Genomic DNA, 248,083 nt, shown 5'->3' with positions numbered 1-248,083 from the left:
TCATATTCTCCCTTCTTCAGCTTTCTTTTTCATTAATAATTCTTATAAATTAACATTGAATCCTCTAAAACTAGTGTTACATAAACTATAATTAAGGTGTGATAAGATTTTATATGACTTCCTTTGTGGAGTTTATTCATGAAAATCTTTTCCTATTCTGAATTATTTAAAAATTAAAAAATCACAAATATTTCAACCATGTTTACCTCTAGGCATGAACAACAGTGGATTTTAAAATGATTTCCCTGAAAACAAAAAAATAATAGAAAAGATAATTGTCATGGAACTCTCATTTTAAACTAATTGCCATTTCACTTTGATGTGATTAAAATATTTGCGTGGAAATATTAATAACAGTAAAAAAGCCATCGCAGTGATGACTTGTCTTCTGAGTTGACATTAACAGTATTGCCCTAGACCTCACATGGGACCTCGGAATCAACGTAAATCGGCAGCATCCTCATCCATTATAGATGAGTGACATGTGCATACCGCAACCCCTGGAGAGCATGGAGACACAGAACATAACCTGTTCTTTCCGACAGATATCTGATTTATTTATGATTATGCAGCATTGTTAAAAAGCTAAAAAAGCCAGTTATTACAATATATCAAAGATCATTCAAACTTTAGTTTGACAATTCAGCTGCTTCTATTGGTGATCAAACATTGTTATAATCAGTGTCTTTACTCTATGTGTGAGATTATGATGACATTTTTATACTTATATTGGACTAAGAATTTTTTTTGTTAAGTTTCCTTTGCAATAATTTGAATGTTTACCCTCTCATGAACCAACACTGATTAGATGGAATACAACTTTTCCTTTAGTATCAGACATTAATGATGTCAGAATCAGACAATTATGATGTCACAATCAGTATCAGACAATAATGATGTCACAATCTGTATCAGACAATAATGATGTCACAATCTGTATCAGACAATAATGATGTCGCAATCTGTATCAGACAATTATGATGTCACAATCAGACAATATTGATGTCACAATTTGTATGACTATCAGACAATTAAGATGTCAGAATCAGACAATAATGATGTCACAATCAGAATCAGAAAATTATGATGTCACAATCAGTATCAGACAATTATGATTCACAATCTGTATCAGACAATTATGATTCACAATCAGTATCAGACAATTATGATGTCACAATCAGAATCAGAAAATTATGATGTCACAATCAGTATCAGACAATTATGATTCACAATCTGTATCAGACAATTATGATTCACAATCAGAATCAGACAATAATGATGTCACAATCAGAATCAGAAAATTATGATGTCACAATCAGTATCAGACAATTATGATGTCACAATCTGTATCAGACAATTATGATTCACAATCAGTATCAGACAATTATGATGTCACAATCTGTATCAGACAATTATGATTCACAATCTGTATCAGACAATTATGATTCACAATCAGTATCAGACAATTATGATGTCACAATCAGAATCAGAAAATTATGATGTCACAATCAGTATCAGACAATTATGATTCAGAATCTGTATCAGACTATTATGATTCACAATCAGAATCAGACAATAATGATGTCACAATCAGAATCAGAAAATTATGATGTCACAATCAGTATCAGACATTTATGATGTCACAATCTGTATCAGACAATTATGATTCACAATCAGTATCAGACAATTATGATGTCACAATCTGTATCAGACAATTATGATGTCACAATCTGTATCAGACAATAATGATGTCACAATCTGTATCAGACAATTATGATGTCACAATCAGTATCAGACAATTATGATGTCACAATCTGTATCAGACAATTATGATTCACAACCAGTATCAGACAATCATGATGTCACAATCTGTATCAGACAATAATGATGTCACAATCAGAATCAGAAAATTATGATGTCACAATCTGTATCAGACAATTATGATGTCACAATCTGTATCAGCGTTATCATGAATTAGTGCTACATATGTCCATGCCGTCTATTGAATTTATAACTTATTTCTAAGTGGTACTCATAAATTAGCGCATCAGTGTCTGCACCAAAGCCGCTAAAATAAGAAGTCTGCTCTTTTTAAGTACACACACAGTACATGTATTAAAGTAATGTTATGACTTCTCACACAAGCATATGTTAGCACTTTATAAAATAATGCCTGACGTCCAAGTTTATACCCTAATGATTGATTGAATGTATGTTGTTTAATGTCCCATTCAAGAATTTTTCACTCATATCGAGACATTTAAAGATTTAGACCTTTACTAGGCACTCAGGGCCATTGAGCAGTGAGGGATCTTTATCATGCCAACGCTTGCCGTGACAGGGGGCTGCAGTTTTTAAAATCACTTAAAAGAGCAGGTGTGACTGGTCTTAAAAGAGCAGGTGTGACCGGTCGACAAAGGATAATTACTCCTCCATGGCACCTGATCCCAGTCCTGAAGTTTTTAGAGGTCTTTGATTGCTCTCCTCTCAATTTGTTTATTTGAGCATGATTTCTATCTTTATCTTCATATTTCCTGTCCTTGTTTCTGTAAATCAGTATTCCTTGTATTTCTAAGTTTTCTTGAGGTTTAACTACATAGTGTTTTTGATATTGATATTTCATTATGCTTATAGATTTCTTTGTTACTAATATTATCTAACCAAATATATACCACTATCCCTGCTACTACCCATCAACTTGCAACACATCTAAATATGCTGTGTATGTGAAATGATCAAGAACAGAAGAATTTACAGAAACAATGTTCTACCATGTAACTTATTCCATATTTCTATAAGGGGCACCTGTTATTATTGTAAATAGAAAGCAAAAATGAACTTGCCAACAATGAGAAGCACTCCTGGATAATGAATTTCCGTAGTGCACATATGGTACTGTTGTAATTCACATTGACTCAGTTTCTAAGCAATTGGTTCCTGACAAACTTGTAAGGGCCCATTTCTCAGAAATGGACCCAGATTTTAAGTGCTGCAAATCTTACAGCCATATGGCCTTTTCATTTTAATTATAAACCAACAAATGAAAAACAACTAATGATGAATTTTAATATGATAAATTTTACTGACTTTTCAATGAAGTAGCCTAGAATCTTTACATTGAACTTTAGTCCTGAGTTAATACTTTATTCATATTGATGTAAAAATCTGAATCTGGGTTCCATTAATAAAAGACAATACTGGGAAAAAATACATCAGTTTCACTGCAGTGAAATTCATACACAAAATGAAGATTAATATATCAATTTTTGCTGGAGGGTGGTCTGGATGTTGTGGTGAGTATTAAGATTTTATTCTTCTACTTTTAATCCATTTAATCAAATATAAAAGCTAATAAAGACACAGGTCCATATCTGTAGATAGCCTAAGCTTTCTGTACCAAAGAGCATGATACTGTAGTATGTTAAATTACTCACTGGTAAGAGTGACCATTACTCTGTACACAGGGTCATCTAACAATGGTGTCCTACGTTTTGTTCACTGGGAAACATTTAACAGAAGGAGAAACAAATAAAGTGGATTAATCAGAATGCCTACAGCTAGATGTTAAGAGGGTATGTTAATAAAATACAATTCAGTGTGATTTCTGTTTTTATCAGAAAAGTGAAAATGAAGGGGGTGGGGTGGGGATGGCATTAATACAGTATCATTGACCAATTTTACAGATGATAAAAGCATGCATGCAGATCTGACTGTCCTTCTACAAACATTTCCAAGTAAAGGTATCTGTCCATATTTTAGTTATTAATAATCAACACAAGTGTTCACAACAGGGAATGACAATGGATGTGGTTTCCTGCTTCCCGGAAAGACTTGATGCCGAACCGGATTTGACGGGATGCACTTCCAAGGGGAGATAAGCACTCAGGAAGAACAGATTTAGGAAATTGTAACTACCTCAAAAAGGATACAAATGATAGCGTATACTCACCACAAGTAAACAAACCAACAAAGGGGCATTATACCTACATATATTTTACTGTGTGTGATCTATATCACATGCAGTCACATTGTACGACGCCCAACAGAAAAAAAAAAAAAAATTATCTTTACTGAAATTATTTTCCAAAACCATTCATTTCCTTTATATGGTTTTTCAGGAAATTAAAAAAAAAACATACCTACCATTGTCACAGATGTTTATAATAAAGATATATATTATTCCTTGGTTTCAATATTTTTTTTGTTCTGTGCATTACTTGACATGATGCAAAATTTAATGTTTGATGGTTTAATATAAAAAAGTAAAATTATCACATATTATCTAAACAGTAATTGTCATAATTTCTTTGTACAGATACTTTGTTAGTTTGACTGTCTGCGTGTTGTCTAAATTTGTGCTTAGATTTAATGAATTTAAATATACCATATATCTATTTTAAGTTTTTGTCTGCTAACTAAAGTGACCACTATGTTGAGTCAGAATTGACATTTTTCAAGCTCTCGCTGTAATGAAGACTGCCACTTCTTAGAAAGGTCTTTTTTGGGGCAACTGTCATAACTTCCCATCAGATACCATTTGGGAATTAATAAATTAGTGCTGGATGGCTTTTCCTGTGCAATCTGAAAATGTTGCAACTGTTATGCATGTCAGCCCCCAGGCCAATCAATAAAGCCACCAATACCTCAAATATTCCAGGGAGAGTTTTAAGAAAATTAGACAGCAGCCCTGTCATATTGCAGGCAGCCCTCCAATCTGGAGATTCCATCAGGAGAAGAATGAAATTAGAGAAATTAGGCCTGGACAGATGCAGCATCTGGTCTGCTGATAAAGTCATTCCACTAAACTCACCAAATCTCAGCCATACTAGGAAAAGACAGGAAAGCATGGCCCCATCATGCAAGCAAATCAGGTTAAATTGTTCTCTCAATCAGGAAATTACCATAGCAATCTGAGTTTCTGAAGACTTCAATAAATCATAAATACTCAAATGGTTTTAAGTTAAAAAAAAGATACATCAAGATAAATAATATATACATCATTTACTGCCTTCTTTGTTTTTATCCCCTTGGAATGTTCAAGTGATAGGACTATACGTCTGGTCATGTTTTTTTTTTCCCCATTCTTGAAAATTCTTGGAAAATAAAGACTTTGAATGACAAAATATATATAGAACATGTGGACATGTCATGTAGTTCTAAGGGATTGGTCACACACTGGGGAATTGTGTTTCAGAAAATTTTTTTAACTTGACAATTTACATTTTAATTTAATTACTATAGTACAATTACATGCATTGTAAATGTATATTGTACATTATTGTAACATTTACAAAAGAGAGAGAAAGAGAGAGAGAGAGAGAGAGATAATACCACATCAAACAAAGCTAAGTTCTATCAATTGGCATTATGTTTAACCCTGAATTCATATCAAAAGACATTCTTTTGTTTCTGAAAAATATCTTGACAACTAAGAAAACTATAGATTATGTACAAGTTGTTAATGATTCTATAGTGTCATTTAAATACTACATCAATACTTTCCTGTGGGGTATGACACCCCTATGACAACTGGAACACTCCAGTAAATCACACTGCCTGCTACTGCTGTGGGTCACATATAACCACAGATTGGGGGGTCCTTCAGTTACTGATGGATCTATAATCTTTTAATAAGACACAAGCTGTTTACCTGAACATACTGTGATACTTACAGCCTTTGTGTGCAAATTACAGTTACCATAATCAATGGACCTCTTATTGGGGCCTGATTTTTCTATGTTTTATGGCCAAATCTGATATCAACGGATAAATGGAAAATAGTAGCAGACATTTAAAATCTTGAAATACAGGAATGGAAAAAAAAATAACTGAGGCTTCGACACAGTGCAGATGATGGCTGGTCTGAAAACAAGGCTGATTTCTGTATCATTTATCAATTTCCTTGTCAATTTCTGGTTAATCAACCTAGCCAGGGACCCAGTGAAGGAAAACAGATGACACTCAATTCCTATAGACGGGCCATCTTGAATGTTTCACAACTCATTTTTCACTGGTCATAACAACAGGCAACATTTAACTCTACTCTCCAGAAAATCACAGATATTGTCTACCAGGTTAAATGGCCACATCACAGAGCCAGACAATTGATGAACTCTTTTTTTTTTCTAACAATTTTTAGAAAAATTTTTGATATTGAGAAAAAAAAAAAGATATACTGGTAACATTTTGATATTATGAAGTGAAATGATGTATATTATATATGCATAAGAAACATTACTTACTATGAAATTTACCAGTAGAATTATCTATATGTAAAGAGGAATCATACAAGTTTGGATAAAAATTCTTGCAAAAGATTTCAAAGAGTATTTCTTGGATTAACCCCAGTACAAAATGTAATAATCTGTCATTACTCATGCATCCAAGAAATAAAAGCTGCCCGGATCACGCCATCAAACCTAATGTCATCTGGATTGCCTTAGGAAGTCTGGCAGCATGTAAGCACCTTACATTGTAGATATATCACAGGACAATCACCCCATCACCCAAAAATACCTAGCACTTCAAGTGTTAGCTAGCAAACAGGTACCATAATAAAATAACTGTCATGTCAGCATCTTAACGTGTAAGGAATTCTAACAGTATTCCTAATAAATGACAGAGCTGTACTTAGTATTTACATGTGCTAGAATTATATGCACAGAGCTATAAACAAACATAAATTTTTGTACCTGAAATAAAATTTGGACTCTATATATTGGCCAACCTGGAAGAGTATGACATTTCTTATATGATAAAGTATTCCATTTTATAGCTTGCTTCTGACATTAACAGTTGAAGTTATGATAAGGAGTTTTCTTTTTCAATTAAATTGATTATTAGTTTATTATTTTAGACCATCAAATGTCCAATTCTCACCAGTAATCAATAGATGAAAAGCCTAATTTTCTAAATTATGAAAATACCACTCAAAACAAATAGTTCCGTATTTGAAATGTATGATGACATTGCCACCCAATCAATATCCTATAGGGGTAGCATGCGATCCTTATTCTGAAGCTGTTTTCTTCCCAAGACTCCTCGCTTTTATCAATGTTCCATGAGAAAAATACCACACAAAAACAATGCCGCATATTTAAAACAAATATTTGGTGGGTCGAAAAATTTAGCATATTTTTGACTTGCAGATGTTGTTCCAATGTTCATTTCACAGATAGAAAACAAGTTTCCTATAAAAGTTAATCGCTATTTCCCTTCTTGTTGGCTATTATACAAGATCACATCTGAAATTACTTTTCATTGATATTAATTAATAGCTTTTAAATTTGCATAATTATGAAATATGGCCATACTAAGAATTAAGTTCAATAGACGCTTTGAAAAAATAATTGAGACAGACATCAGCATCAGAAATTCACATTCGAAAAATTGCCAAAGTAAACCAGAAGCAGTTGATGGGACTGAAGCTCTACACTTAGTTGATTCAAATTCACATTCACTTAAAAGGTCATTTTTTTCCAGAAAGTACCAAGAATAAGTTAATTAATACCAATAGTAACTAAGTATAACAGATTATAGATATAACAATTAATTTCACCTGTATCTGTGATTTGTTCTTTATTGTGTTTTACTTTGAATCATCTTATCATGAAATTAAGTGTCTACATTGACTAATCTGGTCATAAACTTTTTGTTCAAAACTCAGTAAGCAAATGAAGATCAAATGATAAAGTAAGCCAAATGACACTGAGAAAACACTGAATGATGCACAAGAAGTATTCCTAGACCTAGGCAGTTAACCAACTTCTGCTTAACCTCCCCCCCAACCCCTGCGCAATCATCAAAGAGGTCTAGCGATACTTCAACTGCCTTGTAGACCAAGTGGCCTTTGGTCCAAATTAGAACACAAAAGAAAATGTACTACATCAGGATGCACTGAGGTCTTTAATATTTGGCATGAATTAAAAGTCATTTGTTGCCAAATGCACTGACCCTCAGAATAGTATCATGTGATCATGCAGTCACGTCATCAGAGTTACTTTTAATTAGAGACTGTTAATTGAGTATTATTTAACACAGATGAAGAGGGTAGCATTGACCTGCTCATAGATTCTGTACAAAGCAGTTTGTTATGGCATCTAATATACTCTACAAATTACTACCATATCTTATGGTTGTACATTTAAATCAATTCCATGTTACAAGCCTGTGTATCATTATCTGAGGATGTCATGTTACATTTATATAATTGTCATCTCAACTACCACAGAGTTTTATCATCTCCATGTTTTGTTTAAGTCAATACTGCATGTATACAGAAATTTGACTATTGTCAAGAGGTGACAACAAACTATTAACTATTCAAAACTGAATACAAAATCAGATTACAGAAATCACTTGCATCACTATGATACATAATTGCAGATTTGATTTACAATGAATTTTCAGGATTCTCTAACAATTAATAAATATACGTTAACGATATCACCAGATTATCTTTATTCATGCTAAATTATCGGCATTTTAAGTTAATATCTTCTGAGTTGAATACTATAATTAACTCCGAATAAAACTATTTTTTGTGCCTCTTTAATTTTTCTTATTTCAAAATTTCTCATGATTTTCTTTTCAGACAAAATATTTCATACTTTTTTTTCAAATCAGACGAGAAGTTACATAATATGTAAAAGAAATCCATGTATTTTAAGTCAAATGGAATTGATCCATTGCTTTATGTAAGGAGAGAAATTTTATAGGCTTACAACCTGTTGTCCAATCCATTTGTGTGGGAGAAAAAATATTAATTTATATATGAAACTATAACTTAGTGATATACATGGATCTTTTGGAACTTTAAGACCTGTTTTAAGTCCTGAAAAATTATATACAGTGTATTTCTTTTGTCTCCTATAAACACACACACACACACTGACAAAGTGGAACCTGAGTTTGAAGCACTACCAATTCAATATCATCCACAAACATAGGTTAAACCATCTCTTTAAAAGAGAGGAAACTGCAATGTGTACAATACATGGTTCCAAGTTGACAATGTATGTTGTGCAAAATTCTGACATCCATCTAATTCTACAAGGGTATACTTACCAATGACTGATGAGGAAATCTCAGATGTCTTGTCTTTTGTCTCGATCTTTAAGATTGCTGTTGCTGTGTTGCTTCTAGAGATCTGTTGCTTTAGATTGTCACTGTCAAAAAGAATAGTAGGTATACAGTGACCTTCTGGGACTATAGGACCAGTTATGTTGTGACCTTCCTAGACCAGCTTAGCTCAGTACAGTACGTACCAATAGTTCTCTGTCTCATATCAACTATATAGAAATCTTAACAATAACACAATGCAGCTGTACACCATACAATCTGGTTAAGCTAAGAAAACAATTGTTTAAGAGGTAATCATAGCTTCAAATCCTTTATAAAAACACCTTATGATTCAGGTATACAGTGGGGATTTACAGTGTTTCAGGAGGTACTCCTAAATCTGATAAGGAACTGAAGTAAAATTATCAATTATATCACAAATTAAAGTATGTAGGAATAGTCTGAAATAATTAAATTCTAATTAATGTTCATTGACACTCATTCCTACATTTACACAATGGTGTTAAGTACTACACAAACAAGTATTTATAGATGTGATTGTCATCTACTGGACAATGACTGACCAATGAGATTAAATGTGTCAACTATCATGATTCCTTAAGAACACACTATAAGCCTAAGAATGCAATGTTAGTTTTTCTTGACCAGGGGTCAATCTTTGATGACTGGATTAGGGTTAACCTGAAGCTGTTTTCATTAGGATTTTTTTCCACCATTGATATATTGAATACTGAAGTAAATCATGAAAAATCCTAAGAATTTATTAGTCATTGATTTAATCAAATATTGGGTTAATTGTTATTTTATGTTCTTTGGGTACAAAACTCTTAAATCACAGGCATAGTTTACATCATTTGCAACCTTTTGTGGATTTAAAAGAGATAGGGAGACTAGGTCAATAAATTGTATACAATGCTTTTCAGTCTGTAATACGGCCATATGCTAGGCTCTCCAATTCTCCCCAATTCCTTTCAAACTAAAGAGTCAGAATCTCCACTGGAAAAGGGCAGCAGGCCCAAAGACAAATAGCAATACTAATCTCTGCACTACAGAGTGTATTTTGGAACTCTACGTACAAAGCCTGTTTTCCTAAGATCCCGCTAGAGTTGAATGTTTACAGAATCATTTGATTGGGGATATTGCGGGCCTTTGGGAGTGTTAGTTAAGGTCTCATTTCCCTTGTGTTTCCACCACATACAGCTGTTAAAACATATGTCATAATACTGACTTTAACTTGCCTACACTAGATTGTCAACATAGAGAAAATACCATAGGGAGGTATTTTTCTTCTATTTCGTATAATAAACAAGACAATATTACAAAACACGTAAATATCAATGCTTACAGTACTACATGTAAAAGTCACATAGGCATAAGCCATGAAATAGAAAAAAAGAGAGGTCAGGAAATTTTTTTACAGGGTAAAGCCTACCTGGTATAGTTTGAGCCTGGTATCAAAATGCTGAGATTTTACAGAAAGAAATGGCTCACTGTTTGCAACAATTTATATAGCTAGCCTGTAGCCTTCCATGATGTATACTACATACGAAGAGGCTGTGTATATTCTAACAAGCCTGTTTTTTTGTCTATGAACTAGCCATCTGTATATTCTTCTTCTTTTTTTTTTAAATTTTATTTTTTCATCTTAATACAAACATATTGAAGGACTAAATTCTTTTCTTGCCATCTGTATATTCCATGTACACAATTGCATGCAGAAGTACTGAATAGTCTTGTGACCTTTTTGCCTTCTGTGGCAAAGCTACTTGATACTGTGTGCAGGTGAGCTAAGCAGTCTGGCTGGATAGTCTGTTAATCTGGACTGGTTTGTTGTACACAGGTGAGCTATACAGTCTGGCTTGCCTGCTGCCTTTTTGTGATCTAGCTCCTTGTTCAATGTGCCTGGATGAGCTATACAGTCTGGCTTGCCTTCTGCCTTTTGTAATCTAGCTCTTTATTTAATGTGCCCAGGTGAGCTATAAAGTGTCTATTTCCTTTTCTGACAGGGCTACCTACATACACATGTGAGCAATGTGGCCAAGCAAGCCTACTGTGTTCTATGGTTTGGTGACACAGCTGCTGGGAGCAACATCTGCTTCTGTCAACGTTCTACCAGCAACACATGGCCCTGGTGACTGTGTGGCAATTGCATCAATTTAACTTCAATTATTCTGGACTTTCCACGAAAATGTGTTTTTATCTACATAAAAATAATAACATGTAAACATATATTAAGTCTTTCATTCCATGCAGCTATTAACTCAAGTCAAGAGAAATGCTGCAAAGCCTGAACTTAATAATGTTAGAATGTGAACAAAATTGTTTAGAATTGATTTATCAGTGCAGCCCCATACTGTTACCCAATTTCAATTTCTTTCATGCAAAATTTCAGTTTCAATGTTGACATAATTATAAGTCTTGTGATTATGACACACATCTTTTGGTGCCCACCCTTACCACGGAGTCTAGTTTTCTTCTTACTTCAGTGACAGGCAGGAGGACACCTTGCACACACACCACCCTCCCACCACTAACAAGGGCACACATTTCCCGTAAAAACGTCGAGGGCAGAATTCCTCAAATTTTATATGCAATATGGAAAAATGTAAAAGATGTGTCTAGGTGTATGGGAAATTATAAAGACGTTGTCCAGACACCACCGCTCTGCATTCTTGCACTTTTTCAACTTATATAACAGTCAAAAGTAAGAACAACCGAAGAAACGAATTCCTACCAAAAAATCAGGAAAACCTGATTTTTCCCGACAGATGTTTTTAAGATTACTTGTCTAGTATTTAACTTATCAAGACTGACATAGCTAAATCATATGGTTCAAATTTTCACGTTCCGTAGCTGGAAAACTTTAAATGATTATGCAGGTTCTGTAGCGACAGACTGGCGCCAGGAGAGAGGGGGGAAACATGTGCAGTGCTTGACAAAATCTGGAAAAGATGCCATTCGCCCTCTGAATATGAAACACATGTTGAGGAATCTCAGGCTTGGTCTGGGTTCCTTCAGACAAGGAAGGCAGCTCAATCATACATTGCCCTGATGAGTTTACTGGTGTTCACAAGAAAAAACAAACACTCACTTAAAACGTGTTACAGAGCAGGCAGTAACAACAAGACCAGCTTTAAAGGGCTACCAGAAACATGACAAGAGATTCATGCATAGGTACATAACAGAATTCTTCACACCTATAACATTGTGGTGGTCTTTATGCTGACAATTCTATTATCATTATCACTCCCTACAATGGCACTCCCTATATTTCATTCATAAATGCTAAAATATAAAATCAATTTCATAAAAAGATCTTTTACTTTTAGTAGACAAGTTGTCTGGTGTGTCCTAATAATCATTAAAGTTTTGAATCTTAAAGAGATCAAACACAGAAGTTGTTATTCCTCCCAGTCTAGGACTCTGATGAAGATTGTTTTAAAAAAAACAAGATGTGTTTGTGAAACACTGATGCCCCCGTATGGCAGCTTATGGCTAAAGTTTCTCAAATGCAAGTCAAAATCCAGGCCAAAAGATAAAAAATGTTGATACCCAAAGAAAGGTCATGTCTATATAGGAATATACCTGTGAAATTTGAAAGACCTAGCTGCAACTGTTCAAAAGTTATGGCATTGGTTAAATTTTTTTTTAAATAAAAGTCAAACGTCAAGGTCAAGGTCAAAGTGGTTGGTATCCAAAGGAAGGTCTTGTCACAAGGATTACATATGTGAAGTATGAAAGCCCAAGCACCAACCATTCAAAAGTTATGACCAAGGTTAAAGTTTTTCGAAAGTAGGTCAAACTCCTATGTCAAGGTCAAAGTGGTTGGTATCCAAATGAAGGTGATGTCACAAGGATTACATATGTGAAGTATGAAAGCCCTAGCATCAACCATTCAAAAGTTATGGCCAAGGTTAACATTTTTCAAAAGTAGGTCAAACTCCTAGGTCAAGGTCAAAGGGTCAAAGGGGTTGATATCCAGAGGAAGGTCTTGTCACAAGGAATACACATGTGAAGTTTGAAACCCGAAGCACCAACTGTTCAGAAGTTACGGCCAAGGTTAAAGTCTCATAAAATTTTGCAAAAGTGGGTCAAACTCCAAGGTCAAGGTCAAAAGGTTAAATATGATGGTACCCAAAGAAAGGTCTTGTCACAAGGAATACACATGTGAAATATGAAAGTCATAGCTCCAACCAATCAAAAGTTATGGGCAAGGTTAAAGTTGACAACAGACAAACAGATAAACAGACAAACAGACAGACAGGACAAAAACAATATACCCCCGGGATCTTTCGATCCGAGGGGCATAAAAATTGACCTTGAGATCAATAATGAAGGTTACATAGGTACAATTGTACTTCATTTATGAAGAACTACCAGAGGCGACGAGTTGGATAAAATATATTTTAACTGAGAAAAAAACCCAAATAAACAAAGAAAACAAACAAGAGGCCAAGGGGTTTAATGGTCACCTGAGTATAATACTCAGACTATAATCATGCCAGCAGTTTGACTACTTGATGTCTAAGAGAAAAGAAGATTTTTGAAAAAGTGTATTTTGAGGGGGGGGGGGGGGGGGGCATGAAATTCATAATTTTAGTTCTGCTCGGCCAATAGATGTTGTATACCAAAATTGGTTAGAATTAGTTCAGCCATTCATGAGAAAAAAGATGAAAATGTTCAAGAGTTTATGACCAATGCATCAGACAATGCACAATGACATACAAAAATAGATGGTGATAGATCACCTAATTGACCCAGGTGACCTTAAAAAACTGAACTTCAAAAGTGGCCAGTTCTCAGGGGGCATTTCTGAAATATTTCAAATAAAACTCAAAATCTTTAATTAAATACGGAAGGAAGTCAGTGTATCAAACATCCATCAAACACAAAAACTCTGCACAATTATAGACCAAAGGACAACCTTGACCTATTGACAAAGGCATTGATGAAATCCTATTCTAGAATGTAAGTCAAAAACAAAATCACATGATATGTTGCCTCTCCAATACAATGCGTCCAACAACTGGATATGAAGTCAAAATCTTAGTAGAGAACTACTGTATGTGTGCTTAAAAAAGCGGGCTTCATATTTTAGTGGCTTTGGCGCAGACAACAATGCGCTAATTCATGAATACCGCTAAGAAATCATTTATAAATACAATAAATGACACGGACACGTATAGCGCTAATTCATGATTTTGCCAACAACTCTATACCCAGTGACTGCGCTGTATTTGGAATACGCCAATTTCGTTATGTACACGTATAGTATGCCTTAGAGTGCATTATACTTGTGCTGTCTAGTTCATTACTATTTCTTGGGTGTGTACACAACTGACTGATCTAGTGAATATCAAGCAACAACCCCCTCATCCAAAAAAAGGGTGCCAAAAACCCCCTGTAACTCATTTATTATGATTTATTAGGAAAGGTTTTTTGGTAATTATATACTTCATATGTTGCACATGCACAATAGGAATATGTGAAAAAAAATTGTTAGCAATTTTCAACTACCGGTATATCATTTCTCAGACAATTTCCTACAAGAGAGAAATATTTTTTTGCTTGATTTCTACAGCAATTTCTCAATTTTAATGCTTCTTATGAAAGAGGGGGGAACTGATTGGATTCATTGAAGGTCATTTTAACTGAACATCAAACAAAGTTTTCAAAGAAAGAAAAGCTTTAATTTTTTTTTTACATTCTGTTACACTTTGACTATATTATTGAAACAATAATATCCAGATATGGCACTAATACAACAATAAAACTTTCCAAAATTTCCCTGAAGGTTTCTCCTGGCATGCTGGGATCCTGAACAATGTTTGTATGGAGATCTGAGAGGGTCTAGAATTCATCTCTGGCTGGTCAGTGTCCAATCTACAATTACCATTTCATAAATCAAGAACTTTCCATTCCAAACATAAATCTTACCTATTAAGTTACCTTTCTTCTCAGCAGGTATGTGGTGTGGATCACTGAATGCAAAGTACAACAAAATGAATCAGGTCAGCCCCAGCAAACCATGCCATTATAAGTAAAGAGTGATAATTTTCTTTGTAATGTTAAGTCTGGATTGGATAATAAGAATTAGGCCTGTATGTCCCACATTTGAAACCTCATCATGATAACATACATGTAGTACCTCGTAAGCAACAATTTGACATTTTAAAACTGGGTTTCCTTTCATTTTATACTTCAATTTATTTAAAAGTACAAATTTTCATCTTTCTGAATTTTTTTTTTTAGAAAACAAAATAATTAGTTTATACAGTGTATTTTATATTTTTCTAGTTTTTCTCAAGCTTTTTTTTTTTTTTGAAGGGTATACACTCAGAAACTTCAAAAACAATTTTTACTTTTTTTGATTAATTAGAACTGAAGCACTTAATAAATGAAACTTGTTTGTACTCCCTCTTATTTTAACCTAATAATGTCCCACCATACAACACATGACCTCAAATGACCTTATTTAATCAAGATCAAGCTAGGTGACAAATGTTTACAGGCACTCATACACCCCAGACAAAACAATCTAAAGTGATCCTTATACCTCAGACTTCAGCCTCGGATGACACAGGGAGACTGGGGTGGCTCTCACCAAGGAAGCTCTCGTAAATATAAAGTGTGAGAAAAAGATCAGAGAAGTGCTGTCTTCACGAATTCCAATAATCAATTAAACATCAGTAAAATCTCAGGGATTCAAATGCTATAGCATGTGGTGCTGAGGAGTTAAACAGATGCAGGGAGAAAAGGCTGGCGCCAAAGTGATACAGAAAAAGATATACATCCCCCGAGATACAGAAGGCAGACCTGTAAATAGACAGGGTTGTCTTGTGTTCAGTATACACACAACAGCCAGCTGTAGCCTCTTACAGGGCTATATAGATAGGGCATGTTGAAAGCAAACACGCACCTGGTTTGTTTAAAGTTCACAGAATGCTATCAAGAGGTGTTCCGAGTGACTGTGAACATTTCTGTCTTATCTCTACATGGAAAACATGGGGTGGGTGGTTTATGTACATCAGAGCCAATCAGAGAAGTCTTAGATGAGGTTAGCTTCTCACAAGACATCAAAATTCGGGAACTAATTCTTTCATTTATAGTCAATTAAAAATATACAAGAATGACAAAACTGTCCCAGCAGATGCAATAAAGATGACCAAGCTATTTCATATTCACAGAAGTCAGCAAGAAACTGTAAAACTGCTGTAAAAAAAATTCCATTAGATCTGTAGGACTCCTGATGAAATATGTCTGCATGGGTAATATAAATACTGTTTCTCCAAATGATTTTAGCCAATTATACCCAATTATCTTAGGAAATCTAATTGAGAGTTTTTAAAGATCAAAGAATTGCTTTGACTCTATAAAATACATACTGTAACACTGAGCAATATTGAAACTGATATTACAGAAATGCCCTGCCCTAGAAAAAAACAAACAAACTGTTTTTATGACCAAACTTAATGGGAAAGAACATTTTGGTAAATATAATCACAATCAGAACCAGAAGTCTCTGATGAGAATGTAACTCTACCAATTTGTTTTTATAACAAAGGAAAAGTAGCACTTTGACTTGAAACTATAGCTACATCAATAAATACCAGTAAATAGAATATGATCCTTGGTTTACTCTCTTTCTGTGGAAAGTTTTACTGATTTATTAGCCTTAAACTTAAGAGAAGTATTTGGAAAGAATTTTACAGAAATCTCTATATTTAGTAACCATGGCATCACATTCATTGAAATCAAAAACCAATATATGCAGAATGATGTATCTTGGTGTAGTCTACTTCTGTATCATTCATTTTTTTTTTACTGAAATTGGACTTAAACTGTAGGAGTAGTAGCAATTTAATGAATTTCATGTGAATTTCTATTTTTAGTAACCATAGCAACACCATTTGCCAAAATAAAAAAAAATGATATATAGAATTATGTATCTTAATTAGTGTAGTCTGTGTAACAAGTTTCATTGAAATCTGACCAAATCTGTAAGAGGAGAAGCATTTTGAAATATTGTTTATATACAGACAGACAGACAGACAGCTAGAGAGATGAATGGTGGACACACATTACCATAGCAGAAGCTCTTCTAGTCTTTGACAGGTAAAGCTAAAATTTTAATGGGTATAAAAGTAACCAAAAGTAACCCAAAGATATATCTCTCTGCAACATAATTGTTCTAAATAATTATACAATATGTCTCTATTAATAAAATTTCTCACTGATATTGGTACAGCACTAATTATAAAGGAAAAGAAAAAAAATAAATTCTTCTCATCCTTAAATAGCTTCCTTTTTTCTCATAATATTTAAGGTCAAGTTCTTGTAAATGAGTTTATACCGTCTTTATGGTGCCATAATTTATTTAGATCTATTATGACATAATAATTAAACCTTTTCCGTACTTTACGACTACAATTACTATAAACACTTTTCATTCCTGATAACTTTATTTTCGCTTATAAATACGAAATGACCATCTCACAAAAAGAAGGTGTTGCAAAAATTTGGTGATCTACAGTTTGTAGAGAAAATAAGTTTTTCATGGAATTCAGTTTGAAATCATGTCAAAAGTTATCCAAGTACCTATATTCAATTGATATTATTTTAAAGAAGAGGTCAAGAATGTCCCATAAATTAACCCTTTTCTGAGAGACTGCAGACAATCTGGCATGCAGTGGATACATTTCCTTTTTCTGATATGGAAAAAACTCCCATACTTAGAACTTGTTTCTTCATTTTTCATTTAAAATGACAGTTAAAAAATGTTTTTTTTATTGTGCTGATCTAAAAATTATGCCCTGATTCACCATACTTTACCAAGCTACAGTTATAAAGCATCATTAAAGGTCAATTCATTTCTTAAATTTGAGAAATCTGTGGCACATTTCATTTACTAGCTCTTGACCTTAAGAAAAAAAAAGAACAGAGAATAAATGTGGAAATCAAAGTGCCATAAGCAGCTAGAGCCAATGTTTGAAGTTAAAGAATCTGTCACAAAAATCTGGGAGCCAAGCCAGGGAAAAAAATAACTAACCATTAGAAAGAGGACTGGCTTAGACAGGGAAAGGAGGGGACATGAAGACAGAGTGATGTCCCCTGCTGCTGAGCCTGGCTGGATTTGGCACCATTAATAAATCTTGTCAACATTCCTACACACTGCCTGTCTATCACAGATACAGTCATAATTCACAGCTCTTAACTGTGTGGAATTTATATGATAAGTAGCCTTCATTCATTAGACTTAGAAAATTGAGAATACATGGACTTCAGTTAATAAAATATTTGTGTACTTTTAAAAGTTTCTAACATTTTGTATTATGTGAGAGGTACAGAGCAGGATTTGAGGGACTTTAATCACTGACGTATGATGCTATCTAGTGATCTTATCCCCAATCAATCAGTAGCCTGTCAGTGCAACCTGTAACACATATCAATAGTCTCAACACCACTGACCAATGTCCACTAATTGACCCGATTATTACAAGGATGGATCATCATTTAGACCAGATGTCTCATCAATGTGTTGGGGTGAGTCACCATGAAGAAGATAATCAAGCAGACCCCTACCTATCACTCAGTACATATCCCCTCAGTATACATTTCTATAATTACAATTAATTAAATACACATTTATAGTGTAACCATTTTCTTGTCTGCAGCATATAAGAACAAGGAATGATGAACACATCTGTTCATTATAGCAGTGAAGCATTTGTATAGTACAAACCATCCACGCAATAAGACATTATGATTACAGTCCCACACCTGAGAGCCCCCTCATAAGAAGTGTCTCACAGCTGTAGTTTGGAGACCATGTTTGTTTCTCAGAGCATTCGTTTACATCTGCACCTGAATATTGTGGACAATTTCAATGTTTCTGTGCTTTGCGAGTTAATTGTCTAGATTGAAACTTAGAAGAACACCTGATCAATGATACTTGTTCCACTGACGTCTCTTTCTTCTTTAGTAATGATAAGCACTGTCATCAAGTACTCAATCCACGCAATACATGTAATAGACTTTTTCTCTAAAAAACTCTGAAAATCATGACATTTCTCCCTTTTTCTGGTATAATAAAGCTTAATTGAGATATAATATATTAAATATATTTGCATTAGAATTAAGTAAAGTTGTAAGACAATTTCTAGTAAATTGTCCATTTCTGACTTTAATATTGTAGGAGTGTTTTAAAGTCTGTATTATGTTGTACAAGTTTCAGAGGAAGATCCAGAATTTTAAATTGGGGGTGGGGGGGGGGGGGGGAGATAGCAAAAATCAACAAGCCAATTCAAAGGATTATGGTCCCCCACTTCTGGCGTCTTAGTCAGGTTGAGATGCAATTATTTATGGTATATTGTAACTGTCTTGTCTGTATGTCCTGTCTTGTCTGTCTGCCAAACAAAATAAATAAATAAATAAATTTTTGAATAAACAAGCAAATTCAAAGAGTTGTGGTCCCCCGCTTTTGGTGTTTTAGTGGACGGGATGCAATTACATGTATGTGTCCTGTAGTAACTTCTGTCCATCATACAAAAAAGATATGAACAATTGAATTAATAAAAGTTATGACAAAGATTAAAGCTTCTCAAAACTGCATCAAACTTCAAGATCATTGAGGTCATGAGGTCAAATATCTAATACAATTGTAAATGTCTTGTCTCGGTTATAATGCACATATGAAAAAAAATATGAAAGCCCTGTCTCTCCGGAACAAAAGTTATAGCCAAAGTTGAAATTTTTGATAAGTAGGTCAAACTTCTAGGTCAAGGTCATGATAAAAAATAATGTACCTTTCTGAAAGGTGTTGTCATAGGTAATGTACATGTGAAAAAATGAAAGTCCCAAATTCTCCCATTCAAAAGCTATTACCAATGTTAAAAAAACAGAAGTCTCTATGGAGACTGTAGCTCCACTGGTCTGTACTTATTACAAAGGAGAAGTAGCACTTGAACTTGAAACTTTGCAACAGCAATAAATACAATAATGACCCTTGATTTAGTCTCTTTTTGTGGCAAGAATGCAGTCAGACTAAAAAAGAAGGAGGGGTATCCTTTTAAAAGAATTTTACAGAAATTTAGATTTTAGTTACCATGGCAACATCATTAATCCAAAAATGATAAGACAATTATGTATCTCAGTGTAGTCTAGTTAGAATAATCTAACTGTGTCTCGGGACAGGCCCTCACCACAGTTAGAATGCCTCCCATATACCCGTAATGTAGCAGAAAATTGCAGAATCGCTCCGAAACAATTTTGGAGAAAATTAATGAAGTTGCATTGAAAATAAAATCATAACCACCTTTTTGAGACTGTAAATACCTTTCATCTAAAAATTCAATCCACATAACGGAAGAATTCAACACTTTTTCACCAATGTTTTTTTCTCGTTTCAAATTTACACACCATGTTGACATTCGGAACTCTCGGGATTTTTCATAGTAAATGCACTGAGTTAGAGTTATCTCCCATATTTTCTTTGCTACATAGACAATACACGGAACGCATTCTATCGTTAAACCGGGTCTGTAGGACATATATCATTTTAACGATAGAACATTCTATCTAAGTGTAGTCTACTTGCATGCCACATTATATTAAAACCAGACAAAACTGTAGGAGGAGTATCATTTTGAAAGCACTTCACAGAAATTATATTTTTAGTAACCATGGCATCACCATTCATCGAATCAAAAACGATGTACAGTCTACTTGTGTGCTAAGTTATATTGAAATCTGACTAAAACTGTGGAGGAGTAGCGTTTTGAAAGTATTTCACAGAAATTTCTATTTTTAGTAACCAAGGCAACACCATTCATTGAAATTAAAAACAGATAAAAAGAATTATGTATCTTAGTGTAGTCTACAGGTGCACCAAGATATACTGAAATTAGACCAAAACTGTAGGAAGAGTAGTGGTTTGAGTGTATTTCACAGAAATTTATATTTTTAGTATCCATGGCAACACCATTCATTCAAATCCAAAACCGATAAATAGAATTATGTATCTTTATGTAGTCTACTTGTGTGCTAAGTTATTGAAATCTGACCAAAACTGTATTAGGAGTAGCATTTTGAAAAATTGTTTACAGACAGGCAGACAGATGGACAGACACCTTACTATTGCATAAGGCTCTTCTGGTCTCTGACCAGTAGAGCTAAAAATTGAAAAAGAGTGTAGGTTAAATTTTAAGGTCAAGGTCATGACATAAAAAAAATAGAGTTTATTCAGAAAAGCCTTGAAACAGGTAATGCACCTGTCAAATATAATTGCTCTATCTTCTCTCATTCAAAAGCTATAAGCAATGTTAAAGATTTTGAAAATTAGGTCAAACTTCTTCTCTCATTCTAAAGTTATATCCAATGTTAAACTTTTTGAAAAGTAAGACAATCCTCATGGTCAAGGTCACAGGGTAAAAAATCACAGTACATTTGGAAAGCTTTTGTCACAGGTAATGTACATGAGAAATATGAAAGCCCCTAAGGTCCCCTTCTCCCATCTAATCTGATAGGGACACTTCAAATACAGAGGTGTTAAAGGTCATGTTGATATCAGCATTTAAAAAGAGAATATTAGGAAAGAACCCATGGTGCTTGTGAGTTTTTGGAATAAAGGCCCTGATGCAAATGAACTTTGGGAATGAAGGCCTGTGATGCTTGTAAGCTTTTGGAATATTAGGCCCTGATGCTTTTGAGTTTTGGATTAAAGAGAAGTGATGCTTGTGAGCTTTTGAATCAAGGCCAATGATGCTTGCAAGCTTTTGGAATGAAAGACCAATGATGCTTGCAAACTTTTGGAATGAAAAGCTTGTGATGCTTGTGAGCTTTTGGAATAAAGGCAAATGATGCTTATGAGCTTTTGGAATAAAGGCAAGTGATGCTTGTGAGCTTTTGGAATAAAGGCCAATGATGCTTGCAAGCTTTTGGAATGAAGGTCTGTGATGCTCATGAGCTTTTGGAATGAAGACCCTGATGCTTGTGAGCTTTTAGAATAAAGGCAAGTGAAGCTCATGAGCTTTTGGAATGAATGTCCTGACGCTTGAGAGCTTTTGGAAAGAAGGTCTGTGATGCTTGTGAGCTTTTGGAATGAAAGACCAATGATGCTTGCAAGCTTTTGGAATGAAAGACCTGTAATGCCTATGAGCTTTTGGAATGATGGCCCTGATGCTTACTGTGGAATCATTTAAATTTGTTGGGGGTCAATGTTCGTGGGCAAGCAAAATTTTATTGGTTCGTGGGGATGTAATTTCGTGGGCAGCTTGTTTATTTGGTAGATTTATTTAATTAGTACGTTGACAAAATAATTGTTCGTGGGGATGTAAATTCGTGGGTAAGGGTTACTCACGAAATCCACGAACATTGATCCCCCACGAACAATGATGATTCCACAGTATGAGCTTATGGAATAAGGAGAAGTGATGCTTGTGAGCTTTGGAATAGAGTTTTTCTGAGATGTTTCTATGCTTCAGAATAAAGGCCAGTATTGCTTGTGAGTCTGAGATGCCATACTTTTGGAAAGTTATGGAGCTAAAAAGAGGTTGAATCTACATGAACATTGATCTGTTTTTTTATGAGAAACTTTTCCTGAGCTGTAATTAAACAGCTGATGAGATGCCGGTTAACTCTACATTTCCTTCATTGTACTCCTGGCATTGTCAACATATTTTCTTTTTTACAGCAGCTACTTTTTTGACCCAATATTTAGGACAAAAACATGCCATCTTAGGACTTTTCAACCACATTGAAACTAATTGAGCACCAATCAGTATTAATGTCTGTTATCATTGTTAAGAAAATGTGCTAATATTGACTTTCAAATTTTACCTCCATGAAATATTTACCCCTTTTCTTTTTATGGACTATACTGATCACACAAGATTATGATGTCATTTTCGGAGTCATCTACTTTACAATAAATACTAAGTGTCATCACATATCACATGCATATTTTCCTGATCTTTTCCTTAATATAAAAAAACATTAACCTCAATGGTTACCATTTCATCAATCCATTATCAGAACTTTATAAATACCCCTTGAACATTTTGGTATTTCAGAAACAAGTGGATACTTGGGTGCTCGGGCATATTCCTCAATCAGCCACTGAATGTCACTACTGAGCTAAATGAAATACATAAAAAAGCCTCAGCAAACTTGTTAATATTATTCTATACATGTAGAAAAGTCTAATTACTGTTCTATACATATAATAACTGCTTTTAAGTTCAATATTTTCAGAATGTAAGTCAGTCTGTTCTTTCAATTATTCAATGACATGTACCTTTTGAATGACATGATATTTCAAGACAATGAAGACACAAGCTAACATTCCTGGTACATGGACAAATTCACTTAGCAGATGTTAACAAATATCAGAAGGGTTTACAGCCCCCCCCCCCCCCCCCAAAAAAAAAAACAATAACCCTCTCTACATGAAGTTTAGAAATATAATTATTCCAATAAACTTTCTTTTCATGAGGAAAGGGAGGCAAATCTCAGATATACTTTATGATAGAAAAAAAATCTATTATTATAATAGAATTTCCACCTCAGTATCTAAGGAAATGTCATTCACAAATGCAATATACCAATCTAATTTCATTTCTCTTTAATTAAAACTTGCAAAAACCCATCATAAATCTGAATTATATTCCCTCTAAATACATGTATGCATTTACAAATGAAGTCAACATCAGTAACATCCTTAGAGTTAGGTGAGTCCTACCATTATAACCCTCAGCCAAATTATACCTCCAGTTTTACTTATCAAAATCAATGCCCTGCCATCAATACACAAAAACGTGTCTCTCCTATTACAGCTACAGCTGCTGGCTTATTTTTTTCCAAGGGACACAACACTTGTGGCACACATCAATATCTGCGGAGCACATATGGGACTTGAACACAACAAAGTGCGACACATATTGCCCAGAGTCCATTTCGATCTGGTCTAGTGGTGACAGCTGAATGTAGATGTTGTATATTATTCTCAAAGGAAAAATAAATTATTGATCATCAACAATATAAATCTCATAAATTTAACACTTTCAATGTTCTGGAAAATGAAATGGAAAAAAAAAATATCGAATTTAAATTACTCTCTTTTTTGCAGCAAGAGATACAGTCAGAATATATAGTTGATATACCTTACAATTTTCTCCGAGATATTTCATAAAGAAAATCTTGATCAAGTGGACAGGATCTTGTTTAACTGCGTAATGTACCAAACGAAAATTCAACTCAAAACTTTTAAATTAAATTTTAGACTTCCTCTGGGAAAAGTTGAGGGAGCAACAATGCAGGGCTGTATAGGTACTTCCATCATTGTGATTAGTATGATCAAATATTTATATCAGTTTCTTTGACATTAAGCTACAGAATAAAATGAGGAAAAGTCAAGGTTAAGATCAAGGTCAAATAAAGGGTCAGGGTGAGAAATTAAGTATTAATGAATGAGGTTTGATGAAAATATTAATATCTTGAACAGTTTCTTCAAAACAGAAACTAGTGTAAAATGAAGTGAAGTCAAGGTCAAGCTGGAGGTCACGGTAAGAAAAACCGACACAGTAGATTTGCTATAAGTATACAAATTAAGTTTGAAGAAAATCTTTTGAGAAGATTCTTTGAAACTAAGCAAAACACAAAATGGACTAAGGTAAAATCAAGGTGAAAAAAGAGTTCTTATCAAGGTCAGAAAATTTTGACACAATTATAATAGAACTGCTTTAACTAATAATTATCACTCTATGAAGTTTGATGAAGATCCTTGAATTGAAAGGGTTTTTTAACTGAGCTTAATACAAGGTTGGGCAGATGGATGGACAGACATGACACACTATATGTCCTGGTCAAGGCACAAATATTTCTTCTCTTACTCCCAAAGGCCATGTCAAAATATCCTTGTACTATGTTAGAAAGCTTTCACACAAGTTTCATCTATTCTGGTCCAATCATTTCTGAAGAAGAGATTTTTAAATGACCCAACCCTTTTTTGCCTTTTCTTATTTCCCCTTGGAAGGGGAATAACTCTACATAATCCCCTTCACACAAAAATACTTTGTGTAAAGTTTGGTTGAAATTGAACCAGTGAGCCTGAAGGAGAGGTCAAAAATGTAAAAAGTTGACAGAACAGGAAGACAGGTGAACAATCTTTAATTGCTAAAGCCTGTGGCTCAGGTGAGCTAAAAAGCTGAACACTGTTAAAGTTATATGAGGCTAACAGGACCATTGATGGTAACCGTTTTGTCAAGCTACAGTAACAGAACGATTGATAGAAATAGGTCCCAGGTCACCTGAGTGATTCATTCATTTAATTATTGAACAATTTGTACACAGTTTTTAAAATGAAGTGTTAATTAATGAGATTTCCTATCTTCCAGCTATTACAGTAAAACATGGTTATAGTGAACACACTTAAAATGAATTTACGCTTAAGGTGAAGTGATTTTCATTCCCTGCAGTTTAATATGTGTTGTAAACTGAACAGATATAATGAATTACGTTTATAATGAATTGAAATTGTTGGTCCCTGACACATTGCTATAGTGTATTTTACTGTAGAAGCACCGGCAAAGTTACCTGCATTTTCTTCCCTTTTTTATCAAAATATAAATCACCTGATTAAAAATGTTTTTGAACCATTTCATACAACAGAATAGGGTGACCTTGAACAAAAGTACAAAAGTACTTACCATGTGTTGTTGTATCCCTGAATCAACAAGCTTCTGTTATAGGAGAATTATCACCAATACCCCCTCTGTCTGACACCGAGCATGTTCTCGGAGTTCTTTACGTGCCCATGGTGTGTACTCAATCCATGGCCTGATACAAATAAATCACAATGAATAAATAGTCACCTCACATAATAATGACATAACTATCAAAATAAACTCTCAGGTCTTAAAGCAGAGTGTAAATAGACAAACTAAATATACACAGTGGTGGCTCGATCATTTTCACAAGTGTATGACAATTTCAAGTTTGGCTGCCAAACATTCAAAAGAATTTATTCTAAATTAGTCAAACAAATAAAAAAAATCCTGAAGAAGCACTTCAGAACCTTGAATCATTTCTTCTCTATTTGTTTTGTGTGATTGCCTATGATTCTCATATTACATTGGAATTTCTACCAGAATGAAAATCAAGAAATACTCTGAATTAAACAAAAAATATAGTATGCTAGAGAAACTAACTCCATGGCAGTCTGCTCAACAACTCCATGAATTTAGTCTTAATACTCACCACAAATTAATCACACAAATTAATACATTTGAGCTTATTTAAAAGTTTTTATGTAAATATAAATAAAACATTTTAAAATGAAGTCATTGCAAACACTGTCAATATTTGTGAGTAAATCACTCCATGAAAATTATCGATCTAACTATAAATTCAACACAAAACCCACTGTCAAGCACCATGCATCCAGTTTGTCTGCTGTCAGTCTAGTAGTGCAGTACCTGCGATGTCATCTGTGATACCGTACATGATAGGATTGGTTACAACATCTAATGATTCATACAATACAGAATAGGTTACTGTAAATGTATTTTATATGGCCTGTACGATACTGGATAGAAAGTGAATTTTCAACAGGTAGATTTGATTTAGCGCTTTTTGAATGTTCTCTTCATGAACAAATGTACAAAAAACATATAGCAATGTATTTGATTTAGCGGAGGCTGCTTTCCGCTAAAGGCACTAAATAGAATATACAGCCAAATGTAATACATTTACAGTAATAGTCATATCATCAGTTTAAATTAAAGGATAAATGCAATACCTGATAAACTGTCTTTGCACTTCTATATAATTAGAAATAATGTTCAAATGCATGTATTCATACATGTATCAAAAAGTTTGTTGTGGGACAACGCTAGCCAATGATTTGAAACAAACTTTAATCTAAAGAATGAATATTCTGGCCCAGTTGTTCTTGGAAAAAAAAAATATAGATTTTTCCTTAACATTACTGCATAAAACTTTATCTCCAACTGTGGTTCCACACTTGCACCTGCAGGGCTTTGATTTGAATAAATTGAATCTGCATTATATCAGGAAGCTTTTACATAATGCAAGTCTTTTTTGACCCAGTAGTTCTTGGGAAGATTTTTAAAGGACCCAGCCCTATTTTTCTCAATTCTGTTGAATACAGAGGCCCATGGGCACACTGCTCACCTAAGCATAACTTTAGCAGGGTTGTCCCTGAGAATTGAAATAGCAGGGGACATTAAAAAGTTGAAGGGGATTTGGGGGTTCCTCCCCTAATAAGGTGTTGAGGGGGAGTACCAGAGTAGCCAGGGGATAATATCATTATAGATTGGGTAATTCCCTGGCCCCAGGTCTTAGGGAAAACGCTGCTTCAGCCCTGCTGTTCTCAAGAAGATTTTTTATATTCCCATAAAAAATAATGACCCTATATCATGGCTCCAACCTAATTCTAAAGGGTCTCTAATTCCATACATCATGGAGATTCTTCAATATCAATATGACTAAGATGGCCTTGTGGTTATGAAGAAGAAAATTCTTTTCCTGTATACATGCATTATGTAAAATTTCATCCGATAATTTTTTTTTTACAAAATGTTTTCTTACAGAGTCCAATATAAAACTTCCCCTATTGTGGTTCTATCATATCCCTTGGGCCATAATATCTAACAATTTAGAATCAACATTATATTTATTTAGAAAGCTTTTACACAAGTTTCAACTTTTCTGATTAAAAAAATTTTTTTTTCTTTTTTATTCCAAAGTAAAACTTCGACCCCCTATGGTGACCCACCCTCCTCAAGGAAGCCAAAATTTAAACAATTCAGAATCTACATTTAATGTCAGAAATCTTTCACCCTTACTGGTCCAAAAGAAGATTTTTGAAAAGATTTTCTTCAATGTATTTCAATGTAAAACTCTGAACCCCTATTGTAACCCCACCTTAACCCAACTGGCATGATTTGAACAATTTTGATTCTACACAACATCAGGATGCTTTCAAATGTTTCTTTTTTTTCGTCCAATGGTTCATGAAATTGATAATAGTTAACAACATTTCCTATATATTTTAAATAAATGTAAAACTGATCCCCTATTGTAGCCCCATTCTCACAGTTTTAAAAAATCTACACTACCTCTGGAAGCTTTCACAAAAGATTTATATTTTCTGGCCCAGTGGGTCTTGAGAATTTTTTTTTATGATTCCACTTTTTTTTTGATTATCTCCCCTTGGAAGGGGCTTGGCCCTTCATTTGAACAATTTAAAATCTCATTTGTTAAAATAGGCCCAGTTGAAAGTTGAAAACTTAAAAAGATGGGGTCTGACAGATGGATGCCAGACAATGTGTTTAAAAGAGTATTGCCTTCCAATTTGCAGCAATATCGCTTGATTCACTGATTCTTGAGAAGATGCAAATGTTAAAAGTTTACATAAAACTTATGAAGACACATAATCTCTGCTTCATTTAAGCTAAAAAAGACTTTTTTTTAAAGATGATGAAAAAAACTCCATATTCATGATGTATTCCTTAAAATTCTGCATGAGGGTTTCTATTTTACAATGTAACCACACCACCTGACATAGTACTAAGAATGATTGTATTATTTCATTTATTTATTTCATCCTCTGGTTTTGGTATAGAAATATATCCATAGGAATAAATGCCCCTCCAAAGATACATCTGTATTGCATCAGGGAAACATATTTTAATTGTCTTGCCAATTTGTATCAGTGTACAGTGTTATCAAAATATCTTGAACACCTTTTTTGAAACTCAGTCTGTCCCAGGACCAGAACGTCACCACTTTATGCAATATATCCAAAATATATAAATACCTTGGCCTTCAACCTTTTTTCGATCGAATGAAACACAAAATAGGGAATAGTGAGGTCAGGGTCACATGGAAGGACAAAGTCAAACACTTATGGCACAGTTCAGTAGCTTTCACCAATACGTATGAATTTTTAAAATATCTTGAACAGTTTCTTAAAAACTGAGCTAAATGCAGTGTGACACCGGGCAGAAAGACAGAAGAATGGAAGAGAGACATGACAAACACTATATATATATATGCCTCAACCATATTCATGGCTGGGGGTAAACATTGAATATTTTACACATCAAAAAGCTAGATGAATGTAACATGTATTAATATAGAAGTCTTGACCTATAAAAAGAAATTCCGAAAAATTGAGAAAATTTTATTACAAGATACAATAAGGTTTAATGCTAAATATAGACAATAACATAAGTATATTCTGTTTATAGTTGTCAGTATTAGAGAAAATATAAAAAGAAATAGAGAAATATACAAACATACAAGACATATACAGAAATTGTAGGGAAAATATACGTAGTACTTCAAAAATGCAGAAATCAATGAAGTAAAAAACAAAATTCTTTAAAAATACTCTTGTTACAAATATATAAATGTAAACTTACAATTATAATTGGATTTCATGTCATGCCTGCATGATTTTTTCATAGTTTTACAAAGTCTAGAAATATTCTAGATATTTTCTCAATCATTTGTACAATGGAACCCTCTTTTTTCTTATAAATATTTATAATCTCTGCATTAAAAGCAAGAATGATATTTGGTGGAAATGTTTATGACTACAAGGTATAAATATGAATATTACCAGCCTCAAATCATTTCCACTTTAGATATTAAGTACTATATACTATATATATATATATATATATATATATATATATATATATATATATATTCATATCGTATTCAAATTCCCTACTTCTGTGATCATAACAAAAGTCCAAATTCTCAAGATATATTTAGATTATTTCCATAAAAAATAGATGAAAAGGATCACTCCTCAATCTGCAGGTTCCTGAATATACATGTATTGTCTAAATAAGGGTTTAGAAGGGATTTTCAAATACAGTTAAACATGTATAATGAATTCAACTTACAGCAAAGTAATTATATTCTGAATTTGATATAATTCATTACATTCAGAAGTTGTCTCTCCCTGACACTTTGCTATAAGAATGTTTTACTGTATTTGTGATTACAACCTTGAAAAGCTGAGCATAAAACATTACAGACAACTGCGGAGTCAATTAACATACAGTACATGTATATAGTTATCACATTATTCTTCTGTGTCTCAGATTTAGTGGATAAATGGATTAATTACCAAGTAATAATAAGATAACAGAATTTCAGTTGTTTTTAACACTGAACTATTTCATTATTTGATTAATGTGTCACTTTTAAAATCAAACAAAAATATCTGCAAGTGAATGGAACATTAATGGAGGTAGAAAATTTCTTAGTTAATAAATTACATTTAACCTCTGATCTCCCTAATATGAAGAATATAACTTGTCCAAACATCATCTCTAAAATTCAGGTGTTAAACTATGAATTATGCAAAATACATTAAATACAGCAATGTACATGTTTAAAAGGAAAAAAAAAAACATTGGAATGTTGACTGCGTACTAAATATGTGCATTTTTTAATTTGACTGTACAGTAAAGTTTCAGTAAATTTTACTTTCTGTACAGAAAAATGGGAAATCTAGAAAGTTAACAAAGACAAAACATTCAAGCATATGAAAAACGACCACAAACATAACAAAAGTTTCTAAAATCCAGTCAAAAATTCCTGGCATGTTTACTGCTTAACTTTGGTTGTAAAAATTACATTAAAAAATAATTTAAAAATCAAAATTCATAAATTTCCAAAATAAATTTTACACATTTACTTTTTAAATTGTAATTAAACATAAATAAAGTTGATAAATGTTATGTCAACATTTCCCACATACATCCTGAACAAATTACAGGATAATATTATGCAAATTTAAAAATCTCTACAATACATAAAATCTAAATATATTTAAGCTCATTAAAACATCTCTGTTCAAATTATGACAAATCTTTACATATAACTGTCAAAAAATCTAGATAATCTAAGGGCTAATTAATTTCTTTGATCAAATTAAGGTTGATGCATGTCCCCTCTCAGTTGATATGTCTCCCAAAGAACATGGCTGCCAATGACACAGTGATCACCAAAAAGAGGCTGAGTGGAGTCACATGACCAGCATGTGCACAAATCTGATCAACACAGAAATTCACTCTGTTGGAGGTTGAGGGGTTGTAGGATACTACCGCTGACACCTCTGTATGTTATATAAAGTAAACAAAAACCTTCAGAAATATAACATCATAAATCTTAATTTACCAATTATCTAAAGAATAAACCATTTGTTTACTTTTTCATCAAGTTGAAAAATTATTGCATCTGTAAGTTATAAAATATATAGAGCTATCATAAAACAGTGCTGTTAGTATACAATAGTATTTTTATTTGTATTACAAATCTTTCCCTTCCAAAATTATATCACAATAAAAAGCAACCAAACCTAAAACACATTAGCCCCTGGGTGGGAGCTTAAGCCAGGTGAACCTGATTGCTCATCATCTTCTACTGATAAAGTTTATTCATAAAAATATGTCTACTGACCTGGCTCATAGTACAACATGGCTTTGACAGGGACTTCTTTAGCATCTGTAACTTTTGATACCTGTACAGCTCGGAACCTCATACACTGGCTTTCCTTGGTAACCTATAAATAACAGACATTACAGTTATTAAAGTTACAGCAGTACTTATATTTATTGCTATTGACAAATATCTAAATGATTCTAAAGTGATCTTTCAAAAAGCAAACATCCATCTTTAACAGCAGCAGTATGTGTTTTGACCTTTTGAACTATTTTTCTAAGTTCAGCTTTTTTTTAATTACACAAAAGAAATTTTTAAAGTCCAAGGGCAAGAACTCAAGTAAACTTAGAAACTTGCAGATTTATTCTAGCTTCTTTCATGGATACACTCTGATTGGCAAAACTCAGGTTTTCAGCTAATATGAGCTTATAAAAATTCTAAACTATAAAGGAAAATAATACTGTTAATTATATCATATGCAATTTCTTCACATTAAAATTCTGTGGGCCATTAAAACAACACTTGGCAATGATAAATTAATTCACAAAATATAGTTAATCTTATTGTGTTTTGAGTAGTTGTTTGTGGGTAAAATTCTCACCTCGTTTAAGTAAATATGGACCACTGATCCATCAACCTCTACTTTTGACAGCTTAGAATTCTGTTCCAGTTTTTCCACATCAGGCATCATCCCTGATCCCATGGTAACCGATACCAGAGCCATGTTACTGGGACCAGATCCCAGGTACCTGAACAAAAAGACACCAGAAGTCTGATGAGACTGTAGCTCTACTGGTGTTTACTTTGTTTCTTAGCATAGTCTACATGTGTACCAAGTCTAATTGAAATTTGACCAAAACTGTAGGAGGAAAAATACTTTGAAGAATTTGACAGAGATTTCTATTTATTAAAAAATGGCAACATTGCATGATAGTCAAAATTTAAGGACAAATAAATGGAATAACTTATCTAAGTAAAGTTTACTTCTGTACCAATTTACGGTAAGTCTTATTGAAATCAGATTTTAACTGTAGTAATAGCATTATGAAAGAATCTCACAGAAATTTCTATTTTTAGTAACCATGGCAACATTTTTTATACTAAATAAAAAAATGATAAAAAGAATTATATATCTTAGTATAGTCTATTTGTGTACATGTACCAATTCTTACTGAAATGGGACAAAAACTGTAGGAGGAGTCACATTTTTATTAAAGAATTACAAAGAAATTTCTATCTTTGGTGACCACGGCAACACTGTTTGTCGAAATTAAAAACCAAATCAAAGAATTATGTATTTTATTACAGTGTACTTGTGCACCAAGTCTTTTGAAATACAACCAAAACAGAATGAGGAATAGCTTTCTAAAAATTGTATACAGACAGACAGGTGGATGGATGATGGACACACTACTAAGGCATAAGCTCCAGTGGAGCTAAAATTTAAAATATATTTATTACCTATTGAACAAACTAAACTTTTAATTGCAGGAAATATGTATTTTGTTGCTGTCATAGATTTCTTACCTAACACATGGGTTGATGTCATATATGTTGTCGTTTATCGTATACTTTCCAATGGTAACCTGGAGGTCGTTATCTATCAAATCATTCACAAGATTATACTGCCACACAACCTGTTCAATATAACATATAGCATTAGTATTACAATGACAAAATAAATATACATGTACTACTAGATAGCATTTTTCAAAGTAATTTATTGTGTGTTCTAAAGGCATCTTTAACCTGACTGTAATGGCATTTTTTTGTCCATGTCCAATTGTTGAAGTGACAAACTTGAAGTCTACTTTTTATACAATATGAACTAGTGCTAATTGTAACGGGAACCGTTACAGATGTTCCCCAAACGGCTCCCCAATCCCTTGTGATGCCCCATTCCCTACAAGCTTCAATAAATTAGACAATACTTTTGTAATATAGATGGACACTTTATTTTTAAGGGTATTTCATTGGAAAACTACTCCGATATAGCCATATGGGTATGAGCCAATCTAATAGCTACATTTTTTACATTAATTATCTTATAGTGTCTCACAATACATACATTTGTTTTAAATATTAAAGAATTTCATTGAAAAATAAGAGAGATGTAACCCTTTAAGTATTAGCCAATCAAAATTCAGCATACGCGCATGCATGGCCTTGCATTCAATTTTGATAGTATCATAATGTAGGAGCTCTATGTGCCTATCCATGTCTTAAATTTCATCCTGTTTTGTTAAAAACCAAGGGAGTTAAAGACATTTAAAGTTTCAACCAATCAGTTTGCAGCACACCTGCATGCGCGTGTTTTCAAGAAATTTCCTATATAACATGTTGTAGCACCTTATAATATATACTTATATTCTAAATTTCAAAGTATTTTGTCAAAAAACAAGGAAATTATTGAGATTTTTGTATCAGCCAATCAGAGAAGAGCGCACATGCATGCGCGTGAGTTCACGCTAATTTGACCATGTTGTCTTGTCTAGACTACTAATATATCTTTATATTTTGAGTTTCAAAGCAATTGATCAAGAAATATAAAAGTTACGGCTTCATCAAGTATATCAGTCATTTCAATCATTGCACGCGCGCGCACGTGCATGCATGTGCGCGCAAAATGACCTTCGTTCCACACACCTACACAACATGCCTATTAACCCTAAAAAGGTTTCATGTCAATCGGATGAGTGGTTCTATGAGAACACTCCCGGACAAAAAAGTACCGGAGAAGAAAGTAGAAAAAAAGAATAATAATAATAATAATAATAATAATAATAAGAAACAGAGTAAAAACAATATGTTCCCAAACTTCGTTTGGGGAACATAATTATTATGTTTACTGAAAGACAGATAATGGACAAATTCTAGTTATAAAAGTACACAGATGTTTTCTAAGCTACCAAGAAAAAACTGTTGTACACTACAAAATAATAAAAACAAGATAATAAAAGCTCCCTACACTAAGAACAGCTTCTCCGGCTTGACTAGGACGGATTTCCAGGCTGGTTGTATCGATAGGAAACTGGAAAAGGAAAGTTATATCACATCTAGTTATCTTAATTAAGAATTCTCTTTGCCCTAGACAATAGATATATGCTGTGCATTCTGATTAACTATTCATAAAATAGCCTTAATATGTGGGGGAAAAAATTACAATTTAGAAACATTTGATTGTTTAGGATATCAAAAAGTATCTAAATATGTGAAAGACCAAAAATTGCCTTTTCTTGTCAACAGAATGTAGATTATTATTTCTCTTTGAACTCTCACACTTATCAATGGTCATTAAGTACCTTTGAACTCATGCCAGATTTGAGACACTGACTCTATGGTAACTGAGGAGGTCACATCCATCTATGGTCATTAAGTACCTGAACTCATGCCAGATTTGAGACACAGACTCTATAGTAACTGCGGAGATCATCCCACTAAACTTTGAGACCATCACATGTCTCCACTACATTTAACACTTGAGTGACCTTACCTCTGCCCTCTGCAGTAGTAATCGTGTTTCCGGGGTGATCTGTATAGTCTCGGTCTTCAATACTTCGGAATTCTGTTTGGCTGTTATTACTACATCAATCTGAATATTCCTGTTGTTTGATTGACTCCTGACAAATTCTGACAGGGCTTTCAAGCCCACTACTGTATCCTGGAAGTATTGTTAAAATATATCATTTAAAGATCACAGATTTAGAAGCAAAACAATAAATACAAATTTTATACATATCATCCTGGTTTATTCTGATGTTTTGTCTCTATGATAGATGGTCTCTTGAAGCTGAAAATGACTCGTAAATAGCTATACTCCATAATATTTTTCCTATCTCCCATATCAGCACTGGGGTATATACCCTATTCATAGTTATGTCTAATTGCTTTCTGGTTGCTCCACCTGCCAATATCAAACCTGTGTGGTGTACTAAACATCTAATATCACACCTGTGTGGAGTACCAGTCTCCGAGACTGTTCCGTTACCTGTGTGGAGTACCAGCCTCCGAGACTGTTCCGTTTGCTGTGTGGAGTACCAGCCTCCGAGACTGTTCCGTTACCTGTGTGGAGTACCAGCCTCCGAGACTGTTCCGTTACCTGTGTGGAGTACCAGCCTCCGAGACTGTTCCGTTTGCTGTTGAGCCATCGTAAGAAAGGACGAGCGTCGTCTGATCTGTCGGTCTTCAGTAGAGTCAGTAAGAGATACCCCGTCATCTCTATACTGGAGGGAGAGGGCTCCTTAACCTGGTAGTCCCTCAGCATGGGGATAGGTCTTCCTGTACCCCCATCACTGTCCCCACCCTTACAGTTCTCACCCAGACATTTCATCTCTACAGCTCCTGTAAATCAAAGTAGTTCATCAAATCAACATCCTGAAATTTTTTATAAAGCACATTTGAGTGCTTTTGTAATAAAAAAAACATTATCTCACAGAGTACACTTTACTTCTCCAGTAGCAAAAAAACTGCACCACCCAAAACATATCAAGGATAAAACTCAATCATCCCTGTATCAGAAGTTTCTCTACAGCTTTGCTCACCTCAAAATGTATCTAAAAACAGCACCCATGACTATCTCATAAATATATCATGAAGATTTCTATGGCTCTAAATAGTAATCATCTTCTGTATACATGGAAATTTATGAGTGGGGATAATTTATGCTATTTGAAATACTCCATTAGAAAGATTTTGTGTAAATATCCCCCTGCATACCAATGTCTTCATACATGTTTTATTTCCGAAATAAAGTATCACCTTTCACCTTTTATCGGGATATAAATACAGGTTGGTCATGTGGTCAAATCCCTTGACCTTGAACTTGCCAGAATGACCTTGGGTCAAGGTCATGACACACTCTCGGGCCATGAAAAATCTCTGTACCAAGTATGAGCTTCCAATGATTCTCCCTTACAAAGTTATAGCCCAGACAAGAATTTTATACTTTTCAGCCCTTGGTTCAAGGTCATGAGACACCCTAGGGTCACAAGTAATCTTTGTTCCAAATATGAGCTTCCAGTGTTTCCCCATAACAAAGTTCTAGCCAAGACAAGGTTTCACAGACAGACGGACAAGGTGATTCCCATATACCCCCCCCCCCCCCCTTTCCAACTTGGTTTGCAGGTTATAATTAGTTTCAACATTAAACACGAAAGAGGTATTACCATCCAGGAAGGTTGTAGCATTGTCCATAAGTTGTTGTGCCATCTTGCTTACTTCTCTTGTTGACGACCCATCTACTGCAAGGGCATATGTCAGCAGTGATGTGTAGTAGGGATTGGTCACTGCCGAGGGGAGATTACTCTTCAGGAAAGTTTCAATAGCATCCATCTTTTGACTTGCAGCAATATAAATCTGTAGGGTTAAATAACAATATTACTGACATCTCCATACTGTCGCTATATACTTACAGGATTTGACAGCATTCAGACAGAGACTAACATGTGACAAGGTTTCGTTTTACTCTCACCATTCAATGAAGTTATAAAGTCGTTCCTATCAAGTGCATGAACAAAATTTGAAAAGATAAAATCTTCAAAATTCTAAGCAAACATAGGAAATCAGAGATTACAGAGCTCACCTCAATGAATGTTGTCTTTAAATAAGGCAAAGTCCCACACTAAACTAATAATCTAGTAGTGTGTATCCCTAGATGTAACATTTATACAATTTTGGTCTGATAGGGCTTGCAGTTACTTAGGAATGGACTTATCTAAAAACTTTAAACTAGTCACTCATCCAGAAAATGTACATCGAATCCAGCATCCAAAGGAAGTTTGAAAGTGTTCGTCCCTTGGTGCATCATCCATGCAAGTTTGGTTCAGATAGGCCTTATAGTTTCTTGGCAATGGACCTGCTCCAAAAACTTTAACCTGGTCACTCATCCAGAAAATGTAGGTCAGATCCAGCATCCGAAGCACGTCCAGTAGTGTGCATCCGTAGCTGCAACTTTGGTTCAGAAATACCTTATAGTCTCTTTGTAATAGACTTGCACCCAAAACATAAACCTGGTCCATTATCTGGAAAATGTATATCCAGCATCCGGAGCAAGCCTGGTTGATAGTGTGCACCTTTAGATGTATGCAAGTTTGGTCAACATGGGGCTTATAGTTACTTTAGAATGAACCTGCTCCAAAAACTTTAACTTGTTCACTCATCCAGAAAATGTAGGTCAGATCCAGCATCCGAAGCATGTCCAGTAGTGTGCATCCTGATGTATCATCCTTGCAAGTTTGGTCAACATAGGATTTATAGTTACTTGGAAATGAGACCTGCTCCAAAAACTTTAACCTGGTCACTCATCTGGAAAATGTAGGTCAGTTCCAGCATACGAAGCAAGTCCAGTATTGTGCATCCTTAAATGTATCATCCTTGCATGTTTGGTCAACATAGGACATACAGTTACTTGGAAATGAGATCTGCTCCAAAAACTTTAACCTGCTCCAAAAACATTAACCTGGTCTTTCTTTAGCTAAAATTGCAACATCTGAAACCTTGACTGGTACCATAAAACATACTCCATGCACCTCTGATTGATATAGGGCATAAAAGTACCTGCTCCAAAAACTTGAACCTGGGATGCTTACGCCGACGGTATTACATAAGCTCCCCCAACTTCCTTGAGGTGAGCTAAAAATAAGTTATCTACATCAATGAATATTCTATTATTTTGAATTTTGTACTGATTGCTATAATTAGTGATATTGGAGTAACTAACAGCATCTTGGGATGACCCAAACTCTGCAATGACTTCAGTATAGCAGTACAACACAAAAGCAGCTAACTTCTCCCTGGAATTGGCCCCACTGCCCTGTAAAACAAAATGATTGATTGATTTTGTTGTTTTACATCCCATTCGAGAATTTTTCAATTATATAGAGACATGTAAAACAAAATGTAGTTAATTAATATCATACATAGTAAACAATAAATTACAAAATATATTCAGATTTTTTCAGCATTTCAATTCTTGGATTTTAGATATTGACTACAATCATGCATTTACTAGTATTTGCCCAGACAGTCTGCATTAGAATGAATTAGGTTTTCAAATTTATCCTTACTCTGGCGAATCAAGAGGCTCAAGGGCCTTAACGGTCACCTGAGTATAATGCAACAATTTAGAGGATCCCTAGAGTATAAAATGAACTGAAAGGTGAAACTTTGTTGCCCAAAAGCAAGAAAAATAGGGTGATCGGGATCAAAAAAATAATTAGTTTAGTATTCATAAACAGTTCATAAATTAGGTTCAAATCTGTTCCCAATTTATCACTACCACCATACAGTATATTAACAAACTATCAGTGCTTCTGTACTATTTTAATTCCTTGTGGAAATGTCTTACATTGGACTCTCTTGGTCTTTGATGAATATTTAATAAAACAAGTAATTTTTGTCTCATTTTTATTTATCTACTACTTACAAGTCTACTGATCATTTAAACTATGAAAGTACTTTTTGCATTATACAATAAAAATTCTTGCATAATTCTCTTATTCTATTAACCTTTCAAATACTTTACAGTGATTAATCATCAAAAGTAAATGGCAAAGGGGAATAACTCCTCTCAGTAGAATACAAATTAATAGAGCCCAGGCAAGGACCAGAACACTTGACCAAATAGTCCAGATGTTCAAAAATCTGGTAAAAATACCCTTCCTTATTAAAACTTTCACTCTTTTTGCCTCTGATATGCCCAGGTGCAGAGAAGATTTTTAAAGAAATAATGCATTTTTAGTATAGATTCACTATATTATCAATAGAGCCCCCCCCCCCCCCCCCCAAGAAATACCAGAGCCTCTGACCCTGGGACCAGAAGTTTGCTCATCATAAGTAATCACTTTGTTTATCTGCTTAACACTAAAGAGCAGACAGGAATATTTAATAGAATTAATGCATTTTCACTATATTATCAAGAGCCACCCTTAAACCAGCACATCTGACCCAGGGGTCATGAAATTCACTACTCTGGAAAAAGCACTCTTGCTCATCATAACTATATATTTAGCTTCTTTGCTTTTTAACCAGAAGCAGAAAAGAATATTTTAAAAGAAATTTTGCTTTTTCACTATATAATCAATAGAGCCTCCCCCCTCTCTTTTCACCAGAACCCTTGACCCTGGGGCCATGAAATTCACAATTTTGGAAGAGGTATCCTTGCGTATCATAACGAAGTACATAGTTTGTTTAAAAAATACCCAGGGGCAGAGAAGAAGATTTTCAAAGAAATAATTCACCTTTACTATAGGATCTATATAGCCCTGCCCTAGCACCAGAATCCCTGTCCCTAGGGCCTTGAATTTCACAATTTTGGAAGAGGCATCCTTGCTTATCACAACTATATACTTAGTTTGTTTAAATAATACCCAGGAGCAGAAAAAAAAGAATTAATGTATTTTCACTATATAATAAATAGAGCCCTGTCCTAGCAACAGAACCCCTGACCTTGGGGCCATGAATTTCACAATTTTGGTAGTCACCCTTGCTTATCATGACTATGTATTTAATTTGTTTCAATAATACCCAGGACCAGAGAAGAAGATTTTCAAAGAAATAATGCACTTTCACTATATGATCTATATAGCCCCGCCCTAGCAACAGAACCCCTGACCCTGGGGCCATGAATTTCACAATTTTGGTAGAGTCATCCTTGCTTATTATAACTATGTATTTAATTTGTTTCAATAATACCCAGGAGCAGAGAAGAAGATTTTCAAAGAAATAATGCACTTTCACTATATGATCTATATAGCCCCACCCTAGCACCAGAACCCCTGACCCTGGGGTCATGAATTTCATTATTTTGGTAGAGTCACCCTTGCATATCATAACTATGTATTCAATTTGTCTCAATAATACCCAGGAGCAGAGAAGAAGATTTTCAAAGAAATAATGCACTTTCACTATATGATCTATATAGCCCCGCCCTAGCAACAGAACCCCTGACCCTGGGGCCATGAATTTCACAATTTTGGTAGAGGGCTTAATGCTTATTACAATCATGCCAACAGTTTGACTGCTTGATGTCCAGGAATAAAGAAGAAGATTTTTAAAGATTGCATTAATTTTGGTGGTTTTAGCCCCACCCCTCAGGCCCCAGGGGGGCAGGGACCATGAAATTCACAAATTTTTGTTCCCCTTCACCCATAAATGCTATATGCCAAAATTGGTTGAAATTGGTTGAGCGGTTTCAGAGAAGAAGCTGAAAATGTTCAAATGTTAACACACGATGGACGACGACGGACAAAAACAGATAGCAATAGGTCACCTGAGTGACTCAGGTGACCTAAAAAGATGAAATAAAAAAATGTACTTTTTTCTTATTCTGCCAACATGGATCATAATTAGCCTCGAACCTTGCTTTCTGAATGACTAAAACAACTCTTTATAAATTCTACCTGACTTCTGTATATACCTGCATCTCTGTGTGGATGACCCTCCCTGGTTCACTGACCTGTCCCCGGTCCCCTACTTGGTTATTCAGCCAGGAAGTGGCCCCCTGCATTACTTTGGGGTCCACTAGATCTGGTAGTATCCTATGAATCTCCGCAAAAGACTTCAGCACAAATGCTGTTAACCTGGATCGTAAAAAAAAATGTATGATTATTTTATCTGTAACAACTTATGCTTACAATTAAATCATCCATATCTATAACACTGAGCTGAAACAGACTTGATCCATATATGGTACCTCCTTTAAGTTTTAAAGAAATTCCTAGTGGAAAAAAACTCCTATTACTTTAAATAACTGTTAACTAGCAAGGCCAGATAGGTCATACTCTATTTGCTGGGGAAAAAAGAAGTCAGTAAGATGAGAACGTGATCTGTAAGAACATACCATGTGCTTCCAGCAGGATCAGACATACCAAAGGCACTGAAGGAATTATCAGTTCTCTTGTATTGTAACTCCTGCTGATAACCTGTAAAAACAATAAGAGCCCAAAGGAACATTTTACCCAGCTTTCAGAAACAAGAGGCCCATGGGCCTTCAAGATCACCCGAATATCATAAGTTACTCAGGATATGACCAGTTTAGCCCACCTGAAATGAATGTACCCCAGGTGCCACAAATTTCACAATTTTGATAGAGTGCTAAGTATTGGATATAATCAAGAAAGGAAACAGTTTGCTTGATAAATGCCCATGATTAGGCTACATAAAATTGATATTACAGTTCTCAGGCCAATTCTCTTAAAACAGATGTGGCAGGAGGCTTTTATAAAATCTCTTTATTGCCAAAAATTAGATGCAGGAGGCATTTTTTTTATTCCAGAATTTTCTATAAAATAACAATGAAAATTATTCCTTTATACTGGAGTCATTCTATAGATATATTTAAAATCTCACAAAATTACTTGCTGAATTTAGACAAATCGTTAATATGTTATATACAAAAATTGGTTGAAACTGAAGCTAATCAAGAGAGGAGCCAAATATGTTCAAAAGTTTATAAACCCACAGACATAAACAGACTGCAATAAGTCAAGTGAATGACTCAGGTAAATGAAACACACCTTGTTTGATATTCTTTATCATTCTGGCCTCCAGTTTAGTTTCCCCAGCCTGTGTAGCTCGAAGGTACTGCAGGACGTAGATGTTAGGTACGGTCGTAGCGATGTTCTGCTCCCCACAGCCTGTGGGTACACTAATCATTCTCTCGGGGTTGTTCAGGGCTTGGCCCAGAAGGTCACCTGTTGGTCAAAGTTACTCACATGTCATGGAAAACAAGAACTCATTTTGAACATTGGAAATAAAATAACCCTTGATCACGATAAACTTCATAAATTACTGACTTCAACTGAAATGAGACAACAGTTGAAGTCACGAAGTGTTGTATCAATACATATTACGGTACTCACCCATAGCCAAGACATAGACAGACTTTGATCCCTTCACTGCATTGTCTGGGAACCAGATGCTTACAGGAGGTATATCTGATCCACCTGCTGTCTCCAAGTTAAACACTTTCGTCTTCTGAACTCGACGTCCCTCGGGCTATAAAAGTTTAGGACAAGGTATTAATAGGTAAATATAAAGTGCTTATAAGATACATGAAGGGGCAATGAGCCTAAAGGACACAGGAATCTCACAACTCAAGTTTTTACTGAGCCATGTCATGCAGTCCTTTTTCTTATCTACTTCTTTGTAATGTACAGCTCTTCTTGGTCTAAAGGGCAACAATGTGACCAATTGAATCTGCATCACATGATGAAATACTAATAATTCAACAATTTGTTGCCTTGTTACGCCTGCATTCTCTGAAGACAGTTTGTATATATATTGTTATTATCCCATTCATACCCTTTTTTTCTGTAATCCGTATTATACATTTTTAGAAGTAGAAAAATTTCCTTTTTGCATATGAATGGCCATATCTTGCATATATGCAGTTATGTTTTCATTTTATTTTTTTTATTAGGGAACTAAAAAAGGTGTGGTTCAAAAATTAACCTAATTATTGGGGCTCCTCCATCATATTAGGTGGGTGGTGGAGACAAAACTTTCTGTCTGTGGTTAATCATATGTACATGACAGTAGCTTGGTTAGAACACTACTGAATCTTAACTATATAATAAATAAGCTTCCACTTTTCTTTTGTCATTAAATTTCAATTCTATTTTTTATCATTTCTAAATTAGCTCCCTTTGAAAAGGAGCCTGTAAAGTCAATAAAAAAAAATAACTTGAATTTCCCAAGGATCCTTTGAGGCAATTTATGCTGAAATTGGCCCAGTGGTTCTGTTTCAAAAGTTTATGAATGGGAGAATATAAAAGGTCACCTGACAGCTGGCTCATGTAACCAAATAATATATTAATTAACTAAATTTTTAGAACTTGGGTCCAATCCCATTGAAATGCTATCAATAGAATATGTTCAAAACAATTGATGCTAATATATGTTTTAAACAATTGTTGCTAATGTCATTATTCATTATATCTACTGTAACTTAACTGTTAATATCTTTTTTTTGAGTTATACAGCCTCGAATCCTGTTAAATCTTTAATTACATTAATTTGAGTACATCTTACCTTTAATACGCTTAATATCCTTACCTCCGCACTGACCACTTTCTCCAGATTATCCATGTAATTCTGTCCCCCGCTCTCTGCTGTAGCCTTCCCGGTCAGAGTTAACAGGGGAGAGAACTTATCTGTGTCCATCTTTCTAACCCACACAGCAAACATGTTGGACTGTCCTCGCTTGACCTGTCCAGATAGAAAAAAAAGTTACAGTTCCAATTGACTTACATCATCAGATCGACATATATAACATACAAAGAAAACCAGAAGTCTCTGATGTTACTGTAGCTCTACTGGTTTGTACATGTAAAAGTGGAATGGAAAAGTATCATCTGGACTTGACTTCTTTCAGTTTATCATTTTCAGAATTATGTACAGTAAAACTCATTTAGTGCAAACACAGATATAGCGAATATATGGATATAGCGAAGTTTTTCGGGAGCCCCATCAAAATTTTAACAAATATCATAAAATTTTATGGTTATAATGAACTCTGATACAACGAATCTATCGATATAACAAACTAATTCCTTGTTCCATAGAGGTAAAAATAATACAATTTTCATCTATTATATTAAATTTTTACTGATCCCAAAAGAAAAAAATATTGAACTAAAATTATTTTAAGGAGCATTTTCTTAAATTCATTTCATTAGAAAACTTCAGTACTCCAAGACAGGTTCTATACTTAATCCTTCCCTGAATATATTGGGTAGACATACTTGAAGGTAAACATGCATATTGGCTATCTATATTCTTAATGAACTGATTACACAGATACCACTAATTAAGGATATAGCAAAATAATTCAGACATTAATCTTTTTTCAGTAATCATCATGCCACACTTTAATTGAGAATAAACACAGACACACAGAGTTATGTATCTTGGTGCAGTGTACTTGTGTACCATGTTTTATTGAAATGGGAACAAAACTACAGGAACGTAGTGTTTAAGAGTTTCACAGAAATTTCTAAATTTTTGTAAATATGGCAACATCATTCATCAAAATAAAAAAAAAAATTACAATTCACTGGATTGTGTACCTTGGTGCAGTTTACTTATATGCCAAATTAAAAGGGAAAAAGAGCTAGACAAATGATGGACACTTTACTATTGTAAAAGCTCTTAATTCTGGTCCATGATCAGTAGTCTAAAAACTTAATGAGCTCACAATATACTTCCCTGAATTCCTGATTTCAAAAACTTGATTTCAATTTAAAACTTATTATACAGATATGCATCTCATATTCATTATTTACAAAATGTGCAGTGATAAGGCATAACTGACCAACAGGGTTTTGTTGACCCCCTCAGATGAGGCTGGTTCCCTGTCCAAATCTTCGTTCCAGATCTTTGCTGTGTTGTCTATCTTCCCTTTCAAGGACACATTGGCCTAAATTGACATTAACATCACTCACTGTTAAATCAAATCCATCGAATCAAATCATTGTTTTTTTTTTAAATTTCAACTTTATGGGTCTTCCTTTTCTTACTTACATGTAATATAATGACCCAATTCTTGAAGGAATAAAACTTTATAATGTACTGTTAATTTTTTTGTGATCTGGAAAGGTTTGACTACCTGTAGTTCTTCAGGTCCATTTTCTACATAATTAAACACCAGAACTTTCACTTCAAACACTTCCCCTTGTATAATGGATGCTGGCGTGTCGATCACCAGGAAAAACGACTTGAAGCTTTCAATCTATAGCAATTAATACAAACTTTCTTGATATCTACTTTGAAATATGCTGATGAATGTATTTTTTATCATGATTTTCCTTAAAACATATTCAAATTGTATCTATTTAAAACTGATGCTTACAATGGAAATTGAAATTGAGATTTATGGCAACTAATACAAATTTTTATTTAATAATTTATACACAACATAATATTGTGAATTTTTTGTGTATTTTATTCTCAGGTAGGGGTTTCTGATTTCTTTTTACTTACTGCCATATTACCTGAATGGCTCTTTTTCACCTGTGTGATATCCATTTTCTTACTCGAGTGACTGCAGTTTTTACCTTTGTGATATCTGCTTCATTACCTGAGTGACTGTTTTTATCTGTGTGATATCTGCCTTATTATCCGAGTGACCTTTTTTATCTGTGTGATATCTGCCTAATCATTTGAGTGACTGATTTTATTTGAGTGAAATCTGCCTCACTATTTGAGTGACTGAATTTACCAATGTGATATCTGCTTCATTACCCAATTGATTTTTTTTTTTGATATCTGTGTCATTATCTGAGTGACTGTTTTTACCTGTGTGATATCTGCCCAATTACCAGAGTGATTCTTTTTACCTAAATGATATCTGCCTCAGTACCTAAGTGACTCTTTTTACCTAGGTGATATCTGCATCATTACCAAGGTGATTTTTTCTTACCTGTGTGATATCTGCCTGATTACCAGAGTGACATGTTGTTATCCATGTGATATCTGCCTGATTACCCAAGTGACTGTTTTTACCTTTATGATATCATTACATGAATGACTGTTTTTACCTGAGTGATATCCGGTATGTGTAAGCCAGTGGTAGGACTCACAACCAAAGCTCGTGTCACCCAGGATGTTATGGAGTCGGGTAATGTCTTCTGAACTTCAAACAGGGAATCTGAGCTGTGATAAATGTGAGACCAGTCAATACACAATGACACCTGATACCACAACCAGCAGGGCTTTTTAGAAACTTAATTCAAAGTTGCTGCACACCCTTAACCCACAGGCAATACATGGGTAAACTATAAGCCAGATAAGGCCAAATGGAAAGAAAATGGGCTTTAAACAAGGATTTAACACAGAGATTCTCTGACTTTGACCTTAGATCAAGTAAATTGGTTCAAAGCCACTGCACCCTCTACCCATATGAACTCTTTGGGTTAAGTTTGGGTGAAATACGAATAATGGGAAACAAAATATGCTCCTGACAAGGATTTTTCAGAAATTGACTATGACCTTGACCTCTGACCTATAAACTTTGTTTCAGCTTGCTGCACACCCTTTATTAAGGACACTCCATGGGTGAAATATGAACCAGACAGAGCCAATGGGAGAGAAAATATTCTCAAGAAAAAGATTTAGCACAGTCAGGTATTGTTTTTTTTACCTTGAACTTTGATCTTGACATCTGACTCTTGATCAATATGAAGGTTAAGCCAGATATGGAAAAGGAGAGAGAAAATATATTTGGACAAATGAAATGGGACGGATAGACTGATCACTATAGGGTATCAGCAGATTGGGGCCCTAATAAGGGTTTGTAAAGTTTCCAAGTTCACAAGGTGTGAAAACCTGCCCCATGTTTTATAGCTACATATATAGTATATACAGGTAGCCTGCCAATTTACAATGGTACCCAATTTTACTGGTAGAGTTAACATCCCTGATATTATACAGTCATTATGGCAACAATGATATGACATATACATAACTGGTTGATAATTTAGGCGAACGTTTTTTTATTAGTTGGATTACGGATCCGCCGACCGAATTTTTTTGACTTATAGACAAAAAAAATGCACTTTACCAAATTTTTTTTTACTGACCGACATAAATTAAAAGAAGTACAAAAGAAAAACATAGGTAGTCAGAGATTACAGAGCTCACCTCAACGAATGTTGTCTTTAAGTAAGGCAAGGTCCCACACTAAACTAATAATCTAGGAGTGTGCATCCCTAGATCCAACATTTATACAATTTTGGTCTGATAGGGCTTGCAGTTACTTGGGAATAGACTTATCTGAAAACTTAAAACTAGTCACTCATCCAGAAAATGTAAGTCAAATCCAGCATCCAAAGCAAGTTTTGAGATTGTTCGTCCCTTGATGCATCATCCATGCAAGTTTGGTTCAGATAGGCCTTATAGTTACTTGGAAATGAGATCTGCTCCAAAAACTTTAACCTGGTCACTCATCTGGAATATGTAGGTCAGATCCAGCATCCGAAGCAAGTTCAGTAGTGTGCATCCTTAGATGTATCAACCATGCAAGTTTGGTCAAAATAGGGTTTATAGTTACTTGGAAATGACATCTGCTCCAAAAATTTTAACCTGGTCACTCATCCGGAAAACGTAAGTCAAATCCAGCATCCGAAGCAAGTCCAGTAGTGTGCATCCTTAGATGTATCATCCATGCAAGTTTAGTCAATATAGGGCTTACAGTTACTTGGAAATGACATCTGCTCCAAAAACTTTAACCTGGTCACTCATTCACAAAATATACGTCAGATTCAGCATCTGAAGCAAGTCCAGTAGTGTACATCCTTAGATGTATAATCCATGCAAGTTTGGTCAATATAGGGCTTATAGTTACTTGGAAATGAGATCTGCTCCAAAAACCTTAACCTGGTCACTTATCCGGAAAATATAGGTCAGATCCAGCATCCGAAGCAAGTCCAGTATTGTGCATCCTTAGATGTATCATCCATGCAAGTTTGGTCAATATAGGACTTATAGTTACTTGGAAATGAGATCTACTCCAAAAACTTTAACCTAGTCCCTCATCTGGAATATGTAGGTCAGATCCAGCATCTGAAGCAAGTTCAGTAGTGTGCATCCTTAGATATATCAACCATGCAAGTTTGGTCAATATAGGGCTTATAGTTACTTGGAAATGAGACCTGCTCCAAAAACTTTAACCTGCTCCAAAAACTTTAACCTGCTCCAAAAACATTAACCTGGTCATTATTTAGCTGAAATTGCAGCATCTGAAACCTTGACTGGTACAATGAAACACACAAGAAGCATCCTCCATGCATCTCTGACTAATATAGGCCATAGAAGTACTTGAAAAGAAAACTGCTCCAAAAACCTTAACCTGGGATGCCGACGCCGAGGGTATTACATAAGCTCCCCCAACTTCGTTGAGGTGAGCTAAAAATTCAGATGACTGCAAACTGTGAAAAATTTCGACAAGAACACTATAAATTGGTTTCATTCACGAAAAGATACCTTAACTTTTGTACTTTCGGTTTTAAAATTGATCAGGTTTGGAATACACACTTCATGGCAATCTACCTTGCAGAATTGTCGTTTGTTTCTCTCTCACACAGTAAATGTATGAGCCGATGGTAGAGAGTGACTTCACTGTCACATGTGCCATGACGACTGAGCAGGAAATTTTGTCTAACAGCGGTTTGTGAATCAATTTAAGCATATGTACATGGAATACGAAATAAAAATCAAACAAAACATATGGCATATTTTATTTTTGATTATTTAGAAGTATGCCAAATTTTTTTTTTTTTTAATTTTTTTTTCGACCTACCGACCCAATTTATAAAATAAAAAATCCGTAATCCAATTTTAAAAAAAAATTTTCACCTTATGTAAATCTTTGTATGTATTTACTTGTTCTAGGAGGCATAGACTTTAAAATACAGATTTGTATGTCCAAACAATCTACATGTTGATTGTTTGGACATACAAGTCTGTATTTTAATTATATATAACATATACAGTTGAACTTCAGTATCTAGAACACCGATATCTTGAATACCATGGATATGTCGAAGTGATTTTGAAGTCTCAACCACTTATTCTTTAAGTATTTTACCCTTGATAACTCGAATACTCAGATATCTTGAAGTTTTTTCTCGGTCCCATCAAGTTTGAGATAATGAGGTTTTACTGTATATTTATGAATAATGTCAGATCCATGACAAATCTGACCTTTGTCTCAAGCCTTCACTTGCAATGTTTTCTTGTTTTTACAGAGTTCTTGCATTACTGACATAAACTGACCCGCTTTTTCCATCCAGCCAGATCCAGGTCTCAGGAAAGTTTTTGCGGACTTTGGCATCACTTCCAGAATTAGGTTGCATCTGTTTTTGGTTAGGAAGGACAGCAGGTTGTCCATCATTCATCTCTGGAACCGCTGCTTCTTTTACAAAACTGTCATCTGAAATTGATCAGTGAAGATACATTGACAACGTCTAAAGATGACACATTTGTTCAGCTGGATATCATATATAATTCTGATTATGTTCTTGATATATATAAAACTTTAGACATTTTTCAACATTCAGGAATTATAATTTGAATCCACATACAATGACCTAAGTTCTATTTAACATTCTTGAAATCTAATGACTTGCTGCTTATTTGAAGAAAACATTTCAAAACTAGAAATATGTCCACAGGACATGAATGCCCCACCAAGTGTTTATTAGTAATGCAACATGAAAATTTGTGTTAGTGTATGAAATTTGATGAGATTATCTTGAATAGTTTCTTTTAAATTAAAATTGAAATCTAAAAAATTAGATATAGATGATGAATTCTCACCAAATTATGTATTAGTGCATCAGCTTACAAAAAATATCTTAAATGATTTCTTTAAAATTATGCAAAATGCAAATTAAAGAAAAGTGAGGTCAAGGTCAGAGAAAAGTGCAAGGTCAACAGTTTTTGATGCAGTTGAATAGCTCTCACTAATACGCATCAGCATATTAAGTTTGATAAAAATATCTTGAATGGTTTATTTAAAACTGAGGTAAACACTAATTTAAAAAAAGTGAGGTCAAGGTCAAAAAAATATTGATGCAGTTGGAAAGCTTACCTCAGTATGTATTAGCATATGAAGTTTGACAAAAATCTCATGAATGATATCTTTAAAAATGAGCTAAACACTACTAAAAGAAAAGTGAGGTCAAGGTCAAATGATAGGTCAAGGTCAAAAAATGTTGATGCAGTTGAATAGCTCTTATCAATATCTATTAGCATATGAAGTTTGATAAAAATATCTTGAAAAGTTTCTTTGAAACTGAGCTTTTAACTGAGCTAAACGCAAAGCACGACGGAATGATTGAAGGATGGAAGATGGACACGACAAACTCCATATGCCCTGGTCATTTTCATGGCAGGGCATAAAAATATTTTTCTTTCTAAAATGGCCCCAAACTGGTTCTGGAAGATTGAAAGGCCAAAACTTAAATGTACAACCCATGAGAATGCTAGTCTATATTTGATGAATTAAAGCCAGGTCATTCTTGAGAAGAATAATTTTAAGGATTTCAATTTGGACAAAATTTTAACATCACTACCTGTGAATGATCTAAATTACAGTCATAAATTAAATATAAATTTGAAACTATTCTGTTTCTATCCTGGACTTCGGGGCAACAGGGTATGTAAGTGAACATACACAAGTTAAAGAAGTCTTGATTTCCTCATTTCAGAGTAATTCACTCTCTTTCTTAGAAGAGAAAATTCAAGTGAAAGACCCCCCCCCCCCCTTTTTGAAAAATAAGAAGTCAGCAACATTAAAAGTTCACACAGAAAGACATACAATTATCATAAATAAAATCTGATCAAAAAAGCTAGTTTTATCTAACAAAAGCAATACAGTAAAAGTCGTTTAGTACGAACACGGATATTGCGAATTCACGGATATAGCAAAGTTTTCTTGGATCCCCAGCTATATAAATTTTACGAATTCCTTCTACAGATATAACGAATAACGGATATAGCAAAGTAATTTCACAGGTCCCAGTGACTTCGTTATAACCGAGTTTTACTGTATCCTGTGAAAATTTGACTGGCCTAACTTAGCCTTAACTTACAATCAAAGAAGCTGTCTATTTCATCATGAATAGTTGCATCCGTCAGACACATTACACCAACCATCTGAAACAAAATATTAATTTGTACCATTTACACTCTGTCAGGGCTATTCCAGTTCCAGTAAAAATTATCTAGGAAGGTTGGAACACCTGTGAAATAGTCAAAGTGAGTTCCAACTATTAAATTTATCATTTAATTATTGAACAAGTTGTGCATTTGCTGTAATATGATCAATTATCATGTATAGGAAAGCTTCAATCAGTTCATGATGTTTTGGTAAAAATTCAAGTCATATGTTGGACAGCATTTGACAGTTTGTGTAGCCTGTATGAGCCTGTGTAGCCTGTACGAGTCTGTGTTGCCTGTATGAGTTTGTGTAGCCTGTATGAGCCTGTTCTTATTATACTCACTAACAGACACAACATTTGACAGTTTGTGTAGCCTGTACGAGTCTTCTGTGCTTATTATACTCACTCACAGACACAACATTTGACACTTTGTGTAGCCTGTATAAGTTTGTGTAGCCTGTACAAGTTTGTGTAGCCTGTATGAGCCTGTGCTTATTATACTCACTCACAGACACAACATTTGACACTTTGTGTAGCCTGTTTAAGCCTTATCTGTTATACTCACTCACAGACACAACATTTGACAGTTTGTGTAGCCTGTATTAGCCTGTGTAGCCTGTATGAGTTTGTGTAGCCTGTTTAAGCCCATACTTATTATACTCACTCACAGACACAACATTTGACAGTTTATGTAGCCTGTATGAGTTTGTGTAGCCTGTATGAGTTTGTGTAGCCTGTATGAGTTTGTGTAGCCTGTTTGAGCCTGTGGTTATACTCACTCACAGAAACATTTGACAATTTGTGTAGCCTGTATGAGCCTGTGCTTATACTCACTCACAGACACAACATTTAACAATTTGTGTAGCCTGTATGAGCCTGTACTTATTATACTCACTCACAGACACAACATTTGACAATTTGCGTAGCCTGTAAGCCTGTGTAGCCTGTATGAGATTGTGTAGCCTGTATGAGCCGGTATGAGTTTGCATAGCCTGTATGAGTCTGTGTAGCCTGTACGAGTTTGTGTAGCCTGTATGAGTCTGTATGAGTTTGCATAGCCTGTATGAGTCTGTGTAGCCTGTATGAGTTTGTCTAGCCTGTATGAGCCTGTATGAGTTTGCATAGCCTGTATAAGCCTGTGTAGCCTGTATGAGTTTGTGTAGCCTGTATGAGCCTGTATGAGTTTGTGTAGCCTGTATGAGCCTGCTCGTTATACTCACTCTAAGAATCTTAGCTGTGCTGTAGGATCGGTAGTAAGGATTGATAATACTTCTCTTTCTCCTGTTCATGACAATAGGTCCATTAACTGGATTATTTCCCATAGCATACATCTCTAAGCCTTTTAAAATCTGATAATCAAAAAGCAATGTAAGTAGTATAGTTTTCACAATTTTCCCAGACTCATGATAATTTCAAATTGCTGTGTACCAATACCTCTTTCTCTGTGATATCAATAGTTCCAAGAAGATCGGATCCTTTGTCGATGGCCACCACAGCCACAAAGGAATTCTGTTCAGGTGTGGTCACTCGGAGTGTGACGTCTGACCCCACTGTCGCCCGTGAGGTCCCAAAAGACATTCTAGCCTGCAAAAATAGTAGAAATCATGTATCAAGACCATAAAGAATTACCTGGGAAGCTTGCCATGTCCAATGTATATGGATGGATTTTTGCAATTTAAAAAAAAGGACTGCCACCGCACATGATACACTGATCAAATATTGTTCCAATATCATAAACAGATTAGAGTGCAACTTCATGTCATCCTTGGTACAAAGATTTCAATGATTTTTCAATTCCTACTGTTTGATGTGCATCTACTATGGATACTTTTCTGGTGAATATTAAACCATATTCACCTCCTAGAGTCCATAATTGTATATCATTGATCACTTGTGAGTCTCATAGAGGTCAATTTCTACATTATACCTGAGAGTTTAAGTTGAGATTGACTTTGATTTTCTGTATTGCAGTAATCAGGTAACCATTGGATACACCGTATACCATTACTGTTGCCGTGGGAGACATCCATCTGCTGACTGTCACAGAGAGCATGGCTGTTTTACTCTGTCCAAAGTTAACCATACCAGTGGTCACCGACATGCCTTTACTAAAAACCTACAAACATATGATAAACATATCACTGATCACAGACATGCCTTATTAACTGAAAACCCACAGACATATGAAAACTGTACCACTGCTCATGGACAGTCCTTTACTGAAAACCTACAAACATATGATAAACGTACCACTGATCATGGACATGTCTTTCCTGAAAACCTACAAACATATGATAAACGTACCACTGATCATGGACAGTCCTTTACTGAAAACCTACAAACATATGATAAACGTACCACTGATCATGGACATGTCTTTCCTGAAAACCTACAAACATATGATAAACGTACCACTGATCATGGACATGTCTTTCCTGAAAACCTACAAACATATGATAAACGTACCACTGATCATGGACATGTCTTTCCTGAAAACCTACAAACATATGATAAACGTAGCACTGATCATGGACATGTCTTTCCTGAAAACCTACAAACATATGATAAACGTAGCACTGATCATGGACATGTCTTTCCTGAAAACCTACAAACATATGATAAACGTAGCACTGATCATGGACATGTCTTTCCTGAAAACCTACAAACATATGATAAACGTAGCACTGATCATGGAAATGTCTTTCCTGAAAACCTACAAACATATGATAAACGTAGCACTGATCATGGACATGTCTTTACTGAAAACCTACAAACATATGATAAACTGTACAACTGATCATGCCATTGGGCACTGAAAACCTTCACACAAATACTGGCCTTATTTCTGCATCTTATAAACAATTCATTTTTTCTTGATCAACTTTGGGTTATTGTGGTCCAGCCTTGGCAATCTGCATCAGGTAAGGTGTCCCAAAAATGCTGCTTGAATGAAATGTAAGATTGGGTTGTGAAAAAAAACAACAGAAAATTTTGAAAAAGAATAAAAGTATCTGTAGAGACCTTGGTCACATTTTACGAAAAAATGTAATTACTAAAACCCAAATATAACTGTGTGAATTACTTTCTTCTTGACATTAATAAGATTTTTTAAGAAGAATTTTTGAAACAATTTTTTAATATATATGAAATTTCAAGCAGAATGAGTTTTGGTCTTAGTCAACAGTTTATTTCTTTGTAAATTAATGAAGCCATAGTAGAAGCTTACACTGTATCAAAACCTTGGTAATTACTGGGATATCCTATCTGGTAAAAACCTTGGTAATTACTGATACCCTACCTCACAGGAAACCTTGGTATTTACTGGAATACCCTACCTGGTTGAAAAACCGTTGTATTTATTGGGATACTCTACCTGGTAAAAATCCTTGATAATTACTGGGATACCCTACCTGGTAGAAAACCTTGGTAATTACTGGGATACCCTACCTGGTAGAAAACCTTGCTAATTACTGGGATGCCCTACCTGGTAGAAAACCTTGGTAATTACTGGAATACCCTACCTGGTAGAAAACCTTGGTAACTACTGGGATACCCTACCTGGTAGAAAACCTTGAAATCCACAGAAGACTGGTCTGATTTGTACACCTTAAACTTGGCAGCATCTCCAACATTAAACTGAAAGAAATAAATGAAAAATATACCAGTTTGTATATGATTATTAATAAGTGATAATGACTGCACTCCTAATAACCTGCAAAGTCTTCCCTCCAATTTACAAATTTAAATGATGGCAGCCTTTTCAGGATAAACAACCTAACTGAATTCATTCAATAAAGATACAGAGGGAAATGTTGTGTTTAATGGTCTCCTTGTGATATATGATCTGGCTGTAGTTCTTCTTTATGTCAAAACAGGAAGCATGTGGTGCATGTTAACTGCTCCACTCACAGTTCATTCACAGGTGATCAAAGCCAAAGAATGGTACTGTTGAAAATTAGATTCAGATTCTGACCCTAAACTTGTCTTTTTAATTTACTTATGTCTACACCTGATATTATTTGACCTTTTCATCAATCACCTTCGAGACCTGCATACAGTGTCTAACCATACAGATAGATTCTGCCTTGTATCTTAGAATCTGTCCTTGTAATGTAACAATTCAACAGCTGTTCTCATTTTGTACAAGACCATTATGGCATATTAAGATTTCTCCAATGTTTTAAACAAAACTGACACAATCCTGTGACTTGTTGTACACGGCCTAATATGGCGGTGACAACTGCTGGTCTAATCTTGTCTCAAAAATGACAAAAAATGATGCTTCTTCATTAAAAGAAATAAGTCAGTTTCTGAGTATTCTTAATTGTGTAATACTGTTCAAATTGTTTCCATCACATTCTAAGGAATATGTGGAAGAAATTGTATGCTAAAAATAAGTTTACCAACAAATGAACACAAACATTAAAATTTGTGCAAGAAATTCAGAAGAGTTCAGAAGCCCATAGGCCTCTAGATCAATCTTGTTGGTGACTGAATACAAAAGTACAAGCTATTGGTTTCCAATAAATAAAAAGGAAGGATTAGGACTCATTCTGGTAATTAGCATACATTCATATGAAGTGTACATTCAAGTTTGTTCAAGTCATTCAGGTAAAACTTGAGAGTTTCATGTTCAACTTGATTATTGTCAACTTCCTTAGAAACAACACTATGCATTATCAAATTGAAATGTAGACATTATATTAAGGTATACATTAAATTTGTTTAAATTTGTGATTTGTCTAACACGTGACCCAGGTGAGCCTCATGTCCCTTGAGCCTTTTTGTAAGTGATACTTCACTGACATAGAATTCTGTTTAATAATAACATTCTGGGTTTTTTTTTTCAAATATGAGATTAAGTAACACAACTTGAAAAGTGAACAGTGAATGAGGTGGGGTTATTTCAACTAAGTTTATACAAAAGAAAAAAAATTATCCCCATTTTAGAAGTAATGGATCTATAATTCTGCAATTGTGGTGCAAGTCCATTAAAAATGTACCTCCATTAAAAAAAAATTGTAATTTTTGGTCTTAAGTTCTTTTTACGTTCAATAGTGATGGATATGTCTTCTCCAACATCATCCTATTAAATAATGAAAGTGACATCCATATGGAAAGGAAAAAATACTCTATTTTGCTTTTTTAATGTCTTTTACAGCTTCAATTTCATTCAGACCATTTCCTGATCAGAGTGCAAGTAGGCTCTTATTTTAGTGGATCATTTTTCCATTGTCTGTTAGTCTCAAGAGAAGAGACACACTTTCAAAAAAACATGGGTTATCACTGACCAGAAAGTTCACCTTCATGATTGTTTTCTATACATAAGACAAAGTCTCTTATCAAATGATTTTTAATGGTAGTGTCCATCCCTAGATGCAACATCCATGCAAATTTGGTCAAGGAAAGCTAAAAATTACTTTGTAATGGCCTGCTTCATAAACTTTAACTTGTTAAATCATCATTTAGGTAAGATCCAGCATCATCAATAATCATGTCTGGGAGTGTGCATCTCTAGATGCAATATCCATGTAAGTTTGGTCATTCAAGGGTTTACTATTTATACTTGCTACAAAAACTTTAACTTGGTCATCATCCAGAAAATGTAGGTCTCCCAAAACAAATCTGATAGTGTGCATTCCTAGATGCATTATCCATACACATTTGGTCACCATATAGCTTTATAGTCACTTGAAAATGAACTGCTCTCAAAACCTTAAACCGGGTCTCTCATCTGGAAAATTAGGTCACATCCAGCATCAAAACAAGTCTGGTAGTGTACATTCCTAGATGCATCATCCATGCAAGTTTGGTCCAAGCTAAGGACTTAATTATAGTTACTTGGGAATTTGGTCTAAGACCTGCTCCTTGAGTTTCAACTGGGACACTGACACTATTGGCAGTGGTAGAAGGGGCAGAGCACAAGTTTATTTTGACTTCAGCAAGGTGAGCTAAATATAAGATCTCCCATGATTTGTAGTTGGATATGATTTTTATGCAATGAGTTGTGTGGTTTTTTCTTTATCCCTGAGCCTTGGCGAGGGGATAAAACACACAACGAGTTGGATAAAAATCATATCCAGCTACAAATCATGGGAGATTCTTTTTTTTCCATGTTTTATGCATCACTTTCAATATTTTACACTGTTTTTATATAGGAATTCACTTTATTTTATTTCATCTGACTTTCACACCAAACCCATTGCGGCGTCACAGCAGTGGGATATGAAAAAATATCCAATGAGTGATATCCACGGGATAAAGGGGTAAACATGTGATAAAAAGTTATATCTTTAAAGAATTGATTCCTGAATATAAAGCAAAGTCTAATATGGAGTGAAATTTCAGTCTTTTTCATTATCCATCACAAAAAACATTGTCTTCTTGTATTTGATAGTTCTCCTACACATGAATAGCATTTATTCCAGGAAATGTTGCCCATTAGTTGGCAGATGTCTGAAAACCGAGACATCCAAAGAGCCACTGAAAAGCTATCTTGTCTTAAAGTCAAATCCTGTGGGTGTATGATGAAGTGTAGTTTAACTTTTATTTTAAAAAAAAGTCTAGAATTTGTTCAGTTTATATACATCACACAGGAAGACACTAGTGACTCTGAAATCTAGATAGTTATATGTCTACACAAGATAAAAAAAAATAATTCTTAAAGATAAAACTTGATAAAGAAGTAAAAAATAATCTCTAATATCAGTATAAAAAAGTCAGTTCCTAAACTTAAAATGTATGTGCTGACATTGTCTAAGCAATACTGCATTAAATAGTAATGCAAACCTATAGTCAATATACCAGCTAGTACTTATATTTAATTCAGTTCCAACAAAAGCTTAACATTCATATTTATACAGAAGCATGATAATATTTGGTTTATATCTGGTATACACAATATTTTTGCTACGATCATTCTTTACAACTGTAAACTTTCTGACTGCCTTAGGCTAAATTAGATAGCAGCTTTTCCTTCATATCCAGCAGCAGAAAAGACCTACAGTTCCATGAGGTCAGAGAAGTGTGCTCTTTTTTTCCCTCTTGTTTGCCATAAAGACTCATTATTTCAAAAGATTGGATAGCCACAATACATGTACAAACAAGGCCATTAGATCAGGAATATCGTCACTATAACCTTAGAGTATAGTCCTAATACTCCCTCGTGTTTGTAAGGCTTCAATGTTCCGTCACCAGATGGTACCGTTTGGTAAGATCCATCATAAACTACTACTAAGACACTAGACTCAGGGACAAATGAAGCCCTCTGCCTGCTAAACAATCTCTTGACTGGATATTCACCCTTTGTATCATGATGATGCTAAAGTATCAAATCTTAAATTGTCTCTTTAACTGGTACAATAACTTTTTTTCTTTCCAAAAAAAGAGTGCTATCATAAGTAAGGCATGATTTTGGTTTCTGATGGATATATATATAGTGAGCAGACCCCTGTATTACTGTTTGATTAGAGACCTGCAATCAATAAAAACTCACAGATAATGCTTGGAATAAAAAAAGATATTGCCACTTTTTTCTCTTTGCATCCTCAGATTTACTAAGACTTCCAGTTTTACAGGCAATCTATGTGACCAATGACAACACATTGTACCAGACCTTTTTGATGTTACTAAGAGAGTTGCATTTATTCCAGTATATTAGCAAATGCATGCTCTCACTCATACACAGAACAAATTGTTCTACACATCAGGAACTTAATGGGATCAATCTATGTTTTTTGAATGCCAAACATATGAAGTATACAAATACCTTGTATCTTGATGAAAGAGAGCATTCTGAGAAGATCTGTTTTCTTAACAGACAAATAGCCACTAAGAGAGGACATTAATCGTCTTCTTACTGACTTAGATACTGTAAAATAAGCAAAACACTTCTTATACAAATAATAAGGGAGGGTTTAATTCATCATTGATGCTAATGAAAGACACTGATTCCTAAATGTACACATATAACATGTCAGTTGTAGCACTCATATCACTTTAGGTGAAACACTTCCGAGAATATTTTTAAATTTGAGATTCCTAGTCCTTATTAAACACCTTCCAAGTTGTTTCATATTAACACATAAATGCACTACACATTATTACACTAAACCTTGTTTTATAACAAATAATTACATCTAGTTACATAATACATTATTACACTACAACCTGTTACCGTATAAGTGGAATTTTCAGCGAGACCCAAATTTAGCAATTTTTCCAAAAAAGTCAATATATTTTTTTTAACGAGAAATAATTTTTGAGACTATGATACAAAGAAAAATAAGGATAAACTCCGATTTGGAATGAATTGTTAGTGATATTAAATTTTAGCGATCTCAACAACCTCACTTAAAATGTTAAAATTGAATCCTCGCTAAAATGTCTGCTTATACAATACGTACATTACATATTATTACACTATTATCCTTGTTACATTACACATTTACCTTGTTACACATTACACATAATAACACTATTATCCTTGAAACATTACACATTATTATACTATTATCCTTGTTACCTTACACATAAAGCTTTTTACATTACTCATTATTACATTATCATCCTTGTTACATTATACATTTATTGCATGATCGTGAGGGAAATATAAAGATTTATTCAGCCAAGAAAAATCATATTACCTTAGGGCTTCGCCCAAGGGGAATATGATATTTCTTGGCTGAATAAATCTTCATGTTTCCCGAACATTCATGCAATAAATTGCTTATTATACCGAGGTTGAATATGATGAAAGGCATGACGACGACAGGGAAATATGAAGTTTTATGGCCCTGTCATGTGATTATCTAGAACCAATCGGATAATGTGTTGTATAGAATAATTATAATGAGGTATAATATACAGTAATGGAATGGGTACGAGGGAAATAGAAAATTTATGGTTCCCCGAGGGAGGAAACTATTTCCCGAGGTGGCGAAGCCGCCGAGGGGAACTATAAATTTGCTATTTCCCGAGTTCCCATTCCATAACTGTTTTATTATACCGAAACAATCATAGACGATTTAATTTTTTCACCAGACATTTCAACATTTAAAAAAAAACAATGTAGAGGCAAAATCACAAATACATGCGATTTAACACATTGTTATAAGTAATGCATCGTGTCCTAAAACAATTAAATTATTTTTAAAAAGTATTTTCACTGACATTTCGAAGAATTATCGTTGCCTTCATTTCGCTAGAATCCAAGTATGATTTTGACATCGCATGTCGAAATGTTTTGACGTCATAGTTACATTGCTAATAACATGACGTCAGAGACTCGAGAATTCTTAAACGCTCCGCCCACTGAACACTTTGATTGGTTAAAATTACTAATAAATATTCATGAGGGAGTAGTCCCAGGGAGTAGCTCTGATTTTCCAGGGAGTAGTCCTCGGATGAGGGAAATAGTCTCTTCTTGTGGAAATAGACAGTTTTATGGTATTAATTTTATATAGAGTAATTTCAGTAGAGGTATAATAAAGATACATTATCACACTACTGTCCTTGTTACATTACACATAATCACACTATTTATCTTGTTACATTACACATTATTACAATATATTTCCATTTCTATTTGTTTTCTCTGTGATAACTCTTTGAAAGTTAGGAGAGTTGATTTCTTGATCATTCTAACGGAATGCAAATTTCGCCAAGCGAAAGGTCAGGAGCTAAGAAGGCCTAACATGCATGTAATTCTCGTGCGGCTGTCTTTGTGTCTGACTCTAAGGAGGCCTAATACATGCATGTAATTCTCGTGCGGTTTTCTTTGTATTTGACGTCAGTGGGCGGGGACTATTGAAATTGACATGTGAGGCCTCGTGTAATTTAAATCTATTAGTCTACATTTTTAAAATCTAAATTTACAATTTTATTTCACAATGAAATGGAAATATAAGGAATCACTGTCTAGTTAGTAGAGTATGCCAGGGACATCAATGATAGTTGGAAACGTGGGATAATTTATGCATAACGGGCTTTGCCCGTTATGCAAATTATCTAGTTAGTACAGTATGCCAGGGACATCAACGATAGTTGGAAACATGGGATAATTAATGCATAACGGGCTTCGCCTGTTATGCAAATTATCTCACGTTTCCAACTATCGTTGATGCCCTGGCATACTCTACTAACTAGACAGTGATTCCTTAAATTAAACTTGCTACATTACACCTTATCCTTGTTATATTACACATTATCACACTATTGTCCTTGTTACATTACACATAATTACACTATTTATCTTGTCACATTACACATTATTACAATATTAACCTTGCTACATTACACCTTATCCTTGTTATATTACACATTATCACACTATTATCCTTGTTACATTACACATAATCACACTATTTATCTTGTTACATTACACATTATTACAATATTAAGCTTGCTACATTACACATTATCCTTGTTATATTACACATTATCACACTATTGTCCTTGTTACATTACACATAATCACACTATTTATCTTGTTACATTACACATTATTACAATATTAACCTTGCTACATTACACATTATCCTTGTTATATTACACATTATCACACTATTGTCCTTGTTACATTACACATAATCACACTATTTATCTTGTCACATTACACATTATTACAATATTAACCTTGCTACATTACACATTATCCTTGTTATATTACACATTATCACACTATTATCCTTGTTACATTACACATAATTACACTATTTATCTTGTTACATTACACATTATTACAATATTAACCTTGCTACATTACACATTATCCTTGTTATATTACACATTATCACACTATTGTCCTTGTTACATTACACATAATCACACTATTTATCTTGTTACATTACACATTATTACAATATTAAGCTTGCTACATTACACATTATCCTTGTTATATTACACATTATCACACTATTATCCTTGTTACATTACACATAATTACACTATTTATCTTGTTACATTACACATTATTACAATATTAAGCTTGCTACATTACACATTATCCTTGTTATATTACACATTATCACACTATTATCCTTGTTACATTACACATAATTACACTATTTATCTTGTTACATTACACATTATTACAATATTAACCTTGCTACATTACACATTATCCTTGTTATATTACACATTATCACACTACTATCCTTGTTACCTTACAGGGCAAAAATTGCAGCCTCCCATAGGCAATTGGTGGTTTCCAAAATGTATAAAAAAAATTCTTGGAGGGATATAAAACAAACAAATCAATGACAATTTTTCTTTTCCACTTCTTTACATAATACAGCAGACTGTATTATGTGACCTTATAGTGTTAAGATACACACAATTTTGTTAAGTCTTAATGTTTGAACATTGATAATAAAAGTTTCTACAGTTTAATCACCTGTAATAACCCCACTGAATAGCTGAGTTTCCATCACATATAATCAATAAATTTATTATTATTATTATGTCTACGATCATGGGGTAAATGACAATGGTGACAAATATGTTAGTGAATGTAAGTATAATGACTTTTAAATTTATAATTTTTATTTGTTATCTTAAAAATATTAAAACCAACTTGAACTTGAAATTGATAAATATACAAACATCTCAAGATCAAAAATACTTATATTTATATGATATGACTTTTTTAATGCCCCTGTAATCAAAGATTAGGGCAGTTTTGTTAGATTAAGAGTTGTTTGAAATGTGCTTTATGAATAAAATTAATTTCATTACAATGTGTATTGGTAATGATCCTCTAATAAAAGTAATGTCCAAGAAACTGTATCTCACTTCCATTCTCAATGACCATGTAGTGTAGGGTGGCTCTGCAAGAATTCCATCAGCATTGAAAGCAAGTTTTTTTGACTTGCCTAGATAGCTGAGCGGTCTAGCGGAATTTTCATGTACTGCTAGGAGACAGATTCTGTAGGCCAAGAATTCAACCACGGGCTGGGGCAGAAGTGGGTATCCGTATAAAAGTGAATTTCTTTTTGCTTTTTATAAAAAATGATTTTCAATACAGCAAAGAATAAATTTCCAAACTACTCAAGGACTCCACTAAATGATGAAATTTACAAACCTAATTCTTTATGACTTGTACGAACCCTAACAACTATAAAGAAGAAGAAACATATCCTGGAAATAAAACCAGTGCAAATCAATCCAAGATTCACCAAATGGGAGTCAAGACTTCTTTTGATGACTTGCGTATGTAATTCACCAGTACACTTTTTTAGGGGGATCATTAAATATTCCACGGCCTATCTAATTTTTCCAGTCTGAATTTCCTAGAAAGTTTGACCTGAACCATTGTCTTCTGGAACCGACTGAATCCTACTGATCAGCAAATTTGATCAGCTAGTTGATGGATGTTGTGTCAGTCGAAAACAAGGGCAGATTTATACTCTGTCAAGCAAGGAAAAAAACAGAGTCCAAAGATACATAGTCCAACAGGCACTTCTCCTTAATAACAAAATATAAAGGGCAGCAAGTTTATCATGGCCTTAACAAAAGCAGACAGGCAATACTATCCTCAAGCTACTGTTGTGCCATAGAATCCCCCACTGGACACTGAACTATTATATTGTACATAATTTAATTCTTTGTTCTGTGTGTTTTTTTTTTTTTTTTGTTTTTTTTTTTTGATATTTCATTTTACTTTGACCATTTAAGGACCCTTTATTACAAACAAGGGAAAAGTTAACATTTCAAATCTCAAGGCAAAGAAAAATATTTATGTTAAGAACCTGTGAACAACAAAAATACTTGCAAAATATTGAATGTTAAAATAAATATTAATTAATGTATGTGCTGGAAGATTATAATTTTGAATTTCTTTGTCCTAAAAAGAAAAATATTACAAAAATTCTTACTTTGACAAAATGGATTTCATAAACAATATTTTTTTGAAAATAGCAATTAAAAAATGACTTTGATTTTAACATCAGCATTATTGAACAAATCATTAATTCCTATTCCACAGTTTTACAATAAAAAACAAAAATGTTACACAAAATTGAAGTGTGTTTTAGCCTGAAGGTTGGCTCTTTATTGTGTATTATTACATTTGCTTTCTGCACAGGAAAGAAACCTCACAGCTGCAGTAATATTGTACTTCCTGGACAGACTCTTAGAATCTCTTTAATGAATGGGTACATTGACTCTAAAACTAGTGGAGCTATGCTCCATTTCATTTCAAACTACCAAAAATACAGGATTTTATTAGGGCATATGGTTCCTGAGAAAATTGAGTACTTATTAACACTGAACATTCATAGCAGGGGCATCAAGGTCAAAAGTAGGTATCACTTCTGATGTTTGAATCCAATAATGTCTCCCTCATTAGTTTTGATGACAATATCAATTTTATAGGAACTCTCTCATACTGGAGACATGTTAAGCCTACGGGCTGTGGACAACTGACATAACAATAGATGCATCCTTGCTCAAGATCTAGGATCGATGGATTTCATTGGTAAAGAGACATAAAATAAGGAAAGCTTAGCAAAAACTGAAGCATTATAATCATTCCAACAAAAATAAAGTACAGCATACATGTTGTATGAGGTTGGCATTATTTGTTTACTCTCGCAAGTTTACCCAAACTTCCACAAAAAGAATGCATTCAAGGGAAATTACTCTAAACAGTTGTAATTAAACCTAATGGGAGAGAGGGCAGACTAGTTTTGGCTTAGCTACATGTAACTGAACACAAACCAAAATCAGCCAAATCCTACCTGTGTTCTACAAGAGCCCCTGATGTATGTCCTGTTACAGTTCAAGAATCTTGGTTTGATATAGTTCAAGAAATATTTTTGGATATCCAAGAATAGTCCCAGAACATTGAAACATGTTTTTACAGGAGAATGTTGCTGCTGGTGATCTGAAGGTTTACTGTTATGATCTTGACTCAAGGTGATATTTTAAAGGTCAAGGTCACTGGCCAATGATTGATGTTCATGTCTGAATTTTGATGCCTTTCATACTGAAATGAATTCAAACTTGGGAATGTTGCTATTGGTAATCTAAAGTGTGCCATGACCTTGACTCTAGGTAATATCTTAAAGGTCAAGGTCACTTAGCAATAAAAATTGCCAGGAAAAAAGCCTAGAACTCATGAATGGAATGAATTCAAACTTGGTATTTTAAAGATGTGTCATGGCAATGATGCAAAATCATATCTCAATTATCAAGTTCACTGATCAATGAAATATCAAAACAATCACAATCAAAGTACTCAGAAGTACAGAGAGCCGGGCTCATTTACAGACCGTTTTACATGAAACATACATTGTAATAATTTTAACAGATGAATAACAACAAGACACTGTAAGAATAGGTAACTCAAAAAATATATTTATGGCATATAGTATAAATAAAAAAATGTTTAAAAAAAAATAATAATAATAAAATTTAGTTTAAATTTAACAGCGTAAACAATTTATCACATGTGTCATTTCGGGGTCTTATACCACTTACAGAAGTAAATAAACATTGATGCAGCAAGGTCAAACGAGTCCTCAGCGGGAGAGTTTTGCATCAAGGTGTACTGGTCACGTGCTCCCCGCATAAGTGTTAGTCTGGTAACATAACCTTTATTTATAGAATGTGACGCAGACAGGGAGGCCTGATGAAAACCTTTCGCATATTTTAAACAAATAATTATTAATTGAAGAAGAAGGGAGAAAGTATATTACCATTAATGTTTTTCGTTTAGAGAATTTCTTATTTAACTTAAATTTGTTTAATTTAGTGTGTGTATTGCCTCAAAGGTTGTTGGGCAAATGTACTATTTTCTTACTCTTAATTGATTCGGCGGTGAAGAAGCAGCATTTCCGGTTGAACACCGTAACAAAAGCCGGCTTTTGCTCTACGAGCAATGAGCCCGGCTAAAAAATTGTAAATTCAAGGATACAAGATTATAGGTATTTAGTAATTAAGACCTGGATTGATTGGGGAAGAGCTAAACAATTTTTTTTTTGGTAACTCACAACCAGTATTACCACAATAGGGATCAAATACATTTTATTTTTATCTATACCATTGTTATACATTTACGTACAGTTGCCTCTCTATAATTTTTTTTAATTTTTAACACAAGAAGTGACAAAGAAATTTGGCTGGGTACAGGACAATTCTTTCATCATGATCACTGGCCTGTAGTTCTCAGTGACAACACAAGTCATACTTTGATACTACCTTAGTACCTGGCAGTTTGAAGGTCAGTCACCTGTAAAACATACACCTGAGCCCTGCTGGTCTCGGGAAAACAACTCTCTCCTTGGAGTTTATGAATTAGTACACAGTGAAGAGACATGTGGTGGGACACAAATTAAATTATCCTGAAATCAGTTCCTTGGTGCTTTATGGACTATTCTGCTTATTTTTATTCTCCCCTCTTCTTTATAATCACCTCACTTAATAATTGTTTTTATAAAACCTTTGTTTTTTCCACTCATTTGGTATATTTCTGTAACACTAAAAAAAAGATACACATTTGTTTAAAAAAAAAAACTGCCATGTAAATTAGAATCTAAATTTAAACAGGATGTCTTTGTGAAACACTGATGACCCCATTGGTATCTCAAGGTTAATGTTTTTCAAATGAAGGTCAAACTCCAAGGTCAAGAAAAAGAGTTCAATAATATTGGTACAGAAAGACAGGTCTCATGACAAGGAATACAGGTGTGAAATACGTAAGCCCTAGCATGAACCAATCAAAAGTAATGAGCAAATTGTGAAATATGTAAGCCCTAGCATGGACCAATCAAAAGTAATGAGCAAATTGTGAAATATGTAAGCCCTAGCATGGACCAATCAAAAGTAATGAGCAAGGTGTGAAATACGCAAGCCCTAGCATGAACCAATCAAAAGTAATGAGCAAATTGTGAAATATGTAAGCCCTAGCATGAACCAATCAAAAGTAATGAGCAAATTGTGAAATATGTAAGCCCTAGCATGGACCAATCAAAAGTAATGAGCAAGGTGTGAAATACGTAAGCCCTAGCATGAATCAATCAAAAGTAATGAGCAAGGTGTGAAATATGTAAGCCCTAGCATGAACCAATCAAAAGTTGTGAGCAGGGTTAAAGTTTCTGCAGACAAACAACCAGACAGATGGACAAACCAAAATCTATATGCCCCCAAATCTTTGACTACAAGGGCATAACAATTTAATTTAGATTTTAAAAATTCAGCTGACAGGAAGATTCAAACAATCAACATATTACATGCTGCAAGATTGACCAAAGCAAATCATGTGTAGTATTTACATCTTCACAATTAATGTAGACTATGATGCATTACTGAAGAATCAAACCAGTCTTTCTCCAATTCAAACTTAACACAGATTGACACACTGTGATCAAATGAGCATTTACATACTTTCCTGCCAAGCAAGGGCTTTCTAAAATAACTTGCAAAAAAAAGTTCAAAATATGGTTCCAAGGTTATCTTTAAACATGCTTTGATAAAAAGGTTCAAGACTAATCAAGTTGAGCCAAACAAGATAACTTTTTTGATGAATGAGAGAAAACAGGATGGTAATATATTGAAAACTTTATAGTGCTTGATTTCTGTTGCACTGATTTGAAAAGTTTGACCTGTGAGGCTATCAGATAAATAAATGTGAAAATTTATTCTTGTCCTCAATATTCAGGAACCAAATTGAAATGAAGTCAAGCATATGTATCAAGGACATCATAAACACTTCATGAATATATATCCCATTTCTATTTCACAATCCCAAATATTTTATTAGTGACATGTCTGTGAAGACATGAAAATAGGACAAACCTTTTAACGTGTAATTTCTAATGAAAGTTCAGTCCAACAGGGTGTTGCCTGAAGAATAAAAATAGTCATCAAAACTGTTCCAATTTTTGTGTCGCCTGCAGAGCAGAACAACACTTTGGGATCACTTTACCCGGCATCTGTCTGTCTGTCTAGCTGTCTGTCTGTCTGCCACACCTTATAACTCGAGAACTTTAAGATATATGGATTTGATATTTTGCATATATATTGCTTGGCAATATGGCTTTTGTAAATTACCATGGTTACCAACCTAATGTCCCTTGACCTTTGACCTACTTTTCAAAATAGTTCATAGTGCAGCATATTTTTTGACATTTAAGAGGTAAGTCTATGCTTTTTAGCATGTACACTGTTTGTCATAAAAAATTATGAAAAATACCAGCATTACAATCCACATGACCTTGACCTTCTTTGCAAAAAATACCCAGGACACTTTAATTTAACTAATGTTTTTTGAATTGTGAGAGGCAGGATTTTGATAACTAGCATTTATACATGTATATGAGCTCATGCAACTGAAACAGTTTTAAAAAAAAAAATTAATTTTGGCCCCAGTTACTGTAAATAGTTCCCAAGATTTTGATGATTTTGTAGAGGACTAATAGCTCTACATACTCATGTAAACAATGTCCAGGAGGACAGAAGATTGATGAAGATTTCATGATTTTTGATGGCTTTTGCCCCATCCCTCATGTCTAAGGGGGATTAAACCATGAACTTACTCATTTTTGTTTCTCTTTTATCCATAGATGGTAGTCATACTAAAATTGAATGAAGTTGGCAGAGCCATTTCAGAGAAGAAGTGAAAATGTTCAAATTTACAAAAAAAATGTGAGATTAGAAAGCATTGAGTCCTCTATGTAACTTATGTGTCCTAACAAAATATGACATCTTGGTGATAACATATTTCAAATGCAAACTTCAATACATAAATTACCAGTACTTAATTGATCCTATTCGTTGAATACATTCATTTATTATTGTTTAGTTATGCACCTGAAATTTTAAGACAATAATTAATAGACATAAAATCCATGAGTAGCAAAGAAGAAAAAAAGAAAACTTTTATGTTTAACTTATCTTTTCATCAAATTTATTGATTCAGCATCCCTATTTTTCTTTTGTAGACCACATGCCTAGCCACTCGTTTGGATGAACACTGGTAAAGGTGACCACGATAGCTTAAGTCCAGGAAACCACAGTAAATGTTAGTAGAGGTCATTTGTATTTTTTACTCTTAAACACCGCTTTCAAGATTATTTTATAAATTACTAAATGATAAATTGTCAATAATATGTGTATCATATTAATTACGTAAATAAAAGCACATTGTGTTTACATATAACATGTCAATTGCCCTGGGAACAGTCACTTACGTTATATAACAAAATCATAGTGTCTGCATGGTCATATATTAATTATTATCTGTATTTCATTGCTTCTCCAAGTAATCTTGGAAAATTATTGTTAATTATTTAAAGTACAGGTGATAATTGGTTGATAAATACAGTGAAACATGCTGTAGGAAATAAAATTTATGTTGGATTAGACAGTGTGCCTGACTATACCAAGTGTTGAATATTTCTGATCATTATGATTAGTGTCAGATGATTTCATTAAAAAAAAAATCATTTTTCATTAGATTTAGAGTACACATGTATTTAATTGACAAAGTGTTGCATAATTGAGTGTTTCTTTGTTGTATAAAATATACCTTCGGCTGTTTAGTATTTCTTTTAGAAATTCAGCATTGACCATGGGGATTGCTGAAATTCTACAAACTACATAAGTTTCTTGAAATGAGTAATTACATATTTCACTGCACGCAGTGGTACACTTTTTCATTGATCTGAAATTTATGAATAAAAAATGAACCTCTTGCATTGATTTTTGGTCGATATTTTGTACAGTTTTTTGATGAACAATGTACATTATTTTCACCGAAATTCCAGTATTTTGAAGACATCTGTACAGACTATTTGCCAGGGTCTAAGTATTATCACATGTATGCAAATGAGTATCACTCGGTTTTACTGTTGATTTCAGGCAATCACATGAAGGTGTGATCTGACTTTCCATCACCACACTGTGGTTTTCTGAATCCATATCACCCCTCTCTGAAACTCATGATGTAGTACACAGTATGTATGACGTTTTTTTCTTGTGTATCAAATAGTTCCTTGAAAAAAATTTTGTTTTTGTTTAATGGATAAAAGTTGTATAACACAATTTATCCTTGAAGTTTTCTTTTATGATATTTTACTAATTATAGAGGGGGATATAATAAATTTATCTTTATAACAAAAACTTGATCTGAAGAGCTGTATCACATCTTGTTGACAGGTGCAGATCATCTGCTGATCACACTCCAAGTTCCGCTTTTTTTGTTTAATCTGATGATCCACGCCTGTCAACTCGATGTGATAAGGCTCTTTGGATCAAGTTACCTTTATAATAATAAATAATATAAACATGGTAAACAGGTCGCAGGTCTGCACCTGAAGCCATTTCAATGTCCAGGTAAAGGCGCTAATTACTGTAAATAACTTTTTATTTGTGAGAACTTATTTCTGCGTAATTACAATTGAGACAGTCTGCTTGGAAAAATTTCATTCCCACATACATCTTAATTAGTATAAATTAAAAACAATGCATGAAAACTTTATCTAGCTTATGAATACCAAATACCTATTTTCACGAAAATAAGGTGTCACAAAAATTGGTGATCTACAATAGGTCAAGTTCACTTCAAGGTATTGATGAATTCCCATAGAATATGCATTACAGAATTTCATTTTGACCTCCAGAGTACAAGGATTTTAGAGTTTGAGAAATCAAGATGTATATATGTAGGGGAAAAAATTGGGACCTGACAGACTAACTTCTGGAGATCAAAAACTTTGAGAGATCCAATTTCCAACAGTCTAGAGTCACCTGTACTATTATATACTCTTTATTTAGAAAAGTTTCATGTTTTTTTGTTTTTTTTTCAGAAGACAATATTCAGCTAAAACAATTTAATCTGCTCATTTCTGTGGTTGTGGCAGACAGACTTTCTACAGCCCTGTGTAATCGACTGTTTGGACAATGATTTACCATTAAATCTACTGCCAGTTATCTGAGCAAACAGATGACATGAAGAATTACAGAAATGAATGAAGAAATCTGATTTGTGTATTTGCTGTGTTGAGACCTATAAATAATATTGGTGATGTGCACAGCCGGCTATTCATGATTGACAATAGATATCACACTGTTGAAGGTATTGCCCGCAATGTTGGAATTGTAAGAGAATGCCTCAGCAACCATTTCATATTAATTACCGGTATATATCCCAGGTGATAAGACCACTCATCTCACTTTCCATTCTCTGCTGATTTAATTATAGGGCTATATCATCATGTCTGATTACCTGTTTTGAAGGTAAGGAAATATTTTACATTTTTCTGTATTCATAATATTTACTTTAAACTGATTTTTCAATCTTAAACATTGTCATATTCTCCAGGGTTAAGTTTTTTTTTTTTTTTTTTAAATCATTTGTAATACACTAAAAAAAAATCAACCTTTGAAAAAAACAAAAACTAACAATGATCATAAAGGACGTGTCACTTCATAAGAAATATTCTAAATGAAAATTTAGTACATGCAGTGAAGACACCTCTAAACTGATTACAGTATATATACTCACTAGAAATTTATAAAGCTATTTTTTTCTTAAACTTTGTTTTAAAAAAAGGACTTTAAAAATTTTTCTTTATTTAAAGCAAAAGAATTTCTTATACAAGATAAAAAAAAATCTGACAAGCCTAATTTAATTTGTAAATAAAATTAATAGTTATTTGAATTTAATCTGTAAATAAAACTACTAGTATTTTGAATTTAATTTGTAAATAAAACTAATAATAAATTGATGATTCTCTGGTTATAATGACTTTAGACGATTTAAGATTATGACTGCTGTAATTTAATATAAATTGTAGATATATAATCTTTTATTTTAATATGCACAAAAAAAAATCAATTCAAAATCTCATCAATAGGACAGAATATTGGCAGAGCCTTTCTCTTACTCCAACTTCGGTAAAAATCGTGCTCCGTAATGGAAGTCTTTAATAAAGTTTGCGGCCTTCTTTTTACTTTATCAGTTACCAAACAACTGCCAATCTCGGGGTAATGTTTCCTCTCCCAAGCCCACAACTCAGCTTCACTTAATCAAGTTTACATATTTTCTCAGATGTTTTTCCGATTTGAGTTAATCCTATCTGATCTCGTGCCTGGTCAATAATACCACACAAGGTAAGAACAAAAAGGGCCCTGGCTCTGAGCTACTTCAGTGTTCTCTCATTAATCCTGTCATAGATTCTCAGCTTACACAGACACATCTAGGCCTCGTTATATGCATATTGTGTCGTAGGATCGTAAATGTATCTAAATACTGTTTTATTAATCACATAGTCATTGGCTGGGGATAATTTGGTCTCAGACTGAAAAAATTAAAAGTTGTGAATTAATTAAACCTGCCTCTCCTCTACAGGGAGAAAAAATCCTTTTTTGATAAAATCATAATTTTAAGCTGTAAGTTAAAGTATATTCTAATGGAGACAAATACTGAATGAATACTGTATTTGTCTAGTGAACACCACTACCCCTGAATTTAGCACCCTGTCATTTTATAATCTAGACAGGTTACTTACTCCCTCGTTGGACTCAGATGAAGAATAAAACCCTATATGTAAACTGTTTAAAAGTTTATCAACCTTATTTAGATCTTAAAGATACTAATTTGAAATGGAAATCATATGAAAACCTTATGGATTCTGCATACTAGTGCAAGCACTGTCATTTTTTGTATTATAATGTACATGCATGCAGTTTCTTTTTTCTGTATTGACCTGCAGTTTCTCACTGACTTTGAGGAAGCTATAAGATTTTAAGCTGATAACACAACACATGCACCTGTATCCAGACTTATTAAGTTGGACGGTTATAAATCATATTTCACATCACTCTTGAGGATCTCAAAACAACTCTTGAATCAACACCTTAAAGACTCCTAAATCTTCCAAAAAAATTGATTACTATGATCATTTTGAATAATAAATCTAATTTCTAGAAATCATTTACAATTTTAATAAATGAAAACAATGTTTTGGGAATTCTTTCATGTTATGAAGTGTTAAAAAGACTGATGGGAGACTAAAACAGGCTTAGACATTTTACTCCCAGATGAAAATGAGAAAATGAAAACATTATTTAAACTTGGGCTTCAACAATCCACAATATTTCTGTCATATTATATTGTGAATGAATAAACAAAGAAGAGCTGGGAGATAGCTGTCTCTCTGTATGTTATGAGGCCTTTCAGTAATTAAGACACCAATAGCTAGGGGTTTCTGAGATCAGCTGCTCTTGTAGCACTTTCTTACAAATACCTCATAGAAAGATTTTTTTAAATGCTTAATTCCACAATACAAATCCAACAACAATAACACTATATCAGTAATAAAAGATATCTTTACTGCAAATTTGAATCAAAATCTTTGTTAAATTGTAACTGAAAAGTTGACTTTTTCATCATATTGTTGCTCTACAAAATTCAAATTGAGACACATCACCTTAACAAATATTCAGTGCCAATTCTCTATCTTATTTATTCAGGACAAAGGACACAAAACTCACATTTTTAAATCAAGAAATCTACAGCTTTATTTTCATGTTACCATTTTTTTTTTACATCTGACAATCCAAACTCTCCATACTAAAACTGCCTGGGGGTGGAGAAAAATTTCTAATGGGTCTAATTTTCAAGATCTCCTTGAAGTGGCTTAGTGATGATTCTAAAACACAGATAATTTGCCTCAAATAACCAAGAAAATTATTTCTTTAAAACCTTAAAGAATACTTGAGAACGTCTTCAGCTTTTATGTGTACTGTAAAAGTGGGAAACATTGGTTTTAATTTCACTATGTTCGCGATCAAAGCATTTTCCGCTAACATTAAGCCATCGTGAACATTGTCGACATAACAAAGTAGAATTTTATATCTATACACTTTTAAAGCATGTTTTCCTATTTTATATAAGAAAAAAAATAGTGATTCATTGAAAATCAAGATCATCCTAGCTTATAACAATTGCGGGTTAATGCTAGTATCTGGATGCGTTTGATTCAAATTATTTACCATAACTGTCTTCATTTTTTAAGAATAATTCATTCAATTGCGAATATTTAGTAATAAGAAATTCGAAGACTGTGAAATTAAAACCACTGCAAAATGCACAAAGATAGGAAATCGTGAAATATTGAACATGTGAAATTAAAGACGTTTACAGTATACAGGACATACATATATTTTTTAATCAGTTAGCTGGGAATGTATCTGTAAGCTTCCTGACAAAATTGGAACTGTTTTAAGAATGAATTTAGTAAAAAAAAAAAAAAAAAAAAAAAAAAAAAAAAAAAAAACAAGCTGTACTGAATTTTTAAATTATTTTTACAATTTATTTTATCATTTATCTTTTTTTCAAAGCATAGTCTAAAACAAGATGTAAACTGACCTCAAAGCATAATTTAAATTACAGGATGCAAATTGACCTCGCACAGAGTTAATGAACCTGAGACTTTTGAGAATGCTATTAAATTTACCATATGTTATTTTTTGAGAAGAAAAATCCAGGTCTATTAGAACCTTGGGACATCCTTTTACTGTATAGACTTGGCCTGATCTTAGATATAAACAATCTAGAACTGCTCTTTTGAGGACATGCACAATAAACCAACAAACTGTTACAGTATTAACCTTATGAAAGTCTTGTTTATTTTGACATTCCTCTGTTAAACTTTAGATATGTACCATGTTGTTGAAGCCAAACACTGCCCTTTGGGGGCTATTTGTTTTGAATAAACTTAAAACCTGAACCAACATATAAAAGTTTGCACAATAATTCAATAAACTTCAGTCTTATTCTTTGAGTTCAAAAGTTTTCTTTATATCCATGTGTATCTTAAAACCTTTTAACCTCTGCAGAACCTCTTATAGCCTTTGGGTTAAAACAAACAAACAAAAATAGCTAAGAAAAAAAATATCCAATCTTCATTACACATGATTTGGCAATATAAAGCATTAAATTTAAAATGTGACTTGGTTATTTTTAAGTAAATTGTGGCACCAACCCTGACCATCACAGCCAAAAGTTTGATATTAACTTCATTCAATTCCACAAGATCATCAACTGCAACTTTCATTATATGCCATGAGTTCTAAGGAAGGTTTTTTTTTAAAAAAAAAAAAAAAAGATCTCTAGCCCATTTCCACATTATTAATAAAGTGTAATCAATAACCACCTCAATTATCAGTGTATATATCCTACATGAAAAGTGGAGACCCATGGGCCAAAGTGCTCACAAGAGTCACAAACAAACACTGACAAATTAATACAGGGCCCCATGCTTTTATCAGTCATCTTAACCATTTCTTATTGGCTTTTGATACTTAATGGCCTCTGATACATAGGAGTCCCTTTTGTAGTGAACAGACATCCTGCATGTTGAAAATTTCTCAATTGCATTGCATGTAAATCCACTCTGACCAGCTAGAATGTGGACCTCAAATGTGTAGTCTCATTGTAGACCATGTTGAGAAAATACTTTTCAGTTAAAATATTCATAAATTTCTTACTGCAACACACTTGAATGTGTATTGAAAATATAATATCCATTTTATCAATAACCTTGATCCTTTGGCCTTTAATCAATAGATAATTTTCCTGAGTAGTAAATTCAAACGTTTTTAAGTTATTGCATCAAAATTAAATTGTCATTTAACAATCTTCAACTTTCAGGGATTTGACCTTTAAACAAAGGATTATAAAATCTTAATTATGTCTTTTACAAGACATTCTCCATATTTATTCCAAGTCTAAATTCTGTAAGTTACGAAATGTTCAAGTTATTACAATGATTTCAACCTTGACCTTTGACTGAATGACCTAAAATCTGTAGGGGTATAATCTAACAATTCTTCACCTACACCCTGAATTGTCTGCCGATTTCTCCAATTACCCGATCATGACAAGGAGCACAAGGCAAGTGTGACCGGTCCTTAGGGGATGCTCACCCTCCATGGCACCTGATCCCACCTCTGAGGTTTTTGGAGGTCCATGTTTACTCTGCTCCCAATTTGTGTTGTCTAAATGAACATTGAGCTTTAATACTGTTCAATATCTCCATATTTCAAGCAACGAGTATGTATGCTGTAAAAAATAAAGATATTAATGCATCACATAATTGTGTAATAATAAATACTTTGACTACTGACCTCCAACAAAGTGACCTCAAAATTGTGTCTCCTTCTAATTCTACACCTTTGCAGTAAATATGAAGTCTTTAAGTTGAAAGGTACTCAGTTACTCTGTCACATAAGTGTATTAATACAAATACAGAACAATGGACCCAGTAAATACTGTATGGCACTGAAATATTAATCTGGGGTCCCAACCAAGAAGTTATTGCATCACATAAAGGTGAATGTTTAAAGTTGTTTTTTTTTTACTTCAAACCTTGACCTTTGACCAAGTGACCCAACAATCCACTGTAGATGTCTTTCTTTAACAAACCTACACCTTTGCAGTGAATATGAAGTAATTAAGTGCTCGAGTTATATCACATCAAATAAAATTGTTGACGGACAGACAGATGAACTCTGTTATTACTGCAGGCTCTGATAAAAAATGATGATTAATGAAACACTTTATTTTGAACTTTTTTAATTTATAATAAATTAAGGCTTGAGGTCAAAATATCAAGTTATTATAAAATACTGAATCCCCATCAACCTAGATGCTTTATGTCAAGTTTGTTTAAAATTTGCCGCATTGTTTTGGAGAAGAAGTCAGAAATGTGACAAGTTTACAGATCAAAAAACCTGGCTTGAGTTCAATTGAGCTTAGGATGAAGTCTGGTCTAAAGCAACCCCCCAATGCAGCTCTACCGCAGCCTCTTTCTGATGAGTGTCTGATAACATTCCCTTTTCCTAGGATTCTTCTGTCAGCGATTCTTATCCCATCACCAGACAAATAAACTCCAAACAGACCCATTGTTCAATCTTTATTTCTTTTTTCCACAGTATAACCACAAAGTAATAGTCCTGTAGCCTTCGGAAGGAAAGAAATTAGGTCGTACACAAGGCTTTATTGAATGTTGCTGCTTCCTATTGTCAGTATAAGAAAACACTCCTTTTTTTCATATTGTGCTCAATAAGTAGGAAATAGACCAGAATCAAGCTTGCTTATTGGATTTGGGTCTTATTTAATCTTCTTTGCTTCAATTCAAGCAGGTAATCTATTTTCTCTTAAATGTAGGTTTCTTGAAATACATGATCCACACTCGAACAAATAAGAGAAATTTTACAAACTCCTTAGCTATGAAGTAATATTTAAGTACTAATTTCTAAGAAAGCTCTTTTTTTTGTTTATAAATAATAATAATTTTTTAAAGATTAATTCTAAATTTGAAGATATTCGCAATATTAGAAATATTTTTAATCAGTAAAATTCCTTTAATTCTGAGAAAAGTCAACTAAACAAATAGGATTCATATTACTCTTTTATTAAAAAAAAGTCGATAAATTGGCAAAGCCTTCAAATAATTAAGTTCACAGAAAAAGAAGTTTTCAACTTCACTTATCCAATGACAAACATCCAATTTACTCGCAGGGAAGCTATTTGGTATTTCTATATTAATTATATAAAAAAAATCTTTGCTGAATTCAATCTTAAAAGGCTAAGAAGAATTGAAGAAAATAATTATAGTTATTCTCAGTGGGGTGACAGATTCATTTAAAACAGCTTAGAGGCTGTATCTATAAACACTGTGTCAGCAAACATCTTGAGAACCTTGATGGCAGAGAAAGGAATGTCAAGTTACAATTGGTTTCCTGACCAATTACAGTCTCAGGGTTTCAGAAAGAATGCTTGCTGAAGAGAATTTTCACTGACAAAAGACCTTAATATCCACCTTTTCAGTATCTCAGTGTAATGTGCTTGTATCATGCCTTTACAAATATCTTTTAAGTTTTAAATTTGACAAAAGGACCTTCAAAAGTAACAAGTTTTGATATGAATGTCGGTTATTTAAGTTAATGTTCCATACACCATTGTATTTCCATACTCTATTATCTTCTTGATTGATGCAGATTATTCCAGTAAATTCTACCCATATTTGCAAAACATAATATGCCGAATTCAAGGTCAGTACCTGTATACTTTGCAAATATAAAATTGTGATTCTTTTTCCAGTAGTTATAATTAACTGTCATATTAAAAAGTAGTGATCCTCCCTTAGCCCATTTACCTGTTAAAATCAATCTAGTATTAGTTTAATGATTGATTAGACAATATTTGATACATATATATAGCAGGACACCTGCTGAATTTTGCCTTTGACCACAAAATGATTGGAATTCAAGCTTGGTCTATGTTTGACATTGATATAATTAATAGCAAACATGATATGTATGAGGGTAATTTTCATGATAACAAGATGTGTTTGTGAAACACTGATGCACCCGTATGGCAACTTTTAGCAAAGGTTAAACCTTCTCAAATGCAAATCAAATATGTTGACACCCAAAGTAAGGTCTTGTCTCGAGGAATAAACCTGTGAAATATGAAAGGCCTAGCAGCAACCATTGAATAGATATGGAAAAGGTTAAAGTTTTTTCCAAAAGTATGTCAAACATCAAGGTCAAGGTCAAATGGCAAAAATTAATGGCACCAAAGAAAAGGCCTTCTCCCAAGAAATACACAGGTGAAATATGAAAGCTGAAGCACCAATCGTTCAAAAGTTATGGCCAAGGTGAGTGTTTTCCAAAAGTAGGTCAAACTCCAAGGTCAAGGTCAAAGGATCAAAGCTGTTTGTATCCAAATAAAGGTTTTGTCACAAGGATTACATATGTGAAATATGAAAGCCCTAGCACCAACATTTCAAAAGTTATTGCAAAGTTTAAAGTTTTCCAAAAGTAGGTCAAACTGCAAGGTCAAAGGGTCAAAGTTGTTGGTATCCAAAGGAAGGTCTTGTCACAAGGATTACACATGTGAAGTATGAAAGTCCTAGCACCAATCGTTCAAAAGTTATGGCCAAGGTTAAAGTTTGGTAAAATTTTGCAAAACTGGGTCAAACTCCAAGGTCAAGGTCAAAAGGTCATATATGGTGGTACCCAAGGAAAGGTCTTGTCATAATGGACCCTCATGTCAAATATTAAAGCCTTACCCTTGACAGCGCAGTAGTTATGGGCTAGGTTAAAGTTGACAACAGACAAACAGACAGACAGGACAAAAACAATAACCCCCAGGATCTTTCGATCCGGGGGCATAAAAATATTCTGTATTGTTAATACTAAATATGATGCATGTACAAAGATGCATATATTTGAGTGTAAGCATTTCTTTAGGAAGTGACTACAGATCAAGTCATGAGAAAGAGAAAGATTTCCCCAATATCCCCCCTGCAATATTAAAATGCACTCGTCCAATCGGACAAGTGCTCAGCAATATTCACTTTTTCACTGGTACCTGAGACAAGCTGACAAGCTTTAATGTCAAGCCCTGTAACAGAGAAGAGGATGTAGGATTTTGAGTATAAAATCTCATTAGAATGACCTGTCTCCACAATCCCACAGTGGGATTTGAACCACAACTTAAGGATCAACTCCTTCCTCCATGACTCTAAAACGAAATTCTCTAACAAACTGTGCCACATTGGCACCTTGAAATCTGTGACATTAACCTGCTCACTATTGGCCAGTTTTTGGTGACTTGACTGTTTTAAAAGATTTTATCTCGGAAAAAAATCTGCAACAATGTCCATTAAATTTTTACAGGTAGCCAACTTTTCCCCCCCACCAAATGTCCACTATAATTCATACTAAGATGTCCATTCACACCTTTAGTAATTCTGCTAAAATGTCCTGCGCCTGAATTTTAACATTCACTTGAGTTAATTTTCTTCTCTTTCTCAAAGATATACTGGGACACAGATGGGGGCGCTTTGCATTTATCACACCTTTCAAGTTCTGTCTTGACCATACCAAGTAAATTTAAAAACTTATTTGACTTCCGGCCAAATTGAATTTTTCATCACACACTTTAGACTATGATTCCTGACTAATTTTTACATTTATTTACCTAGCTTTCTTAAATACAGGTATATCTTTTAAATCTGTCAACTTTTAACTTTTTAAATTTTACAAAATGTATTGCAAAAACCACCAAAATTTTGTTTAATTTCAATTAGGCCAAATAAAAAAATATGTGTGGTTCCGGTTACCTGACCGTCCCTATTTTATACCTCCGACCCTAAGCTTTTTTTTTGGCAATTTTCATATTTTTTCCAGAATTTTCCCCAATTTCCATCAATGGCTTGGTTTAAGTTTAGTTTCTGCAATGACGGCCTCCTTGCAAACCATAGTGCAAGTGTTTAATAGTGTTAAATCCCAAGCAAGCTAGCATGTAGGTGTCCCCTACCAATATTGACTAGTATGATATCACATGACAACTAAATGCCATTTGTAAAGCAGTGATAGGTATTATTTAGAAAAATTAAGAAAATCGTTTTGTTAAAAAAAAAAAAAATTCCCTACCTACCTACCCTAATTTTTTTGGAAGTGTAACCGGAACCACACATATTTTTTTGTTTGGCCTTAGATTATAATGTAAATAAGTGATTGATTTATTATCAATTTCAGGATAAAGAGGGTGAGGAAATGGGCTATTTATTATTATTGGTTATTTGCATATATTTTACACCCTAATTTCATGAATTAAACTTGAAAAATTTTTGTTAAGTTAAATTCATCTTGAAAAGAAAGCTTACCCATGTTAATGTCTTGACATCAGTGTTTAGGAATACTAAGCCGACTATGAGCTACAACCAGACAACTTTTGCTCTTTCTGATAATTATCTAATCCTTTTGTGACAAAGTGTTTCATCACAACAGAATGAAGCAGATTTCAGTTACGATGTTTATTTATCACTATTGTCATCATCATTCTTTAGATTTCAATGCCAATTTTCTTTGAAACAAATTCTAATATATAAACTAGATCTGAACTGAAATCCGGAAAAATGGTACTGAAACCTAATTGAACAACTTGGAAGGCGGTTTTCAGTTATTTCTGGGAGCCGTGACAGCCCTTATCCAGAAGAGGATAAGAATTAAATATGGATGCTATCAATCAGGAAATCTACAGATGTGCAGTCAATTTGCTATTTCTTTTTTTTTCTATCAAAATACAAACCATACAACTTGCATACCCTTATATACCATAATTCGTTTACATGCATGTATATGTTAGAATGTATTCTTATTATCTAATAGTTAATTATGATTATGTACTGCTATAATTCCAAAATGAAACCATAGTGACCTACTTTTGAGACATACTACCCCAAAAGATGCATTAACTAACTAACTTACAGTCCTACAGATACAATTTGACAATATTTAGCCATAAAAGTCCAGTGACCTACTTATGAATTGTGACACATCTTTCCCCCAAGATGCATCAGTTGGAAGGTTTCATGTTCCCAGACCTCACAGTGCTGAAGATATGATTAATACATAATTTGATAATGTGTGGTCATAAAATTCAGAAATGAGTCCAGGGTGACCTGTTTTATGGTTCTGACCCACTTTCTCTTCAAGATGCATCACCCAATCAAATTTGGTGGTCCTAGGCCTCAAATTGTACAAAATATGATCAGGACACAATTTTACTATGATTAGCCATAAAATTACACTAGAAATATGTCCATAGGACATAAATTCCCCATCCAGGATTCATAAGTAACGCAAAATGAAAATTTTTATTAGTTTATGAATTTTGATGACAATTTCTTGATGAGTTTCTTTAAAACTGAGTTTTTAGACATGAATAATTTAATTCTGGTTATAATGCGGTATTTGATTGGATAAAAAATTTACTTTCTTATGTATAAATTGGGTTGCCTATGTCACAAAGACTTGCGTCAAAAATGTATCCATCCACCTGATGTTATATTTAAATTTAGTACAATATGAATCGTCATTTTTAGGGGCAAACATCTTTTTCTTACACTAAATGAATGAAAATTAAATTATAAGGAATGAAATTAATAGCTACCCAATTTATACGGTATAAAGTGGGTTGGAACAGTTTATTCTTTTTTTATCCGTTTTGCTGTTTATAAAGCGTAAACTGCCCCAACGCAGCTAGGTTAAGGACTCCCATATATACGTCAGCCTATGCAGAGGTTCGGTAAAGCTATTATGACGTCACGTTAAAACAATTCAAATGAATCTCGATGAATAAGTACTATATGTTCTTTTTAAAACACACTAAATACTTTCGTTTATCATAAATATTATGAAGATAAATGGATGTGCAACTTATCTTGCCATAATAGCACTTAGCTTATGTAGAATGAAAGCCAGCTTGATCTCGCTGTACTTACTTAGATGACGTCATTTCTTAGTTTGACACGCAATTTCTCCGTACTTGAGGCGTGGATCAAGCTTTTATCGTAGCTTGTAAAAATAAAAATAAATACGAAACACGCGTAGTCGGACCAAAAGAGAGACATATTCTGAAATATATTAATCCACATTTTATCTTCAAACTAAATTGATAATGTGTAGACTTTATATAAAGCCACAGGGAGCAAATTTGTGCAGTAACGTGCTAGAATGACAGGTCCAGCCCCTCGAAAATATCAAAAGTTCAACGATATCCGCTTCACTATAAATTCTGATTTTTTAAACACTTGTAGCTATTATTCCTACTATTCTGAAAAGTGCTGGGAGCTGGTTGTGCATTGTTGATTTATTCCGTAATGTAACATTATTCCAATGCGAATTACATTTTTGACTGGAGTTTATAGAAAGACGGCTAAATTTTAAACGATTCCCGAGCATGAGGAAGTTGCTCCCAGCACTTTCCGTGTTAAGGAATTTGTCTTAAAGAAAACAGAATAAATTTTATAGCAGAAAAATGCCCGTATATCGTTGAACTTTTACGATCTTTGTAGTAGTACATATATGTTCTAATTTTAAAACTGTCACGTGACAAACAGCTGATGTAAGCGATGTCGTTTTGGCCGCACTCAGCAGAGATCCGATATATACAAGTGCAAACACCACAAATCACATTTATCAAAACTAATGCTGTTAAAAAAAATATTAAAATTGTATTCATTTTCCCTGAATATATTACGGCGTATATTTCATGGGCGTCCTTAACCTAGCTGCGAACCCACTTTATACCGTATAAATTGGGTAGCTATTAAAATCATTCCCTAATTAAAAGTGAAGTCAAAGGTCACTGGGAAGAAAAAGAAAATTGGATGCAGTTCATAAATTCTCACTAAATTATGTATCAATGCATAAGCTTACATAAAAATATCTTGAATAGTTTCAAAATGCAAATTTGAGAAAAGTGAGGTCAAGGTCAAAGGGAAGGTCAAGGTTAACAGATTTAGATGCAGGTCATTCCACGAAAATGTATCAGCATATGAAGTTTGTTAAATAAAATATCTTGATTCATTTCTTTAAAACTGAGCTAAACTCCAAGGACAAAGGAAAGGTCAAGGTCAGAAATGCTGAATGTTCAAAAGCTTCCAAAATATTTATAAACATATGAAGTGTGATAAAAATATCTTGAATAGTTTTTTGGAAACTTAGCTAAATACAAATATAAGAAAAGTAAGGTCAAGATCAAATGAAAAGTCAAGGTTAACAAATGATGATGAAATTAAATATCTCTTAACAATATGTATCATCATATAAGGTTTGATAAAATAGCTTGAATAGTTTCTTTGAAATTGAGCTAAACATTTACTTTAAAAAAATGCGAAGTCATGATCAATAAAGTGAATGAAATTGAAAACCTCTCATCAACAAGTGTCAGCATATGAGCTTTATAAAAATATCTTGAACAGTTTATTGGAAACTGAGCTGAACTGAACAAAAATTTAAGAAAGGTGAGGTCATAGTCAAAGGAAATGTCAAGGTCAAAAAATGTTGAGGGTTGAATAGCTCAATATATATCAGCATATACAGGTTTGACTAATACATGTTTAATTGTTTCTTGGAAACTTAGCTAAAGCCAACTTTAAAATAATGTTTGTTTGCCCTCTCCTGACACAGGATGAAAAAATTGAGTTGTTATGTAAGTGGGAATCCCCCACCCCCACCCCTTCCCGATAATATTAACATCAATGATGAATTTCAAAATATATTTTCCAGAATGAATAAAATAAAATAATTGTTTCTTGGATGTTAAAAAAAGTGTTTTAGCCTGAGTTAGTCAGGAGAGGCAAACAAACAAATTTTTAAAGATGGCCTAAACACAAAATTTTTTTGAAAAGTAAGTTCAAGGTCAAAGGGTAAGTCATGGTCAACAAATGTTGAAGTTAAACAGCTCTGAGCAATATGTACCAGCATATAAGATTTATTAAAGCTTCTTTGAAACTGAGCTAAACACATGCATTTAAAAAAAAAAAAAAAAAGGTCAAAGGAAAAGGTGCCCTGGCCATATTCATAGTAAGTGCATTCCATTAAGAATGAGAAACTGTTTCAGAAACTGAGTCATTTTAAATATATTTGAGGAAGAACCTTTGGCCAGGTTCTCATTTCATCACTTTACAAAGTTTGAAGCTAGCTGGTACAATCCTTTTATAATTTCTTAAAATTCTTGTCAAGAGGAGCATTAAATAGCCAGCTTTGTGTCTCCATTTCATTGTACTGGACACCGAGAACTGCTTCAATAATTGCTTTAATCTGTAAAGTATCCAAATATTGCTTACGCAGATTTAACATGCAACATTACCCTTCTTAGTATACCCTCTAATAGCATGGTCCTACTTTGCCTAATTTTGAAGCAATAAAGTAAAGTATTATTTCAACCGAGTTCTAAGTAACTTCTGGCATACATCCTTACAAGTTTTTAGAGTTGACTTTTCAGAACCTTCTTGAATCTGGTGAGTTAACTATATCGTATCTTAATTTACCAATAGTGATTTGATAAAGATGTCACTAGCTTTTGTCTGGTGAGTTAACTATATTGTATTTTTACTAATATTCACAGATTTGATAAAGATGTCACTAGCTTTTGTCTGGTGGTTTAACTATATCGTACGTATCTTTACCAATGGTGATTTGATAAAGAGGTCACTATAGTTTTTCTCTGGCTTCTGTGTATTGAAATATTCTCTCTGATTATTTTTACACTCGATTTTCTGTTGTTTTTTCTGCTTAATTTATACACGATCTATAGTAGAGGAAATTGTATGACTAATCATTTAAATTAACATGCAACATTGAAACTTACCTCATCTTTGGTGGCCAGATTGTTCTGTAAAAAAGAAAATAAATGTGACAAATTTCCTTTATCTGCAAAAATAATTATACATTACTGACATCTTAATACCGCTGTATTTCATTTTCGGTTGTGTAGCATTTCCAACAATTTTTTTAATTTCCAACATTTCCGGAATTTTTGCACGGTACCTGAGACTCTGGCAATTTAATGTTAACTAAGTACGTGGAAATGGAAATTTAAAAGAATTTATTTCAAACCACATTTTCAAAATAAGCTTTATAATTTCCATCCTAACATATCTGATCTCAAATTTAAACTGAACATTAGAAAAGGAGATGAGCAAAAGTTCACAACACTTACATGACGTGCCTCATGGAAAGAAAAAATCCTTATTATTTTTCACTTCATTGATAGCTAAGCAAAACTCATTTTTTGGATTTCAATGATTTATTCTTTAAAATTAATTTTTATGAGTGAAGTCTTCAATCTTGCTTTCATTGCTGAAAAGTACTCCCTGAAAAATGTTGGAGATGAAAACTTTAAAATGTCGGAAATGAAACATTGAAAATTTAAAAAAAATTCCGGAAATGAAATGCAGCACTTAATACAGTTTATTATCTTTCAAATTTTATTTCATTTATTTAAATGTCTAAAAATTACTAATAACAAGTATAAATTTTAAATGCTAAAATGCACTGCATTTAGTGAGAAGCAAGTATGTAATATTTTGACACACTGTCAGCTCTTTTCTGCTAGAAGTCTAGAAATGTCCAGTATTGTTTAATGACTACAACTGAATCATTTAGCTGACCCGATTCTGATTCTTCTGGTCAGGAACATTCTCTGTTATCCTTAGGATAACAATATATTCATTACACAGGCTAAGACAATTATCATATGGGTCCCCCCGAGATCTTAGGACATCAGCCCTGGACACAAGAAATCCAATTTCTTGCCACTTTTTCTGACACTATGGGGCTAATTTCATGAAATGTTCTCTCAAGATCAGCATTCGGCATTACTGTATGTCTTACACTCGAGATTCTGGCAATAAATTTCACCTAGTTTCTCTTGGACATGAGTTTGTTTACACAACACTAAGATGGCACGAAGGAAAACAAACCTCTACATGATAATTGCTCAGTTTTTGGGAATCCATCATTTGCTCAATATTGCCAACAGCAGGAAAACCTGTCTGCTTTGTGTTTTAAATTCACAAAATGAATTCTTCAACAAGTTTTTCACCCTGCTTCACAAGTTTAGAGATTATAAACATCATCATATGGATTTTTCAAGAGCTTTACAAAAAATTCATGTTATCAATTCTAAAGCTATAAGACTTTCTAAATCAACATCTCACTTGTCAAAGCAACATATGCCAGACAGAACATATAAATTTACAGTATATATGTAAATACATCAGCCACATTTCATTTATAATTGTCTTTGATGTGACAAAAATCAACACAAAAAAGGGAGGGAAAGGAAAATTAATCTTATTTTGCAACCTATACAACGAAGGCCTAGTCAACAATCCTATAACTGTCATTTTATTCCAGAATGATAGACACAGAATGACCAGCAGAGTCTGGAAATAAAAAAAAAATAGAACAAAAATCATGTCTTCTCTCCTTGTGGATTTATTTCCTATTTCAGTTTCATCCATTTGATAACCTGAACTAGAAAATATATTTTCCAAACTCTTTCATAGAAAAATGAACATTGGAGAATCAACACAAGACATTATATAAATATTAAAGTTATTCCTGCAAAATTCATATAGAAAAACTCTCCCACTTCTCAAATAAAGAAATTAATTCCATAATTTAAAAAAATCATAAATATTTCAAACAACACATTTTAAATATACATGTACATGTATATTTAACACTTACTTTTGTTTTATAAACTAATTATATTTCACACTTACTTTTTTTTTTAAATAAACTTAACTTATCTTGTTGACAATATATTCCTTAAAAAAGATTTTACTTTGTTTGCCTCTTAGAATTGTCAGAAGGAGCAGAGAAGATTTTCAAAGAATAAATGCATTTTTACTCTATAATAATCAATTGAGTGCCACCCTAAATCAGAAGCTCTCACCTTAGAGCCATGAATTTCACAATTTTGGATTAGGCACCCTTGCTTATCATAACTATGTACTTATATATATCTTATCTACAGGACCAGACATTTGATCCAGATTGGATTTGTCGAGTATCCTTTACTACAAATCCTAATGAAATTTAAAAACAGTGAAACATGGCACATTTGTAATTTACAAAATTGAAAAACACTTTTTTTGGTCAAGAAAGTGTGAAATTTCAAGTGTTCAGATATCTACAGTCAAACCTTAATATCTCAAACTCAATGGGACCAAGAAAAAAGTTTGAGATATCCAAGGATTTGAGATATTGAGGGTAAAATACTCGAAGAATAAGTGTTTGGGACTTCCAAATCACTTCGACATATCCATGGTATTCGAGATATCGAAGTTCAACTGTAAGTAATACCATAAATAATGTCAGGGCAGTCAGAAAATCTATCAAGACCTACATTGATTCAACTCCCTGAGTGTCTTTAAAAAATTGTCTGTTGTTTTACATCCCTGAAGAATTGATCTATCTCACATCAATCATACCCTGGTTAATCCATATTATATATAATGACACGCAAAAGAAACATAACATCCTATTTGCAGAAAAAATAAGTTATTTTGTATAATTTTGAATTGTAAAAATTAATTATGACTTCTACAATTTGTTTATAATTTAACAGTTGTCTGATTCTCATTCCATTTCCAGACCCAAGTCCTATTCTGATTAAATGGAAACCTTAAATTGCCTGTTTTTCCCCCTATTTGACCAAGATTTGGGTTCATATGACTTAGTTTCTATGCATCACAAGTAAAAGACACAAAGATGCAGTAAAACATGCCTCTACATGTGTAATGTCTCATTGGTTAGACTCGTAATAGTCCTAGGACCAGACAGGGTCTAGAACACTGTCTCTCCCTTTTTCTTGGCATGGATTTTGACAAAATTTATCATAACCAATGTAATGTAGGAGGTGTGTGCACCTGTCATTGTCAAATACATGCTTGAAATCCATGTAAACAATGGTATGCAAAAAGTGTTAATATGCTCCCAGTTTATATCATGCAAAATCTTAAAAACAAATGAGATTTTAATAACCAAGTGGTTTTTTCTTTAAAAAATTGGTTACCCAAGTGAACCAAAAATGGATTGTGTAGAAAAGTGGTAGATTTTTTAATAAAATCGGTAGGCAGGAGATGAAACAAAAATGTGATCTACTTTCGTCTAAAGCAGTAGAATTAAAATGTATGATATAAATGAGAGCTTAATTTCTATTGCATTTTTATTTCAAGTTATTTTTTTTGTTTAAGGATAAAATCATTAAAATTTATACTTCAGTGAAACAATCTGATATACTTCTCAAAAGGGGACATAAAAATGTCAACAACAACAAAAAATTCAAGCCAAAGAATAATGGACAGAATTTAATTTCTTTGAGATATTAACCAGAAACAATATGAAACAAATCAAGTCTGTGACTTTGACCTTTGACTCTTTTACTTCAAGTGGGGTCATATTTTTATTATAGACAGTACTGAAATGAATCTGGAAAACTTGACTTTATACCATATACGAGTTTGTAAATTTGGCATTTGACCTCAAAAGCAATACAAGTCTTTATTAAGTCATAAAGAATAATCTTTTAGTCTCATTTCAGAGCTCAAGGAGACCTAAAATTATCTTTTTCTGCAATGCAATGAATTTTTGACCCCAAAATCAATAGGAAACTTCCTTTATGTGATAATGTGAAATTTTATTGCAAAAGCTTAATTACTTTCAGAGATATCATCCTGAAACTAGTGTAGTGATACTCTTTCATTACATATACAAATTTGTGACCTTGATTATTGACATTTTGACCTCAAAATCAATAGGGGTCTTTTTCAAGTCATAAGAAGTTATGATATACAGTCAAACCTCGCTATCTTGAACTCAATGGGACCAAGAAAATACTTTGATATAACCGAGGATTCAAAATATCCAAGGTAAAATACTTAACGAATAAGTGGTGGAGACTTCCAGCTCACCTCGACATATCCGTGGTATTCGAGATATCAGTGTTCGAGATTCCGATGTTCAACTGTATTGCAAAAGCTATCATCTGGAAATGACAGTTTTACAGACAGACAGAAGGACAGACAGACCCAATAATTAATATCCTTCACTTTTGGTGACACTGGGGGGTTAAAACATGACAGATTCAGTGCTTTAGTTCAAATTAAAACACAACTTACATGAACTCTAAATTAAGACATTCCAAGCCTGAAATGACTGACATATATATTACATATGACTAGAAGCCCGAGTTAAGAGTAATCCCATTATCCATTACAGATTGCTTTTACCCAGACCTGGTCGTTGATGGTATATATGATAACGTTTCCCACAAGAGGAATTGTTTATGCTATAGGAGACCCATATGACAATTTATTCCACAGGGACCCCTTCATCTGGCTTAATCAATCAGAACCATAATACCTAAATCTTAATTTATCATTAATAAATAAGGACATGCTCAAATTTGTTCTCCAGGAAATGTGATCAATGTCAAACTGTCACCATATATAATGGTTACCAAAGCAGTTGAGCAGCTTAGACCAGTGAATGGTCAGTGTATGAATGTACTGACTTCTGTAAAATGACAGGATCAAAAGACTGACATACAAACATGTGTCCAATAGAGAGTGCAACTGAGGCAAGACAATGTCAGTCATCATATATTAAAGCAATCATGTCAGTAAATAAAACTTTTAGTTTAACTGTTATTTTCTTGACTTTTTCAGAAGAATGACAGAAATACAGGATGAAAATCATCAAATCAATATCACCATGACGATGACCCTCGCCAACAACAGCATCCTCCTTCCATCTGACCAGAGTACAATCCAGCCTCCAACCCCCTCAGATTTAGATGCCATTGACATCCTTAATAACTATGGACTTCCAACAGTGTGTTTGTTTGGAATTGTGGGAAATATCTTAAACCTTACTATTCTAACTCGACGAAAACTCCGCCGTTCATTACGGACAGTAGAACAAGCTGCTAACTTGTGCCTCATATCTTTAGCTCTCTCCGATTTCTTATTCTGTTTGTTTGCTTTCCCGACCACGTTCTTACCCAGTGATCACTACACGGAGAAAGGCTTTATTCTGTATTACGGGCAGTATTCCCCCGCAATCATCAACGTCTTCATCCTCACCAGCACCTGGCTTACTGTTACTATGGCAACAGAGAGATACATTGCGATTTGTCACCCACTGAACCAAACCTTATTGATGACCTTAAGAAAGACAAAGTTAATAATAATCATTGTGTATGTTTTATCTGCGTTGTTTAATGTCCCAGTGCTTTGGAGAAATCAAGTCATTGAGACTGTGACTGGTAACAACACGGTTGTCTACTCCCTGAAAATCATACCATTGGGACATGATACAATGAAGGATACCACATACCGAGTAGTATGGGCAATAGTTGGGAACTTTATACCTCTTATTTTATTGGTGGGCTTCAACATCTGTATCTGTCGTAAGATACATCAGTCCTACTTATATCGCAAGAAATTTCACTATGACCAGGCTTCTTCCCAAGATACAAATGTGACGCTAACAACGACGCTTATTGTCATTGTGGTGATGTTCCTTATCCTGGTGGCGCCCTCAGAAATTGTCCTCCATATTGCAAGCATACTTCACACCGAGAATTACAGGTCGATTGAAGCCGTCATGAACTTCATGCAGTCTGTTAATTTTTCAGTGAATTTTATTTTATACTGTATAATTAGTTCTTACTTTCGTAAGACCTTACGACATATTGTGTGCTGCTACTGGCGGAACCACAGAAGAGATTCGTATAGACTCAGCATGAAAGAAAGCAAGGTTCCACTTCAAAATATTAACGATGGATCGTAAGAAAAACTGTGATTAATTAAAACCAGAAATTGTCCTGCTAAAGGAGGTCTTCAAAGCTCAATATCTTGGACAATTCTTGCTCTGATTGGACAACTCTAGTTCTTCAAACTTTCAATCAAACACTTCTTACTGTTGTAACTAACAGTGCTGAAACCATGAACAAACTCTGTTACCAAACTTTTTTTAATACTTTGTTAATTACAGTTCACTCTAATTACAGTTCATTCTACAAATAAATAATAAATCCTTGAATTTAAAATAGATCAATTTTTTCAAAAAAAAGAAAAATATAATCTCAAAATACAATTAAAATAGTTCCATTTCTCAATTTCAGTGTTGGTTTAATTTAGTATTTAACAGTCAATTTTTACTCATGACAACTTAATACTTTGGTCAACATCATATTCACTTGAAATCTTAGTTCCCAATTCTCCTATCTATAAAATTCTAAATCCACTGAATGGTCAGAAAGGCACCAAGGATTTTCAACTGCTGATCTGGATTCATCCAAAGATTCTTAAATTTAAAATTTTTTAAAATTGCAACTTTTCTAATATGTTAGCAACACCCATCACTAAGTATAAATTCAATGCTACTATAAAAAAAAAATTCCAATTTGTTTCTTTATGTGGTACATCATTTCAAAATGGACATGCCACCTTTTAAATGACTGGGTGTAAGAAATATCTTTATATATTGTTTAAAAAAAAAAAAAGAAAGAAAATTAGAATGCAGTCAAAATTTTTGTAGAACTCAATAACATCCCCTGGCAAGCTTGCCTATAAGCATACCAATCCATGGTGCTAAATAAGACATTCAACCTTAATGCGCCTCTTACTTTGGTATAGAAGATTATAGAGTGATACCCTAAGAAAAAAAAAAGGTGTCAATTTTTTTACATAAAGACGTTAGACCTTTGAATTTTGAAGGATAATAATTTGTAAATAGTAGGTACATCTATGAGGAAACACTTTAGTTTATTTATACATTCAGGGTAATCAATCCATTGCGATATCGTCAACACAGTCTGCTGTGAAAAGTTGATATTTTTGCACACTGATTTGTGTGTTTCAATATAATACCAAACTCATTGTGTGTTTATAAATATTGATAAATAGTGTGCATTTCTAGTTTTGCTCCTTGATATCTGTCCAGTTCGTTTGCCAATAATGAGTAACTTGAGTATGACTTATGCGAAGACTCACCAAAGTTTCTGAGTCCTAGGTAACAGGAAAGATAACTCTAAAAAGGAACAAGTCACCCATACAGTAAATATAAACCAGTTTCAGCATTTGAAAACATTATTTGGAGTGTAACATTCTTAGATGTTTCCTTTAAGTATGCTTGGTCCAGATAGGCTTTCAGTGACCATTGACTTGGTCCAAACACATTTATAATTAAGAACAAATCCAGCATCTGAAACAAGTCTGTTTATTATCATTCTGTTTAAGATGGGGGCAAACTCGGAAAAGAGTTAACCAGCAAAAACAAAAAAAAATTATACTTTGCACCATTGCACCACACTCTAAGATCCTATTTCATGGGGGAGGGGGTAAGACCTTATCTAATTTTTCTGTATACTGTTTTCTTCTAAATGCTGGTATTTGCGTATTTTAATTGTCTGGCAACAAAAAGTGGGGGGAGCAGCATCCAAATCAAAACCTACATATTAAAACTACAGCAAAAAATTATTTTCAGAAAAAAATGAAGGTCTGCCCTCTCCCAGCGTACTACAGGGTGTTTTAAACCTTATTCTTCATTAAAATATTCCCATACTATAAGGAGAGAAAAATTTTCTTATGCGTTTTCCCTTTCATGAATGTTTATGCATACTCCTTAAAGCTAGTTACTTCAGAATATGGTACAAAAACGGTACAGAACCAGAAAACTTACCAAATTGAAACCTTGCATTTTACTTATCAGATATGGTGAATTAAGTAGAACATTTTTCTTTCACTCACTCATAAATGAAAACCATTTGTGACTGCCTTATAGAAGATAGGATAAGACCCCCCTTTTGGCCCCTGGTTTAGGATGTTTCTAAGAACGATGCAAAAGTTCATCAGTAAAAACCTGTTGTCATCCCTGTTATAAAACGAGTACTGATTCTAAGTTATGGGATACATAAAAGTCACAGGGAGGTAAAAAATCTGACAATTTCCAAATTCTTTCATTTTTACGCAAATTTTCATAATTTTTACAGTACATTTTATTTAAGATTAGAAATATGTCCATTGGACATGAATGCCCCACCGAGGGTATATTAGTAATGCAACATGAAAATTTGTATTAGTGTATGAAATTTGATGAGAATAACTTGAATAGTTTCTTTAAAATTGAAATCTAAAAAGTTGGATATAGATGATAAATTCTCACCAAATTATGTACAAGTACATAAGCTTACATAAATACATCTTAAATGGTTTCTTTAAAACTAAGCAAAATGCAAATTTAAGAAAAGTGAGGTCAAGGTCACAGGAAAGTTCAAGGTGAAACATTTTTTATGCAGTTGAATAGTTCTCACAAATACGTATCAGCATATTAAGTTTGATAAAAAAAAAAAATGAGCTAAACACTAATTTAAAATAAATGAAGTTATTAGGTCAAAGGAAAGGTCAAGGTCAAAAAATGTTGATGCAGTTGAAAAGCTTACATCAGTATGTATTGGTATATGAAGTTTGATAAAAATATTAAGAATGGTTTCTTAAATACTGAGTTAAACACAAACTGATAAAAGTGAGGTCAAGGTCAAATGAAAGGTCAATGTCAAAAATGTTGATGCAGTTTAATTGCTTACATCATCAGTATGTATCATCATATGAAGTTTGACACTAATTTAAGAAAAGTGAGGTAAAAGCCAAAGGAAAGGTCAAGGTAAAAAATGTTGATGAGTTGAATAGCTTTCATCAGTATGTACCAGCATGTGAAGTTTGATAAAAATATCTTGAATGGTTTCTTTAAAACTGAGCTAAACACTAAGTTTAAAAAAAAGTGAGGTCAAGGTCAAAGGAAAGGTCAAGGTCAAAAATGTTGATGCAGTTGAATAGCTCTCATCAGTATGTATCAGCATATCATGTTTGATAAAAATATCTTGAATGGTTTCTTTAAAACTGAGCTAAACACTAATTTAAGAAAAGTGAGGTCAAGGTAAAAGGAAAGGTCAAGGTCAAAAATGTTGATGCAGTTGAATAGCTCACATCAGTATGTATCAGCATGTGAAGTTTGATAAAAATATCTTAAATGGTTTCTTTAAAACTGAGCTAAACACTAAGTTAAAACAAGAGGCCCAAGGGCTTTAACGGTCACCTGAGTATAATACAACAATTTAGAGGATCCATAAAGTATAAAATAAACTGATAGATGAAACTTTGTTGCCCAAAAATAAGTGAAATAGGATGATCAGGATCAATGAAATAATTAGTCTAGTATTCAGTAACAACTTACAAACTAAATTCTAATCCATCTCCCATTTATCACTATTGCAGTGCAGACAATTAACAAACTATTAGTTCTTCTGTGCAACTTTTAATCCCACATTGAGACCTCCCACACTGGCCTCTCTTGGTCTTTGAAAAATATTTAATGAGATAAGTTATTTTTGTCTCATTCTGATTCATTTATTATTTACTAGTCTACCTGATCATTAAAACTATGAAAGTACTTTTTGTATTATACAAAATCATTTCTTGCATAATTATCTTAGTCTATTGACCTTAAATACATTATTTACAGTGATTAATTATCAAAAGTGAATGGCAAAGGGAAATAACTTCTCTCAGTAGAATACAAATTAATAGAGCGCTAGCCAGGACCAGAACACTTGACCAAATGGTCCTGATGTTCAAAAATCTGGTAAAAATATCCTTGCTTATTAAAACTTTTATTCTGTTTGCCTTCCATTTGCCAAGGAGCAGAGAATATTTTCAAAGAAATAATGCATTTTCACTACAGATTCAACACAGCCCTATCCTAACACTAAAACCCATGTCCCAGGGCCATGAAATTCACAAATTTGGTAGAGGTACCCTCATCCTCATAATTATGCACTTAGATGAAGATTTTCAAAGAATTAACACATTTTCTTCATATTATCAATATAGCCCCCCCCCCCTCCCCCACCGCAAAACACCAAAACCTGGGACCACAAGTTTTAAAACAAATTGTAAGAAGCACAATTGTTTATCATAACTATGCACTTTGTTTATCTGCTCAACACTAAGGGGCAGACAGGATTAGTTCATAGAAATTATAAATGCATTTTCACTAAATTATCAGAGATTATGCTTTTTCACTATATTATCAATACAGCCCCCCCCCTTCCTTACCCTGGGGCCATGAATTTCACAATTTTTAGAAAGGCATCATTGCTTATCATAATCACACACTTAGTTTGTTTTAAATAATACCCAGGACCAGAGAAGAAGATTTTCAAAGAAGTAATGCATTTTCACTATATAATCAATGGAGTCCCGCCCTAACACCAGAACCCCTGACCCTGGGGCCATGAAATTCACAATTCTGTAAAAGGCATCCTTGTGCATCATAACCATGCACTTAGTTTGTTTAAACAATACACAGGAGCAGAGAAGAAGATTTTCAAAGAATTAATGCATTTTCACTATATAATCAATAGAGCCCTGCCCTAACACCAGAACCCCTTACCCACGGGCAATGAATTTCACAATTTTAGAAAAGGCATCATTGCTTATTATAACCATGCACTTAGTTTGTTTAAATAATACCCTGGAGAAGAGAAGATGATTTTCAAAGAATTAATGCTTTTTCATTATATAATCAATAGAGTCCTGCCCTAACACCAGAGCCCCTGACCCTGGGGCCATGAAATTCACAATTTTAGAAATGACATCATTGCTTATCATAACCCTGCACTTTGTTTGTTTAAATAATACCCTGGAGAAGAGAAGATGATTTTCAAAGAATTAATGCATTTTCACTATATAATCAATAGAGCCCCACCCTAACACCAGAGCCCCTGACCCGGCATCATTGCTTATCATAACCATGCACTTAGGCCAACATTTTTTTATATTCTGTTTTACGGGAGCGCCGACCCTAATTTGGGCTAAAATGAAATAAAAATAAAAGTCCCCAATTCAAGTTTTATTTTTATTTCTCCCGCCGATAGTTTATTTATAGTCACTGAAAAAATAAAAGAAATATAAATAACCTTTTTACAAGCCTTTCAAAATGCGATTTGTCATTGGCTGAGGTAAATAGATTCATCCAATCACAGTATTCGAAGCGTGAATAGTCACTGCACAGCATAGCGCCAAAATGTCAGAATCGGAGGGTTTCATGTGTTTTTAAATAGTCAGTTTAACAAGAGGCCCATGGGCCACAACGCTCACCTGAGTAACTTTGGCCTTGCTGTTTTTCACCCGATTTCCCCCTTGTAATACCTATTGTGGCCCCGCCCTACCCCAGGGGTCATGATTTGAACAATTTAGAATCTACACTACCCCAGGATGCTTCCACATAAGTTTCAGCTTTTCTGGCCCAGTGGTTCTTGAGAACAAGATTTTTAAAGATTTTTTCTACATATTTCAATGTAAAACTTGGATTCCCTATTGTGGCCCCGCCCTACCCCTGGGGGTCATGGTTTTTACAATTTAGAATCTACACTACCCTAGGATGCTTCCACATAAGTTTCAGCTTTTCTGGCCCAGTGGTTCTTGAGAAGAAGATTTTTAAAGATTTTTTCTACATATTTCAATGTAAAACTTGGATTCCCTATTGTGGCCCCGCCCTACCCCAGGGGTCATGATTTGAACAATTTAGAATCTACACTACCCAAGGATGCTTCCACATAAGTTTCAGCTTTTCTGGCCCAGTGGTTCTTGAGAACAAGATTTTTAAAGATATTTTCTACATATTTCAATGTAAAACTTGGATTCCCTATTGTGGCCCCACCCTACCCCTGGGGGTCATGGTTTTTACAATTTAGAATCTACACTACCCCAGGATGCTTCCACATAAGTTTCAGCTTTTCTGGCCCAGTGGTTCTTGAGAAGAAAATTTTTAAAGATTTTTTCTACATATTTCAATGTAAAACTTGGATTCCCTATTGTGGCCCCGCCCTACCCCCGGGGGTCATGATTTTTACAATTTAGAATCTACACTACCCCAGGATGCTTCCACATAAGTTTCAGCTTTTCTGGCCCAGTGGTTCTTGAGAAGAAGATTTTTAAAGATTTTTTTCTACATATTTCAATGTAAAACTTGGATTCCCTATTGTGGCCCCGCCCTACCCCCGGGGGTCATGATTTTAACAATTTAGAATCTACACTACCCCAGGATGCTTCCACATAAGTTTCAGCTTTTCTGGCCCAGTGGTTCTTGAGAACAAGATTTTTAAAGATTTTTTCTACATATTTCAATGTAAAACTTGGATTCCCTATTGTGGCCCCGCCCTACCCCCGGGGGTCATGATTTTAACAATTTAGAATCTACACTACCCCAGGATGCTTCCACATAAGTTTCAGCTTTTCTGGCCCAGTGGTTCTTGAGAAGAAAATTTTTAAAGATTTTTTCTACATATTTCAATGTAAAACTTGGATTCCCTATTGTGGCCCCGCCCTACCCCCGGGGGTCATGATTTTAACAATTTAGAATCTACACTACCCCAGGATGCTTCCACATAAGTTTCAGCTTTTCTTGCCCAGTGGTTCTTGAGAACAAGATTTTTAAAGATTTTTTTCTACATTTTTCAATGTAAAACTGGGATTCCCTATTGTGGCCCCGCCCTACCCCCGGGGGTCATGATTTGAACAATTTAGAATCTACACTACCCAAGGATGCTTCCACATAAGTTTCAGCTTTTCTGGCCCAGTGGTTCTTGAGAAGAAAATTTTTAAAGATTTTTTCTACATATTTCTATGTAAAACTTGGATTCCCTATTGTGGCCCCGCCCTACCCCAGGGGTCATGATTTGAACAATTTAGAATCTACACTACCCCAGGATGCTTCCACATAAGTTTCAGCTTTTCTGGCCCAGTGGTTCTTGAGAACAAGATTTTTAAAGATATTTTCTACATATTTCAATGTAAAACTTGGATTCCCTATTGTGGCCCCACCCTACCCCTGGGGGTCATGGTTTTTACAATTTAGAATCTACACTACCCCAGGATGCTTCCACATAAGTTTCAGCTTTTCTGGCCCAGTGGTTCTTGAGAAGAGAATTTTTAAAGATTTTTTCTACATATTTCAATGTAAAACTTGGATTCCCTGTTGTGGCCCCGCCCTTCCCCCGGGGGTCATGATTTGAACAATTTAGAATCTACACTACCCAAGGATGCTTCCACATAAGTTTCAGCTTTTCTGGCCCAGTGGTTCTTGAGAACAAGATTTTTAAAGATTTTTTTCTACATATTTCAATGTAAAACTTGGATTCCCTATTGTGGCCCCGCCCTACCCCCGGGGGTCATGATTTTAACAATTTAGATTCTACACTACCCCAGGATGCTTCCACATAAGTTTCAGCTTTTCTGGCCCAGTGGTTCTTGAGAAGAAAATTTTTAAAGATTTTTTCTACATATTTCAATGTAAAACTTGGATTCCCTATTGTGGCCCTGCCCTACCCCCGGGGGTCATGATTTTAACAATTTAGAATCTACACTACCCCAGGATGCTTCCACATAAGTTTCAGCTTTTCTGGCCCAGTGGTTCTTGAGAACAAGATTTTTAAAGATTTTTTTCTACATTTTTCAATGTAAAAATTGGATTCCCTATTGTGGCCCCACCCTACCCCCGGGGGTCATGATTTTAACAATTTAGAATCTACACTACCCCAGGATGCTTCCACATAAGTTTCAGCTTTTCTGGCCCAGTGGTTCTTGAGAACAAGATTTTTAAAGATTTTTTCTACATTTTTCAATGTAAAACTTGGATTCCCTATTGTGGCCCCGCCCTACCCCCGGGGGTCATGATTTTAACAATTTAGAATCTACACTACCCCAGGATGCTTTCACATAAGTTTCAGCTTTTCTGGCCCAGTGGTTCTTGAGAAGAAGATTTTTTAATGACCCCACCCTATTTTTGTCTTTTCTTGATTATCTCCCCTTGGAAGGGGGCTTGGCCCTTTATTTTAACAATTTAAACTCCCCTTCACCCAAGGATGCTTTGTACCAAGTTTGGTTAAAATTGGCCCAGTGGTTCTTGAGAAGAAGTTGAAAATGTGAAAAGTTTACAGACGGACGGACGGACAGACAGACGGACGGACTGACGGACGGACGGACGACGGACAACGGGTGATCAGAAAAGCTCACTTGAGCTTTCAGCTCAGGTGAGCTAAAAAGTGACCTGTTAATGTTATATATTAGAAAAAGTATAAATTTTAATGAAAGATTGAATGAAATAGACAAAACAGTGATCTTGATCAAATGTCATGCGGAGGGCCACGTGGAAATCGAGGTTCTGTCAACCGCTTGTTTTGAAAGGTTTTGAGTACGTATTATCTTTGACAGTTGCTTCAATACATTGAAATACGTCTTGAAGATTTTTTTAAACTTAATTTTCAGACAGAAATGTTTTCTTTTACAAGTAACGACAGAACACTAGAACACTGTAGAACTGGTAGAAAGTGGCGTGACTGAGGAAATTCGAGTCACAACTTTCACTCGTTTTATGACAAATATTGGAATTCAGAATTACCTACGAAAATATTTCAGTATATATCCTTGATTGATACAAGACATTATTTCCTTTTTTATTGCTTTATGGAATTTTGCGTGCTGTGTAACAAATTAATGTACATTGATCAGCGTATTCATACCAGCTGATGTAGTGTATATGTATAGCTCTTGTTTAGTAAAACAACTTTTTTTTTTACCACTAGGGAAAAGTATTGTATATGATACGCCCTTACAAATATTATTTCAATTCAAGACCTGGTTTCTTTTTTTCATTCAAAAGTTGTGGATTAGAACCATTTTCAACAATTAATTTTTTTTTTAAATTCTGCAGTAAACAGAATATTGTCATGTGTATTTTACATGTGTATACTATGGGAAAGATGTGTATTTTCTACAATTATGTTGAAAGTTAGCATGCTCAGAAAGAAAATATAAGGATAAAAAGATATCATATACACTACAGATTGAGGAAGTTAGAATATGTTTTCAATAGAGATATTGTGGTACGTTTTTTTTACCTACGTATATATTAATTGGAAGTGCGTTGAAAAAAAATATTATACAACTTTTCTTTTTATCATGTCTCGTGCACTTCTCTGAATTAATTTATTTTAGCTGATCCATTGAATGTCTCACTGTATTTTCTCTATAACTTTGCCAGAACTAGTCCAAAATCCTCAGATCTTGTAATTTGCTGAATACCGAAAAATAAAAGATTCTGAAAAGTTTATGAGGGATGTGACATAAGTCCTATAGGTTTACTGTGGTGACAATATGATATTTGACAACTGAGAGAAGACTATATGTATGTCTGATTTGCATTAATGTTAGAAACTGCAAGCTTTATACTAGAAATGCACCCCTCCCCCAAATATCTAAGAGAAAGTTAAATTTAAAATAGTTCATTGATCCATTAACAGTACCAGTCCTGTGTTTTGTGTACATAAGTTTTTCAAATAACACTGTTTTTCTAACAAATTAAGGTCATACAAAAAAAATTCCAACCTTAATTAAAAATAAAAAATTTTATTGCATTTTTTCATTTTATTTTCATTTTTCTGACCAACTGCTTAAATTTCGAGCTTTTATTTTTATTTTTATTTCGACCCCCCCGACTCAAATTTTTGAAAAAAATTCCCGTAAAACAGAAAATAAAAAAATGTTGGCCTTAGTGTGTTTAAATAATACCCTGGAGAAGAGAAAAATATTTTCAAAGAAATAATGCACTTTCACTATATGATCTATATAGCAATGCATTAATTTTGGTGGTTTTAGCCCCACCCCTCAGGCCCCAGGGGGGCAGGGACCATAAAATTCACAATTTTTTGTTTCCCTTCACCCATAGATGCTATATGTTAAAATTGGTTGAAATTGGTTAAGCGGTTTTGGAGAAGAAGTTTGGAAATGTTCAAAAGTTAACGCACAACGGACGACGCCCGATGCACGACGATGGACGAAAACAGATAGCAATAGGTCACCTGAGTTTACTAATGGACCCCCCCCCCCTTTCTGGATCTGCCAATGCACTGATAAAGAAAGCTGCATATAATGTCTTTTATATTATATATTTCTGTAAATGCAAGTCTTTTTAATACATATTACTTTCATATAGAATATCTATTTTAGTACATATCTTAAACAGAAGTCTCTGATGAGACTGTAGCTCTACTGGTTGTACTTATAAAAAAAATAAAGGAAGATAAAAGTAGCAATTGGACTTGAAACTTTACAACAGCAATAAAGAGAATAATGGTCCTTGGTTTAGCCTCTTTCATGGCAAGATTTATTGCAATCAGACTAAAACTGTAGGAGGAATAGCCTTTTAAAACAATTTTACAGAAATTTCGATTTAAGTAACCATGGCAACATAATTCAACAAAATCAAAAAACAATAACGACAATTATGTAGCTCAGTGTAGTCTACTTGTATGCCAATTAAGTTATACTGAAATCAGACAAAAAGTGTAGGAGGAGTAACGTTTTGAAAGTATTTCAAAAAAATTTCTATTTATAGTAACCATGGCAACATCGTTCATTGAAATTAAAAAAGGATATATAGAATTATGTATCTTATTATAGTCTTCTTGTGTGCCAAATTATATTGAAATCAGATCAAAACTGTAGGAGAAGTAGCGTTTTGAAAGTTTTTCACAGAAATTTCTATTTTAAGTACAGTACAGCTCTCGAGTTTCTTCCACCCCACCGTGGAAAACACACGGTGGAAAATACCCCGTGTTACACCGTGTACACGGAGTTCCACGGTGTGCGTATATTGCGATTACACCAAAGACGCACCGTGTCACACCGTGGACATTACCGTTTCATCGGGTGACCCTCCGTGTTCCACCGTGGAAGAAAATTACGGAGGAAAATGGTTTGTTTATAAAAATAGTTTTAGAATTGAAATTATAGGTATGTTGGATTAATTGCTAGAAAGAAATAGTAAATGAAAAATTATTTAATTCAAACAGCTCACTATCATACATGTAAGGTCGTAACATAACAGGGGCGTTCAGTGTAGACTTTGGTTCACCGTTGACGGTAAACATGTATATATCAATTGAATAAATTTATTTTGATTTCTGTTGAATTCATATTTCATATTCAATTGAAAACAAAAACAACTACATGTCGATTGTGCAAATTAATATATTTCTGACGTATGCAATAAGTGCGCAGGTACAAATCCAAGTACAGGTACATTGTCTTTGAACTTAATAATTATTCAATGTGAAACATAGATAGGGATCGATAATTTTAGTTGTTATTTTCTCTGTGAAATGATATGGTATTAAAGGTATTGACAGTAAAGGCATTTACAAATAATACCTATGATATCAGATAATTAATTTAGCATCATCTGATCACTACATCATAAATAATAATAGTGGAAAAAAATGTCTAGTCAGTATGTTATGATATTCATATGGTATATAAATGAAGTCTTATTTTGCAGAAATAAAATAAAAAGTGTAGACCACTTATCAATGAAGATACGAAGTTGCTACATGTTAGGAAGAAAAAGTACATGTACATGCAAGAAAAAAAAAAGCAAAACACGTAGCATTCACTAAAAAATCTTATACGCAGTTTGGTAGTCATACAATCGGCAAATGCACATGAAAATCAAGCAGTTGTAGGCATCCATTGATTAAACTTGACATTAAGAGACATAAATGTAAAAAAAATTCAATGTTTGAACGTTTATTTCGGTCGAATATGTAAAGTGTCAGTATTTCTATCTGGGTATTTTTTTTGACTACTTAATCTTCTACGATCAGTACGAAAAGTAAAGAAAATCGCTTGAACTGCCAATGCAGCATTCTAAAAATTCTTTTACAAATTATATACTATTCAGTTTTTTCGTAATAATTAAAAATTATTTTGAATTCCATATTTCATAATGTTAAGATACGAGAGAGAGAGAGAGAGATTTTACTTTCAGGTTCATCCTTCTATTCTTTTTTTTTTCTTCCTCATATACATATAATGTATCTCTCTTATTTTTTTTTTAAGAAATCATAGTTCACCTCCAGTTTTTATTAATCGAAACGAAATAGAATCGGTGCAATTTAGGTACAAGTTCATCCCATCACACACGGAATCCACGTGCTCTACCTGTCAATCAAATACCGGATATCGATGAATTGCAGAAACTTCGCGTGTATGTATGGAGTCGCTCCTTGGCTAATATATTTCACACCTGTTCAGAAGAAAAATATATTGGGACATTCAGTAGCTGTGGCCCTTGGGACATTATTCACATGTTGAAACTCTAGACGAGTGTATACTATACACCTCAACTGGCTTCGAAACTTACACGTGTCGGGAAGTTAATTGGAACTTGAAAAATAAACAACTACTAGTATTTATTTAATTGTTTATAGAATTTTTAGTACAGCAACATATTTTTAAAAAACAAGTTACAGTTACAAACGAATAATATTCGAATGTTATTCAACTGTATCTAGATTATATAAAGTCGTTATATACTGTAACATAACTTACTGGTGAAATGAAGAAACAAGAGGCCCATGGGCCACATCGCTCACCTGAGCACATTGGCAAGGCAAAAGCACAAATCAGTTCAGTATTGAAAGATTTGTTTTAACAAATGGCTTTGTTGTACTTGAGAAGATTTTTTAAAAAAATTCCCATATATTCCTCTGTAAAAATTTGATCCCCCATTGTGGCTCCTCCCTATCCCTGGGGTCATCATTTGAACAAACTTGAACCTACACTACCTGAGGATGCTTCCATATCAATATGACTAAACATAGCTTTTCTGTTCTTGAGAAGAAATTTTTTCTATATGTTCCTATGTAAAACTTTCGATCCCCTTATTGGGCCCCACCCTACCCTCGGGGGTCATCATTTCAACAAAATTGAATTTACACTACCTGAGGATGCTTCCATATCAAAATGACTAAACATGATTTTCAGTTCTTGAGAAGAAGATATTTTCCTATATGTTCCTATGTAAAATTTTCGATCCCCCATTATGGCCCATCCCTATCCCCTGGGGTCATCATTTTAACAAACTTGAATCTACACTACCTGAGGATGCTTCCATATCAAAATGACTAATCATGGCTTTGCAGTTCTTCATCAGAACATATCTTCCTATATATTTCTATTTCAGACTTTTATCCTCCATTGTGGCCCCACCCTACCCCAGTGGGTCATGATTTGAACAAACTTGAATCTACACTAACTGAGGATACTTCCACATAAATATGATCAATCAAGGCTTTGCTGTTCCTGAGAAGAAGATATTTAAAGATTTTTCCTATATATTTCTATGTAAAACTTTGATCCTCCATTGTGGCCCCACCCTACCCCCAGGGGTCATGATTTGAACAAACTTGAATCTACACTAACTGAGGATACTTCCACATAAATATGACTCATCATGGCTTTGCTGTTCTTGAGAAGAAGATTTTTAAAGGTTTGTCCTATATATTTCTATGTAAAACTTTGATCCTCCACTGTGACCCCGCCCTACCCCCAGGGGTCATGATTTGAACAAACTTGAATCTGCACTACCTGAGGATACTTCCACATAAATATGATCAATCAGGGCTTTGCTGTTCCTGAGAAGAAGATTTTTAAAGGTTTTTCCTATATATTTCTATGTAAAACTTTGATCCTCCATTGTGGCCCCGCCCTATCCCCAGGGGGTCATGATTTGAACAAACTTGAATCTACACTACCTGAGGATGCTTTCATATAAATATGACCAATTAGGGCTTTGCTGTATTGAGAAGAAGATTTTTAAAGATTTTTCCTATATATTTCTATGTAAAACTTTGATCCTCCATTGTGGCCCCGCCCTACCCCCAGGGGTCATGATTTGGACAAATTTGAATCTACACTACCTGAGGATGCTGCAATATAAATATGACCAATTAGGGCTTTACTGTATTGAGAAGAAGATTTTTAAAGATTATTCCTATATATTTCTATGTAAAACTTTGATCCTCCATTGTGGCCCCGCCCTACCCCCGGGGGTCATGATTTGAACAAACTTGAATCTACACTACCTGAGGATACTTCCACATAAATATGACTCATCATGGCTTTGCTGTTCTTGAGAAGATTTTTAAAAGTTTTTCCTATATATTTCTATGTAAAACTTTGATCCTCCACTGTGGCCCCGCCCTACCCCCGGGGGTCATGATTTGAACAAATTTGAATCTACACTACCTGAGGATACTTCCACATAAATATGCTCGATCAGGGCTTTGCTGTTCCTGAGAAGAAGATTTTTAAAGGTTTTTCCTATATATTTCTATGTAAAACTTTGATCCTCCATTGTGGCCACGCCCTACCCCCGGGGGTCATGATTTGAACAAACTTGAATCTACACTACCTGAGGATGCTTCCATATAAATATGACTTATCATGGCTTTGCTGTTCTTGAGAAGAAGATTTTTAAAGGTTTTTCCTATATATTTCTATATAAAAATTTGATCCTTCACTGTGGCCCCACCCTACCCCCGGGGGTCATGATATGAACAAACTTGAATCTACACTACCTGAGGATGCTTCCACATGAGTTTCATCTTCCCTGGCTTTGTGGTTCTTGAGAAGAAGATTTTTAAAAGATGCTACTAATTTTTCACTAATTCTTCATTATCTCCCCTTGAAAGAGGGCGTGGCCCTTCATTTGAACAAACTTGAATCCCCTTCATCCAAGGATACTTTGTGGCAAGTTTGGTTGAAATTGGCCCAGTGGTTCTTGAGAAGAAGTCGAAAATGTGAAAAGTTTACAGACGGACGGACGGACAGACAGACAGACAGACAGACGGACAGACGGACAGACGGACTACAGACAAAATGTGATCAGAAAAGCTCACTTGAGCCTTCGGCTCAGGTGAGCTAAAAAGAAATCGTAACTCTCCATGTCGTAAAATTGTCTCTCTTTCGTTGATTTTATTTATCATTAAAATGCTATTTTTGAAAAGGATTAGAATAAATCCTTAAAAAGGACAGGTAATACAATAAATAGGCAAATGTAAATATTGTTCTTTTTTTAACATGTCCGTGTAGAAATTATCCATAAAACTCATTATGGAAAGGGGGGGGGGGCTGTTATTACATATAGGGAGAGCACATATACAGTATGCTTGCTTTTATTTAATGGTTTGAAAAATCTCCGCTAGGTACTAGTAAAATATAAAATCTTCAATCTAGTTTTTCATATCTCCTATGCATATGCTTAGTTAGGCAGTGAACCTATTAACAATTATAGCAGACTTTTTTTTTCATACACGTTACGGAAGAAAACTGTTTGGCTTTTTACATCATTGTTTAACATAGAACATATTGCAGAAATATCATTTTCATTGAATAGTATCATTGGAAATTTTTTCCATTATTGACGTCATTGACAATATTGTTGAGCATAATTATGACGTTTTACATCTTATCGTTTACATATTGTGATTATTCTTGGCAACAAGTTTTGTGAAAAATGTTGTGCCCATAATGCTTCGATCTGTACACAAAATGCAAGTTAAATATTAAGGTTTATATTTTAAACATAATTCTGAACAATTACAAACAGACATGGATGAAAAAGTGGGGCATCTTCAATACCTGAATATCAACATTTCATATTTTCTGATGGGCTGGGCAGAGATTTACTCTTTACACAGAAACTACATCGGGTCTCATCTCAATATGGGTTCCATTACGGGACGGAAATTTAAGTCAATCTTTTCATAGCTATTTTTTTCATCCGATTCAAATTAAATTAAACAATATATTTTCTGAATCGTATTTTGATGTATTAATTATTTACATATACACCAGTTTCTACAGTAATTTAACATAGGTAATCAAAGATTACGAAGCTCACCTCGACGAATGTTATCTATAAGTAAGGCAAATTTCACATCATATTTTTTTTCTAGTTAGGGTACATCCCAAGATCAATATCCATGCAAGTTTGATTTAATTATAGATCTGCTCAAAAAACTTTTGACCTGTTTAGTAATCAAGAAAATTTTGGTCAGTTCCAACATCCAAAGCAAGTCTGGAAGTTTTCATCCTTAGATGCACCATCTATGCAAGTTTAATCATAACAGGCCATAATATTATATAGCTACTCCAAAAAATTACCCTGGTCACTCATCTGGAAAATGTACGTCAGATTCAGAATCCAAGGCAAGTCTGGAAGTATCCATCCCTAGATACATCATCCATGCTGATTTGGTTAAAATATGGCTAAAATTCACTCATGTGGAAAATCTAGGTCAGATCCAGCATTCGAAGCAGGTTGGTTAGTGTACATCCCTAGATGCATCATCCATGAAAGTTTGGTCCAGGTAGGGCTTATAGTTACTTGGGAACGAGACTACTCCTAAATCTAAATCTGGTCTCACAAGTGGAAAATCTAGGTCAGATCCAGCATCCGAAGCAAGTGTGGTAGTGTCCATCCCTGGATGCATCATCCATGCAAGTTTGGTCAAGGTAGGGCTTATATTTACTTTGGAATGGACCTGCTCCTAAAACTTTAACCTGGTCACTCATCCGGAAAATCTAGGTCAGATCCAGCATCCGAAGCAAGTGTGGTAGTGTCCATCCCTAGATGCATCATCCATGCAAGTTTGGTCCAGGTAGGGCTTATAGTTACTTGGGAATGGACCTGCTCCAAAAACTTTAACCTGGTCACTCATCTGGAAAATCTAGGTCAGATCCAGCATCCGAAGCAAGTGTGGTAGTGTCCATCCCTAGATGCATCATCCATGCAAGTTTGGTCCAAGTAGGGCTTATAGTTACTTGGGAATGGGACTTGCTCCTAAAACTTTAACCTGGGACGCCGACGCTAACGCCGACGCCGACACCGACGCCGGGGGTATAGCATAAGCTCATCTTGACTTCGTCGAGGTGAGCTAATAATTAAAAAAACAAAAGTACGTCGGATAAGATAATCAATTGACAATTCCACATGGATTTCCTGAGCATAGTACAAATGCAGAATATTCCTTTATTTTTTTTTAAATTTAGATTTAGCTTTTGTTTTACAAACAAAATAATCTTTAAGAAGATATCTTCCAAATAACACAAGACTGCTGACTGCATGGTAAAATTCCGTCTTTGTTAAATTCATTGACACGTCAGTACAATATTGAAAGTAGGAAAATGCACGCTGCGGATGATATGCATTTCAATGATTTTTATTCTAAAATCTTCAATGAATTATTTTAAAGTATATTTCAAACCACTTAACGTTGATTAACCAGCACAGAGTTCCACGGAGCAAATGCACCGTGTCCCACCGTGTCGCACCGTGTGCCAGCTTAGCGCTGAAAACGAAACATCAAAGACACCGACATTTTTCAAAGTCCACGCAAAAGCGTGGACCAAGGGTCCACCGTGGCCGGTGTTTTCAGGAAGATACTCGTGAGCTGTACTGTAACCATGTCAACACCGTTCATTGAAATCCAAAACCGATAAATAGAATTATGTATCTTAGTATAGTCTACTTGCATGCCAAGTTATATTGATATCAGACCAAAAGTGTAGGAGGAGTAGCGTTTTGAAAGCAATTCCCAGAAATCTCTATTTTTAGCAACCGTGGCAACAACATTCATTTAAATCAGCAAGAGGCCCATGGGCCACATCACTCACTTGAGCACATTGGCTAGGCAAAAGCACAAATCAGTTCAGTATTGAAAAGATTACCTGGGGGGGGGGGGCAGGAGGGGAGGGGCTTGAATTTTAAACTACATGATGCCTCCATGTCAATATAACAAATGGCTTTATTGTACTTGAGAAGATTTTAAAAAAATTTTCCCATATATTCCTTTGTAAAAATTTGATCCTCCAAAAATGTGGCTCCTCCCTATCCCAGGGGTCATCATTTGAACAAACTTGAACCTACACTACCTGAGGATGCTTCCATATCAATATGACTAAACATAGCTTTTCTGTTCTTGAGAAGAAATTTTTTCTATATGTTCCTATGTAAAACTTTCGATCCCCTTATTGGGCCCCACCCTACCCTCGGGGGTCATCATTTGAACAAAATTGAATCTACACTACCTGAGGATGCTTCCATATCAAAATGACTAATCATGGTTTGCAGTTCTTCAGAAGAAGATAAATTTCCTATATATTTCTATTTAAGACTTTGATCCTCCATTGTGGCCCCATCCTACCCACGGGGGTCATGATTTGAACAAAATAGAATCTACACTACCTGAGGATGCTTCCACATAAATATGATCAATCAGGGCTTTGCTGTTCTTGAGAAGAAGATTTTTAAAATTTTTCCTATACATTTCCATGTAAAACTTTGATCCTCCATTGTGGCCCCGCCCTACCCCCGGGGGTCATGACTTGAATAAATTTGAATCTACACTACCTGTGGATGCTCCCATATAAATATGAACAATCTGGGCTTTGCTGTTCCTGAGAAGAAGATTTTTCCTATATATTTCTATGTACAACTTTGATAGTCCATTGCGGCCCTGCCCTACCCCCGGTGATCATGATTTGAACAAACTTGAATCTACACTACCTGAGGATGCTTCCATATACAGGTAACTCTCGAAACCTCGAAGTCCGCGGGACCGAGGAAAAACTTCGAGAGATCAAGAGTTCGAGTTTTCAAGAGTCCAGAATTTTCCGGGTTTGTTGACAGGTTTTAAAATTAGTCTTACCGGATGTAATGATTTTCATGCAGTGCTAACCTTTTACACGTGGTTTTAATAAAACAACGATATTTTTTCGTAATTCAGATGAATATTTCATTAAACAGAGTAAAGCAAAAAATGTATATCGTCATATCATGTATATTTATTTATTCTTTGTAATACGGATATCATACTACGCATTCGTTACATGAAAACGACATTTTACAGTGTCGTACATAGCATTGACTATTCCAAACATGATCATTGAACGCAGTTCTGTAAGTATTTGTCCAATAATAGTCGTCATATTGACATTGAGGCTGATTCTGCTTTTTTCATACTTCATTTAACTTTGACACAGACTCGAAATAAAAATTAATTTAGTGTTTTGTCTTTTAATAAATTACTAATTTTCAATGACACTGCGTCACTAAATTATCGTAAGGCAGTCGTTGATAATTATCTTAATAGCATATAGGCAAAATATGATTCATTATAAATCAATTATCACCTTGCAGCATAAGTGTCATCTGAATAAACATCCTGTTCCTCGAGACCCGCGTCTTCTGCCTGGGGCCATTTAAATTTCCAGGTAAAGGTGCTAATTATATAATCTTGTATACACATAGCCACTTCAAGGTATCGAGGGTAAATTGTAATAGAATATGCATAGCGGGACTGCATTTTGACTTCGAGGGACCAAGGGTTTCGAGAGATCAAGAGTTCGAGAAATCAAGAGTAAATTTGCTTAGTTATATAGTGGAAAAATTCGGGACCGGAGATTCATTTTGAGCGATCAAGAACTTCGAAAGATCGAAGTTCAAGCCATCAAGAGTTACCTGTAAATATGACTCATCATGGCTTTGTTGTTCTTGAGAGGAAGATTTTTAAAGATTTTTCCTATATATATATTTCTATATAAAACTTTTATCCTCCATTGTGACCACGCCCTACCCCCGGTGGTCATGATTTGAACAAACTTGAATCTACACTACCTGAGGATGCTTCCATATAAATATGACTCATCATGGCTTTGCTGTTCTTGAGAAGAAGATTTTTAAAGAATTTTCCTATATATTTCTATGTAAAACTTTGATCCTCCATTGTGGCCTCACCCTACTCCCGGGGGTCATGATTTGAACAAACTTGAATGTACACTACCTGAGGATGCTTCCACATGAGTTTCATCTTTCCTGGCCCTATGGTTCTTGAGAAGAAGACTTTTAAATGTTGCCATTATTTTTTCACTAATTCCTAATTATCTCCCCTTGAAAGAGGGCGTGGCCCTTCATTTGAACAAACTTGAATCCCCTTTACCCAAGGATACTTTGTGGCAAGTTTGGTTGAAATTGGCCCAGTGGTTCTTGAGAAGAAGTCGAAAATGCGAAAAGTTTACAGACAGACAGACAGATGCCGGACAAAATGTGATCAGAAAAGCTCACTTGAGCTTTCAGCTCAGGTGAGCTAAAAACAGATATACAGAATTATGTATCTTAGTGTTAGTGTAGTCTACTTAACGTGCCTAGTTATATTGAAATCAGACCAAAACTGTAGGAGGAGTAGCATTTTGAAAAACTGCTTACAGACAGACAGACAGCTAGACAGACAGACGTACAGATGGACACCTTACTATCACATAAGCTCTTCTGGTCTCTGACCAGTAGAGCTAAAAATTAAATCTTTAAAACATCAAACAGTAGATTCAGTTGATGTTCAAAGAGAGATGACTCTAATATATCTTATTAGACTGTTTAACACATGATATTATAGATTTTTTCAGATTCCAACTTTAAATTGCTCGCATGATAAGATTTACACCTTGGACTTGGCTAGACCATGACCGAGCAAATTAATTAAGCTTCTATTATTATAAAGATGAAATACAATCTGTAGACTAGCTGCTCTATACCAATTGCCTTATGATTCACTGCCAGTCATTTGTTGATTCATCCTTATGTTATAAATGAACTAGACTATTTTTTTATTCCACTCTGGTGCAGATCGATTAACACACAAAAAAACATTTGCACATATTTGCACCAAACAAAAAAAAACACATGACCTATTTACTTCTTTGTTTACTGATAACTAGAGGGGACAGGAATTTAAAACTTGGCTAACAGTTTTCAATTTGGTAAGCTCAAAACATCGTTATTTTGAATAGTACAACTTTTTTTTTGGTAAAGTTTTGTTTTGTTTACTAGCGTTCTAATTATTTACAAATAATTGACAAGATACCTCGAATGAGACTGTAGATTATAGCACCTGGACTTAAACATTTTTTTATATAGTTTTACATTTACAGATTATATGTACCCTGATATTGTCTAAACTTGTAACTAGTTTAATTTTAAACAAACCAATAAACAAACCTACATTTGTAACACTGATAAATAGAATTATATCTGGTCCTCAGGGATCAGGAAAGTCAGAGGTCAGGATGGAGTGTGGGGTAAAATTTTACAATTAACCTTTAAAATTAGCTTCTAAGTGACAATAAAATTGTTATTTGTAAAAATATTATGGAGACATTCTTAAATATATATATAGTGTTAGTTCATTGTTGGCCCATAGCATACATGTGATATGTACTTGCAGTACACAAAATAACACATATTTTTGACCCCATTCACAGGCACTGGAAACCCCCATTTTTCTTAAATTCTTGCTCTAACACCAGAAATCTCATTTGAAGCATGATTCACAGTGCTTGGTTCATACATGTGATAAGTCAAAGACCACAAAACTGTACAGGAGCCATAAAAAAACTGGAATTTGGGTGAAAAAACTGTACACTGCCTAATATAAAAAAACAGTACAAAAAACGGTATAAAATATCGCTTAAATTCTTGTGATAAGGCACCTTATTTCTAAACCAACAGATATAATATTGTTGCAAATGTCTTACCTTAAAAGTTGTAATAGAGATTTGAATGCTTTAAAATTTCATATATTGTGTTTTATAATCACAATGTTCTTATGAATCGACTATAAATTAAGCTAGTTTAGATGATAGTTTGTTTGCCAGCTTTATATAGTATTAACATGAGAGTCAATGTCTCCAATTTACATCTTGTTCATATTACTGATATATACATCAGCAATGCTAAATAACAGCAGCAAATACAATCATACATAAATTTCAGCACATAAAAACTTAAAACTATATCCTTTATTGCAGCGTAATCATGGTAATAAACATCGTATATATTTTATACCTATGAAGATCTGGGTCAGATTCATGTATATTAACATGATTAAGTCACATATATCAACTTTAGAAGTTGGCCTAATTTTTTTCAATCAAGTTACGAAACATTAACAGTTATAATTAAGTACCCCTTTAAAAATAAAGCTACCTAAAGGGGTACGTATCTTGATACGGATTTATAGCAAGATAATAATCCCAATTGGCAGTTCACACCTTCACACGCGATGGTTTGTGTACACTACACAATTATCAGAAGGTCAAGTGTCAAACACAGCTGAGGTTTTCCAGTGTCTCAAGAGCGAGAATGAGAGGAAAATGGCGGCATTTAGCGAGAAATTCAAAATACTGTACAAATTTTCATATTCTGTGAATTTTGGTGTCCCGTCGGTACATGATGAATGAGCTCAAAAAACTGTACATTTTGCGTACCGCCGGTACATATCACATGTATGTTGGTTAATGTAAACAAAACATCATCATCGAAGGTGTGAAACATTTCCGCAATGATTACATTGTAATTAAAATGTATCAAAGCTTTTTTGCTAGGCAGAATATTCTTTCATAACACCCTTATTGAGGGGGTTTTCAACTGTATTTAGTCAAATTTTGTCAGTAGAAATTAAAGACGTTTCAAAGAGAAAACGACAATAATCAGAGCAGCCGTGTGACAGCAACACGAAATTTAATCCATGACTTTTCATGACTGCTTAGGCATAAGTGTTGTCCATTCTAACACAGAGATATGCTTTTAGTATTATCAACCAAAAAAAAAATACAGATGACTGGAGACGACCAGACTCTCACATTAAACACTAGGGATGGGTATCGGCAAAAATTTCGTATCGTGATATATCATGATTTTTTTCCAAAAATATCACGATAAATCGTGATATTTTTACACACAATTTTCACTACAATTTCAAATGAGTTTCTATGATATTTCTTAAAAATATGCTTTAAAAACATAACTTTACTTTTTAAAGTTTTATTTATTTAATATAAAGCAAGTTTGGATACCGTTGTTTAACTATTTTCAACACTCTTTTACGCTTTCTATAATTGTCATTCAATAGTTTGAATAAATAAATGAATAATTTCCAGAATTTATAGTCATGTACCAAACACCGGTATTTTAGTCTCCGTATCCCGATACGTATCACGCAATAGAAAATCGCGATATACCGGTATACCGATAAAATCGCGCATCCCTATTAAACACTATACAATGGAAGTCTTTTTACCAAATTTAGCATTGACCATGGGGATTGCTGAAATTCTAAAAGCTGCAAAAGTTTCTTGAAATGAGTAACACTGCATGCAGTGGTTCACTTAATGTTCATTGATTTGAAATTTATTAATAAAAATTAACCTCTTGCATTGATTTTTGGTCGATATTTTGTACAGTTTTTATGGTTTTTTGATGAACATATATACAGTATTTTCACCCAAATTCCAGTATTTTGAAGACCCCTATACAGTATTTGGGTTTAAAAATTATCACATGTATGGCCCATAGTCATGTTAGTGTTTAAAACTGCAAGTTTTCAGTTGAGCAGCCCAGGCTGCTTGGACACTAAGGTTAGTCCATTATTATAATTGGTTTCAGATAAAAAAAAAAAAGGTGAAATGATAAACAGTGATTCATCTTAAGAATAATTTACAATTCATGCTTATAAAATTTGTAGCTAAACAGTCCAAGCAGACATGAAAATTCATGGTAAAGATATTTCCTATATATTCTATGTAAAACTTTGGCCCCCTGTTGTGTCTGCACCAACCCCCAGGGGTCATGATTTGAACAAACTTTAATCCACACCACCTGAGGATACTTCTATATTAATATGACTAATAATGGCTTCGCTTTTCTTGAGAAGAAGATCCTATATATTCCTATGGTAAACTTTGACCCCCTTTTGTGGCCCTGCCCTACCCCCAGGGGTTATAATTGGAACAAACTTGAATCTACACTACCTGATGATAGTTCTATAATAATACAAAGTATGACTAATCATGGCTTTGATGTTCTTGAGAAGAAGATTTTTAAAGACTTTGATTTTTTAAGACTTTGATGTTCTTGAGAAGAAGATTTTTAAAGACATTTCCTATACATTCCTTTGTAAAACTTCTACCCTCTCTTGTGGCCCTGGGGCCCATTTTACAAAAGAACTTACAACTAAGACCAAAATTTAACTCTGCTAGTAACTTTCTAATTTACAATAAATATAAAATAGTTTTAATCTTTTAAAAAGGTATGTAGAACGATACTTTTCCTCTAGCAATTTTAAACAGAATTATGAATTTTGCAAAATTTAACAATCAACTGAAGTTTTTGGTCTTAGTCGTAAGTTCTTTTGTAAAATGGGCCCCTGCCGTACCCCAGGGGGTTATGATATGAACAAACTTGAATCTAGAGTATGTAATGAAGCTTTCATATAGGGTTCATCATTTCTTGCCCAGTGGTTCTTCTTCAGATTTTTAAAAGATGCCACCAAATTTTAACAACTTCTTAATTATCTCCCCTTGAAAGAGGGTGTGGCATTTCCTGAGAACAAACAAAAATCTCACCCAAGGATGCTTTGTAGCAAGTTTGGTTGAAATTGGCCCAAAAGAAGTCGAAAATATGAAAAGTTTACAGACAATGGACGACAAATGACAGACGGTCTCCGGACACTCTTTGATCAGAAAAGCTCACTTGAGGTGAGCTAAAAATATAACAATATAGGGCAGCGAGAACCTCAAACATTGAGCATATTTTTGGTGCTCTTAAACATGTAAAATGGGTAAAAATACAGTATAGTTTTAAGTGAATTATTTATATTTACTTAACTTTTTCTTAATTGAATTACTTATTTTTCATAAAGCTCTAGTGCTTCATGAAATATGCCTACGTGACAAGTCTGTGTGATTTACACACCAATAACACATAAAACAAAAAAATTCCTTAAAAATCAACACAATCTAAAAATACAAGAGGATTAAGCCTTTTATCTGAAGGTGGCATACTGGAATTGTCTTTCTTTGTATCTTAGAATCCATATCATTTTCTAGGCAAACTGTAAAAATCAATTATAAATCATACAGGAGAATATACCATTAAGGCTTTCGCTTGTCTTTTGAAGTGAATTTAAAAACAAAAAGGCCTTAATGAGTCTATATTCAAATAAAGTCCCACTGAACTGTGTAGTTAAGGATCAGAATTCAAAGCCAGATCCTTTGTGCTGCAAGTATTGAACTCTTCGATGCGTGCTTATGAAGTACACTTTAATAAAAATTTTATGTCATTTGTTCCTAGCATGCATTAATGTTAAGTCAGTGAGACTGAGTTAAATGAAGCCCCAGATTGGCACCAAGATTTCATCAAATAAATAACAAAGCCAATTTGATTACATCATGGAAGGCTCAATAAAACTGAAACATTGCTGGCTTTTAAACTTTAATTTGTTTTCACATTGATTTATAAATTTCTAAGGCTTTGTGAAGTGACATTTTTGTTTATTTATCTTTAATTTTCCCAGATGATTAGCACTTTTCATTAGAATTCCTCCATATCAACATTATGACAAATGCACCTTGAGACATAGAATTAAACTTGAAAGAGCTTTTGTTATTGTTGAAGATAGGAAATAGAAATGCTTGGAAAACTTAAATAGTAATTACAAAATATGGTCGTAATTGGCATTCTGGGTAATTAATAATGATTGTAATTTAACTTACAATGGAATCACATTAAATGTTGAGGAATTTCAATTTTTATAGACTTATACAGTATCCCTTCCCATAAATATACAATCATAATAAATACAGTAAAACTGTTTTAGTATAAACAAGGATATATATAGCTTAGTTTTGGGGGATCACCATCAAAATTCTTAAGAATTCCTTGTAAAATTTTACAGTAAAAATGAACACTGTTGATATAATGATGAATATACTGTAGATCACTTAATTTTCGTGACACCTTATTTTCGCTAGATAGTCTTTGACTCTTTATTAGCGAGACAGAATATTCATGAATTGTGGTTATCACTCTGTATAATCTTTAGAAATACAAATATACACGAGAATGAAATTTTTGCGAGCACACTGTCTCGCGTAATTACACGAAAATAAAGTTCTTGTGAATAAAAAGTGATTTAAAGTAGCATTTAGTCGTCACATCCAAGGTCAAGTTTAATCAACCCCAACACTGAGTCTGAATTATAGTAAATCTTACTATAATTGTAAAAGTGTAAAGTTCTTGTATCTTACTATATATACCTCACATTCTAATAAGCAAATTGATTTTGTGTCCCATAGCTAAATATAGATTGAGGTGAGAGATAATGAAATTTACATCTTTTATTTCAAATTTTTTTAAGATTTAAAATTAAAAACTTAAATCTTACACAAGTACTAGCCAAACATAAGAAACAGGGTTAAAATAATCATTTGTATTAATTTGGAATTTTTATTTCTAATTTAAGTGCAATGTAGAAAAAAAATAAACATGATAAATTCAGTCATATATATATAAGATCAATTTTGAGGGGAAAAAAGGGAGGGCATAAGGGAAAAAATTGACATCTTACCTTAAATTTTTAAAAACTCTTTGACTAACCCCCCCCCCCCTTCCCTTAAAAAGGGGAGATTTCTCCCAAATCAGAATTTTACTTGGTGGGATGATAAGGTCCATAAAGGGGCAGGGAGGCCTTCACTGAACATTTTTATCCTTAAAATTAAAAAAATAATTACTTAAAAAAAAGGCTGGGGAGAGGGACAACCCCCTGCAACACCCCTACCACCCACACCCACCCCTCACTCAAGATTCTAATGTACCCTTAAGTTTATGTTTTGTTCTTATGAGTGGAAGTCATGTGCAAACGAAATATCTTTCCAAAACTATTATCTGTATCAATTTTGAATTTCTTAATCTAGAATTTCTAGTCTGTGGAGAAAAAAAAAATCCTTATATTCACCTGGAAGGTCACAAGCAGGTGAATATAACATAGTATTTTTTCTACAATGTTGGATCTAAGCCAATCAGAGATCTAGAGATAGGAATTATTCAATCATATAATAAAACTATAATTACTGATACTGCAAAGTAAATTCACAGGTTAATAACTTTATTTCAATACAAAGTTTTAAACTAAACTTTTAACTGTAGAATTCGACTTTGGGGTCAAAAAGGCCCAAAACAGCATACTTTTCATTTTTCAATTGCTCATGCAATCTCATATATACTGAAGTCACCTTAAATTGGTGACACTATATTTTAGCGCATTTTTCTGGAGACTGGTAGAGTCATTCTGAGAAAATTTCATTAGAATTCTTTTTGTTTTTAATTAATACAACTTTAATTCAACAATTCTCAAGATTCGCAATTAAAGTCAGTATACAAATCCGTTTTATTTCTTTAAAAACAGCTAATGGAACCATAGGAAAATCACGTTGTTTTCCATTAATTTGTTTGAAAAATTCACTTGGCCTTTTCAGTCAAGCTGAGAAAAAACAAAGTTTTATCTTGGTAAACATAAAAAAATGTCAGTATGCTATAATGCTACTTAGCAAAGTCATACTTCTCTAAATTCACAAGACATAACAAGGGTTCAAAGTATTCTTGAAAATAGGCCAAAGGTCAAGGTCAGGTGGACTATAAAATGTCTTATTACAATCGTGCACTTGCAAATAGCACAAATTTACCCCTAACAAGAGGTCCATGGGCCACATTGCTCACCTGAGCACTTTTGCTAGGAAAAAGCAGAAATCAGTTCAGTATTGAAAAGTTTAAATATAAATGTGGTTCCGACATTTGATCTTCTATTGAAGCAATGGTCCTACCTCCAGGGACATAACTGGAACACATTTGAAACTACTCTACCTGAGGATGCTTCTGAATTAATAAAACTAGGTTTGATTTCTTGAGAAGAAAATTTTTTTCCCTATATATTCCTGTGCAAAACTTTGATCCCCCATTATGGCCCCACCCTACCCCCAGGGGTCGTAATTTGAACAAACCTAAATCTACACTACCTGTGAATGCTTCCATAATTATATGACTTATCATGACTTTGCTGTTCTTGAGAAGAAAATTTTTCCAGATTTTTTCCTATATATTTCTATGTAATACTTTGATCCCCCATTGTGCCCCCAACCAACCCCAGGGGGTCATAATTTGAACTAACTTGAATCTACTCTACCTGAAGATGCTTTAATATACATATGACTGAACATGGCCTTGCTGCTCTTGAGAAGAAGATTTTCAAAGACTTTTCTTATGTATTCCTATGAAAAACTTTCATCCCCCATAGTAGCCCCATCTTACCCCGGGGGTCATGATTTGAACAAACTTGAATCTACACTTTGTAAAGAAGGTGTCACATAAGTTTCAACATTTTTGGCCCAGTAGTTCTTGAGAAGAAGATTTTTAAAGGAATTACTACCTAATTTTCACTATTTCTTTATTATCGCCCTTAGGAAGAGGGAAAGGCCCTTCATTTGAACAAAAACAAACTTGAATTCCCTTTACTCAAGGATACTTTGTGCCAAGTTTGGTTGAAATTGGTCTAGTGGTTCTGGAAAAGAAGATGAAAATGTGAAAAGCTTACAACAATGACAACGAAGACATACAACGGACAAATTTTGATCAGAAAAGCTCATTTGAGCCTTCATCTCAGTTGAGCTTAAATCAAAGAATATGTATAAATCTTGTGTATTTTGAAAAGTAGGCCAAAAGATAGGTTTGAAGGTCATAAGGTAGGTAACCCTGCTATTTTACAAAGCAATGCATGAGCAGAATTTCAAATTCCTACCTTTAACAGTTCTCAAGATGTATAACTGTGACGGAAGGATGGATGGACAGACAGACAGACTGAAGCCAGGTAAAGTGATACCTAAGTGTCCCTGTGCTCTGCAGGCGACACAAAAATAGTTACCAACTGATATCATGATATAAATAATCAACATAGTGTCTGATGAAATAATGCACATATTAATGAACCTCAATCAAAGAGAATTTACTTCTACATAACAACATGACACTGGCATACACTGCATTAAAAAGATGACAGCAAATTGCTGCTTTCAACTAATTTCAGGGTACATATTAAATAATCTCCTCTCTCTGTCTGCTAACATAGCGTAATCCCTCATCCCATCTCATGAGTATTCTAAGTCTAGTTCCTTCAATGCAAAATGGTTAGTTGACTAATTTAAATTGGATAATCATGTCAGATGATTTCACTGGGAAAAACTGTTGCATCCATCTGAATCGTGACAGAATTAACTCCAACACATTCAAAGGCTTCAATCAAGCAAACTTATCATGATAAATACTTGTAATGCATATCAAATATACTTTAAAAACTGGGTATCAGACATTTGATGGTAAGTTGTATCCATTTGACAAATGAATTCCTGTATTACGGTTTATCTAAATTACCAGCTTCTATAATTTATTTGTGAATAGGTAAGAGTGGGACAATTGTATGCCTTATTATAGTTGCCCTGTTGATATGTATGTACGCAGGTATGTTAAGGCTTCCCAGAGAACATCGCAGTGTACTCTGTGCATTCACTTCTCTGAACTACAAATGTATGATATCATAATTGAAAATGACGTCAAGTCACTGCAAACTTGAGCTGTTATGATGGGGAGAGTGTCATTAACTTTACACCTTATTTCAATCAGCACATAGTGTCAGAAAGGTAGTGTAAAATAAATTTGTTTTAATCTTTTTTTAAAATCTTATATATCCGAATATTTTAGATAACCTTGCTTTATTACTCTTGTTTAAAGTCAGCATGTTCAAAATATATACGAAAATATACGCTTGACATTTACCCTTTTTTATACCCTTGGATAGAAGTAGAATTTATAACAGGTGTATAAAAGAGCCTAGCGCAGGTGATTAATGAGGATTTATTTGAGATCTTTTGTGGAAATCTGTAAGAGGAGTTTCTAACTGAATCTTGCTTGGTAAAAAAGGGTGTGATGGCTTTGTTTTAATACAGATGACGATATTAAGTGAAAAAATACCCTCAAATTTGTCGGTAAGTTGAATTTATTGTGAAATATTTTGTACCCGACTTATAGTATAACTTTTCCCAAACACATTTCGGGTTCACAAGGATGCGACGAGTTTATTTATGTGACAGAAAGTTAATAATAATTGTGTTAATCAGCTGCACCGAAGCGATTTATGTGAAATACTTCAAAAAAGTAGAAATGACCGTCACATGATCAACGAGGTCATGTGATATCATACAAATATGTTTAAATATAGCCTAGAGAACTCTCTATATAAATTGGCCATACTTAAGTACGTAACTTACCAATAAAAAATAAAAATCAACCTTGCAATGCAGTGTTATGATTTGTACTCATTTAAAGCTTCGGGAAGCCTTTTAAAACATTGCTGCGTACTCATATATTGTACAATAACAGGGGAATTGCTATCATCAGGAATACAACTACTTTGAACAATTACTGTTCTCATGGGGACCAGATTTTTTTTTTCAAGAAAAGTTTTTTTTCTACATTATGTCAAAAACCAACAACAGACAATTAAGTTTCATGTTGAGTTGTATGAGTAATAGTGATGGGAATCGGTAAGAATCTCATAATCGATGATTGGACTACTGTAACTAACTAATTATCAATTATAATCGAACATTTACAAAGTCTGTCTATTTAGTTTATTAAATGGTAAGAATGGGTGAATAACTACTTTCTGTGGTGGTCCAGCTGTAGTCAGAATAAATTTAACTGTGTCTCAGGACAAGCCCTAGTCCTTAGGACAATATCATTTTAACGATAGAACATTCTCTCTAGTCCAGCTGGTTCTTCGTTCATTTTGTAGAATCCAAAGTAGGTCCATACCTGGAAATGAGCGTTGTTACCAGGGTATGAATACAATATTTGCTCGTCTGCGCCATTACGATACACAAATAAGTTAATAGACAAGTTGTGGTTGGAATATTAGGCTTAAAAACTATTACGCTTGTAAAACAAAATAAATAACCCCATTAATCAGAATAAAAGTTTTGTAATCGAGCGCTTGGATTATGCCTGCAATCGACTGATTTTCGATTATAATCGATGATTGGAACACCACTAATGAGTAATAATGTTAGTTTGCAGCATACATTCCTAAGTTATGTCCCCATGAAAGACAGTGTAGCCTTTCATATGAACACATATCTGAATCTCCTTCACCAAAGAATGCTTGTGGCAAGTTTGGTTGATTTAGCCAAATGGTTTTAGAAAAAAGTTAGAATGTGAAAAGCTCAGGAAGACAGATAGACAAACTGACAGATCCCAAACAGCAGTTGATCAGAAAAGTTCACTTGAGCTTATAGCTCAGGCAAGCTAACAAGTAATGTGCCACAGCAAAACTAGCATCCAATTAATTTTTATTCCTAGCTTACATTGCATTTTTAACCTTTAATTTATAGGTATTTTTGATTTAGTTGCTAATGAATTCTGAACATGGCGTAAAGACAGAAAAATAATTTTTCTTATTACATCTCTTTATCTGATGTATGAAACATCAGAATCCTCCCCCCATCAGAAGTTTTCTGAAGATCTATTCCATTACCTCTCCTTTCTACTAAATCATTACTCTTGGAACAGGGAGAAGTTTGTTGTGGGTAATAAAATCCCACAATAAATAAGTACTTTACTCCTTAATCCCTAACGTTTCCTTCACATTTTGTGCTCAGTGACCATCATGGAGACGTGCCACTGTGATTGACAGTTGAAGTGTGGCTGTGTTAATGTGATAGGCAAAGTCTCCCTATAAAATCTGTTCATTTTAATATTGATCAATGTGAAGTCTCTCATACTCTCCTCATAAAACAAAAGACTGTACAGGGACGAGGGACTGGAATTCTGTGTCATTAAGTAAGTAATAAGCAGTTTTTACATAAATTTAATTTAAAGAATGTCATAACTCAAGTGATAGGTAAAATTCAACATCTTTATAAATTGTGTATTTGCAAATGGGGGATTTTTTTTAAAAATGAAAAACTTTTTCTCATATTCAAATGTTATCTAGAAACCACTAGATTGAATTTACTTAAAAATTAATATATTTAATGTGCTACCAGTAGTTGATAAGTTCAACTTGTAGACCAAAATAAATTTATTGATAAATTAATTTAAGATTAAATTGCATCAAAAAGAGCAAATGTTACATAGCTCAGCCTTAAATGATACTTTTGTAAGCAATATTTTTACTTGAACAGGGGAAAAGGGTGGGGGTGTAATTTCTTTTGGTTTTTTTCCTTCCTTTTTTTTTTGGGGGGGGGGGGGTCTGCTTTATTTTTCTTTGGAGTTGGGGTTGCTTTTTGGGGGGAGGGGGGTCTTTTTTTTCTCTTTACTTTTTCATTTATTAGTGAGGGGATAGAGCACCTGGGTGGGTTTGTGTGTATGTGGGAGGAGATGTGATTACATTTTGTTCTTTTTTAACTGGTGAATGGTTCTGCTTCCAATACATAACAAATGATTCTTTTTCGATTGCAGACTTTTATTTCCCCCCAAATCATCTGAACCAAAGAACATTTGCTTATTTCAAGTAGACTATACACAACATTAGAAAATGCATTTAACTGCATTCCAAGCAAGTTAAAGCATCGACTACACATGGCAAATTAAAGCATCAACTACACATGGCACAAGTAATATCTATGTAAATATTTTCAATTCAATCTCAAGAAAAGGATACATCCCTTCACCTTCAATATGAACATCTCTCTAACAAAACTTATATCTGCCACAACTGCTAACCTAGCAAATCTGCGTGTCTCGGTTATTGACTATAATTACAATAGTTTAACATTTCCATATTGCATGCCAATTTTATTTATCAGAAGTGATCATTTATTAATGGAGTTCTGCTTGTTTCTGTTCTTTTCTTCTTTCTTTCTTTCTTTTTTTTTTTTTTTTTTTTTGGTTTCCAATAACTTTGTTTTAGTATCACTGTAATCTGAATTTGGCAAAATTAACTCCATTGGAAATATCTGGAGTCCAAATGTGTTTTGAGAGGGTTTTTTTCACTAAACTTGGAATTTATAAAATTTTTAATAATAACAACATTTTATCCAAAATTTTAATTAAAATTCTAATCCAGGAATAAAATCATTTCATCTCATTAGAAAATTTAAAGTAATACAATAAAACTTGTCTAATCCAGACACAACTGGCTCAAAAGAAATTGGCTGTATTAGACAACATTCTGGATTAGACAACAATTATGTACATTTACTACATGCATATAGGTAGCTTTATTCAGCCAAGAAAAATTATTTTTCCCAAGGGCTGCGGTTGTGTAAATTTGAAAAAAAGGTTATGTCAACAATATTTAAGTTTGGTGACATTAGCAAATGTACACACTATAGAGTCACATACAGCAGTAAGGACTGCATATCACCTCTAAGTTTATTGTCCCTCAGTTCACTCATATTAAATTGTTGCTTTTAACCAAAAGAAATTGTATTTGTAATTAAATTATTTTCCTTTTTCACCTTCCCATATCTCTTACATGCCATCCTCTGCAATCTTTTTGATCTGGGGTAAAATCCTATAATAGAGTAACTTACTTTCTCTGTTCTGTGATCTCGATACAATTACACTTCGGTATCGAGAACACAGTGATGTCTCAAATAATATGGATATGTCAAAGTAATCTGGAAGTCCATACCCCTAATTCTTTAAGTATTTTACCCTAGATATCAATCATTTGATACCTAGAAGTTTTTTCTTGGTCCCATTGAGTTTGAGATAACAAGGTTTGACTGTATATGTATCTAAAAAATATCAATTTTTCTGGGGATGATTTTGTTAATTCTTTTTTAATGACAATGTATAGCACTGCACTGAGGGCTTATGCTTTAATCTCTTGCTCTTCTAGGAATCCAAAAACTCACAGTCTCTCATAGTTGCTAATCCTACTGATTAAAATACAGAAATTCTTATGTTTTATTTAGAACAAAAATACAGACTTGGTACTCTCACTGCCTTAGGTTAATGACCATCAGAGAAATCACGAATGTTTAACCGAGATCATTTATACGTCATCTAAGTAGAAACTCCTCCAGCACTCCTTTGAAAATTTAAGCATCATTAATACATACAAATAATTCCATTCTGTACCCACGAAGTTTCATCTGTAACATTGTCCTGAAGCGTGACTTTTTCATGACAAACTTTTGTAATATACAAAAACATTAAAAACTAATTTAGGAAAACACGACATGCATAGATGGTCAATAAAAATTAAAATGATTTTAAATTCAATCAAATATTCTTTGATTTTCTAACTATAATATCATTTCCTGTCTAATTTTTTGTTTGAAACAATTCAATCTGTAATATAGCTAGTGTTACATTATATATGCAACTCATGACTACAATAAAATAGGGAAGTGCCAGGGACAAACAATTTTGATTCATTATAAACATTATTTTTCAAGCTACAGGGAATTGTAAGCATGAATTCATTATAAGTATGTCCATTATAACTATGTTTTACTGTATTCAATTAATATCTAATATTGCATAGGGTCTCTTTAAGCTTTGTGGGTTAACCGATTCCAGAAAGGCTGACAGTATTATACCAAACACACACAATTGGGGGCAAACTAAAAAAAGTACTCTATTCCTCTCCTCAAGTGGTAACTTGGCCTTCAGAAATAACCATCAGTCATGGTTGACAGCTCTGATTACTGGGTCAGTTGTAAGCTATAATCTTCTGTCATGGTTGACAGCTCTGATTTCTGGGTCAGTTGTAAGCTATAACCTTCTGTCATGGTAGACAGATCTAATTACTGGGTCAGTTGTAAGCTATAACCTTCTGTCATGGTAGACAGCTCTGATTACTGGGTCAGTTGTAAGCTATAATCTTCTGTCATGGTAGACAGCTCTAATTACTGGGTCAGTTGTAAGCTATAACCTTCTGTCATGGTAGACAGATCTGATTACTGGGTCAGTTGTAAGCTATAACTTTCAGTCATGGTTGACAGCTCTGATTACTGGGTCAGTTGTAAGCTATAACTTTCAGTCATGGTTGACAGCTCTGATTTCTGGGTCAGTTGAAAGCTATAACCTTCTGTCAGGATAGACAGATCTGATTACTGGGTCAGTTGTAAGCTATAACCTTCTGTCATGGTAGACAGCTCTGATTTCTGGGTCAGTTGTAAGCTATAACCTTCTGTCATGGTTGACAGCTCTGATTACTGGGTCAGTTGTAAGCTATAACATTTAGTCATGGTTCTGATTACTGGGTCAGTTGTAAGCTATAATCTTCTGTCATGGTTGACAGCTCAGATTACTGGGTCAGTTGTAAGCTATAACTTTCAGTCATGATTGACAGCTCTGATTACTGGGTCAGTTGTAAGCTATAACCTTCAGTCATTGTTGACAGCTCTGATTACTTGGTCAGCTGGAAGATATAACCTTTAATATATCATCATTCCTCATGCATAAATTTGGTGATAATCTGCTCCATGGTTCTTAAAAAAAGATTTTCTAGCAACCTCTACTTTTTTCTTCATTTCCTAAATATCTCCCCTCGCTTAGCATTCCTATTTTTAGAATAAAATGCCTAGGATACTCTGTGATAAATTCATTAAAAATTTGCCAAGGGTTCAAATTTGAGATATGGTGCACATTCCAAAAAGTCAACGTTTACCACACAAATGGCCAATAGCATAAGATCTTAATTTTGGCCTTCAGCTCAGAAGAGCTAAAAAGTTCTGAACTACACATAATTTTGTACTTTTTTTACCTGAGTGGCCCGAAGTTGCATAAGTACATTTAATTACAGACACAACACACAACTCTCGGGCCATTGCCAATGGGTGGGGACCTTAACTTCATTTGAGGGAAGGGGGTATTCCCACTATGCAGCTGTTCTATATAGAAAAGTATTGACCTGCATTTTCCCTTAAAACATAAAGTCATGCTTAGTCATGAAGAGTAAATTCTAAAATGTGTTCAATGTAAATTACTGCAGTAATCCAGTTACTTTGAAATACCATTTCAAACAGGATAACCTTCTGAATGTAATTAATTTTCTTATGTCTATGAAATAAAGTGGAAATAAAGCTCTCCTAAAAAAGGATTGATAAAAGAAAACATCAAGAGAGAGGAGTCATCCCAGTGTCAGACTGAGCTGTATTCCTATATTTAAGTGTGTTCCTATATTTAAGTGTGTTCCTGTATTTAACTGACTGATACTTAAGTACAAATGAATATATCTGTATGACATAATTAAAATATCTGCTAAATGAAAGTATTCCAGGAAAGCTATAAATATATATAAAAAAGAAAAACATCGAAGAATGGCAGCAGCTATAAATGGCTCAGTTTACATTTAATTGAGGAATAATTATTATATGATTATATGTACAATGCGAAATAATTAACTGAAAGTATGGCATCACATACTTTAGAAAAACTCCCTGTTAATTGAACATTTAGCTTCTGAAGGATTAATACCTAATGGATATCATTACTGTTCTTTATTAATACTTCCTATAATCCAGGATTATTGTTTCCTGTCTAATTTTAACTTATTTATTTCTGCCAATCTGTCTGTCTGTTTCTTTCATGTCACTATTTAACCATTACTCCCTTTCATTTGCAATTTCACTAATTATCAAAATATTATTCATTGCAAATTGTTGCATGAGGCTGATTTCCGAGTCATATGTTCTGCACTATATTGAATGTCTCCTTTTTTATGCACTCTGCCCCACAAAATATATGAAAATGGTGTCTGTGTACAACTAAAGTAGGTTGTTAACATGTACAAGAAGATAGACTTTATTTTCTTATTTCTAGCTGTGATTTTGAACAGTTTTTCTTTGGTTAATTACTTTAGGATGTAAATTGTGTCAGTCTACATAATATTTTTGTTTCAGCTAGTCCTAAGAGCCTACATTGTTAAAATTTTCAGTTCTCATTGTCACCATTTAGCTTTTCTCTGTTCCGGGAGAATTGTTTTTTATTCACTTAACCTTTAATAAGACTTTGTTTTATTGTGTGGGTGATAATATACTTAACACCTACAGTCAGGTTTAGTATTTTCTTGTAAACATCTAATTACCAGTAGAGTGTACTTCTGCGATCAGCTGTGGCCAATCAGAGTAAATTCCATCCTAAGCCTCTGGCAAATGTATAACCACACATGTTTGACAATGACCACTTCATTTTCTCATAATGAAGATTACGGGGAAAAAAATTTCAATATAAATTATCAAAGAATTAGTTTACTTAATGCAATTTGTCAACTCATCTACTTTGGTTTACATGTTACAGGCATGTTTTTTTTTTTAATAAAACAAATTTAAATGTCTGCAAGATTTTTTGCACTTTGAAGTGAAAAGTTAAGTCTTAATAGTTAAACCTCATTATCTCAAATAGTTAAACCTCATTATCTCAAATAGTTAAATCTCATTATCTCAAACTCAAGAAGATAAAAAAATTAAATTATATATATTCCAGGACACATGATGTTGAAGTTAAAATACTCACTTACACATATGAGATATCAATGTTTAAGATACTGATGTTAAATTAACTGTAATTTGTTATATGAATGTTAAGTCTTTCAGGACTTTGACTTTGGTGTGCCTTCTGTGCTTCTTTTTATGTAAATAAGTGTAAGGTATAAGGTATCAGTGACCAGTGGGGAATTGCAGATTTATTCAATTTTTATCACCATGTGAGTAAGTACTCACTACCTTGTAGAACGCTTTGGGGAAATACCAGGTAAATATCAACAACCGTTTGATGTTAATTGCTAAGCGTGACCATTTAAAAATCGCGGAAATGAAATATATATAAAAAAAAAAAAGATAACTCATAACATATAGTAAAACCAAATCGTGGAAAAGCAGTATAGAGTAGTCACGGAAAAGCAACAAGGTTCCGAATATAAAATCGCAGAAAAGCAGGTCAGCCACTGCAGGGTAGGCGTGCTTTCTTTGTATAAATCTGAGTATGATTAATTAGGAATTTAATCTCTTAATCGTAGTTCACAGCATGCGAACACTCCCACTTTTCCTCACTAGGTATAGGTATCATAAAGAAGATTCATCTAGCATAGTGATTTCTTTTCTTTTCACTTCAGACTGCGTTACAGCTGTGAGATAACCTATCTAACTAGCTGACAATTAAGTCTATCAGATTTAATGGAACATCATTAATGCTTTTAATTGATTTTTGACTACAGCAATGAATCATTGCCAAAAGAATGCATGCATTAATAAAATAGTTCAATGGCACATAGAATATAGAAAAGGTTGATTTTATGTAAAACTTAAATCAAGTAACAATAGATTTTATTAAACCAGTGAAGTCAGATTGATCTGGGGGAGGTTTTCAAGAAAAAATGGAAATGAGACAAATCTCTGCCTACAATGTAGAAAATATAAAAATAAAAAAAAACCTTAAAAATGAGATCAATTCTGATAAAAATCATTTAGTAGATGGAGACATTCATCTTGAGAACGCTGGTCTCTGTGGTCCTCCGTAACACATTTTCTTATCCTTTATTATAGCACCACAGCTCAAAACCCTCACCCTCTGAGAAATACAATACGCATCAAATGGTCCAGATTCACTGCATCGATTTCAATCATTTCCTTATCATTGGTGAAATTTCCCATGGTGATGCATGTAAGAGGAAAAACAAGGAACATAAAATATTTTTTAAAAATGTAAGATTTAAATGAAAGTTATTTTCAATGAGGTGTAAAAAAAAAAATTCTAAATATTATTATGTTTAATAATTATAGGAACACTGTCAGAGACATTTTGAATGTAGACCTAATTAAGATGCAAAAGATTTAAGAAATAATTCCCGCCTTTGGGCTCAGCTTTTGTTTTCCAACAAAATCTCTCAACTGTCAGGGTATATTCTCCAACAATTCCTCCGACAAGGGAATTATTTCTATTCTGCGAATATTTAAATTTTTATGTAGAGAAATGAAGAAGCCAGATTTGTACGTCATCAGAAGTGTCTCATGACGTCACAATAGAATGCTACTCCTCGTTCATTTGTATCTCATGCTTTAAAAAAAAGTGTGATGTATTTTGAAAACCAAAAGTAATCTTTTTCCCACCAATTGTGTCACAATCAAAAGTTACCTCTAACCTTTTCCTAGTGAACACAGTCAAAATTAGAGGAAACCTATGGTGGCATATTTCTGTCCCTTGTGTGCAAGTTATTTTTCTATCAAATATGTCGACATGCAAGATAAATATGTTGACATGCAAGAAAGTTATGTCAACATGCAACATAACTATGTTGACATGCAAGAAAATTGCAATCAAATAAAAATTATAAAAAATCTTCAAAAATCTCAAATATCGCCCACATGTGACATCAAACATGCTAGATGCTACTTATTTATGTCAACATGCATTTTATTTATGTTAACATGCGAGATAAATATGTTGACATGCAACTTATTTATGTCGACATGCAACTTGGTTATGTTGACATGCAAGATAAATATGTTGACATGCAAGATAAATATGTTGACATGCAACTAATTTATGTTGACATTCAACTTATTTATGTTTACATGCATTTTTCAGATACAGTTCTGCTATGACCTTAACCTTAGACCTTGAAACATAGTTCAAGGTCACTGCCCACCCTTTAAAAGAGACTTCGGACGAACAGATGGACACACTAATTACTATAGGTCTCCCGCAGAGAGGTGCCTTAAAACGTTTTATAATCTACGGTCACGTTTCTGAATTGCCAGGACATTTTATCAAAGGAAATTCAATTTATACTTTGTTGTCTACCTCATATTATAGAAAGTAATTTAAACTGCAACATTTACTTGAATAAATTTTCGATCATTAAAATCAACTTCAATTTTACCGACCAAAAAAAACGAAAAAAAAAAAAAAAAGAACCTCATTGCACGTGTCTTGGGTAGTAAAGAATCTGCACGCTCGCACAAATGTTCAAATTGTGTATCACATAATTTCTTTTGCATTTAAATTTAATCATTTAATTCAAAATCTTATCATTTAAAATTATATATATATATCCGCTATACTCAACATAACTAAGTTGCATGTCAACATATTTATCTCGCATGACTACATAACTAAGTTGCATGTTGACATAAACAAATTGCATGCTGACATATCTAAGTTGCATGTTGACATAAATAAGTTGCATGTTGACAAAAATAAGTAGCATGTTAACATACCTAAGTTGCATGTTGACATAAATAACTTGTATGACAACATATTTATTTCGCATGTCAAAATAATTAACTTGCATGTCGACATAAATAAGTAGCATCTAGCATATTGGAAGTCACATGTGGGCAATATTTGAAATTTTTTAAAGATTTTTTAAAATTCTTATTTAATTGCAACTATCTTGCATGTCAACATATTTATCTTGCATGTCGACATATTTGACAGAAAAATAACTTGCACACATGGGGCAGAAATATGCCACCATAGGTTTCCTCTAATTTTGACTGTCCACATGGGGCAGAAATATGCCACCATAGAAACCAATTTAAATTTATTGATAATTTGCTGATTGACATTTGTGATTTATTGGAGAATAATGGCCGCGGCATCTCTTTGATCTTTGCAATAACTGTAGTAGAATTTCAATTCAAATCAACAGCATTCAGAGAGAGGCTTTGGTCTCCATTTGTAGCCTTATTCTTCCAGTATCTAAAATTCAGAATTATTTCTTATGGAACCAAACGACTCCCAGACAGAGGTTATTTCTTCCTGAGACTTTCCAAAGTAGCATATAGGCCCAAAATTATCATCATATATCTTTGAAATTGTTTTCAAACATTTGTTGATTTCAGTGAATACATCACTGTGACAATGTTAATTTGTTTGGTTTAAAATTAGTCGATTTTACAAAGGGGGGGGGGGGGCAATTGCAACTCACAAGTATTAAACATAGGTAATCAGAGATAACAGAGCTCACCTCAACGAATGTTGTCTTTAAGTAAGGCAAAGTCCCACACTAAACTAATAATCTTGTGCATCCCTAGATGCAACATTTATGCAATTTTGGTCTGATAGGGCTTGCAGTTACTTGGGAATAGACTTATCTGAAAACTTAAAACTAGTCTCTCATCCAGAAAATGTTAGTCAAATCCAGCATCCGAAGCAGGTTTTCAGATTGTTCGTCCCTTGATGCATCATCCATGCAAGTTTGGTTCAGATAGGCCTTATAGTTACTTGGAAATGAGATCTGCTCCAAAAACTTTAACCTGGTTACTCATCCAGAAAATGTAGGTCAGATCCAGCATCCGAAGCAAGTCCAGTAGTGTGCATCCTTAGATGCATCATCCATGCAAGTTTAATCAATATAGGGCTTATAGTTACTTAATGGAAATGACATCTGCTCCAAAAACTTTAACCTGGTCACACATCCCAAAAATTTAGGTCAGATCCAGCATCCGAAGCAAGTCCAGTAGTGTACACCCTTAGATGTATCATCCATGCAAGTTTGGTCAATATAGGGTTTATAGATACTTGGAAATGACATCTGCTCCAAAAGCTTTAACCTGGTCACTCATCCATAAAATATAAGTCAGATTCAGCATCCGAAGCAAGTCCAGTTGTGTGCATCCTTAGATGTATCATCCATGCAAGTTTGGTCAATATAGGGCTTATAGTTACTTGGAAATGAGATCTACTCCAAAAACTTTAACCTAGTCACTCATCTATAAAATGTAGGTCAGATCCAGCATCTCAAGCAAGTCCAGTAGTGTGCATCCTTAGATGTATCATCCATGCAAGTTCGGTCAATATAGGGCTTATAGTTACTTGGAAATGAGATCTATTCCAAAAACTTTAACCTAGTCACTCATCTGGAAAATGTAGGTCAGATCCAGCATCTGAAGCAAGTCCAGTAGTGTGCATCCTTAGATGTATCATCCATGCAAGTTTGGTCAATATAGGGCTTATCATTACTTCGAAATGAGACCTGCTCCAAAAACTTTAACCTGCTCCAAAAACATTAACCTGCTCCAAAAACTTTAACCTGCTCCAAAAACATTAACCTGGTCATTCTTTTGCTGAAATTGCAGTATCTGAAACCTTGACTGGCACAATGAAACACACTAGAAGCATCCTCCATGCATCTCTGACTAATATAGGCCATAGAAGTACTTGAAAAGAAAACTGCTCCAAAAACCTTAACCTGGGACGCCGACGCCGAGAGTATTACATAAGCTCCCCCAACTTCGTTGAGGTGAGCTAAAAAGTAAAAAATTTAAAGTCATTTCAGTTTTACCTGGTCATGTTTTTTCCAAGTACATACATGAATGGCATTATACAATCTTAATAAAAATCACCAGTTTCACTCTCAAATCTAAAAATTTTCTTTTAAAGGCATTTACTGGTCAATATATATTTAACATATCCAATCAAAATGCATGAAAGCTATACAATGTAATCTAAATGCATTAGCCAACATACGTAATAAACTTTTTCTTTCCCAGCAAATCACTGTCTGCTTAAAATTGAGAGAGACCCATTTAGTCAAACTATTCATGAGTTCTTCTGTTTGAACGTCACAGGGATGACAGACTTATTTCAAACATTGCAGGAGCCAAAATGTGAACAAATTAAACTATAGTTCTTATATATGCTTATCAACTCAACAAATCTAAGCACCACTTTTAATTTTACATTCTTTTTTTTTTGGGGGGGGGGGGAGGAGGGGGGTTTGTGGTTGTTGTTTAGGAACTTGGAATTGGAATATTAAAACTGACGCTTATCTGTGAATCTTGAATCCATTCATATTTTTATTTAATCATCCCCCACCTACATGTCAGTCAATTGAAAATGACTAAAAGTAATCCACCCAACATTGTTGTCTCTGCCAAGTCCACCTTTGTTAAATTCTTCAGAAAAAGCCATGCACAGCAACCTATCATCCTGCTCATAGACAAAAAATCAAATATACATGATAGCCTCCTTAACTACTTAACTTCCAGAGAGACAAAAAATCAAATATACCATAGCCTCCTTAACTTCTAAAATTCCAAAGAGAAGACTGTAGGTTTTGTAGATAGAACTTAATCAGTAGATTTACATCAGACTTGCATCATATCACTTTTTTCTTGTTATGCAATATACATACACTATTGATTTTTAAAGAGGGACTCGGTAAATTCAATCTCCTGTGAAATAATGAATTTTCTTTAAAGAACTTGATTTTTTATACCAATATTCCAGAAAATGTCGATGCATTGATTTTTAAAATATGAAACAAAGATCAACTTACTGTTCATATTTCTCTTAAAATGAAAAAAAAATTCAATTCAACCAATTAGTTTTTATTTCAAAGAAGTTCTTCAAGAAAACTAAAAGGTGCACAATATTAGCATAAGTGGTAGCAATTTACGAGCTAATTAGGAAAATACTGGACTCTTTCTGTGGTGCTTATTTAAGCAGCTGTAAGGTAACTGCTAGGATGTGACAACAACAGTCCATTATAAGCTGACCCATCAATAGCCTTCTCTAACAGTGATGATGATTTAAAGACCTTCAATTAAGGTTCATGGTCTGAAAGCTCTAAACAATGACGAAAAATGTTTAAAGACAATGTAGAACTTGTGAAAAGAAATTACTGTTGTTTATAAACTTATATCTGGAAAATACATGCAGGTAATGTTTTCAATAGCTTTATCTTGGTCTTGAATTTAATGTTAAGAATATTTTAATCTATTTCATGTTATTTTTATTTTACATCAAAGGGCAGATCTCTGTAACTGCATAAAACTAACAGATTCTTCAGCAGAAAATATAATGCAAATAAAAGCATGCCTTTAAAATTAGTTTTCATTACAATTATGTAATTTTGCAAAAAATAAGTCAAAATGAAATTACGAGGGGTGATCAAAAATTTCGCAAACTATCTCTATATTTACAAGACCACAATTCAGATCAAAATAAAATTTGGCACACATACAGTCATAAACATATTCTATAAATAGCAGATGTTATGTAAAGTTTTGCTCCATGTTGCGACATCTCAATGTGAAAATGACGTCAATATGTAGATGAATTGTGACAAAAAATGGTTGACTCAGTCATACTCAAGCAACGAACGGCTGTAAAGTTTAAGGTATATCTTGGAAATTCCTTTGCAGTAGCATATAATAATTTGTACAAGGTTAGTGAAAGACTTGCCAGAAGTTCAATCATTAACTGGATTGATTGTTTTAGTGGTTAAACATAGGTAATCAGAGATTACAGAGCTCACCTCAACGAATGTTGTCTTTAAGTAAGGCAAAGTCCCACACTAAACTAATAATCTAGGAGTGTGCATCCCTAGATGCAAAATTTATGCAATTTTGGTCTGATAGGCCTTGCAGTTACTTGGGAATAGACTTATCTGAAAACTTAAAACTAGTCACTCATCCAGAAAATGTTAGTCAAATCCAGCATCCGAAGCAAGTTTTCAGATTGTTCATCCCTTGATGCATCATCCATGCAAGTTTGGTTCAGATAGGCCTTATAGTTACTTGGAAATGAGATCTGCTCCAAAAACTTTAACCTGGTTACTCATCCGGAAAATGTTAGTCATATTCAGCATCTGAAGCAAGTCCAGTAGGGTGAATCCTCAGATGTATCATCCATGCAAGTTTGGTCAATATAGGGTTTATAGTTACTTGGAAATGACATCTGCTCCAAAAACTTTAACCTGGTTACTCATCCGGAAAATATAGGTCAGATTCAGCATCCGAAGCAAGTCCAGTAGTGTGCATCCTTAGATGTATCATCCATGCAAGTTCGGTCAATATAGGGCTTATAGTTACTTGGAAATGAGATCTATTCCAAAAACCTTAATCTAGTCGCTCATCCTGAAAATGTAGGTCAGATACAGCATCCGAAGCAAGTTCAGTAGTGTGCATCCTTAGATGTATCATCCATGCAAGTTTGGTCAATATAGGGCTTATAGTTACTTGGAAATGAGACCTGCTCCAAAAACTTTAACCTGCTCCAAAAACTTTTAACCTGCTCCAAAAACTTTAACCTGCTCCAAAAACATTAACCTGGTCATTCTTTAGCTGAAATTGCAGCATCTGAAACCTTGACTGGTACAATGAAACACACTAGAAGCATCCTCCATGCATCTCTGACTAATATAGGTCATAGAAGTACTTGAAAAGAAAACTGCTCCAAAAACCTTAACCTGGGACGCCGACACCGACGCTGAGGGTATTACACAAGCTCCCCCAACTTTGTTGAGGTGAGCTAAAATTGATGCTTGTTCTGTTGCTCAGTGAAAGCAAGCTGGGGAAAAGATGTGTCCTTAGTTGAGTAATTTGTTATGAAAGATCGCCAAGTTACAGTTAGAAAAATAGTTAAATATCTTAACAATAATATAATTATTAAATCCCTAATATATCATTACTTTAAACTTTAAACATATCAGATATGATAAAAAGAAGGTGTCCATACTTTATCCACAATGGATTACTAATATGAACTTCATATGAGTAGACTTTAATCCCCTTCATCCAAAGATGCTTTGTGGCAAATTTGGTTGAATTAGGCCTCATGGTTCTGGAGAAGTAGTTCAAAATATGATCAGTTTAAGCTGCCACATGATGCACAATAGAACAATGGACAACGGACAGACAGATGGATGCCAAACACTTTTTGATTAGAAAAGTTCACTTGAGCCTTTGGCTCAGGTGAGCTAAAAAGGGGTTTAATATGAGATTGTAACATTTGCAGAAAAATGTTTTAACATATCCCACAATGCCACATAGAACACAACAATTTAACATATTGACTGCCATATAATGGCCAAAAGTGTCACTGTAACAATAGTAACTTACATCTTAACAATATGACAGAAAAACTGGCATATATGTCAAGTAGCAATTTAATAATTTAACAACTGATATAATACAAAGCTGTTTAGGCACTTTGGGGGCCATTTGCCCTTGGTTCATTTTTTATTTAGCCATTTTGTTGTGCTCTAAGGTCATTAATCGAACAAGAGAAGAATCATTCCTTATAAGGTCAATCATGGCTCCCAGAGAGATTCATCTTCATCGGTCCTTGATTATTAATCACATTCTAAGCATTTCACTGCATGGAACTCTGAATTAAAACGGACATGAAGAAACCTTCCATGGACATCTGCCTGACTGTCGAGAATGAATGACAAAAAAATGGTTCACATGTTTTGAGCAATTACCATGGTGATTATGGAAAATAGTCTGAACCATTTATTTGATCTCTCAATTCCAAAACAGAAAATACTGCTATAAGGATTTAGCTTTGCTGCCATATACACCAAATAGACAACACATCACTACCAAAAACCAAAGACACAAGACATATACCTTGTTTGCAGGAAATGGTTCTCTTAAAAAATCCAGTGTATTTTAGATACATCATAAGCTTCTATATAAATGATTCACAACATGCAACACTGTTAACAAATACCAGGCAGTTTAAGTGTTGACTTGCATGATGGTTTACATAAAATATGGAAAATCATAGGAACCCCCTAAATAGACTCTTCTTTACTTGCTGTCTTGCAAACAATAAAATATTACGGTTTATGGTCTAAAGTAAAGTGTAAAACAGAATAAAAATAAACGACCATTTCAAATATCTTCTCTTCTATCCTTAGTGTTTCTGTCAGGAAATCAATGATAAATAAAAGGGAGATAACTCAGAGAAAAAAGTTAACAAATCTTTCCTAAGAACATAAAAGAGAGGAAAACATCAATACTTATAAATTAATGAATTCTGCAAATAAACTCCAAACACCTGCATCAGAGTTCATACTTACTCCTCTAGGAATTCACTAGGTATGAGATGATGTCCTTAAACTATATTTAGATTTTACTTGCATAGTAGTTATCCTAAATTTAATTAAAAGTCTAATTTCATTTTCAATTAACAGCCCTGAAATAGCAAAAAGAGTACGGTGGCCGGTTCCGGTTGGTGGATCTAAGTTACTGGCAATTTCAAAAAATGTCATCACTGGGAGATTCAATCAATACTTTATTAAAGTAACATAAAAGAAATAAGTTGTGTTATCAGATTAAAAAACAAAATGTTCAAATCCTTTTCATAATTCACCAGTCTAATCTTGTTGGAAATTTTTTGAACATCCTATAGCATCGAGCCCAATGTTAAAAAGAATAATGAGGCGATTATCACTACATGAATATAAAAAAAAAAGCTTTTGTGTGAATGGGCGTGGAAATAATTGTAAAACAATTAATAACAGTGAAAAGGATGGAAATGGAGTGAACATCAGACGTACACTATCTGTAACATGGTATAACAGATATCAAAATAAACGTCAATTAATGAAATTGTTATTTTCAAGTTCTTACAACAGGGGGTTTACATCTACTTCAGCTTCGAAACAGGGGGATTTTCAACAAAGTAATTCTTCCTGCTGTAAGTCTGTAATTAACTGTCAGTAAAAACTATAATATATAATATTATATTTTTAGAATGTTTCTGTTAGTAGTGGTAAATATTCGATTCCCAGCACTTGCATGGGATTTTATCTAATGATATTTATACAAAACTTTTACTGAAGACTGTATAATGCTCACTTTCACTTTAATTAAACACAAAAAATAGAGGCCAATGGTCCAACACACTCTTCTGAGTCACTTTGGCCCTACTGTTCTGCATCAGATATTTTTCTCAATATACTTGTATTTCAATGTACATTATGATCATGCATGCACTTTTTGTGGCCTCGCCCTATATATATGATTTTTAAAAAAATGAATCTACTCTATCAGAGGATGCTTCCACATTGATATGATTCATCATGGCTTTGCTGTTCTTGAGGAGTTTTAAATATTTTTCCTATATAATCCCTATTGTGCCCGACCCTACCTCCAAGGGACCATCATCTGAACAATATATTATCTACAATTCCTCTGTAAGCTTTCATTTAAGTTTCATCTTTTCTGGTCTAGCAGTTCTTGAGAAGATTTTTAGAGATATTCCCTATATATTTCAATGTGAAAATTGGATTCTCTAGCTATTGTGGCCCTAACCTACACCCAGGGGCCATGATTTGAACAATCAAGAATCCAAACTACCTCATTTCCAAATAAGTTTCAGCTTTTCTGGCCCAGTGGTTCTTGAGGAGGAGATTTTTTATGACTCAACCCTACTTTTTGCCTTTTCATGTTATCTCCTCTTCAGAAAGAGGCTTGGTCCTTCATTTTAACAATTTATAATCCCCTATACCCAGAGATGCTTTGTGCCAACTTTGGTTAAAATTGGCCTATTTGTTCTTAAGAAGTGGAAAATGTGAAAAGTTAGCAGATGGATGGACAACAGGTGATTAGAAATTCAGCTCAGGTGAGCTAATGAAAAGAAATTGTCACTTGTACATCTTTGTTCCAGTATAGTGTATGATATAGAAGTGAATATCTATATGACTGTTGGACCTATTTTCTATGTGAAGCATATGCTTTATTAAACCATTTAGATTATACTTCCTTTACCTTGTACAATTTGATAGAGGTATCTCAAAAGTTGCAGGACACACTCCCAGAATTCCTTATCTCAAGCTGTCACATGAACACATCTCCCCAGGGATAAGCATCCTTAATTTGTGGCACAACTACAGATATTACAATTTTTTGGAAACATGAAATGTACTGTAAATCATGGAGTCATTGGGTTCAAGTTTAAAGTTTGACATGAAATTGTTGGTAAATCAGAAATGTCACTTGGTCCACATTTCCTATGATACAGATTATAATTTGGAGATAACCATTCAATGGCTTTTAAAACAAAACAAATTCCAAATATATATTTTTTCTTTCATTATAGTATTGCATTGTTTATACATTACTTAACCTTTTATTCACTGATAACAATAAAGTATTTTGCGATTATTCCATGTTAGAGAGAAATGACACAAGTTCGAAATCAATCACACAGATCATAATTCCGGACATATAAGTGCATCTATCAACATCATGTAATTAAGTCTCCTCTATAAATTTACTCATTACAATTAGGATGCATCACTTTTTTAGCACAATAATTTGCTCTCTCCAAAAATAAAGCATCCTCTTAGCAAATGAGTACAATTAAATATTGAACCTGATTGTGAACATTGAGAAATGTACTGAGAAAATGATTTACTTGCTTTTTAAGAAAATGATTTACTTGCTTTTTAAAAAAATGATTTACTTGCATTAAGTGTCTTTACAAATATCTGCAGATCAGTTAATATAGTGTGATAGACGGACAGTTCACGAGATTGTTTATTGCATGCTGCACTTCTATCTCGGTTAATTTCCTTCATTTAGAAAATAGCTTCTACAAATCTGTTTTCATCCTTTTTGCAATTTCATCTAATGTAAGAACTGCAGATACTACCAAGACAATTTAATATTGATATACAATCTTACTTCTGGTTCTAACACAGGCTTCTGAAACAAGATGTGATTGCTTATTGTTCTTTTGGGAACATCAATACTTAGCAGGTGCTGGCGTAAAAATTATCAGCCCATCAACGGGAAAATTTAATTTTCTATAGATTTCGACTTTGTTAATTTTTATACACTCATTTTCATACAATTATTTAATCTAATGGTCCTAGGTTTTTTACTTGATTAATTTCAATATGAAAATTATAATAACCTTAATGCCATGATCAAATATTTAGTTATTACCAAATCAAAATCTTAGCCCCATTTCAATATTAAAAGAAATTGAGCAAAATATCTGGATTGAGCAAAAATACAACCCTGGTTTGTATCATTACTAAAACTAAATATTGACAAATCCTTACAAAAGATGGACACTGTAAAAACCACTGTGTGCATCTTTAGATGAGTTTGTTCATCATATGTCTTGAGAATAGATCTGCAGCAAGAACTATATCTTGTTCAATTATCAGAAAAATGTAGGTCAGATGATGCTTCTAAAGCAAATGCAAACCTGGTGGTGTGCATCCCTAGATGCATCATCTATGCAAGTTTGGTTAAATATGGCTTCTAGTTACTTGTAAATGGACTTGCTGCTACAACTTAAATTAGGATGTCAATCCTGATGCTGGTGCCAGGGGTAAAGCATAAGCTCATCGCGACTTTTACAAATGAGCGACCTTTCTCAAATTAAGAAAAATACCCAATTTCAAAGCTGTTCTGTCGAGCTTTGCAGACAACATGTCATGTCACTGACAGTATTGGAGTATGCTCTGCATGAAAATTGGGGGAATTCATATGAAAAATTACACCAATTCTGTTTGAAATATCTGTCACAGAAATTGATACTTTATACATTTATTGACTTTGGTTTGAGTACGATGTGTGTTTTTGTCAGAGTTGAAAACAAAACTTTATGCCTGAGTTTTTAGACTAAAGGCAATTAATTGTTAGGTCTTTAAAAATATTTTATACATACATGTAAATAAAGTATAACATTTCCAGTGATTTTATTGAGCAGTCCAAACCAATATGATGCTAGACCAGTATATGAGATGTAGGACCCCTAGCTGTGACATCTTTTACATCACACTTAATTTACAATTCTGTTAATCCTCAGACAAGATAGAATCCTACAATTCTAGTCTACAAGCAATGTCTAATTTGCATTGTGTGTTATTGGACAGAATACATCTTTACGAAAGCATCACACCAAACTGTTGCCTGTAATGTAATGGCTTAATTCAGGTTAACAGTTTGATTCTCTGGTTAAATTCTCTTGTTGTTCTCTGGTAAAATTCATATTGCTCTAAAACCCAGTCAATACATGTTTAATATTTGACAAACAACTAGAAAAATATTAAGGTATCTTTAAAGAAAAACAAGTCTCCATTCTAAAATCAGCTCTTGATCAAATCAAGTGACAACTTAAGACAGCCATGCACAGTGAAATGTTTTAACTAATCAAATCTTACAACTACAGAAAAATGTTGTAACTAGTCAAATCACATGACAACCACTGAGAAATGTTGAACCTCTATTTTTATCTTCAACAACAACTAAGAAATGATGTAACTATAGTTTAATCTTCAACAACCACTAAGAAATGTTGTAACTATAGTTTCATCTTCAACAACCACAAAGAAATGTTGTAACTATAGTTTCATCTTCAACAACCACAAAGAAATGTTGTAACTATAGTTTCATCTTCAACAACCACAAAGAAATGTTGTAACACGTCAAATCTTACAACAACCACAAAGAAATGTTGTTACAAGTCAAATCTTCAACAACCAGCAATCATAGCTTTAGTTCAGGGCTGTTCATTGCAGTTTGGCCATTTTCTTCCTCCAGAAATGAATCTCATATACCTTATAATGTTCCTGACATAAAGGTTGTTTCCCCATGATATTTCACTGTATTGACCTAAAGGTAGGAAGGGGAGGAATCATTTTTCTGCCAAGACTAAAAATATCAGACAGACAATGTATCATTTAGTAAAGTTATTAAACATAATTCATCCCCTAACCTTGTCATTTCCAAACTGGATGCCTAATATGACAAAATCAGATAACTGTTGTCATTTAATCCATGAACAATATTCCAGTTACCATTGCAATACTTCCTCCTAAATGTATCCTCATGTTCTAATGTAATTAAACTCTAATACACACCATAGATTTAATCAACCCCCTCTTTTACCATCTTTCTAAGTGCCCTGGAGGATTATTTTTAAAAGATAATGTTCTCAGATATACATGTATCAATCAAATTAAATGATTTTTTTTAAGGTTGTGCAAACAACAAAATATAAATCCATCATTTGCATGGTTTCCTTTACAAATATATCTGTGTTGTTGAATTACTTTTCACTAAGTGACAATAATGTGTTTTTAGTTTATATATAATTGATTAATTTGCAGCACATAAACAAAGTCCTTCCTTTATTTTTCAGATTGGCAAAGACGTCTGAAGATCAACGTTCTAAGTTTCCATTAGGAAGTTCCTAAAAGAGGATTCTATAATGAAACAAAAATAAGTTTTCACCCCTTTTGTATTTAGTGCTAATAAAATTCCACATCAGTGTCTTACAAGAAAATAGAGAAAAAAGTCTCCTGGATAGAGGGGGACAAAATCTGCGGAGACATTAATTGAGGGACGGCTAAAGTATTTATATACTTTCCACACGCTGGTATTGCTCACCATTAACGGAACAAAATCCACAAGGATCTAGATTCTCTCTGAATTAAACTGCAGAAAGCAAAGAACGAACCAGGTATTTACAGACTGTGCAATCTAATGACAACCAAAATAAACACCTCATCAAAATAATTCTAACTTCCCACAAGAAATTTACATCAAGGTATATCTGCATCCAGTGACTTCTGGGTTCACGTTTTTGATTAGATATGACCAACGAAACCTCCTTTGCTGATTTAAACTGTTCAGCGTTAGAAATCGGAGAATCCAACAGTACCTTTGTGTCCATTTTCTCTGCTGAAGAGGCAGAGATCTTAGAGACCATGAATTACTACTGTTATCGCATCATCATTCCTACTGTTTGCTCATTTGGAATTCTGGGAAACATTCTCAACGTCATTATCTTTACAAAGAAGAAGAATACAGGCATGTTGGATGAGGTTGAGTATTGCACGACAATTTGTTTGGTGTCCCTAGCTGTTTCCGACCTGATGTTCTGTATCACAACCATTCCTGTTGGATTTCAAACCACGAGACAGACTGTTTTCCACAAGAGTGAATTTCTTCTGTACTACTATATGTACAATTCTGCCATTATCAGCATGTTTATTTTCAGCAGTACCATGTTAACTGTACTAACAGCACTGATGAGATACCTCGCTATCTGTCACCCATTCCGCTCCAGACAATTTATATCCATTAAAAACGTTAGTATAGGTATTTTTGTAGTAGCTCTGTTCTCTATTGCATTTAACCTGGTATCAATGTGGCACTTCACTACTGTAGACTGCATAGAGAAGGGCTACACCATTGTACAACCAAGCAGTCTATTCATGGAGCCCTCCGTCCAGTACACTGTCAAACTACTTTGGGCTGTTTTTGGAAATTTCATTCCTCTTTCAATTTTACTTTTCTGTAACATTCAGCTGATACGCGCTCTCCGACAGAGTCGACAGCTACGTCTGCTCCACAGTCGTGATGACACTTCCTGTTTATCTGCTCATCGCCGCATAAACATAACCCTCGTTACAATTATCATCTTCTTCTTTATCCTTGTGGCACCCTCGGAAATCACCAAATTTATCTCCCTACTCAATAATGACAGAGGATTTCGCTATGCTATGGTGTCATACATCACCAACACTCTACAATGCATCAACTTTTCTGTTAACTTTGTGTTGTATTATGTTATCATTGCTCCGTTTCGGCACACCTTACATGAATTTCTCTGCTCATTCCCTCGAGCAATACGTCACAACGAACAACGCGAGAGATCTTCTGCAAACACTGGAAAACAACCACAAACAGTGATGCTCCTCTCTATAAAGGACAAGCATCATATCTAGTATTTAAAAAAAAACTGTGTAGGAAAAAAATTCAGTTTTCACTACAGATGTGCAAGAAGAATCAGATCTGACACCTCCCCAAAGTTAACATGAGGAAGGCTACATGAAGATTTATTTCTTGCATCAATTAAATTAGTACTTGGTCTACAGAGCTGAGTTTTCATCTCTGAAATAGAGACTAGCAAAACTACATTTCAATACTCCATTTCTGAAGTAAAAACATCATGTTCCATGTCAGATATTACTAAGGTTGTTCCAGAACATTTTCAATATTTTTTTTCACTACTTCTATACAATGAAAAATTTGCAAGCACCATATCAGATTTTTTGGGATAATACATAGAGGATATTCAATGTTTTGTAGATGAATATGGAATTTATTTCACGAGTGGGACAGGATTTTTTGATATTTTCACGAGTGCGAAGCACGAGTGAAAATATCAAAAAATCCTGTCTCACGAGTGAAATAAATTCCATATTCATCTACAAAACATTGAATTTTCTGTTTATTACATTTTCTTTGATTTTCCCTTTGCCTCTGTCTTTTCTTAACACAGTGTCATAGGCTTGACGTCATAGTTGAGCGGTTGAGACGTCACAGTTTAGCAGTTGTGTGATTGAAAACATTACATAGCATGGATTTTAGCAATATATTTATATTAAGAAATTTGCAGTTTTAGCTCTATCAAGATGCTTAGGTACAATCTCTATCTTATGACAGGCCAGAAATTATTTTTTACTTACTTTGATATCCTTTCACACTGTGAGAGAATATCATTTTGGTATCCTTTCACACTGTGAGAGAATATCACTTTTATTCAATAAATAAATCACAGTATTTCACTGTTGAAAATGTAATAAATAGAAATTTCAATGAAATATTTCCGTTAATAACAATTTTCTTTCAGATAAATGAATCTTGCAAATTTACTGTTGGCGCAACACTGACAATGTCAAAATGTAACATTTGTGGATTTGTTTAGGAATAACGGCATTCGTTTTAAAAAATTCTCAGTAGCATAAATTCAACACTGCATCTGTTTTTCTTTTAGCCGCTGAGTATCCATCTCACGCATACTAGGGTTTCCAAAAGATTGCAGAAATGATTCTTTTAATAGACCATTGACCAATCCCAATTTTAAACCTAACTGCTCACATAGTTAAAAGCTGTCTCCTAGTATGACGTCCAGCTCCTGACTTTTCAGTTTATTTTCATTGTTTTTGTTAGTCTCTTCCATTGGATAACCAGTCCATCCACTCTTGAACCTCTTTCCCTGGATATAAACCAGTGTTTGTGAAGTGTTTGTGTCATTCCATCTTTTCCATCTGTTTTTCCCCTATGGACAGGAGTCGTACACCACTTAACACAGTACTACATAATAATTTGGTGTATATGACATTGAAACCTTAAAATATTTTTCTTCAAATGAAATGAAAATAACATTTCCCAGCGAAGTGTAAAAAAAAAATTTGGTCATATGATTTATGAAATATTTAAAAAGTTTGTGTTTTTCTGGAACAATTTAACCCTCATATGTCAGGCAGTCCTATAGTTTTATAATGTGTGTAATCAAATTCATGTGTCCTCATCAAAAGTATGTTTGATAGGTCATGATTTAATGTTGTGATTTAATACCTGGTAAATGTTTTCAAAATTTTAATCTACTTTATTCTGAACATAGATACCTGAGATTCACGATCATTCCGTTCTATTACATAATGCTACAATATTTTCTAAATCTATGGAATCTAATATTTGACTTTAAATCATCTCATCTTATCAGTGTCTAGGTTTTTTCAAAACATGCTTCATATTGGAAAGAATTCATTTACGTCCATTCCTGTTGCAAAACAATGGTATCTGTCAATGAATCGTAGGGCTACCAGATTGTTCAGATAGCATATCCACTGTATAATGATCGCATTAAGATGTGTTTGTTTATGTAATAAATGTCGAAGTCATCATTCAGTTAACGCAGACTGAAATTAATGTCTCTCATGTTTATTTCAACTTATTTCAAGCAGAACTACAAAACCCACTTTAATTACGGAGATGCACATGCATATTTTCCTGAAGCATTTTATTCCAACAGTGAAAAATGACAGCAAAACTGCATGCTTAATGTATTCCATCATCTAATGAGAGCTTAAAGAATCAACAACAATACCAGACCACTATCCTGGTGTCACTTAATGTCTCAGTCTGTACGATTATCTATGGACTGCCTATAAAGCTGCTGTTGTCATTTTTTGGAAATAAAGCATTAAATGCAAAAATCAACTTTCTTCTCACCTTGACTATTTCCAGGAAATTCCAGCGATTATCTGGTTACTTATTTTTTTCAAATTGTATGAAACAGAAATATCCATGCACTTATGATTTTTTTAAGAAGTGAAACAAACCTCAAATATTGAAGAAAACAATGTTAATTGGATGATCTGATCACCCTTAACCTTAACTAAAAAGTAAATTCACACTTTTTTAAAAATTCAGGCCCTGAATAATTCCAGTTACTGTAAATGTATTTTATTTGGTGTGTACAATATTTGACAGATATTGATTTTTTAACAATTAAGAATGCATTTGATTTGATGCTTTCTAAATGTGCTTTATATGAAATACAAGACATTTAGCTTAATTTGTACTTGATTTAGTGAAAGCTGCTTTCTACGAAAAGCACTGAATAGAATACACAGCCAAATGTAATATGTTTACAGTAATAATTGCATTTCAATAATTTAAAGTATACCACACAGTGTGTTTTGAACTACCGGTAATTATACATGTATTAGCATAATGTTTTGTATAAGCATGCAACAGAAATGCAATTAAAATTATCATTTAATTAATATATCTATTTCCATTCTTTTTACGCTCAATATTTAATTTTTTTCAAAATATATATGTGTGGCACCTGATGGTATATTGTAAGGATTGAAGACAACAATAAATGTAAGGAACACACTGAAAATAAACTCATTATCACTGAATTGGAAGGATTAGACTACTATTACAATGCTTATAAGGGTGTTCACCCCATGTCAGAAAAATTTTTGAAAGCAGTCTGCAGTAATAAGAATTAAATTTTTATTCTTAAAAATATACACAAATGCCATATTTCATGACCTATTTATAGATATCTTAGGCAACCTTACAGTGCCCGCATACTCGAAATATTTTGCATATTTCCAACTGATGACCACTATATCTGTTCAAATTGATTGCTTTTATATACTGACAATTGGAAATAACAAAAATTTGCTGTCTGTGCAAAATACCTGAGATATTTTCACATCTCAGAAAATATTGGGCGTTGCACTGTTCACAACAGAATTAGTGGAATTTCTCTGGTAGGCTTCACTTCTAGACATGCAATTCAACATCTTATGTTTACCCCTGAACCTTCATCATTTATTTTTTATTTTCACATACCTTTCTTTATTTTAAGAATGTCAAAATGATATGCATTTAGTTTACGATTTTACTGAAGCTATTGTTATAATACCAACATGATGTTATGAAGCATTAACCCTGTTTGGTTACATGGAAATCAAATTTTGATGTGCTGCATAATCAGCGGCTACAGTCCTGAAATTTTACTTTTATTTCAGTGTTGGAGATATTCATGGATGTAGACAAAAACCCGTCCAATTCTCTAAAGAGAATACCTCCAACACTGAAATACTCAGAGTTATCAATAGTGGTTTATTGATTGTTATAACCATCTTCTGGTAACAATTAAGTAACAATTAAAGCTCAACAATTATTTCCCTTCTCTGTTCCCCGTTTTCTCTTTGAAAACCCAAATTTCATATGTGTAAATATAACCTCATCCATATCATGCATAAATTATCTCTGTTTGCAAATTGTGACTCATATAGCAAATGAAAATTGTTTCATAAAATTTAACTTGATAACGGATCTCATATTTACCTCACCTGAGCCAAAGGCAAGTGAGTATTTCTCATTGAAGAGTGTCTGTCATCGTTATGTGTTGTGTGTCACCTGTAAACTTTTTACATATCAACTCCTCCTCCAAATTCAATCTAACTTGACAAAAGTGTTAAAGTGTTTCAAAAGTTGGTCAAACTCCAAAGTCAATGTCAAAATTAATGGTACCCAAGGAAAGGTCTTCTCACAATGAATACACAAGTGATCAATGAAAGCCCAAGAACCAAACAAGAGGCCCAGGGGCCACATCGCTCACCTAAGCACTATGGCTAGGAAAAAGCAGAAATCAGTTCAGTCTTGAAAGGTTGAAAAGTTTAAATAAAGAAGTGGTTTGGGGGGGGTCATGAATTGAACAAATTTGAATCTACATTATCTAAGGATGCTTCCATTTTAATATGACCAATCATGGCTTTGCTGTTCTTGAGTAGAAGATTTTTTAAAATTTAACCTATGTATTCCTCTAATGTAAAACTTTGATCGCTCATTGTGGCCCCATCCTACCCCCGGCGGTCATGATTTGAACAAACTTGAATCTACACTACCTGAGGATGCTTCCATGTAAATATGACCAATCATGGCTTTGCTGTTCTTGAGAAGAAGATTTTTAAAGATTTTTCCTATATATTCCTATGTAAAACTTTGATCGCCCATTGTGGCCCCACCCGACCCCCGGGGGTCATGATTTGAACAAACTTGAATCTACACTATCTGAGGATGCTTCCATATAAATATGACCAATCATGGCTTTGCTGTTCTTAAGAAGAAGATTTTTAAAGTTTTTTCCTATATATTCCTATGTAAAACTTTGATCGCCCATTGTGGCCCCACCCGACCCCCGGGGGTCATGATTTGAACAAACTTGAATCTACACTATCTGAGGATGCTACCATTTAAATATGACCAATCATGGCTTTGCTGTTCTTGAGAAGAAGATTTTTAAAGATTTTTCCTATATATTCCTACGTAAAACTTTAATCCTTCATTGTGGCCCCGCCCTACCCCCGGGGGTCATGATTTGAACAAAATTGAATCTACACTACCTGAGGATGCTTCCATATAAATATGACTCATCATGGCTTTGCTGTTCTTGAGAAGAAGATTTTTAAAGATTTTTCCTATATATTCCTATGTAAAACTTTGATTGCCCATTGTGGCCCCACCCGACCCCCAGGGGTCATAATTTGAACAAATTTGAATCTACACTACCTGAGGATGCTTCCACATAAGTTTCATATTTTCAAGCACAGTGGTTCTTGAGAAGAAGATTTTTTAATGATGCCATTAATTTTTCACGAATTCTTAATTATCTCCCCTTGGAAGAAGGCGTGGCCCTTCATTTGAACAAATTTGAATCCCCTTTACCCAAGGATACTTTGTGGCAAGTTTGGTTGAAATTGGCCCAGTGGTTCTTGAGAAGAAGATGAAAATGTGAAAAGTTTACAACAACAACGACAACGACGACAACAACAACGACAGACAATGGACAAATTTTGATCAGAAAAGCTCACTTGAGCCTTTGACTCAGGTGAGCTAAAAAGGTTCAAAGTTTATGGCCAAAGTTAAAGTTTTTCAAAATTAGGTGAAGCTTCAAGATTAAAAATGTTGTTATAAAAAGAAAAGCCTTGTCACAAGTATTACATATGTGAAATATGAAAGCCCCAGAACCAACCTTTCAAAAGATATGATCAAGGTTAAAGTTTGGTAAAATTTTGCACAAGTGGGTAAAACAACAAAGAGAGATCAAATATGTTGGTACAAAAAGAAAGTATTCTAACATTAGGAACACAAAAACAAAATATGAAAGCCCTATCTTCAACAAATAAAAGGTTATTACTAAAGGGCAAGATTAAAGTATTTTTGAAAGGGGGGGGGGGGGGGGAACAGACAGACAAACCAAAAATTATATGTCCCTGAATTACAGGAGCATAAAAACCTTCAAGAGTGAAAGGTAATGGGAAGGTCAAAGTCCTCAGGAAGATTGAGGTCAGAAAACTGTAACAGAGTTTAATTGCTCTAACCAGTATGTAAATTTGCAGAAAGTTTGACTAAATATCTTGAAAAGTGAAGTAAAGGTAAAATTGAAGGTCAAGGTAAAAAAAAATGACACATTGGAATAGCTGTTGCCTGATTGGTGCATTGGTTAGAAGAGTCACAGAGTAAGATGATCCTTATGTCGCAGTTTCGAATCATACTGCAAGACAAGGAGACCTGTCCCTCAAATGAGACCATATAAACCAAAGTCCCGTCACAGTAGATGCAGGCACAGAAAAGATCCCTTACTGCTTTTAAAAAGCCATAAGTGAACTCACTCAGCAATGTTTTCATGGTAATGACCTTGTTCATTGCAACACTTTACAATTTATTCAGCAAAATGCCACCACCACCTTTGACAGCTTTATTTATTCAGTGAATTGCCAACACCACCATCAACAGCTTGGCCATATTTTATGAGACACCACGACAGCAAAACAAGAGGCCCATGGGCTACACTGCTCACCTGAGTCAACATGGCCCTGCTGTTTTTAATCAGCAGATTCTTCTCCTACATATTCATATGTAAAGCTTTGATCACCTGTTCTAGCCACTCCCTACCCTCAGGGGTCATGTTCTGAATGAAACTGAATCTACACTATCTGAAGGTCAAGGGTCAAATGACCACTATGTAGTGTTTAATGAGCAGGCAAAAAAATGTGTATAATGAGTGTTTTGGAGACTGAAAAGATGTGGAATTGTTTTTTAACATCCTTATACATCCTAGGGATCATCAGAATGTAAATAGTACAAGGAAGGTTTGTTTTTGATCTTTCATTTTTCTAAACACAAAGAACAAAGGAACAAAGGAATGTATCCTCCATATTGAATTCCTATGGCTCACTCACTCGCTGGTTAAAGAGCTCAGCTGTCAGTCGTATCTGTCATCTAGTCTGAGTTTGCCTACATCATTTAAAAACTTTCCTACAAACTGTTTTTGTTCAATTTATGTTTTAAAAATTACAAAATGCCTAGACCAGGCAAAAACCCCAACGTGGAGGTCTGGGACAGACTCAAAGTGCTAAACCTATTTCTGAAAGAGCACGGGAAAACAGTAGTGAATATGAAGACTTCTATGGTGACTCTGATGCAATAGTTGGGTTACGTTACAAATATTGTTTGTGGGTCTCTTATTTCTGAAATTTACCCAATAAAGAAAGATTGTAAGTTTTCTATAAATTTATTAGAATTAAATCAAAATAATTAAACAATCATAAATTTATAATAATATGGGCAAATATAAACACAGGAATACATAAGAAATTTGTTATGGGTATTTTACCCAATGAAACTTTACCCAATGAAACTATACTCAGGGAAATTGTTGTGGACCCAAAAGTACTGGGTATGAAATGGCATCAGACTTCACCCAACCTTAAATGGATAGCACAAAATGCAATAATGGGATGATTACCATTCTGATGGGCTCTTGTGGATCCATACCCGGTTGAGCAGCGAAACACTACTGCCGTTTGTCTGTTTGTTCATCTGTTTTACACCTTTCAGTTGGTAGGTGCGAATTACTTCACGCGCAAATAACAAGCGGTACCGCTAGTATTCGCGCGATGTTTGTATAGTTACAACTTATGCACCAAGTAAAGGCTTTAACATTACAAAGGCGGGAAAAGGGATGAATTGTTGTTTTGTAATTGTTTTGGAGATGATGCCAAGTTGAATTTGGGTACCTTGGTTGAATAACATAGCCAGGTGGCCATTTGTTATTACGAGAAGGCTGATCTATGGAGGAAATTCGGGTTTGCACAATACAACCAGACGATATTCATGAGTTATACATAATAGTTGAAACATAAAGCATACATAAATAACATACAATAGTCGGTGATATTCCCATGATATCTACAAATAAAATTACGACATATAGATTTAATATTTAGGGCATAAATTAGGATGATCCAATCTGTGGATTGTTTATGGTTGGGGGAAAATCTGTAACATAATGTTAAGAACACTTCAATCTTACATTAAATGGTAAATCACTCTAATTGCATAACACTATCCTGTACCATTAGAACTCTTCATTGAGCAGTGTTAAGAGCTTCCTAAAAGAATTTTGATTTTTCTCAATTCAGGTTTGACTGCATGTAAAGTATCTTCATATTCCACTGTAGGAAAGCCGATGACCGTAATATAGTTTACGGTCATCAAAACATGTCGGCTGAGATGATCGGTTGAAAATTTTCGACGGCGATTATAAACATTATTAAATCAAACTGAATAATTTAAGGTAATGGTTAAACGAACATCGATGTTATCTCCCTACCAGTAGTTGTTGTTTACCCAAACAAAAGAAAATGAAATGATAAAAGGCCCTCGAAATTTTGCAGTATGATGACCGTAACATACACATTCCAGCAAGAAGATGATGACCGTAAAACAGTTATAGAGATGACCGTAATCTTTGTACAAAATCATGTTAGATGTTTTATATCTTATTTAACATCAATTCTACATGTTCTATAACACCCCTGTAAACAACTCTGATGCGATCGGCAACACTGATAAAATCATTGAAGAAGAAAGTATCATAGGGAGTAAGTTAAAGCAGTTTTGTATGTGCTGGAGTATAACCAGCTGTAAATAATGCTAGAAAAAATTTAATTCGGGCAAATATATATCTACAGTTTAAGATTCACCTAGTAAATTTGTAAAATAATTTCTGTGCAAATGTTACGGATCAAATCGACAATGCTCCAAACATCGAATTTCCATGCTTTGAGATAGTTTAGATTGTTATCATCTATCAACATTGAAGGTCATTCTTAGAGGTATGAACTAAACATTTTAAAATTAAAACTGTATACATTAGCATCAAAACAACTTTTAATTGGAAATTTTGGCAACTGCGAGGCGATCGTCAACGACATGTATCGTTTATTAAGCGATCGTATAACTGGGAAATAGCGATCGTAAATTAGACGCATGAAAAAAAAAATAGCACAAATCAGAGTAGATTCTGTTTAGGAAGTGTTATTTCGATGTATAATATATTATAAAATTCAAATTCTGATATATCGTTTTTAACCATTAAAATTGACCTACATAAATATCAGAAATTAAACTTAACTATGTTAATCAAGGAGATACTACGGAAAACGAACTGGAGGGCTCGCAAAATTTTACCTCAAAGTTATAGCAGTTATAATATCTCATATAATATATTTCAACAGAATAGAATTTATTTGCAGGCACGTAGTATCGTTTTTTAAAAAGGGGGGGGTAAAATGTAAAATTACCTTAGAAAGTTTGACAAGCAAAATAAAAAAGGAAAATTGTCCAAATTCGAAAAACCCTATATTAAATGTGTGTGTGTTGGGGGGGGGGGGGGTTCAACTTCTTTCACAATCAAATTTTATTCACAAAGTACCAGAGTATCACTATTTAACTATACTGCAAAACCAGAAGTCTCTGATGAGACTGTAGCTCTACTGGTCTGTTTGTATAACAAAAGAAAAGTAGTACTTGGATTTGAAACATTGCAACATGCAACAATAAATAGAATTATGTATCTTAATGTAGTCTACTTTTGTGACAAGTTATATTGAAATCAAATGAAAACTAGGAGTAGTAGCGTTTTGAAAGTATTTCACGGAAATTTCTATTTTTAGTACCGGTAACCATGACAACACCATTCACCCAAATAAAAAAAAAAGAAATACATATTATGTATCGTAGTGTATTCTAACTGTGTGCCAAATTAGATTGAAATCAGACCAAAATTGTAGGAGGAGTAACGTTTTAAAGGAATTTCACAGAAATTTCTATTTTAAGTAACCATGGCAACACTGTTCATCGAATTCAAAAACCAATGCAATAAATTATGTATCTTAGTATAGTCTTCTTGTATGCCTAATTATATTAGAAGCAGACTAAAACTGTAGCAGGAGTAGTGTTTTAAAGGAATTTCACAGAAATTTCTATTTTTAGTAACCATGGCAACACCGTCCATCGAAATCAAAAACCGATGCACTAAATTATGTATCTTAGTGTAGTCTACTTGTGTGCCAAGTTATATTGAAATCGGACCAAAACTGTAGGAGGAGTAGCGTTTTAAAGGAATTTCACAGAAATTTCTATTTTTAGTAACCATGGCAACACCGTCCATCGAAATCAAAAACCGATGCAATAAATTATGCATCTTAGTGTAGTGTACTTGTGTGCCAAGTTATATTGAAATCGGACCAAAACTGTAGGAGGAGTAGCGTTTTAAAGGAATTTCACAGAAATTTCTATTTTTAGTAACCATGGCAACACCGTCCATCGAAATCAAAAACCGATGCACTAAATTATGTATCTGAGTGTAGTCTACTTGTGTGCCAAGTTATATTGAAATCGGACCAAAACTGTAGGAGGAGAAGCGTTTTAAAGGAATTTCACAGAAATTTCTATTTTTAGTAACCATGGCAACACCGTCCATCGAAATCAAAAACCGATGCACTAAATTATGTATCTTAGTGTAGTCTACTTGTGTGCCAAGTTATATTGAAATCGGACCAAAACTGTAGGAGGAGTAGCGTTTTAAAGGAATTTCACAGAAATTTCTATTTTTAGTAACCATGGCAACACCGTCCATCGAAATCAAAAACCGATGCACTAAATTATGTATCTGAGTGTAGTCTACTTGTGTGCCAAGTTATATTGAAATCGGACCAAAATTGTAGGAGGAGTAGCGTTTTAAAGGAATTTCACAGAAATTTCTATTTTTAGTAACCATGGCAACACCGTCCATCGAAATCAAAAACCGATGCACTAAATTATGTATCTTAGTGTAGTCTACTTGTGCGCCAAGTTATATTGAAATCGGACCAAAACTGTAGGAGGAGTAGCGTTTTGAAAAATTGTTTACAGACAGACGGACAGACAGACAGACAGACAGACAGACGGACGGACGACGGACACCTTACTATCGCATAAGCTCTTCTGGTCTCTGACCAGTAGAGCTAAAAAGGGGGGGGGGGGGGGCAACCAACCTTTCAATGAACATTTCTACTGTTACAGTAAAAAGTTATGTTTAAAAAAAAGTGGAAGGAAGCAGCCTCACTACCCCCACCCCCCTCCGTCACATTTTGTGACATCCTGATGAGTTGTACAACTCAGAGGCAATAAAGATTTAAATTGAATTGAGTTTAATAGAGTAAGCTATCATTAATTGAACCACAGGAGTTGGAATATGGCCTTTCTGACATATTTCATTTCTTAGATAAAATTTGTAACATGACAACTTTTGTGAAAAAAAAGCAATAAATATGTCAAAAAAGGACACATTCCTATCATTTCCCCGAAATTTTCCGTGTCCCGTAAATAAAAATTATAAATACTATAATAATAACAATTTTCAGTAAAATGATAACACTTGTAATTTTAGTTTAATTGATAGATATCCCAACACCTGTAATTGTTATTTTTATAGTATAGTGTATTCATTTTTTTTTATTTACTGAAAATTTCGGTAAAATTTATAGGTATGCCAACTCCTTCGATTGAACAGCCATTCCATAGACAATAAAACCTGTTTTTCTATAATCCTAAAATTCAGTCCTTCCAATACTTTTTGTTAGTATCTGATTTATTTTTAATCGAGTGCCAATAGACAATTAAAAGGAAGAGTTCTGGATTTTTGATTTTGCTGTCTTAAAATGTGGACATTATCCAAGCAGAATATTAGAAAATCTGTCAACCCCCTCCCCTTCTTAAAAATCAAATGTTCGGTGTCCTGCACATGTTCTGTTTCGACAGACTTTCAGCCCATGTAAATCGGCAAACTCTTACTATATTTCATTTAACTGTTAAGGGTATTTAATGAATTTCAAATTGCACGATCGCATGTTTATCATATTTTCTTAGTTGTATCATCGCACACAGAATCGTTGTCGATCGTAAAAACGTTTGGCACATGTACACTTAAAATCTTTATTTTGACGCTTTCTGTTTGATATTACGGTCATCATAAATTTACGGTCATCCCACTTCACTGAATAAACGTCGATTACGGTCATCTTAATATTCTGTTACGGTCATCATTCTCAAAAACTTTGAGGTCGTACTACAGCTTTATTTTCTTAAATTCAAGTTAACTATAATAACCAATAGCAAGTTTTCATTAGTGTACATTCAATTTTCAGCGGAATTTACACAGATATGCTAACATATGTTTGATATCTTGAATGAAACATAGGTAATCAAAGATTACGAAGCTCACCTCGACGAATGTTATCTACATGTAAGGCAAATTTCACATCATATTTTTTTTCTAGTTAGGGTACATCCCAAGATCAATGGCCATGCAAGTTTGATTTAATTATAGACCTGCTCAAAAAACTTTTGACCTGTTTAGTAATCAAGAAAATTTTGGTCACTTCCAACATCCAAAGCAAGTCTGGAAGTTTTCATCCTTAGATGCACCATCTATGCAAGTTTAATCATAACAGGCCATAATATTATATAGCTACTCCAAAAAATTACCCTGGTCACTCATCTGGAAAATGTACATCAGATTCAGAATCCAAGGCAAGTCTGGAAGTGTCCATCCCTAGATACATCATCCATGCTAATTTGGTTAAAATATGGCTAAAATTCACTCATGTGGAAAATCTAGGTCAGATCCAGCATTCGAAGCAGGTTGGTTAGTGTACATCCCTAGATGCATCATCCATGAAAGTTTGGTCCAGGTAGGGCTTATAGTTACTTGGAAACGAGACTACTCCTAAATCTAAACCTGGTCTCACATGTGGAAAATCTAGGTCAGATCCAGCATCCGAAGCAAGTGTGGTAGTGTCCATCCCTGGATGCATCATCCATGCAAGTTTGGTCCGGGTAGGGCTTATAGTTACTTGGGAATGGATCTGCTCCTAAAACTTTAACCTGGTCACTCATCTGGAAAATCTAGGTCAGATCCAGCATCCGAAGCAAGTGTGATAGTGTCCATCCCTAGATGCATCATCCATGCAAGTTTGGTCAAGGTAGGGCTTATAGTTACTTGGGAATGGACCTGCTCCTAAAACTTTAACCTGGTCATTCATCCGGAAAATCTAGTTCAGATCCAGCATCCGAAGTAAGTGTGGCCATGTCCATCCCTAGATGCATCATCCATGCAAGTTTGGTCCAGGTAGGGCTTATAGTTACTTGGGAATGGACCTGCTCCTAAAACTTTAACCTGGTCACTCATCTGGAAAATCTAGGTCAGATCCAGCATCCGAAGCAAGTGTGGTAGTGTCCATCCCTAGATGCATCATCCATGCAAGTTTGGTCAAGGTAGGGCTTATAGTTACTTGGGAATGGACCTGCTTCTTAAACTTTAACCTGGTCACTCATCCGGAAAATCTAGTTCAGATCCAGCATCCGAAGTAAGTGTGGCCATGTCCATCCCTAGATGCATCATCCATGCAAGTTTGGTCCAGGTAGGGCTTATAGTTACTTGGGAATGGACCTGCTCCTAAAACTTTAACCTGGTCACTCATCTGGAAAATCTAGGTCAGATCCAGCATCCGAAGCAAGTGTGGTAGTGTCCATCCCTAGATGCATCATCCATGCAAGTTTGGTCAAGGTAGGGCTTATAGTTACTTGGGAATGGACCTGCTCCTAAAACTTTAACCTGGTCACTCATCCGGAAAATCTAGGTCAGATCCAGCATCCGAAGTAAGTGTGGCCATGTCCATCCCTAGATGCATCATCCATGCAAGTTTGGTCCGGGTAGGGCTTATAGTTACTTGGGAATGGACCTGCTCCTTAAACTTTAACCTGGTCACTCATCTGGAAAATCTAGGTCAGATCCAGCATCCGAAGCAAGTGTGGTAGTGTCCATCCCTAGATGCATCATCCATGCAAGTTTGGTCCAGGTAGGGCTTATAGTTACTTGGGAATGGACCTGCTCCTTAAACTTTAACCTGGTCACTCATCCGGAAAATCTAGGTCAGATCCAGCATCCGAAGTAAGTGTGGCCATGTCCATCCCTAGATGCATCATCCATGCAAGTTTGGTCCAGGTAGGGCTTATAGTTACTTGGGAATGGACCTGCTCCTAAAACTTTAACCTGGTCACTCATCTGGAAAATCTAGGTCAGATCCAGCATCCGAAGCAAGTGTGGTAGTGTCCATCCCTAGATGCATCATTCATGCAAGTTTGGTCCAGGTAGGGCTTATAGTTACTTGGGAATGGACCTGCTCCTTAAACTTTAACCTGGTCACTCATCCGGAAAATCTAGGTCAGATCCAGCATCCGAAGCAAGTGTGGTAGAGTCCATCCCTAGATGCATCATCCATGCAAGTTTGGTCCGGGTAGGGCTTATAGTTACTTGGGAATGGACCTGCTCCTTAAACTTTAACCTGGTCACTCATCCGGAAAATCTAGGTCAGATCCAGCATCCGAAGCAAGTGTGGTAGTGTCCATCCCTAGATGCATCATCCATGCAAGTTTGGTCCAGGTAGGGCTTATAGTTACTTGGGAATGGGACTTGCTCCTAAAACTTTAACCTGGGACGCCGACGCTAACGCCGACGCCGACACTGACGCCGACGCCGGGGGTATAGCATAAGCTCATCTCGACTTCGTCGAGGTGAGCTAAAAATTCTTACCGATCAGCTAGGCCGACATTTTTTGATGACCGTAAACTATATTACGGTCATCAGCTTTCCTACAGTGATATTCAAGCTCTCTTTGCTGTGAATTTATTCATGCTATGACATTAAACAATACAAGCAACTCTCAATATAATTTACTTGTATCCATAGGGAAATAATTTGAGAACATATACTGGTTTAGAGATGTCATATGCTTCAGTAATTGAGTCCAAATATCACTTTTATTACATGACCACCATATACTTTCACTGCAAAAACTCTCGTGTGAACATCATTACATATGATTTTATTATAAAAACTGAGAGGGAATGGATGCAAACTGAAGAATGAAGCATCATTCAGGGAATATTACATCCATTACAAAACCATAAAAGTGAAATATGATCGGATAGTTCTCGTAAACCAACCACTATGTACTTCCAGTTCACTGAAACTCAAAATCCCATATGATGGAAAACAAGATCTTGCCATTTTCTCATTGGATTTATTAGCATGTAAAAACTAATTTTGGTGTCAAAATCTTCTATGATCATACAGACATTCTCAAATGAAGCCAGTACCAGAAGTCTCGACAGAGAATATAGCTGTATCACAGATATATCTAGGAGAAAAGTTGCTCTTGCTCTAATGTTTTTAAATTTGACAATTTTTACTAAAAAAAAAAAACATAATGCTGTCCCTTGTTGAAGAGGTTACTAAAAGACAGACCAGTGTAAAATAATTTCCAAGATATTTTATATAATCCAGAGATTATTTTAGGAATGACTCTAATTCTTGGCAAAATTATTGGTTTGGGTCCCTTTATAATACGCAAAGTGGATTATAAAACAGCGTAAACTGATCCAAACCAGGTTATACTCAAATAATTTGGCCATTCCTTATAATTTAATTTTAATAATTTTAAAATCATTAAACAACTCTGGGTATAAAATTTCATTGCTTTTTATTAGTTTAAATTATACCACTCAATAATACAACTGTAGCAACGGAAGTGAGGGGATCTAGAAACTGATACATAGGCCTAGCAGCCATGTTGTTGTTTACATGTGGTAAGATCAAGTTCTGTTAGAAGTTTCAAGGTACATTTATTAAATGTGGAATTTTCCATGAATCCTGAGGACTGGAAATGAGAGGATTGCCTGGATACAGATGATTCAGCTGGTTGTCGGAGGTGGGGGGTGTGTCCCCATACTAAACCAGGTTATACAGAGGCCTGTTCAACAGCGCGAACGTTCGCAAGCGCTCGCCAACATTTCTTTTGAAAGAATAAGGAATCTAGGCGAGCGCTCGTGGATGTTCGCTCTGTTGAACAGGCCACAGATTTAACATGTGTTCCTTTTTGGATATTAACCAATCAGAGGCTAGAATACAAACAGAATTAAATTATTTTTGTTTATTTTGAACAACAGTCTATACAATGTAATCTACACATAAAAAGTGGGATTTACCCCCATTCAAGCCAAGGTCATAACACACCACCAGGTCATGAGTAATCTTTGTATGAGTTATGAACTTGAAATGTTTTTTTCAATGTTTAAGTTAAAAAAGCACATTAACAAAACAGCCCAATCACAAGGCACATCCTATTTAACTTTATATAAATAATGTATAATGCGCTGTGAAGAATATTCCAAAGAATCTTAGAAAATTGCTGCACAAATCCTATGCACTTTCTCATTGGGAAAACTTAAACTGGACTGTGCATTTTTATTCCTTTTCAACTCGCATCTTTACAAATAGTAACTTAATAGTAACTTAACAAAATTCTATTGATATTTATGCAGCAATGCCATCAATCCTTAGAATATTTTGCTTCTAATTACACCTTGTTTCTGCAAAAATAAAAAGGATGTGAGCTTGCTCCGAAGCCGATTTGTTGATATGTTTTATAACCTCGAGTAGTAAAGAACAATGATGTCATTAATATGACATCCTTATGTGTACTGGTTATAACATTTTGTGGGTACTAAGTATGCAATAGACAAAGTACTAAGTATGCAACCTTCTCTGTATAGAAAGTATAGTCCGTATGCATTTTAATTAGTTGATCTGCAAAGAAATGTCTATATCTTAAGCCTTAACTCACAATATTTTGAAGTACATTCTGTCAGTGGGTCTAAGGGTTTCATGTTGATATCAACCTTGATACAATGGTCCATACAGCTGAACTTCACTATTTCCAACATCAGTATTTCAAATACTATGGATATGTCGAAGTGAGTTGGATATACCAGTCAGTTATTCTTTATGTATTTTATCCTCAGTATCTCGAATTGTTGGAGATCTCAAAGTTTTTTTCTTGGTTCCATTAAATTTGAGATAACAAGGTTTGACTGTATTTTGCAATGTAACATTCAAATTTTCATCAACATTATATCCATTAATATCATGACAGTGAGTAGTGACATGCATCAAATGATGAGAAATGCCAACATAGTGTATTATGAAACCTGTGCTTTTATTACATCAACTCATCCACAATCGCAACATTGAATCACAGTTCTCAAATCTCCATTGGAGGAAGAACTTGATCGATTGTAATTTAACTTCTCTCAAAATACTGCTATTTACATGATAAATACACCCTCTTCATAGGGAATAAGATTCAAATATGAGTATTTAAAGGAAGCAATTTTCTTGGAATTTACAACAAAATATCAAATTATATCTTTCATTACATTGAAATAAAGGAGGGCAAAAATGGTGTTGGCACTTCAAGGTCAATCAAGAATGGGATAACATTCTAACCAATCAGGTCAGACCTTCTCAATGAATTTTGAATGTCAATTTTTGATAAGCCTTTCTTATACAATGTATATTTTTTTTTAAAAAATTAAATATCTTATCAAAAAGTATATTTGTATTCACATATGTCTATGGATAAGCCATTTTGCTTATAGATCTACATATTAATAACTATCTTAGAAAGTCCATAATTGTATATTATACTGTTATATAGATACATTCCACTGTTGGTGTGCTTATAAGATGCATGTTGCAATCAGGTTTCAACCATTCACAATGCTGACTCACCCGAGATCACAGTAATTAACAAATGATTTGAACTTGTTGCCAAGGCAATGGCATGAAGTAGATGGCTAGGTTTCATTATTTTGCCAATATTTTTTTTTTTCAGTTGATTTTAGCATACTCCAAGATCCCAAGGCTTTGATAAATTCCAATTGTAAACAGACAATGGCAACAACATTCATCAAAATAAAAGTTTTCAACAGTTTGATGTACATAGGCTACTTGTGTATAAAAATTTTTGAGAATTGTTCCATATAGTTGAACAAAAAATAGCACTTCGAAAAAATGTTTACAAACAGTGAGACAGATGGACAGATAACAAATACTGATGATGGTCTTTGACAAGTAAAGCTAAAAATTCTCAATCCATGTTTAAATATAACATCTTAATTTCCTTTACTATATGCTGTACGTGCCATTAAAACATCACGAATATGATGTCTTTATCTTCTTTTTTTAATCAGCAAGGTTGACACATAGCTAGGATACTTAACTCAAGCCTGCATGCTTCTCATTCTTCCATCATGTGAGAACATTTTTACACAAATAAATTCATACATTTGATAATGGCATCTTTTCAAATAATCTGCAATCATCAAATAACTATAAATTTCTAACAAGAGGCCCAGAGTCACAATGCTCACCAACAAAATCTTCATGGACTTTTTCTACAAACTTAGAAAAAAAACATTGTAATTACAATATAAATGGTGTAATAATCTCATGTTTTGCATGGCAAAAGTGGGGAACTAAAAGATTTACAGTTGGGTATTTTTATGTCTTTTTGAATCTTTTTACAATGTACCTTTTGCAAAAAAAAAAAAAAAAACAACATCCATAGTATTTGCCAATGCCCCCTCCTAATACAGTAAAATCTGTCTTATCCAACACCTGTTCAATCCATTTCACTGTGAATTCCAACCTTTAATTATTCTCATTCCCATTTTACTATTTTCCATATTCTTCACACTGTCTACTATATGTCTGGATGTACTTCTAAAAAAAAAATCAAAGGAAGCACAGTTTTCTAAACAAAAGGGTCACTGAATCCATGTGAAAACAAGTCATTTCATCCACCAAAGTCACAATTTTCCAAACAAAAGGGTCATTTGGCTGACCTTATAGTCTCATATTTAAAAACAGAAAGGTCACTTGGTCCAATAGTCATAGTCACTTGGCCCACTTTAGTCAAATTTTTCCCCAAACAAATGGGTCACTTGTTCCACTAAGTCACATTGATCTAAAAAAAAAAAAATGGTCACTTGGCCCATGTACTTCATATTTTTACATACAGTTGGCCCACTGTAGTCACATTTTTTCCAAACAAATGTCTTACGTTGTCCATCTAAGTCACATCAATGTTAACAAGAGGGTGACGTAACCCACCTAAATCAACTTAAGTCATGCCTCACTTATAAAGAACAAACTCCTGAGGATAAGTGCATGCAAATCTTAAAAAAGTTTACAAAATTAATGCAACCTTCTTTTTTTTTTATTTTTCCCTGTCATGCATTTTCTGATAACCTGAGGATAACTATAATCTGAGAGGCATGATTTTAGTATATTGACATTCAAATTGCATGGTACCTTTTTTATTGTATTATTTATTGGAATAGAACTCAGTTTTTCACTACAGACACATTTATTCCTCAAGAACCCTGTTTAAATGTAAATGCTTTAGGCCAATGTTAATTGGAATTGTACACAGAAGTGGTTCTAGAGAAGTCTAAAATTGGCTCACTGTCTTATAGACAAAATAGTATGATATATAAGAAACAGGCAACAGACCTTCACAAAAATGTTCATTGATCCAAAATACTCCATTTTAAGCCTAAGGCTCAGATTACCTAAAGAATGATTCTGTTTTCGTTATTGTTTCTAAGCAGTACTAAATGTCCTCATTGTTAGGATATTGATGGCTGGATGTCTGAAGTCATCAGAGAGATGTTGCTCACATTGAGTTTTCATGGTTTTGATAAGGACTCAAGGGTAAATTAATGGAACCAAAACTTCCTTCCCTCTCGTTCTCTGATAATATTTAAGTCAAATTGCAAAATTAGCAGAGGAAGTGTAATGATTATATCTAAATACATTTTTTCCTTTACAAATTGCCAATCAGCATAACAACTGGAAACACTATGCACGTCAAAAGCTGCCTACGGACGTAATCAAACCGTGGTCCAATAAGAAAACAGCCACTCTAAGGAAATCAATCTGCATAGTAAAACACATTCAAGAAACATATTTAAAACATGCTTGAAGGGACAAAATAATTTTCAAATGGAACTACAAGTGTTTAAACAAGAGGCCCATGGGCCACATCGCTCACCTGAGCACACTGGCTGGGCAAAAGCACAAATCAGTTCAGTATTGAAAAGATTACCGGGAAGGGGGGGGGGGGGGGGGGGGGGCTTGAATTTTAAACTACCTGATGATGCTTCCATGTCAATATAACAAATGGCTTTGTTGTTCTTGAGAAGATTTTTTTAAAAATTTCCCATATATTCCTTTGTAAAAATTTGATCCCCCATTGTGGCTCCTCCCTATCCCAGGGGTCATCATTTGAACTTGAATCTACACTACCTGAGGATGCTTCCATATCAGTATGACTAAACATAGCTTTCCTGTTCTTGGGAAGAAAATATTTTTTCTATATGTTTCCATATCAAAATGACTAATCATGGTTTGCAGTTCTTCAGAAGATATTTTCCTTTACATTTCTATTTAAAACTTTGATCCTCCATTGTGGCCCCATCCTACCCATGGGGGCCATGATTTGAATAAAATAGAATCTACACTACCTGAGGCTGCTTCCACATAATAATACATCAATCAGGGCTTTGCTGTTCCTGAGAAGAAGATTTTTAAAATTTTTCCTATACATTTCTATGTAAAACTTTGATCCTTCATTGTGGCCCCACCCTACCCCCGGGGGTCATGATTTGAATAAATTTGAATCTACACTACCTGTGGATGCTTCCATATAAATATATACCATCTTGGCTTTGCTGTTCCTGAGAAGAAGATTTTTCCTATATATTTCTATGTACAACTTTGATAGTCCATTGCAGCCCCGCCCTACCCCCGGGGGTCATGATTTGAACAAACTTGAATCTACACTACCTGAGGATGCTTCCATATAAATATGGCTCATCATGGCTTTGCTGTTCTTGAGAAGAAGATTTTTAAAGATTTTTCCTATATATTTCTATGTAAAACTTTGATCCTCTATTGTGGCCCTGCCCTACCCCCTGGGGTCATGATTTGAATAAACTTGAATCTACACTACCTGAGGATGCTTCCATATAAATATGACTCATCATGGCTTTGCTGTTCTTGACAAGAAGATTTTTAAAGATTTTTCCTATATATTTCTATGTAAAACTTTGATCGTCCATTGTGGCCCCGCCCTACCCCCGGAGGTCATGATTTGAACAAACTTGAATCTACACTACCTGAGGATGCTTCCATATAAATATGACTCATCATGACTTTGTTGTTCTTGAGAAGAAGATTTTTAAAGATTTTTCCTATATATTTCTATGTAAAACTTTGATCCTCCATTGTGGCCCTGCCCTACCCCCTGGGGTCATGATTTGAACAAACTTGAATCTACACTACCTGAGGATGCTTCCACATAAATATGACTCATCATGACTTTGTTGTTCTTGAGAAGAAGATTTTTAAAGATTTTTCCTATATATTTCTATGTAAAACTTTGATCCTCCATTGTGGCCCTGCCCTACCCCCTGGGGTCATGATTTGAACAAACTTGAATTTACACTACCTGAGGATGCTTCCATATAAATATGACTCATCATGACTTTGTTGTTCTTGAGAAGAAGATTTTTAAAGATTTTTCCTATATATTTCTATGTAAAACTTTGATCCTCCATTGTGGCCCTGCCCTACCCCCAGGGGTCATGGTTTGAACAAATTTGAATCTACACTACCTGAGGATGCTTCCATATAAATATGGCTAATCATGGCTTTGCTGTTCTTGAGAAGAAGATTTTTAAAGATTTTTCCTATATATATTTCTATGTAAAACTTTGATCCTCCATTGTGGCCCCGCCCTACCCCCGGGGGTCATGATTTGAACAAACTTGAATCTACACTACCTGAGGATGCTTCCACATGAGTTTCATCTTTCCTGGCCCTACGGTTCTTGAGAAGAAGATTTTTAAATGATGCATTTATTTTTTCACTAAACCCTAATTATCTCCCCTTGAAAGAGGGCGTGGCCCTTCATTTGAACAAACTTGAATCCCCTTTACCCAAGGATACTTTGTGGCAAGTTTGGTAGAAATTGGCCCAGTGGTTCTTGAGAAGAAGTCGAAAATGTGAAAAGTTTACAGACAGACAGACAGACAGACAGACGGACAGACAGACGGACGCCGTACAAAATGTGATCAGAAAAGCTCACTTGAGCTTTCAGCTCAGGTGAGCTAAAAATTATTGAAAGTATTAGATTGTGACAGTTCTGATTCAATGTACATGATGCTGATTAAATAAGTAATTCATCAAAAAAAGGAATTTCTTACAAATTGAACCACAAGTCATGGAGTCATGTGATGCATAAAAATCAACATTGGGTTTCCTAAGATGACAACAATCAGATCATAAATAGCTCTACCAGACCTGTTTACTCCTTTTGTTGTTTCTATGTATGACAATCGTTAGGGTTGCAATATGTTCATTCAGCTACCTCACAATTTGATACAGTTTTTATTCCTAAGCCATGGTTCGATTATTTTCAATTCTGATCAACTCAATAGCTTTCCAAGAGCTCTAAATTAATACAATAAAGAAATGCAAGTTTCCTGTTTCATTTTCATTTTGTTTAATTTTTAAACAAGTTAATCCATTGTAGAGATGTACTACGGGTATGTTTTCATTTCAAATGATTTGCGAGGTCTGTGTCCCTGTATTTGAGTCTTCTCTCATGCCAAAATATTTTTTTTATCCAAATTCCTGAGATTTGACTTCTGACGTCCATCATTTTTGGTGTTATAAATCGTAAAGAAATAAAAAAGTGTTGACTTTTTCTAGGAATGACTCTAATTCCTAATTTCAAATTATTCGAGTATAACCTGGTTTGGGTCAGTTTACGCTCTTTTATAATCCGCGAATTCTTTATAATTTAATTTTAAAATCATTAAATAACTATGGGTGTAAAATTTTGTTGCTTTTTATTAGTTCAAATTTGCCGCTCAATAATACAAACGTAGTAATGGAAGTATGGGAAGTGAGGGGAGGTAAAAACTGATACATAGGCCTAGCAGCCTTGTTGTTTGTTTATATGTGGTAAGATCGAATTATTGTTTGGTACATTTATTAAACCTGGAATTTTCCATGAATCGCGAGGACTGGAAATGAGAGAATTGTATGGATACAGATGATTCAGCTGGTTGTCAGGGGGGTGTGTCCCCATACCAAACCAGGTTATACAGAAATAATTTGTGTTCCTTTTTGGATATTAACCAATCAGAGGCTAGAATTCAAACAAAATGAAATTATTTTAAATTCAGAACACGAATGTAGAGATGAACTGAATACAGTACAATTCGTTTATTATCATAGTTTATTTGTCAGGCCAAAACTTTACAATAAGCGACTATTATAATAACCATAGTCGTTTGAAATTCATGTCGGACGTCTGACATGAAACGACGTGTGTGCAAATTATTGGATGTATTATACATGTTACGTTACATATAATTTCAATTTTTTAGGTTTATTTGAAATACAAGTTAACTGACATATCATTTCACAATATTTACTTACTGTTTCAACTTTTTTTTTATAAATAAATTCACTTAAATAAAGCTTAATACGCTTCAAACTCAGTCTTCTAGATCCCTTGGCATCCATCTTGTTTATTTTGACCTACTTTCATTTTTAAATGTATGATCAATTCAAACTACAAAGTTTCGGGTTTTTTTATGTCACATATTAAATCAAATAACACAGCAACAGACCATGCATTCAAATTGTTTCTTTTATTCATCCAAAGCAGACTTTTTTATTTTTACCGATTTACACCTATGTCGCCGTATCATAAAAAATTAATTGATACACTGATGAGCATATAAATTCAAAGCCGCTTGGACAGACTGATGAAAGAGTTAATTTCACTTAATTATTAAATAATCCGGTAGCTTTGTAAATTGTAATTAACTATGAACATTGATCCAGACACTAAGTGTAAGAAACAGCTTGGGTTAATTAACACTAAATTTAGTTTCAACACATTTGGTAAAACACGTTCATTACGAATGTACAATTCTGGATTAACATAAGAAGAAAATAAGTTATGAAAAAATAAAAAGTTCATGTTATCCTGTCATGTACTTCATGAAATAAACAGACTTTCAGGTAAGTGCACTGAAATGTGACTAATCCTCATAGTCTTTCACTATCGGCAAATTTCAAAGTGAAAATCAAGCCATTGTGTATAGACAAGCGACAGTGCATGAACCACAGGTGCAGATGGGTGTTATCTTTTGTTTTGTTGATTGTCCCAAGAGTGAAAAGGTGTGAAAAAAAATATTACGGAAGAAAATTATCTTTTATAGTAAGCGAAGTGTATACTTTTACCTATGATAATAACAGACAAAATTTACAATGAATTATTAAGAAATGGTTTTGTGTTTCAAATATGTATGATAAAAAAAGAAGTATGATATAAAACTGGTATGATAAAAAACGAATTGTACTGTAGTAATTTGATGTTGAATTGAAAATTGAAAAGAATGCTCATGTTCATTGCAATTTGAGTGCACAGTGATCAATTTTTGCAGGCCTAACAATTGTTAGTAAGATTTGACTATTAAAAAATTTCCAGTTGTCGATCTGTCAGATTTGACCTTTTTTAGTTAAATTCATAAATTTGACACTATCCAATAAAAGATTAAGAGAAAAGTCATAACAATTAATTTTTAACTTTAATCAATAACAGTTTATCAGCGACATGAATAATCTAGCTACAGTAATATATTCCTCTGATTTTTTATCTGATGTTTCTGGAAGAGGGCTACAATTCCACAGGCCGATCTCCAAAATGGTGCAAAATTTTTTTGGACATGGACAACTTAAGAGATAAAATAAATCACTTTGCATTCGACTTCCTTCAAATAAGATGGAATTTTTATTCATTTTCAGCAACCTAGCCTTTTACCTTTTAAACCATAACACAAAGTAAAATACAACTCCATGTTTTCAAGTCATCTTCTTAAGCAGCCATTACAGGTCTCATGTGATGTACTGAGACTTGCACTTGAAAATTAGAAAAGCTTGATAAATCAAATGTCAGTGTTCAGAGTTGTGCCGAAAAGTATTCATGTAAAAGCGGTGGACGTCACAAAAAGTTCACACTTCGCATTTTTTCAAATTGTCTTAAATCATAATGCAAATGCTTTTTTTTATTTTGAGATCATCCCTGAAACCATGTAAGGTCAAGCTTTATCATGATATCATGTATGATGTCTGCTAAAGTTTATTTGTCAAATATATTCAGTCTGCAGACAAGATGGGCAGAAGATCAAAAGAAGTGTTACTGGAGATAAACCAACCGATAATAGAATCGAAAGAAAATGGAAATAAAGTCGGCGAGATCTCAAGTATTTTGAAAATTTCTGAATCTACATGTAGATCAATTCTGAAAGTGTTCCATCAGCGAAGAAGTGTGGTAAGAGCCCCTCATTCAGAAAAAAGGGTCGAAACTTGGAAAAGTAAGATTACTTGGTATGGTAAGGAAGAATCAGGAAAATGTTTTGAAGGACATAACAACTGATTTTAATGATGGAAATTATGGTGAACATATACGTGAATAAACAGTCAAGCAGATTTTATATAATAACAAAAACTTATAGAAGAGTATTGAGAAAAGGTATGGCTGTTGGAGAAATTAATAGGAAAAAAAACTTTTGGCATAGCATTTACTCAAACGAAGATGGACTGTTGAAAATTGGAAACCTATCATATTTACAAGGGGTGATCAAAAAGTTCACAAACCATATATTTAAAAAAACCACAATTCAGATCAGAATGAAATTTGGCACACATATAGTCATACACATGTTCTATAAATAGCAGATGTTATGTAATGTTTAGCTCCATGTTTGTAACATTAATGTCGAGCAATATATAAACAACCTTGACAATCACCTGTGACCTTTATTGCCCTATATTTCCCTGCAAACTCCTATGTTTTTCAAGATGACAGTGCATATAGAGTTCATGTTGTAGATGAATATAAATATGCAAATAAAATTTGGGGTTTGGTGTGGCCTGCTCAAAGTTCAGACATTAATATTGTAGAAAACTGTTGGCATAGAATTAAAAGACATATCCAAAATCATGCTGGAGATATTACTACCTTTCATCAGCTGTTTGATGTTATTTTAAACACTTGGCAGAATTTCACCATAGAATATGTTCAAAACCTCTGTAACTCCATTCCAAGGCACATCATGGAATTATTAGATCCAAAGAACATTTAATCAAGTACTTAAGTTGAGCATTTGTGTTTTTGTTATATTTAGGTGACTTTAATATTGCAAGTGCGATAACTCTCAAATCACCCGCCATTTTTCCGCAAATACTTTTGGCACAACCCTGTAGTTAAATGATTGCATGACATGGAATCACTGATCATTGATAAATCTTTTCATTTGCAAATATTTTCCTTCAAGAACTTATTGAAGAGAAAATATGTTCAATTCTGCATGAACTTATTATGGGGTCAGAGGTCATAGCATGACCCAATCACATGGTGAGATGATATCTTGCCTGCATATTTCTATCATGGTGAAACTGCTTTCTGAACATCTAGCTTGATAGCAATGACAAAGATAAAATTATTAAAACATATGGATATTTTTCAATCAATAGGTGTCCATTAAATCTGGCATGTATGCACTGCATGTCACAATATAGTGATACGGCAGGCTGTTTGTGTAATATTTAAATATTCGTCTAAAATGTAAATATAAGTAATAAATAACAATGTTAAAAAGTTCATTGGTCTGATTAGGAAATGAACTTGGTTGGTATCATTGATACTGTCAACCAACTTTTATTCATGTGCAAGAAATATCCGTGAGTTTCGCGACCTACTTTGACTTGTGAATATTAATCGCCACGAACCATTTATTTTGCTTTGTATTTGTAGAGAATGTTTCCTCAGTCACAAAAATTAATCATTGTGGATTGATTTCAAACTGACAAATTGCAAATAAAAGACAATGCAAATAATAGTTGGTTTGCTGTAGTCCTTATAGGCTTACAGACCCTAAAACGTGCTACTACACCACTTGCACGGTACGGTTCGTTTCGTTTTGTGTACGGTACGGTTCGCTTTGTGCACGGTACGGTACGCTTCTTGCACGGAACGGTACGCTTTGTGTACGGTACGGTTCGCTTTGTGCACGGTACGGTACGCTTCGTGCACGGAACGGTTCGTTTTGTGAACGGTACGCTTTGGTGAACGGTATGTAAATTAAGTGGGCGGAGCCTGTACGCTTTAGTTTATGATTGGCTATTTCATTAAGTCGTTTATTTCTTTATAAAGATAAAATATCTTTATTTTATATATGTAAATGGAAGGAGGGTGTCGCAAGTATTTATTAATAAGTTTTTTTTAAGTTAAAGCTGTTATAAATATTTCCTTTTTACAGCTATATTTTAGTTATTACGTGTAACTAGTCGTCTTATTAACTGTATCTTTTTTTTTAATTTACTTTCTCTTTGAACTACTTTCAATTTTTAAAATAAAATAATTTTAGTTGTCTATTTATTATCTTATTTTGTACACTATTGCCTTATGGTTCAATAACTTGGAAATAAATCGAACATATCAACAAACACTGGATGACAAGGATAACAAGGATGAAAAAAATATTTTGGTTGCGTCGCCATATAGGCCTTTCTGTATTTTTTTTTTAAAAGAATAAACGTGCATCTGTTTTTTTAATTTCCTAATTGAATAGAATTATTATTTTAAATATTCACTTATCACACTTTCAAACAAAAGAGTTTGATTTTATAAATCCCTCATGCTTTCATTTCGTCTACCATTCTTTTTACGTTCTTGTTACTGTTGCTTCATTAAAAAAAAAAACATAAAAAAAAAAAAAAAAACAAAACAAAACAAAACAAAACAAAACAAAAAAAAAAAAAACTAAAAAAAACAAACAAACAAAAACATTTTTTCTCTTGACCGAATGATCAGACAAATAATAAAAAAGGTAAGTTATTTTTTTGTCACTTTTTATTTGCGAGGAATTATAATTTTCTTTTTACATAGATTTCTTTGGTGTATGGCTCACTAGGAAAAATACATTGAAAAGTAATCGGTAGAAGTGCACACAATTAGTGCAAAATATTACTTCATTTTTTGTGTGCGTAATTGTTTTCCTTTTTGCATAAATTTTCCATCAATGTGTTAAATCGCATTTCAAAAGGGTTACAATCACGAAAACGGTTAAGACAGCTACAATTCCATCTACAATGTATAAATGTATATAATTTATACTGACTTCAAGACAGATTTCCGAAATAAATAATATGTCAAAATGTTAGAAATAAATAGTCCGGTTTCAATTATGTAGAAAATAAATAATATGCAGCCATGCATGTCCTCAAAAACTTTGAAAATGAATAATTTGCCCATGCCGGGCGCTAACCCCCCCCCCCCCCCCCCCTTTGTTTCCCTGTCAAACTCAACTTTTTTTTTAAAAGATCTAGAAGAAAAGCTGACTGCACATAGAATTCTGTTTATCTGCCGATTAAAACTGGTTCATTGTTGTAGACTAACTGTTTAAGACAGCAAACTGTAGATACACGTGTAAATGTAGGCATATATGGACTAACGGGATTAGATACAGTTCAATATACACAGCTTAAGTTTTTACCTGTGCACGTGTGATGACAATACTTGATCGAAATATTCAAATGTTTTAGAGTAAATAACGAAAGTATGGAAAGAGGTCAGTCTAGATAATGAGACCATGGCAAGAACTGTAGTGTTTCTATAAAAAAAATATATCAAGATTGTTTTTTGATTACGTGTATTAAACTGAAAATTCCATGCGAAAATGTGGTGATCGAACTTTTTGACAGTATGTTATATTGGCGATAACATCTTGGGTTGGTCAGATGAGTGTAAACCAACACATATTATATATATATACATCGCTTTTATTTATTTCTTTCTAGTGATTGAGAGGCATTTACATTTTAACATGTCCGCTTTCAAATTGACAATTTAGTACGTAATTTTTTTTTTTTTTTTTGATTTTTGTTGTTGTTGTTGCATTTCTCCCAAAAACTATTGCATTAATAAAAAATGATTTTAAGGGCTTGATTTCAGAAAATAGCACAGAATCCTAATACATTTTTCAATGTGTCTTGGTTTCTGAGAACGTTTGAATAGAGACAAGAATAGGGTAGATAAAAGCTATAGAAATAAACGATAAAGTATATAATTCAGTTTTATTCATTATAAATTGTACACAAAAATATTTCGATGCTGCATTTAATATGAAAAAAATGTTAGTCAAGCACAACCCGATCATGCATACCGAATAAGGAACCGCCTCACACTCTGTCGAGTTGTTTTGAAGTCGTTAACTAGTTTTGAGTAGTTTCCATATATTAACAGATGTAAGTCCAGATGCATGGTACTTAATAATAATAATTTGAATCTCTAGGTTTATTTTCCGTCCTTCTTTAACGGGCGCTGCGTTGAAAGAAATAAAAGAAAATTACTTACTGTAATTAGTCATTGCAAGATTCGGAATGCTTTCGGGGCGTGGCTTGCATAATTATTAAAAAAATTATTCATGAAAGGTACGGTTCCCTTTGTGCACGGTACGGTACGCTTCCTGCACGGAACGGTACGCTTTGTGTACGGTACGGTTCGCTTTGTGCACGGTACGGTACGCTTCTTGCACGGTACGGTTCATTTTGTGCACGGTACAGTTCGCTTTGTGCACGGTACGGTACGCTTCTTGCACGGAACGGTAGGTACATTTCTGAGCTGTAGTAGCACGTTTTAGGGTCTGTATATTTGCACAAATCATTAATAGCTTCCAATTAGTTCAAACCATTAATAACTTCCTATAAGCTCAACTTTCTATCTGTTGAAATCACTAATAGCTTCCTATCAATTCAAGTTATCAATATACCAAATTATCAATAGGTTTTTTCTCAATAAAAGTCTTTAAAAGATTAATCAGCATCTTTACAATAATTTTAAATGATCAAAAGCTTCATATTACCAGGTAATTCAAATCATTAAAAGCTTCCTATCAGCTCAACTTCTTAACACTAAGTTTGAATCATCTTTTTTATGCTTTATACTGAATTAATTATTACTATTTCACCAAATACAAGTGTAAGTGAAGATACCTTCTTTGCCTAGTAGTAAATAGTTTGATAATTAACAAAAACCACTTATTATTGAAGTAAGAATTGAAGTTTAATTTCTTATTCTGCTATGAGCTGATGGACTAATACGCAGACTGTTACGTGACTTGTGCCAAAAAGCAGAGAGACAAAGAGAAGTGTATGCATGAAGAAACTGTTCCATTTCACATCTCAGGCTGACATAAAGATGTCTATGTTTAATCAGTCCCACTAATCACGACAACTTAATCTGAGAGGGCAGAAATCGGACACAAACTACACACTTCAGATCATCTTTAAATTACCATTATTCAGTGTCTAACAAACAGTTTTCTTCTCCTCTGACGCCCAACAGGCTGAAATTGTCAATATCTTCTTCTCCAGAGGGGATATCATTTATCTTTCACACGATTTTCATTAAAACGTAAATTTTACGACAATCCTGACTCGTACCTTCCTTCTGTGATAGAGTTACTTTTTTAATAATATATAACGAAAAACGAGAATTATTTTTTTCAAATTCATAAAAGAAACTTTCAAAATTAAAACCAGGTAATTGAATGCAAAATGAAGTTTATTGCCTGATCTAAATTAATACTGTCATTTCAATTTTTTGGTTCTACTCTACATATTCTTCTGACAATATGTAATAAAACATTTCAAACTCCTTACAAATGGTGAAAATTCTGGTTTTACTGTCAAGGAAGAACTACCGTATAACGGGTATTTTCTGCGGTTGTCCAATTTTTGCGGAATTTTGCGGATAGGACAAATCCGCAAAAATTACAATCGCAAAATATTTTTGAATATTTCTTCAGATATATATTTTATACATGCAAGTATGATAAGTTGTGCGTATGTCACAGGATTCTCATTAATGCAAGAACCTGCGTACTGGACGCAGCAAAATTATTTGGGACGCAAGGTTCTTAAAAACGATGCATCCGCAGACTCATGAGTGGACACATGCTCGTTAGCGAAAAATTCGGATGTCATCAAAATTCGAAGATTTTAGATGTCAGGATTTGTCCAAAACATATTGAATCAAAACGTTCCTGTAAATAATATCAATTTAATAATTTTATACAAAAACATCTTTTCTTACCTATTTCTTTATTTTATACGGATATGCATGTAGGCCTACATGTAAATGATTAAAAGACATTTTGCAATTATTCTTCCAAACTCCCATAGCTGCAAACAACACATATTAGCTTTTCTTTCTTTAACACTTTTTTACAATCTTGTGTTTTATCTTGAGACCATAATTACTGCTTGTATACACAATGTGGCTCGATTGTCTCGTGAATTTCACTCAATGCAAACGACTGACAGGATTAGTTACGCCTCATTGCACATGACACCTGTGATTGTATACGGTCAACTTTAGGTTACTTGATTATGCAACTGTTTGTTTGAGCTTAAAATTATATAAACACCAGGTTAATTTGATGGCAATTACTATAAGTGTATTTTTAGAATATGGCTTGGATGCATTAATTATCTATATATTAAAATATTTTAATAGATCGCATAAAACGTTTGTTACAATGTAGAATAAAGATTTTTATTGTTGTTTGGGTGGACTGATACTGTAATAATTCATTTCAATTGGGACTCGACATAATTTTACAAAGACTAACGGTAACTAAAAGATAGTAGTTTAATTAAGCTTAATAGCTTAATACCAGTTCTTATGCACCTTTGATCAATATGTCTCAATAAATTTATAAAACGTAAACATGGCAGCTATCTGATAATTCTTAGAGTTTGGTGATCATACCCAGTATATATTTTTTTTGAGGTATAATGCAATCGCAGAAATTGAAAACGCAGAAATTAATTTGCTATCTTTTAGGGGTTAAATCGCAAAAATTTCCAACTGCAGAAAATACTCGTTATACGGTAGGTCCACAGACTATCAAAAATGGCCTCATCTTAAACATTAATGTGGTTCTGGATAGAGTATACTTTTCATTGTCATTGTCCTTTTTTAGATTTTTATATTATTCTTTTTCAAAACCAGGCATTGTTTTGACAGAACTTTGGAAGCTAAACATCTTTATTTGTACTGTAATGTTGTTATGGTACATGTACCATTGCGAAAAATACCAAGCATTTATATGAAAAGTCACACATCCAAAAATTGACATTGGAATATATAGTATCTTATAAGCATGATGATCATTATAACAACATCTTATAAGCATGATGATCATTATAACAACATATTACAAGAAGCCTATAGGACACAATGCTCACCTGAGTCACCTTATCCATGCTGTTTTTAAAAGTGGCCAAACCCTATCCATAGGGGCCATGCTTTGAGCAAATCTGAATCTTATACACTTCTTGAGGATGTTTGCATATTAATATGACTAATCATGACCAAGTTGTTCACTACAAAAAGTTTTTTTTTTAAAAATTCATTGATCCTCTGTTGTAGCCCCACCCTTCCCTACTTTTGTGTTTTAATAGAAAAATAAAATTGAACCTATATGATCTGAAGATGTTAGCACATTAATATTATCACTGATTTGCTTTATTTTTCTTGAGAAAAGATTGTTAGAGATTTTCCCCTATATTATACTCGCATCAAATTTTGATCCCAAAATATGGCCCAACCTATTCCTTGGGGCCATGATTTTAGCAAATTTGAATCTACAAAACATATGAATACTTGCATTTTAATACAACTTATTATAGCCCTGTTGTTCTTGCAGTGAAGATTTTTAAAGATTTTCCTCTACATATTCTAATATTCCCTATTGTGGACCTACCATACCCCCAGGAGGCAATAATCTGAACAAATTTTATCTGCGCTACCCGAGGATGCTTGCATATGACTAATTAATGCCCTGCTGTTCTTGAGAAGATTTTTAATGATTTTTTTCCATATATATACCCATATTAAACTTTAATTCCCTATTGTGGAAAAGGTTTGAAATTATTTTTTTAAGCACTCATATATATGCACTAGTGATTTCCAATTTGATTGACAGCTAATATGCTTTTAAAGTTTAATAAAGATGTACTTTATTAATTTATTCATGTGTTGTAATTATTTCACAATAGGATGTACGAGTCAGAGTGAAAATTTGTTACAAAAAATATTGGAAACAAGTTATGCCAGCATAGAAGTGTTGCTGTGTCTTTTACATTGTCACTGTGTCTTTTAAATTGCATTCTATACATCCTTTGTTACATGCCCATGGGCCAAAGTGCTCACCTGAGTCATTATGGCCCTGCCAATCTTCATCAGCAGACTCATTCCCTATATATTCATTTGTGAAAGTTTGATTGCCTATTGTGGCCTCACCCTATCCCCTTGGGATCAGATTTGAACAAACTTATTTACCTTAAGATGCTTCCATATCAATATAACTACTAAACATGCCTTTGTTGTTCTTTAGGATTTTTTTCTGATATATTCCTTTGTGAAACTTTGATCATCCATTGTGGCCACACCCTAACGCTGGGAATCATGATTTGAACAAACTTACATCTACTATGTCTTAACATAAGTTTTATCTTTTCTGGCTCACTGGTTCTTGTTGAGAATTTTGAAGGATGCTATTAAATTTTCACTAATTCTTAATTACCTCCCCTTGAAAAAGAGTGTGGCCCTTCATCTAAACAAACTTGAATCCCCTTCACCGAAGTTTGGTTGAAATTGGCCCAGCGGTTCTGGAGAAGAAGATGAAGACAACGAGAATGGACATTGAATAAAAAAAATCCATCAGAAAAGCTCATTTGCCCTTCAACTCAGGTGATGTAACATATATTCTGGTCTTAGTCATACAGGCAGTGCCCTGTTCTTCAAAATAAATTCAATACGACACTTTTTCCAAAACATCTAATTACGGTGGATAAATATACATAGTATGTAGGTGTGCCATTCATAATCGAAAATAATACCAGACAAAAAAAATATTAATCTGATTAAGATTAATACATGAAAGACTGTATTTGTTAAAACCCTATAAGGTTGAACTTCTAAATATATATCATTAAGATAGAAAATCAACGGTCACTGTTGAGATTCAAATGATTACTATGTAAAGAAAACAAATCAGAGACAACCTGATACTTTAATGGTGTGGTGGCCACCAAACGTGATGATGTTTATTAGGTTAACATGATGATGTTTAAGGTTTGTTAACCGATCTACAGTACAGGCCCACCCAATGTCAGAAACAGGAACTACTACTTCATCTCTTTGTACTCACCATTCCTAATTACTGATAAAATCAAAGCTTAGCAGCAAACTGAATGTACAAAGCTTAAATTCAATGTAAGAACAAGCATTATTTAAAACAAGTGGGAGGGAACTTGCTCTTACAGTAGTTAAATTGACTACCCTTTCCACTTCACAATTGCTTTTTTATCAGATTCAATGAATTCCTATCATTCCACAATCTAACCTCAGAGTTTCTATACAGAAATGGGGACTTATCCTTATAGATGTACTGATATAACTAGTTTCTGTATAGCAAGGTCTGTAGGGTCAAATGTATTGCAAGTGATCACAGAAAAATTCCCTCTGTAAGGGAGATAACTCTCACTAGCATAAATGGCTATACTCCTTTATAAAACTGTCAACATAAGACAATTTCTGCCATATTTTGCCCTGAAATGTATGCTAAAATTTTATTTAATAAAAATAAGACATTTTTTTTGAAAATCATTAACTTTAAAGAAGAGTTAGTATGAGTGAACAAAGGGAAGAGGATCCTTAAAAAAGAATAACCAGAAGTCTCTGTTGAGACTGTAGCTCTACTGGTTTGTACTTATAACAAAGGAAAAAAAAAGAAGCAAGCACATGGACTTCAAACTTTGCAACAGCAATAAATAGAATAATGATCCTTGACTTAGTCTCTTTTTGTGGCAAGACTGCAACCAGGCTATAGGAGGAGTAACCTTTTAAAAGAATTTTATAGAAATTTCGATTTTAGTAACCATGGCAACATCCTCCAACAAAATAAAAAAAACAATAAAGACAATTATGAATCTCAGTGTAGTCTACTTATGTGTCAAGTTAAACTGAAATCAGACCAAAACTGTAGGAGGACTAGCATTTTAAAAGTATTTCAAGGAAATTTCAATTTTTAGTAACCATGACAACACCGTACATCAAAATCAGAAACCGATAAACAGAATTATGTATCTTTGTGTAGTATACTTGTGTGCCAAGTTATACTGAAATCAGACCAAAACTGTAGGAGAACTAGCATTTTGAAAGAACTTCAAGGAAATTTCAATTTTTAGTAACCATGGCAACACCATTCATCAAAATCAAACATAGGTAATCAAAGATTACGGAGCTTACCTCAATGAATGTTATCTATAAGTAAGGCAAATTTCACATCATATTTTTTTTCTAGTTAGGGTACATCCCAAGATCAATATCCATGCAAGTTTGATTTAAGTAGGAGTTGTAGTTACTTGGAAATGGACCTGCTCCAAAGACTTTTAACCTGTTTAGTAATCAAAAAACTGTGGTCAGTTCCAACATCCAAAGCAAGTCTGGACATTTTCATCCTTAGATGCACCATCTATGCAAGTTTAATCATAACAGGCCATAATATTATATGGCTTCTCTAAAAAAAATTACCCTGGACACTCACCTGTAAAATGTAGGTCAGATTCAGAATCCTAAGCAAGTCTGGAAGTGTCCATCCCTAGATACATCATTTTGTTTGGTTAAAATTTGGTTAAAATGGCAATTTGGTTAAAATATGGCTAAAAATCACTCATTTGGAAAATCTAGGTCAGATCCAGCATCCGATACAGGTTGGTTAGTGTACATCCCTATATGCATCATCCATGAAAGTTTGGTCCAGGTAGGGCTTATAGTTACTTGGGAATGGACCTGCTCCAAAAACTTTAACCTGGTCACTCACCTGGAAAGTCTAGGTCAGATCCAGCATCTGAAGCAAGTGTGGTAGTGTCCATCCCTAGATGCATTACCCATGCAAGTTTGGTCCAGGTAGGGCTTATAGTTACTTGGGAATGGACCTGCTCCAAAAACTTTAACCTGGTCACTCATCTGGAAAATCTAGGTCAGATCCAGCATCCGAAGCAAGTGTGGTAGTTTCCATCCCTAGATGCATCATACATGCAAGTTTGGTCCAGGTAGGGCTTATAGTTACTTGGGAATGGGACTTGCTCCTAAAACTTTAACCGGGACCCGACGCTAATGCCAACACCAACACCGACGCCGGGGGTATAGCATAAGCTCATCTCGACTTCGTCGAGGTGAGCTAAAAACTGATACACTCAATTATGTATCTTAGTGTAGTCTACTTATGTGCTAAGTTATATTGAAATCAGACCAAAACTGTAGCAGGAGTAGTGTTTTGAAAGTATTTCAAGGAAATTTCTATTTTTAGTAACCATGGCAACATCATTCAATGAAATCAAAAACTGATATACAGAATTATGTATCTTAGTGTAGTCTACTTGTGTTCTAAGTTATATTAAAGTCACATCAAAAGATAAAGGAGGAGTAGCATTTAGAACAAGAGGCCCATGGGCCACATCGCTCACCTGAGCACATTGGCTAGGCAAAAGCACAAATCAGTTCAGTATTGAAAAGATTACCGGGGGGGGCTTGAATTTTAAACCACTTGATGATGCTTCCATGTCAATATAACAAATGGCTTTGTTGTACTTGAGAAGATTTTTAAAAAAATTTCCCATATATTATTTTGTAAAAATTTGATCCCCCATTGTGGCTTCTCCCTACCCCAGGGGTCATGATTTGAACAAACTTGAATCGACACTACCTGAGGATGCTTCCATATCAATATGACTAAACATAGCTTTTCTGTTCTGGAGAAAAAATATTTTTATGCCCCTGGATCAAAAGATCTCTGGGGTATATTGTTTTTGTCCTGTCTGTCTGTTTGTCTGTTTATCTGTTTGTCTGTCTGTTGTCAACTTTAACCTTGCCCATAACTTTTGATTGGTTGGAGCTATGACTTTCATATTTCACATGTGTATTCCTTGTGACAAGACCTTTCTTTGGGTACCATCACATTTGACCTTTTGACCTTGACCTTGGAGTTTGACCCATTTTTGCAAAATTTTATGAGACTTTAACCTTGGCCATAACTTCTGAACAGTTGGTGCTTGGGGTTTCAAACTTCACATGTGTATTCTTTGTGACATGGCCTTCCTTTGGATACCAACAATTCTGACCTTTTGACCTTGACCTTGGAGTTTGACCTACTTTTGAAAAACTTTAACCTTGGCCATAACTTTTGAACAGTTGGTGCTTGGGGTATCAAACTTCACATGTGTATTCCTTGTGACAAGACCTTCCTTTGGATATCAACTTCTTTGACCCTTTGACCTTGACCTAGGAGTTTGACCTACTTTTGAAAAACTTTAACCTTGGCCATAACTTTTGAACGGTTAGAGCTAGGGCTTTCATACTTCAAATATGTAATCCTTGTGACAAGACCTTCCTTTGGGTACCAACCACTTTGACCCTTTGACCTTGACATAGGAGTTTGACCATCTTTTGAAAAACTTTAACCTTGGCCATAACTTTTGAATGGTTGACGCTAGGGCTTTCATACTTCACATATGTAATCCTTGTGACAAGGCCTTTGTTTGGATACCAACCACTTTGACCCTTTGACCTTGACCTAGGAGTTCGACCTACTTTCGAAAAACTTTAACCTTGGCCATAACTTTCGTACTTTACATATGTAATCCTTGTGACAAGACCTTCCTTTAGATACCAACAACTGTGACCTTGACCTTGATTTTTTACTTACTTTTAAAAAACTTTAACCTTCGCCATAACTTTTGAACAGTTGCAGCTAGGGGTTTCAAATTAAACAATTTTTATCTTTTGGCCTGGATTTTGACTTGCATTTGAGAAACTTTAACCTTCGCCATAAGCTGCCATATGGGGGCATCAGTGTTTCTCAAACACATCTTGTTTCTATATGTTCTTATAAAACTTTCTACCCCCCCCCATTGGGCCCCACCCTACCCCCAGGGGTCATTATTTGAACAAAATTGAATTTACACTACCTGAGGATGCTATCATATCAAAATGACTAAACACAGTTTTCAGTTCTTGAGAAGAAGATATTTTCCTATATTTTCCTATGAAAAATTTCGACCCCCCATTGTGGCCCGACCCTATCCCAGGGGGTCATCATTTTAACAAACTTGATTCTACACTACCTGAGGATGCTTCCATATCAAAATGACTAATAATGGCTTTGCAGTTCTTCAGAAGTAGATATTTTCCTACATATTTCTATTTATTGCAGTTCTCAGAAGTAGATATTTTCCTATATATTTCTATGTAAAACTTTGATCCTCCATAGTGGCCCCACCCTATCCCCGGGGGTCATGATTTGAATAAATTTGAATCTACACTACCTGAGGATACTTCCGTATAAATATGACTCATCATGGCTTTGCTTTTCTTGAGAAGAAGATTTTCAAAGGTTTTTTCCATATATATTTCTATGTAAAACTTTGATCCTCCATTGTGGCCCCGCCCTACCCCCAGGGGTCATGATTTGAACAAACTTGAATCTAAACTACCTGAGGATGCTTCCATATAAATATGACTCATCATGGCTTTGCTTTTCTTGAAAAGAAGATTTTTAAAGATTTTTCCTATATATTTCTATGTAAAACTTTGATCCTTCATTGTGGCCCCGCCCTACCCCCGGGGGTCATGATTTGAACAAAATTGAATCTACACTACCTGAGGATGCTTCCATATAAATATGACTCATCATGGCTTTGCTTTTCTTGAGAAAAAGATTTTAAAAGGTTTTTCTTATATATTTCTATGTAAAACTTTGATCCTCCATTGTGGCCCCACCCTACCCCCGGGGGTCATGATTTGAACAAACTTGAATCTACACTACTTGAGAATGCTTCCACTTGAGTTTCATCTTTCCTGGCCCTGTGGTTCTTGAGAAGAAGATTTTAAAAGATGCTATTAATTTTTCACTAATTCTTTATTATCTCCCCTTGAAAGAGGGCGTGGCCCTTCATTTGAACAAACTTGAATCCCCTTACCCCAAGGATACTTTGTGCCAAGTTTGGTTGAAATTGGCCCAGTAGATCTAGAGAAGAAGATGAAAATGTGAAAAGTTTACGACAACAACAACACCAACGACGACAGACAACGGACAAATTTCAATCAGAAAAGCTCACTTGAGCCTTCGGCTCAGGTGAGCTAAAAATTGTTTACAGACGGACGGACAGACAAATGGACGACAGACACCTTACTATCGCATATCGCATAAAAATATACTGTGTTAAAAGGTTACCCCAACATAAAGCCAGCATAAAGCATAAAGCACAGTCAAACTGTGCCGTCATTTCTCACCTCAGATTGTTTTCATAAGATGGTTGACAATGATCTTCAGACACTGCTTTATGAAAACAGTAAACTACAAACACCTTTTATCCTACACATTTGACAGCATTTCATTTTTGGAACATTCATTCTATTTTATCTTGGTAGAACAGTCTGTGCAGTCTTATGTAATTCTTTTAAGGACTTCATTTCAACTGACGCTGACTAATTCTTTCTCAAAGTAGTAAAAATTTTCTTTTATAGTTTAAAGAATGCAAGATCATTCAAAAATTAGTCAAAACATACCAAAATCTTTATAATTCAACCTTGATTCTTCAAACCATTCTTTCTTCTTCTTTTTTTGTATTACACTGGCCATTACAACAATCTTTAACCTTCTAAATTCTACATGTGTCTTTTCCAAAGCATTCCTCTCTATTGTAGTAGATACAAAGCCTATGGGTTAAACCTGCATCATACACGTCATTTCAAACAAGAGGCCCCTGGTCCACAATGCTCACCTGAGTCACCTTAGGTCTGCTGTTCTTCAGAAGATAGTTTAAAGCTTTTTTTCCTCTTTTAATTCCCATTTATTTTAAACCTTGTACTGTAGCTGACCCATTCTCAAGGGATTTATGAGTTAACAAACTTAAATCTACACAACATTAGGATGCTCCTGAATAAATAAATGATAAATATGGCCTTTAATTGCTGTTCTGGAAAAGATTTAATAAATTTTAAAAAATTCCTGTATATATGCATTATGTAAAAGAAGATGAGCATATCTGGCATGGAATCATGTGCATGTCACTCATAGTTTAAAAGTCAAGTCAGGCAGGTGTACTCACAGATACAACAGAAATTGCAATACACCAGAATTATGATGCCATGGAAAAAAGTTCATTAACAGTGACATTTACAGTAATTGGAATTCAGACATAAGACATTCTCCAATTATTTTTCAATGAAAACATGGAGATATCCTTTCCATTTTGTCTTTTACACTTTTCTTTTTTTATTTCTAGCTATATATATAGTCTATTTGATCAAAAATTCAAGTTCTAGGAGAAAAGTGAATTAGGTCCTGAAGAAAAGGAGTGGGCACTGTCTCTTCTGCATGAGAATTCCTCAATTTAACAGCAGCAATTTCTAAATGAAACCTCAGTAACTAATAAATCTGTAATGATTTTCTATTTATGGTCTGGACCAATTGTATTTGCCTGGTCTATTTCAGAAAGGGCCATCTAAGCTAGCAAGTTTATGGTTCCTATCTGTTAGGAGATAATCCTATTTTTATGGGTCATTGACTTGTCTAAAGAAACATTAAAGCTGGCTTTGAAGGATGAAATCAACAGCCGTCCAGCCAATGCTCTCCCATTTCACAAAACATTTTCCAATTTGTATAATAACTGATTAATATTTAATATATAAATAAATCGAAGACGTGCTAGAATATGTCATTATCCACATTCATTCATAATGATGAACTCCAAATGTCCATTTCAACTTCCAAGTATAAATAATAAACTTTCAAAGTGCAGGCCTTTCTGGATAAAGCATCAGAAAAGAATATTTTTCATGAATTTATACATGTGATAACTTTTACACCCAAATACTGAAGTCTTGAAAACACTGGAATTTAAGTGAAAATACTGCACATTAATGCTCATCAAAAAAAGGTTAAAAAAGCTGTTAAAAGAAAGAATATATATATATATATATATATATATATATATATATATATATATATATATATATATATATATATATATATATATATATATATATATATATTAGGGATGTCAACGAGTACCCAGTTAACCAGGTACTCGATCGAACGTCCGAGTATCGAATACTAAAAATGGTACTCGGTTACTCGGAAGTGTATTTTTTTTCTTATTTCAAAGTACAAAGTATTTTTATCAAAAACTTATCAATAACTTAAATATGCATACGGTAATTGGCGTGTCGTCATCTACACCTGTAAAACACCCGTTATCGCCTGTGGCTGTGTATATACAGTAATTAGTGACCAATCACCTGGTACACAACTAGCTGTTCTCACCTATTGTGGTCCTTAATTTTTGGATGGCTTCAATGATTGTTTTCAGTGAACATAGTTTAAAGTATGGCTCATAATCTTAACTTGTTTTTTTAAATTATTTAATTGATATACGGTAGCGAAATCGGACATGCATTAGAAATGCCGCTACCCACTTCAAAAAGGAAGAAATATTTAGAAACAACTAAAGTTTTAAAAAATGTTGAAAGTCAGTTTGCGTAGTTTAGTGTATATGGGGGAAACAACCAACATATGAAATGATATTAGACTAGCGATCCCAACAACGTCCGTTCCTTCCCCTTCCTTAGTCTAATCACCACAAACCTGCATAACAGATTGTCTTCCTTTTGTGTTGAAGAAATAGATCCTAAACAAAAAGTGTAAACCATTTGTAATTTTTGATGTATTAATTGTGTCGTTTGTGTTCATTTGGTAAGTAAATTAAGTACCAAAAAATCATTTCCCATTGACTCAATTGTTTATATACATTTATAAACGTGAAAAAAAAACAGCTTTGGGGTTTAACAGAGCTTAACCGGGCTCAAGAAAATTAACTCACTTGTATGTATTTTCATTTTTACCAAGTACCCGGGTACTCGATCGGAAAAACGTCCGAGTAACCGATTATCAAAAATTGAAAAATTGACCGATTTGACATCCCTAATATATATATATATATATATATATATATATATATATATATATATATATATATGTATATATATATATATATATATATATATATATATATATATATATATACACTGACAAAAAAATTCCAACATAAAAGGATACTTTTTATTACTAAATTTCAAATCAACAAATGTACCAAAGCACGTTGTGTTAATTAACTATTGCATGCAAATTTTGCAGGTTTTAGAATTTCATATCCAAAAAAGTCTCCATGGTCAATGTTAAAGTGACAGTATGGCGCATCTCATCAAAAAACTGACTTGATAAAATTTTCCGACAAGATTTGGAATTTTTTACTACTCATAAATGTATAAACTTTCAGAAAATTACAACTTTCACAATTAAATAATTTTGATTATTTCATTAAAATTAATAGTTATTTATGAGACATAAATATATACATCGCAACGTGATCGGGGTTCCACATTCCATGCTATGCACGCATGCGTAGTTTTCATAAACAAAACAGCATGGTAAGAGAGGGAAGCTGGTAAGCCTGCTACATTGACAAAGTCGACCAAAAAGAAAAAGAAACTGAAAAAAGAGCTTGAAAAAGCAACTTTCCTGACTAAAATTTAGTTTGGGGATTAATATAATCGTTGGATAAGGAAGAAACGGGAACCCGCCGACACTCACGCAGGGCTCGTGAAGGTTCTACTCGACAGGTTTGTTGATACTTGTTATCATTTCTCATTTTTCCGTCGCTTTCAAAGAAAAAAAAAATAGTGTAAACTCAACATAAAAAAACACCTATGACTTAAAAATATTGTTGCCATTTGAAGTGGTAATTTTTTTAACTGTGCAGAAAAATATTTTGTTTGACATTTGCCGCGATAACGTATGATTTGGTGGTTTTTCATTTCTCGGACCCCAATACACAAAAAGTTAACATTTGTACTTTTAATTCTGTTAAATTCGCCTGAAAGCAGACTAAAATCTTTACAATTATTATTTTAGATTATTTCATCAGAAAGTTATGATAATTTGCGTTTGAAAATTGCTTTTACCTCACATTCATTATAATTGTAAACTCTACAGTGTAGGCACGTGCTGTTTTAGAATTCATGTGGTACAAATAAACAGATCTAAGATTGTTCCAGTTCGAACGATCCTTGATTTTCCGGCAGATTCTAATCACGTTAATTTTGTATGAGGAGAGAATATTTCTGTTTCTCAAACTGCTTACATCAACTTTATACCTTATTTCTTAATGATATATTGGGTAAATTTGAATGAAAAAGCACACGTTTTGCAGCCAAACTGCCGCTTTAAATTTTGTACAAGGATTGTCTTTAGTACAGACAGATGGACACACAGACAGACAGACAGACAAGGTGATTCCTATACCCCCTCCTTATCAAACATTCTCTGAATTTTGCCCCTTTTGCAACGTTCTTGATAAAATTCAAAATTCCTTCCTCTGTTTTTGGGGGCAAAAATTTTGACATTTATTAAGATAGGCTTTTTTTTTACTTAACACTTTAGCATAAGTAACTTCTCATTGTCATGTAAACATTTTTCAGAATTATTGATTGAATCTTATTTTTTGTACACTTATTTTAATTTTCCTAGTAATGAAGTGCAATTTTTAATTACTTATTTATAATGCATCAAATGATTAACAGATAATGGAATTTCTGATTTTACTGTTGGCAGAAGAAATTGAGTTATTCCCCTTTTCAATGATAATACAGTAACTATATTTCATGACAGAGGAAGTTGAGTTATTCCCCTTTTCATTAAGTATGTCAGTGGTAGTCAATGACGATACTTCATTGATGTGGTAGTTTTCAGTCAATATAGCAGTGTCTCATTCTTTGTCAAGTAATGAATATAACATCATTAATTTGGAAAAATAGTCTATTTGGTTTTGTTTTTTACCATTCTCTGTGATGTTATATAATATTTTGTAAATGACAATCTCACAAAAAAATAGATCATTTATGGCACTAAAAATAAACACAGAGTATATTTATGATCATTATTTCATTCCCCTACTTTCAACTGCGTAAACTTCAAGTCCGCCGACATCTCTAGTACACGAGAAGAGGACTGCAGGATGACAACAATGGGGCTATATTGCTGATAGCGAGCCTCAAAAATGTAAATGAATCTCAATAACAATTCAACGATGACAATAATTCTGACTTTTTGACTTACTACATTTTATCCATTTACTACACCCTTACTCTTTATAGAGCATAGGACATAGACAGGTAGACAGACAGACACTGATAACAGACAGACACAGACAGACAGACACTGACTACAGACTTACTTGCTGTTCCTCCCAGAGCATTAGACTGAGAGATCCCGCTGTATCGTTGACAGAGTTTGACATTTTGTACACAGTAATATATTTGGTGTTTGAGGTCTTGTCATCTGTCTGTTTCTGGACTGTAACCTGCAATCAAAGACAATTATGTCCCACTTTGAAAGATTATAATGAACTTTATATGAAATCAAAAACTTGTAATGCACAACTGTTTCAAATGAAACAAATGAGGCCTCAGTTGAACCAGCACCATGGAATTCTAAATTTTGGTGCCTTTTCACTCTTTGTATTTTGTGCCTTCATCCATACATCTGATCAGGATGAAATTGGTTGAGTCATTGCAGAGAAGAAGTTTATAGAGAAAAGTTTCGAAAAGCAGGATGAACAGACCCACTGATGATAGACAATTGACCATTTCATGAAACCAGTAATGTTTATCTATATCATATTTTAATGATTTCATGTTTTTCCTGGACCTAAGCAAGGGTGACTGCAAATATGGGCATCCTTAACCTGGCTGCATAAATGTCTCTCAAAACACTGAAAATCATAATAAATTGTTCATGTTAATAACAGAGAAAGACATGTTCTTCTGATGAATAATGTTTTTTTTTAACTCAACAAATCGTCAGATATACTGTATGCTAATTACATTGTGATGTCGTGAAGTCCAGGAAAGACAACTCTCCCTGATTAATGACTGAAGGTAGAACAAGACAGGGAAATAAATCTACTTAACTTATAATGGCATCATTAAAAAAATAATAAATGTGGTCCAAATAAACACAACATAGCAAGTAAAAACAATTAAATATCTTAAAATCTAAAATCATTTCTGCCATTTATTATTTTATGGTAACTTTTTCTCAAAACTTGCCAAAATTGTACCATGGGTGAAGAGTAAATTCTAGAAAGTGAGGTTATAGGCCATGCTAACCAGAGTCCCTCTATGCCCTTTATCTGCCATACAAGAATGTAAAAAGACCTCCTTTAGGTACCCAAACTAAGTCATAAGACATACATACATATCAATTAAGGCAGGACCCCTAATACTTTATCATAAAAATAAGTGTGCTGGCAACTCCACTTTTAGCTTCCGGATTTCAATCGACCTTATACATTTCAAACATTTCTATCACACGTTAAACATTAAGAGTAGAGACCGTAAAAGTTTCTGTGTTCTACATAACGGACATTTACCTGTAAACTAAGGTCATTCTCATATGGAGGGCTCGCCGTTTCACAGAGCAGGTGTCCAGAGGAAGTAACCAACAAACTCGACAACACTATTGTCCGAGTCAGTGTCTTGTTCCAATCTCTGACAATGGTCACTTTATAGTTTTGTCTGTCTTCTTCTGGCATTAGTTGACCCCTATCATCAGAGACAGTCACCTGATAAAAGAAACACATTATTATACAGTAAATAACTTCATCTGAATCATACAAATTTTAAAGATTTCTTCCATTGCCAGCTCTCTCAAAGAAATCTTGTAACCAAAATGAATGGCTGATGGAAGCTTTATAGCATATGTTCAGACCAAGCTCATCTTGTTTGTTAAACCCTGGAAAGTAAACTATTCTCCTAATAAGACATCAGTGTGTATCTGTATCATAACCTTGTTGGGACCTTGACTAATGTAACACTCTTTATATGATGTTTACAAGCATGAACTCACAGTCAAACCCTAGTCATCAAGTCTATCTATAACCTCTATCTGCGATATATTTGTTGGTTCAGAACAATTATATACAGTAGAGCTTGGGTATCTCCAACACTGACATGTCTAATAACATGGATACATTGAAGCAAAGTGAAATCCTAACATCTTTTTCTTTATGTATATTTAACCCCAATATTATGAATTCTCAGATACTTGTAAATTTTCCTGAGGCCCATTGATTTCAAGATAACACAGTTTAACAATCATATGAATTATTAACATATGAACAATGTAGTGCAATGTTTAATGTGACATTACCCATTATAGCACTTCTGCATCAAAGTTTATACGTCACGGAAACAAAATTGTGAATGATCTGTAGTGGTATGTCTTTTATTACAGTTCACAAGAATAGTTATTGTACAACCAGATTCGGGGAAGTCAGAGCGATTTGCCTAATATATCTGCTCAAAAGAACATCGGAACTGGAATACTCTCAAGGAGTTGAGGAATTTATATATTTGGTAAAGCCAACTAACAAAAGTAAAACTTATGTCCACTGATTGTCAGAGAATCTCGTGTGTGGGTACGAAATCTCATCTCCAAGTATGCTACAGCATGGCAAAGGAACGAATAGTCAAAGGACTGCCCCAATCTGATGTATACAGGGTCAGAGAGGAGGTTACTTAGGGATGACAGTTTATGATTAAGACCCCGGCAATAGTTAGGGAATGTTGACCATTCAGATGGCATTTATGGGTTTGGATGTCTGGAACAAGTCATTCTTCCCTGGTCATAGTGACAGAAAGGCTGAAGAAAGTTTTTATTACCTATTTAATAGAAGTATTTTGTAGTAAACCACAAAAATTAGTACATCCCCACAACATATAACAAAGATAATGATTCGCTCTCTCTGACTGTCCCCTAAGAAACAAGAGGCCCATGGGCCACATCGCTCACCTGAGCACATTGGCTTGAATTTTAAACTACCTGATGATGCTTCCATGTCAATATAACAAATGGCTTTGTCGTACTTGAGAAGATTTTAAAAAAATTTTCCCATATATTCCTTTGTAAAAATTTGATCCCCCATTGTGGCTCCTCCCTATCCCAGGGGTCATCATTTGAACAAACTTGAATCTACACTACCTGAAGATGCTTCCATATCAATATGACTAAACATAACTTTTCTGTTCTTGAGGAGAAATATTTTTTCTATATGTTCTTATGTAAACTTTCCATCCCCGATTGGGCCCCACCCTACCCCTGGGGGTCACCATTTGAACAAAATTGAGTCTACACTACTTGAGGATGCTTCCATATAAATATGACTCATCATGGCTTTGCTGTTCTTGAGAAGAAGATTTTTAAAGATTTTTCCTATATATTTCTATGTAAAACTTTGATCCTCCATTGTGGCCCCGCCCTACCCCCGGGGATCATGGTTTGAACAAACTTGAATCTACACTACTTGAGGATGCTTCCTTATAAATATGACTCATCATGGCTTTGCTGTTCTTGAGAAGAAGATTTTTAAAGATTTTTCCTATATATTTCTATGTAAAACTTTGATCCTCACTTGTGGCCCCACCCTACCCCCGGGGGTCATGGTTTGAACAAACTTGAATCTACACTACTTGAGGATGCTTCCATATAAATATGACTCATCATGGCTTTGCTGTTCTTGAGAAGAAGATTTTTAAAGATTTTTCCTATATATTTCTATGTAAAACTTTGATCCTCCATTGTGGCCCCGCCCTACTCCCGGGGGTCATGGTTTGAACAAACTTGAATTTGCACTACCTAAGGATGCTTATGTATAAATATGACTCATCATGGCTTTGCTGTTCTTGAGAAGAAGATTTTTAAAGATTTTTCCTATATATTTCTATGTAAAACTTTGATCCTCCATTGTGGCCCCGCCCTACCCCCGGGGATCAGGATTTGAACAAACTTGAATCTGCACTACCTGAGGATGCTTCCATATAAATATGACTCATCATGGCTTTGCTGTTCTTGAGAAGAAGATTTTTAAAGATTTTTCCTATATATTTCTATGTAAAACTTTGATCCTCCATTGTGGCCCCGCCCTACCCCGGGGGTCATGGTTTGAACAAACTTGAATCTACACTACTTGAGGATGCTTCCATATAAATATGACTCATCATGGCTTTGCTGTTTTTGAGAAGAAGATTTTTAAAGATTTTTCCTATATATTTCTATGTAAAACTTTGATCCTCACTTGTGGCCCCACCCTACCCCCGGGGGTCATGATTTGAACAAACTTGAATCTACACTACCTAAGGATGCTTCCACATGAGTTTCATCTTTCCTGGCCCTATGGTTCTTGAGAAGAAGATTTTTAAATGATGCCATTATTTTTTCACTAATTCCTAATTATCTCCCCTTGGAAGAGGGCATGGCCCTTCATTTGAACAAACTTGAATCCCCTTTACCCAAGGATACTTTGTGGCAAGTTTGGTTGAAATTGGCCCAGTGGTTCTTGAGAAGAAGTCGAAAATGTGAAAAGTTTACAGACAGACGGACAGACAGACGGACAGACAGACGGACGCCGGACAAAATGTGATCAGAAAAGCTCACTTGAGCTTTCAGCTCAGGTGAGCTAATAATATTTGATGGAAACATGAATAGATTAAAGTAACGGTCAAGATAATCTGGAATTTACAACAAAAAAATTGATACAATTACATAAAGATTATTCATGTTTATTTAAAGTTTATAATTCTAGGTCATATAAGTCCTAATAAGTTCAGTCTCTGTAACCAATTGTAAGAGCTATTTTGTTACACCATTTAATGACCCACTTACACAATAATGGTATGGTACATCTGGAGAGTAGTAATCATCACCGATTATCTCAATCTTAATCCCGTCATAAGTCAGCTGGATTGTGGTCTCTCCTTCCAACTCAATCCTCGATGACCCCTCCATCACCGTGGCCTTGACCTTCATCACTGGGTTATAAAAGGACAACAAACTCTTCAGCTCATCTGGTTTCAAGGTGAAGGTCGCAGTTCCTTCTATCTATAACCATACAGTGACAATATAAGCTGGCCCTGACTGCTTAGAGAAATGCATACTTCATATCAATGATTATTTTAATGTAGGATGTTCTTAAAATGTTCAGAAAGCCATGCATGAACATCAGAGTTACATGACAACCAGACACATTTTGAGTACTATAAGTGATTAAAGTGTATGTGCATGTGTATGTAGTAGGAAGGGAGTACAGTAAGCTACAAAGTAAACTTTAAATGGTCTAAAATTCCAACTCCTATTTAACATATCCCACATGCAAAAATTTTCCAAATTTTTAGTCTTCCTTTCCAAAAAATACATTTAAGTGTAGCGTTTGCCCATTAAAAATGTGTTCCTAACCCCCAATTTCTTTTTAAAAACTAACCTGGATGAAAATCCATTAAATTACAGCTAAAGTAAGCCTCTTAAGCCAGCTGAAACTGTGTTACATATGGGTTTTTTTTGGCTATGTCTAGTTAAAATTTCCTGTCATTTCATACCTTGCACAAATTCATGAATGTTATGAGCATATATCTACTAGACCTGCATTCCTTGAAGGACAATGTACTTAAAATATTTAATTGTTTGCCTACATGTATTGTTAATGAGAGATACAGGTAAGACCGTTTACCAGAGGCTTGGAGGGTATGGCCCTCTCACTTCCACTCATTGACACCAGGATTCTGGCATCTCCTACAACGTTCTCCCCGTAAGTATACCTGTTAAATAGGAAACAAAGCTTTAGTATGTTGTCTCTGAAAACAAATACTTACATACAGTGTTATTTTCATACTTGCCAATCTCCAACCTGTAAAAAGAGGGTCATGATCTTTTTTGGAAAGTAAAAAATCTAGTCATACGTAACGACATTCACAACATATTTATTATGTTATATTTCATACTGCCTAATATACAATAAGCGTTTGTTTATTGAGAATTATTTTATTGAAAAGAAACTTACAATGGTAAAATTCGATGATTCATTGATTAAATTAAACGATAAAATGGAATTTAAGATTTCATTATTTAGCAGTGACCTGAATTAAACATGCGTTTTTCAACACTGAAAGCCCTTTCAGAATCCGTACTGCTGATTGGTAGAACATTGTGAAACTTGAGCTACTTTTGAAAGTATTAAATCTTGGCTTTGAAGTTATTTTTTTCATCTCCAGAACTTATAAATAAGTGAAATGTAGATTTTTTTGATCACTTTATTTTATCTAATGAAAATCCTTTTCCAAGAATGAAAATAAAGGCCAGAATTCAAAGTGAAATGAATTGCACAGTCTTCACTGTATGACCTTCCAATGATTCTCCATTACTAAGTTAAAGCACACAAAAAGAATTTTATACTTTTTCTACCAGTGATCTTGAATTTGCTGGAATGCCCTTGGGTCAAGGTCATTACACACCCTAAGGTCATAAGCAATCTCTGTACCATGTATGAGATCCCAATATTTCTCCATTAGTAATTTATAGCCAAGACAAGATTGAATGAACAAATGGACAAAAGGACAAGGCAATTCCTACATACCCCCCAAACTTTGTTTGCAGAGGTATAATTACCACACTCAAGTCTCCCCCTCCTCCTATGCGTATATGCATATGTAGTATACAATCAATCCTTGGTCATTTTAATTAAAATGAATGAAGTCATGATAGTATATTTTCTGCTGAATTACCTGGCAATAACTCGGACATCAAATGGTTTCTGACTTCGTGGGTAAAGAGATGGGGGTCCAATTACAGTCACCTCAAATCTTGGCAGAACTGAAATTAAAAAAAATGTCTGTTGTATGTTTACAAGTACAAAACTTTTATTTTGTAAATGAAAAGAGAAAAGGATCGCTGCAAAAATGGAAAGTGCTGAAATATTGGAAAACACTCGTAAATATTGGATTCAAATTAGCGGAATTTCGCTAAATGTCTGAAGAGAATGATCACTGCTATATATTGGCACATATACATATTCTTCATCTATAACTCACTGACTTGTGATCTAATAGAAGTTAACAAGAAGATGACCATGTAATGCAAGGTATCCATGGTGATGACAAATTTGACCTTGCTTTAGTGTCATAAAACAATTGCTTATCATGAGTATTCCTTGAGAGATCCATTACTTATTAACAACAAAGGTGTAACACACAAAGTGGGACAGTCAGACAAACAGATGAATGGACAGCTAGACAAACAAACAAAATTTGCTTGCAATAGATATAGCAATTTTTCTCTTCAGTCAAACTGAACTTGTCATGTAGCATTATGTAATATTCAAATTTAACAAACATTACTTATATGAATTTTAAGGTGAGTATGAATGAATTTGAATGACAATATATTTGTGCTGTATTATCACTCAATATATTTAGACATAATTTCCATTTATAACTATAATTATGTAAGGAAAGAATGTGCCCTAAAAAATGTTCTTTGAGCAAACTTGGATCCCCTTTACCCAAGGATGCTTTATGTAAAAATTTGGTTGGAACTGGTCCAGTGGTTCTGAAGAAGAAGTAGAAAATAAAAAAGTTGACAGAGGGACAGAGAGAAAAATGAACAACAGAAAATTTCAGTTATAAAAGCTTACTTTAGCCTTTGGCTCAGGTGAGCTATAGAGGATTCACATTACAGCATTAAAGTAAAACCAATGTTTACTAGGGAATTTTACAAACTTCTTTTCCCTTTCCAAAATGGTCATAGATCTTTAATTAAGTGTTGCTTCATTACAGAACATTTTGTCTCTATTGAATCATCATGAAAAAATTATGGAACACTTTAAAAATTGTTTTGATTTTCTATTACTCTGAAAAAAAAAATTCTAAGGACACAAGACATCAAGTCTTAAACTGGTAACTTACCAAACTTATCTACTGTAAATGTGACCACAGATTTCACAATCTAAAAATAAATAGTCAAATAATAAAATCATATATTTTTGAAAGATCCATAATTAATTTTCAATTTTATCAATGTTTGGGCATTATAAAATAATCAAGGTTTATTTTGTTTACTGCTCATTAATGAAAAAGTATGATTTTAATCAACTTCAGACCCAATAAAAAGATTTAGAAATAAATATTCCTCAATATTTTAAATTTCACAATGAGACACAAGAAGGATAACTCTGTCTACCTCTGAAGGACTGTGTTGCTGTTCAGCAGTAATTGTCCAGTCCCCAAGAGCTGGATCATTAGAAAGAAGAAACTCGGCTTTGGCCACACCTATCACACAAAAATATTTCATAACAACACTAAAAAGCAGAAAATTTTAATTACCGTATATACTCGCCTATAACTTGGTTTTTTGGGAGTTAAACTTGGGTCAAAAACTCTTTATCCGACTTATACGCGAGTTATAAAAAGATTGGTATTTTACGCAGTACAGTTAAGGTGCGCAATGGAAATATCGGCGATTTTTTATGTTACAAAATACAACTATAAATTCAATAGTGCAAGGGCATACCCAACTTAAAATTCAAAGTTTAATTTTTAAATAGTTTTAACACCCATTGTAGTTTGTGAAAAGTGCTGCGATCCTATATAGATTCTAGTATTTCGTTGTTAAAATCATATTTGTATGAACGCATACTGAATTTTTTGCTGGTCAGCTTCATTAAATATAGAAATAATTAATTCAGTTTCAAGATTTCAACAGGATCACAGCACTTTTCAAAGAGCTTAATACTTCTAGAGTTTATAATTAAAAATTTGTCATGATCCATTGAGGGTATGCCCTTGCACTAGATCGATTTATTAAGACCCTTAGGTTATCCTCCAATGTACCTGCATGCAAATATACGGCAGTATTCGTGAAATAGGAAATGTACGGAAAATATATGAACAAAATCATAAAAAGGACATTGTATCTAAATTAATGGCCTCTTAAAAATCTGCAAATCATATTTTATTTAATTATAAAATACATTTCTTCGTTGTGAAAATATTACTTGATCCACCTCTCAGTGCATACATACTGTGTCAAGTTTTACAGAATGACGTCATATCGACAAGTGCAGTGCGATCAGTGACTTGTTCAAACCTTGCTACGTGGGAATTAACTAACGACAAAAACGCATGTTATAGTAAATTTTGATGTAGTTTAATTATCTCCTACAGATTAAAATCGCAAATCACCTCATTTTTCGGTATTTTTAAGGATTGCTAGTTTTGTGTGATGTCATAGTTAATATTTCCCGTAAAAATTAGGCCACACCTCCTTTTTGTAGCCTTAACTGTGCTGCGTAGTGGGTCAATCCCTCTAATTCAAGCTTAAAAACTACAATCGACTTATAGGCGGAATGAGTTATAGGCGAGTATATATGGTAAAAGTATATCCTTTCAAATGATGCTGATAGTCACTTTAGCATCTTTAGATTCTTGACAATTGATCAACTGGGGCTGATGACAGAAGTTGAGACAATTTTAGTAGAGGACCTCATGTTTGTCAAATTGGATTATGTTTGTCTGCTAAATGCCAGGAAAAAAAATTTAAAGATCCATTTTCTTTACAAGGCCTGAACTCGGAAACCATAGCTTCTATTAACCATGCACTTAATTTGTCTGCAAATTGCGAAGGAGTAAAAGAGATTTAAAAAGTTATTTGTATTTTTGATACTCTTGATTTAGCCCATCTTGAACCTGGAATCCTGGACCTAGCGGAAATGAATTGACTTATGTTAAGTACACATACCTGACTCTGGTACCACGTCCTTCCACATCTCTACACGGTTTTCATCAGGATCCTACATATAAAACATTGATACATTTATCCTACACATAAAACACTGAAACATTTATCCTACATATAAAACATTGATACATTTATCCTACACATAAAACACTGAAACATTTATCCTACATATAAAACACTGATACATTTATCCTACATATAAAACACTGAAACATTTATCCTACACATAAAACACTGATATGTTTATCCTTCACATAAAACATATTAGATACATTTATCCTACACATAAAACATGGATACATGTATCCTACACATAAAACAATATTAAATTCTGAAATCACTGTACCATTTAATTAAATCCTAGTTTTACTCCATAATTCAAATTATCTCAAACACGAGACAAGTTATTTCAGTTAAATGTAGAACTCTAAAATACAAAACACAGTATGTTCCATAATGAGATATTTTAGAATAGAGGCCCAGGGGCCTTATCAGTCACCTGAGTGTCATTAGGCAATTTATTGAACCACTGTTTCTTTTTCTTACTTAACACTTGTGTATTACATAAGTGCCTAATGCATCTCAATGTGATCTAAAGGTAATGATTTGGGGAAACTGGAATCTACACTACATGAAAAATTTTTCATAATAATTTAATATGAAAATATATTTAACATAATACGAAAAAAATGTCATAAATCTTTGCAATATACTAATAAGAAAAAAGGATTTTAAAAAGGTAATATGTATCCCCTCTTATAAAATGGGAAATATGATTCCAATTAATAATTTCTTTGAAATGAATATTTACCTTGATATATATGGTGACATTTTGATTTACTGGCATAAGGTCTCTATCCAGAGCCAATGCACGGATCAGAACTAAAATATAAACAAATCTTAAATAACTGTCGTCATGCAGAAAGCAACATCTAATTTTACTTAATGAAGAATCTTTACAAAAATGCCAACTTTTTAAATTCTCCATAAGGGTTTGCATGTAGCATCAATTTTTCGAAAATAAAAATTTTTTCAACATTTTGTAGCGATTTTTAGGATAAGGAGAGGAAAGCACAGATTAGGGAAAGAAATAAGACAAGAGGCCCATGGGCCACATCGCTCACCTGAGCACATTGGCTAGGCAAAAGCACAATCAGTTCAGTATTGAAAAGACCGGGGGGGGGGGGGGGGGGGGGGGGACTTGAATTTTAAACTACCTGATGATGCTTCCATGTCAATATAACAAATGGCTTTGTTGTACTTGAGAAGATTTTTTAAAAAAAACTTCCCATATATTCCTTTGTAAAAATTTGATCCCCCATTGTGGCTCCTCCCTATCCCAGGGGTCATCATTTGAACAAACTTGAATCTACACTACCTGAGGATGCTTCCATATCAATATGACTAAACATAGCTTTTCTGTTCTTGAGAAGAAATATTTTTTCTATATGTTCTTATGTAAAACTTTCCATCCCCCATTGGGCCCTATCCTACCTGGGGGTCATCATTTGAACAAACTTGAATCTACACTACCTGAGGATGCTTCCATATCAATATGACTAAACATAGCTTTTCTGTTCTTCTTCAGAAGATTTTTTCCTATATATTTCTATGTAAAACTTTGATCCCCCATTGTGGCCCCACCCTACCCCCGGGGGTCATGATTTGAACACACTTGAATCTACACTACCTCAGGATGCTTCCATATAAATATGACTCATCATGGCTTTGCTGTTCTTGAGAAGAAGATTTTTAAAGATTTTTCCTATATATTTCTATGTAAAACTTTGATCCTCCATTGTGGCCCCACCCTACCCCCGGGGGTCATGATTTGAACAAACTTGAATCTACACTACCTGAGGATGCTTCCATATAAATATGACTCATCATGGCTTGCTGTTCTTGAGAAGAAGATTTTTAAAGATTTTTCCTATATATTTCTATGTAAAACTTTGATCCTCCACTGCGGCCCCGCCCTACCCTCGGGGGTCATGATTTGAACACACTTGAATCTACACTACCTGAGGATGCTTCCATATAAATATGACTCATCATGGCTTTGCTGTTCTTGAGAAGAAGATTTTTAAAGATTTTTCCTATATATTTCTATGTAAAACTTTGATCCTCCATTGTGGCCCCACCCTACCCCCGGGGGTCATGATTTGAACAAACTTGAATCTACACTACCTGAGGATGCTTCCATATAAATATGACTCATCATGGCTTGCTGTTCTTGAGAAGAAGATTTTTAAAGATTTTTCCTATATATTTCTATGTAAAACTTTGATCCTCCACTGCGGCCCCGCCCTACCCTCGGGGGTCATGATTTGAACACACTTGAATCTACACTACCTGAGGATGCTTCCATATAAATATGACTCATCATGGCTTTGCTGTTCTTGAGAAGATTTTTAAAGATTTTTCCTATATATTTCTATGTAAAACTTTGATCCTCCATTGCAGCCCCGCCCTACCCCCGGGGGTCATGATTTGAACAAACTTGAATCTACACTACCTCAGGATGCTTTCATATAAATATGACCAATCATGGCTTTGCTGTTCTTGAGAAGAAGATTTTTAAAGATTTTTCCTATATATTTCTATGTAAAACTTTGATCCTCCATTGTGGCCCCGCCCTACCCCCGGGGGTCATGATTTGAACAAACTTGAATCTAAACTACCTGAGGATGCTTCCATATAAATATGACTCATCATGGCTTTGCTGTTCTTGAGAAGAAGATTTTTAAAGATTTTTCCTATATATTTCTATGTAAAACTTTGATCCTCCATTGCAGCCCCGCCCTACCCCCGGGGGTAATGATTTGAACAAATTTGAATCTACACTACCTCAGGATGCTTCCATATAAATATGACTCATCATGGCTTTGCTGTTCTTGAGAAGAAGATTTTTAAAGATTTTTCCTATATATTTCTATGTAAAACTTTGATCCTCCATTGTGGCCCCGCCCTACCCTCGGGGGTCATGATTTGAACAAACTTGAATCTACACTACCTGAGGATGCTTCCATATAAATATGACTCATCATGGCTTTGCTGTTCTTGAGAAGAAGATTTTTAAAGATTTTTCCTATATATTTCTATGTAAAACTTTGATCCTCCATTGCAGCCCCGCCCTACCCCCGGGGGTCATGATTTGAACAAACTTGAATCTACACTACCTAAGGATGCTTCCACATGAGTTTCATCTTTCCTGGCCCTATGGTTCTTGAGAAGAAGATTTTTAAATGATGCCATTATTTTTTCACTAATTCCTAATTATCTCCCCTTGAAAGAGGGCTTTGCCCTTCATTTGAACAAACTTGAATCCCCTTTACCCAAGGATACTTTGTGGCAAGTTTGGTTGAAATTGGCCCAGTAGTTCTTGAGAAGAAGTCGAAAATGTGAAAAGTTTACAGACAGACAGACGGACAGACAGACAGACGGACAGACAGACGGACGCCGGACAAAATGTGATCAGAAAAGCTCACTTGAGCTTTCAGCTCAGGTGAGCTAAAAATATTCATAACTGGGACTATTCAATATAATATCACTTGTTTGCAGACAGAATTCTCAAAAATATTAGTCCTAACTTTTCAAACTAACAATATCACACATTTTATTCTTGTTTCGTTAAGTTTACGAGGATTTGGGATACCTTTCTGGTTTTTCTTGTACATCTTCTTGTCCGTTTGAATGTTGAGGAAACTAGACACTTCTTTAATTGATACTAATGTTGAATTCACAATGATCAGGTCAGACCGGGTATAAGTCAAGGTCATGTTTAGAAGGAACGCAGTGGAAAAATCCGCTGTTACCTAGAAATCAAAGACTTAAAATGTAACATCAGTTTTAAACATACATGTTTACACTACCAATATAATGTATGTTTTACCTAAGCAAATTAAAAATTATTTGTCTATGGCTTTTGAGCTAATTAGCTCAAACGTAAAGTTTAAATAGTCACATACTAAACAAGTCAATGCCTATTTTAACAGGGACACAAATGATCAAACTTTAGACAGCAAGTAGTATACTAAAACATGACTCCTTCTGAAATTAGTACACATACAGAGTTACCAAAAAGTTTGTGGACCATAAAGTTAAAACAGCTTAAGGTACCTCAATGAATTTTTATGCATTTATTATTAACATCCTCTTTCTGCCTACATAATAAAACAACCTCAAAATATGATTGATTCCTACAGTGAGCGTAACACAGACAATTGTTTTAATTTCAGTCATTAGTGTGATAGTGTGATTTGACACAATTTTCACATAATATTCAAAAATTTTATCTATCTTGTCAATTCTATGAGATCTTATCATAAATTAGAGAGTGTTAAATCAAGTTATCTAACCAAGACAAGAGGCCCAGGGGCCACATCGCTCACCTGACCACTATGGCTAGGAAAAAGCAGAAATCACTTCAATCTTGAAAGGTTGAAAAGTTTAACTATAATAGTGGTTGGGGGGGGGGGGGGTCATGAATTGAACAAATTTGAATCTACATTATCTGAGGATGCTTCCATTTAAATATGACCAATCATGACTTTGCTGTTCTTGAGTAGAAGATTTTTAAAGATTTAACCTATGTATTCCTATGTAAAACTTTGATCACCCATTGTGGCCCCACCAGACCCCCAGGGGTCATGTTTGAACAAACTTGAATGTACACTATCTAAGAATGCTTCCATATAAATATGACCAATCATGGCTTTGCTATTCTTAACAAATAGGTTTTTTTTTTTAAAGATTTTTACTATGTGTTCCAATGTAAAAATTTGATCGCCCATTGTGGCCCCACCCGACCCCCGGGGGTCATGATTCAAACAAATTTGTATGTACACTATCTGAGGATGCTACCATATAAATATGACCAATCATGGCTTTGCTATTCTTAACAAATTGTTTTTTTTTTTTTTTAGAATTTTTACTATGTGTTCCTATGTAAAACTTTGATCGCCCATTGTGGCCCCACCCGACCCCCAGGGGTCATGATTTGAACAAATTTGAATGTACACTATCTGAGGATGCTACCATATAAATATGACCAATCATGGCTTTGCTGTTCTTGAGAAGAAGATTTTTACTATGTGTTCCTATGTAAAACTTTTATCGCCCATTGTGGCCCCATCCGACCCCCGGGGGTCATGAGTTGAATAAATTTGAATGTACACTATCTGAGGATGCTTCCATGTAAATATGACCAATCATGGCTTTGCTGTTCTTGAGAAGAAGATTTTTAAAGATTTTTCCTATATATTCCTATGCAAAACTTTGATCGCCCATTGTGGCCCCACCCGACCCCCAGGGGTCATGATTTGAACAAACTTGAATCTACACTACCTGAGGATGCTTCCAGGTAAATATGACCAATTATGGCTTTGCTGTTCTTGAGAAGAAGATTTTTAAAGATTTTCCTATATATTCCTATGTAAAACTTTGATCGCCCATTGTGGCCCCACCCGACCCCCAGGGGTCATGATTTGAACAAATTTGAATCTACACTACCTGAGGATGCTTCCAAGTAAATATGACCAATCATGGCTTTGCTGTTCTTGAGAAGAAGATTTTTGAAGATTTTTCCTATATATTCCTATGTTAAACTTTGATCGCCCATTGTGGCCCCACCCGACCCCCAGGGGTCATGATTTGAACAAATTTGAATCTACACTATCTGAGGATGCTACCATATAAATATGACCAATTATGGGTTTGCTGTTCTTGAGAAGAAGATTTTTTAAGATTTTTCCTGTATATTTCCTATGTAAAACTTTGATCGCCATTGCGGCCCCGTCCTACCCCCTGGGGTCATGATTTGAAAAAACTTGAATCTACACTACCTGAGGATGCTTCCACATAAGTTTCATGTTTTCAAGCACAGTGGTTCTTGAGAAGAAGATTTTTTAATGATGCCATTAATTTTTCACGAATTCTTAATTATCTCCCCTTGGAAGAAGGTGTGGCCCTTCATTTGAACAAACTTGAATCCCCTTTACCCAAGGATACTTTGTGGCAAGTTTGGTTGAAATTGGCCCAGTGGTTCTTGAGAAGAAGTCGAAAATGTGAAAAGTTTACAGACGGACAGACGGACAGACAGACAGACAGACGGACGGACGGACAGACGGACTACAGACAAAATGTGATCAGAAAAGCTCACTTGAGCCTTCGGCTCAGGTGAGCTAAAAAGTGTATTGAGGCAGAGGGAGCACACATTGAGAAGCAATGAGGTTGACGAACATCACAAAACTCAACAGCGAAAGTGCCAGTTTATCAAACAACGTCTTTGCATTAATGATAAATTGGCAAATTATCAAAGTTTTCAATTCTTAAACTTCTGTTGTTTTACATTAATCATAGATATTGTAAGCACAGCCTACATAATACCAGTCCATGAAATTTTTGATAATCCCTTATTATAAATAATACAGAATAAACCAGAGGCCCATGGGCTACACTGCTCACCTGAGTCACTATGGCCTGCTTTATTCATCAGCAGATTTTTCCCCCATATATGCCTATGTAAAACTCTGATTACATATTATGGCCCTACCCTTGCCCCAGGGTTATGAAATAAACAAACTTGAATCTACACTACCTGAAGATGCTTCCGTACAAATTTAACTAATTATAGCTTTGCTTACCTTTAGAAGAATATTTTTATTAAGCACTTTTCCTATGTAGTACTATGAAAAACTTTGATGCCCACTGCCCCCCCCCCCCCCCCCCCACGAGGTCATTATTTGACAACTAGAATCTACACTATCTGAGGATGCTTCCATATAAAAATGACTATTAATGGCTTTGCTGCTTTCTTGAGAAGAAGATTTTCAAAGATTCTTCCTGTGTATTCCTTATTTAAAACTATACCAATTGTGCCCCCACTTTATCTCAAGGAGTTAAGATTTGAAGACACTTGAATCTACACTATGTAAAGAAGCTTTCACATAAGTTTCATCATTTCTGGCCCAGTGGTTCTTGAGAAGATTTTAAAGATGCCATTGAATTTCACTAATTCTTAATTAATTCTTAATTATCTCCCCTTGAAAGAGGGATTGGACCTTCATTTGAATGTACTTGAATTCCCTTCACCCAAAAATGCTTTAAGGAAAGGTTGGTTGAAATTGGCCCACTGATTCTTGAGAAAATAATTTAAAAATTTATAATGACGCCTACAACAACAACAAACAATGGACAAATTTTGATCAGAAAATAATCATCACATGTAAATACAGGGAAACAGAGAATTTATGAGGAATTCATGGTTACTTCTCTGAACATTCGATTCATTCTAAATATTTGTACCAAGAAAAAGGTATGATTATTTGAAGTACTTACCCTCATGTCGAGTTTTACAGAACCTACAAAAAAATAATATAAATCATTACTGCTCGTCACATTGTATTACAAATAGAACTCTCCAAAAGAATTAATGTAACAGTTATTTTCAAAATATAATGCATATATTTTATCGATAAATTCACAATTATGGACATCTTGTAAATCATTGTATTATAAACATCAAAAATAAAAACATAAACAAGAGAACAACTATACATTTTATTCTGGTTCCCATGGGGCTAAGTGTAACAGAAATTCTTATACATGTAGTTCAATGGGGCCTAGAGTAACAGATATTACTATAGTTCTATGGGGCTTAGTTTAACAGATATTCTAATAGTTCCACGAAGCCTAGTGTAACAGATATTCTTATAATTCAATGGGGCCTAGTGTAACAGATATTCTTATATTTTCATGGGGCTAAGTGTAACAGATAGTCTTATATTTTCATGGGGCTAAGTGTAACAGATATTCTTATATTTTCACAGGGCCTAGTTTAAGAGACATTCTAATAGTTCCACTGGGCCTAGTGTAACAGATATTTTTATAGTTCCATGGAGCTTAGTGTAACAGTATATATATACTTATCCACTGGCTGTGAGTGGGATAGCTCTTTTATCAAACCCGGGGCAGGAACTATTCCCTGAGGGCTTGCCCGAGGGGAATAGTTCCTGTCAAGGGTTTGATGAAAGAGCTATGGGTGAATTAAAAAAAAATGACCACCGAACTGAATTTTTTGGGCAAAATTCAACTACATATAACATATTTTTCACTTGTATCATCATATTGCACATGCATTCTAGTTTAAAATCCTGAAGTGGCAATAGAAAAGACAATTGGATTAAAAAGTTTCAGAATTTTTATAAGTTAAATTTCTTTTGAAAAAAGAAAATATCATTACACCTTAAAAGACTTTCTAAAATACATGATCACAAGAAATTATAGTTTTTTATCCTTAAAAATGGTAAAAGGGGTGTAAATGATTAAATCTTGACCTTGAATGAGTATCTTCTCTTGTACATGTGACAAAAAATTGGCTTTTTGATTGTTATTTTACATTATTTTTTCAATTATGGTTTGAAAAGTTTTAATATGAAATAAATATGAAGCAATAAAATTCCACAAAATTCACTTTTTTGTCCGTTCAAGTCAATTCTTTAAATCTAAGCCAAAAAAGAATTGTTATAAACGAGTTCTCTTGCAAAAAATACAAGATTTTGAAGTGACCTTATGTTACATTATTGTGTTGCACTCCTGACATCTGATATGTATTTTATTTAACATTGTTTTAAAAATTATAACACACAATAACCCATTCTTACTCTGTAAATCAATTTGTCGTGTTGATTTTTTTCATCGTTTACAGCAGGTTTTTCATATTTTGAAGACCTTAAAACATGATTATTTGCAAAGTGTAATATAAAAAAATTTATTTAAAATACATGTGAAATGATGAAAACTATTCCCTGAATTAACTGTAAAATTTCTGTAATTTGTTGATAGACATAGTGTTTTGAACATCAAATAGTATCAAGCATTTTTTTCAACTTATTTTTTAGTAAAGATAGTTAAAAAGCATTGGTAATTATAAAGCAGTTTTGTTGCACTCCTGACTGCAGAAAAATTGAAAATTAAAACCATAGAACACAAAAATTCATAAAGTGTTGGCAACATCAAGTGATAATGAAATTGTGCAATATTTATAGTCCAATACTTCATAATTAAAACAGATGAAAGTATTTAAAATTCGCATTTTATCTGGAATTATACCCTATTTTATACCAAAAAAACTAGCTTAAATGTATATTTTCCTTTAGAGAACAAACACAGTAACACACCAGAAAAATTCTACTCATCACTTTTTCTTATTTTTATTGTTATTGGATGATTTATAATTCTAACATATTTGTTGCACTACTGACCAAAAGCATTGGGGCCTTTAAAGTAGAATTGTGAAGTGAAAATTACGTAAGAACTTGTTCTGTTGTTTCAGTGAAGTTGAGGAGGAATTACTTGAATTTAATGACAATGTTTTAGTGTGTTTATTTTTAACGTTCATTAAAAAAAATCATAAAAAAGATAAAAACACATCTAAATTGATAAAATTGAAAAAAGGAAGGATTTTTATTAATAAAACTATCAATAATTTAGCATTTAATTATACAAAAAGATCATTATTAATTAATGAATACTTCTAAGCATGAATAGAAGTCTATTCGACACACAACTTGAATCTTTAAAAAAATGTGTTGCTCTCCTGACCATAGAAATATGGATCTGAAGCACAGACAGATCCTGTAATTGATAAATCTATTTGGTAAAAATGTTCTTTGTGTCTTTATTTTCCAAAATAAAAATCAGAAAATCATATAATGATAATAGTTTTTTCATGCTTGGGAGCAAAACATCAAATGTTGCACTCCTGACATTTTTGGGTATGCACATATACTTGACTCTCATTAATGCTGCTTGTGATTTATATAACATGTTTTAAATGTATATCAGTTATTATTTTACACTTCCAAAATTCTATTTTGTCTTAATTTTCTATCAGAATTTTACAATTGATGTTTTATTGGCAACACTACATTTTTTCTGTTGCACTCCTGACATGGTATAACATTTTTTTAAACATCAGCCATGACCACAACTTGATTAAACAAAAGTTATGACAGTCCACATTTAAAGCTCAATACTTTGAATATTATCAGGAAAGTCTTTATTTTTAACATGAAGCATTGTTTTTATTTCACAGATCTCTAAAAAATATTGAAATTTCAAAATGTCACAAAAAGGTGTTGCACTCCTGACAATTTTAGCATCATTTTTGGGCATAACTTTTTTGTTAATCGAGATATCAACGAGATATTTGGCAGGTATTTACACACTATCTAAAGACATATGCTGAGACATAGAAATCTATTTTCATTGCCTGTATTTTTTAGTGTGGGTTGATAAATATGCGTTTGGTCATTTTTCTTTAATTCACCCCTATCCCACTCACAGCCAGTGGATAAGCGTTTTATTATACTGATGTAAATTATAATTTTTGAGGGTTAGAATGTCTGATACTATAGTTTCATAGGCAGAACATGAATAGAATAAATTTAAAAGTCTTGAACAAGTATTTGGCGTAAGCATAGACCTAAAGCAATGTCTATAGTGTAAGATAATCACTGCAAGAATGAGCTGAAATCTCATTCAGCTCATTGATATTGTGTGGTGACGTCACAATGCTACTGAACTATACTGAACTCAGGATGACATCATCAGTCTATAGAATTAGATTGATAGCAGAAATCAAAATTGGCGGCAAAAATTGAATGAAAAATTTCCGAGGAGTGGATAGCACAAACTATACCCTGGGGTATAGCTTCACTAGGCATGAAATTTTCAGACTATAGAAAAATAGTTATTTTACCTTCTTATATTAATATATAGGAAACGTTTTAACAGAAGTATAATAAATATTCTTATATTTCCATATTTCCATAGGGCTTAGTGTAACTATATTTATGGTTCAATGAGCATATTTAGTATAACAAGAAATGTTTGTGAAACACTTATGCCCCCCCCCCCCCCCCAAGTGGCATAACTCTGTCAAAAATTGCTCGATCTTACCCAAAACAGAACTTGTCCTAGATATTCATATTCATATGATAAATCTATTAACCAACTTTCATTTCAGTATGTGGAACCTCTGCGAAGAAAATGAATGGAAACTGCAAATAATTGGTCCAGGAATTTTTTAAAGTCCAAGGGGCATAACTCTGTTAAAAATTGCTCAATTGTACCCAAAACAAAATTTGATCTAGATATTTTTACGATAAATCTGTATACCAAATTTCATTTCAGTATGTGCAACCTCTGCAAAGAAAATAACGCAGTACAGTTAAGGTGCCAAATGGAAATATCGGCGAATTTTTTAGATAGAAAATATATTCTTTATAAGGATGGGCGTTTCTTTTTAGGACTTTACTATTATTGGACAAATGCAATGTGGTTGAAAACTACATGTTGAGGACGAATAGATTTCTTATTTAGACTTGTCACGTGATGGGGCAGTCACGTGATTTTAACAAATATACCTGAAGTATTGAGTTCATCTATAAATTCTAATATTGCAAGGGCATAACCAAGTTAAAAATCTAAGTTTAACATATGATTGTTTTCAACACTCTTTGTAGTTTGTGAAAAGTGCTGCGAACCTATATAGATTCTACTATCTAATTGCTAAAATTACATTTGTTAGACCGTATGTTGAATATTTTGCTGGTCAAGTACATTAAATATAGATATGATTAATTCATTTGCAAGATTTCAATAGGTTCGCACCACTTTTCAAATATTTTTATACTTCTTGAGTTTATGTGTAAAAGCTTGTCATAATTCATTGAGGGTATGCCCTTGCAATATATCGATTTATTACGACCCTTCTTTTTCCCTTCAATGCATCTGCATACAAATATACGACAGTATCGCTTGTCTAAGGAATGTATGGGAAGTATATGAATAAAATCATAAAATAGACATCGCATTCAAGTTAATGGCCTCCTATATATCTACAATTTATATTTTATTTAATTACAAAATACATTTTTCATTGTATAAATATAACTTGATCCGCCTCTCACTGCATACAAACTGCGTCAAATTTTACGATATGACATCACATTGACATGTGCATTGCGATCAGTGAATTGTTTATATATTACTGTGTGGGATTTAGCCAACGACAATAATGCATGAATTAGGCCCTGCCTCCTTACTGCAGCCTTAACTGTGCTGCGAAATGGAAACTGTTGGTGGATCGACAGAAAGACAGACCAACAGACAGATTGACCGACAGACAGACTGACCGACAGCAGCAAAGCAATATGCCCTCCATTCTTCAAAGGGGGGCATAATTACATCATTCTTTTGATCCGTTGGGGCTTATTTTTGACTTTAGTCATTGGACATAGGTACAGTCTACTTTGGATGTATTGAAATTCAAGGAACCAGCACATTGTTAATTCCGCAAAATTATGAACCTGTGGAAAAAAGTATGTTTACAGCAATATTTCAAAATAAGCGATTTCAATTCAGATGGAATAGGCTGCATATGGATTTGTCTCTGATGTCAAAATGATGGTGATTTGTTTATATTAGCTACTCATCAACATCCGCCAGGATTTAATACTAATTGCCATACCTTAATATTTTGTTAAATGACCCTTCATTCTTATTACTTCTAGTTGTCTTTAGGGAATAAATGAACTAATAAATAAAGCCGCTTGATTGGTTGAGATGGTATATTTTGACAAACTGTTATTTCTTTTTAATTTTTACCAGACATTTCCAATAATATTTACATCTGGAGACAGTACTGACTAAGATGTAGTAATAACAAAAATTATTTTCTTCCTTAAAGCCACCGAGTAGATGTGATCGAGGTATGGGGGCATCGTCACTCTGATAATGTCATTTCAATCAGGAAAATGTTCAGCAATAACAGGCCACAAATTGTTTTCTAATATATTTTTTTCAATTTACGTTAATTGTCAAAGTTCCTGCAGCCTTGTAATATATAGATCATAACAGTTTGGTCTTTGATGGTGCACACATAAGATGAGGGTTATTGACTTGATTTGCTTCTCTTAAAATCTACAAAAGGATACTATTTCCAATAACCACCTGGTATTCATCATCCCGTATCAAGTTTTTCCGCTGATGATCTATAGTTCACTTCTCCTTACATCATGTGATGATTGTTTTTGTGGCATCAACAAACAACCATCTTCTTTTTTCTATAACCATCTTTTATATTCCATTTTAAGTGATTTTCTTTTCCCAATTTTAGAACATGAAGTATAATCCTTTCCTTAATTCATTTGTAAATTCATTTAAAGTCCCCCTTCTAAAGCTTTCTTCCAGATCAATGCCTGTTTACTACACTGACCAAATTTTTATTTTTTTTGTTTTTCATAATACTGGATATAATTGTCCTTGAACGAATTCTAGAGACAGACAAAATCTGTACATACTGGTGTCACTAAAAATTTATGACATAATGGCCAAACTTCTGTTCTCTATAAGTAGGGTGATTGAAAATAGTTGTTACAAGTTTCATAGCCATTTGTGTACTTTGACGATGAGTACTTTTGTCCAATGACTGTAGATTATTCATATGGTTCTGTGGGGCTTACTATAACTACATAATCTTAAGCTTCCATGGGGCTTAGATAACTACATGTACTAGATTTTTCTAATAGTTCCTTGGGGCTTAGATGAATATTCTTATAGTTCCATGGGTTTTGTATAACTAGATATTCTAATATTTTTATGGGGCTTATTATAACTAGATATTCTTATAGTTTTATGGGGCTTGGTAAGAGGAAAGGGAAAAAATAAATGAATTAAACAAGTATTTAAAGCCTATGAACATATCATCTTCTGATACAAAATATAGCTGCTGTTTACTTTTTGCTGCTATCGTTCCTGTCTTTGTGGTATATGCTCCTCCTTTTGCTGACATTGTGACCGTAACATCTGCCGACTCATTCAAGTTGTTCACAACAGTGACTGGGTAGTCATCTCCCTTTATAGCACTCTCGGGGGCTATCAGCATGTAGCTCCTTACATTCATAAAAAAACTGAATTATTAAACTTAGTTCAGCAGAACTTAAGACAGCTAATATGTATATGAAGTACAGCCCTTCTTTAGATGGGTTTTTTTTGTTTGGCAATGTTTTAGGTATTTTTAAGGAAAACAAAATTGAGATCCACCCTTGTTACCCATTGATCTACCTTTAATGATCTTTAACCTTGTCTATGGACTTTGATGTCACAGATGTTTTAAGTATTATTAAGAGAACAAGATGTGATTGTGAAACACTGATGCCCCCGTATGGCAACTTATAGCAAAGGTTAAACTTTCTCAAATGCAAATCAAATACGTTGGTACCCAAAGTAAGGTCTTGTCTCGAGGAATATTTCAAAAGTTATGAAATATGAAAGCCCTAGCAGCAACCATTGAATAGATATGAAAAAGGTTAAAGTTTTTCAAAAGTAAGTCAAACATCAAGGTCAAATGGTCAAAATCAACGGTGCCGAAGGAAAGGCCTTCTCACAAGAAATAAACAGGTAAAATATGAAAGCCGAAGACCCAATCGTTCAAAAGTTATGACCAAGGTTAAAGTTTTTCAAAAGTAGGTCAAACTCCAAGGTCAAGGTCAATGGATTACAATTGTTGGTATCCAAAGGAAGGTCTTGTCACAAGGGAAAAAAACATAAAAAAACACATAAATATGAAAGCCCTAGCACCAACTTTTCAAAAGTTGTATCAAAGGTTAAAGTTTTCCAAAAGTAGGTCAAAGTCCAAGGTCAAGGTCAAAAGGTCAAAGTTGTTGGTATCCGAAGAAAGGTCTTGTCACAAGGATTACATATGTGAAGTATGAAAGCCCTAGCACCAACTGTTCAAAAGTTATGGCCAAGGTTTTCCAAAAGTAGGTCAAAATCCAAGGTCAAGGTCAAAGGGTCCAAGTTGTTGGTATCCAAGGGAAGGTCTCATCACAAGGATTACACATGTGAAGTATGAAAGCCCTAGCACCTACTGTTCATAAGTTATGGCCAAGGTTAAAGTTTTTCAAAAGTAGGTCAAACTCCAAGGTCAAAGGGTAAAGTTGTTGGCATCCAAAAAAAGATCTTGTCACAAGGATTACATATGTGAAGTATGAAAGCATTTGCACCTACCGTTCAAAAGTTATGGCCAATGTTAAAGTTTTTTCAAAAGTAGGTCAATCTCCAAGATCAAGGTCAAAGGGTCAAAGTTGTTGGTATCCAAAGGAAGATCTTGTCATAAGGATTACACATGTGAAATATGAAAGGCATAGCTCCAATCAATCAAAAGTCATGGGCAATGTTAAAGTTTTTGCAGACAAGCAGACAGACAGACAGACAGACGGACAGGGAAAAAGCTATATACCCCCGAATCTTCAATACGGGGGCATAATTAGATGGGCTCTCTCTCGTAGATACAAATTTGGAGGTGGATGAGTGCGAAGCACGAGACTCTGCCCAAAATTTGTATTTACGATAGAGAACCTGTCGAGTTCTCTAAATGATTTTTAACATATGCAATCAAAATGAGCACCTTGCTCATCATAATCAATTTTCTGTGCAGCATCCGCTGTTTATTTATTCCCACGGACAATGTAAGATTCAGTCAGATTAGTTTTGACAAAGGGGAAGACGCAGCTGACTTGAACTCTTCTAATTTTTTAACAAATAAAGTGAATGATTTAACCTTCCTGTAGATTTATGACACTATGGAGATTGATCCTGATATATATGACGGGTTTCAAAATCTCAGTTAACCTAGATACAAATACAGGCGATACAGACAGCTCTTCTATGGACTTTGATGTCACAGATTTTTATTTTCTTAATTAAATGCAACATTAAATATGATAAAAGAGATGTGGATTAGTTGTCAGCGATAAGGATTTAAGAAGAGTTTTTAAACATCAAAACACTAAAAAATGGACTTGAATTAGTTTTCACTAGAGGCGTGAAAAGGGGAGGGGTACTGAACTTAATGCTGCAACCATGAACCATTGGCTTTACCATTTTGAAGGGGACACAAAGAAAGCAAACAGTTTTTGAGGAATTTATCCAACAGCATCAGTTTTCCATATCTGTAAATTTTCCTTTTCTTTTGGATCGAAATAACAAATAGATTCTGTGTGGAATAAGTTTATAAAAGCGATTGAGAAAATTTGACCTTTAACATTCACTAGAAAATATTAATACAAAATTCATAATAGGAAAAAATCAGCCTTTACTAATTGTATGTGCTTTTGATATATTGAATCAGATTTATTTTTAGATTGTGCTGTACATATTTTAGATACAGAATAGTTGGCTAATACAACACAGTATATAGGGCTAATACAGAATGGAAAATAGCTCGGCCTACTGTAGTCCCATTCTATATTGCTAATATAGAGCAGGAAATTTCAAAGAAAAACACCGCCATCATGTCACAATTATATGAATGGGTCATTATATACTGTAGATCACAAAATTTTCGAGACCCTTTATTTTAATAAGATAGACATTTACTCCATATTAGCGAGAAAAAAAATTTCACAAATTTTGGTAACTGCTCTATATAATCTTTATGAATACAAATATATACAAGAATGGAATTTTTGCGAGCAAACTGTCTTGGGTAATTAGCGAAAATAAAGTTCTTGTGAATAAAAAGTGATTTACAGTAAATGAGGGCATCTCATATGCATTCAATACCTACATACCCAAATAAGGCTGAAGTGACTCCCCATCAATAAGTTATTTTTATTAGATTAGCCAAAGATATTTGTTTTACTATTTAAAGCATTTTTCTGAAGACCTAGCTTACATTAAAAATCCAAATTATCTGTAATAAATATTCAAATTTCATAAAAAGAAAATGAGCACAAATTTCTAAAGAGAACATGTACTGTACGTGTACATAAATTGGTGTATTCAAAACTTAACGCAATCAAGGGGTATGTAGTTGTTGGCGTAATCATGAATTAGCACTATACATATCCGTGCCGTGTATTGTATTAGTAAATATTTACATTTCCAATGTCTTTGTCTGAGATAAAATTTCAAATAGTAAAAATACTTTATTTCTACATAAATTTACTGGTTCATCGATAGGCATGGTGAAAAAAAAAATCATGTGCAGGGCGGGACAAATAGAGACAGAAGCGGGGCTTGTAGCACGTGAATTTGCAGAATCAAGAGCATGTAAATATAAGGAATAACTGTCAGATTTTTTGGTTTCATGACGATGATCAATCGATTGGCTTGCGTGATAATTTTATGCATAAACGCCTTCAGCGTTTATGCAAATTATCACGCAAACCAATTGATTGATCATCATGAAACCAAAAAATTTGACAGTTATTCCTTAAATGACTTCATAGCGGTATTTATGAATTAGCACGTCTTTGTCCGCACCAAAGCTGCTAAAATATGAAGCCCGCTTTTTTAAGTACACATACAGTATGTCCTAGCTATTTCAATCACAGATCAATTTCAAAATACACATTTCCAGTACATGTTTTTATGAAAATCAGAAGAAAGTCTACCTTGCTGGTGCCAAAGGGTTTTTTTCTCAGAAAGTTTAAATAATTTGAATTGTATCAAACAAAATGAACTCTGGATTATAATGTAGTCAAACGTATTGCTATTACAGGTAATTCATTCCTTGAAACACTCCATTTATAAAAATAAGCAACATATTGCTCAAAGTAGCTATATCTTTATTGAACACCAAAGAAAGATAAATAACAATTGTTTTCCGTAAGAAATACTACTACATTACTTAAATTAAACTGGTAGAGGTTTATTTTTAGTTTAAAAATCTGAAATTTTTTTTTTATTTATTTCACAGGCAGGGGGATTTATTTTTGACTTGTTGTTTAGAAATGACATTATTACACTGACTACATTGTATACTGTATTAAAAGTAAATCCTCTCACCCTTTCTTAGCCCCAACAGGTATTCCCAGCAGAAGCAACACCAAAAACCTGAACATACTTCCTCAGCAAGCACCTGCCTGGTAGACGTAAAAAAAAATTACATAATATATTTATAATTATTATATTGTAGTGATGTAGACAGTATTACAATGTTAAGCAATATTCAACAGTAGCTAGGGTACTATATCCATATAAGTCATATTAAAGCTGTATACAATGTTAAGCAATATTAAACAGCAGGGGATAATGTTCATTACATCATTTTTGTATTCCATAATATTGTAATCCTAGAAATAATGAATTAATTTTTCTTTCTCTGTTGCAAAAGATTTCCATTACCAAATAAAGGATAAAATGTAAAAATGGTTCCACAAATCAGGATTTTACCTTTTTTTGTGTTTAAATCTCTCTCATGCAATGGTATCTGAATGAATACACCTAAAACACAAATATTTCTAATGTCAGTGCTATTCAAAAGAAATAAATATATGCAGATTGAGACCTAGGATCCCTCTTTTCTGTAATTATATAACAAACATCATGATTATCCAAATAGATGCCATCTTGAATATAAACAACACTTAGTGACTCAAGGCACATAAAAAATTCTATTAAAAAAAATCCCTACAGGTACTTCGCAATCTGTCTCAAAAGTGCAGCTTATACCATTAAAATGTCATACCCCAATAACCCCCAACAGTTGTCATTAAAATTCAGGAGAATGTGTAAATTAATGCTAATAATGGTAAACTTATCTCCAGCACTTTTTTAATAACAAGTCATGGATCCCGTTTTCTGGTCTGAACCTCAGAGAAAAATTGTACGTTATCTCAAGTGCATTAGCATAAAAATAGATGCCATGGGCTAATTACTCATGTAAAATGTTTGGCATAAACAATATACCTACCAAAAACCTCTTAAAAAGAAGACCAATGTCCTGTCTGGTCCTAATTCCACCTGAACAATACTGTCTCTATTTCAACATCTATCTACCTGAAACACCGATAAATATCTAGTTATCTCTAATGCCTGCAAAATAACTGAACAAATTTCAAACAATATGTATCGAGGACTATTGGGAATACACAGAAAAGTTGCCCTCATCAGCAAATGAAGAAACAAGAGGCCCTGGGGCCACATCGCTCACCTGAGCACTCTGGCTATGAAAAAGCAGAAATCAGTTCAGTCTTGAAAAGTTTAAATATAAAACTGGTTCGGGAGGGGGGGGGGGGTTATTTAACTAACTTGAATCTAAACTTCATAGGGATGCTTTTGAATTAATATGACAAATAATGGCTTTGCTGTTCTTAAGAAGAAAATTTTGATTGATATATCCTTTATATTCCTTTGTATGATCCCCTGTTATGGCCCCTCTATTCTCCAGGGGATCATGATTTGTACAAATTTGAATATACATTACCTGATGATGCTTCCATTTAAATATGACTAATGGCTTTGCTGTTCTTGAGAAGAAGATTTTTAAAGATGTTTCCTACATATTCCTATGTAAAACTTTGATCGCTCATTGTGGCCCCACCCTTTGTCCGGGGGTCATGATTTGAACAAACTTGAATCTACACTACCTGAGGATGCTTCCATATAAATATGACCAATCATGGGTTTGCTGTTCTTGAGAAGAAGATTTTTAAAGATTTTTCCTATGTTTTCTTATGTAAAACTTTGATCCCCCATTGTGGCCCCACCCTACCCCCAGGGGTCATGACTGGAACAAACCTGAATCTACACTACCTGAGGATGCTTCCATATAAGTTTCATATTTTCAAGCACAGTGGTTTTTGAGAAGAAGATTTTTAAATGATGCCATTAATTTTTCATGAATTCATAATTATCTCCCCTTGGAAGAAGGCATGGCCCTTCATTTGAACAAACTTGATTCCCCTTTACCAAAGGATACTTTGTGGCAAGTTTGGTTGAAATTGGCCAAGTGGTTCTTGAGAAGAGGATGAAAATGTGAAAAGTTTATGACAACGACGACGACAACAGACAACGGACAAATTTCAATCAGAAAAGCTCACTTGAGCCTTTGGCTCAGGTGAGCTAAAAATTAGAATTAAGAGAAAGGAGGATGGTTTACATGAAAGAAAAACTATTGATGATATTAGATTACACAAAGTCAACATGCACAGATCTAGAGAAGGGATTGGGGTTGGGGGTTGGTCCGGACCTCCCCTGGAATTTGCAGTTATCAAAAGTATATACTGAAGGAAAGAAAAAATGACTTTGGAACACCCCCCCCCCCCCAAAGAAAACATGTACCCCACTATCACCACCATGAAATAGGTGTTTTCATGTTTGGGAAATGAAGTTTAGGGTTTTTTTTGTTGTTATTCTTGGTTGACATGCGACGGCTCACTGTTCAAGCAAATCAAAAAGTCAACTGACCACCACAAATTGCTAATATGACAATAGAATCATACTTGTTAACCTGCTGCAATTAAATAGGAGATTTAGACCTCAACAGTAGAAACAGTCCATGTGGTCCTCTAATGACCACTGCTGAATAATAATTAATATTAAGAAGAAGACAAAACACTATCTAAATATGTGAAGAAATGTTTTCCATGCTCATCATAATAGCTTTTAGTAGCTAATTTAGCCCTTTTGAAGAGTGATCTTTGTTCCTCATAATAGCCTGGAAACCATTATAAACTAGTTATAATTGTAACGGGCACCGTTACAGATGTTCCCCAAACGCTCCCCAACTCCCTTTTGGTGTCTTATTTCCTGTAAGCTTCATTAAATAAGGCAATGAAGTATATTGGTCGTTTTTTCCATTTCACGCGCGCGCACGTGTATGCATGTGCAGTATGACCATGTCATCCCATCTATACTATTAATGTATCTTTATATTCTCAGTATCAAAACATTTCATCAAAAATATGTAAGTTCCGGCTATATCAAGTATACTGGTCATCTTAGCATTGCGCGCACGCGCACCTGCATGCATGTTCATAATGACCATGCCATCTTGTCTACACTTATAATATGTCTGTTTATTCTTAGTATCAAAGCTTTTCATCAAAAAATATAAAAGTTACGGCTATATTAACTATATTAATCATTTAACACATTGCACATGCGCGCATGTGCATGCATGTGCATGATGTCCACATCATCTTGTCTACACTTGTAATATATCTGTATATTCTTAATATCAAAGCTTTTCATCAAAAAATATAAAAATTACGACTATATTAAATATATTGGTCATTTAACACATTGCATGCGAGCGCACGTGCATGCACATGCATGCATGTGCATGATGACCATGTCATCCTGTCTACACTTTTAATATATATATAAATATTTTGAGAATCAAATCATTTCATCAAAAAATATAAAAGTTACGTCTATATCAAGTAAATTGGTCATTTTACAATTTGCGCGTGCGCGCACGTGCATGCATGTGCATGTTGACCATGTCATCTTGTCTACACTTTTAATATATCCTTGTATTCTGAGTATCAAAGCATTTCATCAAAAAATATAAAAGTTACAGCTATATCATGTATATTGGTCATTTTACGCATTGCACGCGCACGCACGTGCGTGCATGTGCGCGCAAAATGACCTTCGTTCCGCAAATCTACATAACATACCTAGTAACCCTAAAAAGGTTTTAACTCAATTGGATGTGCAGTTTCCGAGAACACTCGCGGACAAAAAAGTACCGGAGAAGAAATAAGAATAAAAAAGAATAATAATAATAACTAGACTCTTGTTGCCATGGCAACAAAAAAGTCTTCCGTTCTTCTAAATCTGTAAGAATTTGCTTTTTTCTGTGTAAAAAAACATACATATCATATTTACTGTGAAAGAAAAAAATAACTGGAAAAAAGTCCTTTCAGTACTTAAGGTACTTTGATTTTCATGATCAATCTTGTATACTGCGTTTGGCACCTATAAGAGATATACGAATATCATAGAGCAAGGATAATTAGCAATTAAAAAAAAATGTTTGCAATCATTTCTAAGACAAACAAACAGACGAACAAACAAACTACTATCATAAACTTCACTGTGTATACGTTCTGGCATAATTGTGATGGTGTTATAAAAAAAAATATAATGAATTAAGTTTGTATCACATTAAACGTTAAGTCACTGAGTTTTGTAAAGTTATAATATCAAGATTTGAAAGCATACCTATAAGAAAGATTATTCAGTTACAGTAATTATTCAGCAATCGATCGATTGATTGATCATATGTTGTTTAACGTTCCTCGAGAGAATTTTTCACACACATGGAGACGCCACTACTCGCCGGTGGAGATTTAAAAATTTTGTCCTATACTTTGGCACTTTTCGCCATTGAGCAGTGAGGAATCTTTTTTGTGCCAGCACCTTCTGCGACACGGGACCTCGCTTTATTCGATCTCAAAGGACCGGTCTCCACGTCCCACAATCGAAGTTCATAATACCGAGATGTTTTATTTTTTATTTTATTTTATATTTTCACAAGTTTGTTGCATCAGATTTACTTAAAGATCATACTTCAAGATCATTTCGAACTCAGGCTACTTAATTGCAGTGAATACAGCGTCAAGTGATTTTGATTGACAGGTCAACACACGTGCACTTCGTGTGATACTTTTTAAGCTGAAAAATATACAGGATGTGACCATGCCTGACTATGAAATCAGAAAACATTTAATAAAGAATGGGTGTGACCGATATAGAACTAATTTTTGGTCTATGTAAATGGATAGGAGGATCGGGATTAAGAGGGAATCTCTCTCTCTTTTTTTTCTCTCTCTCTCTCTGACGTAAATTGAACATTTCATAATGACAAAGCTACCATTATAGAATATGAAATTCTGTATACATGTAAATGGTAATTATATTCACATGTTCCAGATTTAAATCTAAAACGAATATATAATTCAAATGCCTAGCTGCACGAATGTCTCCAAATATTAATCAAGACGGGGGGGTGGGGGGGGGGGGGGGGTGGGGGGCTTCAAAAGAATTAGATAGTTTTATGAATTATAAGGAAAAGTACGGACGTCAGTTGCATGTACATAATTATATATCATTGCATAAAATTGTGTTCATTCAGGTATACTTATCCCACATATCAACAGACCTGTACAATTTTTTTTCGTGTTTTTTTTTTTCAAAAGAAACATATAGCGTACCATTAATTCACACAGAATCGCGTTTTCACAATTTTTTTTTTTTTTTACTCTTTGAGTATTTCACAAGAATCCAGGAATCGTCTTTTCACATCTTTTATAATTCCTTGGGTATATAGAGTATAGATCATGTGTCATAAATAATTTAACTTTTTTATCAAATATACATGTAATAACCAAATCTAATCTATAGATTGATTTTTCTTTCTTTTAAGTGGCAGATATCAATTTATTTATAAAGGCTTTAAAACAGTACTGTATTACAATTTTCTATCGCTCAATTCCTTTTTGAGTGTATGTAATATTTTTTAATATCGAAAATAAAACTCGGAAATCGGGATAATTTCGCATTCAAATCATAGAGAATAATAAATCGTCTGCATTATAGAAGGCTTATAACTATCGTATTCTGAACAACTTACTATACGAGATAGATAAAATTGCATGCCTGTCCATCACTATAAACGTATATTCAGTGCTTATAATATATTTACTTGAATTAGGTACCTAACATATATATTAATTTTTTTTTTAGATATATTCATGTGTAAATAAATTAACTGTCAATACAGACTTACACTACACTGGCAACTTTAAACTATACATGCACTGGAAACGGTAACCAACGTACTCTTACATTTAGAAGAGTGAATATGGAACGTCTAAATATTTTGATATGGAGAGTGTATATGTCTGACGTCATCGCTACTATTTCCGCCTTTATCTCAAAAGTTCTATTCTCACTTACAAGTCAGAGTTATCTTTCTTTGCCCATTGTTTACACACTAGGTAAATAGGGAAAATGACGATACCGAAAATCTGCAAAATGTGGAATCTGATTTCAAAACAAATTATATATTTAGTATTTGTAGAATAACCTCTGTTAAACATAATAATATCTTGAAAAAATATTAAAAAACCAAAAAGTTGAAAATTGACCAAAAACAAATTCACTTCCGGTTCGGACAGGAAGTACCGGAAACAAACGAAAACAACTTCGAAACAAAGAGAATGTCATGATCTAATACTCCTGTAAATTTCACATCTTTATCTCAAACCGTTTCCGAGAAAAATTCAGGACAAAAGTCCATTTAAAAATTGGAAATTCGGCTGTAACTTCGGACCGGAAGTGAATTTTTCAAAAAACGGAATTTTATATAAACTTCATATATCAGCCTACTATCATGTGAAAAATTGTGAAAATCTATCCAACCATCTCTGAGAAATCGCGCTCACAAAATTTGGGAGGAATAATAATAATAATAATAATAACTAGACTCTTGTTGCCATGGCAACAAAAAAGTCTTCCGTTCTTCTAAATCTGTAAGAATTTGCTTTTTTTCTGTGTAAAAAACATACATATCATATTTACTGTAAAAGAAAAAAATAACTGGAAAAAAGTCCTTTCAGTACTTAAGGTACTTTGATTTTCATTATCAATCTTGTATAATACATTCGGCACCTATAAGAGATAAACGTATATCATTAGCAATTTAAAAAAAAAAATGTTTGCAATCATTTCTAAGACAAACAAACAGACGAACGAACACCGTACTATCATAAACTTTACTGTGTATATGTTTTGGCATAACTGTGATGGTGTTATAAAAAAAATATAATGAATTAAGTTAGTATCACACTAAACGTAAAGTCACTGAGTTTTGTAAAGTTATAATATCAAGATTTGACAGCATACCTATAAGACAGATTATTCAATTACAGTAATTCTTCAGCAATCGATTGATTGATTGATTGATTGATTATACGTATGTTGTTTAACGTCCCTCTCCAGAATTTTTCACTCACATGGAGACGCCACCACTCGCCGTAGGAGACTGCAAATTTTTGTCCTATACTTTGGCACTTATCGCAATTGAGCAGTGGGGAATCTTTTTTATGCCAGCACCTTCTGCGACAAGGGACCTCGATTTATACGATCTCATCCAAAGGACCGGTCTCCACGTCCCACAATCGAAGTTCATAATACTGAGATATTTTATTTTTTATTTTATTCTATTTTTTCACAAGTTTGTTGCATCAGATTTACTTAAAGATCATACTTCAAGATCATTTCGAACTCAGGCTACTTAATTGCAGTGAATACAGCGTCAAGTGATTTTGATTGACAGGTCAACACACATGCACTTCGTGTGATACTTTTTAAGCTGAAAAATATACAGGATGTGACCATGACTGACTATGAAATCAGAAAACATTTAATAAAGAATGGGTGTGACCGATATAGAACTAATTTTTGGTCTATGTAAATGGATAGGAGGATCGGGATTAAGAGGGAATCTCTCTCTCTCTCTCTCTCTCTCTCTCTCAGACGTAAATTGAACATTTCATAATGACAAATCTACCATTATAGAATATGAAATTCTGTATACATGTAAATGATAATTATATTCACATGTTCCAGATTTAAATCTAAAACAAATATATAATTCAAATGCCTAGCTGCACGAACGTCTCCAAATATTAATCAAGACGGGACGGGGGGGGGGGGGGGGGGGGAAGGAGGCTTCAAAGGAATTAGATAGTTTTATGTTTTATGAATTATAAGGAAAAGTACAGACGTCAGTTGCATGTACATAATTATATATCATTGCATAAAATTGTGTTCATTCAGGTATACTTATCCCACATATCAAGAGACCTGTGCAATTTTTTAATCATGGTTTTTTTTTCAAAAGAAACATAGGCTATAGCGTACCATTATTTCACACAGAATTAGATAGTTTTATGTTTTATGAATTATAAGGAAAAGTACAGACGTCAGTTGCATGTACATAATTATATATCATTGCATAAAATTGTGTTCATTCAGGTATACTTATCCCACATATCAAGAAACCTGTGCAATTTTTTAATCATGGTTTTTTTTTCAAAAGAAACATAGGCTATAGCGTACCATTATTTCACACAGAATCGCGTTTTCACATATTTTATTTTAACTCTGAGAGTATTTTACAAGAATCCAAGAATCGTCTTTTCACATCTGTTATAATTCCTTGGGTATACAGAGTATAGATCATGTGTCATAAATAATTTAACTTTTTATCAAATATACATGTAATAAACAAATCTAATCTATAGATTGATTTTCTTTCTTTTAAGTGGCAGATATCAATTTATTTATAAAGGCTTTAAAACAGTACTGTACATGTATTACAATTTTCTATCGCTCAATTCCTTTTCGAGTGTATGTAATATTTTTTAATATTGAAAATAAAACTCGGAAATCGGGATAATTTCGCATTCAAATAATAGAGAATAATAAATCGTCTGCATTATAGAAGGCTTAGTAACTATCTTATTCTGAACTTACTACTATACGAGATAAATAAAACTGCCTGCCTGTCCATCACTATAAATGTATATTCAGTGCTTATAATATATTTACTTGAATTCGCTACCAAGCATATATAGTTTTTTTTTTAGATATATACATGTGTAAATCAATTAAATGTCAATACAGACTTACACTACACTGGCAACTTTAAACTATACATGCACTGGAAGCGGTAACTAACGTACTCTTACATTTAGAAGAGTGAATATGGAACGTCTAAATATGTTGATATGGAGAGCGTATATGTTTCTAACGTCATCAATACTATTTCCGCCTTTATCTCGAAAGTTCTATTCTCACTTACAAGTCAGAGTTATCCTTCTTTGCCCACTAGGTAAATAGGGAAAATGACGGTACCAAAAATCTACAAAATGTGGAATCTGATTTCAAAACTAATTATATATTTAGTATTTGTAGAATAAATTCTGTTATACATAATAATATCTTGAAAAAATATTAAAAAACAAAAAAGTTGAAAATTGACCAAACACAAGTTCACTTCTGGTTCGGACAGGAAGTACCGGAAACACACGAAAACAACTTCGAAACAAAGAGAATGTCATGATCTAATACTCCTGTAAATTTCACACCTTTACCTCAAACCGTTTCTGAGAAAAACGCCGGACAAAAGTCCATTTAAAAATTTAAAATTCGACCATAACGTCGGACCGGAAGTGAATTTTTCAAAAAACGGAATTTTATATAAACTTCACATATCAACCTATTATCCTGTAAAAAATTGTGAAAATCTATCAAGCCATCTCTGAGTAATCGCGCTCACAAAATTTGGGAGGAATAATAATAATAATAACTAGACTCTTGTTGCCATGGCAACAAAAAGGTCTTCCGTTCCTATATGATACCGTTTGCATTGTTTTTTTATGTAGAAAAACGTGTACAGTATGTAATAATTAAGTTGTAAAGAATCTAAAATTTGTCCTTTCGGTACTTGCAGTTCATTGATTTTTACTGCAAAAATGAATGTATTTGTTGTCCTTTTATATGAAATTGTATGCATGTTTTTATTCATTAGTAGAAGCGTATTTAAACTATTTTTAAATTTAAAAGTTAAATTGGGGGGGGGGGGGGGATCTAGAAAAGAACCTGTCAGTTCTTACAGTACTTTGATTTTCACTACTAAAATGAAACTATCCACCATCCTTATATATAAACATAATAAATTATAAAACATGGAGTGTGAAATTGAATTTTGCATTTAGAGAAGCATCTATATATAAGTCAAAGTAAAAAAAAACAATACTTAATATCTTTTCAGTCCTTACGGTACTTTGATTTTTATTGGCTAATGAAAATAGCTTCCATAGGTAACTTATTGTATGCATTGATTTTTATGTATAGAAAAACATGCCTGTTTATACTACACTGTAGTTAGAAAAAATTGGGTATCTAAAACAGTCCTCTCAGTACTTCAGGTACTTTGATATTTACTGCAATTAAATGTAGTCTTCATTCTTATATATGATACTGTATGTATTGATTTTTGTAAGCAGAGAAACATGTAAACATAACCTTCATGTAAGTTAAAGTAAGAAATGCCCTTTCAGTACTTTCAGTACTTTGATTTTTTAAACCAAAACGAAAGTAGCTGAAATCTACAAAACGTGTTATCTGATTTCAAAACAAATCATATATTTGGCACTTATGGACCTATCTCTATTATGCCTAAAGATATCTTCAAAATATATTTAAAAACAAAAAAGTCGAAAAATGACTGAAACACAAATTCACTTCCGGTTCAGACAGGAAGTTCCAGACACAAACGAAAATCACGTAGAAACAAAGAGAATGTCATGATCTATTATTCCTGTAAGTTTCACATCTTTACCTCAAACTGCTTTTGAGAAAAAAACCGGACAAAAGTACATTTTAAAATTTGAAATTCGGTCATAACTTCAGACCGGAAGTGAATTTTTCAAAAAACGGAATTTTATATAAACTTCACATATTAACCTATTATCCTGTAAAAAATTGTGAAAATCTATCGAAACATCTCTGAGTAATCGCGCTCACAAAATTTGGGAGGAATAATAATAATAATAACTAGAAACTCATTGCGAGCAATGAGAGGTCTTCCGTCCGATTCTGAAAATAAAAGCAAAAATTCACTCTGAAAAAGTGATAAAAGAAATTCAGCGTGAAAATCCAAGAAAGCTAACCATTAACCATTCACTTTTTTGCATCAATTCCTGTCACGACCGGAAGTAACGGCGATACAAGATTTTCTCACGATTCAAATAAACTGATGACTGACTATCAGACCTGAAAGTTTTAGACTTCAGTCGTTTACTGTTGCCAAGCAATATTGTGAGAATAAAATTTTGAGGACAGGTAATCACTCGACCGGAAGTGAATTTTATAAAAAATCTCTGCAAACTTTTTCAATCAAAAAGATGAAAACATACATAAAACTCCTAAAAGACTCTCTATTAACCCTGTAAATCCCAAAGAAAAATATTGAAAAACAAAAAAGTAGCAAATTTAACAATTTTGAATTCACTTTCGTTTGCGACCGGAAGTAAGAACGACGAAAATTAATTGTCGATCAATATATCTACATTTGATGCTCTATCACCTCAGCAGGTTTCATATTCATATCTTTAGCCATTCTCTGTTGATACTGTTTACTTTCTTTTATTCTTTATGTATTCAACTTTTTATTTCATGTAATTCCATATACAGGCATGTCCATGTAATCTTTTTCTGCACTTCTATATACTTCTGCATCAGACCATTTGTCTACTACGAAAGGTTGATCACGATACATTATTTCGCTCGAAATGTCACGGGTAAATATTCGCGCATATCCTTCGGAATGTATTTTCTATTGAATGGTGATGGTTTCAATGAAATTTCAAAATGTATGTTCTTATAACCTGAATATCGAGCTTGAGAAAGTATATTTATCATATTGTACTTATTATATATCGTATGGATAAGTAACACTGAAGCAGAGATTTAGGTAAGATTTTCTACAAGTTTTATTTTCCTGTTTACCCCCAAAGTGGACTATCCCGATTAGTTACACATTCATGGGAAGACTAGAATGTTTCGCCCAAAAACATGTCTTGCCTGCGACGGTCAAGGAATCTGATACCATTTATGTTCAATAACAACATCTTTTAGAAAAAAAATATTTAAATCATTTTCATTAAACAATCTTTAAAAAAATGGTTTTCTTATTTCTGTCTTTTCTGTTCATTTAATATGACACAAGCCTGCATGGGGAAAAAACAATGGCCACGTAATAATTACTATATATTGATTGCTTTAGTCAGGCAAGTTTCTTGAAAAGCTTTTACTTATAACCATGGTTTAGGATCAGTTTTTCCGTGGTGTAAAACAAAAGGTTGTAGTTATCGTATTTCCACTTGTAGTCATGTCGTTTTTCTACTTTGAGATACAGACAAGAAAAATTATAGTAGACGTTTGAGGAAACCCCGGATTAAAACTCTATTGCGAAACAGAATTGCAACGTAATTGTGATGTGACAATCCAACATTTCCTTCACATTTCTTTGATCCTTATGGTACTTTCATTCAAACAAACGCTTGGCTGACTCCGTAAATTCTGACCTACTTATCGGAGTTTACAGAGACAGCCGCCATTTTAGACCCGCTTCAAATTTAGAAATGCGAATATCTAGAGTTTGGATTGATCAATTCTAAAATAAATTATATATAAAGCATTTTCAGAAGCGTCTCTATTAACCTTATTAAAATAAAAGAAAAATATAGAAAAACAAAAAAGTTTAAAAATACGACTTTTTTAAATTCGCATCCGGTAACGACCGGAAGTATTGACGACGCACAAAAAGGTAATTCCCCTCATCTAGAAGACATAACCTATCATCTCTAACAAGTCTCCAGTTCATATCTTAAACCATTTTTGAAAAAAAGGGGGGACAAAATTTCATTTTAAAATCAGAAAACTGTCAATAACTTGGCACCAGAAGCGAGTTTTCCAAATTTTTCTTCTGATGAACAAAGTTCATTTGACGATGCATAATTCCTGAAAGTTTCATTTAAAACCACTGAATAGTTTTTGAGAAATCGCCTGCACAAAATTTTGGGGAAAAAAATAATAATAATAATAAGAAACAGTAGAATCACTATAAGGTCTTCCGTGAAGACGGAAGACCTTAATAAAAAGAAACAATACAATCACTATAGGTCTTCCGTTGTGAACGGAAGACCTAATAATAATAACTAGACTCTTGTTGCCATGGCAACAAAAAAGTCTTCCGTTCTTCTAAATCTGTGAGAATTTGCTTTTTTTCTGTGTAAAAAACATACATATCATATTTACTGTGAAAGAAAAAAAAACTGGGAAAAAAGTCCTTTCAGTACTTAAGGTACTTTGATTTTCATTATCAATCTTGTATAATACATTTGGCACCTATAAGAGATATAAGTATATCATTACCAATTTAAAAAAAAAATTGTTTGCAATCATTTCTAAGACAAACAAACTGACGAACGAACAGCGTACTATCATAAACTTCACTGTGTGTATGTCTTGGCATAATTGTGTTGGTGTTATAAAAAAATATAATGAATTAAGTTAGTATAACATTAAACGTAAAGTCACTGAGTTTTGTAAAGTTATATCAAGATTTGACAGCATACCTATAAGACAGATTATTCAATTACAGTAATTCTTCAGCAATCAATTGATTGAGTGATTGATTATACGTATGTTGTTTAACGTCCCTCTCCAGAATTTTTCACTCACATGGAGACGCCACAACTCGCCGGTGGAAACTGCAAATTTTTGTCCTCTGCTTTGGCACTTATCGCAATTGAGCAGTGAGGAATCTTTTTTATGCCAGCACCTTCTGCGACAAGGGACCTCGATTTATACAATCTCATCCAAAGGAACGGTCTCCACGTCCCACAATCCAAGTTCATAATACCGAGATATTTTATTTTTTATTTTATTCTATTTTTTTCACAAGTTTGTTGCATCAGATTTACTTAAAGATCATACTTCAAGATCATTTCGAACTCAGGCTACTTAACTGCAGTGCATACAGCGTCAAGTGATTTTGATTGACAGATCAACACACATGCACTTCGTGTGATACTTTTTAAGCTGAAAAATATACAGGATGTGACCATGACTGACTATGAAATCAGAAAACATTTAATAAAGAATGGGTGTGACCGATATAGAACTAATTTTTGGTCTATGTAAATGGATAGGAGGATCGGGATTAAGAGGGAATCTCTCTCTCTTTTTTTTCTCTCTCTCTCTCTCTGACGTAAATTGAACATTTCATAATGACAAAGCTACCATTATAGAATATGAAATTCTGTATACATGTAAATGGTAATTATATTCACATGTTCCAGATTTAAATCTAAAACGAATATATAATTCAAAAGCCTAGCTGCACGAATGTCTCCAAATATTAATCAAAACGGGGGGGGGGGGGGGGGGGGGGGGGGGAGGAGGAGGCTTCAAAGGAATTAGATAGTTTTATGTTTTATGAATTATAAGGAAAAGTACGGACGTCAGTTGCATGTACATAATTAAATATCATTGCATAAAATTGTGTTCATTCAGGTATACTTATCCCACATATCAACACACCTGTGCAATTTTTTTTATCATGGTTTTTTTTCAAAAGAAACATATAGCGTACCATTATTTCACACAGAATCGCGTTTTCACATGTTTTTTTTAAACTCTTTGAGTATTTCACAAGAATCCAAGAATCGTCTTTTCACATCTTTTATAATTCCTTGGGTATATAGAGTATAGATCCTGTGTCATAAATAATTTAACTTTTTATCAAATATACATGTAATAACTAAATCTAATCTATAGATTGATTTTCTTTCTTTTAAGTGGCAGATATCATTTATTTATAAAGACTTTAAAACAGTACTGTATTACAATTTTAAATCGCTCAATTCCTTTTTGAATGTATGTAATATTTTTTAATATCGGAAATAAAACTCGGAAATCGGGATAATTTCGCATTCAAATCATAGAGAATAATAAATCGTCTACATTATAGAAGGCTTATAACTATCGTATTCTGAACTTACTATACGAGATAGATAAAATTGCATGCCTGTCCATCACTATAAATGTATATTCAGTGCTCATAATATATTTACTTGAATTAGGTACCTAGCATATATATTAATTTTTTTTTTTTTTAGATATATTCATGTGTAAATAAATTAACTGTCAATACAGACTAACACTACACTGGCAACTTTAAACTATACATGCACTGGAAGCGGTAACCAATGTACTCTTACATTTAGAAGAGTGCATATGGAACGTCTAAATATTTTTGATATGGAGAGTGTATATGTCTCTGACGTCATCGATACTATTTCCGCCTTTATCTCGAAAGTTCTATTCTCACTTACAAGTCAGAGTTATCCTTCTTTGCCCATTGTATACACACTAGGTAAATGGGGAAAATGACGGTACCTAAAATCTAGAAAATGTGCAATCCAATTTTAAAACAAATTATATATTTCGTATTTGTAGAATAACCTCTGTTATACATAATAATATCTTAAAAAAATATTAAAACACAAAAAAGTTGAAAATTGACCAAACACAAGTTCACTTCCGGTTCGGACAGGAAGTACCGGAAACACACGAAAACAACTTCGAAACAAAGAGAATGTCATGATCTAATACTCCTGTAAATTTCACATCTTTACCTCAAACCGTTTCCGAGAAAAATTCCGGACAAAAGTCCATTTAAAAATTGGAAATTCGGCCGTAACTTCGGACCGGAAGTGAATTTTTCAAAAAACGGAATTTTATATAAACTTCATATATCAGCCTACTATCATGTGAAAAATTGTGAAAATCTATCCAACCATCTCTGAGTAATCGCGCTCACAAAATTTGGGAGGAATAATAATAATAATAATAAAAAGAAACAATACAATCACTATAAGTCTTCCGTTGTGAACGGAAGACTTAATAATAAAAAGAAACAATACAAACACTATAAGTCTTCCGTTGTGAACGGAAGACTTAATAATAATAAAAAGAAACAATACAATCACTATAAGTCTTCCGTTGTGAACGGAAGACTTAATAAAAAGAAACAATACAAACACTATAAGTCTTCCGTTGTGAACGGAAGACTTAATAATAATAAGAAACCGAGTAAAAACAATATGTTCCCAAACTTCGTTTGGGGAACATAATTACCATTCTTCATTTAGTTACCAATTATAGAGCGAATAATGTCATCAAACAATTCCAAAACCATTTTGGATTTCTTCTTTAAATAAAAAATGTATTTCCTGCAATGACCAAAAGCAAAAATAGAGTTCCAAAAAAGGAATAGAATTAATGCGGATTCCCTATTTTATTTTAAATTTATGAATTTAATAGGTCATCAAGATTCTAAAATCTCCCTTTTATTTAAAAGAAATTAACAAACAAACAAAATTAGAAAATTACAGGTAAAATATAATCTATAATATATCCAAAGGTTTGAGATATTGTAGGTAAAATAAATCAAGGAAAAGTGACTTTCAAATGAATTTTAACAGATTGTCCACAAGTAAAAATGACTTTCAAAGTATTTTCAACTTAGCTCCAGGAGTGAAGGACAGTGTTCAAAATTCAGAATTATTTTCTATGGAACCAATGGTCTACATGAGTCCTTCCAAGGCCTTAAAATTACCATCAAAATTATAAATTGTTTTCAAACTTTTATTGATCTCCATGAATATACTACAATGTTTTATGTGTTCAGGTGAAATGAGAGTATCAGTCACAGCTCATATGAATTAACAATTTGAAAAATTAAAATTGAAAGGTCATAACAGAGTTTGTCTTGATCACATAACCATTTTAAAATGTATTCATATTGTTTCTTAAAACATGTATGAAAAGCACAATTGATATAAAATTGATAAAAATAACTTACCTATCTCAAATCTAATGTTCAATGGTGAATTTATAATCAATATTTCCAATTAAAATGCAGGGAAGATAAACAATGTAATTTAAATGCATAAACCATTATACATTATAAACTTTTGTTTCCTGGCAAATCATCATTGGCCTAAAATTATGAGAAGGACCCATTTAGTGATACTATTTGTGTTTCTTTCTATTTGTATGTTGGCTCGATCAGGACAGATGTTAATTTTAAACACCAGCAAACACGAAGGGGCCATGAATTTCACAGTTATGGTACAGGGTCCATCACTTATTACAGTCATGCCACCATATTAACTAAAGAACACAGCACTGGAATACTGCATTAATTTTGGGGGGTTTTGTTAAAATTGGTTCTGCTGTTCCATAAAAGAAGCTGAAAATGTTCAAAAGTTTACAACTACACTCTGCTTTTGAAGAATTGTGTCATCCTTGTTATTTGACCAGTACACAGTACATTTGATTCTCCAGCTTGTTATCTTCTTGGAATCATTACTTAAAAATCATTACTCAATTATTTTAAACATTATAGCCTTAAACTTACTAAGGAAATATACCTGTTTATATAAAGCACTTTGGTAACAATGGTCTTCACTGAATCGTACAAAAGTAAAAAAGTATATATTCAAACTGATCAATAATTCAACTATTTTTTATGCACTTGTCCACAAGCATTAAGTAAGTTACAAACTCTTAAGATATTACTGATCCTTTGAGAACTTTCACTATTAGGACATGTTTTGTGGTAGGGACCACACCAATGATGCTTCTGACAATGAGGGCTCTGACAAGTTTTAGGATGTTTAAGAGAAAACAAGTACCTGGTAACTAAAAGAAACGGGAGAGGGGGGGGGGGGCTCTAAGCTAACAGCAACACATGTCAACAACTTTCAAATTTCCTCTCAGCCATTTCCGACCATGAATTAAAAACCTTTCCTGTATTGACATACAAATAATTCTACACGATATATTGCAACTAGGTCAAATAGTGTCTGGTCTATGTGTTAATTATGCTTTCAAATACACAGCACCTTGCTTTTAGGAATGTTACTATATATACTTACTGCATCAAATTACTGTGTGATTTACCTTACACAAGCAGCTACTCTTGCTGAATAAATGTTTCAACATTAATTCCTTACAATTATCACCTCAGATATTGGTGTCCATCTATATATATATCACGCGGTATGTGTAGACTAACAAGAGCTGTCACACATATTCTGTACACGTACATTTGGACACTTACCTCTTACTATCTATCCAGTTTGTTTATCTACGTCTTACCCGGTCTTTGAATAAAATCTATTTGATTCGCTTCCCTTCGTTGACTTCATTCAACATCGAAACACGTGTTACTCGGAATTCCTCGGGCTTGACGATTCCCGCCAAAAGTCAACGAAGATGATATTAAAATCGGTCGCAAAAATGTTTAAATTAACATTTTTAAATACCATTTCCACAAGAAAGGGTTAAAAAATCTTTTTCTTTCAAAGTAGAAAAAAGTATGTTTAACATTTTTTCTGTACACTAAACATACCTATCAGTGCATATTTAATATTTTAAAAATATTGAATTAAAACATGAATATATATGAAAATCGGGGATAAAGAAAGGATTATCATCAAAATATTTGCTATAAGATCAAGAAGACAAATATTAAAACATGTACACCCAAAGTAAATAATCATGAATATCTCAAATGAAATATGAAGATAGCGAACAGTATTCAGTCTCGAAAGTCCAATGAAACAATACAAATTTGGAGCAGAGCAAACACGGACATTTAGAGGTGGGATCAGGTGCCATGGAGGAGTGAGAATCCCCTGCCGACCTTTTTTTTTTATTAATTTCTCTCAGACCATACAATGGTATATGAGGTACATGAACATATTTACATATATTCAAAATACAGTCAAGTAAGGAAGAGTAGTATCCAAAAAAAGTATTACCGGGGTACTGAAAAAAAGGCCAATATCTTTTTAACAAACAAAGACAGCTTTATAAGTGAATCAACATTTGTGATGGACATAATATTCTTAAACTTATAAATATTTGCATGAAAACAATACTTCTTTTCAATAAGTTTCATACATAATGAGGAAAAATATGGACACTCCATTACATAATGGAATTCATCACCTAAAGTATTTTTATTACATATACATCTGTCAGTATTAGTCCATCTACCAGCTTCGATTGGAAGTTTGTGGTTACAGATTTTAAATTTTGTTAATATAATTCTTCAATCTTTCGGGAATTTACTTAGGTACATTTCTCGTCCAAAATTGTTTTTAAAAATCCTGTAATTTAAACATTTAGATGGATTGTCTATGCTCATACGCCAGTCTTGTAAAAATTGACTTTACAATGTTTCTTTCACAATAGATTTTAATCATGTAATACTAAAAAAAATTGTCACACTGTCGTGTGCTCCTTGTTATGATTGGGGGGAAAAAAAACGGAAAAACAGTGTATAATTAATGGCCTAACAATTAGTATGAAAAACGTCGGTCAGCATTTGACTCAATGATAAGTTGTATTTGCTGACAATAATTATATCGACCATAAAACTTGCGAAATGATGACTTCAAACGAGGCTGTTGATATCCTTGTTTCATCAATTTCTTTGTCAATAGCTTGCTTCGTTTTAGAAATTGTTCATAGCATGCTCTTGCGTATCGAATCAACTGAGAGACATAAATCCCATATGCAGGTGATAAGGGTATATTGCTACATAAGGGAAGTTGACGATTGAAAAGTTGAGGTCATCACATTTATCATAAAGCTTTAATTGTTAGGTTACCATTAACGTCTTTTTCTAGTGTCGACATATGAATGAAAATAACTCTTGATCGTAAACTTTTTCTATTGCTGATTTCCCTGAAATCTTTGCATCGTGATGATGCCAATGGTTTGGTGAGATAGATATTTTAATAAATGTGAAGTGTAAAAGTATTATCACTCTTAAATTTGCAGCTGCAGCGTATTTAAAACAAAATTAACTGATCGTACTTATGCTGGGGGGGGGGGGGTGTTCTGAGAATTATGTTCTTTTGCTATAGCTTTAATATACATTTTTATTTCGATGCTGCTTGGCCCCATTCCCCACTTTTTGCTGCTGTGCGGTGAAAATTAGTGAAAATGTGCCGAAAAGTTAGAGAAAGGCCCACTCTACCCCCCCCCCCTTTAAACCCGTTGCTACGAGCCTTTTTTTCGGGTTATCAAGCCTTTCCAAAAGGCGTAATAACGCCTTTTTTCGTTATTACGCCTCTTCGAAAGGCGTTATAATGCCTTTTATTTTTTTTCTCCATAGATTGATCCCAATAGGATCAATTTATGGAGAAAAAAAATTTAAGGCGTTATAAAGCCTTTCGAATAAGTAAGGGGTGCCCCGTATACGAAACAAGTGTCTGTGTTTGCTGACCATGTTTTAAAAATTCATGTCAAATTTGAAAATATTTGTTCTCTCCTCTTGGAAAAAAAGCAGGCAAACTTACGAAAGACTATTAGGATCAATTTATGGAGAGAAAAAAATTAAAATGTTATATAACGCCTTTCGAAAAGGCGTGTGTACCCCTGCAATTTTATTAAATTATTGACATAAAGAGTGAAGAATTCTCTGAATCTCAATATTATTTCCCCCAAAAAAATATCCAACTCATTCATCGTCCCTCAATAGGGAAACGGATTTTGTACATTTTTGCATTCGGACATTTTTCCTTCATCATAGTCTCCTGATATTCTGGTCTATTCTACCCTATTGCACCAATCCCTCCTCTCCCTCCCCAAGTCTGAAAAAAATCTATATCACTTAATAACAATAGAGGATTATTTTTCTATGAAGAAAAGACAAGTTATATTTATTTATTATCATTTTATCTGGAATTTTCTGCGGCGAGAATTTCATAAGTGAAGTTTCGTCTTTTACTTATCTGTCGAGTCTTCTTGTTTAAAATAACATGACATCTGCTAGGTATTCGAGAATAAATCAAGTACAAAAAAAATCAGCTAAAGGACAATACCCTTTAAATATATATATTGACTTTTTGTTTTTATGAAGACAAGGCGCATGCCATCGATACATGTGTAACTATTGAGGTGGACGAACTTTATTTTGATAATGTACGATCAAATTCCCAGATATATATTACAATATAATGCTGTACGACATACGTACAGGGGCGGATCTCCAGGGGGTGAGTAGTTTGGAACCCCCCCCCCCCCCTGGAATCTTCAGAGAAAAAATTCAAAATATCTGACCTGGACCCTCATGGGAAAAAAAATCATGGATCCGCCCCTGACGTTCTCTGAAATAAAGATGTGCTGAATATATATTTTTATGTCTATCCATTTATATCTGGTGTTAGCTAGGGCAGGGCTCTATAGATTATAAAGTGATAATGCATAAATTCTTCAAAAATTTTCTTCACTCCCCTATCTGTATATTAAGCAGACAAACTAAGTGCAAAGATATGATGAGCAAGGGTGCCTCTGCCAAAATTATGAAATTCATAGCTCCAGGGTTAGGATTTCTGGTGTTAGGGCAGGGCTCTACTGATCATACAGAGAAAATGCATTATTCTTTGAAAATCATTATTGTATATTATCCAATACCCCCATAATTGAAGATGTGAGGGAATATAGACTTTGGCCTGTCTGTTTGTCCCCCAAAAAGTTTAACTTCAGTCATAAATTATGAATGGTTGGTGCTAGGGCTTTCATATTTCACACATGTTTTCCTTGTGACTAGACCTATCTTTGAATACCAACAAGTTTTGACCTCATGACCTCTGAGTTTTTCTTATTTTTGTAGAACTCTTATCCTTGACCACAACTTTTCAAATGGTTGGTGCTAGGGCTTTCATTTATCACTTGTGTATTTCCCATGACAGACCTTTCTTTGGGTACTAACAATTTTTACCTCCTGACATTGACCTTGGGGTTTGATTGACCTTTGTAAAATTTTAACCTTGGTCAAAACTTTTGAATAGTTCATTCAATGGCTTTCATAATTCACTTGTGTATTTTTTATGACAATTCTTATCATTTTTAACTTTATGACCTTGACCATAGTGCTTGACCTACTTTTAAAGAAGATTAACTTGGTCATAACTTCTAAATGGTTGGTGCTAGGGCTTTCTTATTTCACATGTGCATTCATTGTGACAAGACTTTTATTTGGGTACCAACATTTTTGGCCACATAACCTAGACCTAGGATTTTGACCTACTTTGAAACACTTAAATCTTAGTTATGAGCTGTCATACAGGGACACCAGTGTTTCTCAAGAATATATTTTTTTTTCTGTTTTGGGGATAATGATGATAACACTGTAGATGACAATGTAGATAGCACTAGCACACAAAGGCAAGTTTCTGAGTTGTTGAACTACTAGTAGTTGATTACTAGACTATCTTTTTTGGTGATCTTTGATCATCTTATTTCTCTTCTTTTTGAGTTTCAATTTATTTTTGTTGTAATATTATTATTTACCATTCCATGGATCCTTTACAGGGTTGTATTATACCCATATGATTGTTATGGTCCTTAGACATCTATTACTTAGTTACAACAAAACACTGTTCATTTACAACATTGAAATTATAAATCGAGTAATTTGTTCTAAAAGTGGAATAGATTATCAGATTTTATACATCTGTAAAAGCAAATTAAAAGTTGAAACCTTTGCCTTTCATAGTGTGTAATTTGTTTGTTTGTTTTGTTGTTATCATTTAACTTCTTGATGATTAAATATATTTACTGTCCATGCTTATAACTCAATTTTAGTGAAAAGCATGGTAATGCTACTTTTCTTTAACAGTCTTTAAACTTGACAATCTCAGCAAGGGTTTAAAATATTCTTCACTCCAATTTTTATTGTAGCTATTTGGAAGGAGGCATGATCCTTCATTTAAATGAGAGACCCATGGGCCACAATGCTCACCTGAGTAACTTTAGCCTTGCTTAGCCTTCCAGAAGACCAAGAGATTTTTATATTCCCATGAAAAATAATAACCCCATGTTATGGCCAAACCTTATTCTAATTTAGGGATCTCTGATTCCACAAACATGGAGATTCTTCAATTTTAATATGACTAACATGGCCTTGCAATTATGTATGCATGCATTATGCAAAATTTTATCAAGATGAGATTTAAAATTTTTTCTTATATAGTAAAATTTAAAACTTCCCCTATTGTAGCTCCACGGTATCCCAGGGGCCATGATTTGAACAATTTAGAATTAACATTATAATTATTTGAAAGCTTTCACAAAAGTTTCAGCTTTCAGATTTTAAAAACATTTTCCAATATATATTCCTATTTAAAACTTGGATCCCTATTCTGTCCCCATCCTACCCCAGGGGAGGGGTCAAGATTTTAAGTATTCAGAAATCTACATTACCGGTATGTCTGGAAACTTTCACATTATATTTTTTCTGGTCCTGTGGTTCAAAAGAACATTTTCCCCCTATTTAATCCAAGCTGAAACTGTGGCCCCACCCTACCCCCGAGTATGATTATACAAAATGTGTTTATGAAACACTGATGCCCCCCGTACAATACAATACAATAATTTCTACAGCGCATTATAATTGAGACACTCTAGTGCGCTTATCATTAAAATACACATAAGCATACAAAATGAAGAACAAACTACTTAAAAAAATGCATATGCATGTGCGTAAAAAAAAAAAATAGGCTAACTAAAAGACCTTATATAAGAACATAAAATGTTATTAGTGTACTGAAAACACTGCGCGGAAGTCCCTAATATAAAATTACAACTATTGAAACGTTTATAATTTAAAAGATCCTGTACTAATGAGTTAAAAGACCTTATAACAAGTTCAATGTTCAATTCTAAGTAAATCACTAAAAATACAATATTTACATTTTGTCATAGGCAAGTTCAAAAAGGTGTGTTTAAAGACCTTTTTTAAAAGTGGAGACGGATTTGGAATGTTTAATATATAAAGGTAAAGAGTTCCAAAGTGAGGAGGCAGCGTAGTCAAATCAGCGACTGCCGTAGGTAACAGTTCTAATCTTAGGAACATCCAAAAGAAATGAATTCTGTGAACATAAAGATCTGGGAGGCGAGTATATTTTGAGAAGATCGGACAAGTAGTTTGAAGCCCGTATGGCAGCTCATGGCAAAGGTTAAAATTTCTCAAATGCAAGTAAAACTCAAAGGTCAAGAGATCAAAAATATTGGTATCCATAGAAAGGTACTGTCACAAGGAATACACCTATGATTTACGAGAACCCTAACACTAATAGTTCAAAATTTATGGCAAAGGTTTAAGATTTTCAACAGTAGATCAAATTCCAAGGTCAAAATTGTTGTTACCCCAGGGAAGGTCTTAACTCTAGGAATAGACTTGTAATATGAAAGCCCTAGCACCAACCATTCAAAACTTACGGCCAAGGTTAAGGTTTTTCAAAAGTAAGTCAAACTCCAAGGTCAAGGTCAAAAGGTCAAATATATTTGTATGCAAGGAAAGGTCTTATAATGAATGCAAACTGTTCAAAAGTTATGGCCAAGGTTAAAGTTTGGTAAAATTTTGCCAAAGTGAGTCAAACTCCAAGATCAAGGATAAAAGGTTAAAACTGTTGGCACAAAAGGGAAGGTCTTGTCACAAGAAATAGGCATATGAAGTACGAAAGCTTAAGCACTAATCGTTCAGAAGTTATGGGTAAGCGTATAGTTTTTGTGGACAGACAGACAAACAGAGCAAACACTATATGCCCCTAAATCTTTGATTACGGGGGTATAATAATGATACCTTCTCTTTAGTACTACACTACCTAGATTTGTGTCTCTATGACATCCATTTCCTTTACATGTCATAACGAGTGTCAAAAACCTGTTTAAAATGTACAAGTTGCAGGGTTGTCCCTAAGAACTGAAATAACAGGGGACATTAAAAAAGAAAAAGGGGCTCTGGGGTTCCTCCACTAACAGGGAGTTGAGGAGGAATACCAGAATAACTGGGGGATTACAGCATTTTAGACAGGGAAATTCACTAGCCCCTTGGGTCTTAGGAACAACCCTGAACTTGTATCCGAGTATCTCTGTACTTTTAATGCTGTCCTTTTTAGCACGGAGAAAAGATACACAGAAACATACTTATAAACATAATTTAATGCATTTTAAGAACAAGATATATCACTCCTCGGATCGTTTTGAGGACATTCTATTCATTCATCATGTTCTTTAACGTATAACACAACATCATCCAACTGTTCATTTTGAAAAACATTATCCTTGACAACTAAACTTTATCCAACAACTAGATAATCTCCTTTAATTTTGTGTGGAGCAACTGTAAGATTAAGGGGGGCTGGTCCCTTTCTGATACGCCCAGAGGAGTCGTAATGGGAGCCGTGGCAGGGACAATACATTCCTCCAGGGTGTGCGCCTTGGTCCTGGAGAGGGATACACCCTTAAAAAAAAATACAAAGCACATTAATAAATCAGAGAAAAATAAATATTTTTTAATCCTCACAGAAAAACTATTCCCCCCTATCTTATGAATGACATAGACATCTTTTTTTTCTAGAAGAGTTGCATCAACTTCTTTTTTTCAAATTACTTCAACATTTCTATTTTACCTAAGTGTGTACAGACTCCAATCAACACCATCCATTCGGGTCTGAGTGACCGGTCAGAGTCGTGCTGGGGGTCACGGAGGGACAGGAGGTCAACAGACTGCTCGATTTTTATCTCCTCCTCTGTTCTGTGTCTGACAAATAATGGCATCCCCTTCCAAGTTGTGAGTATGCTTGTTCCCACGGGGATATCTGTCAACTTAACTTCAGTCACTGCCATGGCCCTGGCGGCATCATTAATGTCCAGATAACCCACCAAGTCCTGTACAAGTTCCTTACCCATGTAGGCAGTGGCTGCTGTCACTCCTAATCAACCAGAATACATACATCAATTTTTCAGGTTACATAGTTCATGATTAATTCTTTAATCTACTGAGTACAGGGAAACTTTCATCCCTTTTTTATTATCTGGGTGAATTTAAAGGGGTGAAAATTGTTTGCAAGTGAGCTAGGGCAAAAAGGGAGCAAAATTAAGCCTGTATACAGTTTTCAATTTATCAACTGGTACAGTTTTTCTTTATTATGCTTAAAGTGTATTTAAATACAGAGCCTGTTACTGTAACTGTATGGTGTCACAATCAATATTTAATCCTGATTATTGTTTTATTTATGTTCATGATTTTTACGTATTTTTCCTTGTGCATTAAGGCAACACCCATCAGCCACGCAATTCTAAATTTATAGGACCCGACACAGTGCTGCAACTTATCTTATTTCTATTTCATACTGACATCGTTTTGAATGAGTAATTAATGATTGACTATTGTTGTGACAGCAAAGTGTTTCGGTGGTTTGATATCGTACTGGTGTATTAAAAATCAAAATCACGGCCCCGCCTTCCTCAGGGATCCAACCGTAATTTACGGGACCTCTTTATTCTGTTACCTGTAATGAACCTCAAATTTAGAAATTGCAGGCATTGGTCAGTTACGGCCTATTGTATTTGGAGTATTTAAATCGCTGCATTGCTGACCATGTAGCCGGGGTCCACGTTTTCGTACTTTTTACATGCTTGACGTACAATCCAAGATGTGTAGATGGGTAGTTTTTACAACGGTAACCATTTCTCCATGAGGGGTAAGTTAAATTTTCTTATTATTTAGTATTTTGTTATTGCATTAAGATTTGTTGACTTTGTAAGAAAATGGGTTAAGTAATATTTTTGTTACTGTTTACGTATACAAGTTTTGCTGAGTAGAGTTACTCATGCTGTAATGTTCTGGTTTTGTGCATGTACTAAGTTATGTACGCACGCAGTGTATTTTGTTTTTTGCCTCTTATACAGTCGGTGTCGTGGGTTTAGTTTTTAAAACCACTTGTGTTAAGAAATTGTGTATTCTTAACGCTGTCTATATATATAACAGTGTTTGGTTAGATTTACTGTTTGTATGGTGTGCCATTAGTGCAATGATAGTCAATGGTGACTAGTTTTATTTAAGGTATATGTAACCTGTGACTTAAAAATGTTTTTTAATTTAAAGGTTCCTGATATAATCCTGATAATATCTAGTCATGTGTGTGTTGGCAATGACGTTCAACAGACTGGAGACCCACTTGGAGCCAGTTGGTGGGAGTCCGTCGTGAAACGGGGCGTGTCTGGACATGGTTGTAAGCGAACACCAGGATGACGTGGATTGAAAGAGACTTTTAAGATATACATATTGTAAATTATAACTGTATAAATATGGTTTAATACCGTTCATACTGATTTTATTTATAGATAAAAAATTGTAAATAGAAAAAAAATCTTGTTGTGTCTGACTGAACAGAACACGACCATTGTTGTGACATATGGAACACCATACCCTTACATCAAGAAGAGAAAAGAGTCAATGATAGCTGTTAATACTTATAACATCATACCTCCAACTAAAGTATAGGAGAAGATCTTTCTTGTCGTATCATTCGTGTCTCTCGGGACATTGGCCTTCTGGGAGGATATTGTTCTGTATTTGGAGAAGTCCGGTTCTGGGAGGTCCGTGTGGTAACCTCTTCTTGCTGCAGATAGTAAAATAGCACTTTGTAAGGAATACTGACACGTCAATTGTGTGACATCTTTATACCTTTAAAGGTAGTTCCACCACAAGAAACATTGTCTGGTCACAAACACACCAGAGAAATTTGTGATCTATGCATAGGAAGATTGGAATTCTACACAAAATGAACAAAATATTAATCCCTTAAGAATTTTACTAATTTCAGTTAAATCAATATACAAGTAAAATTTACAACAGGAGAACTCCAACTGAGACTCATAGAGAATCCAAACCAAACCAGAGAGCTACAGATCCAAGCATTGTAAAAACCTTCAATTTACGCCACCACTTTTTTGTCGCTCACTTCAGGTATTATTTCTTTTACTTTATGCGTTCCACTGCTTCAAACATAGTATCCGATAAATTATATATTTTACTCCCATTCCTAGTGGTGTTCCAATCATCATTTATAATCGAAAATCAGTCCATTGCTAGCATAATCCAAGTGCTCGATTACAAAATTTTTACTCCGATTAATCGGGTTATTTTATTTTACAAGCGTAATAATTTTTAAGCCAAATATTCCAGCTGTGACTTGTCTATTAACTTATTTGTCTATCGTTATGGTGCAGACGAACAGACATTGTAATCATACCCGGGTAACAACGCTCATTTCTGGGTATGGACGTACTTTGAATTCAACAAAATGAACGAAGAACCAGCTGGACTAGATAGAATGTTCTATCGTTAAAATGACATTACCCTAACAACTAAGGCTTGTCCCGAGACACAGTTAGATTATTCTAACTACAGCTGGACCACCACAGGAAGTAGTTATTCACCCATTCTTACCATTTCATAAACTAAATTGACAGACTTTGTAAATGTCCGATTATCAGTGTTCAAAATTAGCGTCGGTCTGTCGGTCCTGTGCTGATGTACAAACGGAAGGACTCACAAACACTATGACTAAATGGGTCCTTGAAATAATTTTGTCCCGACGATGATTTGCCGGGAAGCAAGATAACGTCGATTGCATCTTCTCAGACCTTTCTGACAAGCTTGGAAAAACACACATTTCTTTTTTTTAACGCTTGTCGAAAGGCCCAAGAAGTTGAGTTAACAAATGTTGGTTTATGCATTTGCATTATCTGTTATATCTTTCCTGCATTTTGATTGGATATATTAAACAAATTGACCAATGAGTGTCTTTAAAAGAAAATAGATTTGAGATGGGTAAACTAGTTATTTTTATCAGATCATATCAATTCTTCTTTTCATATGCCTTTCAATTAGATACTGAAGATTCAATTTTTTCGCATTTTATAAATTTATGCTATATGTACATGGTTACAAACTTTCCGCGAAAAATTTGTCCCAGTGTACTTTAAGCACATTTAATTAACACTGTGGCTTTCTAAGAAACCTGCATAATTTTCTACCCGTGGATTTTAAGAGCTCTCTATACACTGCACACTAGGGAGTTCTGATTTTGTGGTATTTTTATGCAGAAAGAGTGATCTACCCTTTGATCAAGAATAAAATAAATTTAATGTACAGTTTATTACTTAATTTGTGATGAAATCAAGCATTCATAACACTTTAATAGGCCAAGATGAATAGATAGAACACTTCATTTCCAGGGTATTTTGCCCACTTTAGTAAACAACTGTGATATATGTTCATCAGTACTTCATTGTCTTTGAACATTTTTCCTGAGGGTAAATGCACCCTATGTTGAAAATGTGATAGATAAGCTCGATACTTACACCTTTACATACTATAATTTTCTCAATGTCCAAAAAATATTTTCCTCTAGTGATAGAGGGTCCTTAAGAACAGAAAATGTTAGCATGGTTAAATTGACATATTTTATATGAACCGATAAACTTACCGAGATCATCAATAAAAGTTTATTTTTACAAAATATTTGATGGTATTACTTTTGGGCCTATGCTCGTGTAGCCCCTTTATCTGTGGGTCCTACGCTCGTGTAGCCCCTTTATCTGTGGGGCCTACGCTCCTGTAGCCCCTTTATCTGTGGGTCCTATGCTCGTGTAGCCCCTTTATCTGTGGGTCCTACGCTCGTGTAGCCCCTTTATCTGTGGGGCCTATGCTCGTGTAGCCCCTTTATCTGTGGGGCCTACGCTCGTGTAGCCCCTTTATCTGTGGGGCCTACGCTCGTGTAGCCCCTTTATCTGTGGGGCCTACGCTCGTGTAGCCCCTTTATCTGTGGGTCCTACGCTCGTGTAGCCCCTTTATCTGTGGGTCCTATGCTCGTGTAGCCCCTTTATCTGTGGGTCCTACGCTCGTGTAGCCCCTTTATCTGTGGGTCCTTTGGACACATAGAAAATAATTCTGAATTTTGAACACTGCCGATTATAATTGATAATTAGTTAGTTACAGTAGCCCGATCATCGATTATGAAATTCTTACGGATTCCCGTCACTACCCATTCCTGACACTTTATTTACCTTTCAATGGTTCCAAACGGCCGTATGTGTGGTCTTGGAGTATTAGTTTAAAAACCATTGCATTCCGAGCTCCATGTTGGTGTAATGCTAAAATTTTACAACCGATCGGTTTTATTTATCTCATTTTTTTTTTTTTTACATATTGTTTTCTTGATAGACAAGTGAATATACATGATATTTGAACCTCCAGACATTTTTATTCACATTTTCTCGGCAAATGGATGTTCTTTAAAATCTTTTTTGGCATGACTCCCAACATGGATGTCGGGATAGGAAATTTTTTAAATGATGTACCAAGACCATAAGGCCACTTAAAACTGTTGAAAGGTAAATAAAGTATTAAGAATGGGAGTAAAATATATAATTAATTATCAGATACCATTTGTGAATTGAGGAAACACATAAAATACAAGAAATAATACCAGATGCGAGCAACAAAAAACGGCAGCATAAATCGAAGGTTTCTACAATGCTTAGATCTGTAGCTCTTTGGTTTATCTGTCCGAATTTTCTCAATCAGAGAGTTACAGTTCTGCAGCTACCGCTGGTTATAAACAAGATGTGCAGAAATGGGATTAAAATGATTGGTAGGGAAGTTGTGGAGTAAAAAATGCTATCCTATCGCTTCGCTCGCCACGCTCACTGGTATGATTTAAGCCTGTTTACCATTTATTTTTTACTTTATTGATAAAATTATTGGCTAAAGGCGGCATGTGGCACCGACTGATATATAATCATAATTCTATTAAAGTCTTTGAAATTTAAAGTTTGATGGTGGCATATAAAAATAAATACGTACACAGACAACTGACAGCGGCAACCCTTGCATTGAAAGACTGCAATTCAGGAGAACTCTTCCCTATAACTGGAATATTTGCCGTTTGAAACTTGGCTAATGGTCTTGTATTGCTTTTAGTTACCGTGTGCGAAAGTCTTGAGACGGCCGAGCCTAAAGGGGCTCTAATAGTGTTTGGAAACATCGACATTGTCGCCAAACTTGAAACTATTACGAAAACCGTCTTGGCAAGGTTAACGGATGTTGAGAGACCGTTTCTGGTAACAATCAATCTAGTTTTTCCTTTCCGGATAGAAACGGAAAATTATCATCGAAACTAAAATCTACTATTTGTCATTGCGCTTACTTATGTTATTGTCCCCCGCGTTTCTGAAAGCGAGGGGACCTTAAATCTCATTCGTCTGACTGTCACTCTGTCCGTCTGTCTGTCTGTCAGTCTGTTTGTCTCAGAAACTTTAACCTTGGTCATAACTTTTGAATGAGAAGAGAAAGGGCTTTCATATTTCACATGTATAATATATTACTTACAAGTGCTTTTCAAATATTTTATGATTTTTTACCCCTTGACCTTAATCTTGAAGTTTGACCTACTTTTCTTCTTTTCAGTCTTCTTTATCATTGGTAATAAGCAGACAAACAATTAAATTACATGATTATATTAAGCAGCTGACCCTCGATCAAAATTCTGATCCATGACCCATGGATCCAGGGTTCAGGCCCAGCTTGGCCTAAACATAAATTGAAGTTACCCCAAACAGATGGAATTCAAGCAGGAAATAGATATTTATAATTATAAGCTGTTTGCCCTTCACAAAAATTATGATAGCACCTCCCATCCCAGTCAACTGTGTCCAGGGCTCAGGTCCTGGGTTTGTAATATAAAGTTACGACCTGAAACCCATGAACATGATGAATTCTAATATATTGAACGAAATGTTCCCGATCATAATGAGCAGTTGCATGATCTCTATCAATAGATGAAATTTTTGTCCGGCTCCCCTAGGTATATAAGGGTCCGGGTCACGATTGGGACTTACATGCTCATATTGAAAATAAATGACATCTTTAAAATTCCTATTTTCATACCAAGGAATCCCTGTTAAATATTCCTTGAAGGTATTGCTGATAGATATATATAGAAATTTAAATTTTTAGAGGCAATAATTCTATAAATAATGCATATTTCCAAAAGATGAGGTTCATAGACCCCTTCGCGA

At 34.0% G+C, this 248,083-nt stretch overlaps 4 protein-coding genes across 4 annotated transcripts; 2 read left to right on the top strand and 2 right to left on the bottom strand.

Annotated features, from left to right (window-relative positions):
• Nucleotides 1-30,852: 30,852 nt before the first annotated feature.
• Nucleotides 30,853-234,297, bottom strand: LOC133175436 (CD109 antigen-like). Its single transcript, XM_061310542.1, has 40 exons — nt 234,255-234,297; nt 217,449-217,534; nt 216,929-216,979; nt 216,542-216,618; nt 212,486-212,640; nt 206,021-206,043; nt 202,338-202,497; nt 199,494-199,564; nt 198,683-198,734; nt 197,126-197,214; nt 196,852-196,891; nt 195,673-195,760; nt 194,622-194,709; nt 193,781-193,996; nt 190,491-190,682; nt 189,294-189,419; nt 85,405-85,428; nt 54,783-54,860; nt 53,152-53,340; nt 52,659-52,808; nt 52,445-52,573; nt 51,156-51,219; nt 49,336-49,492; nt 46,101-46,215; nt 45,170-45,292; nt 44,876-44,980; nt 43,618-43,770; nt 42,423-42,558; nt 42,078-42,254; nt 41,402-41,483; nt 40,979-41,141; nt 38,282-38,374; nt 36,729-36,918; nt 35,663-35,904; nt 35,057-35,224; nt 34,532-34,594; nt 33,091-33,200; nt 32,165-32,312; nt 31,582-31,684; nt 30,853-31,237 (listed from the first exon to the last, which is right to left on the bottom strand). Exons 4-40 carry the CDS (start codon nt 216,595-216,597, stop codon nt 31,077-31,079), a joined length of 4,479 nt encoding a protein of 1,492 aa, XP_061166526.1. The 5' UTR covers nt 216,598-216,618; nt 216,929-216,979; nt 217,449-217,534; nt 234,255-234,297; the 3' UTR covers nt 30,853-31,076.
• Nucleotides 90,279-91,598, top strand: LOC133175425 (FMRFamide receptor-like). Its single transcript, XM_061310530.1, has one exon. It carries the CDS (start codon nt 90,279-90,281, stop codon nt 91,398-91,400), a length of 1,122 nt encoding a protein of 373 aa, XP_061166514.1. The 3' UTR covers nt 91,401-91,598.
• Nucleotides 143,315-145,224, top strand: LOC133175370 (FMRFamide receptor-like). Its single transcript, XM_061310464.1, has one exon. The coding sequence runs from the start codon at nt 143,764-143,766 to the stop codon at nt 144,898-144,900; it is 1,137 nt and encodes a 378-aa protein (XP_061166448.1). The 5' UTR covers nt 143,315-143,763; the 3' UTR covers nt 144,901-145,224.
• Nucleotides 234,298-241,135: 6,838 nt separating the features above from the next.
• On the bottom strand, nt 241,136-247,107 carry LOC133175382 (uncharacterized). Its single transcript, XM_061310478.1, has 4 exons — nt 246,870-247,107; nt 243,484-243,618; nt 241,624-241,926; nt 241,136-241,454 (listed from the first exon to the last, which is right to left on the bottom strand). Exons 1-4 carry the CDS (start codon nt 247,054-247,056, stop codon nt 241,291-241,293), a joined length of 789 nt encoding a protein of 262 aa, XP_061166462.1. The 5' UTR covers nt 247,057-247,107; the 3' UTR covers nt 241,136-241,290.
• Between the last annotated feature and the right edge of the window lie 976 nt (nt 247,108-248,083).

This window comes from Saccostrea echinata, unplaced genomic scaffold (assembly GCF_033153115.1).
Source record: "Saccostrea echinata isolate AGI-Se365-2 ecotype Australia unplaced genomic scaffold, CSIRO_AGI_Sech_v1 ptg000062l, whole genome shotgun sequence".
In the NCBI taxonomy this organism is placed as follows: Eukaryota; Metazoa; Mollusca; class Bivalvia; order Ostreida; family Ostreidae; genus Saccostrea; species Saccostrea echinata.
Note: the sequence above shows the minus strand (reverse complement) of the source record. Positions and strands in the feature narration are given on the sequence as shown.

What these genes read in the sequence shown, in the direction of transcription:
- LOC133175425 (XM_061310530.1), top strand. Translation starts at nt 90,279, where the DNA reads ATGACAGAAATACAGGATGAAAATCATCAAATCAATATCACCATGACG.
- LOC133175370 (XM_061310464.1), top strand. Translation starts at nt 143,764, where the DNA reads ATGACCAACGAAACCTCCTTTGCTGATTTAAACTGTTCAGCGTTAGAA.
- LOC133175436 (XM_061310542.1), bottom strand. Translation starts at nt 216,597, where the DNA reads ATGTTCAGGTTTTTGGTGTTGCTTCTGCTGGGAATACCTGTTGGGGCT. An exon ending in TGTCTATGTCTTGGCTATGG is followed by an intron (nt 42,255 to 42,422) that starts GTGAGTACCGTA and finishes TTTGACCAACAG; the next exon opens with GTGACCTTCTGGGCCAAGCC. An exon ending in GACATCAACCCATGTGTTAG is followed by an intron (nt 32,313 to 33,090) that starts GTAAGAAATCTA and finishes CTTTTTGTTCAG; the next exon opens with GTACCTGGGATCTGGTCCCA.
- LOC133175382 (XM_061310478.1), bottom strand. Translation starts at nt 247,056, where the DNA reads ATGTCGATGTTTCCAAACACTATTAGAGCCCCTTTAGGCTCGGCCGTC. An exon ending in CTCCTATACTTTAGTTGGAG is followed by an intron (nt 241,927 to 243,483) that starts GTATGATGTTAT and finishes CTGGTTGATTAG; the next exon opens with GAGTGACAGCAGCCACTGCC. An exon ending in TGGAGTCTGTACACACTTAG is followed by an intron (nt 241,455 to 241,623) that starts GTAAAATAGAAA and finishes TTTTTTTTTAAG; the next exon opens with GGTGTATCCCTCTCCAGGAC.